This window comes from Chanodichthys erythropterus, chromosome 23 (genome assembly GCF_024489055.1).
Source record: "Chanodichthys erythropterus isolate Z2021 chromosome 23, ASM2448905v1, whole genome shotgun sequence".
Lineage (NCBI taxonomy): Eukaryota > Metazoa > Chordata > Actinopteri > Cypriniformes > Xenocyprididae > Chanodichthys > Chanodichthys erythropterus.
This window is the reverse complement of record NC_090243.1, coordinates 13,307,783-13,512,869: the sequence shown is the minus strand read 5'-3', so window position 1 is coordinate 13,512,869 and position 205,087 is coordinate 13,307,783. Positions and strand designations below refer to the sequence as shown.

The 205,087-nt window shown below is 36.8% G+C and overlaps 3 protein-coding genes, 2 long non-coding RNA genes and 2 pseudogenes across 7 annotated transcripts; 5 read left to right on the top strand and 2 right to left on the bottom strand.

Annotated features, from left to right (window-relative positions):
• Positions 1–25,391: 25,391 nt before the first annotated feature.
• LOC137014446 (glycogen debranching enzyme-like) lies at positions 25,392–32,832 on the top strand (annotated as a pseudogene).
• Positions 32,833–37,623: 4,791 nt separating this feature from the next.
• LOC137014445 (putative ferric-chelate reductase 1) lies at positions 37,624–51,191 on the top strand (the record flags this gene model as incomplete). The annotated part of the gene is made up of 15 exons (XM_067378753.1): positions 37,624–37,813; positions 39,816–39,949; positions 40,103–40,200; positions 40,296–40,389; positions 40,489–40,680; positions 41,085–41,186; positions 41,282–41,426; positions 47,492–47,605; positions 47,695–47,810; positions 49,335–49,421; positions 49,776–49,867; positions 49,956–50,014; positions 50,097–50,237; positions 50,924–50,949; positions 51,075–51,191. Coding segments are annotated over 15 exons (1,680 nt in total), but the record flags the coding sequence as incomplete, so codon positions are not given.
• A 3,258-nt stretch (positions 51,192–54,449) lies between these two features.
• Positions 54,450–65,097, top strand: LOC137014444 (glycogen debranching enzyme-like; annotated as a pseudogene).
• LOC137014214 (uncharacterized) lies at positions 59,360–60,136 on the bottom strand. The gene is made up of 3 exons (XR_010893815.1): positions 60,110–60,136; positions 59,539–59,603; positions 59,360–59,423 (listed from the first exon to the last, which is right to left on the bottom strand). It is a non-coding gene; the product is annotated as an uncharacterized lncRNA (long non-coding RNA).
• Positions 60,133–61,753, bottom strand: LOC137014213 (uncharacterized). The gene is made up of 3 exons (XR_010893814.1): positions 61,170–61,753; positions 60,444–60,499; positions 60,133–60,196 (listed from the first exon to the last, which is right to left on the bottom strand). It is a non-coding gene; the product is annotated as an uncharacterized lncRNA (long non-coding RNA).
• Positions 65,098–71,274: 6,177 nt separating the features above from the next.
• LOC137014202 (putative ferric-chelate reductase 1) lies at positions 71,275–87,528 on the top strand. Of its 2 annotated transcripts, XM_067378393.1 has the most exons (16): positions 71,275–71,332; positions 71,449–71,626; positions 73,100–73,233; positions 73,348–73,442; positions 73,552–73,636; positions 73,738–73,929; positions 74,316–74,417; positions 74,513–74,654; positions 76,660–76,770; positions 76,860–76,975; positions 85,513–85,599; positions 85,799–85,890; positions 85,979–86,037; positions 86,120–86,260; positions 86,960–86,985; positions 87,111–87,528. In XM_067378393.1, the coding sequence occupies exons 2-16, from the start codon at positions 71,449–71,451 to the stop codon at positions 87,198–87,200; spliced, it is 1,650 nt and encodes a 549-aa protein (XP_067234494.1). In that variant the 5' UTR covers positions 71,275–71,332; the 3' UTR covers positions 87,201–87,528. The 2 variants fall into 2 exon arrangements, with proteins under 2 accessions (XP_067234494.1, XP_067234495.1); XM_067378394.1 differs by lacking the exons at positions 86,960–86,985; positions 87,111–87,528 and having other exon boundaries at positions 86,020–86,037; positions 86,120–86,192.
• A 17,435-nt stretch (positions 87,529–104,963) lies between these two features.
• On the top strand, positions 104,964–196,274 carry LOC137014327 (guanine nucleotide exchange factor VAV3). Of its 2 annotated transcripts, XM_067378593.1 has the most exons (28): positions 104,964–105,347; positions 128,784–128,900; positions 147,972–148,030; positions 148,132–148,197; positions 152,435–152,543; positions 152,640–152,732; positions 153,936–154,004; positions 154,093–154,196; positions 154,280–154,379; positions 154,808–154,903; positions 159,995–160,063; positions 160,978–161,064; positions 163,337–163,422; positions 163,568–163,700; positions 166,221–166,330; positions 170,947–171,048; positions 171,429–171,526; positions 174,570–174,592; positions 175,236–175,269; positions 179,601–179,731; positions 182,150–182,215; positions 182,736–182,767; positions 183,281–183,397; positions 184,046–184,133; positions 184,608–184,710; positions 188,420–188,500; positions 189,481–189,632; positions 192,222–196,274. In XM_067378593.1, exons 1-28 carry the CDS (start codon positions 105,144–105,146, stop codon positions 192,264–192,266), a joined length of 2,574 nt encoding a protein of 857 aa, XP_067234694.1. In that variant the 5' UTR covers positions 104,964–105,143; the 3' UTR covers positions 192,267–196,274. The 2 variants fall into 2 exon arrangements, with proteins under 2 accessions (XP_067234694.1, XP_067234693.1); XM_067378592.1 differs by lacking the exon at positions 188,420–188,500 and having other exon boundaries at positions 192,222–196,273.
• Positions 196,275–205,087: the final 8,813 nt, after the last annotated feature.

Below are 205,087 nucleotides of genomic sequence, written 5' to 3'. Positions count from 1 at the left end.
AAAACGGGCTCAATTTTGAACAGTATTTTTACAATGTATGCCTTCACTTTTCCTCGCTGTTTTGATAAAACATTATACAAAGAATGGGAAAGAAAACTCCTAGCTACAGTATGGGTTGATGTTCACACTGCACGGCTCAAGTGACCCAATTCCGATTTTTCCTCCCATGTGGCACAGATCGGATATGAGTCACGACCGTGTAAGCAGGAAAAAAGCGCATGGATTCCGATTTTCACAGATCGGTTTCAGGCCTCATTCATATGTGGTTATAAATCAGATATGAATCGGATACGTGCGTTTGCGCCTGCAGTGTAAGCGGGCAGATCGGATATTCCCCTGTAAATGCGACTTCATGCGTCATTGAAAAGTGAGGGTTTTTTAATATTTCGCGGTACAGACATACCTATAACAAACGGAACATCTCTAGTTGACTGGCAGATTATTAATTGCATTTGTTTGTGTTAAATAAAAGGCGATCTGACTCACACTGAGTGTTCGTTGTCGCTGTTGTCAGTGACGACGGCTCGTGCACAGACGCGCGCTTCAGTCCCTATTCGTTCCATTGAAACCACAAAATAAAAAGCACACAAACTTGCAACTGCCCTTGATATACAATCACTGATGAAAGCATTTGTTTTAATGATAAAAAAAAACAAAAAAAAAACACTAGTATAGAATGGCGGATTCGAGCCCATGAAGCTGTGAATATCTAGCCGTGCCCGAGTATTCTTCAACTCGCACGCTTCCAGCGGAGCTGCGTACGTATTGTGTCGTGAAGAATTTGTATTATTTTTATGCAGGGATGTAACTATTGCATTAAAAGGGTTTCTATATGAATTCATGTCAATAAATTAAGCTCAATGTACCATTGAAATTGATTTGTGATGTCAAATAGGCTATTTTTGGTACGTTTCGCCAAGTGCAGTGTAAAAAGGACACATCCGATACAGGTCACTTTTAAAAGAAATGTAAGCACGTCGTCCAAAAAAATCGGATATGGTCAAAAGATCGGATCTGTGCATTAAGACTTGCAGTGTAAATGCGGCCTATAGTCTTTAGGAACACCCCTCACGCTGGATCTCTGAGGGTGCATTCACACTTGTCATGTTTGGTTCAATTAAAACGAACCCTGGTGCGTTTGCTCTGTTATTGCGGTTCATTTGAACATTTGTGAACGCTGCCATCCGAACCCTGGTGCGCACCAAACAAGCGGACCGAGACCGCTGAAAAGATGGGTCTCGGCCCACTTCCAAACAAAAACTCTGGTGCGGTTCGAATGATATATGAACGCAACACGGACCAAAGACATGTAAACGAACCAAAAACAGGAAGATGAGACCCTAAAAAGGACAGAATCCTCACACATATTGTTTTTTCTCGTCATAGTCGCGAGTTTCCCCATCGCAGGCATCAGATGTGCGTCTCCACACAGCAGTCATTTGTGTGTGACGGATGGATTTCAACAGCAGTTTTGACTCCTTTACACATTTTTGTAAATAACCCTCAGTTATTTGAATTAGTTTTGCAGATTAATATTCTGTTATTTACTGTAATTCTATATTTTATTAATACAAGTTATGTGTTTATTTTATTTCGGAATGTTGTCCACTTTAAGTTATTATGCCTAGAGACCTTTACTTTGAAAGGCGGCTTGGCGGAAATGCAAAACGGACCGCTAGAGTGCAAAACATACGCATACACGGGAGATCACAGACAGACGGAGACACGGAATCATGCGGTTACGGATTCACGGAGATTAACAATAGTATTAAGGATACTTTCAAGTGAATTTAGGCATCTACACACTGTTTGTTGTTTTATTTTTGTAGTATTTTGTATTTTTTTTGTCTTTATTGTTTAGCACCTGGTTGGAAGGGAGAACAAGGTATCCATGTATATTTATACTTGTATAAATATAGTGTACTTTGTCTTTGTGATTGTTTTATATATATTTGCTTGATTTATGAGTAACTTTATGTTTTCTAGGATAAATGTTAGCATTAATTTCGTAATTTTTGCTATATGGTCAATTGTTTTGTTTCATTTTTATGAATGTGAATTATTTACAAATTCCAATATGGTTTATTCATCTGTTCTAGCTCTTACGGTGTTGTGATGGTGTGGTGGAATTAATAAGAACAATAAACAAAGAGGAAATAGTACAAAATCAGTGGAGGAGCTAAATCCTTTATTATTTCAACCGGGCTGCTACAGTAAGAGCTTGATTCCATTGATTCCATTTGCTGATGTAAATGATGACGGACAAAGAATCCAAGTCGTGCACTCCTGTGAAAGAAATTGAAGTATTAAAAACTGCACTAAACAAAGATAATGATGATGAGATAGAAGATGAATCTGAAGTTGTAAAGACAGATGAAGTACGTCGCTCTGTCCGTGAACGAATTCCAACAGGAAAAATGCTTGCATATCAAAAGGAGGAGTCGCAAAAGGCAGAGAGAAAGCTTATGCAGGCATATGAAAAATGGAAAGCTGAGGCTCGAAAGGCAAGAGAGCAGCTGAAAAGAGACATTTCAGACACTCAACTAGCAACACTTATAGACACATTGGAAAAGGAAAGAGACTGTGTGATGAATGCATACATGAAAGTTCGAAGTTATGTTACTCCATCTACTGATACAAGAAGACAAATTGATGCATGCGATGCTGTGACGAAGGACATCGTAAAGATTGCTTATGAGAGGATTTCAGGTGTTGATGGGGACTTTGACGGTGAAAGAGTAAGAGAGCGTCTTCGTGAATTGCTTGATAGAGATTATGCTCGTTCTGTCTACGGTTCTACGGTCTCACGTGTCAGCTCCAAGCCAAGTATGCCCATAAGTCAACCTTCACTGAACTCCATCCTGATGGCCAAACGAATAGAGGCAGCAGCAGAGCTTGCTGCTAAGGAAGCAGAATATGCAATGATAATGGAGGAAAAGGAACAAAGGGAAAAAATACAACTTCTAGAAGAGAAGCAAAGGAGAGAACTTGATGCTCAAAGAAGTGAATTTGAAAGATTACAAGCAGTAAAGGAGGTAAGAGCAGCAAGAGCAAGACTAGAAGTGTATGACAAGGAAGAAACCATTCACTCTGCTAACCAGATCGATGGGCTGCAGCAACTTGTAAGCATTCCCCCACAAGAACCTGTGCATTCATCCTCTATTAAGCCAACACTCAATGAAAAGGTATCATCACCACCTCCCAGTGCTGACGTGTCTTTGCTCGCGCAAGCCGTCTAAGACAGTATAACGCTGAACAGGCTTCCTATGCCAGAGCCTACAGTCTTCAGTGGTGACCCCATTCATTTTATTGAGTGGAAAGCTTCATTCCAATCACTCATTGACAAAAGACATATCTCCTCAGCAGATAAGTTATACTACTTGAAGAAGTATGTCACTGGTTCTGCTCGGAAAACTCTAGAAGGCATCTTTTACAGAAACGATGAAGAAGCTTACACAGATGCATGGAAAAGACTTCAAGATCGCTATGGACAGCCGTTCATTATACAAAGAACATTCAGAGAGAAACTCGCAAACTGGCCCAGAATCCAGCCCAAGGACGCTGAAGGACTCAGAAATTTCTCAGATTTCCTGAATGCATGTAAGGACGCTATACCTCATGTTAAGGGACTGGAAATACTGAATGACTGTGAGGAAAATAGGAAACTTGTAAACAAACTTCCTGACTGGGCGGCTGCCCGCTGGAATCGTCAAGCTACGCAAACGCTGAGTGAGACTCAAGAATTCCCAACTTTCTGCGATTTTGCTAACTTCATGTCAGTTGAGGCCGAGGTAGCCTGCAATCCAGTCACTTCCTTCTATGCTCTTCATGTTTCTGAAGCTAATAAGGAGAAACATAACCTCAAGGTTGGTAAGAACAAAGCCAGTGTCTTCCATACAAAGTTAGTCACACAGCATGATAATCCGAAGACCACTAGTAAAGTCTCTAAACCATGTCTGTACTGTCAAAGCAGTGAACATCACATTCATGATTGTTCTAAGTTCTCTACAAAGTCTCTTGAAGGACGGAGAAGGTTTATAAAAGATAGTAAGCTGTGCTACGGATGTTTAAAGTTTGGTCACAATGCCAGAGACTGTTGTTCCAGACATAGCTGTGATGTCTGCAAGGGAAGACATCCTACCTGCTTACATGATGACAGCTTCATTAGAAAGATGAAGTCCTCCTCTGTTCAAAGCCCAGAGAATGCACACGAAAGGGTCGTGACAACATCTTTAAGTGTAGAATCTGGATGCACATCTGTTAACACCTCAATGATCGTGCCAGTGTGGTTGTCCTCACAAAATGACCCAGTTTCTGAGAAACTTGTCTATGCTCTGTTAGACACACAAAGCGACACTGTCTTCATTGAATGTGCAGTAAGTCAAAGTCTAAAGGTTGACTCATGCCCAGTGACACTTAAGCTCACTACTATGATTGGGAAGGATTCATTGATATCAAGTGAACGAGTTTCTGGTCTTAGAGTCAGAGGCTTCAATTCCCCAATAGTTCTAGAGCTACCCCCTGCGTACACTAAGGAATGTATCCCTGTGGACCATGCGCACATCCCTACAAGTGAGACAGCCAGGTGTTGGAAACATCTCACTCCTTTGACAGATATAATTCCCCCACTTCAGGATTGTGAGGTTGGTCTATTAATAGGATATAATTGTTCTAGAGCATTAGCACCCAGAGAAGTGATTCTTGGAGCAGACAACGAACCATATGCTGTTCGCACAGATCTTGGATGGAGTATTGTGGGCCCTTCTTCGACACATCATGAGTCACAAAGTGTAAGCATGTGTCACAGAGTATCTGTTAAGGAAATTCCTTCTGTAACGCCAGCTGATGTAATCAAAGTGCTGGAGTCAGATTTCAAGAGTACTGAAGAAAACACAAGAGTGGTGTCTCAAGAGGACATTATGTTCTTGAATAAACTGGAAGAAAATATCAGAATGAACAAAGACAGCCACTTGGAAATGCCCCTTCCATTCAAGAAAAGACCCTGTCTTCCAGATAATGAACCTCTTGCTGTCATGAGACTTCAACATCTAAAGCGTAAATTAATGAAAGACCAGGAGTACAGAGAGCATTATGTGAAGTTCATGGAAGAAGTAATAGAGAACGGTGAAGCTGAAGGAGTCATTGATGAAGGAAAGAAAGGAGAAAAATGGTACATCCCTCATCACGGAGTATATCACTCGAAGAAGCCAGGGAAATTGCGAGTGGTTTTCGACTGTTCTGCCAAATACAAGGGAACCAGCTTGAACGATCATCTTCTCACAGGCCCTGACCTGATGAACAGCCTGACTGGCATTCTTTTGCGGTTTAGACAGTATCCAGTAGCCTTAATGTGTGACATTGAGCGGATGTTCCACCAGTTCCATGTTGACAAAGCAGATCGAGATTATTTACGATTTCTTTGGTGGAGAAATGGAGATTTTGACTCACAGCCTCAAACATTCCGTATGAGAGTACATCTGTTTGGTGCCTCGTCGTCCCCTGGGTGCGCAAACTACGGACTGAAACATCTTGCGAGAGAAGGTGAACATCTCTACCCCCTAGGTTCGCAATTCATTATGCGAGACTTCTACATGGATGATGGAGTTTCCAGCATTGAAAGTGCAGAGAAGGCCATCCAGTTGGCTCGAGAAGCTCGCCAGCTTTGTGCACTAGGAGGTTTAAGGTTGCATAAGTTTGTGTCTAACGACAAGGCAGTTTTGGAGAGCATGCCACCCTCTGAGTGTGCTGTAGATGTTACAGCTGTCAATCTTTCCCTCGCTGACCAGCCTTTGGAAAGAGCCTTGGGCATTTACTGGCATCTGGAACAGGATAACTTTAGATTTCGTGTCAACCTAAAGGACCAACCAGCAACCCGTAGAGGCATACTGTCAACAGTGGCCTCATTGTTCGACCCTTTAGGGTTTCTTGCGCCATTCTTGCTCAAAGGAAAGGCTGTTCTTCAAGAAATGTGCAGAAATGGCATGGGCTGGGATGATCCTTTACCTGATGGTTTGCAGCCAAGGTGGGAGCAGTGGAAGGCTGATATTGTTAACTTGGATAAGATTGAAGTGCCTCGTTGTATTGTGCCTGCTGGGTTTGGGAGAATCACAACAAGAGAGATTCATCACTTCTCGGATGCTAGTACGAGAGGATATGGCCAGTGCTCATACCTTAGGCTTGAGAACGAAGAAGGTGACATCCATTGTTCTTTGCTCATGGCAAAATCTAGAGTAGCCCCACTTAAGGTCACAACAATCCCTCGGTTAGAGTTGACTGCTGCAGTTGTGTCAGTTGCTGTGAATGATATGCTAAGGGAAGAAATGAACCTTGCAGATGCAAAGGCATATTTCTGGACTGACTCTCAAGTGGTGTTAGGCTACATAAACAACGAAGCTCGCCGCTTCCATACGTTCGTTGCAAATCGAGTTCAGAGAATTCATCGCAGTACAACTCCTGAACAGTGGCGATACATTCCCTCTGATGAAAATCCAGCCGACTATGCATCACGAGGTATGAGTGTTAATGATCTGGTTACTTCTAGCTGGTTCAGAGGACCGAATGTCTTGTGGGAAAGACAAATACCTCCGCCTGTGGATGTGAACACACAACTTCCTATTGGAGACCCAGAGGTCAAGAAGGCACAATCACTGAACACCCACACAGTACAGTATTCCTGCTTATCTAACCGTCTTACAAAGTTCTCCTCATGGTCCAAAGTCATCCAGGCAGTTGCACGTCTACTTCGTAGAGTCAAAAAGGACAAGTCAAGTCACCACAGTACCGTGGCAGAACGTGAGAATGCAAGGTGCATCATCATCAAGGATTTACAGAGTCAGATGTATGCAGACGAAATAGCCTTACTCCGTAAGGGCAAGCAACTCCCACGCAGCAACAGACTATACAATCTAGATGCCTTTGTCGACCATGACGGGTTGCTCAAGGTGGGAGGAAGACTTTGCAATGCTTCTGTCTCTAACTCAGTTAAGCATCCAGTGATAATTCCAAAGGAACACCATCTTACAAAACTTCTGATCGCTGATTGTCATGAAAAAACTGAGCATCAAGGAAAGGGCTTGACTATAAATGAGATCAGATCAAGAGGATTTTGGATAACAGGAGTAAATAGAACTGTAGCCTCCTTTGTACGACAGTGTGTGAGATGTCGCAAGTTTCGCAGGCCCACAGAAGAGCAAAAAATGGCAAACCTGCCCTCAGAGCGTATAGATCCATCTCCTCCATTCACATACTGCGGAATGGATGTTTTTGGCCCTTTTAATACCAGACAAGGTCGTAAATCATTCAAGAGGTATGGACTTCTCTTTACCTGCTTCTGTTGCAGAGCCATCCATATTGAGATGCTGGATGACATGACCACGGACGCCTTTATTAATGGCCTACGTTGTTTCATCGCTATCAGAGGAACAGTCCGTCAAATAAGGTGCGACCAAGGTAGTAATTTCATTGGAGCCAAGAATGAGTTCGCTAAGGCCTTGAAAGAGATTGACGCCAACCGTCTGGTAACATTCTTAGCAGTTTGGGAGAGACAGATTAGAACTGTGAGAAATATTCTTCATTCCATTCTGTCCTTATCTTTTGGAAGGCTTGATGATTCCTCCCTTCGGACCTTCTTCTACGAAGCGATGGCAATTGTAAATAGCCGACCGCTCACAGTAGACAATCTGAATGATCCTAAAAGTCCTGTACCCCTTACCCCAAATCACCTTCTCACACTGAAAACTACCCAAGCCTTACCACTAGTGTTGTCACGATACCAAAATTTTGACTTCGATACGATACCCAACTTCAGTATCACGATACCGATACTTAAACGATACTATGGCAAAAACCTAAAACAGTAGGAAAAGTAAATAAATAACATATGACAGAACTGTGGCTAGCATTTTTATTGGCCACAATTTTGATGTTGGTAAATTACATTTTATATGATTAAAGCTGACTTTCTTATGCTTAAATTACTTTTGAGTCATTTTACTTGATTTAGAAGATTTAAAACACTTTCAAACTTTTAAATGCAGACTGACCACCCAAATCAAGATTACATTTTATATCAGCTGGTATGTACAGGTGGGCAAGAGGTGGACAATGTATGAGCATGAGCTAGTATGAGAACAAGTTATTTGTGTTATGCTATATAAAAGAACAAAGAAGCAAATTACAAAAACAGTAGTAAATTAAAAATAATCTTTTTTCAGATACACTAAGTTTATTTAACATATTTAACAGGTTTTGTTGTTTGATTAACATTAATGATGGACAGGCCTATTTAATTGGGCTGCTGAATGCATGGACGTAACTGACAAATATCCAGTTATTACCCACCTGTTTACGTCCACTTAAGCCATAACCGACTGTATTCACGCGAGATACTCCACATGATGGACATTTAGACATCTGTGTGCACGTGTATTTGACTATTCAGACGCGTGGAAAACTGATCGCGCGCGCGACAGACAGAGAGAGAGAGAGAGAGAGCGAGAGCGCTTCTGTTGTGTGTCATTCAGCGCAATTCCGCCTATCCCTCCTTCACTAACTGCATGTAAATAACGAATTGTGTGATTGGATTGTAATTTTGTGCTACGACGATCTTCGACGACCATTTGGCTGTAAACTTAAATTATATTCAACTCGCCAAAGTGGCTAGTGGGAGTGGCTGTCATCAAGCCCTGCATGTAAGTGTTTTGACAGTGAGAATATTGATTACTGTAAATAATTAGAGCAATGTTATTAAAGCATAAATTGGTTTAATATAATTGTATAGTCCCTTCACATATTTGTTTTTTAAAATTAATTTTATTTTAGCAACCAGATATCACTTATTAGACTCAATAATACACCTCTTTGCGGATGTCTGCTTGCATGAGTAATATAAATAACACTCATTTAATTTTTGAGAGCATAAACATAACGCTGGTATCACATTCACTAACCTGTCGCTCTTTAAATTCTCTGTACAAATCGGGATGTTTGGCGAGTTGGATGCTCCCTTCGCTTGCGTTATTTTGTAACGTATTTTGCAGACGGGCTTTGTGGTGTCCGTGGGCTTGCCCTGACTGTCGGCAATGTAAGCAAAATAATGCCATATTTTGCTTTGTGCATCTGCCGTTGCGCAGTTGACAGGAATAAACACGCACTCAATGTGCCTCAGAAGCAGCGCGCTGCACACACACTGCTCCCTGCTGTCGCACATTAGGAAATACAGCTGGCACTCAAAGTACCGGTACTAATAAAATGAAGAACCGTACCGTTTCTAAAAGCAGGGTATCGCGATACCTTTCTAGTACCGGTATATCGTGCAACACTACTTACTGTTCTGTTTGACATTGTTAATAAAGAGTCTTCTGTGCTGTCACAACATGTCTGTCTTTTTATTTCTTGCTTTTACATGTGCTAGGTTTCTTCTCTTTTATTTTAATTGTATAGTACTCCACACATAACTTAACACAGTGCCATCTAGTGGCTTTCTTAAGTAACAACAATCAAATATCATCACATCCCCCTTTCTTTAAAGAAAACATCAAAAAATAAACTTAATGTATTTATATAACACATTCAAACTTGCACTTATTAAACAGCTAATGAAACTTATAAACTAAAAAAAAATAATAACATTTCCTCCTATATTTAAAGCAATTTCTTACAGGTTCAATCTATCAGGTTTTTTAATATGTCTTGTAGATCTTCTAAGTGCAACTGTGTGACTGTCTGATGTTTGAGTATCTGTGTGCAAATCAGTTTTGCGGTCAGTTGTTTTGGACAGCGCAGTTGAGTCAGACACAGCATTGCTTTGATCCAAGTCTTCTACTTCTTTCTCAGTCTTTAGCAGATCACGTCTGTTACGTCTGAGGATTTGTCCATCATCTGTTTTCACCGTATAAGATCTTGGAGCTACTTCTTGCATAACTGTAGCCTTTTTGCTCCAGTTCTCATCACTCCTGATTCTGACAACGTCATCCATCACCAGTGGTCGCAGACGTTTTGCAGACCTGTCATAGTAGAACTTTTGTTTTTCTTTCAATTGCTTGAGTTTCTGCTCCATTGTGACATGCCCTTTTTGTTTTGAACAAGATGGCAGTGTGGTGCGAAGTTTCCGATTCATCAGCATCTCAGCTGGAGCCATACCACACTCCAATGGAGAGGTTCTGTAATTGAGCAAAGCAAGGTATGGATCAGACTTGCTGTCAGCAGCCTTTTTCAGAAGTTGCTTGAGAATATGAACACCTTTCTCAGCCTTGCCATTTGACTGAGCATACTCTGGACTAGAAGTGACATGTTTGAAGTCATATTGCACTGAAAACTCTTGCCATTCTTTGCTGCTGAAGCATGGGCCATTGTCACTGATGACAGTCTGTGGTATGCCATGTCTTGCAAAAATTGATTTTGCATGTGTAATTACGCACTTTGTAGACATGCTAGATAGTAAAGCCAATTCAGGATAATTTGAGTAGTAGTCGATCACCACTAGATAATTATTGCCTTTCAGATGGAAGAGATCCATTCCAACCTTCTCCCAGGGTGATGCTGGTAAGTCTGGAATTATCATTGGCTCTTTGATTTGCTTATTTCTGAATTTCTGACACGTGTCACACTGTCTCACCAGATTTTCGATGTCTTTGTTCATTCCAGGCCAGAAAACTGTATCTCTCGCTCTCCTCTTACATTTTTCTACACCGAGATGACCTTCATGAATTCTGTATAGTATGTCTTGTCTCAAGCTTTGTGGAATGACGATTCTGTTTTGTTTCAGGAGAATTCCATCCACAACACAAAGATCACCTCTGATGTCATTGTATTTTGGAGATGAACCCCTCAGCCATCCATTATCCATGTTGTCAATGACAGCTTGCAATTCAGTGTCTTTTTTGGTTTCCTCTGCTATTTGCTTTGACTTTGCATCTGACACAGGAAAAGCAGTACGTACCATGTTCACATGAATCTTAACATCTTCTTCTGTTGCACTCTCACTGCTTCTTATGGGTGCTCGTGAGAGGGTATCTGCCAGCACTAAGTATTTGCCAGGCGTATAAACCAAATCGAAATCGTACCTCTGCAATTTCATCATTAGTCTTTGAATCCTTGGTGTCATTTCATTCAGATTCTTTTTAATAATGGCAACTAGTGGACGATGATCTGTTTCAGCAGTGAAGGTGGGAAGACCATATACATAGTTATGAAATTTCTCCAGCCCAAAGACTAATCCTAAGCACTCTTTCTCGATTTGTGCATATCGACACTCAGAATCAGTCATGGATCTGCTTGCATACGCTACTGGTTTCCAGATATCATCATCAGCTTGCAATAAAACTGCACCAAGACCATTCTTGGAGGCATCTGTGGACACTTTGGTTTTCTTAGTTGGATCAAAGAACTGCAATATGGGTGCAGAGGTCAACGTTAATTTCAACTGCTGCCATTCAGCCTCATGTTCATCTGTCCACACAAAGTCTGTTGTCTTTTGTAGGAGTTCTCGTAGGCATGATGTTTTTGCCGAAAGATACGGAATGAACTTTCCTATGTAGTTCACCATACCCATCACACGCTGTACTTCTTTTCTGTCTGTAGGACTTTTCATTTCTAGAATGGCATTGATCTTCTCGTTGTCTGGCTGTATCCCTTGACTTGACAGCTTATCTCCCAGAAACACAAGTTCTTGCACACCAAACTGACATTTGTTTTTGTTTAGTTTCAATCCACTCGATCTGATTTTCTGCAGCACTTTGGTCAGTCTGTTATTATGCTCCTGAAGTGAAGATCCCCAAATGATGATGTCATCTATGTATGCTCTGACTTCTTCAAGTCCTTCAATGATGTTCTCCATCGCTCTGTGGAATATTTCTGATGCAGAGACAATTCCAAATGGTAGTCTGAGAAACGAATATCTACCAAATGGAGTGTTGAAGGTACAGTACTTTGAGCTGTTCTCGTCCAGACGTATTTGCCAAAATCCTTGTGAGGCATCAAGCTTTGTGAAATATTTGGCACCTGTCATTTCATTCATTATTTCTTCGCGCTTTGGTATTTGATAGTGCTCACGCTTTATGTTGTCGTTCAGATCTTTTGGATCCATGCACACTCTTAAATCTCCATTCTTTTTCTTCACACACACCATGGAGTTCACCCAGTCCGTTGGCTCTTCAACTCTTTTGATTACTCCTAATGTGGTCATCCTGTCTAATTCTTTCTTTAGACGATCCTTGAGAGGTGCTGGGACCCGACGTGCAGAATGCACCACAGGTTGTGCACTTTCTTTCAGCTGGATCTTGTAAACATAAGGTAAGACACCAAATCCTTTGAAAACATCTGCAAAGCTCTGCATTATGTCATCCACAGAGTTACTTGTGCTCAACACTGAGTTGTCATGGTTAATGTGGTACACCCTTTTGACAAGATTCAAGCTCTCGCAGGCTTTGTCACCAAGCAGGGACTCCAGGTTCTCAGCAACAACAGAGAACAGTAAATGATGCACTTTGTTTTTCACTGCTACTTTTAGCTTGCATATTCCTAACGAGTCAATGCTTTGTCCATTGTAGTCCTTGAGCAGTATTGACTTTCTCTTGATTTTTGGCTTGTCTGTCATTTTTTTGATGTCTGACATGCTGATTAAGTTTGCTTTTGCACCAGTGTCAAGCTTGAGAGTGACCAGCGCTCCATTAATCTCCAGTGGTGCTATCCATTTGTCATTTTTGACAGCATCCTCTTGACTTTGTGCATCAATTGATACCTGTCCATTATATATGTTCTCAGATTCTAGCATATTTTCACAGTTTACCATGCCGACGAAAAATGTGTCGCTCAGGTCAGTTTCTTCTATCATTTTGACAGATCGCTCTTTTTGTCTCACTTTTCCTTTAGAAAAACACTGTTTTGCGAAATGATTTTTACCATTACACTTCGCACATTGTTTTCCAAAAGCTGGACACTGCTTAGGCAGATGTTCGGTACCACATCGTTTGCAGCTATAAGCTCCATCCTTCTGTTTTACAGCTCTGGACATGCGTCGCTTTCCTTTGAAAGATACTGCACCGATTGTGGCATCTGCATTTGAAGACGCAGTCTTTGGCATCATCTCACCAAATGTTTTCACATGAAGTTGAGCAAGTTCACTGGCCTGACAAATTTTAATTGCCTCTTGCAAAGTGAGCTCTGTTTCTCTCAGTAAACGTTGTCTGACCTTTGCATCACTGATGCCAAAGACGATTTGATCTCTTATCATAGATTCATTTAGCTGGTCAAAATTGCATGTCTTTGCTTTGAGTCTGAGGTCAGTCAGGAAGTTATCAAACGTTTCTTGCTGTTGCTGCACACGTGAACGAAATACATATCTTTCATAAGTTTCGTTCTTTTTGGGTGAACAGTGAGCAGTAAATTTGGCTAACACATCATCAAGCTTGTTTTTGTCTTCATTCTCATCAAAGACAAAGGTATTATACACTTCAATAGCCTGTGGACCAGCAATCGTAAGTAGTAAAGCAACCTTACGTGTTTCTGGCTTTGTGTCCATCCCAATGGCTGTCATGTATAGCTCAAAGTGCTGCCTGAAACTGCGCCAGTTGCTGTCAACATTTCCCGTGAGCTTTAAATTCTCCGGTGGCTTCAAGGTATCCATTATGTTGCTTTCACAAAAGGCTGTTCTTTTCTTGATTTAACTCCTGGTACCATGTTCTGTTTGACATTGTTAATAAAGAGTCTTCTGTGCTGTCACAACATGTCTGTCTTTTTATTTCTTGCTTTTACATGTGCTAGGTTTCTTCTCTTTTATTTTAATTGTATAGTACTCCACACATAACTTAACACAGTGCCATCTAGTGGCTTTCTTAAGTAACAACAATCAAATATCATCACACTTACCACCTCCTGGCAAGTTTGTCAGAGAAGATATATATGCTCGTAAGAGATGGCGACATGTCCAATACTTAGCAGAGCAATTTTGGGGCCGTTGGCAGAAGGAATATGTGTCTAACATTGCAACAAGACAATGCTGGCTTACACCAAGAAGGAACATGCAAGTTGGGGATATAGTCCTGGAGAAGGCAGACGATCTGCCCAGGAATAAGTGGCGTTTGGCAGAAGTTATTGAGACTGTCGTTGACAAGGATGGTTTGGTGAGAAGAGTGAAGATACGTTTTGGAGACAGAAAACTGGGGAAGGATGGTAAACGTCTGCACAAGCCATCAACAGTTGAGCGTCCAGTGCAGAAGCTGGTCCTGTTGCTGGAAGCAGCTTGAACTCCTTGACATATCCTTTGAGTAAAGCAGTTCATAATAGAATATGCTTTGTTCTTTGTTTTCTTTATATCTAGGCTAAGTAATAATGGCTAATTCATTAAAAAATAAGGGAGAGAAATCATTCATGATTAAAGTTTAAAAATTTAGTCACTCATGATTTGGTGGGAGTGTAAATAACCCTCAGTTATTTGAATTAGTTTTGCAGATTAACATTCTGTTATTTACTGTAATTCTATATTTTATTAATACAAGTTATGTGTTTATTTTATTTCGGAATGTTGTCCACTTTAAGTTATTATGCCTAGAGACCTTTACTTTGAAAGGCGGCTTGGCGGAAATGCAAAACGGACCGCTAGAGTGCAAAACAGACGCATACACGGGAGATCACAGACAGACGGAGACACGGAACCATGCGGTTACGGATTCACGGAGATTAACAATAGTATTAAGGATACTTTCAAGTGAATTTAGGCATCTACACACTGTTTGTTGTTTTATTTTTGTAGTATTTTGTATTTTTTTTTGTCTTTATTGTTTAGCACCTGGTTGGAAGGGAGAACAAGGTATCCATGTATATTTATACTTGTATAAATATAGTGTACTTTGTCTTTGTGATTGTTTTATATATATTTGCTTGATTTATGAGTAACTTTATGTTTTCTAGGATAAATGTTAGCATTAATTTCGTAATTTTTGCTATATGGTCAATTGTTTTGTTTCATTTTTATGAATGTGAATTATTTACAAATTCCAATATGGTTTATTCATCTGTTCTAGCTCTTACGGTGTTGTGATGGTGTGGTGGAATTAATAAGAACAATAAACAAAGAGGAAATAGTACAACATCAGTGGAGGAGCTAAATCCTTTATTATTTCAACCGGGCTGCTACATTTTATAAGCTCTTCACGAGTTCCCAGCTGGCCAAAATACCACCATATACTGCGCACACAGGTTGTGAACGTATCCCTATTCCTTTAGGTTTGGTATATTTTGGTTCGGTAATAAAATTGGTAAATTTGAGGAAACAGACAGGAAAAAGTGAAACACTCTGCTGTGTGCCCGATTCACAAGCCGACTGTCAGAGTCAGGGGTCATCCTTTCAACTTGCTTTAAACCAGTGTCGCCGCTTTCAAATTCACCACAACAATAATATGCTATTTCATATTGGTCACCTCCTTCTCTGTGTTGTAAAAAAGAAAGACAGAAAAAAAATACTATTTTATGACAGTTTTTTTGCAAATCAAGAAGTCATTTTCAAGTGGGATGCACACCACTGTTATTTAGTGCTACCCTTCCTGATTTTTTTTTTTTTTTGCGTGTTTGTCACACTTTAATGTTTCAGATCATCAAACAAATTTAAATATGAATCAAAGATAACACAAGTAAACACAACATGCAGTTTTTAAATTAAGGTTTTCAAAATCCAAACCCACATGGCCCTCTGTGAAAAAGTGCTTACACCCCCCCCAAGCTGTTAAAACATAACTGTGGTTTATCATACCTGAGTTCGGTTTCGCTAGCCACACCCAGGCCTGATTACTGCCACACCTGTTCACAATCAAGAAATCACTTAAATAGGACCTACCTGACAAAGTGAAAAGATCCTCAAAAGCTACACATCATGTTGAGATCCAAAGAAATTCAGGAACAAATGAGAAAGCAAGTAATTGAGATCTATCGGTTTGGAAAAGGTTATAAAGCCATTTCTAAAGCTTTGGGACTCCAGCGAACCACAGTGAGAGCCATTATCCACAAATGGAGAAAATATGGAACAGTGGTGAACCTTTCCAGGAGTGGCCAGCCGACCAAAATTACCCCAAGAGTGCAGCGACGACTCATCCAAGAGGTCACAAAAGACCCCACAACAACATCCAAAGAACTGCAGGCCTCACTTGCCTCAGTTAAGGTCAGTGTTCATGACTCTACCATAAGAAAGCTGTCATGATAAGTATTTCATGATATGTGCATATACCTAGTCTAATCACTAGATGTCAGTAGTGAAGTACTTACCTGTAGGTGTTGGTCCTACCTGAAGGAGACGCCTAGTCATGTTGTGAAGTTGCACCATGTGCGGACCGTTCTGTAAAATAAAAGATGTTTTGTTAGACACAGTTTCATTAATTGAACAACAAACATTACATGGTACCAGGAGTGGTCAGAAGTTCAGATAGTCGTTATGGAAAGTGTAAAACCGCCTGACGCTGTCAACTGGACTGGAAATATTGACTGTGAGTGGCGAACGTTTAAGCAACGATTTACACTGTATTTGCAAGCAGTGGGGCTGGATGATCAGTCGGATGCAAGAAAGATTGCTTTATTGCTCACCGTCGCGGGACCGCAATCGATCGAGGTATTTAACACGCTGGTGTTTGATCGAGCAGAAGATAAAGGAAGCTTCGAGAAAGTGATCGAGAAATTTGATTTACACTGCTCCCCAAAAAAGAACGAGACATTTGAGAGGTATGTTTTTCGTTCACGTCTGCAACTTCAAGGAGAGACATTTGATAGTTTCTTAATCGACCTCAAATTGAAAGCAAAGACATGTAACTTTGGATTGCTACATGATTCAATGGTCAGGGACCAAATAGTGTTTGGAATAAATGACAAGAAAATGAGGGAGAGACTGTTGAGAGAAACTGAGCTGACATTAACCGATGCAGTACGGATATGTCATGCCAGTGAGGTGGCGCAGCAACATGCTAAAACATTTAGTGAACATACAAAGACTGCTGCACATGAAAGTTCGTCAGTAGCTGCAGTGACAGAGAGAGCTCATAAACAAAGCTCATCAAAATGGAAACAGCAAAATGAAAAAGAAATGTTCAATTGTAAAAGATGTGGCAAAAGACACAGACCAAAGCAGTGCCCAGCCTATGGCAAAACCTGTGCTAAATGTGGAGGGCAGAACCACTTTGCAAAGCAGTGCTTGACAAAAAAACATAGTCGAAGCGAACGAGTCCATACAGTGGAAGAAACTGCTCTTAGTGACACATTCTTTGTGGGCCTGATAGAACAGGCTGAAGAAAACAGTCTTGTGAAGGATAAGTGGACTGCAGCTGTAGAAATAAATGGAGCAACAATAATGCTGAAATTAGACACAGGAGCCAAGGCCAATCTGATATCTGAAAGCGATATAAGAAAAATGAAAAGCAAGCCACATATTAAACCAAACACTGTGCAACTCAAAGCTTACAACGGACAGAGCATAGAAACAAGAGGAACATGCAAAATCAAAGTAAAAGTGAAAAGTAAAGAACAACACCTTGTGTTCGTAGTCGTTCCAGATGGACATGATTCAGTGTTGGGAGACAAGGCATGTGAAGACTTAGGCCTAGTTAAAAGAGTAGACAACATAAAATATGGCAATACAAAGAACAGCGTTGATAATATAGTAAAACAGTTTCCGGACATTTTTGAAGGGTTTGGAGCGCTTCCATTCACCTATAAGATACAGCTCAAAGAGGATGCAAAGCCAGTGGTCCATGCTCCGAGACGGGTACCAGCCCCGCTAAGAGATAAGTTAAAACAGGAACTGGAAAGGATGACAGCCATGGGAGTTATAAAGAAAGTGGAACAGCCGACAGAATGGGTGAACTCCATGGTTTGTGTAAGAAAAGCAAACGGAGAATTACGTGTGTGTATGGATCCAAAAGACCTAAATGCAAACATTCAGAGAGAACATTATCAGATTCCGACTCGGGAAGAAATCATCAGTGAGATGGGAGGTGCAAAGTTCTTCACAAAGCTGGATGCATCTCAGGGCTTTTGGCAGGTAAAACTACATGAAGATAGCACACACTACTGCACATTCAACACACCCTTTGGCAGATACTCCTTCTTGAGAATGCCCTTTGGGATTTCTTCAGCGCCTGAAGTGTTTCACAAAGCCATGGAGCACATAATTGAAGGAATACAAGGAGTTCGTGTCTATGTGGATGATGTCATATTGTGGGGATCCACAATTGAACAGCACAATGAAAGGCTCATGGAAGTTTTGCAGCGAGTGCAGAAATATGGACTGAGGCTGAATAAACAAAAATGTCAGTTTGGAGTAAAGGAAGTCACGTTTCTAGGAGACAAGCTGACAGAAGGTGGCGTACAACCAGACAAAAGTAAAATTCAAGCAATACTCAATATGCCAAGACCTACAGACAAAAAGGCAGTGTTAAGAGTGATGGGAATGATTAACTTTATCGGCAAGTTCATACCAAACCTGTCGTCAAAGACAGTGTACATGAGAGAACTGTTACATGACAAGTGTGAGTTCAAGTGGACAAACAACCATGAACAAGAGTGGTCCCGTCTGAAGACACTCTTGACAACAGAGCCTGTGCTGACTTTCTTTGAACCATCTAGGAGGACAAAGATATCAACTGACGCATCTAAGGATGGCCTGGGAGCTGTGCTGCTCCAGGAAGAAGGAAAACACTGGAGGCCAGTTGCGTATGCATCAAGAACAATGACGCAAGCTGAGTGTCGTTATGCCCAGATCGAGAAGGAGTGCCTTGGACTGGTATATGGGGTGGAGAAGTTTCACAGTTATGTGTATGGACTTCCAAAGTTTGTGGCGGAGACAGATCACAAGCCACTAATAGCCATCATCAAGAAAAATCTGAGTGAAATGTCACCGAGAATCCAACGGCTAATGATGAAGCTTCAGAGATATGACTTTGAACTGATATATACACCTGGAAAGTACATAGTGCTAGCAGATGACCTGTCCAGAGCAACCTCAGACAGTGAGACACATCACAAGAGCTCTACAGAAGCTGACGTGACTCTTCATGTGAACATGATAGCTGGTGCTCTTCCAGTGACTGATGCAAAGTCTAAACAGATTGTAGCTGAAACCACGAAAGACAGAGAGCTACAGATTGTCATCAAACTTCTGAATGAAGGCTGGAAAAAGGAAGCATGTTCACGGTACTACAATATAAGGACAGAGTTGAGTGTGGTAGAAGGACTTCTGCTGAGACAGAATAGAATAGTAATACCACAAGCACTGAGAAAGGAAATGCTGAGAAGATTGCATGAGGGACATCTGGGAGCAGAAAAATGCAAAAGGAGAGCCAGGACAGCCATCTATTGGCCAGGAATTAATGCTGACATTGACAGAATGGTGTCAACCTGTGATACCTGCTTAAGTCATCGAGCAAAGCAGCAAAAAGAGCCAATGATCATCACTGACACACCTAGTGAGCCATGGCAGAAAATTGGAACAGATTTGTTTGTCTTAAATGGGAAGAACTATCTGCTTGTTGTGGACTACCTGTCTAACTATCCAGAGATGGCTCTGCTTCCAAATACATCTACTGCCAGTGTAATCACACACATGAAGTCAATCTTTGCAAGGCATGGAATCCCTCAGGTTGTCTGTAGTGACAATGGACCATGTTATAATAGCAAAGAATTCCAGGAATTTGCAGTGGAGTATGATTTCAAACATGTGACATCGAGCCCGTTATATCCACAATCTAACGGGAAAGCGGAAAAGGGAGTACATATAGTTAAAATGCTACTGAAGAAAGCAGTGAGCAGCAAGTCTGACCCATATCTAGCATTGTTAAATTACCGTGCTTCACCACTGGAACATGGTTTATCTCCAGCTGAGATGCTAATGGGAAGAAAATTGCGTACTACCCTGCCTTACCTGACACAACCAAAGAAAATCAAAGGGTTGCAAAAGAAACAAATGCAACTAAAAAAGAGACAGAAAATGAACTATGATAAGACCTCCAGGAGTCTTCGACCTCTTGCTAATAATGACACAGTAAGACTTGAGGATTGCAATACCTGGCATAGAAAAGCCACAGTCCTTGAGGAGGTTTATCCGAGATCTTACACTGTGAAAACAGAAGATGGTCAGATCCTGAGAAGAAATAGGAGAAGTTTGCTGAAAACACAAGAAACAGTGCCACAGGATACATCACCTGTAGAATCGGAAACAGAACCAGTTATAGACAATAAAGAGGATGAAAAGGAGACACACTTACCTGAATTGCGAAGATCCAAACGCACAGTAAAACCACCTGAGAGACTTGACCTGTAAAGGAGGCATTAGTAAAGTGAACAGACATTTAAGTAGTTACTATGCAAAAAGAGAGTAATGACAGTTGAATGTTAATTAAGAGATGGTTTGTATAAAGAGCATAATGTTTAAGTTGTTATATAATATGTTGTTGTTAAGTGAGTGTGCAAGAATTTAAATGCAGTAATGGTGAAACCTTAAATCTAAAAAAAAAAAAGAGGAGATGTCATGATAAGTATTTCATGATATGTGCATATACCTAGTCTAATCACTAGATGTCAGTAGTGAAGTACTTACCTGTAGGTGTTGGTCCTACCTGAAGGAGACGCCTAGTCATGTTGTGAAGTTGCACCATGTGCGGACCGTTCTGTAAAATAAAAGATGTTTTGTTAGACACAGTTTCATTAATTGAACAACAAACATTACAAAAGCGACTGGGCAAAAATGGCCCGCATGGCAGAGTTCCAAGACGAAAACTGCTGCTGAGCAAAAAGAACATAAAGGCTCGTCTCAGTTTTGCCAGAAAACATCTTGATGATTCCCAAGACTTTTGGAAAAATACTCTGTGGACTGAAGAGACAAAAGTTGAACTTTTTGGAAGATGTGTGTCCAATTACGTCTAGCATAATAGTAACACAGCATTTCATAAAAAGAACATCATACCAACAGTATAATATGGTGGTGATGGTCTGGGGCTGTTTTGATGCTTCAGGACCTGGAAGACTTGCTGTGATAAATGGAACCATGAATTCTGCTGTCTACCAAAAATCCTGAAGGACAATGTCCGGCCACCTGTTCGTGACCTCAAGCTGAAGTGAACTTGGGTTCTGCAGCAGGACAATGATCCAAAACACACCAGCAAGTCCACCTCTGAATGGCTGAAGAAAAACAAAATGAAGACTTTGGAGTGGCCTAGTCAAAGTCCTGACCTTAATCCTATTGAGATGCTGTGGCATGACCTTAAAAAGGCAGTTCATGCTCGAAAACCCTCCAATGTTGCTGAATTACAACAGTTCTGCAAAGATGAGTGGGCCAAAATTCCTCCACAGCACTGTAACAGACTCATTGCAAGTTATTGCAAATGCTTGATTGCAGTTGTTGCTGCTAAGGGTGGCCCAACCAGTTTTTAGGTTGACGTCAATTTGATGGGTTTTTTTCAACATCAATTTGACATCAGTGTGTTGACGTCGAATTGACGTCAAAATATGTGTCAATTTGACATAAAAAAATTTGTGTCAATTTGATGGGGTTTTTTTCGACATCAATTTGACATCAGTGTGTTGACATCAAATTGACGTCAAAAAATTTGTCAATTTGACGGCAATAAATTGATGTCAATTTGATGTTTTTTCTTGACATCAATTTGACATCAGTGTGTTGACGTCAATTTGATGGTTTTTTTCAACATCAATTTGACATCAATGTGTTGACGTCACATTGACGTTAAAAAAATTTACAGTGGGTACGGAAAATATTCAGACCCCCTTAAATTTTTCATTCTTTGTTATATTGCAGCCATTTGCTAAAATCATATAAGTTCATTTTTTTTCCTCATTAATGTACACACAGCACCCCATATTGACAGAAAAACACAGAATTGTTGACATTTTTGCAGATTAATTAAAACAGAAAAACTGAAATATCATATGGTGCTAAGTATTCAGACCCTTTGCTCAGTATTTAGTAGAAGCACCCTTTTGATCTAATACAGCCATGAGTCTTTTTGGGAAAGATGCAACAAGTTTTCATCCAGGATATCCCTGTACTTGGCTGCATTCATCTTTCCCTCGATTGCAACCAGTCGTCCTGTCCCTGCAGCTGAAAAACACCCCCACAGCATGATGCTGCCACCCACCACCACGCTTCACTGTTGAGACTGTATTGAACAGGTGATGAGCAGTGCCTGGTTTTCTCCACACATACTGCTTAGAATTAAGGCCAAAAAGTTCTATCTTGGTCTCATCAGACCAGAGAATCTTATTTCTCACCATCTTGGAGTCCTTCAGGTGTTTTTTTTAGCAAACTCCATGCGGGCTTTCATGTGTCTTGCACTGAGGAGAGGCTTCCGTCGGGCCACTCTGCCATAAAGCTCCGACTGGTGGAGGGCTGCAGTGATGGTTGACTTTCTACAACTTTCTCTCATCTCCCGACTGCATCTCTGGAGCTCAGCCACTGTGATCTTTGGGTTCTTCTTTACCTCTCGCACCAAAGCTCTTCTCCCCCGATAGCTCAGTTTCAGTTTTTTTGGCCAGACGGCCAGCTCTAGGAAGGGTTCTGGTCGTCCCAAACGTCTTCCATTTAAGGATTATGGAGGCCACTGTGTTCTTAGGAACCTTAAGTGCAGCAGACATTTTTTTGTAACCATGGCCAGATCTGACAAATTCTGTCTCTGAGCTCTTCAGGCAGTTCCTTTGACCTCATGATTCTCATTTGCTCTGACATGCACTGTGACCTGTGAGGTCTTATATAGACAGGTGTGAGGCTTTCCTAATCAAGTCCAACCAGTATAGTCAAACACAGCTGGACTCAAATGAAGGTGTAGAACCATCTCAAGGATAATTAGAAGAAATGGACAGCACCTGAGTTAAATATGAGTGTCACAGCAAAGGATTGACGTCAATTTGATGGTTTTTTTTTTTCAACATCAATTTGTCAAAAAATTGTGAAATCAGTGAAAAAATCAGTGTTTGTTGTCAAAAAATGTCATCAAAAAATTTATCAATTTGATGTAAAAAAAATTGGTCAATTTGATGTTTTTTTTTTCGACATCAATTTGACATCAGTGTGTTGACATCAAATTGACATCAAAAAATTTATCAATTTGATGTAAAAAAATTGATGTCAATTTGATGTTTTTTTTCGACATCAATTTGACATCAGTGTGTTGACATCAAATTGACGTCAAAAAATGTGTCAATTTGACATAAAAAAATGTGTCAATTTGACATAAAAAAAATTTATTAATTTAATGTTTTGTTCGACATCAATTTGACATCAGTGTGTTGACGTCAAATTGACAAAAAATGTATGTCAATTTGATGGGTTTTTTTTCTACATAAATTTGACATCAGTGTGTTGACGTCAAATTGACAAAAAATGTATGTCAATTTGATGGGTTTTTTTTCTACATAAATTTGACATCAGTGTGTTGACGTCACATTGATGTCAAAAAATTGAAGTCAATTTGACGACAAAAAATTGGTCAATTTGATGTTTTTTTTTTCTACATCAATTTGTTGACGTCAAATTGACCCCAAAAAATATACGTCATATGTTGACATAAAAAAATTCATGTAAATTTGATGGGTTTTTTTTTTTCAACATCAATTTGACATCAGTGTGTTTACATCAAATGGACGTAAAAAATTTTGTCAATTTGATGTAAAAAATATCAATTTGGCATCACATTTTTTTCCGACGTCAATTTGACATAAAAAAATTGATGTCAATTTGATGTTTTTTTTTTACATCAATTGGACATCAGTGTGTTGACGTTAAATTGACGTAAAAAAAATTTACATCAATTTGATGGGGTTTTTTTCGACATCAATTTGTCATCAATGTGTTGTGACAAAGAAAAATTGTCAAATCAGTGAAAAAATCAGTGTGTTGATGTCAAATTGACATCAAAATATTGATGTCAATATTGTTTCTGGGTTTTTAAAGGCTGTTCGAGACACAGTCACAACAGACTGATGTGTGCTGGGGCAATGCCGGGTCACTGCCACGGTGTCTTCATCCAGCTGATCTACGTAAACCTGTGACATGCATAATGAACAAAGATTCAGAAACATACTACAATGAGTCCCACCATTTTACAGCTCAAATAACACATTTTTTAATACATAAAGAATTCATTTATAGGGGCTCAAAATAGTATTTGGATTTGCATTAAAAATGTTTGGATGTCTTTGGATTATAGTGAAATACACTTTTCAAGTAAAAAATAATCAAAACGATATTTGGATCATTTTTAGATACTGTATAACAAGTGTTAAACAGCAAATAAGGCTCAGAAAAGTGAAGTTTCCTACAGTTTCCTATTTAATATTTAAATAAAATTTAATTTAAATTTAAATTGTAATTATTTGTCACTTATTCTATCATTCATGGCTTAAAATTTTTAAATAATTATTATAATAAAATTTACTCACCCGCATGTCGATCCAAACCTTTTTTTTTTAATGCATTTTATATTATTTTTAAAGAATCTTTATATAAATACTTTGCCATGAAATTGAAAATGTAAAAAGTTTAACCACAAACCACCAAAAATGCAGATTTTTGCCTTTATTATGATAGGATAGTATAGAGTGGACAGGAAGCAAGGTGGGAGAGAGAGAGAGAGGGGAATGGGATCGGGAAAGGTCCACAAGCCGGGACACAAACTCGGGTCGCCCAAAGCGTAACGCCACTATATGTCGGAGCACTGCCCACGAGGCTATCGGCGCCAACATGGAAGTCTCTTTATACATTTTTTTTGTGTGTTCCATGGGGGAAAAACAGCATTTGATTGTTTAAAGCCACATGAGCATGAATCATGTTTAAGTGAACCTTTCCTTAAAATGAATTTTAATGAATTTTAATGGCAGTGGCTGCTACAATATACCATCCTGGAAGCCGATGAAGTACGGAGGCCTACAAGGTACCACAATACCCAAATAACATGATTGGTCACTATAGTCATGTGACTGTGTATAAACATGATTTTATTACTTGCAGGTTTTGTGTTAGTGCTATCTGAGATTCTTCCCATTAATTACTCACCCTCATGTCGTTCCAAACCCGTAAGACCTTTGTTCATCTTCAGAACACAAAGCTCTCTTAAAGTTACTCTTTAAGTAATAAAGTTTGGTGTACAACAGTTAGCTTCAACCTAAGTTAACTTTTTTTTTATTTTTATTAAAAAAATTAAATTGTAAGATGTTTACATTTCAAAACAATTAAAATAATTATTACTGATGTACAGACACAATGTATAAATACTTTATTATGTCACTATATATATGTTATTTTTGGCCAGGTTTAAAATGCAAGTCAGTTATGTTACAGGGGTCCCTACTCTGTCTTTTGGCCCAATAAGCTTTCCAGTGCAGGTCTGCCACATTTCTCCACTGGAATGTTCCGCTGCTGGAGGCGAGACACGTTCATAGCGCTGCGCAGACTAATGCTTTTGACAGGGAGGTACCTGGAGGCCAGGTGAGCATCTAATTTTAGAATTCATACATACCAATCATACCTACTAAAGAAATATTGTCCTAATCTGGTGTTTCTGACAGAAATATAATCTTGGCCTTTGCTGGCACGATGCGCCACGGTCTGATCCCTAATCTGCTGCACTGTTAGCCCGGATAAGTTGAATTTACTTAAAACATTTGAGGAAACTGGTTGCCCTAAAAAAATTAAGTAATGATTAAGTAATGTGAACTTAATAATTCAAGTTCATTTAACTTAAAATGTTTTGTAATATTAATTATTTTGTAGTTACTACAACTAGTATATTTAAGTTCAATGTACTAAGCAAGTTAACTTGCCACCAATCAAAATTCATCCATGCCTCCCATCATGCATTGCTGCATGAATAAATTATGAGCTGAATTGTCTTAGTAATTTTCTTTATTCTCACTATTTAAATTTTGCTGTTTTTCTGTGACTTTTTAGTAGCTTGTTTTCTAATGTTCAGAGTTGATCTGTTTATCAGAACATGTTGCTTGTCACCGTCATTGAGATTCACAGGCTGATTCTTGATGTCTGTGTGTGCCTAAAAAATATATATATATATATTTATATATATATATATATTTATATTTATATATATATATTTATATATATTTTTTTTTAACTTTAAAAAAAATAAAATAAAAAAAATTGTATTGTAGAAGTTGATCCTCCGCTGTAGAATCACAGTGCTTCTGTAATCAATAATGTAAATCTAACTCAGAGATTGGGCTCTAAATGAATTCAGATCAAATAATGATTATGTGAAAACATAACCAACATCACCTGATCATCTTTTAACTTTGCTTGTTTGGTTAGTTTTAATGCAGTTAAAACTGCCCAAACAAAATCTAATATTAAAAAGTTAAGGGTCAAGAGCTCAACTAAAACAAACCCTGACCTCGATGATGGTAACTTAAAAATTGTGATTTTCTCCTTTGGTGAAAAACTATAAAAAGGTAAATGTTAGGAAAAAATGTTTGTAGAACAGCCAAAACAAATGTTCCAACTGCTCATCAACAGCTCCTTGAATTCATACACACCACGACAAAATGGCGTCATTACCTGCCGCAAACCAGTGTGAAGGAGGCGTGGTCAGGAGAAAAACTTCATAATTCAAGTGCATTTAACTTACATTTATTAACACATTCAAATACACCCACAAATTAGTAGAATTTACTTATATTTTATAAGTAATGCAACCAAACTTAAATATTTTAAGTATATTGTAATTATATTTTTAAGTAAATATAAAATCCGGGCTAAGAGTGTGGGTCAGGGTGTCGCAGCCCGTTATATCTGCCGTGATGCAGTATGGTGGTGGCTTCAGTGTATCCAGGACTACTGTAACATCGTGCCCAATGACACAGATATTCTAACATGTCCTGTGTCACGTATGTATCCCACTGATGATTCTGAGGTGCAGCCCTTGGGGACAGTGGTAAGAAGAAAGGAAACAATGTCTGATTGCTTATGATACTTGATACAGTACAATAGATCTTAGTCAGGGTAGTGCCATATTTAATTTTTTGACAGGAATGTAAGCTGTGAGGAATAGAATTACAGTGTGTAACTTTTAACTGTGTAACAACATACTGATTGTTCAGCTGATGAAACATTTTTAAAAAAAATGCAGTAAAACACCATAAACTTCAGTAAAACTCCATAAAACAGATTTAAAAGTTTAGTTATATCATTTATGAACCTTCATACAATGCGTGCCACTGTAAAGACTTTAAGTCTGCCCCTCAGCTTCGCTTTCATCCCTGTTAAATTCAATATGGCAACAAAACTGACAAACGTCTATGCCCTACATGCTTCAGTAAGGGGGGTGGGAGGGTTAAAATATTTTGTTACTTAATCTACTAAACTTACAAGTAACATCCACAATATTAGCCACTGAAATTTTGTTTCACAGTAACCTATTACATTAGCATTGGTCAATTTTTGAAAAGTGTAACCAGAATATTCTTTTAAAATTTAAAGAATATTAAAACATATTATTATTATTATTATGGCATTGTTTCAGTTTGACTGAACACTGTTCATATTTTTGTTCATGACTTGAATCAGGATCATGACCAGCCATTATATGTGGTCATTCAAGAGGCAATGCAGCGTCATATGCAGGGAATAGAGTTCAGAGAGAGAAACGCGGGTCCTCAGATCGACCGCAACATGCGAGATGAAGGTGAGTTATTTCCTATGAATGAAGAGGACTCTGTTTTTCCATGTCTGTCTCTAACCATACCTTGCTTTCGCTATTGCTTTGCCTCATAGGCTTTAACGTGGAGGCCAAAGTAAATCTCAAGACAGGCTTTGTTTACGGTGGAAAATGCTTCAACTGTGGGACATGGATGGATAAAATGGGAGAGAGTGACAAAGCCCATAATAGAGGTGTTCCAGCCACACCCAGGTACTTTAGTTACCTGCTAACATACCTGTCATGCTAAACCTCTATAATAATGCTGCACTATATTTAGTTCATAAGAATGCTTTCAATGTGAAACACTGAGACTAAGTGTCTTTGAGTCTGGATAAATAAATCCTGAATCCATAAAGTGTTGATAGTGTTGTGTTTATCTTCAGGGATGGCTCTGCGGTGGAGATTGTAGGTCTTAGTAAGTCAGCGGTGCGCTGGCTGATGACGATGAATGAGAGTGGAAATTTTCCATACTCCTCTGTCACAATACACAGAGATGGTACGTCCCCTATAACATTCTCATTCTCAATGAAAAGTCAGTGTTTATTATTCTATTGCAAAATAAAGTGCTAGTAATAATATATTTTATTTTATTTTAATAATGAGTGTTAGTAATTATTTTTTTTTTCTTCCTTCAAACAAGTTTAAAACATTACCAGAGCAACATTTTAGTGTTGTGCGGATTAATGATTTACAGTGATTCACTTTTGAGTCTAGACTTTACTATCCTGCCACACCTTTAATTGTATCACAATACACTGTTATAGACTAAAATATATTTACTGTACAGATGAGCCAAAATATTATGACCTCCTGCCTTATATGCTGGTGGTCCCACAGTGCCATCCTGCTGAGGCATGGACTCTGCAAGAACCCTGAAAGTGTTCTGTAGTTTCTGGCACTAAGACGTTAGCAGCAGATTCTTAAAGTCCTGTTGGTTGAAAGGTGGAGCCGCCATTGTTCTTACTTGTTGGTCATGCACAATGGACTGACATCTGGGGAATTTGGAGGCCAGGGCAACACCTTGAACTCTTCATCATGTTTCTCAAACCATTCCTGAACAATGTGTGCAGTGTGTTAGGGTGCATTATCCTGTGGAAAGAGGCCACTTCCACCAGGGAACACTACTGTCATGAAGCGGTGTACCTGGTCTGCAACATTGTTTAGGTAGGTGGCTCATGTCAAATTTACATCCATTTGAATGGCTGGACACAGGGTTTTCCCACCAGGACATTGCCTAGAGCGACACACTCCCTCTACCGGGTTGTCATCGTCCCACAGTGCATCCTGGGGCCCGTTTCAGAAAGAAGGTTAAGTGAAAACTCTGAGTATGTTAACCCTGAAATGAGGGAAACTCTGGGTTTTTCCTGTTTCAGAATGGGAGGTATCTCAAACCTGAGAAAGCAGGGTAAGTCAAGCCCGTTTCTGAAAGAGAGGTAATTTACTCAGAGTCAGTTACCATGGTAACTTACTCTGAGAACCTAACCTGGTCAGGAGCAGGTTTTCTTCGGTAAACCCAGGGTTTCTTTCAGTCTCCTCCCCCTTTTTAAAGTGCAAGTGATGTTTAAATAGTTCATTCATTCATTCATTCATTCATGCTGCAAAAATGCTTATGAGCAATGAGTATTTTTTGTCCTATTTCAAGTACAAATATCTAAAAATTCTTAAATCAAGATGGATTTTCTATATAAGAAAATGATATAAGAAATTTAGTCTTGTTACATGGGGGAGCTAAATTAAGTGCATTTTATTTAAGTAAAATTATCAATATCTGCCAGTGTGGTAATAAAAATAATCTTAATGCAAACGGAAAACAAGATTATTCCATCTTTTACTAAGAGCAAATTTACAGTAGCCCCGCCCACCAATATCACACAAGGTTAAAAACAACGCATGTGATTAAAGGCAGTAACGCTTTGTGTTCGCAGAACTAAGTTATGATGCGATTGACTCTGTTCGAATCTGCCTTTCGCCTAGATTGCTCTTCTCCCTTTTCCCATCACACCAGAAAGGCATTTATTTTCAGTAAAAATTAAGAAAATGTTCTAAAAGTGGAAGTAAATGGCCGAATGAGTGTTTAATAATGATAAAATAATTTACACTCTGTTATTATTGTATCCTGTTAATGTACAACAATACTGAGGTGCAAATAGTATGGATCTGCCAGTATAAAATATAAATAGCATCTAATTACTATTTACACTTTTTGCAAAGAACTGCTACTTTTAGCCTACATGATAAACAAAAAATAATTTAAGTGCATTTTTTTTATTTTGCAAATTATGTTCTATCTTTTTCTTTTTTTGCATGTGGGATACCATGAAAATTAGTTCAATAACTTACCTGCTGCCAGTTTTCACCTTTGATATTATAACAGTGATAAGAATTAAACTTGCAGTACCGCTTTTCATAGTCGTGGTGCACACGCTTAACTCAGAATAAACCTACCCAGAGTTGATTGAACTAACTCAATTCAACTGTTCTGAAACCAAAAACTCAGTTTCCCATTTCAGGGTAAGTCAGTAAGTTAGTAAGTAAGTTGGGTGAACCTCTTTATTGAAACGGGCCCCTGGTGCCATAACTTCAACGGTGCACACGTGAACAGCCGTCCATGTGATGTAAAAGAAAACGGGACTCATCATACCAGGCAACCTTCTTCCTCTGCTCCAAGGTCCAGTTCTGAAGCTCGCGTACCCATTGTAGGTGCTTTCGGAGGTGGACAGGGGTCATCATCTACGGCTATGCTGCCCCATACGCAGCAGTGTTATAACACATTCCTCCCAAAAACATCATTAGAATTTTGTGACTTGTGCCACATTAGACCTTCTGTTGGCCTGGATCAACACCCTGTCGCTGGTTTGTGGTTTGTCCCTCCTTGGACCACTGTTGGTAAATTCCCACCACTGCTGTCTGGGAGCAACCAACAAGCCTTGCTGTTTCAGAGATACTCTGACCCAGTTGCCTTGCCATAACAATTTGGCTGTTGTCAAAGTCGCTTTAAGATCTTTAAGTGATAGTTCCCCCAAAGCTGAAAATTCCAAACCTTATGAAATTATTTCTTCTGCTGAACAAAAAAGATATTTTGAAGAATATGAGTAACCAAAGATTTGATGGCCCATCAACTGTTTGGTTACCGACATTCTTTAAAATATCTTCTTTTTTGTTCAGCAGAATAAATCATATTCGCTTCAACTGTGACTGGTTATAATGTTTTGACTCATCCGTTTATATTCAACTAACAGCATGCTAATCACTTTTCATATATTTAAACATCGATCATGACCATCACAATGTGGTTTTCCAGGAGCAGAACAGTCCGTGTCCTATAAGGAGTGGAATCAACTGATCCAAGAGAATTTTGAAAGGTTATTCTATGTGTCAGATGACCCTGCAGACCCAAATGAGCAACATCCTGACTTGGTCCACAAGAAATGCATTTACAAAGACAGTTATGGGGCCTCTAGCCCCTGGTGTGACTACCAGCTCAGGCCTAATTTCACCATCGCCATGGTGGTGGTGAGTCCTATTGCTTGTAAAAAAGTAATTTCAAGTGTTTTGGAGGCTGTTCTCTTATACGCTACTTTGCTTCACCAGGCACCAGAGTTGTTTACAATGCAAAGAGCCTGGAAGGCTTTAGAGATTGTTGAAAAGAAGCTGCTCGGTCCTCTGGGAATGAAAACACTGGACCCAGAGTGAGTAGAAAACAACACCTGTCATCTGCCTATTGAGAAAGCAGCTACTTGTGTTAAGAGTGCGCTCTTCTGGCTGGCTGACTGGACATAGTTTGATACGTTTTTTGTCTAGAACAAGAGTTTATGTGCATCGGTGAAGTCATTCACATGTACTATCTTTAATGTTAGCCTGTCTGTATTTGTCTAACAGTGATCTGGTGTATTGCGGCATTTATGACAATGCTTTGGATAATGACAACTACAACTGTGCGAAAGGATTCAATTATCACCAAGGACCTGTAAGTATATTTATAAATTGCCTCTGATGTGAGAGATTTCTTTTGTTTTGTTTTTTCTAAACTATTTCATCTTTCATTTTCAGGAATGGCTGTGGCCAGTTGGATACTTCTTACGAACCAAACTTTATTTCGCTAAGAAAATGGGCCAAGACAAGTACAACGAAAGCATGTACCTGGTGAAGAATGACTTTATTCCTATTTAGAAAGGTATTACAGATCTCACACAAAAGCAAAAAATGGTATTTCTTGCAGAACAGTGGAATTGTTTGAATCTACAAGAGATTCAAGAGAGTTTAATATTTCAAACTGAGTCATTTGCCATCTACAACAGCTCATATCTATATGTTGTCTTTGTTCTAGATCACCTTGGAAGGGTTTACCTGAGCTGACCAATGAAAACGGACAGTACTGTCCATTCAGTTGTGCAACACAGGCCTGGTCCATTGCCACTGTTCTGGAGGCCCTCTATGATCTATGATTATGTCAAGGACCTTGTAGATCTCATATACTTCTTGCCACCTAACTGAGAAGTTCAGAGGACATTATTTTACATTCACAACCTTGTTAGTGTTTGGTAGAAATGCATCTACATTGAATCATTTAGCAGACGCTTTTATCCAAAGTTACTTACAAATGAGGAGAGCAATAGAAGCAATCAACAATAGGGCAACAATATGGATGTTTGACCTGTCCCAGTTAGTCTTTTAAATCTTAAATAGATATATAGAGTGTATGCATTGACGTCACTTTCCTGCTGGAACATGGCCCCTCAGTCAGACTGAGTGGAGTGCTGCACGAGTGCATTTATTAGGGGAAACTGCAAAAACGCAAGTAAAAAATTTTATAAAGCGTTCACAGGTAATTTGCTTTATGTTTTTGTCATGTTGAAATCATGAACATATAAATGTCTGGAAACACGATTCCTGGCTGCATGTGAATATCCATGGATTAATGGAACTTTGGTAAGTTGTAAGGAACACTATCAAGTCAAACCTTTAGTTTAACCATTTGTTTAACTCATTTTTACTAGTGATAACTGTGACAATAATGACCCAAGAGCAACAATGTCATTAGAATCCCTTTTGGGGGAACTTTTTTTTCCAACTGATGAACAAAAACAATGGAAGCCAATCAGAAATAAAGAGCTCAAGCATTTAAATCAACAGATGATTTAGCTCCAGCACTAACTAAAATAGTTCTTACAAGGGGTGGTGGGTGAGGGTTGGTCAGGACAGTTTGTAGCAACAGTGTTGAACGGTTAGTTCACCCAAAAATGAAATAAGACTTCAGTTCATCTTTATATATTTGAAAATATTTTTAATAAAATCTAAGCAATTTAGACCGCTACAGAACTACCACTTTGACACTTCAAAACGTTTATGAAGGGATTGTAAATCTATTCCATATGAATTGAGCGGTTTAGTTCAAGAGACTTAATTGATATGATGGACAGATTTTATTTAGACTTTTAATTATTGATCGGCAAATATAAACAAGCCCAAACGAACCTGCTTGACACATGAGAACAAACATCTTGCTGAAGCTTAAACGTGACGCATAACACACAAGAATGAACCTCAATGGTTTTGCACATCAAACAAACATGCTTGAGCTTCCGTTTAACTGATGTGTGTGTTGATGAGTGTTTATATGTGAATAAAAGCCTAAATTAAATCTGTTCATCATATAAAGTGATCGTCTCTTCAGAAAAATTTAACTAAACTGCTAGATTCATATGGATTAATTTTACGATCTCTTTATGAACATTTTGAAGCATCAAAGTGGTAGTGATAGCTGTCAATGAAGAGACAAAAATCACTCAGATTAAAAATACCTTTGTGTTATACAGGTTTGTACATTTGAAGATATACAGGTTTGGAACAACATGACTTTGAGTAATTAATTTTTGGTGAACTTACCCTTTAAACTATAAGAATACACACCTGTGACAGGCTCCTGTAATCAGCTTACCTCTAACCTCTAAATTGAGCCACGGGAACATTTTTTTTTTTTATAAGAAGCGATATTTTTAGAATCCTTAGATGTATTCTGATCATTTAAAATGACAAGAAACATCCTGAAATTCTACTTTAAATACTTTCATTGTACTTCTGCCTCATTTTCCCTTATCTTGAGGACCACTTAAGTAAAAAATGGCTCATCTTACCCCAGTCTCCCAATTTCTGTGTTTCATCTTCGGTGAATTATATCACAGCTTCTCTCATCTTTAGGAAAAGCTCTTCCGTCGTCAGTGTCTGATCTGAGAAATCATCGGGCCGTCCAACCGTCGTCTGTGCTGCTCGCGAGTCACACGGGCTACATTTGAATTTGAGAGGCTGACTGCATATTATATATATATATATATAATATATATATATATATAAAGATTATTATATAAAAAGATTGCGTAAAGAGATTATTGTATAAACATTTGTCTAGCTTGAATAATGCTCAGGTGTAGTGTTGTTTTTGGCGGCCTGTTTTAATTTTAGTTTTAGTCTAGTCTTTGTGTCAAACGGTAATTTTAGTTTTTATTGGTTTTAGTCACGTTCATACTATTTTTAGTCTAGTCAAGTTTCAGTCGACTAAAAGTCTGAGCATTTTAGTCTTATTTTAGTCAGAATTGTCCATGACCAGTTTTCGTCGACTAAAACTAGACGAAAATAATGACATTTTAGTCTAGTTTTAGTCGACGAAAACTGATGACATTTAGTCTAATTTTAGTCAATGAAAATTGAAATTTAGTCTCTTTTTAGTAATGCAATTCTATTTAACCTATAGTCAATATAGTATAAGTACCTTTCACGAAACCAAAATTTTCTTTTAGCCAAACCCATTTTAAACAAGGTTATCTTATTATATTATTGATACCTTATAGATAATACCTTATAATAACTTGAGATGTCTCTTAACCCTTTAAGACCTGAAGGCTTTTTTTAGAGTTTTTTTTTTCTTCTGAGCGACATACTAAAAAGTAAAGACTCATAACTCCAAAACTAGCAAGGAGAGTCAAAAGGTTGATTTTGATGGAACACTTTTTAATTTTTTAGAAAATATAAATTACATTTGAACATTTTCATGCTGAAAAAACTGCTGATAAAAGACAATATATATATATATATATATATATATATATATAATTATATTTATATATATATATATAATTATATATATATTTTTTTTTTTTTTTTTTATAACTTTTTTTTTTTGACATGGAATAACTCAGGAAGGCAATAAGATCAGAGAAAAAAATATTTTTTGGTGATGCTCTCCTACATGCGAGTTGCATCTGGTTCAAATTTTGTGGCATAAAGTATAGTTAAATAAAGTGTTATTTATTTTTTACAGCCCAAGGACTGTAAACTCAGATTTAAAAGGCACTTCTCAGCACTCGTTATGAGTTTTTCAAAATGGTTAGATGCATTAAAAAGCCGAGTTTCTAAGCTTTAATATGATACCTATTTTGTGTTATTCCACGTTGGAAAACGAACATGGATGGGTCCGAGATCATTGGATACACACTGCATCCCGGAAAGAGACACGTTTTTAGCCAAGTATGTTAAATCATTTCCTGTGTAATATCTTTGAACAACGCAATATATTATGTTGATTTTCATGAAGTTATGAGCACGTGAAATCTACATATTTCCCTACATATCGGTCCCTTTCTCTGTGTCAGACTTCACATTGTTTGTTGTCATTTATGCTAAACTCACTGCAGCTGCATCTTCTATATAATACCGCAAGTGGGGCTTGAAGAAGTGACGTCGCCTGCGTCTGCGCAGTGCAACCTGATGCAGCTTCTGAAGTGAGACACAGGAAACAGAAATACTGCAAAATAATAATAATAACGCAACTAAACGAGACAAAATAACGTTATAACATTTCGTCTCGTCTCGTTTTGGTCAACGAAAAATAAGAGACATTTTAGCATAGTTTTTATTTTGTAAACCACATTTATTTAAATGGTAGCCTATAAACATGGACCCTTTGACAGTTAGAAACAACTGTGTAGGCTACCTTATTTTCCCCAAAATGGTACATATATAATTTCTTACTTGTAAATATGACCCATTGAGGGTACAACCAAAGAATTTGTAGGCATACCCCAAATGCTCACAATGTACCCCAACCGTACCTTTTTTTTTCTGACAGTGTTGAGTTAGGCAGTTCATTCCACCAGCTTGGAACAATCAAGGTAAAAGTCAGTGAAAGTGATTGTGTGCCTCTTTGGGATGGCACCACAATTAATGAGTTTAGGCAGGCTATAGGGGTGCAGAGCCATTGGTTCTACAGAAAAACTTTGCCTTTTGATTGTGCCAACTCACTTTAGAGAGCTTTTTGTCATGCTTACACTGTGACTACCAGCATAGGTTAGCTTTGATAAGAAACAGATATATGACCATTTGTGATTATTAAAATACATCTGATGCTTCTTTAAGACATAGACTCATTACCTTGAACTGGTCCTATTTCATTCTTAAAATTCATATAAACAAAACCTTTGACCTAAAAAAATTGATCACCAATGGCCTTCCCTAAGGGCAACAAAAGCTTGTTGTTCTGCATTCATAAGATGACGCATAGTCAGTGTATGCATTGAGTGTATGCATTAACGTCACTTTCCTGCTAGAACATGGCCCCTCAGTCAGACTGAGTGGCAAAAGAGCCTGCTGGTCTCAATCATGTGTTACAGAGCAGATGCACCACATTTTCTTGAATTATTTTTAATCTCAGATTTGAACTAATATAAGAGCTTAATAAAACAATCGATGCAACATTTCTCAAGATTACATGTTCAGTCTAATTTTAACTCTCATCTTTTCTTTCCTTTCTTTCTTCCCTTTGTTGCGATTCAAGATTAGAAAAAAATAACATATTGTATGGTTAGAATTGCAAAGGGTTGTGATATTTTTGCTTCCTGGGTCACCCAAATACATGCCGATTTAGAAATCCAAAGATTTCTGTACATTTCTTCTGCATCCGTTTTCAACTTTGTCTAACCTACAGTGGTTTTACAGAAAATGGGGAAAACATGAACATTGCAAATATATACATTATTTACACTACACTGGAATTCCAGTAATGCAGTTTCACAACAATAAATAATTATGATTCATTCATTTTCACAGTTTAGATGTTCCAAAGGTATGAATGTGTCAGTATGCTCAAGAAACATCAACTTAATGAGAGGTGAAATTGGCCATTGAGTAAATAAATGAGTACAATTTCTCAAACTGTTTCACTCTTTTATTAGTTTTATTACCTATTTGCTGTCGAAAATATCATATGGATAAATATTGCATCATTACAACAATATATCCATACTAAGAAGCAGTTGTTCTCAATTGGGGTTTGGGGTCACAGGGTAAACTTCAGATGTGGTTACAAAATTTCTTATAATTATTTAAAATAAATTGTTTAATTACTACATTGTACAGCTTTAGAAAACAAATCATCAGTTGTCAACAGATCTAAATACATAGATACATTTTGTTTTTGTTTACTATTTATTCAAAATAGTTAGAATATTAGAGTTTAGACAAATTCTGCATCTGGATCTAGAACTTAAGAGAACAACATAGTGAGGCAGTAAAACAACGCACTGTAAATGTATTTATTTATTATTTATGTACGTATGATTTATGTCACTTGAGCTACTGAGAAACTCAGGATCTCATGATCGCCCACTGCTGGATTATAGCATCACTTACCTATTCAGGTAAAGCCCTGCCCACAATGACAGCACTATTTGTAGGGAAGAAGAGGCTGGATTCTTGAGCGCGCGTTTGTACGGCTTCAGTCAATAAACAAAGACGCAACAATATCCTCGGGCACCAAATTGTCCAAAGGTTGTTATTTTATCCATTTTTATTTGTATTTTATTTTTCTCTTCTCCGTCGCTGTTTTTTGATATTGCTACTCTCGAGGATGACTATATAACTTACAGTGAGTTTTTAATCTCCTCAGATGTTCCTGTGTGTCCTCCTGTCGTGTGTTGGGATCGTGCAGTGTTATAGAAGTGGACAGGTCAGCGCAGCGTGTGGATCTATGACGCCGGGTCACGGGACTAACAGCGCTCAGTCCAGCTCTGCTCCGTACACCGTTACTGCTAACAGAACCACATTTATAGAGGGAGATGAAATCACAGGTGAGGCTGTTCTTCTACACCTGCTATGAGTTTTGTAGGATATACTTTGCGTTTACAAGCTTGCACAGATGTTTCGTTGATTTATATGTTGAGTGTTAAACTAATTACTTATTTTATCTTACCGTAAAATATGTTTTATATTTAGTATTAAATGGAAAAGCGGGCAGCATATAACATTACATCTTCAGTAATGTTGGAAAAGGATCAGGAATGGACGCGCAATTTTGGTAATTGGCATACTTGCATTTGTGTTGTCATAGTTTTGATGAATTTATCATTATTCTAAAATGTGACGTCTACTAACATACTATTAGGCCTAGACAAAATCTGAGATCAAGTGCCCTTTAATAAAGTAAAACTCATCTGGAGAGATCTCAAAGAAGTAGCAAAGGACAACGCCTTGAACCATCCCCCCCCCCCGACCCCCCCCCCCCCCCCCTTAATTGCACATCAATTAAGTCCATTTCGATTTCTAACTATCGTCGCCTTAAATAAGTTGCAGTTTTCGTAAATATATAAAAACTTTGCTTTTTTATTATGAGTAAGCAGAGCGCGACCGACTTAAAGGTATATTTACCCTGCATCCAATGTTTAAGGTCGGAACTGACGAGTTTGCGTCCAGGAAGAGCACTCAGTCGGCCGAAGTGACTTTTCTAAAGCGATACCGGGATTGCAGGGAACTAATAATTGAAGATATAAGGAAATCAGAATAATCAAAAATCTAAATTAATGCATAACCAATGATTAATTTCTAATTGGAAACACAACCTAAGACTAATAATCATTTGAAATTGGAGTCAGATTAAAGGAGTGAAATTAAGTGAACTTCACAAGGGCGCTGAAAAGATATACACGTTAACCTTTGCCCAGGCCGCCGTCGGATTCCTTTTTTGGGCTGATGCGGGGTTCCTTACTATACTATATCACATTAGAAATATACAGTAAATACTGTACCATACTATGTAGCCTAATGCATTCACAATGCATACTGTAATAATATACTTAGGCTACTATTCATTAATTAAAGGGTTAGTTCACCCAAAATGAAAATCCTGTCATTAATTACTCACCCTCATGTTGTTCTACACCAATAAGACATTTGTTCATCTTTGGAAGACTAATTAAGATATTTTTTATAAAATCTGATGGCTCAGTGAGGCCTGAGCTCAGTGGCTCAGCAAGAACACTCTCTTTTTATTGCCCTAAACTGCTAAAAAACATATTTAAAACAGTTTATGTGACTACAGTGGTTCAACCTTAATATTATAAAGCGATGAGAATACTTTTTGTGCACCAAAAATAACAAAATAATGACTTTATTCAATAATATCTAGTGATGGCCGATTTCAAAACACTGCTTCATGAAGCTTAGAAGCTTTACGAATCTTTTGTTTCGAATCAGTGGTTCAGAGCGCCAAAATCACATGATTTCAGTAAACAAGGCGTCATAAGTATTTTGAAACTTCAACAGTTCATGTGACTTTGGCAATTTTATTCACACTTCGAACCACTGAATCGAAACAAAAGATTTGTAAAGCTTCGAAGCTTCATGAAGCAGTGTTTTGAAATCGGCCATCACTAGATATTGTTGAAAAAAGTCATTATTTTGTTATTTTGCTTTATAATATTAAGGTTGAACCACTGTAAACTGTTTTAAATATGTTTTAGTTGCTTTTTGGGCATTGAAAAAGGGAGTGTTCTTGCTGTCAATGTAGGCCTCGCTGAGCCATCAGATTTGATCAAAAATATCTTAATTTGTGTTCCTAAGATGAACGAAGGTCTTACGTGTGTGGAACGACATGAGGGTGAGTAATAAATGACAATTTTCATTTTTGGGTGAACTAACCCTTTAATGAGAGCTACTGTCAGTAATCAGAAACAAATTTCAAGCTTAAAGTTGACCAGTTTACTGCTGGTCATCATTACTTATCAGTTCAACTATGCTAGTTCAGGGTCTGTCTTCATCTAAGGAAGTTCCACTGAACTGTTTCTTCTTTCTCAGTATCTCTAAGCGCACAATCTGGAGACTTTGAAGGGTTTTTGTTACGAGCAAATCAAATTGGATCAAATAATCCCATTGGCACTTTTACTGTGTTGGACAATGGAACACAGGTCCTCTCCTGCGATGGAGTGGCTGTGAGTTTTTCTGCATTTTATATTTATTATATAATATATATATTACTTCCTTCCATAATCATAAACTTGTATGGGATAGCACTGATATATTATTTATGTTTTATTAAAAACAGCATTTACATTAAATTTTATTTTAATTTTATTTTTTTCCAGAATAGAGCAGTTTCTCATACATCAGATACTAAAAAAACTTTAATTAAAGCTAATTGGACGGCCCCAACATCTGGACAGCTCAGCAATATAGAGTTCAGGTACAAATTTTCCTAATTAAATGTATTGTTTTATATTTCATAGTGTGATTTTTAATGGAATATTTTGGATTGTTTTATTTTCTTTCTTTTTTCAGTGCAACATTTGTTAAAAATTTTTCTACCTTTTGGGTCGGTGTCAAGAGCTCTACTGTTACGTATAATGGTACAGTAACAACTGTAGCTCCGACTGTAAGTTTAGCTTTTTTTCCTCTAAACCATAAAACATAAAATCTAGGAATATCTGTTCTCGTATGTTGTTTTATATTCAGCTGAAACTGTTGCTTTCAGGTTCCATCAAATCCTGATTGTGGGACAACCAAAGTCTGCTTCAGTCAGCCCAGCAACTGTGACCCAACTACCAGCACAGGCTGTTACTTCATGGCAGTTCAGGCATCATCTGACCAATCAGAATTGACGATTGAAATGTTTGGGCAGGCTGATGGATACGTCGCCATTGGGTTTTCAGATGACCAGCAAATGGTACACACTCTGTCCCGCTCATGAGATTTCAGCAGGCCCAAATGGAATCTGAAGATCTTTTCTTCTGTATTTGTCTAAAAATATTTAACAAACATTCATGCAGTATGGAATGTGTAGAACTGTGAAAGTGATGGGGTTCCAAATTCTGTGCACAGATTCCATGTTGGCCTAAATGTCAGTAATGTGTCTATAAACTGCAAACATAAGTGGGTGTCTGATATATTATATTTTTCCTGAGATCCATTTACACCTGCTGAATCTTGGAGAACTACCTCTGTCAGCACTGACTCATTATTCTGCATTTCTCAGCAAACATCAACAAAACTCATGTGTTTTTATTTTTTTCCTGGAACAATGACGCAACATTGTTCATATGGTTTTAAAAAATGTTTTTGTATTTCCAGGGCAATGATGACATCTACATCTGTGGTAAGGACAGCAGCGGCTTACTCCAAGTGCAACACACCTTTTCCACAGGAAGAAGTGCCCCAAATATTCTCTCATTGGTACAGATTGCTTCCATTCCTCTAGTGTGCCACAACTTCTTACTATTGTTTGATAAAATATCATCACTCACTCACATATTCTACTTGATTTACAGGGGAATGTGACTAATATCAAGACAGCGGTGACAAATGGAAATATCAATTGTTCTTTTACTTCTCGTAATGCCATTAGCACAGCAAGTAGAGCAATGTCCACTAGCCAGTACTACCTCATGATTGCTTCTGGACCCTCCAGTGGAGGTTTGTGGTTTATTGAGCCTGATATAAATTTCTATGTTGTATAAAATCAAAGTTTTGAAAAAAAAAAACTGTCAATTGTAATGCAGTGTTATTTTAGTATAATTCTATACTATTACAGTATTTCTTAATCTTTTCATTTTCATTTTTATATTTTCAGTTCTATTTTGAAATGTAGTTTTAAGTTTTAGTTGTGTTATTTGCTTTTTGTCATTTTTATTAGTTTATATACTGTGTGTGTGTATATACAGGTGCTGGTCATATAATTAGAATATCATCAAAAAGTTGATTTATTTCAGTAATTCCATTCAAAAAGTGATATATTTGACAGACTGATATATTTCAAATGTTTATTTCTTTCAATTTTGATGATTATAACTGACAACTAAGGAAAATCCCAAATTCAGTATCTCAGAAAATTTGAATATTCTGAAAAGGTTCAATATTGAAGACACCTGGTGCCACACTCTAATCAGCTAATTAACTCCTGCAAAGGCCTTTAAATGGTCTCTCAGTCTAGTTCTGTAGGCTACACAATCATGGGGAAGACTGCTGACTTGACAGTTTTCCAAAAGACGACCATTGACACCTTGCACAAGGAGGGCAAGACACAAAAGGTCATTGCAAAAGAGGCTGGCTGTTCACAGAGCTCTGTGTCCAAGCACATTAATAGAGAGGCGAAGGGAAGGAAAAGATGTGGTAGAAAAAAGTGTACAAGCAATAGGGATAACCGCACCCTGGAGAGGACTGTGAAACAAGACCCATTCAAAAATGTGGTGGAGATTCACAAAGATTGGACTGCAGCTGGAGTCAGTGCTTCAAGAACCACTACGTACAGACGTATGCAAGACATGGGTTTCAGCTGTCGCATTCCTTGTGTCAAGCCACTCTTGAACAACAGACAGTGTCAGAACCCACACAGCAGGGGACTCCTAGCCGGATCCGCATTCAAGTCGCCAAATCCGTGTGACTGTCACATTCGTTTTGATGCCGCCCAGAGGATCAGGTCCGCATCCGGGTGACGCCATAAATTCTACTGTCAATCAGCGGGTCTTGAGCGGACCCATGTCGGATCCGTGGACGCGCACGCGTCTTTACTGTAACGGTTGTATCAATTTGCGGGTCCCAAACGGATCCGCCGTGGACGTAAGGTTTTAATCGCGGATGCGGAGCGGATGCAGCGCGGAGCCAAGGCGGGGTCCTCGATCCGCCTTCGTTACAGATCCGTCACTGCGCGCAAGTGGACTCCGATACGGGTCCGTTCATGGCAGAGGTGTATAGTCCAGGGGTCAGAAAGTAAAAGTCCTGCTATATTTTTTTTTCACCTGCAGAAGCGCTGTTAAAGTTAATGAGATAAATAAGTGATTAATTGAGTGATGATTGAGCATTATTGAAGACACCTGATGATAACAAGCAGAATCACCAAAGGAGAAAATCACAATTTTCAGCAGCACTGTGATTATACAGAAGATCAGTTTTATCAATAAAATATGAAGGATTTCTTAAAAGTTGTTGTTCAAAAAAAAAAAAAAAAAATCCTTTTTTTAGGCACACACAGACATCAAGAATCAGCGTATGAATCTCAACGACGGTGACAAGCAACATATTCTGATAAACTGATCAACTCTGAACATTAGAAAACAAGCTACTAAAAGTCACAGAAAAACAGCAAAATTTAAATAGTGAGAATAAAGAAATTACTAAGACAATTAAGCTCATAATTTATTCATGCAGCAATGCATGATGGGAGCCGTGGATGAGTTTTGATTGGTGGCACCCAGAATGTACTGCAACATGCTTTATTATTCTCACCATTGTTGAGATTCACAGGCTGATTCTTGATGTCTGTGTCTAAATGAAAGCCTTTTTTTTTTTTTTCTAAGAGCAACTTTTGATGATTGAATTATTTTGAAAAAAAAAACTGGATCTTCTGCTGCAGAATCACAGTGCTGCTGTAATCAATAATGTAAATCTAACTCAGAGATTGGGCTCTAAATGAATTCAGATCAAATAATGATTATGTGAAAACATAACCAACACCACCTGATCTTTTAACTTTGCGTGTCTGGTTGATTTTAATGCAGTTAAAACTGCCCAAATAAATTTTAATATTAAAAAGTCAAGGGTCAAGAGCTCAACTAAAGCAAACCCTGACCTCTGTGATGGTGTCTTAAAAATTGTGATTTTCTCCTTTGGTGATTCTGCTTGTTATCATCAGGTGTCTTCAATAATGCTCAATCATCACTCAATTAATTACTTAATTATATCATTAACTTTAACACCGCTTCAGTGGATGGAAAAAAAATTATTGCAGGACTTTTACTTTTTGAGCCCTGGACTTTCCACCTCTGCGCGATACCTCCGCGGTGGATCCGCCACGGAGTCCTTTTGCTGTGTGGGAAGCGTCTCGCCTGGGCTAAAGACAAAAAGGACTGGACTGCTGCTGAGTGGTCCAAAGTTATGTTCTCTGATGAAAGTAAATTTTGCATTTCCTTTGGAAATCAGGGTCCCAGAGTCTGGAGGAAGAGAGGAGAGGCACACAATCCACGTTGCTTGAGGTCCAGTGTAAAGTTTCCACAGTCAGTGATGGTTTGGGGTGCCATGTCATCTACTGCTGTTGGTCCACTGTGTTTTCTGAGGTCCAAGGTCAACGCAGCCGTATAGCAGGAAGTTTTAGAGCACTTCATGCTTCCTGCTACTGACCAACTTTATGGAGATGGAGATGCAGATGCAGATTTAATTTTTGGGGTATTGTGAAGAGGAAGATGCGATATGCCAGACCCAACAATGCAGAAGAGCTGAAGGCCACTATCAGAGCAACCTGGGCTCTCATAACACCTGAGCAGTGCCACAGACTTATCGACTCCATGCCACGCCGCATTGCTGCAGTAATTCAGACAAAAGGAGCCCCAACTAAGTATTGAGTGCTGTACATGCTCATACTTTACATGCTCATACTTTTCAGTTGGCCAAGATTTCTAAAAATCCTTTCTTTGTATTGATCTCAAGTAATATTCTAATTTTCTGAGATACTGAATTTGGGATTTTCCTTAGTTGTCAGTTATAATCATCAAAATTGAAAGAAATAAACATTTGAAATATATCAGTCTGTGTGTAATGAATGAATATAATATACAAGTTTCACTTTTTGAATGGAATTAGTGAAATAAATCAAATTTTTGATGATATTATATTACCAGCATATTATATTATATGACCAGCACCTGTGTGTACGTATATATATATGCAGACTTCAGATGCAAAAGCATCTAAGTGCTGTCTGAAATTTTCTTCTAAAATATGCATTTTTATCAAGCTTGTTTGTTTATGTTCAGTTATTTCACTTTAATGGCAATGAAAAGGACATCATCTGAAGTGGAATCACTGAACCTAAACTTGATTAGGCTTGATAAAAATGCTTATTTTAGAAGAAAATTTCAGACGGCACTTAGAGGCTTTTGCATCTGAAATCTTCATATATGAAATCTTTGGCTTTATTTTTATTTTAGTTTAGTAATTTTTGTCATTTTAGGACTTATTTTAGTTTTTTTTTTTTTTTTTTTTTTTTTTCATTTTTCATCTAATATTTATATTTTTAATAGTTAATTTAAAACAATAAAACATCAAACAAAAAAAGGGATAAAAATAAAATTCTGTCATCCTATACTCACCCTCAGAGGTGGAGATTCCAGGGGTCAGAAAGTCAAAGTCCTGCCATATTTTTATTCCACCCACTGAAGCATTAATGAGATAATTAAGTGATTAATTGAGTGATGATTGAGCATTATTGAAGACACCTGATGATAACAAGCAGAATCACCAAAGGAGAAAATCACAATTTTTAAGTTACCATCATCGAGGTCAGGGTTTGTTTTAGTTGAGCTCTTGACCCTTGACTTTTTAATATTAAATTTTGTTTGGGCAGTTTTAACTGCATTAAAACCAAACAGACAAGCAAAGTCAAAAATTAATCAGGGGGTTTTGGTTATGTTTTTACATAAACATTATTTGATCTTAATCACTGATCTCAATCTCTGAGTTAGATTTACATTGTTGGTTACTAGTGATGGGTCGTTCGCGAACGAGCCGACTCTAAGAGCCGGCTCTTTTATGTGAACGTCGGGAGCCGGCTCACATATCTGAAGAGCCGACTCTATTTTTCAAAATATAGCCTATAGAGATTAAATCATTATGTAATGAATGGTTTTAATTTTATTTAAAACAATAGACTAATAATTCAAAGAACAACACAAAAAATTATAATTAGGCTATATAAGCACACACACTCTTTCGTTTCGACTGTCTGATCAGCCTCACGGTCTGTAGTCGAAACTCGGAGGAGAGGAAAAACAGCATTTCTGAATGCAAATCTCTCATAAAATAAAAATATGGCCAGCAGTGTGTGTGTGTGTTCATTATGAATAATATATCCTAACTAGTGAGAGCTCATATGGCAATAAAAAAAGAGAAAAAGAGGGACCAGTTTAATCCTTTCAGTTATTTATTTTTCTTTAATATTTAATATGGGTTCTATTATGTTGTTCAGATTTTATTTGTTTTGAATGTTGGTTCTATACATTAAAAAGTTTAATAGTTAATAGTAGTGTTTAATAGTATTTTTTTTTTATAACAAATCAATGCATTTTTAAAGAAATTGTGAGACATTGTGAGTATGAGTTCATTTAATAATTTAATTAGAACTGTTTTCACACCTATCATAATCAAAGTCATAGTTAAAACATGTATTATTTAAAGAGCCGTTTGTGAGCCAAAAGAGCCGGCTCTTTTCAGGGAGCTGAGTCAAACGAGCCGGCTCACGAAAAAGAACCGGAATGCCCATCACTATTGGTTACAGCAGAACTGTGATTCTACAGCACAAGATCAGCTTTTACAATACATTATTTTTAAGAGTTCTGATTAAAAAAAAAGTAGAGCTCATTTAAACACACAAACATCAAGAATCATCCTGTGAATCTCAACAGTGGTGGCCATCATAAAGCATGTTGCAGTGCATTCTGGGAGCCACCAATCAAAATTCATCCATGGCTCCCATCATGCATTGCTGCATGAATAAATTATGAGCTTAATTGTCTTAGTAATTTAATTTATTCTCACTATTAAAATTTTGCTGTTTTTCTGTGACTTTTTAGTAGCTTGTTTTCTGATTGTCACCATTGTTGAGATTCACAGGCTGATACTTGATGTTTGTGTGTGCCTAAAATATATATATATATTTTTTTTGTGATAAGGATTTAAAAAAAAAAAAAAATTTGTATTGTATAAGCTGATCTGCAGAATCACAGTGCTGCTGTAATCAATAATGTAAAACTAACTCAGAGATTGGGCTCTAAATGAGTCCAGTGATTCAGATCAAATAATGATTTTGAGAAAACATAACCAACACCTGATCATCTTTTAACTTTGCTTGTCTGGTTGGTTTTAATGCAGTTAAAACTGCCCAAACAAATCCTACTTTTAAAAAGTGAAGGGTCAAGAGCTCAACTAAAACAAACCCTGACCTCGATGATGGTAACTTAAAAATTGTGATTTTCTCCTTTGGTGATTCTGCTTGTTATCATCAGGTGTCTTCAATAATGCTCAATCATCACTCAATTAATCACTTAATTATCTCATTAATGCTTCAGTGGGTGGAATAAAAATATGGCAGGACTTTTACTTTCTGACCCCTGGAATCTCCACCTCTGCTCACCCTCATGTTGTTTCAAACTCTTAAGGACAAATCAAGATGTTTAGCAGAATTCTCAGAAAGTTTCAATGTACGCAAGGTAAGATTTTCAGTGAACAATGGAAATTCCTCACAGAAGGCTATCGAATGGCTTCAGAAGTCTGGTGCACAATCAACTTTTATGGTTTTTGTTTTTCGAGCTTGACTGTCCCTAGTCACTGTATGCCTTGATTGTATGCACAAGAGTGGCATATACATTTTTTAAAACATCTTTTGTGTTTTCTGGAAGAAAACGAGTCACTGGTTTGGATCAGAATGAGGGTCAGTAAATGATGAAAGCATCTTTGGTCATTCCTAACTGAAGAATGACCTTCATTTGTAGGTAACATCCAGTTCCACACAACAAAATATGTCAGTAGCACCAAGGCAGATATATTGAATCCATCCCAGGTCACTGGAAGTGCTGAAGCATTCCCACCAATCCTTAAAGCCCACGGTGAGTACATCAAAACAAACTGCCACTGGATCCACATTAGAGCCTCACATCAGCATTACTGTGATCTTAATGCTACTGATCTGGTTCAGGTGCCCTGATGTTAATCGCCTGGATGACCACGGGCAGTATCGGGATGATCATTGCACGCTATTTAAAGGGAGTTGCCAAGGGCCACGGTTTTGGTGGTAAAGATTTCTGGTTTATGGTAAGTCTCTATCTGTTTTTACTCTCCTCAAACTGCATATAAATCTTTCGGACTGACTGTGCACAGTCATTTTGCAAATGATGAAATCTGATCCATTTATTCAGATACCGTAGTCAGGTTTTTCTACATTGGTTGCCATATCAATCACCTCCATAATAATCATCAACAATGCCAAGAGGCTTAAAAGAGAGTTTCAGCTATCATTGTGTAAAGAGAGAGGATGAAAACTGGTGTTTTTGCTTCTCTTGTTCACATTTTAACCATATTTCAAATCACATGTGGATTTACGTTTATGCATTTGGCTTTTATCCAAAGCGGCTTACGTTGCATGCAAGGTATAATTTTTTTTAAGTTCATGCATTCTATGGGAATCAAACCCATGACTTTGGCATTGTTAGCGCATGCTCAACTCTTAGGCTTAAAGAGCCCCTGTGGTGAAAATCAAGTTTTTAATATTGTTTATATGTCCATGTAGTGTTCTTAATATGCTTTAAGACAAGCCATATGCAAATTCCTTTGTCAACACAATTGCTGAGTATTTTCTCCTTAACCCTCTGGGGTCTGAGGATTCCAGACAACGAATAAGGGTCTTATCTAGCGAAACGATCGGTCATTTTCTAAAAAACAAAAAATTATATACGTTTTAATTGTATATAACAATTTTGCCGGAATTATAATAGAGAAGAAGAAGCGTCTAAGGTTAAAACGTGTATATATATATATATATATATATATATATATATATATATTTATTTATTTATTTATTTATTTATTTATTTATTTATTTATTTATTTATTTATTTATTTTTTTTAAGAAAATGACTGATTGTTTCACTAGATAAGACCCTTATTCCTCGTCTGGTATCGTTTAAAGCCCTTTGAAGCTGCACTGAAACTGTAATTTTGACATTGTTTGGGGCCAATTTAAGTCCATTATTCTATAAGGAGAATAATCCTGGAATGTTTTCATCAAAAACCTTAATTTATTTTCGACTGATGAAAGAAGGACATGAATATCTTAGATGACATGGAGGTGAGTAAATTATTAGGAAATTTTTATTTGAAAGTGAACTGAAAAGATTAGTAAATAGTAACGAATGTATTGCTTATGGTTAGTTCATATTAGTTAATACATTAAAATTTAACTAATGAACCTTAAAGCTGCTGTCCGTGATTTTTGGCCCTCTAGCAGTTAATAAACAGAACTGCACGCGTCTTGCGGAAGAACATTCTAGCCGGAGCTACTTTTCTCCGTGTATGTCTATGGCGAGTCACGCAGTTACTGTGATACTCTGCGGCGAGTCTTACTAGTCTGGTCTGAAATAGTCTGAATATAAACACTTATTATAAGTGTACCATAATGATTCAGGATAAGACAAAAACACGGTTTGGAAAATGGATTCATGTTGTATATTCTCATTATATAATATTTGTACATTTTTAACACAAAAAAAGTTGCTGACTGCAGCTTTAAAGTAAAGTGTTACCAAAATAACTAAATATGGTTTATTTCTTGTTCCACAGGCCCACGTGTCTCTGATGGCCCTGTCAGTCACTGCCACAGCCATCGCATTTATACTGGTGTTTTCTTATGCTCAGGATTGGAGTGGGGTAAGCTCAAATAAATTGAATTATTTTTTACATAAAAATACAGTAAGAACAGCAGTATTGTGAAATATTATTATAATTCAAAAATAACTATTATTCCTGTGATGCAAAGCTGAATTTTTGTGGCTATGTAAGTAATGACATGATATTATTATTGAAAGACAAAGTAAAGAAATGATATTAAATTTGAATAATTGGCAGTAAAAACGTGCAGTGAAAACACTTCCACACATTTATATAAAATACATCTATATAAAGACAATGAGTTTTAAATTGAAATGCTAAGTATTTCAGATGTTTGAAGTGAAGTGTTTTGTGCAGACATACTGTGATTCAGTGTTGTATCTGTGTGTGTAGGGAGCTCATCCTGTCCTGGGCTGTTTGGTGATGATCCTCAGTCTTATTCAGCCCATAGTCGCTGCTTTCCGCTGTGAGCCGCAGCATGAGCGGTGAGGGAAACTTCACTTCTCTTATGCAGATAGGACATGGAAAGGCAAGGGGGAAGCATTATTATTAATCTGATGATTTTCTTTGCAGGAGGTTTGTTTTCAACTGGGCCCATTCTGTCATTGCTTTAGCTATCAAATCCCTCGCAGGTATGACAACAACTTCATTATCTACATCGACGTCTTCCATTTCCTCAGATGAAAACAATCTCTCTTTTATTCTGTGACACAGTTGCTGCGATTTTCACTGGTTTGGCACTGTTTGAAGAGTATAAGGAGGATGGATGGATGTTGAAAGTTATGGGAGGTTTTATTACCTGGGAGGCGCTGATGTACATTCTTCAAGATCTTAACTTGCGAGCCAAGAAAAAAGGTATGACGCTGCATTCGCTGGTAAAGTTGCTTGAAAATACCAATTATGTAAATTTGAAAAGCATAACACCCTTTTTATTTATTTACTATTTTTTATATATTTGTATACACTACACTATCTTTTAAAAGTTTGTGGTTGTGGATTTTTAAAATGTTTTTGAAAGAAGTCTCTTCTACTCACCAAGGCTGCATTTATTTGACCAAAATTACAGTAAAAATAGTAATATTGTGAAATATTATGACAAAAACTGTTTTCTATTTTAATATATTTAAAAATGTAATTTATTAATGCGATGGCTAAGCTGAATCTTCATCATTACTCCAGTTTCTGAATTCATTCTAATATACTGATTTGGTGCTCAAGAAACATTATTCTTATTATTATCGATGTTGGAAATGGGGAAATCATACGTTTGATATTTGACAACTTAAATCTTTTCTAACGTTATAAATGTTTTATATATAATATATTTAATATATCCTTGCTGAATAAAAGTAATTTCTTTCAAAAAAAAAATAAAAAATCTTACTGATCATGAAACTTTTGAACAGTAGCGTATATTTATATTTGTATCTCATATTATTATTCATTTTTACTTTTTCTTGGAATTACGATTTTGGAAATTATTATCTGAAAATGTATTATTTAAACAATAGAATGCATAAAATGTTGTCATTTTATTTCAGATTCTGAGATTTGCAGTTGTGGATCGGTAAGTCCAACATTAAGACATATGGGCTTAATCTCATTATATAGGTATAATTATAATAGACCACATATATAAAAGGTGATCTTGTTAATTTCATGTTTTAAAGTAATATGTTTTATTTTTGTTAGATGAAGCCTGAAACATTCCTGCTTATCCTGTTTTTGATGGGAAACCTGGCCTTCTTGATATCACTTCTTGTTGGAATAGGCAGATCTTAAGTACAACCAATATGCATCAGCCTTCCTCACTGGTCGGGGCCATTTTTTGATTGTTTTGTTATATGAGTATGTATCCAAGTTATCCCAGAAGTATCTCTCTACACATAATTATTATTATTATTATTATTATTATTATTATTTTTAATTAACATAATACAGGCCCAATTTCACAGACAGGGCTTAGCCTAAGCCAGGATATGAGGCCTTAGTTCAATCAGGACATTCAAGTAGCTTTTATAAACGTTCACTAGAAAAAAATTGGTGTGCGTCTTGAGACAAAACAATAGCAGTGACATATTTTAAGATATGTCAGTACAAGTTGATTTCATATAAAACTGCTCAAACATGCATTTTAGTCTAGGACTAGCTTAAGCCTGGTCTGTGAAACCGGGGATAGTATTTATAATATAGCATTTTTTTTCTGTGCTAATACCATTACAGATTCATTACTGTGCCTTTATTTAAGAAACATAAGTGTTATATATGTATACAGTGCTATTTTATAGTTGTTCTTGCAATTACTGTACTGTAAGTTGCTCATTTTTAAGCTGGAAGAACAATAATGAATTCATCTTGGTGTTTAATTACAGAGGACAAAAAATAAGTTCATCAATTGTATTTTATTTTAAAACTTAAAAAACGTTAATTAAAGGATTTAAGTCGAATATTTTAACTTTTATAAGTATTTTTATATCATTGAATGTATGTGTATATATAGACATTACATTGTGATTGTAACTTAAGTTTGCAGCACAAGTTAACAGCACTCAACCACTAGATGGCAGTGTCATAACAAGTATTTTAACACAACTATGTGACATTTTGTTGTACATTTTTAGACTTTTCAAGGAAGGAATAAGAGCTCTCTAAGTGACATTTATTCAGACATTTTATAGATTAATAAATGGACCTTTGTTTACGTTTTGTGTTAATTGCTGTATTGGACATGCCTAGATGTTGAAAGATGAACATGATGTTTGTTTAACTGAATGACTCAAGTATGATGGAAATAAGAGAAAGATGTTTTGTAAGCTGTGACAGGCCTTTTTATTTTTTTCCTGTGTCCTAAAGAGCCCTATAAATACTATGTGGTTTAAGTCAACATGTAACATTGTTCACATCCATTTTGTTTCTATAATGTGACCTATTTCTGTGTAAAACAGGATATTATTTCAGTCAATAAAAGTTATTACATTTTGATGAAAGATTATGAAATATATATATATATTTTAGACATGCACTCATTAATAATTTGCAATTAGACCAGGGTCCTGTTGCATAAACCACTTAGACTAGTCTTAAAATTTAAGACACTTTTTTTCTTGAAGAGTGGTTCTAATTTTTTTAAGTCTGTTACATAAAAAGGTAGATTGGTGTAATTGGAATTTGAAAAATAACATTGACTACCCCTTGGTTAACTGCAAGTTGGTCAAACTAGTTCTTAAGACACAGTCTTAATATAGTGACTAAGTTTATGCAACTGGCCCCAGGAGTGTGCGTTAATGAAAACGGCCTCAATTTTGAACAGTATTTTTTACAATGTATGCCTTCACTTTTCCTCACTGTCTTGATAAAACATTATACAAAGGAGGGGAAAGAAAACGTCTCAGGTTACAGATGTAACCCTGGTTCCCTGAGTAGGGAACGAGATGCTGTGTCATGACACATTGGAAACCTTCTGCGTGATTACGTCGTTGAAGCACCCGCATGGCAGAGTTCCAAGACGAAAACCGCTGCTGAGCAAAAAGAACATAAAGGCTCATCTCAGTTTTGCCAGAAAACATCTTGATGATCCCCAAGACTTTTGAAAAAATACTCTGTGGATTGACGAGACAAAAGTTGAACTTTTTGGAAGATGTGTGTCCCATTATGTCTGGCATAAAAGTAACACAGCATTTCATAAAAAGAACATCATACCAACAGTATAATATGGTGGTGATGGTCTGGGGCTGTTTTGATGCTTCAGGACCTGAAAGACTTGCTGTGATAAATGGAACCATGAATTCTGCTATCTACCAAAAAATCTTGAAGGACAATGTCCGGCCACCTGTTTGTGACCTCAAGCTGAAGTGAACTTGGGTTCTGCAGCAGGACAATGATCCAAAACACACCAGCAAGTCCATTTTGTTTTTCTTCAGCCATTCAGAGGTGAAGACTTTGGAGTGGCCTAGTCAAAGTCCTGACCTCAATCCTATTGAGATGCTGTGGCATGACCTTAAAAGGGTGTAAATTTTGACGTCAAAAAATTGATGTCAATTTGATGTTTTTTCCGACATCAATTTGACATCAGTGTGTTGACATCAAATTGACGTAAAAAAAAGTTGATGTCAATTTGACTTTAAATAATTGGTCAGTTTGACGTAAAAACATTGATGTCAATTTGATGTAAAAAAATTTGTCAATTTTATGTTTTTTTTCGACATCAATTGGACATCAGTGTGTTGACGTCAAATTGACGTAAAAAAATTTACGTCATATGTTGACGTCAAATTGACATCAATTTGAAAAGTGTGTTGATGTCAAATTGACGTCAAAAAATTTGTCAATTTGACGTCAAAAAATTGTGAAATCAGTGAAAAAATCAGTGTGCTGATGTCAAATTGACGTTGAAAAAAATTTACGTCAACTTGATGGTTTTTTATTGATGTAAAAAAAAAACAAAAAAACATTTATGTCAATTTGATGGGTTTTTTTCGACATCAATTTGACATCAGTTTGTTGACATCAAAAAACTTGTCAATTTGATGTCAAAAAATTGTCAACACACGAATGCTCTGGAGTCTCAAAGGAGTCAGAGCTGCATCCACGCATTTCGTGAAGGTAGGGGTAAAAATTGTTAGGTCGAAAGGAAGAACCTTGTATTGATAAACTTCGCCCCCGAAAACAAATCTGAGGAACTTTCTGTGCTGAAGATGGATGGATACATGAAAGTTCCTTCTTTGGAACAATGAAGTACCAGCTGTAAAACCCTGACAGCTTGCTGGGAGGAGAACCCCTACCTATAACTCCTTTTTGCAAGAGCATCAGAACTTCCTGTTCCAGAGACTGCTAGGGGTCCACCACCTTAGGGAGGACGCCATTGAACTGGGGCAGGCGAGACCCGAACTGAATTCTGCAACCCTTTTCTATTGTAAGCAGTACCCATTGAGAAATATTTGGAAGAAGTTTCCATTCTGCCAGAAATTCTACTAAGGGAACCAGTCTCTCGAGACTGGCATATGGTGTTTTTTGAGCATTCGACTTGGTGCCCTGAAGCGGCGAACCGGCAGGGAACAACCAAGTCAAATGTCGACCAGCCCTCCTCAGAGGGTCGGTGGAGACCGCTGCACCCTGAAACCCATGAGGTGGCAGGGTTGGCAGAACAGCCCCCTGAGGGCACTGAGGAGGGGCAGATATAAGGCTGTGCGATATATCGCATGTGATTGTCATGCGCATTTTGTCAGTAAAGCCGGTTCCCTGATTACCGCTATATCGCCATCACCTGCAGGTTTACGTAGATCAGCTGGATGAAGACACCGTGGCAGTGACCCGGCATTGCCCCAGCACACATCAGTCTGTTGTGACTGTGTCTCGAACAGCCTTTAAAAACCCAGAAACACACCAATACAAAGAGCATCTGGCCCCTATGTACATCCCAGGTACAGACTTGAACACTTATAGTGCCAGTTGCGTTGTTGACATTAAAGTCTTCTAATTTTGTGTACAGTAGAGCACATCAAGTAGTTTGACATTTCATTTTCTCTTCAAATGTCACTGAAGTACAACTTATTGTGAATCAGTAGTTCTTGTAAACCAGTTAGACATGCTCTTTCTAATCTGCCATCTCATTACGCAGGTAAAATCGAGGAGGTGATTTTAGAGGCACGCACAGTGGAGAGAAACGCTGAGTCATATTTGAAAGATAAGACGTGCATTAATGGCTTGCCCAACTATAAGGTAGTGATCCGTGAACATGTCCAGGTAACGTGACACTAGTGCGCAGCTGTGCTGTGACATGAAGGGGAGGGTGGTCAGGATCACACCTATATCTGTATTCTGTCCTCAGGCAGAGAAAAGACTAACAGACAAACCTGTTCTGTGTGAATGTATCGTTTGGTATGCTCTTTCTACTGAGAGTTCAGTAGCTTCTAAGTGTAAAGTTACTTGAAAACTGCACTTGTGTGCAGAGCTTGTTCCTATTGTAGGCCTGAATATAACACATGTGTTTGTTTTCAGTTAAAGGACAGTGAAATTGTAAAACAGGGAGATGCCAGCACAAATGGCCGTAATGAGTTTGTTGAGGAGATTTTAACCACAAACAAACCAACAAAATGTCAAGATAATGTAATCATGGTGACCATGGGTTTCATAAAAGGAAAAATGACCTCGGACATCCGTTCTGTGACAATCTCAGGCAAGGTGATTGGATGATCAATTACGTGAGCACTCGCCTGATGAATAAAGGCGGAGCTCTGCGGGAGGTAGGAAAGGACTATTTTTTAGTAATGTTTGGAAAAAAAACTTAAAGGGTTAGTTCACCCAAAAATTAAAATTCTGTCATTAATTACTCACCCTCATGTCGTTCCAAACCCGTAAGACCTTCGTTCATCTTCAGAACACAAAGCTCTCTTAAAGTTACTCTTTAAGTAATAAAGTTTGGTGTGCAATTTGGAACACATTAACAAAACTGTAAAAAAAAAAAAAAAAAAAAAAATTGCATTTGTGTCTAAATTAATACCTCTGATTTTTCACAGGTCGGAAAGTGGTTCATCGCTGTATACCTCATGCATATATTTACATATCTCATGCATATTCCACATTACTTTGATGCCACTACTGTAAATGTGATTTATTATACTATTTATATTTATTCCATGCGTTAAATTTCCTTAAACATGGCCAAGAAACTCCCATTACATATTGTCTATGCCACCCAGAATATGTGATTTTTTTGTATGTGTGATTTCAGTTGTTCAGTTGTACACTTTAATATGAAGTTATTAGCGAATCATTATCTGTTCGTGAAAACTTTCACATTCAAATTTCACACACAATTTTGTGTGTATGCACAGTTGTCTGATATGGTTTCAAAACCATTTGCATCAAATTAAATGGAATGAAAAGAATGTTTTGGGTTTTTTTGTCCTGGGGATGTATTATGAAAATGAGGCCAATCATTGTTGTCAGGAAACATGACGAGTATGACAGGTTACCTGATTTTTTTTGTGAATAAAGCAGAGGAAAGTACACAGCCCAGAGGAACACCATTGCTAAGAATGGTGTCTGAGAAGTAGCCACAGTTCCTGATTAAGCAAAAATCATGGATCCAGAGAGCAGAGCAGCGTTAGCTTAGCCATGGGTCCACCAATTAAATGTTATATCTGCCGTGATGCAGTATGGTGGTGGCATGTCCTGTGTCACGTATGCATCCCACTGATGATTCTGAGGTGCAGCCCTTGGGGACAGTGGTAAGAAGAAAGGAAACAATCCCTGATTGCTTATGATACTTGATACAGTACAATAGATCTTAGTCAGGATAGTGCCATATTTAATTTTTTTGACAGGAGTGTAGGCTGTGATATGAGGGATAGAATTACAGTGTGTAACTTTTAACTGTTTAACAACATACTGATTGTTCAGGTGATGAAACATCTTTCAAAGAAAATGCAGTAAAACTCCATGAATCAGATTTAAAAGTTGAGTTACATCTGAACCTTTATACAATGCGTGCCATTGGTAAGACATGTAAGTTTATCCCTCACAGCCTCGTTTTCATCCCCATTAAATTCAATATGGCAACTAAATATGCCCTACACTCTAAAGAAAAATGGTGCTATATAGCACCAAAAATGGTTCTTTGGCTCGTAATCATAGCGGAACCTTTTTTGGTGCTATATAGCACCTATCTTTAAAGGTGCTATATGGCACCTTGTCGTATGGTGCTATATAGAACCATAAGAGGTGCCATATAGCACCAGCAGTGCTTCTTTGGCTCGTTATGATAGGGGAACCTTTTCTGGTGCTATATAGCACCTATTCTTATAGTTTTCTAGCACATTTGTCAAATTAGAGGTGCCATATATTGTTTTTTGAGCTAGCAGGGCCCGTTATCATGCCAGGTACTACTGTAGATGAGTCAATATGCTTCTAAATTACACTTTTATGAACGATAATTAATAATTTCTTACCAAATCATGACTTCAAAGATTCAAAATCATGTACTAAATGCTTACTGAAAAACAAAATACATTACACTTTCAAAACCTTTTAATTTATTTCTTTCAGCAGCAAATAAACTCACATTATACTCCCCTTTTATACAAAATAATGCAACAAGCTTGAAATATGTACATTTTTGAAGACAATAGTCCTGTTTTTACATACTGAGTTATGCTCTGAAGTCCTGCAGTTTCTTTTTGTCCTTCGGGATTTCAAAAAAAATATAGAAACTGGAACTTAAACCATAAGAAAGGGAGCAAGAGAGAGTATTGACTCCAAAAGTCTACTCACAGATTGAGTTGTACACTCATTTTACAGTGACAGGAAGTCCGACTGCATCCTTCAATTTCAAAACAACATACTTCAAAAAGGTCAGTGTCTTTTTCAGTCCTTTAGGGCACTGGATTGGATTCGATTCCAAACGCAAAATATACACACAGGAGGAGGCCCAGTGCCATCAAGATGTCCTCACTCTACTCTGTGATTAACTGGCCATCCAACGTGAACAAAATGTGGTCATACTGCATGAGATGATCCTCCTGCAGGCTTTAGGCACTATCTTAGGTGTTGGGATGACAGGAGGGCTGGTCTGAGCATGGCCCTGGAGAAGAGGGGATAATAGCATTAACCATCTTCACATATTTATTTGAAAGGCAAACCTTATAAGCTAAATTATAACAAAATGTGCAATAAGTACTTCGTGCTTTGATTAGATTGTGCTTCACACACTGTAGTCACCTGTTCATGGCTCACCTCAATGTCAAACAGCAACCCCAGGTCCACCTTGAAGTGCAGGCAAGAGGAGAACAGCTGCTTCCAACTGTAGGCCTTTCAACAAAATAACATCATTAGGTTAACATAACACGGGGGATGCTTTTACCCAATACTTTTTTGTTTTGCTTTTTAAACATTCATTACTGTGTGTAAAGCCCAAAGTATACTTCGTATTTTATGCGTATGCTTTTTCTGAACTCAAAACAAATTAAGATCTTTTTGATGAAGTCTGAGAGGTTTCTGTTCCTCCAATGATGAGGGTGAGTAATTAATGACAGAATTTTCATTTTTGGGTAAACTAATCCTTTAAAGGTGATTACCCTTGCACAAATCAAAGCAATTCTCAAACAACACAACTGGATATTCATACAACTTCACATTTGTACGAGACACACACTAGAGCTGCAGGATTCTGGATGAAATGAGAATCATGATATTTTGGTTTCAAATAGAGATCGCAATTCTCCCACGATTCTAAATAGACAACTAAAAATAACATTTATTTTACTAGTTCTAGCAAAATATTAATAGCTGGACTCTAATTGCCGGAAAATGTTTAATTTGAATGAATTATTTTTAAAAAATGGTTTTGAATATATTAATGGCTCATTAATAAATACTTGTTTCACTACTGGATGAATCAGGGTTTAACCTTATCCAATCTATTGAATGAATGATTCAATGACAATGTCACTGGTTGCCACCTAGTGGCTTAACAAGGTAATTTATATACAACAGTTATTTGAAGCACCATGTTAGTTTCGATTTTCTCTATTTTGATCACTATCTGATGTCCAGTGTTTATATCCTAACTGTAAACTTTTGTCTTATTACTTATGTGATAATTTTAATATTTGTGAAAGAAATCAAATAACCAAATCCTTGAATAACTACAGTGTGGTTCAAAACTGCTGTTTCTGGATCAGTGGCAGCATGAACACCGAATGTTCCGGTAGGATTTTTGTCAAAGGTTTAACAGACGCAGGCGAATCATTGTCATTAATAAAGTAGGATCGCGTGGGTGTTTGAATCGAGATTGCGACCTTTCTACGATAAATTGTGCAGCTCTAACATATACATACAAAGTAAATCAAAGGGGTTTCGGACAAGCCAGGTTGATGATGTATGTCATACCTAGAAGCAGGGCACAAGCTGATGTAACTGAAGTAAGTTGATTCAAAACTTTAACTCCCTCAATGTCAGCAGATGGTTCATGAAGTTCTCCCCTCCTTCCAAATAATGAACATCGCCATGGTGAGCTGCTCCTCAATCATCTGTCTGGTTATCCTAAATAGTAAACATAAAAAAAAAACAAATTCGGTCACCTTTTGCTAGCATAACTACAAAATACACAAATTTAGACTTATTTTTCTGAAAATAAACCAAAATAGAATATTCTTACGTTCAACTCAGAAAGTACTCCTTGATGAGGTCTTCAGGACTTTCTCTCAGGTGAATGTTTTCAGCCTGTGATAAAGCAATTGTGATTAATTTTCTTAATTAAAAAAAAAGCACAATAATCTGTAATAGGAAATCAAATTTTTGCAGATATGCAATAGCAAAGGACAAGAAAAAGAAAATAATTCATATTAATGACTGGCCAAATTTGCAATTAATATATTTATGGACAATACCAGCAACACTTGTGGCGTTGAGGGATCAAACAAATAAATAAATAAATAAATAAATAAATACAAAGGAGCTAAAAAAAAAAAATCAATTCTTTATTTTTCCAATGCGTTTCAGCACACAGGCCTTCGTCAGTGCTAAAATACTACAGATTTGCAATTAAGAAATGCATCTGAATCAGTCATTGGTTTCATTTAAAATTATGAATTTATAATATATAATTATAAGTCTGAAAATAAGACATGCATCAATTAATAAATTAGCTTTACACCCTAATATATTTAATCATTCTTGATTAAAGGGATATTTCACGAAAAATGAAAGCTAGCTGTTAATTTACTTACCATCAGGCCAACCAAGTTGACTTTTTTCTTCAGTAGAACAGTAAAGATTTTTAGCTGGAACTGTGATTAATTTAATGTCAATGGCTACTGTCAAAAAAAAAAAAAAAAAAAAATTAATACAAAACAACAAGAAAAAAAGTCGCATGCATTTGAGATGGCATAAGAGGGAGTTGATGAATGTTTTGGAATGGATAATTCTTAGTCTAAAGTTTGTTAATGAGGATGACATTCAAGTCAATAGACCACATTAGATGGATTTTATTCAAACATGTCAAACATTGGTAATTCATATTATCTATTAACAATTATAGCCGTTTTTATAGAAATTACTTACCATGTAAAGTTATTGCAAAGTGTCCTTAGTCGTCAAACATTGAGGAGCTTTAGATCCTAAAAGGGAGAGGGGAATCAGTGTTTATAAATGGAAAAAAAAAACTTGTTTGCTGCAGTACAAGTAATTAATTAGTAGTGTAAATACTCAGCCATTTCATTCTACTAAAAAAAAAACACCTCGCGCTAGTCAAATGAAGTAACGTTAAGCCTTAAATATGTCTTTACTCACACACTTTATTCGTCATTTTGGTCGAACAAATCAGAGCTAACGTGAAAAAAGACAACTAAAAGAACTGACAAACATTACTTTAAAAACCTAAACTCAATAATTGTAATGCGAGGATCCCCTCAGCCTCGACTCGAGCGTCTCTCCCGCTCCCCACGCACTTCCTGCCCGCATCATTTCAAATAGCACGCGCTGCTTACACGGTAAAGGAGACGTTTCTTTTAAAAAATTATTTAGAGACATATTTACATGGTCCAAACACTACAACAATACATTTCTATAGAATAAAACAAGTAATGCAACATCTTGTATAGAATAGAAATATTCAATTAGCGCTAACCTTTATAACGTTACTGCAGGCCGCGAAAATTCAAAAATTCGGTTAGTTACGATTTCGTTAGTATTCATGTTCACAAACAACGCTAATTAACTCTAAACCGCTAAAACACATGTTCAACCTTTGCATTTTCGAGTATATTAATTAAAACATTTCCAACCTACCTTATTTCATCCGAGTCCAGGGGAAAGAAAATGGCGGCCGAGCAGAAAACTCCAGAAAGTCTCGTGAGTCATGACGTCAGAAAAAAAAACCGTCTGTCACGGGGTCCTTAAAGAGAAATTATCCTTTGGCTGAAAGTGAGATATTTGAGCAGTTGAGTGTAGCCTACTATAATATTGAGAGCAATTCGCAGAAAGACGAAGTAATCAGACTCAAATAGTTATAGCAATCCAATTTACACCCATATTCACTAACAGTGTAGAGGGGCTTGGGGACAAAAAGGTTGAGAACCAGGTTATGTTTAGAAAATACACTGTAATTTAATGTTGTTTTTAATCCTTTCCCCAACTAAACTAAGAGAATAAGAGAGTTAGAGAACCTTTAAAGAACTATACAGAGGCTTAACAGGTTCTTTGTATGGCAGTGGTGCTATATAGCACCTTAACCACAGCAAGGAACCGCTGAAGAACCACTGAAGAACCGCTGAAGAACCATACAGGTGCTTTACTGGTTCTTTATAAGGTAGCGGTGCTATATAGCACCTTAACCACCCCAAAGAACCGCTGAAGAACCGCTGAAGAACCATTTTTTTTTAGAGTGTATATGCTTTAGTAGATTGTTGATTAATCTACTAAAATTCCATATAACATCCAAAATATTAGCCACTGAAATAAAAAAAAAAAAAAAAAAACATTTAATTTTTATTATTTTGTTTCACAATTACCTATTATATTAGCATTGGTTAACATTTTAAGGCCTTTTTTAATGAACATTTTTATGAAAATGTGTCGTTTTGCTCATATTCTAATCCAAGTGTAAGTTTCAGACTCTTAAAGGGATAGTTCAGCCAAAAATTAAAATTCTGTGATCATTTACTCCCCCTCAAGTTGTTCCAAACCTGTATAAATAATGACAGAATTTAAATTTTTGGGTGAACTATCCCTTTAAGATTTTAGATATTGTTTCTTAAATTATATTGCTAGTATTTGTCTTTAATATTACCTAATCTACTTAACTTCCATATAACATCCAAAATATTAGCCTTTGGAATTTGATAAACATTGAATTTTTATGATACCATACTATTATGGTGCTTTTTTTGTCATTTTGTAGCTTAACAGCCCCAGTTTCAGAATTACATTTTTGAAAAGTGTAACCAGAATATTCTTTAAAAATTTGAAGAATATTAAAACATTATTAAAAAAAATTTTTGGCATTGTTTCAGTTTGACTGAACACTGTTCATATTTTTGTTCATGACTTGAATCAGGATCATGACCAGCCATTATATGTGGTCATTCAAGAGGCTATGCAGCATCATATGCAGGGAAGAGAGAGAGAAGAGAGAAACGCGGGTCCTCAGATCGACTGCAACATGTAAGATGAGGGTGAGTCATTTTCAATGAATGCACAGAAGACTCTGTTTTTCCATGTCTGTCTCTAACCATACCTTGTTTTTGCTATTGCTTTGCCACATAGGCTTTAACGTGGAGGCCAAGGTAAATCTCAAAACAGGCTGTTTACAGTGCAAATCACTTCAACTGTGGGATATGGATGCTTAAAATGGGAGAGAGCGATAAATCCCATAATAGAGGTGTTCCAGCCGATACCCAGGTACCAGTTATCTACAAACATACCTGTCATGCTAAACCTCTATAATAATGCTGCACTATATTTAGAACAAAAGAATGCTTTCAATGTCAAACACTGAGACTAAGTGTCTTCGAGTCTGGATAAACCAGTCTTCCATATGTCAAGTGTTGATAGTGTTGTGTTTATCTTCAGGGATGGCTCTGCGGTGGAGATTGTAGGTCTTAGTAAGTCAGCGGTGAATGAGAGTGGAAATTTTCCATACTCCTCTGTCCCAATACACAGAGATGGTACGTCCCCTATAACATTCTCATTCTCAATGAAAATGTCAATTTTTGTTATTTTATAACAACAACAAAAAAAAGTGCCAGTAATGAAATATTTTATTTCAAAGTAAGGAGCCAGTAATTGTCACACTTAGAAAACACCAAAGATGAAGAAGAGTCAAAAGTTCCAGGAACAAAGTAATTTAATGATGTAATTCACACAGAATAATAAATCATGCGCAACAGTGTGTCCAACACAAACAACAACAGACAATGAACTGAGAAACCAAAGGAAATTAGGTAGTGGTACAGACAAGAATAATTAATGATAAATAGCTAAACTAAAAGAACTAATCATATCAGTAACCATGGCAACTAAAGAGTGGTGGGAAAATCAAACAAAGCAACACATGTGGCAAGCTAGAAGTCCAGGATAATAAAACAGACAGAACATAAACATAATCACTCAGGATAATCACTTTTCATATATTTTAACGATCGATTATGACCATTAAAATGCGGTATGTCCAGGAGCAGAACAGTCAGTGTCATATAAGGAGTGGAATCAGCTGATCCAAGAGAATTTTGAAAGGTTATTCTATGTGTCAGATGACCCTGCAGACCCAAATGAGCAACATCCTGACCTGGTCCACAAGAAATGCATTTACAAAGACAGTTATGGGGCCTCTAGCCCCTGGTGTGACTACCAGCTCAGGCCTAATTTCACCATCGCCATGGTGGTGGTGAGTCTTAGCGCTTGTTAAAAAAACCCATATATATATATATATATATATATATATATGCATTTGGAGGCTGTTATATTATACACTACTTTGCTTCACCAGGCACCAGAGTTGTTTACAATGCAAAGAGCCTGGAAGGCTTTAGAGCTTGTGGAAAAGAAGCTGCTCGGTCCTCTGGGAATGAAAACACTGGACCCAGAGTGAGTAGAAAACAACACCTGCCGTCTGCCTATTGCCTAAGCAGCTACTTGTGTTAAGAGTGCGCTCTTCTGGCTGGCTGACTGGCCTGATAAGTGTTGCATCGGTGAAGTCATTTGCATGTACGCTCTAAAAAAAGACGGGTTAAAAACAAGCCAAGTTGGGATGAAAATGGACAAATGCAGCAATTGGATTTGTTTTAACCCAGCGGTTGGGTTAAATGTTTGCCCACGGTGCTGGGAAGTTTTATTTAACCCAACTTTTGATTAAAATTACTATATGGCTGGCTTAAAATTAACCCAAAATAGGTTGGAAATTATGTGCCTGATTTTTAATTATTAGAGGCAACAATAATAATCAAAAAGTAAACATTTATGAAACATATTAATGAATGTTCATTTCCAACATATTTTGGGTTAATTTTAAGCAAGCAATACAGTAATTTTTAAAGAATAGTTGAGTTAAATAAAACTACCCAGCAGGTTGGGTCATATTTATCCCCAACCCTTGGATTTGTCCATTTTCAACCCAACTTGGGTTGTTTTTAACCCAGCATTTTTTAGAGTGTACTGTTTTTGATGTTAGTGTGTCTGTATTTGTCTAACAGTGATCTGGTGTATTGCGGCATTTATGACAATGCTTTGGATAATGACAACTACAACTGTGTGAAAGGATTCAATTATCACCAAGGAGCTGTAAGTATAAATTGTCTCTGATGTGAGAGATTTCTTTTGTTGTGTTTTTAAACTATGTACATTTCATCATTCGTTTTCAGGAATGGGTGTGGCCAGTTGGATACTTCCTTCGAGCCAAACTTTATTTCGCAAAGAAAATGGGCCAAGAGAATTTCAACGAAAGCGTGTACCTGGTGAAGAATGTTCTGTCTCGACTTTATACCAATTTAGAAAGGTATTACAGATCTCGCACAAAACCAAAAATGATTGTACTTGTCTTGAATATTTGAGTCATTTGCACAGTATATAGAAGCTCATATCTATATGTTGTCTTTGCTTTAGATCACCTTGGAAGGGTTTACCTGAGCTGACCAATGAAAACGGACAATACTATCCATTCAGTTGTGAAACACAGGCCTGGTCTTTCTCTACTGTTCTGGAGGCCCTCTATGATCTATGATTATGTCAAGGACCTTGCAGATCTCATATACTTCTTGCCACTTAACTGAGAAGTTCAGAGGACATTATTTTACATTCACAACCTTGTGCAGACACAAATGTGTGCTTCTACTGTTACGACCTTAGTGTTTGGTAGAAATGGATATACTTTATACACTGATTGTGCCAACTCACTTTAGAGAGCTTTTTGTCATGTTTACACTCCTGTTAGTAACTACCGACATATTCAGGATAGGTTTGTCTGTTGAGAAACTGATATATGGTCATTTGTGATAATTAAATTATATCCAATGCTTCCTCAAGACAAATAATAGATTCCTTCCCTTGAAATAGAACTGGTCCTTTATTTCATTCGTTATATTTATATAAACAAAATCTTAGACCTATAAAAACAGATCATTATTTGGATCAGCAATATGGGCGGTCTTTCCCAAGGGCAACAAAAGCTTGTTGTTCTGCTTTCATGACACAACAAACTTCATCATAAGATGACGCACATATTTTAGACTCACTCATCCCTTACAGAGCAGACGCACCACAATTTTATGAGTTATTTTTTAATCTCAGCTTTGAACTAATATGAGCTTAATAAAACAATCCATGCAACATTTCTCAAGATTATGTTTAGTGTCATTTTAACTCTCTATGGCTTTGGCACCTTGATTTTTCCTCTTTTCTTTCTTCCCTTGCTATTCAGAAAAACATCTTGTAACATATTTCTACAGATGACAACGTTATAAAAACTATCCCTGTTTACACGTATCCACGAAAATGACAAAAAATCCTGCTGTATTATGAATGCCAGACCAGAGCCACTGAAAAAACATATTTAACGGCTCTGTGCCAGACAAGTTGGCGATGGCTGCGTCCGAAAACTGGAAAATGCTGCCTTCTGAGGACACATTTCAAGGTAGTAAGGCATCAAGGCACGTCCGAATCCAATGTTAGCTTCACATCCTGTCTCATGAGATACCTTCATCTGATCAATTTTTGAAGGAAGCATGGATGTATCCTTAGCTGCCTTTGATATCCCACAATCCTGTGCTTTCCATTCTGTGACAGTTGAGGCATCCGAAAGTAGGCGTTTGCTGCTCAGTTTGTGTATAAAAGTACGATTTTGACCAACATATTTCAATTTTGATATAATTTCTTACGAGAAATTACTACTGTAATAATTAAATATTTGTGTTCTCACCAAAGCTCGCGATATTGCTGTAGATCATTAAACGATTAGGCTGCCTCAGAAGTCTGTCCGAAATCTGTTTCATGAGGTGCCTTCATGCATAAACGCTGCCGTACAAGTCATTCTCTTATAAGACAGCGAGGCAGCAAGGCAGCTACCTAGGTTTTCGGACGCAGCTGATGTCTCAAAGATTACGCGCATGCGCAGGCGTATTCTTATAGAGGGTATGCACGTGTCGTCACCGTCGACCGTTACGACTGCGGTTACGTCCACTGTGTGGCAAAAGACTGAGCGGCAGCATTGGTTTTCAGCATGAATGTCGCGAAAAACACACAAAACACATCCAAAACGGGAAAGAGCTTTGTGATTGACTGTACAAATAGCTTTGACACAAAACCTGAGGTATATAAAGACTGCTGAAAGCTACAGAAAAAAGAAGCAAATGGATCACTGCAATTCACAGAAACAGCTCGACTCCAGGCAGAGAAACATGGATTTGCAGTTATCATTTTGTGTCAAATTGGTGGATTTTGAAGTAAAATCATACCGTATATATTGTATTGTTATATGTTGATAACTCATCAATTAAATATTTTCCATCTTATATTCTGCAAAATACACTGACAAAAACTATACTATAAAACTATAACGTTATATGTTTTAGGTCTGGACAATATGACGACATAACATTGATATAAGTGATTACGCGGATTTAAACCTACCGATATTGTAGTTATATAAAATATTCACAGGCAGATTTACTTTATGTGTCTCCCCGCCGTCGAAATCAGGCACATATGAATGTCAGGAAACACGATTCCTGGCTGCATATGTCAATATCCATGGAGGTTTATTTGAAGTTGTAAGGAACACTATCGAGCAACCTTTAGTGTAATCATTTGTTTTACTCACAGTTTCCCCTATTAAATCCAGTCATGCAGCAGGTTCTTTTGCCACTCAGTCCAGCTGAAGGAGCGCGTTCCGGCGGGAAAGTGACGTCGATGAATACCCTCTATCCGCTTGTTAAGTCGTGACGTAAGGAACGCCGTTTCCGGGTCCAAGCCTCGACTCGTTTCACTTGAGAATGCCATCGATGGCCGTTTATGTGCATAATTTATTCATATTAAACATCAATCATTTAAAAAAGTTAAACATTTCTGCACTTTAGTATTCTTCTCGTTATTTCCCTATAGCGGCTAATAAATCAGAAGTCTTGCACATCCACAGAAATACCTCAATTCCGTGTGGTCAAATAAGGTGGACTAAACATGTAGCTAATATGCATGTGCATGAAGTCACAGTTTTCACAGTTTCGCCTTTTGCCGTTTACACGATGACAACGGTATCGTTTTCAAAAACTTGCACTTCGAAACCCATTTTCAAATGTTTGCGTTTTCAGGCCACTAAACATGTACATGAACGGCCAAAACATAAAAAGTTCAGTTTTTAGTCGTAGCGGTGTCGTGTAAACAGCCCTAGAAATCCAAAGATTTCTGTTATCCATCTAAACAGTCCCGTACTTTAAAAGATCAGCTTTGTCAAATGGGCTGTTTACACAACACAGTTTTCAACTAAAAACATAAAACGTTTTGTTTTATGCGTTTTGGCAGTTTATTTACATGACAACGTGTCATGTACAGGCTCGGATTAAGAAAACATTGGGCCCTGGGGCTATAGCAACACCAAGGGCCCCCTTTCATCTGATTGCCATGCCACAGTGTCTTGTACCAGCTGCTATCTGACCTTCTTCAACGTGTAAAGCACGCAGATCGGCGACGGTGTCGGTGGGTGAAGATAATTGTGAGCTGCCACTGCACGCGGGGACCGGGGTCTTCCACTGGCTCGGATGTTTTATGTGAACCGAAGTAGTTAGCATGCCTTTTAAGCTTCTTTTTCCTTTTTTTGCGCACCACTATCACTTTTTTTAATCATTTTGAACACCAGCGAGGCTGAACAAGCAATAAAAGCCAATTTCCCATTTTCTAGTCTAAATGCGATAGCATAACGCAAAGAGGCATTTCCCGATGTCATGGCACAAATTGTAAAGTGATTTTGATTGGACGGTGATTTATCAGTCAGGCACTTTTACAAATCATTTTTTCTTGTTATTTTATTAGACACAAATCAACCACTTGTCAATCTCATTTCCTCCAGCCAATCACGGGCCCCTTCTATCCGCGGGCCCTGGGGCTTCAGCCCCACCTAGACCTTGGCCGTTTCTCAAAACCAAGTTCGCAAACTTCGGACTCGCGTCCTTGGTAGTTAGGACTTGGCAAGTTCGACTCAGGCGATCGAACTCCCATGGACGGGAGAACACAAGTCCGGTGATTCTGCAAATGGAACAGCAGCGTTCTTGATAACGTCACTCAGCTCGCTCTGGCTTCTCTGGTTATGTATATTTTAGCCAACAATAAAACGAAATTTGTTATAAAACACCACTCTGCCTCTTTTCGTATATATTTCAAAAATATTAAATGTAATACTATTTGTGCATACTCTGATTAACTTCACTGTAATAAAATGAAATAGACTATAACATAAAACAAAACCATGTCTCTGTTTGTTTTATGTCAGTTTTAATGATCAATAATAGCCATTATAAAAGGTAAGAATATACAATAAGAAATAAAGCAAACAATTCAGTCAAGCGTACAAAATCAGCGCTTTAGTAGGATACAAAAGTTAAATAGCCATATATAAAGTTATGAAATGTCACGTTGCCCTCAGCCAAAACGGAGCCAGCGGCAAACGTCAGAAGGACTAGCCGAGGTAAGGCTGCTCTCGGCTGGGTACATGAGCGCTGAGCGTCCGGTGATCACCTGGATCTCACAACTCCCACAACATCAGATCAAATTGTCAGAAAGGCGCAATCTTTATCAATAAACCACACATTTGAGCTTTAAACAAGCACATTCTCGCCTGAAAAACTCTTAAAACTACATATCATGACATAAAAACATTAATATGTTTTAAATTATGCAGGGTTTCTCCTACTATTGACGCTTGCTGGTTAGTGCGAGATGCATTCTGGGATACCTGGTTGTCTCAAGTCTGCACAAGTCACCTCCATTGAAAAAGATCAAAGGAATATCTTTGGATAGAAGTGTCATAGGAACATGAGGGTGGGCTCATTTGACTCGGGGCAGCAAACGGCCAATCACAAATCACCTTAAACACTTCATAGCCACGCCCTAGCAACCATTTAGAGCACCCTAGCAACCGAAAGCATAGAGGGATATCTTCAAATCTGAATATCATAGAGGTATGGGGTAGGGCTGCACGATATATCGCATGAGATTGTCACGCGCAATTCATCAATAAAGCCGGTTCCCTGATTACCGCTAAATCGCCATCACCTGCTTTCAAATGGAGCGGCATTTAATAGACAGAGCCGTAGTTCAATGAAAAGCCACGCAATATCGCGTTCATATCGCAGATGAATCGCCTTCGATAATGAACGCGATATTGCGTGGCTTTTCAGTGATCTACGGCTCTGTCTATTAAATGCCGCTCCATTTGAAAGCAGGTGATGGAGATTTAACGGTAATCAGGGAACCGGCTTTACTGACGAAATGCGCGTGACAATCTCATGCGATATATCGTGCAGCCCTAGTATGGGGGTTGGTTTATATCATTCATACTGGCAAGCAGCCTTTGGAGTATCATCATTGGCAACTGCCAAGCCACTCTCTAGCAACCAAACAGAGTACCCTAGCAACCTTTTTGCAAGATCTATATCTCTGCATCAGAACATCGTAAAGACATGGGGGTTGGTTTATATTGTCAAGCAGCCTTTGGAGTATCATCATTGGTAGCTGCCAAGCCACTCCTTAGCAACCAAACAGAGTACCCTAGCAACCGTTTAGCCAGATCTATATCTCTGCATCAGAGCATCATAGAGACATGGCGGTTGGCTCTTTTGACTCATTCTAGCAAACCGGACGTCCAACATGCTACACATGCTAACAGTGAATAGCTACATGCTAATAGTGATTAGCTTAGGATTTAAACATGACACAAACTAGTAAAAATGTGTTAGCATGATGCTAGTGGCATGTTAATTGTGTTAACATAATGCTAATAGAATGCTAATCATGTTAGCATCATGCTAACAAACATGCTAATCATGTTATCATCTTGTTAAAAACATGCTAGCAACATGGTAATCATGCTAGCATCATGCTAGTATAATGCTAATCATGTTAGCATCATGCAAGCAAACATGCTAATCATGCTTGCTTTATGCTAATCATGTTAGCATGTTGTCTGGCCCTGGTCATGTACCCTTAGTGGTTTTACATAAAAATTTTGAAAACACGAACATTGCTACTACTGTATACATTATTTACACTAAATTTTAATTAATGCAGTTTGTCACTGGCAATTTGTATCGATTACACTAGCATCTTTATTTTGCGGTTAAACTGATGCTATTAGGACAAAAAGAGAAGTGCATCATTTACTCATTGAGGAATAAATAATGATTCATTCAATTTGACAATCACAGGGTAAAGTTCAAAGGTAGTTACACAATTTCTTACTATTATTTAAAATAAAATGTTTTAAAATAATAATGCTTTCTTTTTCTCTCTGAAGAAGGATCATATCTCATATGCATTTTTATTGTCTAGCTTTAGGCCAGGAAATCAATCAATTGCCAGGAAATATAAAAACATTTTTATAGACAAATTTTGTTTTTGTTTACCGTGTATTCTTCAAAAAGTTAGAGGTTAGAAAAATTCTGCGTCTGGAGAACTTAAGAAAACAAGTTACTTGCGGATTTCTTAAAAAAAAAACATAAAAAAAAAAAACACTTAAGATTAATCTTAACGTATGATTAATGTCACGTGAGTTCATGAGAAACTCAGAATCTTATGATCGCCCACTGTTGGTTTACAGCATCATTACCTAATCAGGTAAATCAGGTAAAGCCCTGCCCACAATGACTACGCTATTTGTTTTGAAGAACTGTCTGGATCTTTGAGCGCGCGCACACAGGGTGTCAGCCGAAGCCAAGAGGGAACAACATCCTCGCCCAACTAATTATCCAAAGGTGTTGTTTTTATCCATTTTTTTTTCTCTTTTCTTCTCTTCACTGTCGCTGTGTATTGATATTGCAACTCTCGCCGGTGATGTTATTACTTATAGTTAGTTTATAAATCTCCTCAGATGTTCCTGTATGTTCTCCTGTCTTGTGTTGGGATCGTGCAGTGTTTTCCTAATGGACAGGTCAGCCAAGTATGTGGATCTTTGGTACCTAGTCACGGGTCTAGCGCTCAGTCCATCGCTTCTCCGTACACCGTTACTGCTGACAAGACCACATTTAAAGACGGAGATGAAATCACAGGTGAGGCTGTTCTTCTGCACAGGTGCTGTGAGTTTTGTAGGACATATTTAGCATTTACAAGCTTGTACAGCTGTTTAGTTTATTATGTTGAGTGTTAATGAATGGTTTATTTTATTTTGTATACCGTGAATATGTGTTATAATTAGTATGACATTAAGGAAGGATTATAGCATGCACATTTTTTTAAAACCATTCCATTTGTGTTATGCCATAGTTCTGAATGACTTTATTATTATTCCAAAATGTGTAAATGGTCATAATAAAAACTGAGTAGGTGTGTCCAAACTTTGTGGTAGTGTACATATAATCTTTATAAAATATAAAACAATGCATAGTCTACTGGTATTTATCCTAATCCTAACATTTTCTAGTTATTAAACCCAAATTTCAGAGCCTTAATAAATAAATAACATGCAACATCTATAACTCTTACAATAACATTTAAATTTGTTAAATTAAGTTAACTAAATTACTTAAGATGACCTAACAATGAACCATACTTCTGCATTAACAAATGCTAACAAATGAGACCATATTGTAAAGTGTTACCTATAGCCTACTACTATATTTAAAGTGATAGTTCACACAAAAATGAAAATTCTAAACGAAGATATTTTTATTGAAATATAAGATTTCTGTCCCTCATTGACAGCTATGCAACTACCACTTTGATGCTTTAAACAGTTCATAAAGCGTTTGTAAAATAAATCCATATGAATTTAGCAGTTTAGTCCAAATATTCTGAAGAGACTTGATCTCTTTATATGACGAACAGATTTAATCTAAGCTTTTATTCATATATATAAACCTTCATCAACACGCACATGGTAAACGGAAGCTCAAGCACGTACACATGACATGCAAGAACCAATAAGGGTTTATTATCGCGTGTTACGCAGCACGTTTGAGCTTCCGCAAGAACCAGTGAGGTTTGTTCTTGTGCGTTAAAGCAAGTACAGTTGAGCTTATGTTTGATGATCAATGTTTATGTGAATAAAAGCCTACATTCAATCTGTCATATCAAATAAAGCGAGTCTCTTCAGAAAATTTGGACTATATCTCTCAATGCATATTAGTTTTATTATCTCTTTATAAGATCTTCATTTGTATTCCAAAGATGAAAAAAGGTATTAAGGGCATGAGGGTGAATAAACAATGGAACTTAACTTTTAGAAATTAATTAGTAATAATTGTAGATACTTGTACTATACCAATAGATAATATAAATACTATATCATACTATATGTTATATCGCCTAATGCATTCACAATGCATGCTATAATAATACTATACTATAGGCCTACACAATACTGTACAATTAATTAATAGCTCCTATCAGGTTTTTACATGGATTATGTTGAATCACTATTGTCATAATCAGAAAAAAAATGTATGATATAGTCATACATGCATCAGTTTTATCTATGTTAGTTCAGGGTCTTAAGCTCCACTGAACTTTTTCTTCTTTTTCAGTATCTTTAAGCTCAAAATCAGATTATTTTGAAGGATTTATGTTACAAGCAAATGAAGTTGGATCGACTGTTGCCATTGGCACTTTCAATGTGCTGAACAGTAGTGCACAGGCCATCTACTGCAATACTGACGCTGTGAGTTTTTCTACATTATTTTTTTTATTATACTACTTCCTTCCATTACTAATGATCATAAACTAGTATGGAATGACATTGATGTATTTTTGTTATATTATATTATATATTCAGAATAGAGCAGTTTCTCATACATCAAATACTAAAAAGTATACAATTCAAGCTAAATGGACGGCCCCATCTGCAAAACTCGGCAGCATAGAATTCAGGTATACATTTACCAATTTTCCTGTGTTTTTAAATGTATTGTTTTATCACTTGTATGATGGTATTACATAGTATGATTTTTAATGGATTTTTTTTTTTTTCTTTTTTCAGAGCAACATTTGTTAAAAGTTTCAAAACCTTTTGGGTTGATGTTAGGAGCTCTGCTCTTACGTATACAGGAACAACTTCTGGTACTGTAAGTTTTACTTTTTCTACACCTACATGAAATCTAAGAATATGTCGATCTGTTCTCGTATGTTGTTTTATATTCAGCAGAAATTGCTCTGTTCATTTCAGGTTCCATCAAATCCTGATTGTGGGAAAACCAAAGTCTGCTTCAGTCAGCCCAGCAACTGTGACCCAACTACCAGCACAGGCTGTTACTTCATGGCAGTTCAGGCATCATCTGACCAATCAGAATTGATGATTGAAATGTCTGGGAAGGCTGATGGATATATCGCCATTGGGTTTTCAGATGACCAGCAAATGGTACACACTCTGTCCCGCTCATGAGATTTCAGCAGGCCCAAATGGAATCTGAAGATCTTTTCTTCTTTTCTTCAAACATTCATGTAATATGGAATGTGTAGAACTGTGAAAGTGATGGGTGTTCCAAATTCTGTGCACAGATTCCGTATGGGCCTGAATGTCAGTAATTTACACTATAAACATCCAAGTGGGTGTCTAACATGTTATATTTTTCCTGAAACATGAGATCCATTTACACCTGCTGAATCTTGGAGAACTACCTCTGTCAGCACTGACTCCTTTTTGTGCATTTCTCCACAAACCTCAGCAAAACATGATTTTTGTTTTCCAGGAACAATGAGACAACATTGTTTATGTGGTTTTAAAAAATGTTTTTGTATTTCCAGGGCAATGATGACATCTACATCTGTGGTAAGGACAGCAGCGGCTTACTTCAAGTGCAACACGCCTTTTCCACAGGAAGAATTCGTCCAAATATTCTCTCACTGGTACAGATTGCTTCCATTCCTCTAGTGTGCCACAACTTCTTACTATTGTTTGATAAAATATCATCACTCACTCACATATTCTACTTGATTTACAGGGGAATGTGACTAATATCAAGACAGCATTGACGAATGGAAATATCAATTGTTCTTTTACTTCTCGTAATGCCATTAGCACATCAAGAGCAATGTCCACTAGCCAGTACTACCTCATGATTGCTTCTGGACCCTCCAGTGGAGGTTTGTGGTTTATTGAGCCTGATATAAATTTCTATGTTGTATAAAATCAATGTTTTGAACAAAAACTGTCAATTGTAATGCAGTGTTATTTTAGTATAATTCTTTATATTTTAATTTATATTTTCATTATTATCAGGGGCGTAGGAGCGATTTTGAACCTGGGGGGGACAGTAAATGCCAGGGGGGTTAGGGGGAAATCCGGGAAATTCCCCGTTTATATAATATATATATATATATATATATATATATATATAAGCACCTAAATGCTAACGGATTGTTTCCCACAGGATTTAGTGAGACTGTGGTGGGTGGACATCGGTTCCTCTAGGGGGGTCTGGGGGCATGGATTAATTTGGAGACTCTGAAATCGGCAGAGATCTGACATTGGGAAATAGTGAGGGGGACAAAACTTAGATTTTGAAATGTGGGGGGGACATGTCCCCCCCATGTATAATGGCTCCTACGCCCCTGATTATTATTATTATTTAAAAAAATATATATATTTCTCTTTGGCTTGTCATCCTATACTTGCCCTCATGTTGTTTTAAACTCTTAAACAGAGGTGGGTAATCCAGGGGTCAAAGAGTAAAAGTCCTGCCATATTTTTATTCCACCCACTGAAGCATTAATGAGATAAATAAGTGATTAATTGAGTGATGATTGAGCATTATTGAAGACACCTGATGATAACAAGCAGAATCACCAAAGGAGAAAATCACAATTTTTAAGTTACCATCATCGAAGTCAGGGTTTGTTTTAGTTGAGCTCTTGACCCTTGACTTTTTAATATTAGGGTTTGTTTGGGCAGTTTTAACTGCATTAAAACCAACAAAATAAGCAAAGTTAAAAGATCAGGTGGTGTTGGTTATGTTTCCACCTAATCATTATTTGATCTTAATCACTGATCTCAATCTCTGAGTTAGATTTACGTTATTGATTACAGCAGCACTGTGACCCTACAGCACAAGATCAGCTTTTACAATACAGATTTTTTTTTTAAAAAGTTGTCCTTATCAAAAAAAAAAAAAAAAAAAGAACATTAGAAAACAAGCTACTAAAAAGTCACAGTAATTTCATTTATTCTCACTATTAAAGTTTTGCTGTTTTTCTAAGACAATTCAGCTCATAATTTATTCATGCAGCAATGCATGATGGGAGGCATGGATGAATTTTGATTGGTGACTCCCAGAATGCACTGCAACATGCTTTATGATGGCCACCACTGTTGAGATTCACAGACTGATTCTTGATGTTTTTTTTTTTTTTTTAAATCAGAACTATTAAAAAAAATATTATATTTATGTGCTTTAGAATCACAGTGCTGCTGTAATCAATAAAGTAAACCAGAGATTGGGCTCTAAATGAGTTCAGTGATTCAGATCAAATAATGATTACATGAAAACATAACCAACACCTGATCATCTTTTAACTTTGGTTTTATGGTTGGTTTTATTGCAGTTAAAACTGCCCAAATAAAACCTAATATTATATAGTCAAGGGTCAAGAGCTCAACTAAAACAAACCCTGACCTTGATGATGGTAACTTAGAAATTGTGATTTTCTCCTTTGGTGATTCTGCTTGTTATCATCAGGTGTCTTCAATAATGCTCAATCATCACTCAATTAATCATTTATTTATCTCATTAATGCTTCAGTGGGTGGAATAAAAATATGGCAGGACTTTTACTATTTGACCCCTGGATTACCCACCTTTGCTCTTAAAGGACTTTTGTTCTTCCATGAAATGCAATTCAAGATGTTTATCAGAATTCTCAAAGTTTCAATTAATGCAAGGTAAGATTTTTTTTTTAGTGAACAACAAAAATTCCTCACAGAAGGCTATCAAATGGCTTCAGAAGTCTTGTGCGATTTATGCTTTTATTGTTTGCACAAGAGTGGCACAAACATCTTTTGTGGAAGAAAACGAGTCACTGATCAGCATGAGGGTCAGTAAATGATGAAAGCATCTTTGGTCCTTAAACTGAAGAATGATCTTCATTTGTAGGTAATATCGGTCAGCACACACAAGAATATGTCAGTAGCACCAAGGCTGATTTACTGAATCCATCCCTGGTCCTCACAAGTGAAGCATTCCCACCAATCCTTAAAGCCCACGGTGAGTACATCAAAACAAACTGACACTGGATCCACATTACAGCCTCACATCAGCATTACTGTGATCTTAATGCTACTGATCTGGTTCAGGTGCCCTGATGTTAATCGCCTGGATGACCACCGGCAGTATCGGGATGATCATAGCACGCTATTTAAAGGGAGTTGCCAAGGACCATGGTCTTGGTGGTAAAGATTTCTGGTTTATAGTAAGTCTTTGTCTGTTTTTGCACACTTCACACTGCATATAAATCTTTCAGACTGACTGTGCACAGTCATTTTGCAAATGATCCATTTATTCAGATACTGTAGTCCGGTTTTTCTACATTGGTTGCCATTTTAATCACCTACACAATCATCAACAATGCCAAGAGGCTTAAAAGAGAGTGCAGCTATTAGTGTGTGAGAGAGGATGAAAAACTGGTATTTTTGCTTCTTGTTTACATTTTATCTACATTTCAAATCACATGTGGATTTACGTGTATGCATTTGACTTTTAAATTTTAAGTTCATGCATTCGTGAAACCGATACTTCCACTTACCATTGTGCAGTGTGTGATATGATCGAGTGGACTAATTTGCATACACATATCCACATGTACTAAACAAAGCAAGGGTGTAGAGTCACATTCAAGCAATTTTAAGGTATAAAGACATTATTTTTACAGGGAAAATGTTTAAATATTTCATTTGATGATCAAAGATGAGTTTTAAAGGATTAAATTGACTACTGCAGCACTTTAAAGGGGACCTATTACTAGCAGAGGTGGAGATTCCAGGGTCAGAAAGTAAAAGTCCTGCCATGTTTTTATTCCACCCACTGAAGCATTAATGAGATAAATAAGTGATTAATTGAGTGATGATTGAGCATTATTGAAGACACCTGATGATAACAAGCAGAATCACCAAAGGAGAAAATCACAATTTTTAAGTTACCATCATCGAGGTCAGGGTTTGTTTTAGTTGAGCTCTTGACCCTTGACTTCTTAATATTAGATTTTGTTTGGGCAGTTTTAACTGCATTAAAACCAACCAGACAAGCAAAGTTAAAAGATGATCAGGTGTTGGTTATGTTTTTACATAAACATTATTTGATCTTAATCACTGATCTCAATCTCTGAGTTAGACTTACATTATTGATTCTACAGCACAAGATCAGCTTTTACAATATTTTCGAGTTCTGATTAAAAAAAAGTAGAGCTCATTTAAACACACAAACATCAAGAATCATCCTGTGAATCTCAAGTGGTGGCCATCATAAAGCATGTTGCAGTGCATTCTGGGAGCCACCAATCAAAATTCATCCATGGCTCCCATCATGCATTGCTGCATGAATAAATTATGAGCTTAATTGTCTTAGTAATTTCATTTATTCTCACTATTAAAATTTTGCTGTTTTTCTGTGACTTTTTAGTAGCTTGTTTTCTAATGTTCAGAGTTGATCTGTTGATCAGAATATGTTGCTTGTCACCATTGTTGAGATTCACAGGCTGATACTTGATGTTTGTGTGTGCCTAAAAGGATTTTTTTTTTTTTTTAATTTTGTATTGTATAAGCTGATCTGTTGAATCATAGTGCTGCTGTAATCAATAATGTAAAACTAACTCAGAGATTGGGCTCTAAATGAGCTCAGTGATTCAGATCAAATAATGATTTTGAGAAAACATAACCAACACCTGATCATCTTTTAACTTTGCTTGTCTGGTTGGTTTTAATGCATTTAAAACTGCCCAAACAAAATCTAATATTAAAAAGTCAAGGGTCAAGAGCTCAACTAAAACAAACCCTGACCTCGATGATGGTAACTTAAAAATTGTGATTTTCTCCTTTGGTGATTCTGCTTGTTATCATCAGGTGTCTTCAATAATGCTCAATCATCACTCAATTAATCACTTATTTATCTCATTAATGCTTCAGTGGGTGGAATAAAATATGGCAGGACTTTTACTTTCTGACCCCTGGAATCTCCACCTCTGATTACACGCCCCTTTTCAAAGTCTTTATTTTGTTTTTAGGGTCTACCTGAATAGGTTTAAAAAAAAAAAACTTTAGTTCCTGTCTCTATGAAGCCCCTCCTTCTGAAAAGCAATGTTCTCTGATTGGTCAACTGCTTTCTAGCTTGATTCGGAAATGTTATGTCCCTTACCATAACTGAGTTTCAATACACTATAACGCAACTCAACCAGCCCTCAACCTTTTTATTTATTTATTTTTTGCTGTTTATAGACTATAAACAACTTAACAGGTTTAAGTCAGATATGCCACACACACAAAAAAGAAAATCTACATTAAATTAGTTGTTTAGTGTGATGTTTAAACAAAGCCAGAGCTCTGCCCATGTAGGCCTTTTTATCTACCTCATCAGCTCATTTGTAAAGTAAATTGCATCATGTTGACAGGAGGAGCCTTTTCATAGTTCCTAGAACTATTGGCTTAAGTACCCAGAATTTGCTGTGTTCACAATGCAGGAACTAGGAATGATTTTAGTTTTAGGAACTCCTTTTGGTGGAACTAAATTAGCTTCTGCTTCAGAGTAGGGTCTAAACCAGCATGATAGGATAGGAACCCATATAGCAAGCAATGATCGAAATAATGTTAAATCATTGTGTTTCCTTTAGTTGGTCAGTTTGACTCTTGGCATTTTTGTGAGTTTGTGGTCTTTGTAACAGTGTTTACCAAAACACATCATTCATTGCAAAGAAAACCAGAAACAAAATAATCAGGTGTCATAGTTTTCTGCCTCACAAAACAGAGTAATATATATATATATATATATATATATATATATATATATATATATATATATATATATATATATATGAGAGAGAGAGAGAGATATAGATCTTTTTTTTTTTTTTTTTTTTTTTTAAATACATTATGGATTTTTTTCACAGACATCAAGAATCAGCATATGAATCTCAACAATGGTGACATCCTTCATGCCTTAATGCATTCTGGGAGCCACCATAGTATATGTTGTATATGTTGCACTTTAAAAGCAATAATCAGAATGTCTGACCAAGAAAGTATTGTTGGTGAATGTAACCTATTAAAAACAAATATACACTTTTGGTCAAGAACAAATGACTTTGCTTTATGAGGCTGAAAACTATATCAACCAATCATCATTGTTTCTGGTTTTCTTGCAACAAATTACATGCTCTGCTAAGCACTGTTATAAAGACCACAAACTCACACAAAAAGCCAAGAGTCAAACTGACCAACTAAATGAACCACTGACCACTAAAATGGTGACCAAACATTTTCAATAAAACATCAACATCTAAACCTCTGTTCATTCTCAAAAAGAACTTCTGCTGAGATCATGAGAGATTTATTGTCATTTCATTTTCAGCTGATTTCAGGCTGTGTGGCTTTAAGTCAGTTGTAGTTGTTTCATTTTCTGAGAGTGCAAACATTGATTCAATGCCATTACCATTGGGTTTTTTTTTTTTTTTTTTTAATTTCAACATTTTTTCAACATTAATTGAGGGTGCAAAAGTGATATTGATTCAATGAGGTTAACGTTGACACATTAAAATTAATTTAACATTATTTTGATCATTGCTTGCTATCTGGGAAGTATACGTTGATTAGTCGAAAGCATGTCAAACACCGGCACCCGGCATTTTTAAAAAGCTGTGTAAACATATTTACTTCACGAACATGGAAAACGGCGTCATAAGAGATTTTGTCTCTTAGCCCCAATTTTTGCTCTTTCAGTCGCATAAATTATGCGTTTACAACATGAAACCACGGTACCGCTGGCTGGACTCCTCCCAACCAGAGCACACCCATGTTTAGCACATGGTGTAGCCCAGATGAAATGAACACTATTCAGTGTGAACACTATAGGCTATTAAATGTAACACTGAATCGGTGTTGGAGTTAATGAGATAATTAGGTGATAACGAGCAGAATCACCGAAGGACAGAGGAACAACAAGAACTACGACTTCAGCCACAGCCTTAGATGAAATCAACTGAAGATAAAATACATAAAATCTCTCAGATCTGATTAGACATTTCCACAAACAGCATTACCAGCTTCAATTATTACTAACCAGACTGACTTTATTTCTGACATTCATCTACAAAAGTTGTTTTTGAGATTTACCAGAGGTTTAGATGTTGATGATTTGTTGAAAATAATAGTTTTGTTTGATGTTACCATTATTGAGGTCAGTCTTTGCTTTAGTTAGGCAGTTTTACTCTTGACTTTTTTGTAGCTGTTTGTTATGGCAATAATGACGAGAAAAAGTGATCAGCTGCTTTATGATAAGAATATAATTGTCATGTAGTGGCTTAGTTCACTGATCTAATGACTGAGCTTTATATGAATAAAATGTTAAGTTTGTGTTGGCTCTCTTCTAAAAATAAAATGAGATATAAAACACATTGTACACTTTAAAACTCCTGGAAAACTTCCTCTCACACAGACATCTAGAATCAGCGTATGAATCTCAACAATGGTGACATGCTTCATGCCACAATGCATTCTGGGTGTGTCAATGCGTTGCTGCATTAAGGATGTCACCATTGTTGAGATTCATAGGCTGATTCTTGTGAGTAAATCTCACCATAGTTGAAAGTGTTTAGTGTATAATCTGTTTTAAAACTCATTCAGATTTTCTGATTAAAACTGTGTTGGATCTTTACATGAATCACAATAAAACAAAGTTTGTAAGATGTTGTTCATATTAAATTCATAAGGTCAGTGAATTAAGCCACATCATCTGGTTGTGTTTTCTCTTGCTATAACAAACTCAGTGGCAGAAATCAGAAAAACTCTAACATTACAGAGACAAGTCAAACTACTAGGGCTGTGAATCTTTGGGTAGACAGTGATTCAATTCACGATTCATGGGTGTTCGATTCAATTCAAGAATGATTTTTGCAAATTCAGAATGATTCAATACGAGACGATTCACATTAAAATTCGATGCGATTCGATTCTGCATTTTAATATGCATTCATAGGGTTATTGAAATGCTTCCCTCAATGTGTCTTAGTCAGGGGGAAAAATTACACAGCGGCCTTCAGGAGGTCAGAGAGTCCATTGTTAATGTTAGTTCATGTTAGTTCTTAATGATGCTACATAACTTTATTTTAATTGTCAATAAAAATTGGCATTTGTGGAAATTTACGTAAGCCAAAACTTTAGAAGGGTTTTAAAAGTGTTGTTAGGCCTAGTTCATATATAGTTAACTAGTAGAGGATAGTGTTAAAGACTACACAACCTTATTAAAGGTACAAAATGTAAAATTTTTGCAGTAAAATATCCAGAAACCACTAGGCTAGTGTTATATATTTTGTCCAGCTGATTACAAACAATATCTCTAATGTTTTCAACTACTTGTAAATCATGAGAAAATTCACATTCTAAACAGTGACACGGGGCAGTGCAGTCGCCTGTCAATGACGTCAGTTACCTTTGTTACCGCCTTTACTGACGTAGAAACCACATGACAACAGTGCCGTGGACAAATGCGGAAGTAGTGTCTAGCGTCCAGCAAACCACTAGCTCGCTTCAAGCAGTTCCTTATTTACTTCTTGCACGTTTTATGGTGGATTGTGTTACTTATTTATGGAACATAATTACTGTTTACCATCTGCCGCTGGTTCTGTCGACAAGGACAGCTCCCGTAAACTCATGACCGGAAAAGCGGAAGCGGCGTCGGCGACTGTGTCATAATAAAAGTCCCGCTGCTCGTGAGGCGTGTGTTGATCAATCGCTCCATTTCCTCGTTCAGCTCCCGCAACACTCGGCCCTGCTCTGCTTCATACTACAGTAACGTTAATAATCGCATCCACGAACATGAGTTCTTCCAGACTCCAATCCCTATTCTTTTGCACCGTCCGTTGAGATGGAGACCACATGTCCCAAGTTTCCGCTCTAAATCTTGGCGTCATCAAACTACGCCTTTGTTTTGAATAGGCTTCTAGTGACCTCTAGCAGAAAAAAAATCACAAATTGTACCTTTAATTAAAGGGTTCCAGGTACATTAAACATAGGCTACTAATGCTTACATGGAGAGACTACCCTAGAATATCATGCACTTTCCCAACTAATCCTAAACTAACTTCACGGAATAGTAAGAAAATCCATCTTTTTTCTCTTTACACATAGCATTTTCCTTTACGATGTATCTGAAAGAAAACGCACTGGATTTGTACTGTTGCTATAGTAACGAACACAACTTTAACGTGCATCTGATCTATAAACCGCACGCTCTTATTTCAGTGTTGTTAATGTTGTAGTTAATTCAGCAGTTTCCTCGACACATTCAGTTTAACGACATTAAGTTCATAATTTCATTTACCATTCATTGGAACTGTGCGTATGAGACACTTACATTATGTGTTTGCTCCATCCATGTAATAAATGCGAACCTTGAAACTGCTCAGGAAATGTCGATGACCCATTTCCTTAAAACTTAAAGAAAATAGTGTTTCCACACAATGAAAGCATTTTTTTTTTTTTAACAGTAGTGATCAGGCAATGTCTTCAGCTTTATCAGTGGCTTGCGCGGTTTGACTCAGGACTATTGCTAATATAATAGAGAGCTGTGATCTGCTCATGTGAATAACAGTGGCCGTCTTCAAACATGGGCTAGGGATGGAGCGCAATCCAGTGAAAGGCGGTAAAGAGTGCTCCCGCACATATGTGAAGGATAGCTGTGAGGGCGCAAATGACGGCGCACAAAGTCTCCATCAATTCGCGAGTGTAGTAATTTAATGTTTAAATATTTTAAAGCACTGAATGTAGAATCGCGATTAATCCGATTCTTAGCATTTTACATAAATTATCGGCCTAAATTAACGATTCACAATTCAAAAAACATGTTTCAGGATCAATGCATATGCATCATCAGGATTTGTAATCGATGCATCGAGAAAACAAGTGAATTGTTACACCCCTACAAACTACCCAACTAAAGTAAACACCGATCACCATAATGGTGACTAAAACCCAAACAAATTTCAATAAAAAATTAACAACAAAAAAACCTCTCTCTTAATTCTCAATAAGAGCTTCTGTATATGGAGTTGTTTAATCCTCCTCTGCTGAGATCTTGAGAGATTTAAAGGGATAGTTCACCCAAAAATGAAAATTTGATGTTTATCTGCTTACCCCCAGGGCATCCAAGATGTAGATTACTTTTTTTCTTCAGTCGAACGCAAATTATGATTTTTAACTGCAACCGCTGCCGTCTGTCAGTCAAATAATAGCAGTGATTGGGAACTTGAACAATAAGAGTCGAAAAAACTTCCATAGACAAATCCAAATTAAACCCTGCGGCTCGTGACGGCACATTGATGTCCTAAGACACGAAACGATCGGTTTGTGCGAGAAACCGAAAATTATTTATATAATTTTTACCTCTAATACACCACTATGTCCACCTTCGTTCAACTTCCGGCTAGTGAGGTCTGATCGCGCTCTGACAACGGAAGTGATGTCTCGCGCTCATTGAAGTATATGGGCGAGACATCAATTCGGTCATCACAATGTGTTTTTTGACCTCACTAACAGGAAGCTGAACGAAGTTGGACATAGTGGTGTATTAGAGGTAAAAATGATATAAATAATGTTCGCTTTCTCGCACAAACCGATCGTTTCGTGTCTTAGGACATTAATGTGTCGTCACGAGCCGCAGGGTTTAATTTGGATTTGTCTAAGCAAGTTTTATCTACTGTTATAGCTGAAGTTCCCATCTACTGCTATTATTTGACTGACAGACGGCAGCGGTTGGAGTTAAAAATCATAATTTGCGTTCGACTGAAGAAAAAAAGTAATCTACATCTTGGATGCACTGGGGGTAAGCAGATAAACATCAAATTTTCATTTTTGGGTGAACTATCCCTTTAATGTCTTCTTTTATTTAAGGCTGCAGCTGAAGTCAGATGTAGTTCTCGTTTTTCAATTTTTTATTTATTTATTTATTTATTTATTTATTTATTTATTTTATTTTTTCCTGTTCTTGTTGTTTCTCTTTCCGTTGTTAATTCTACTTGTTAACAGCAGCTTGTTAACAGCTTGTTAACAGTTAATGCTCAGTCATCACTTAATTAATTACTTAATTATCTCATTAACTCCAACACTGATTCAGTGTTACATTTAACAGCCTGTAGTGTGCACTCTGAACAATGTTCTGGGCTAAACCATGGGGGGCACACATGGGTGTGCTGGCTGGGAGGCGTCCCGCCAACGGGATCGTGACAATTAAGAGGTTAAAGACGCTGCTGTTGGCTGCTTCACAGTTCCTATTCCCGGTGCGAATGCAAATAGGAGCATGGCCCAGGGGAGAAATTAGTTTTCCGGGAACTATCCTAGTGGCTAGTTCCTATAACGGAGTTCCTAGAACTATTTGGTGCAAAAGCCCCTATATCTGTTTCATCAGCATGACAGTGGGAAAATTTCTTTGATGATGCAGCAATACGTATGTGTGTAGTGTGTAGTTAGCATGCTATTAACAACCTTTATGGCATTATATAACTGATTACAGCAAATTATAAATACAAATATAATATAGAGTAACTTGGAGCACAATATCAGCACTCTAAAATAAATGGACTGGATGTAGCTAATGTTCATTCAAAACATCTGATTCATCTATATTAATACATTTTCGTTTTAAATGTGCAGAGACTGATTTTATGTATTATGCAGTGTTGTTAAATACATAAGTAAGTGTAACCAAATGATTAAAATAACTAAATATGGTTTGTTTCTTCTTCCACAGGCCCACGTGTCTCTGATGGTCCTGTCAGTCACTGCCACAGCCATCGCATTTATACTGGTGTTTTCTTATGCTCAGGATTGGAGTGGGGTAAGCTAATTTGCTGATACATATGTCTGTGTGTGTGTGTGTATGGCGTGTGTGTGTGTGTATATATGAATAATTGGCAGTAAAAATGTGAAATGACAAGGCATTGAGTTTTAAATTGAAATGCTAAGTATTTCAGATGTTTGAAGTGAAGTGTTTTGTGCAGACATACTGTGATTCAGTGTTGTATCTGTGTGTGTAGGGAACTCATCCTGTCCTGGGCTGTTTGGTGATGATCCTCAGTCTTATTCAGCCCATAGTCGCTGCTTTCCGCTGTGAGCCGCAGCATGAGCGGTGAGGGAAACTTCACTTCTCTTATGCAGATAGGACATGGAAAGGCAAGGGGGAAGCATTATTATTAATCTGATGATTTTCTTTGCAGGAGGTTTGTTTTCAACTGGGCCCATTCCGTCATTGCTTTAGCTATCAAATCCCTCGCAGGTATGACAACAACTTCATTATCTTCATCGACGTCTTCCATTTCCTCAGATGAAAACAATCTCTCTTTTATTCTGTGACACAGTTGCTGCGATTTTCACTGGTTTGGCACTGTTTGAAGAGTATAAGGAGGATGGATGGATGTTGAAAGTTATGGGAGGTTTTATTACCTGGGAGGCGCTGATGTACATTCTTCAAGATCTTAACTTTCGCGCCAAGAAAAAAGGTATGACGCTGCATTCGCTGGTAAAGTTACTTGAAAATCCCAATGATGTAAATTTGAAAAGCATAACACCCTTTTTATTTATTTACTAATATTTTTTTTATATTTGTATACACTACACTATCTTTCAAAAGTTTGAGGTTGGTAAGATTTTTAAAATATTTTTGAAAGAAGTCTCTTCTGCTCACCAAGGCTGCATTTATTTGACCAAAATTACAGTAAAAATAGTAATATTGTTAAATATTATTACAGTTTAAAATAACTGTTTTCTATTTTAATATATTTAAAAATGTAATTTATTCATGCGATGGCTAAGCTGAATCTTCATCATTACTCCAGTTTCTGAATTCATTCTAATATGCTGATTTGGTGCTCAAGAAACATTTTTCTTATTATTATCGATGTTGGAAATGGGGAAATCATACGTTTGATATTTGACAACTTAAATCTTTTCTAACGTTATAAATGTTTTATTACTAATTCTGATCACTTCACTTTATCCTTGCTGAATAAAAGTAATTTCTTTCAAAAAAAAAAAATCTTACTGATCATGAAACTTTTGAACAGTAGCGTATATTTATATTTGTATTTCATATTATTATTCATTTTTACTTTTTCTTGGAATTACGATTTTGGAAATTATTATCTGAAAATGTATTATTTAAACAATAGAATGCATAAAATGTTGTCATTTTATTTCAGATTCTGAGATTTGCAGTTGTGGATCGGTAAGTCCAACATTAAGACATATGGGCTTAATCTCATTATATAGGTATAATTATAATAGACCACATATATAAAAGGTGATCTTGTAAATTTCATGTTTTAAAGTAATATGTTTTATTTTTGTTAGATGAAGCCTGAAACAGTCCTGCTTATCGTGTTTTTGATGGGAAACCTGGCCTTCTTGATATCACTTCTTGTTGGAATAGGCAGATCTTAAGTACAACCAATATGCATCAGCCTTCCTCACTGGTCGGGGCCATTTTTTGACTGTTTTGTTGTATGAGTATGTATCCATGTTATCCCAGAAGTATCTCTCAACACATTATTTTGTTATTTATTTAATTAACATAATACAGGCCCAGTTACACAGACAGGGCTTAGCCTAAGCCAGGATATTAGGCCTTAGTTCAATCAGGACATTCAAGTAGCTTTTATAAACGTTCACTAGAAAAAAACTGGTGTGCGTCTTGAGACAAAACAATAGCAGTGACATATTTTAAGATATTGATTTGATTTCAGTTAAACCACTCAAACATGCATTTTAGTCTGGGATTAGCTTAAGCCTGGTCTGTGAAACCGGTGAATAGCATTTATAATATAGTATAAATGCTATCCTCCATCTATAATGCCATTAGAGATTCATTATTGTGCCTTTAATTAAGATACATAAGTGTAATATATATATATATATATATATACATATATATATTTATATATATAAATATATATATATATAAATAAGAACTGTAAAAATTGCACATTATATATAATTACTGTACTGTAAGTTTTTTTTTTTTAGATTTTTAAGATGGAAGAACAATAGTGAAATCATCTTGGTGTTTAATTACAGTGTACAAAAAAAGTTCACCAGTTGTATTTTATTTTAAAACTTAAAAAACGTTAATTAATATTTTAACTTTTATAAGTATTTTTATATCATTGAATGTATGTGTATATATAGACATTACATTGTGATTGTAACTTAAGTGTGCAGCCCAAGTTAACAGCACTCAACCACTAGATGGCAGTGTCATAACAGGTATTTTAAAACAACTGTGACATTTTGTTGTACATTTTTAAACTTTTCAAGGAATGAATAAAAACTCTCTAACTGACATTTATTCAGACATTTTATAGATTAATAAATGGACCATTGTTTACTTTTGTGTTAATTGCTGTATTGGACATGCCTAGATGTATGAATGAATGATGTTTGTTTAACTGAATGACTCAAGTATGATGGAAATCAGAGAAAGACGTTTTGTAAGCAGGCCTTTTTATTCCTAAAAGTCCTAAAAATGTCCTAAAGAGCTCTATAAATGCTATGTGGTTTAAGTCAACATGTAATATTGTTCACATCCATATTGTTTCTATAATGTGACCTATTTCTGTGTAAAACAGGATATTATTTCAGTCAATAAAATGTATTACATTTTGATGAAAGATATATATATAATATTTACTTTAGACATGCACTCATTAATGATTTGCAATTAGACTAGGAGTGTGTGTTAAAGAAAACGGCCTCAATTTTAAACAGTATTTTTACAATGTATGCACTGTACTGTATTTTACACTTTTCCTTGCTGTCTTGATTAAACTTTATCCAAAGAATGGAAAAGAAAACTCCTAGCTACAGTATATGGGTTGATGTTCACACTATAGGTTTCAGGAACACCCCTCACGCTGGACCCCTGAGAAACACAGAGCTCTTGTGGTGCTCTGGTGTTGATTTAGCAGCTTGTGTGAAGTCGGCTGTCTGGCTTTCATCTTTTACAGTGTTGTGCCTCGTGGTTCTTGCTGTTTCAGCACAGGCCTCCTGGTGTTCTGCCGGTAAACGTGGAGGGCAGTCGTGGCAGCACTGAGGAAACAGACAGGAAAAAGTGGGCAATATTAGCACTCTGCTGTGTGCCCGATTCACAAGCCGACTGTCGGGGTCAGGGGTCATCCTTTCAACTTGCTTTGAATCAGTGTTGCCGCTTTCAAATTCACCACAACAATAATAGGCTATTTCATATTGGTCACCTTCTCTGTGTTGTAAAAAAAAAAAAGACTATTTTATGACACATATTTTTTCAAGTCAAATCAAGAAGAGATATTTGCTTATAAATATATTGGCTTCTGAATTGTCATTTTCAAGTGGGATGCACACCACTGTTATTTTAGTGTTATTTATAGGCCTGTACTATTATATTTTTAGTAATATTTTATCATTTATTTATTTTATCATTTTATTTTTGTTATAATTTTAATTCGTTTAATGTTTAGTATTACTTTTTTTTTTAAATAATACTATTTAGGTTTAATTTATTTTCATTTTTAGTTATTTTTTTTTTTCTCCAGTGAGTAATTTCAGTGCTTCAACTTAAACTTATTTCACTTAGTTGCCATTTCTATTTTTTTGCTTAGTTTAAGTTTTTTCATCTAATTGTAATTTATTTCAGATTTATTACAATTAAAGCTAAAGCTATTAGCTAAAGCTTTTGACCTCCGACGGTAAAAAAATAGAACTGCATGCGTCTTGCAGAAAATCATTGGTTGTGCTGCGTCTTCTATGCCTAGCTGTGCTCCTCTGCGTTGATCAGTGTATAGCTTTAGGCACTACTGGCACGCAAGACTTGAAAGTTAGAGATCTCACGATAAACATTTCTGCCATTTTCTATTACAACCACTGTCAAGAGAGCAAGCAACAGCAAATTAAAGCAAAAGTAAAATTAAAGCAAATTATTTCCTGCTTTTGGTCTTGTCTGTGTTTTTCATTTGAACATGTCTTCATTATTTATACATTATTTGTTATCATGTGTAGGAACCGTGAGATGTTATCGGGTAACAGTGCAGACTCAGAGAAAAAAAATTGGTCAAATTGACGTCAAATAATTGATGTCATATTGATGTAAAAAAATTGATGTAAAAAAATTGATGTCAAATTGATGTCAAAAAATTGGTCAAATTGACGTCAAAAAATTGATGTCAAATTGATGTAAAAAAATTGATGTCAAATTGACGTCAAAAAAAGTGTCAATTTGACGTCAAAAAATTGATAGATGAGACTTTAAAATGAGTAAATCATCCTGTTCTGGCATGTGAGTTGTGTATTCATTAAATGGTGGCAGGACCAGGATTTAGATTTGGAAGCACTGGCTGGGCAGGAGTCAGACAAAGTGGGCATTTGGGATATTTGGAACATTGCACCCCAGCCTGAGGTAAAGTTAACAGAAATTGATGTCAAATTGTCAGAAGTAAAAAAAATTATGTCAAATTGACATAAAAAAAAATGTCAATTTGATGTTTTTTTTTCAACATCAATTTGACATCAGTGTGTTGACGTCAAAAAATTGATGTCAGTTTGACGTCAAAAAAATTTTCAATTGACGTCAAAAAAATTGATGTCAAATTGACGTCAAAAAATGTATGTCAGTTTGACGTAAAAAAAAATTGTCAATTTGACGTCAAAAAAATTATGTCCAATTGACGTCAAGAAATTGATAGATGAGACTTTAAAATGAGTAAATCATCCTGTTCTGGCATGTGAGTTGTGTATTCATTAAATGGTGGCAGGACCAGGATTTGGATTTGGAAGCGCTGGCTGGGCAGGAGTCAGACAAAGTGGGTGTTTGGGATATTTGGGACATTGCACCCCAGCCTGAGGTAAAGTTAACAGAAATTGATGTCAAATTGTCAAACGTCAAAAAATGTATGTCAAATTGATGTCAAATAATTTATTTCAGCTTTATTACAATTAAAGCTAAAGCTATGTAACTTTTGACCTCTGACGGTAAAAAAATATAATTGCATGCGTCTTTCAGAAAATGATGTCAATTTGATGTCAAAAAATTGTCAATTTTTTATGGGGTTTTTTCGACATCAATTTGACATCATTCTTTAATTCCAATTATTTGCTTTTTTTGTTTTGTCTTTTAGTAGCTTTTTGTGATGTCCAGAGTTGATCTGATCGTCTAAATATTTTGTTGTCACCATTGTTGTGATTCATACACTGATTGCTCACTGTTTTTTGCTCATGCCTTTTATCTTTAAGGCTGTGGCTGAATTCAGTTGTAGCTTTTGTGTTTCTGTTTGTCTTTGTTCTTTTTTTTCCTTCAGTGATTCTGCTTGTTAATGCTAAGATGATTCTATTAATAATATGTATAGATTTTGTGGCTCAGATAAGGTCCAGTTCTGGTTTATTTCTTTGCTCTTGGCTGACATGTGTCATTGCTATGGCCTGCTTGTGGCTCAGATTTGGTAAACAGGAGCAGTCTGGCCAAGTTCCATCATTCAATGCCACGTGTAGCCCAGGTCACCATAACACTCGTGACAGATGTGGGCTGGATTTGGGCCGGCACATAGTTGCTTTCTGCAAAGTGTCATTTGGAACTCATTTAAAGAGTTATTTTTATTCAAAATATGTTGATAATGATTAAACACTTCAGTGCCCTCCAAAGGAACCATTTTAGGTAGCCTATATAAAGGGATGGATTGTTGTGTGTGTGTGTGAGAGAGAGAGAGTCTGTTGGTCACTCCAATACTACAATGATATTAATAATTTAATAATAATGCCTATTTTACTACTCTTTAAACCAATAAATAATTTTTACACAATTCAACCTCTGAATAGGCCTATATTGTGTGGTATTGTATATTGTGGGATTAAATCCAAATTGGCTCAGTCATCTGACTGAACCCTTAGATGAGACTTTAAAATGAGTAAATCATCCTGTTCTAGCATGTGCTTTGTGTATTCATTAAATGGTGGCAGGACCAGGATTTGGATTTGAAAGTGCTGACTAGGCAGGAGTCAGACAAAGTGGGCGTTTGGAATAGTTGGGACATCAACTTCTAGCCTGAGGTAAAGTTAACAGACCTGACATCAATAGAAAAACCAGAGTGAAAATTTGTCTCTGCTGCATATGTAAACAGGACATCGAAATATCACAAATACTACAGGTGAATTATTTATCATTACACAATGGATTGTGGGACTTCCTCAATTCTCATTTGAATCCTTTACTGCTTTGAACTTGACTTGATGATGCATTGAACTGCAGTGTGAATCATGGGAGCCTGCCTGACTGATGTTCATTAGCATGAAGGGTCAGTGATCCGGAGATGCCCCCAGCAAAACTGCCCCAGGCCCCTGGACTTCAATAGAGGCAGGACTGGCGATGCCTGAAGCATGTTTCTGAAATGCTCACTATACCAATTGACTTTTTAGATGTATTTCCCTAAGCAGGGGAAGTTCTTAAGTTGTTTTGGAGGATTACATCCTACTGGTTTTCATTCAACCAAATGCCACTTGCTGAAAACCATATTAGATTTAGTGGATATTTCCTTTTTATTCCAAACATATAAATCTGATATGAAATAGGTCTACACTTCTGTTATGATATATTTTTCTTGCTTTTAGCGTAAATCATTTTCTGGGCTACATCCATTAAACCAGTATCTGAAGTTTATCTATAAAAATGTCTTATTAGAGCTAGCGAAAGTCAAAGCGAAAAGGCATGTTTCTCTACATCTATGCTATAAAAACATCTAAATGATTCAAATATTCAAACACTAGCTATGAATTTTAAACCAAAAAGATACTTTTTAGGGTCAGTGGTTCAAAGGAATAGTTCACCCCTAAAAATGTAAATTCATACTGTTTCTTCATACAATAACACCGAATGATGAGGTTTATAGCGCATACATCATGAGGTATTTTTTACGACACTTTTACAATGGTTTTTGATACCATTGACTTTCAAAAGCGTCACTCTGTCCACTGTCACTCCAAATGCTTGATCAGGCCTCATCTGGGCCTCCTCAGGGCCAACGCCCAGGGGTTTTTGGCCCACTGAATACCTTTGTCCAAATGCTGGCCAACTGAGGCTTGAGGAGTTGTCATGAACAAAGGCAGAGTTTGCCTTTTGAGTCAGGAGAGAGTCAACACTGCTGCTTATTTCTCATGCTATCATACCAGGCTACCAGCTAACCTCAACATTTAAGGTATTTTAAACAATTTTCAGCTCAAAACTCACTTTCTGATCACCGTATGAGGCAGAACGCTATTATGCTAACCATTGCGATAATAAATGCATGGAAAATTCCAGAGAATGCTTGAAGAACTTGAACAAATATGATTATAATAGTGTATTTATTTGGTTTCATGGTTCATCTGTCTCTTCCCTTTGCCTTTGTTGAGACCAAACTAATGCATCTGCATAATTGTATGCAAAACAGCTGTGTGAACATACTGTCTAATGTCTGTTTTTGTGTTTGACAGAAGTTTGGCATACAAATGATAACAGAAATTTAATTTTGGGGTGACATATCCTTTGAAGCTCATCTCTACAGTTCATTAAAATACTTGGTGCCTTTAGTTAATTTACATTTTTTTTTTTTTTACTGAATCATTTGCTGAAAACCAGTAAATGTTTTAGGCTCACTACAGCATAACTACAGTATAAGTCTCTCTGTGCGTCTGTGGTTTTGTGAGAGCCGTTCGTTCTGATGTAATGTCTGTAGCATTAGGTGTGTCTTCCCATTACTGCTGATATATGTAGACATGAGCAGCAAAACTTTCTCCCACTCTGAGATTTCAAAGATTCGGTTTCATCCTTACTAAAAGAGACAATCACAGTTCCTGATACTATTTATAAAGTATCTATATTCAAATTGGTGAACAATTTACACTGTAAAGCAGACCCTATTTTGCATTTTTTTGTTTTTTTATCAAACTGTAAATTATCACATGGTTGTTGTTGTTTTGCTGTGGCAACTACAGTATGTGCCCAAGTGAGATGAATGTTGAAACTTCCTCTTGCATAAAATAAGTTTCTGTCCCTTTAACATGATGTTATCTCTCCATATCCTCTCGCTTGGGTGAAGTTATTTAAATTCACATCGCTAAACTTGCAGCCCATTCAAAGGAAATGCATGAGTGACCATTTCCAAAATAGTAAAACGTGTGGCTTTACAGTGGTATAAAATAAATTCATCTTTAAGTGTTTCATTTTCCTTGTCTTATTTTTTAATAAATGCTCACATGCCACACATATCTGCTGAAAACATTTAACAAATCAAGTTTCATCCGACATACTTTAAAACACATCTCCCGTCAACTGTTCCATCATAGCTGAAGTTTTAAATACTTGAACATAAAACAAGAGCACCAGTGCAATATTCAGCACTCAAGCCATTAATGTTGCTACATAGAAAGTCAATTTGGCCAGACTTGCTGAGGCTTTACATATACAACTAAGCAGTCTGCTGTTTCACAATGTTCTTGCCAACTTGAGCAATAAGGGGTATCCAAATGTTCTGCTCCTCCAAGACTTCCAGATCTAAATCTATAGTTTTTGGTAATATACACTGCCCGGCCAAAAAAAGATTGATGTTTAGATTTAAATAGGCAAATGCTTAAGAGATTGGATCTTTATTGCAGTGATTATTATGTTTCTAGCATGTTATATGTTTGGCAGCACTTCATCTAACCCTAATTGATGGAGTGTGTAGCTTTCCATTTCTTAAACAACCATATAGAAAGACACATCATGGCCATATTCAAGGATGACAAAGCCCAGATTCATCAGGCTCAAATTGTGCAAGAATAGGTTGGGAGGAAGCATGAAGAATCACACATGAATTGGAACCTCTGAGTCCAGATATTAAATTCATTGAAGTGTTTGGGTTGTGCTGGAGGAGACTTTACAGAGTGCTCACCTCTTGGATTGTCAATACAAGATCTTGAACAAAAATTGATGCACCTCTTGATGGAAATAAATGTTGAGATGTTATTTCCATCATGAGGTGAATCATGTTTTTGGCCTGGCGGTGTACATGTTGCACACTACATTGGACATTTAAACTGAATTTGAAATAAGGGAGGTACAGTTTTAAATGATTTAGCTATATCACTAATAATCCTGATCCAATCTAGAATATTTACAACTGACAAAATATTTAATTTACACAGACTAGACATAATTCGTTAAGTATACTTCTAGAGTTTAGTCTCAACCTCAGATGTCACACCCACAGACCATTGGCTGAACATCTGATGCATGAGGCACAAAAAATGGGAACCACTTCGGGGAATTTCAAAGTCGTCATTCCGATTGGTTGAATTCTTCCGGATTTCTTGGAAACGTATGTGTCCCAAGTCTGCCTGGAATCAAAGCTTTTGAGACGCCAAACCCACTCATGACCGAAGAAAGCCATCATGTTCACAACTATGACAATGAGTGCTTATCAGGATCAACTGAAGCCTAAATTTTTAAAGGCATGTGAAGTTCAACATCCAAAAGTTTAGCTTGAGGCACTTTTAGTGGAAACGAATGGTTGCACGCCGGTCTGTATAGGAACATCGAGATTTTCATGCCCCTAAACATGATGCTGAACAAAACTAACTGTGATTGGTCTGTCAGGTGGCTTCTGAGCAGTCTTTAGCCAATGAAAGCTGCTATAGAGTCGAAACCTTTTCCCGAAGGTCTGGCTATGCAAGTAGAACCCTCTGTTATTTTGGCCTCAAAACCCTTCATTTCTTCTCAGGTTTAACACATAAAAAAAGTGTCATTGTGTTTCTCTTTTCTTCAGAGCAGTTAACAGAGGATTACAGGTGAGGGATCCTCCCGAGAGCCGAGCTGGCTGCACTGACAGGGAGGCAGGTGGACGAGGACACTTCTGGTGGTGGGGATTTGACACTGCGGCCCACCTCATGTGTTTGAGGACACAGCAAGTATCTACTCCTGGAGTGTCTTCTTGGATGCCCTAGAAAATGAGTATGAAGGAACAAAGGACACTGGTTTTGTGTCTCTAAGGTATTTTTCTCTTAAACAAACTATGGTAACATATGCCAGACAAGCTGTTACACATTTCAGCACATCTGTTTGTTTGATTTCATATTTTACACATAATTTAACACATCAGTGATATATTTTCACTTAAAAGTAAGATTCCAAAAGGTTTTTTTTTTTTTTTTTTTTTTTTTTGGAATGATGCCATAAAAGAACCATTCTGGGTTCCCCCCAAAAAACCTTGAAATGGATTCATAAAAGAACAATTTTTTAAATGTGAAGAACATTTTAATAATCTAAAGAACTTTTTCTACTACAAAAACCTTTTTTGGAATGGGAAAATTAATGTAAAAGGTTCTTCATGGAACTATAGTTGCCAATAAAGCCCCTTTATTTTAAGAGGACATTGTGTATGGGACATTTACCAATCATAGCTCAGTCCAAATTCCTGTTGGGGCCAATATGTTGCTTTAACACATTCCAGAGCATTGGCATCAATACTGCTTTAAATGAAGTGCTTTAAGACCCTTAAGAAAATGAGTTTGAATGCAGTTTGCATTTGATACCAAAAAAGTTTTACTGTTTATACTTTGCATTTTAGTTAATGATTTCCTGTTGGTGCAACAAGAGCAGACACCTGAATATTTCTGAGGGTAACTGGCTTACAGTTACAGCCATAGGCATTGCTGCCTCCATTCTCTCCAGCATCTCCTGCCTTCCTGTGTATGGCACGACTACTTTACCATAGCCAGTTTAGTGACAACCTACATCATATCCTGTAGAAGGTATACATTTGAACACATAATTAGGCTTACATTAATTTGGCTTATGGTACACAAACAAAGGCCAAAAAATTATTGTCATTCTAGATTCTATGTTCCTTAAATTAAAGCTTTCAGACTTCCATTTATTTATGGCCTTTTAATTGGGAGTGTGATCTTCAGGCCCTCTGATGTTCCATTTCAATAAACAGAAACTCAAAACTAAAGGGACTGTATTTTTAATGAGTAATAGAACTAAATTGATCAAGGAAGACAAAATTTTAATAATGTGGAAAGAGAGATGCAATATGCCACTGTCAAATTTGGTACAGTTCGTTCAATAATGAAACTTAAATTAATAGAGGAAAATATGTTAATTTAGTACGAAAAAGGGAAAGAGAGCAAAAATTGGTAATGATATATGTGTGTGTCACGTTATGCTGCAAGGAAGCTCATGACACAGGAGATTCTGTGAAATAAACTGAATTTAATAATACAACAACAGAGAATACTGAGTAAAACACAACCATAAAACATTGACGAGACCGGATGAAGGAAAACTCAGGGTATATAAAACAGGAAGATAATGAGTAAAACAAAAAATAGGTGTAGGAACTAATTAACAGTCAGGGAAAGTAACTAGGGAACACAGAAAAATGGGAAGTGATCAAACAGAGTGAAAACGAAACTACAACAGGACATAAATAACCATTACAGTGTGTGATATATACAGCTTTTTGAGACGTAAAAAACTTCATCCAAGATAAACCATGTCAGATCTTTTATGCGATATTTAAACTAACAAAATTCAACCAACAAACAAATTAGAGAGCTTTAAGGAAAAAGAGAAAAATAAAAAGAATCTTTAACTAATACTTGGTTGAAACTCCTTTTACCTTTAATAAAGAAGCCAGTCTTTTTGAATAAGATTTTTTTTTAAAGGTGCCGTAGAATGTCTTTTCAAAAGATGTAATATAAGTCTAAGGTGTCCCCTGAATGTGTCTGTGAAGTTTCAGCTCAAAATACCCCATAGATTTTTTTTAATTAATTTTTTAACTGCCTATTTTGGGGCATCATTAACTATGCACCGATTCAGGCTGCAGCCCCTTTAAATCTCTCGCTCCCTGCCCTCCCGAGCTCTCGACTATAAGTGCAGTTATACAGTGCATTTACAAAGTTCACACAGCTAATATAACCCTCAAATGGATCTTTACAAGATGTTCGTCATGCATGCTGCGTCAAAGACTATAGAATAACACAAGACGTGTCACTCGTATTGTTTTTAATGGGCGAAAGTGTAACGCGCAATATGGCGGAATAAGTCCTAACTTTTCTAAATCTGCCTTCTAGAGCTAATCGCGACTAGTAAAGTCATCGCATCACTGCAGCGGCCCTTAGAATCACCGGTTTCTATAGAAACAGTCAGTCGCGCGCCTCCGAAGAGACGCGCATTAAGGTCTGCGCATGCGCATTAGCTTGATCCAGCCTGAAAAATACATTTTTTTTGTCATGATTCGAGCGTTTAGAAACTAAATTCATGAGCCAGTTGTTGTTAGATTTCATTGGTGATTTCAAATATGAAATTTAATCGTAAGGTTGGCGAACAGTTTGGAAGAATTTTAATTTTCAAAGATGGCCGCCGAGTGAAATGACTTGTCTTAAAGGGACTTTGGCTGCGTGCATGGATCGGATCATGTGAGTATAGTATTTATTTCGATGTTTACATTTAATTCTGAATGAGTTTGATAGTATTCTCCGTGGCTAAAGCTAACATTACACACTGTTGGAGAGATTTATAAAGAATGAAGTTGTGTTTATGCATTATGCAGACTGCAAGTGTTTAAAAATGAAAATAGCGACGGCTCTTGTCTCCACGAATACAGTAATAAACGATAGTAACTTTAACCACATTTAACAGTACATTAGCAACATGCTAACGAAACATTTAGAAAGACAATTTACAAATATCACTAAAAATATCATGTAATCATGGATCATGTCAGTTATTATTGCTCCATCTGCCATTTTTAGCTATTGTCTTTGCTTGCCTACCTAGTCTGATGATTCAGCTGTGCACAGATCCAGACGTTAATACTGGCTGCTCTTGTGTAATGCCTTGAACATGGGCTGGCATATGCAAATATTGGGGGCGTACATATTAATGATCCCAACTGTTACGTAACAGTCGGTGTTATGTTGAGATTCGCCTGTTTTCCGGAGGTCTTTTAAACAAATGAGATTTATATAAGAAGGAGGAAGCAATGGAGTTTGAAACTCAATGTATGTCTTTTCCAGGTACTGAACTCTTGTTATTCAACTATGCCAAGGTAAATTCAATTTTTGATTCTAGGGCACCTTTAAAGAATTTTTCACCCAGTCGTGCCATTGATGGCACCAGTTAGCCCGTCCTCCAGGGTGCAGGCCATCTGCGACAGCAAGAGCAAAAACAGACTCTCATAACCTGATTTATCTGCTTTCAGAACACACATACTGTATGATTCATGAGCACAAATTTAAAAAATTGTCTTACTGTATTTGATTGCATATTAAAATTGTACCTTGCTGCAGTCTCTCACATTGTCTCACCCCGTTTCACTCTCTCTTTTTAACTGTTTCACTTGCTGTCCTGTAATACTGTTATTAAACATGCTGTCATGTCACGTTATTACACCCCCTTAAAAAAGTTCACACCCACACAAAGACCCAGTGGTATGTTATAGCATGATTTGCATTTATTGTAATGTAATTTCTGGTATCAACCATAGTTTACTTGCTGCAGAGACTATATCTTCTAGTGGAAAGACAGAACAAAAGTTATAATGGATGTGTAGTTACAATTATGTTCAATATTGCATAACATTGTACCTTGTTTATGTATATGATTTTAGACAAGGGTAAGCCGAGTCAAATAGTAGATCCAGTCCATGTGAAGGGATATTACTCAGCCAATAGAGGGAGCACTTCTAAGTTTTTTTGACCTGACACCCAAAACACCCAACAATTATGGACAGCCTTTTTGAAATTTTCACCAATTATAAGAATACATTGATTCATTAAAAAATTTTTTACAGCATAACCATTTTCAACATTAGAATATTTCTGAAGGATCATGTGACTAAAGAAATTCAGCTTTGTCATCACAGGACTAAATGACATTTTAAAATAGAATACAATCATTTAAAATTATAATAGTATTTTGCAATATTACTGTTTTATTGTATTTTTGATCAAATATATGCAGCCTTGGTGAGCATGAGAGAGTCTTTCCAAAAATTAAAACATCCCCAACTTTGGAATGATATTGTATGTGTGTTCAGGGCAGCTGTTTTATTTAGTTAGCTGCCTTGTGGCTCACGATTACAGACCTGTGACCCTTGTGACTTTAGCTGTCGCTATCATATGCTCCTCTTTGTTGATCATCTGGTGCTTTGCCCCTGTCCTTGCAGAGCTCTACGCCCGAGAAACCCTATCAGATGTCTGGCTCTGTTCCTCCTGGGGTCTCTGGGTTATTGATTTCTGCAGTCGACTCTGTGCACATGGATCAATACTTCTACAAATGGTTTTAACTAAAATTATTCCATCTAGATATTAGTAAAGGGCCATTACTTTTTCTCTCAGACTACGATTTGCTGTTAAATTGTGTGTATAATTGAAATATATATATATATATATATATATATATATATATATATATATATATATATATATATATATATATATATATATATATACATACATACAGACACACATACATATGAATGTCATTCACTTGTAAGTGCCTCAACATACTCTTGATTTTGTCAGGAAATTAAGGAGAGTTTATACAAGTGAATGACCCTCATGTCATTCCAAACTTCCATTAACTTCCATTGTATAGACAATAAACCGGGCTGGGTAAGTTACTTTTAAAATGTATTTCACTACAGATTACAAAATGCATGCTTTAAAAAGTAATTTGTAACATATTTGTTTCATTACCCGAATTTTGTAACTTAATCTAAATACTTTAGAATACTTTGGAATACTAATAAGTATGTAGGCTAACACAAAAACAAGGTAATTGAGTTTTTATCTGACAATTCTGACTTTTTTTTTTTCAGAATTGGTGATATAAAGTTACAATTGTGAGTTATAAAGTCAGAATTGTGAGATATAAAGTCTCAATTTTCCAGAAAAAAAGTCAGAATTGCGAGAAATATATCAGAATTGTGAGATATAAACTCGCAATTGCGAGAAAAAAAGTCTGAATTTCAAGTTTTTGTCATGCAATTCTGACTTTACAACTTGCAATTGTGAGTTTACAGTACTGTACATCTCCCAATTCTGTCTTTATAAAACACAGTTGTGAAATTAAGTGAATTAAAGGGTTAGTTCACCCAAAAATGAAAATTCTGTCATTAATTACTCACCCTCATGCCGTTCTACACCCGTAAGACCTTCGTTGATCTTAGGAACACAAAAGATATTTTAGTTCAAATCCGTGGCTCTGTGAGGCCTCCATAGGAAGCAATGACATTTCCTCTCTCAAGATCCATAAAGGTACTAAAAACATATCTAAATCAATTAATATTCGTTCAGTGGTTCAATATTAATATTATAAAATGATGAGAATATTTTTGGTGTGCCAAAAAAACAAAATAAATAAATTTAGTGATGGCCGATTTCAAAACACTGCTTCAGGAAGCATCGGATCATAAATGAATCAGTGTATTGAATCTGCTGTTCGGAGCGCCAAAGTCACGTGATTTCAGCTGTTTGGCAGTTTGACACACGATCTGAATCATGATTCGATACACTGATTCATTTATGATCCGATTAATGATTTAATGAAATAAATGGTATTAAAATTCAAAGTAATCACTTTGGTAATCTAAAATACTTTTCGGATGTAACTGTAATTTGATTACCACCCATTTAAAATGTAACTGAAATACAGATACTCAAATTGTGTATTTTAGAAACCTAACTAAGTTACATGTATTTTGTTACTCCCCAACCCTGACAATAAATACAATGGAAGTCAATGTGACAATTATCAACATTCTTCAAAATATCTTCTTTTGTGTTCAGAAGAAAGAAATGCATACAGGTTTTGAACAAAATGATGACAGAATTTTCATTTTTGGGTGAGCTATACCTTTAACCTATATTGAACCCAGAATATACTTTGAACAATAGTTGTTTTTAAGCAACAATGACAATCTAATCTTAGTTCGTATTAAATTTCAAACACAACCTTGATCTTTGCTTGTGAAATAGAATCATGATGCTTGTGCAGAGAGCCCAGTAGAGCCATCAGGTATTGTCACCAGATGCAGTGTCATTAGCACGGCGCGTCTAGCTATAAATTACCGACACAATGCAGGTCACGACGAGTATGGCAGTTATTGGAATGGCAGCAATGTGGCAACGCGCTAGTCTCTGTGAGCATTTGGCAAGCGGGTGACGCTTTGATCATCTGTCAGCTCAGAGGGGGCTATCTGTCGTGTGCCAAGTCTCTAAAATTGTGGAGGGAAACAGAGATAGACTTTGGCTCCAAACATCCTGCATTCTCCACTTCCTTCCTGCCCTGGCCCACATTGTCAAGCTTCCTCTTTCTCTTCCCCAGCCAATCACAAAGCATTGCTTTACAGATAAACCCCTCCCACCATGTAGAAACGGTCACAGTAAGGCTGATTCGCACTAATAATCTCTCTGATAGTCTCTCTAGGGATTGATATGTGATTGATGGAGATGTCCAGCCCTTCCAAACTGGTGTTAAATGGGATAGAAACACAACCTGGGTGATGAGTGAAGTAGCATGGGTTCAGGAAATCTGGTATGCTGTAGCATCCTGCACCACACCAGCCGAGCTCGCCTCAGTCAACCCTAAAACAGAAGGAAAATAAATAAAGAATTCCACACAGAGCTTATTAGGCTCCTAACATACCTTGGTTATGACAGACAGATGGTTTAATTTACTGTCACGGCACGCTCAAGACCCCCTGGTCCACACCGTCTCGCTCACTGCGGCCTTCTAAAACATGTAAACATCTTAGCAAGTGCCTGCTAGACATGAAAGGACACAGTGCTGAGGAGAAAATACGTAACTTTTCAATTCAAGTCAATTCAAATGCATTAAAGTTGGCATGAAATGGAAGTTACAATAGTCTTTTCTTCTCTATTATGACGTACATCCAAGTGAAACAGCTTCTCGAATAAGAAAAAATGTAGGGCGGCCTGGATTTTGTCTATTGGGAATTGATTGGATGGTTGTGGTTCGCTATTGGTTGATCTCATGAGATTGACAGGTTGTCCCGCCTTTGCGCAAGTAATCACGTCATAAGAGAAGAGATGTTCCTGAAGGGGAAGTTTTTTGATTAAAGATTATGAAGGCACATTAATTAAAAAGAATGATGATGTGCATGGATAAATCATTTATAATACTATTCCATAAAAACACAAGAATTGTCGATTTTGATTTCATGGTGACTTTAACATGTTATTTCGACAAGCTCAAAAACCAAGATTACAAATTTATTGTACTGTAGATTTGATTCTATACACACAGTTGCCTTGAGTGCCAAAGCGTGACCATGCATTTTCATTTCATGATTTTCCGAAGCTGAAGTGAAAATGTGCAGTCTTAGCTGGCAGTGCTGATATAGACATCCTCGAGTTCATCATGACAGGAGTAGAGACAGAAACAGGATATTCATGACAATGCATCATCCTGTTTCACTACTCCTTATCTGGAGAAAGCTCTCTTCAGCCAGCTCTAATTCTATCTTGCTCTCTTTCTTTACTGTATGTAAGAAAAACTCAGAGCAGCCAATAACAAACTGCAGATGAGGTGAACAAATAGGACTCTAATTTCAGCTCAAATTATTTCTGAATCTCCAGCTCTATAAACCCCGCCCTCTCCATGAAATGTAATGGGACGCGAGACAAAATAAACATTAAAATTACAAAGTTTTTTTTTTACAAAGATGGTTTCTGTCACTTTAGGCAGTTTTTATCACGCTAGTGTTAGTTTAAGTGTTAGTTATTTAATTAAGTGTGGTTTTAGTTAGGCTATTTGATGCTATAAAAATGGTGGCGCGACATCATGATTGACAGCTGAAATTGACAGTTTCTTTGAGTGAAGTAGTCTGAGGCGCCAATGGACTTTTTTTCTTGATCTTCGCCAGGAGATTAGAGCTTTAACTTTAATTTTTACATTTCCAAAACTGTTAATTTCACACCGTCATAATGAGTTGTTCTGAGTGTGGACAGGACCTTGTTCGCAAGTTCGCTATGCGCAGACTCGAGACGCACACAGTTACTGCAATCAAAAGTCATTTCACTCGGCGGCCATCTTTGAAACGGCTCTCGGGCATTCAAGTGCAGCTCTATCTCTTTGAATGGGGAAACATCAAATTCTCCAAAGCTGTTTGCCAAGCTTTCGATTAAATTTAATATTTGTAATCACCAATGAAATCTGACAACAACTGTTTCATATTTTTTTTCCTAAACGCTCAAATCATGACAAAAAATAAAATAAAATAAAAATGTATATTTTTAAGGCTGGATCAAGCTAATGCGCATGCGCAGACCTATTCAAAACAATACGAGTGACACGTCTTTGCTACAATGGAAAAAAGTGAAGATGCGTCGTCCATCTTTTTATTTATTTATTTATTTATTTACAATCAGTGGTTTGGAACAACATAAGGGTAAGTAATTGATGACAGAATTTTCATTTTTACCCTGTATAATGTATGAATGTCCTTGAATAAAATATAAAGCCAAGTGAAATCAACAAACAGCTATTTTTAGACCTTTTATAGTAATAATACTTTACATAATGTAGCCTAATAACAATTAACACTTTACATTAATATACGTTTTTTTCATTGTTAGTTCAGTCTTATTGTAAAGCGTTTTATTTTTGAATTCCCCTTTAAATTAATAAAAGTTAATCGTTTATAGACTGGAAAACGTTTAAAACATAAAATGCTTGGGATATGTAAATACGAAAGTGATATGGTATAAATAATGACAGGACTTGTGTGTTGTAGCTACTAATTAACGGAAAGCGCTCGAGCAGCCGTTGCTATGGTTACTTCGTCAGGCGAACACAACGTAGTTGGCGAACTCTTGACAAAATCTATTTTTGTGGTCAGTGAAATAGTTTCAAAAAGATATTGAAATACTTTTACTTATTTGTAAAAGAATAGCCTACGTAGTTGAGAACCCCTCTACTTTTTTTGATATTTCCCCTCATAACTCGCACCCTGACGTATTAGTGTCGAATGTCAAATACATTTTGCGACTACTGTATATTACGTCCTCCGGGTGTTCCGGGTGTCAAGTCAGCAGCGCAATACGGAACATCTAAAGCAGGAAGACACAGAAAGAGAGAGAGCGAGATAGAGAGAGGGAGGGCGCGGGGAGGGGAGAGCGAAAAGAAGAGGTGAAAGAGCGAACGAGGAGAGCAGCAGCACACGGATCAGTCACTCTCCGCTGGTGCTCCAACCCTGGAAACGCTGTCCATTCATTATATCGCCCGTAAATTCTGCTATGCGCATCGGATGAGGAGACGCCACTTGCGCTTTGGTTTTGGATTAGTGTTAAATCTTGTACTGTGCATCGCTGGACAGGATGGAGCATTGGAGACAGTGTGCGTTATGGCTGATCAATTGTAAGGTGCTGCCACCCAACCATCGGGTGACATGGGAGTCCGCTCAGGTGTTCGACCTGGCGCAGACCCTGCGGGATGGGGTGCTCCTGTGCCAGCTCCTCAACAACCTGAGACCCCAGTCCATCAACCTGAGGGAGATCAACCTGAGACCACAGATGTCACAGGTAAGGGATGCACGAAGGCAAGAAGTTGTGTGTTTACAGTAAGAATAGACGTTAAGCTCAATAATAACAGAGTTAAACGCTTTTTTAGAGAAACATTAGATGTGAAAAGGTGGTGTTACTGCTGTATAGCTACTTACACATAAAATATTTTGTAACAGAAAGTTGATTTTTTGACATTGCTGTACCGTTATTTATGTGCTGAACTCTGCCCCCTATCGGTAAATGTGAGCAATGCAGAAACACTGTGAAGAGAGATGCAGATCTGAGGTGCACTCAATCATTTTTCTTGATTTAAAACGCTTTATTTATGAAGCAATATTTTAAAAATATGATTAAAACTTCTAAAAAAAATAAAATAAAAAAAAAATGTTTCTGGTCGGCTTCTCATGGGCGCCACCATATTGAAGTCACATGACTAGCTGGGTCATGCAATTGAATTGCTACTATTAATAATGACAATAATTGTTATATGTTTAATTCATGTAGTACTTTCAGCCAGTGCTCAAGATAAAACATAACAATATAAACAAAAGAATTCTGAACTTCATTTGTAGTCCATATAGACGTTTATTAAAGAAAATTGATGTGAAATGAATCCAGCACTGAGCATGAAGAAGGTAATTAACCTAATAGGATAAAGTGCTTTTTGATGCATCATTTGACCAAAACCATGAATCTACACCTCTCTGGCTGTGGTCAGGATCCGATGAAAGTTGTTTTAGTCTGGTCACCTTCACTGTACCCTGTCAAGTGAGAGCAGAATTGGTTTCAGTGTTTGTGGCTGCTTTATTGAAAACAGCGGTCTTTGATATATGTCTCTTGTTCTGTGTTGTCAAACACCATATGCTACTTGATTTCATGTCCTCCTCACATTAGGTGAAAGCTGCCATCAACACAGTGACATTTGAACTGACAAATACAGTCATCTCTAACAAACCTTATTTCCAATCATGCGGATGCACAGTGTCTAGACAGGCACATATGCACTTTGCATTACATTTGTCAATGTGGCACGGTCACATTGAGTGTATTCCAAGAAACACTTACAAAAAGTCAATAGAATTAGCTTTTAGTTTTCAAAACGCAGGCCTTGTTCAGTTCACTGGTTTACTGACAATTAGAAGAAATTATTATATATAAATATTGTATGGAAGTTTGACATATTTGATTAAAATGATTGAATACGTCATTCTGGCTTTTGAGGTCTGATTACATCAGATATGCTGCTTTGTTTTCATTCAGTTTGTTATATCATAGTTTCTTTTTGAGTTCATGATTTTCATCTGCACTGACGTAGATGTGACTCCATTCACCAAAGGAAGAACTCCATAGAGAACTAACGTATGAAAAAAGGGACAGAAAATGAGCAAATGGTCTGTGTAAACCATTGTTTTGAGCGTGGAGGTGAAATTTCCATCTCTAAGGGCAACATCTGAATCCTTGCATGAATTATTCATGACGTTTTTGGCAGCTATTTTATCAAAGACTCATTACAGCACATGGGACACAGACGCAGCCGTCCCGGGGGAACAGCTCAGACAAAAGCAGTGAAGAGACCAAACTAAAAGCTGGAGTCCCCACCTCATCAGAGCAGCTCCAGGGGCCCAATGGGCACTTTGGATTTCCCTTCAACCCACGATAGCCATGTAATTAAAATATAATGGCAAATTCATCCCTAAAATTTCTGCATTAATGTTGATATTCCGGGCAGGCAAAGGGGTGTTTTTGTTTGTGAAGGAGGGGTTACACTATTTTATAGTTACATATAGACCGACAATTTTGAGGAAGATACCTTGAAATTTTAATATATGTATACACACACGCACACACACACACACACATTTACATTTAGCAGACAGTTTACTCCAAAGTTACTTACAAATGAGAACAATAGAAGCAATCAAATCAACATGAATGCAACTGTATGCAAGTGCCGACACGGCATTAAACTGTTTTGTTTTTTTTTTTTCAAAAACAGACTGTTATGACACCAAAATTTTAGTTACCAGTGGAAATTCGCAGTTCTCTATTCTTCACTGTAGAAATTAAAGGTACAATATGTAAAATCTTTGCAGTAAAATATCCAAAAACCACTAGGCTAGTGTTATATATTTTGTCAAGCTGATTCCTAACAATATCTCTGATGTTTTCAACTACTTGTAAATCATGAGAAAATTCCCATTCTAAACAGTGACACGGGGCAGTGCAGTCGCCTGTCAATGACGTCAGTTACCCTTTGTTACCGCCTTTACTGACGTAGAAACCACATGACAACAGTGCCGTGGACAAATGCGGAAGTAGTGTCTAGCGTCCAGCAAACCACTAGCTCGCTTCAAGCAGTTCCTTATTTACTTCTTGCACGTTTTATGGTGGATTGTGTTACTTATTTATGGAACATAATTACTGTTTACCATCTGCCGCTGGTTCTGTCGACAAGGACAGCTCCCGTAAACTCATGACCGGAAAAGCGGAAGCGGCGCCGGCGACTGTGTCATAATAAAAGTCCCGCTGCTCGTGAGGCGTGTGTTGATCAATCGCTCCAGCTCCTCGTTCAGCTCCCGCAACACTCAGTCCTGCTCTGCTTCATACTACAGTAACATTAATAATCGCATCCACGAGCATGAGTTCTTCCAGACTCCAATCCCTATTCTTTTGCACCGTCCGTTGAGATGGAGACCACATGTCCCAAGTTTCCGCTCTAAAACTTGGCGTCATCAAACTACGCCTTTGTTTTGAATAGGCTTCTAACGACCTCTAGTGGAAAAAATATCACAAATTGTACCTTTAAACATTGATTAATCCTTATTATAAGTTTCAAAAGTTGTTCAGTCAAGAGCAGTGAGTGATTTTTTCTTCTTCGTCCTTTTTTGTTTTATTAACATTAAAGACTATAGAATAACACAAGACGTGTCACTCGTATTGTTTTGAATGGGAGAAAGTATAATGCACAATATGGCGGAATAAGTCCTGCCTTCAAAATAAGAGCCAATCGCCGACTGGTAAAGTCATCACGTCACTTCAGCGGCTGTTAGAATCACCGGCTTCTATAGAAACAGTCAGACGTGTGCCTCCGAAGAGACGCGCATTTAGGTCTGCGCATACGCATTAGCTTGATCCAGCCTGAAAAATACAGTTTTTTGTCATGATTTGAGCGTTTAGAAACTAAATTTATGAGCCAGTTTTTGTTAGATTTCATTGATTTCAAATATGAAATTTAATCATAAGGTTGGCGAACAGTTTTGGAGAATTTGATGTTTCCCCATTCAAAGAGATTGCATGATGCCCAGGATGCCCGAGAGGCGTTTCAAAGATGGCCGCCGAGTGAAATGACTTGTCTTAAAGGGACTTTGTTAACATTAAAAACACAGACAGCAGAATAAATATTTGGCTACTGTCACTTTAAGTCACTCATGCGTTGTCTTTCTCGACAGTTTATATTCACCTAAGTCATATCAAAATCCCTTTAAAGAGAAAGTTCACCCCAAAATAAAAATTCTGTCATCATTTACTCACCCTCAGGTTGTTCCAAACCTGTATAAATTTCTTTGTTCTGTTGAACACAAAGGAAAATATTTTGAAGAATGTAAGAAACTGAACAGTTCTGGGGCACCATTGAATTTTTTTTTGGTGGACTATCCCTTTAAGACAAGTAATTTCACTCGGCGGCCATCTTCAAAACACCTCTCGGGCATTCAAGTTCAGCTCCTCTTTGAATGGGGAAACATCAAATTCTCCAAAGCTGTTTGCCAAGCTTTCAATTAAATTTCATATTTGTAATCACCACTGAAACCTGACAACAAAAACAACAACAACAAAAAACAACGATATTTTTTAGGCTGGATCAAGCTAATGTGCATGCACAGTCCTAAAAGCATGTCTCTTGTGCCTCATTTCGGAGACGCATATGTCTGACTGTTTCTATAGGAACCGGAGCTTCTAACGGCAGCTGCATTGACGTGATGACTTTACCAAATTATTTAGAATTATTATTTTTACTTATTTAGAAGGCGGGACTTATTCCGCCATATTGCGCGTTGCACTTTCTCCCATTCAAAACAATACGAGTGACGCTTCTTGTGTTATTCTACAGTCTTTGGCCATAACCAATTCTGTTTATTAGGATACTCAGTGTTACAGTGATGTTTTGACATAATTTTGTGCATTTCAGAATTCACACGCTGTCTGAGATGGGTGCGCTTTGAACACATGCTCACACAAAACATTCAATGCAGTGCACAAGTAATGAATTGAGTTACCTTTTGCGTTTACTTGCCCTTGAATATTTAAATAGGTAAGGCTTAAAACTGGCCCGTCAACTCCTGAGCGTTGTTTATGTTTGTTAACGTTTATGTTCTCACAACATTACATTGTTACAATGTTACCAACTGGAGATGTTTGGGGTCGGTAAGATTTCTTTTTAAGTAGCTAATTAATACTTTGAAGGTGCGTTCACACTTGTCATGTTTGGTTCGATTGCTCGGTTAGTGCGGTTCATTTGAACATATGTGAACGCTGCCATCCGAACCCTGGTGCGCACCAAACAAACAAGCGGACCGAGACCGCAGAAAAGATGGGTCTCGGTCCGCTTCCAAACGAACTCTGGTGCGGTTCGAATGATATATGAAGGCAACACGGACCAAAGACATGCAACCGAACCAAAAACAGGAAGACGAGACTCTAAAATGGACAGAATCTTCACGCATGTCGGTTTTTCTCGTCATAGACGCGAGTTTGCCCATGACGGGCATCAGACGCGCGTCTCCACGCAGCAGATCGTTTATGTGTAACGGAGGGATTTTCCCTGCTGTTTTGACTACTTTACACATTTTATAAACTCTTCACGAGTTTCCAGCTGGCCAAAATACCATCACATGCAGGCTACGGACAGCTACACACACACAACGAGCGCATTTACCTCAGAAAACAGCATTGTTTTGGATGTTCGGTAAGTTCCGTCTCAAAATAGGCAATACGTCATAAAATCCGACCAATCACGTTGTGAATGTATCCCTATGCCTGAAGGTTCGGTATCTTTTGGTTCGGTGATAAAATTGCCAATCTGAACGCTAATCGGACCAGGACTAAATGTTTTTTTTTTTTTTTTTTCTTTGGTCCGGACCAAATGAACCAAACGAACCGAACTACAAGTGTGAACGCACCCTTATTCAACAAGGATGCATTGATTTGATCAGAGGTGACAGTGAAGGCTTTTTACATTCTTCAAAAAACTTTCAAATAAATGCTATTCTTTTGAACTTTCTATTCATCAAAGGTATATAAAACAGCACAACTGTTGTCAACACTGATGTAATAAGTAATGTTTCTTGAGCAGCAAATCAGCCTATTAGAATGATTTCCTAAGGATCATGTGACACTAAAGACTGTAATATCTGTACAGTTCAGCTTTGCCATCATATATATATATATATATATATATATATATATATATATATATATATATATATATATATATATATGTATGTATATATATGCAGTCTTGCTGGACTTCAACAAATATACACTTGTTCAAAGATTTGGGGTCAGTAAAATGTACAGTAAAAATAGTAAAAAAAAAATCTTTTAAAATAGCTGTTTTCTGTTTTTAATAATGTTATTATTTAATATAATTAATAAAAAATGTATTATTTAATATTATATATATATACACAAAATCAGCATAGAAAATGAAATAGCAGTCGGTGGCCTACATATAGTACAGATTTAGAACACCGAAGCTTTATGGGCAGGTTTGAAACGTGAAACGTGGAAGTGCAAGTTTGAGGAAGCCACAGAGGCCTTTCTCACGCACAGCGTTGATCAGACAGTGGCTGGGTTATGGTTTCTTCCGTTTAACATGTGTGCATTTGAGAAGAGTGGAAGGAAATGGCAACAGGTGTTGGCAGGCTGTCAGAACTTTATTTAGATATCAACAGATGTCAGCGAGAGTAAAGTTTATAAGGTTTCATCATCAAACAGTGAATTTATTTATATGCAAATACTGTACGTAAGCCCTCACTTTTGTTCCTAGCTGTGCATGTCTGGTGTGCTGCAAAATCACCGGAGAGCGGTTATTTCACACTGTCATTGTAATGCCGGATAGTCACTGTCTCTCTCTAGGTTGGAGGGAAACACGAATGCTGACGCCCACTTGTTGGGCAGATAGTTTCCGAGCATTGACGCCCGCTGGGGAAATGAGGAAATGGGATGGAGGAAGGAAATGAAACTAAACGTACTCTAAAGACCCTTGACTGAGCCACGGTGAAACATCAGAACCTCTAGTGGCTCAGATCTGTTTCTTTTTTTCAGTGAAACAGTGAGCAACAAGCTCCTGTCTGAACATTGTCTCCATTCTGAATTTTCGCTGTAATACGATGTGATTTACAAAATGTACATGACAGATTCTGGGCCGTTTTTCATACATATATTCTTTAATTTTTTATGTCTAGTGTCCATGGAGAATCTGCCCTCCTTGAATAATACACAAATACTGTACTTTACATAGACAGTCAGTTAAAAGCTCCACTTGAGACCCTGAAGGGGTCAGAGACTGGTCAGAGCAGCATATGTGTGTGTTTGAACATTTGAAGTAGCCATCAATTTTAGTTATGTTACAGCTCCAGGTATTTTGTTGTTGTAATTCTCAGTGTCAGACTATGGATTTTTACATTTCACACTGAGGCTACGTGCATTGGTTTCCAGTAAACCACTGTTTTGTAGCGTACAAGAGGAATAACTAGACATTTATTTTTTCTGAAGAAAATATGATTGTGGTCGCTCATGCAAAAGTCGTCATGATTTTAGCATTGTTGTTAGAGCCTCACTATGCAGTGTTATGTTTTGTTGTCCGTAGGGCTGCACAATTGAAGTAAAATAAAAAAATGCTGGGTTAAAACAACCCAAAAAAATGGACAAACCCAGCGATTGGGTTGTTTTGACCCAGCTGTTGGGTTGAATCTTTAACCCAACCTGCTGGGTAGTTTTATTTAACTCAACTGATGTTTAAAAATTACTTTATTGATCACTTAAAATGAACCCAAAAAAGGTTGGAAGTTAACATTTATTAATATGTTTAATTAATAATAATTAAATAATAAACATGTATTCAATTGCTTATTAATAAATGTTCATCTTTTGATTAATGAGCAATTCCACGCAAATGTCAACTTTACCATGAAAAAAAAAGTTTTAACCAAAAGAACAAAACCCTTTTTAAATTGTCCATTTAGGTCTGTAATATACTGTAATAATGTGCTCTAACAGAAATTTTAAGAAAATTGCCTTGTTTATCCACAATATATGTGGTAAGCAACAATGCTTAAATTTAATTTTCAACCCACCATATTTCATGCTTTCAAAAAAGGGATCAAAGACCCCCCCTTTTTAAACTTTATTTTAACAGTAAGCATTGTGTAGAAAGATGGAGGCATGCCTGAGAAATAAATACACTCATTTAGTCATAACAGCACTGCCTGTTGAATTTATAAGGGCTGGAATAAAGAGGTCAAGACGCTTCAGTGCTCTGTCACGTCCGTAACGTTTTAAAGATTAAGTTTATGTCATATAACAATTATAAATGCAAATAACTTGAAACTTTATATGCAAAGCTAAATTATGTTTATGCTTATTGGGATCAACAATTAATTTCACTACGTTGCTCTGAACAACCATAATAAGCGTTACGGACGTGACCGTTACGGACGCTTCATATTAAATCCTATGAGTTTGCTTCTTTATATTGCTATCATCTGTTTCAGGCTTATCATATCAGAAAATATCAAATAATCGCAATACTCTTTGTGCTTTGTTAGTTTTAATATGAAAAAGGTTTAACTTTCAAATTCAGTCGATTTTATAACAAAATTCAAGCAATAGATGTCGCTCTTTAATAGCCTATGGCGCGTGACAGATTAGCTGCAGCGCCTGTAAGCGGCGGATCAGGCGCACATGAACCGATCTTCTCTTCCTCTTGGCAGTTAAGCGGGCGTACACGGTGCGAATTGGTCGGAAGATCGTATGTCCACGCACACGTCAAGAGTGAGTTTATCTGAAGAGGTGATATATGACACGATTTTTCGACCTGCCGATTTCCGAAGCAATCGCACAAAGTTCAGTGTGTGTATGTGTGTGTGAGCATGCGAGCGGAGCGCGAGCTCAAATCAGAATAGCCTTTGACATGCTGGATAGAAAATAGGCCTATGTGAAATAAGTTTTTTTTTTCCGACTAGTTGTTCAAGCCATAAGTGGACTAATCACATTGAGTAGTTGATTATTCACATTCACACACATAGGGCTTGCCATAAAGAACCGGCAAAAGAAATGATTATGAATTTGACCAAAAAAAAAAAAAAAAAGGAGACATTTTAATATTTAATTTATTTATTTATTTTTTTATAATCTAATGTTTTCTAAATCAGTGTCGGCTGCAAAGTGTTGACATTGGTGACTCTCATCATCTTCGCTGTGGATGTGCAGAATGCACTTTTCATTCGGATTACATAATAAGAGAGTAGCCCATTTCTTTTCGTTTTGAATTATTTCGTTTAAAAGAAGACATTTCGAGCTTTCTATAGATATTTTTCTCGTGTCTGTGAGGCAAGCAGCCTATACGCTGAGTTTCGGTTCATTTAGCATATAAGACGCGCTCCAGATCAAGTGATCGCGCCCGCGCATCCATATTTGTTGCTTATTTATTAAATCAAGGCAGTTGGTTGATGAAACATTGATTAAAATTAAGATACAATTTTTACAAAACGAAATTCACTTTAAAGAAGGCTTTCTACAAAACAAAACTTAATGAAGCGATCAAAATCATGTCTGACCTACTCCATGTCTCCAGATGTAATGCGCATCTTATTCTATCTTAGTCATGCTGTTCACTTGTCTTAATCAAATAGATTAAATTAAAAATAAATATTATAATATGGTTATTTAAACAAATATGAAATTAAATATGTTTTCTTTAATGGCTACCAACACATATAGTACAGTAGTACAGAGAAATTTCATGTCTTGATCAAGAGCTGATCAAGCATGTTGTGTCAAGCAGTGTGTACCATGACAGGGTTGTCTGAAGATGATATTTTACAGCGGATCGCCCAAGAGCTACAGTTATCAGGTTAAAAAATTAATTATGCTTCTATTAATTAAGCTATCCGACTCGACTCATGAACCACTCTTGATCCCGACATGACATTTCTCTGTACTACTGTACTTTGGTAGCCATTAAAGAAAACATATTTAATTTCATATTTATGTTTAAATATGCCTATTATAATGTTATTTATTTTTTAATTTCATCATAAGATGCGCAATACATCTGGAGACATGGGGCCCTATTTTAACGATCTAAACGCAAAGTGTAAAGCGCACGGCGCGTGTCCAAATCCACTTTTGCTATTTAAAAGACGGAAAAACGGTCCGTGCGCCGGGGTGCATTTTTGAAATGGGTTGTCCCTATTCTCTTAATGAGTAATGGGCATAACGTTCAATAAACCAATCAGTGTCATCTCCCATTCCCTTTAAGAGCGAGATGCACTCGAGCCATGGCGGATTGCTATTTACATGGCGGAATTTGTTGGCGGAAAAGCTGGAAAAGCCACATACAGCCACCCCAGACCTAACGCCAGCGGAAGGACATCTCCTTTATTATGCCTCCTCCGTCTTTCGATTCTTTGGCCGAGCAGGTACTCCATTTGGCTGAACAATTCGAAAATACGTAACATTATAAAATACACTGACTTATTAAACACACCGATTCAACTGAGGAGTTCAACGAGTGGTGTTTTGCTGAAATTACCTGTTAAGTGGCCAGTCAATCTTTCAGTCGTCTGCGTTGGATGCAGGCTTTCAAATAGCTCCGCGCGATGAGTATTGGCACGATTGTTCAATTAATTAGCCTTTTTCGTTCATCATTATAACTATTAATAGGCTGAATTGAAAATAGGTAGCCTAATTCTAATAAACGCAATGACTATTCATCATTACATTTTTATATTTATGTAGCCTACGCAATAATATTATTTTACACTGTAATCCTTTTGTTTTTAATATTTGGCATGTTTGTGTGATGCGCATCCCAATAAGCAAAGTCAACGCGCACTGTGGACGCGCCCAGAGGCGCAGTTTCTTAACGCGCTCTAACAAAAAAATATTGTGCCATTGACTTTAGACTTTAGACCAGGTTTGAGTTGGTCTATGGCGCAGTCTATTTTCAGCTCCTTAAAATAGCAATGCGCCGGCAATGCGCCTGAACACACCTCTTTTTTAGACGAGCACGCCCATGGGAGCACTAACTGGCGCAAATGCATTTACTAATTTAAGGACTTGGCGCTGAACGGGAAAACGCGAACGGCGCCGGACGCAAACTAGCAAACACACTTGTGCTGCGCCTTGCGTCGCATTGCGCCAGGTGTATTATGGGGCCCATGGAGTGGGTCAGACATGATTTTGATCGCTTCATTAAGTTTTGTTTTGTAGAAAGCCTTTCTTTAAAGTGAATTTCGTTTTGTAAAAATTGAATCTTAATTTTAATCAATGTTTCATCAACAAATTGCCTGGATTTAATAAATAAGAAGCAAATATATTCATGGATGCGCGGGCGCGATCACTTGATCTGGAGCGCGTCTTATATGCTAAATGAACCGAAACTCAGCATAGGCTGCTTGATTCACAGACACGAGAAAAATATCTATAGAAAGCTCGAAATGTCTTCTTTTAAACGAAATAATTAAAAACTAAAAGAAATGGGCTACTCTCTGATTATGTAATCCGAATGAAAAGTGCATTCTGCACATCCACTGCGAAGATGATGAGAGTCAGCAATGTCAACTTCATCTTTGCAGCCGACACTGATTTAGAAAACATTAGATTGTAAAAAAAAAAAACACAAAAAAAAAAAACAATCAAAATGTCTCCTTGCTTTTTTTTTTTTTTTTTTTTTTTTTTGTCACATTCATAATTTCTTTTGCCAGTTCTTTGGCAAGCTTTATGCTTGCGCTTGAGTCCTATATAAATGCTAATTATAATATTCTCTCCAGTATTTAAGTAATTAAATGTGATAGTCAACTAATGGCTTGAACAACTTGAAGGAGAAAAAAAAAACTTATAGGCCTATTTTAGCATGTCAAAGGGTAGGCTATTCTGATTTGAGCTCGCGCTCTGCTCGCATGCTCACACACACTGAACTTTGTGCGATTGCTTCGGAAATCGGCAGGTCGAAAAATCGTGTCGTATAGCCTATCACCTCGTCCGTGCGATTTTCAGATAAACTCACTCGTGACGTGGACATACGATCTTCTGACCGTCAAAATTCGCACCGTGTAGCCTAGACCTTCATTTACAGAACGAAATATGAACATCAAAAGGTAGGCCTATATGATACAGTACAACTTATAGAAGAGCATTGTGTCTCATAGGACATTTCCCTCGGGAATTGGGATGTCGCGTTTTTACCTGTTGGTTAAAAAATGAATGGCCTAGCCTTGATCACAATCCGTGCGATCAAGCTAACAAAATAGGCTAATAACATTGCAATAATTTTGACTTGAAATAAAGTTTGATCATTTTGACTCAAGACTCCGCTTTAAACTGTGAAACTAGCCGAAAACCGTGGGTTCATTCACACACAAAACTGACATGATTGCGATTGGCAATAGTGTAGGCTACGTCAATCGGTCCACCTGTGGGGAAAACTTGCGATTTTAAACTGCTTTATGATAAACATTAATATTATATAAAGGAAAATCATGGTCTCTAAATTTAATCTTGAACGCACACGCTTGTCAACATGAGAAATAGGTCTAATCTATAACCTTTTGCAATACAGAGTATAAAGTTGTAAAAAGTTTAGTAAAAAGTTAATAAATTGTGGGGTCTTACCATACTGGTATCCCAGATTTCAATATTTGGTGGTTTAAATGCCTGCTTGAGGTCTCTGTGAAAGTTTTAAAGCAGTTTTTAAAGCAGTCTTCTGTGCCGCTTTCAGACCGGTCACGTCCGTAACGGAAAACTGTCACATCCGTAACGTTGTTTTTTCCTCATTAATGCGAACACGAAAAATGAAATAAAATTATTATTTTATGCTCTGTGGAGAGCCAACCCTTCTTCATTCGGTGGGCATTATTACTTTTGGTTTGCTCAATGTAATTCACAGAATTCGTAAAAAATATGTTGTCACCCAAAGCTTAGTAACTTTTTTTGTCACGTCCGTAACGCTGTATATTTTCCTCATCTAAAATATAAAACAGTTGTATAGTCTGACATTTTTCTAATGTCTGGACTCCTTTAGTAAGGGGTTATGAATATACAAATAGACGGTTCAATATGTTGCTATTAAATGCATTCTTTGAGCGTTTATATTTCAAGTTTTGACTCCAAATGTCACGTCCATAACGCTGGAATTGCCCTATTATTGTTGCCTCTAGTAATTAAGTGTCTGATTTTTAATTTCCAACCTATTTTGGGCTAATTTTAAGCCAGACATATAATCATTTTAAAACAATAGTTGAATTAAATAAAACTACCCAGCATGTTGGGCAAACATTTAACCCAACCACTTGGTCAAAACAACCCAATCACTCGGTTTGTCCATATTTAACCCAACTTGGGTTGTTTTTAACCCAGCATTTTTTAGAGTGTAATATCAAAATTGTGAGACTGCAATTATCAAATGCAAAGGTTGTAATTTAATTAAATAAATATATGCACTGCATGTTTCGTAGTGAACAACAAAAAGTGAAGCAACAAAACTGCAGCGGGCACTTAGAATAAACAGAATTATATTGTGGTGTGGATGCTAATATAGTTATCGGTATAGTTGTCTTTATAGTTATCGTTCTTGGTGTGAACAGGACTTAAAGTGGTAGTTCACCCAAAAATGAAAATTCTGTCATGATTTACTCACCTTCATGTCGTTCCACACCCGTAAGACTTTCGTTCACCTTTGTAACACGAATGAATATCTTCTTAATGAAATCTGAGAGCTTTCTGTCCCTCCATTGACAGCTATGCAAACTAACACTTTGATGGTTCAAAAAGTTCATAAAGAGATCATAAAACTAATCCATATGAATTGAGTGGTTTAGTCCAAATTTTCTGAAGAGACTCGATCGCTTTATATGATGAACAGATTGAATTTAGGCTTATTTTCACATATAAACATTGATCATCGAACATAAACAGAAGCTCAACCAAACCTGCCTGATGCGCGAGAACAAACCTTTTGCGGAAGCTCAAACATGCTGTGTAACACATGAGAATGAACCTCATTGGTTCTCGCACGCCAAGCAAACATGCTTGAGCTTCCGTTTACCACAACTGATGTGTGAGTTGATAATGTGAATAAAAGCCTCAATTAAATCTGTTCATCATGAAAATCTGACAATGTCTCTTCAGAAATTTTGGACTAAACTGCTCAATTCATATTAGTTTTATTATATTTTTATGAACTTTTTGAGTCAAAGTGCTAGTTGTGTAGCTGTCAATGGAGGGACAGAAATCGCTCAGGTTTCATTAAAAATATCTTAATTTGTGTTATGAAGATTAACAAAAGTCTTATGAGTTTGGAATGACATGAGAGTGAGTAAAAGGTAACAGAATTAAAATTTTTTGGTGAACTATCCCTTTAATTGTCAGCCTGTTGCTGGGTGTCAGTTCATTTGTGGTTCATAAAGTGCTCTCTGTGGTTATGTACTGGTGAGCGCATAAGCGCATTATTTGAAGCCTCATTCGTGTCAGTAGCAAAAATAGTGAGGCGTTAATTAGCACAAATATTAGCACAAATAGTGCGGTGTTTAATGCATAGGCTTGTTTATTCAGATCCCTAATCCAAAGCATAAGTCACTACATCACACTACAGGAATAAAACTACGTAGAAACAGCATGTCATGCATATTAAGGGAGGCACAAATCTTTGCAAGGTCTAGTAAGTCCAGTCAGATTGCTCTCTCTCTCTTTCTCTCGCTCTCTCTGAAACTGACCTTTCCTTCTGTCACCAAGGTAACAGGCTCTACTGTAAATGGCCGAGGATTAGGATGAATAAAGATACTCTCTATAGACAGTGTGAATCACACATTTACAGTTCACATTTGAACTGCACAGATGGATTTTTGCACATTAATGTGCGAATTACGCTGGTCACAAAGGGATACATGCATGCATTAGGATTTGTAAATGAAGGCAGACATTTCCATTTTCAGGCAGTGCTCTTTTGTTGCAGAAAATCCATGATTATTATGTTTTGAAAACCTACCCAGCACTCTTATGAGATTTGAATTGTATTTGGAACATTGTAAAAGCATTTACCGTCTGCGCTGATGACATTAAAGTGAACAGAGATGGTCATTAATGATGAGATTTAATTGTAGTATCCAATTGTGTATCAGTTTAAGTGGCCAATAAAAACAGCAATATCCTATTTTGTGCTCACATGGCAGAATGGCCTTTTTAATGATGACTACATGTAGAATCTGATCAGTCAGCAGTGCTCACGTAAATGCACGCACGCATCCTGCTGCAGTACTGCAGCCTTTACTTTAGAGACCCTCGACGACATCACAGCGCACAATGAAATGGGCATTATCTTGTCTCAGTCAGGTTAAATATAACCCATAAATGGAAGCTGTAAAAAATGCAGTGGCACTGGTAGAATTTCACCAGGATGCCAGAGAAGCACTAATATCAAATTTCATTTCAAAGTGCTGATGCATCTGTAAATTGGAGCCCCTTAGATAAAATAAGAGAATTGACATTTTGAATGTAGTTAAAGTGCATTCAGACACATTCTTCCGAAACGTATCGCATGGATTGAAATAGATGACAATTTTAAGCAAATTTTACACATTTCCATTTGTAGTCTGGCTTCTCGAGGAAAGAAGCATGATGCTACAGTAAAGTTGGCTAATAAATACTACTACTATTACTACTAGTACCACCACCACCACCAATAATAATAATAATAATTAATTGGTTATCTGTAAATGTACTATGGTAAATTTTATGGGACAATACATTATGTGCATTATATATACTATTTAAATTACATCGAAAATACTTGAACTTTTATAGTTTTATAGTAAGTAAACTTAATTTAAATGAAATATAATCATATGTGATGCATCATCATTAAAAAAATTTGGGGGTGATATTTGATGCAAATTTAACATTTGATCCTCATGTCCAAAATATGGTCAAAACTTCATTTTTTCATCTTAGAAATATTGCACGATTGCGCCCCATGTTATCTTTCTCGGCGGCTGAAAAACTGATCAATTCATTTATCTTTTCTCGTATCGATTATTGTAATGCTCTGCTTGCTGGGGTTTCCAAATCTACCATAAAAAGATTACAGTATGTCCAAAACTCAGCAGCCAGAATCCTGACAAGATCCAGGACAAGTGAGCACATCACTCCCATCTTGGAGTCTTTGCACTGGCTACCGGTCAGGTTTCGCATCGATTTTAAAATTCTCATGCTCACCTACAAGGCCTTGAATGGTTTAGCGCCACAATATCTGTCCGAACTTTTAACTGCATACACCCCAAGACGCAATCTTCGTTCTTCTGATTCTGGCTTTTTAATTGTACCTTCTACACGTTTACGCTCTATGGGTGACCGGGCTTTTTCTTCTTTTGCTCCCAAACTCTGGAATGCTCTTCCCAATGAGATCAGACATGCTGACTCTTTTAGTGTTTTTAAATCTTCACTTAAAACTTACTTTTTTAGGCTTGCATACAACTTATTTTTTTTTTTTTTTTTTTTTTTTTTTTTTCCCTCTTAATTCTGCTCAAATGTATGTTTATTGTATTTATATGTTTCTGTGAAGCGCTTTGAGATATAACTTTAAAGGCGCTATATAAAATAAAGTTTATTATTATTATTATTATCATTTTCAAGGTGACGTATTATATTAAAACTATAGTAATATATATATTTCCATTTACAGTAAAAATGGCTGTCATCATTAGAACTATAATTTACTACAATTTTAATGTAATTTCAGCTATGCAATGCATGTACTTTTTTAGCAAAATATTGTTGAAATCGTTTTCTTTGTAAGTAAAAAATACATCACCTTGAAATTAAATAAACAATCACAATTATATTTAATTTAGTCTAATTTAATTTAATTTAATTTACAATAATGTTAAACAATAACAATGAATGTGCAGTTGTTAGACCTTATGTTTAATTAAGAGAGTGGTGTCTAGTTATTATTTCAGAAATAACTTTTTTAAAGTAAAAATTGCAGTTGATATTGCTTTTGGACTACGGTACATTGTGGGAAACAGTATTCCTTGTAGTGTGTTCTGTTGTATACAGCACATTTTTGTGCTGTTATTCCGTTTGTAGTAGCACAGGCTGTGTGATACTGACCATCAGACATCTCTCACATTGCCCTGACGGTTCACTTCACCCAGCGTGGTGTGCAGTAACCCGTGTGCAGTGCCCTGTGAAGGGCAATTCACCACGGATCTGCCAGTAATGACAATTTAGCCACCAGCCAGTGTTTATCCTCTGCCCCTCCTGTCCGTTTTACAAAATGCGATGCCATGTGCATTCCAGAGCAAGCATCCATACTTAATAAGAACAATCAGTTGTTGCATCGGAAATATGCTAAGAAAATCAATAGAATGCATGTATCCAAGGTCAACATCGATTACTTGGGGGTTAGAATATTGCTTTGGTAAACACCAAACCGCATCTGAAATATTTTATATAGAATTCCATAAGATGCTAACAAAAATGTACAATTAACCTTTAAGATAGCTATATTTAGAGGTCTGACATAGATGTTTAGCAGAAGCTTTTATCCAAAGTGACTTGTAAGTGGCCTCATTATAGGGGCAGTTTCCCTGGGGCACTGAAGGGCATGATGGGATGGTGATGGCGCATATAGTCGATCAGCCCTTATGGAATTTGAACCTGCATCTTTTCAGCTGCTAGTTTAGATTTGTAAGGTTCAGGGTTGTGCGACATTTTGAACGGAAAGATTGACTCCCTTTGAAATCATAAGTGTGAATTTGAATTGAATTGGCCACACCCCATAGAAAGTTTCATTGAAATTTGAATTTGAATGGCAAAAAGAGTATCTATCTATCTATCTATCTATCTATCTATCTATCTATCTATCTATCTATCTATCTATCTATCTATCTATCTATCTATCTATCTATCTATCTATCTATCTATCTATCTATCTATCTATCTATCTATCTATCTATCTATCTATCTATCTATCTATCTATCTAGTGGTAGACTGGTTATGCACCATTCAGAATTCAACTGGGAATGCCTTTTATATTTTAATTAAATTTATATTGTAATTTGTTGTTAGCATCAATAGTGCTAAATGGAGATTTCATCTTACTGTTGTTAAGCGGTTTTTAAGAGCATTTACAGACTACATTTACAATTCATAAAACCATTGCAATCCATATAACAGATGTCAGATAAATAGTGCTCACAAATGTATTGAACAAAGCATATTTTATGGAGAACATTTCAGTGCTAGCATGCCCTGCTGACTGTCAAGTTGATGCTCTGGATCACTTTCTACCCACAGAGCTCTCTTGCACACAGTTTTAATAAAGCATCTTTGCAGACTGATGCTTCATCCAGCATGTTGTTTTGACAAGACAGCTTCTTTAGCTGTCGGCTTGGTTAAACCAAGGGTAAAAGCTGCACACGGCTCACAGCTGGTGCTCTCCGTACAGGACGTAACACTGTAAAAGTGCCTGAAGCCACCGATTTACAACACCTTTGACTTCCTTATTCTTCTGAATGAGATTTTTTGTGCTTTTGGAGCCATTGCTGTTAAGAGGATGTCAGGACTTTCCTAGAATTAAATTCAGTGAATCATTTTAAAGCTCCAATGTTCATCTTGAAAGCCTTACTGATGTGAATACTTAACTCTGCCCTTGGACTTTAAAGGAGCCATATAATCCACATTTTATAGCATTTTATTATAAATTCAGGTTTTTTGTACTAAAAGAGTTGCAATGTTTCATTGTCTTTTGGACACATTGTTTTTGCTTCAGTACCTGTAAGACTTCTGCATGTGAAATAGCTCTGTTATGATTAGCTAACCGCTTTTCATTTGGAAACTACCAATATAGTTCCCACTGTCTTTCAAGTTTGGACCAAATTGCTGAAAATAAAATAGATGTTGATATGAAAACAGGGTTGGTTGTATGATAAATACACTCAGGATTTCTGACCATCCTGTTTTAGCAGCTTAAAGGGATAGTCCACCCAAAAATGAAAATTCTGTCATCATTTAATCACCTTCATGTTGTCCCAAAAGACTTTTGTTCATCTTTGGAACACAAATGAAGATCTTTTGGATGAAATCAGCATTCTGTCCTTCCATTGACAGCAACTGAAACTTTGACAGTTCAAAAAGTTCATAAAGAGATTTTAAAACTAATTCATATGAATTGAGTGGATTAGTCCAAATTTTCTGAAGAGACTCAATCGCTTTATATGATGAACAGATTTAATTTAGGCTTTTATTCACATATAAACATTGATCAGCGAACATAAACAGAAGCTCAACCGAATCTGCTTCACTGCGAGAATCCGTGCGGAAGCTCAAACATGCTGTGTAACACACGAGAATGAACCTCAATGGTTCTCGCACGTCAAGGAAACATGCCTGAGTTTCTGTTTACCACAACTGATGTGTGCGTTGATGAATGTTTATATGTGAATAATAGCCTAAATTTATTCTGCTCATCATATAAAGCAATCGTGTCTCTTAAGAAAAAAAAACACTCAATTCACATGGATTAATTTTACAATCTTTGTATGAACTTTTTGAAGCGTCAAAGTGGTAGTTGCATAGCTGTCAATGGAGGGACAGAAGTCTTTCAGATTTCATCAAAAAGTATCTTCATTTGTGTTCAGAAGATGAATGAAAGTGCTTCAGGTTTGGAATGACATGAGGGTGAGTAATTAATGACAGAATTTTAATTTTTGGATGAACTATCCCTTTAAAGCAAGTTCACAATACACAACTTTCGGATGGATTTTGCAGTCGCAGACAGATTTCCAGAGTCTGTGACAAAACCCCCGGATCGCGGCCAAATCGGTGCTCGTTGTGGTCGCCGATCAAGTGAGCGACTTGATCTGAGCCTGTCTCGAGCAGTCATTAGTTTTGCAGAAAACAGTATGTCATGCAATATAATTGTAAAATAAAAAAAACAGCTCTCAGATCCCAACCATACTCTACATAGTATATCACACTCTTTTAGTTCGAAACAAAGATAAATGAGTCCATACATTTTTATGGCATGTCCCCTTTAAACCTGAACCAGTATCTTCAAAGCCATCTAGCTTTCTGTCTCACACATGGTTTTTATTATGGATGAAATTCAGTATTAGTCTCAGTACGCCCTTCAGGAGAAGTAGGAAAAGACATCTGAGTGTCCCGCAGAGATCCAACAGCGTAGTAGTAGATGATGGAATAGCAGTTTTCCACCAGGATAGATTTAAAAGCCATGTTTGGTTGAGCAGGACGGGTCTGAGGCGGCTGTAATGCAGAAAACAGCACTGAAAGTGTCTACAGGCACATCACGAGTTAAATGTTTGCCTTTATTTTACTCTCACTCTCTTTTCCTCTTCCTCTCTGTTTCTATCTAGCTTCCTTCAGACCCTGCGGGGCTCCTAAAGACTCCAGGGCAACCACGAGATGTGCCTTTCTGATAACGTGTTGAAACCAAACAAGTGTAAACAGTCAAATAGATTTGCTCGCTGAACATTTGCTTGTCTTATCTGTGCATAAGTGTGGCCCTAGGCCTCTGGTGAAGTCATCTGTAGAGGGGGAATGGGAACTGAGAGGCGGTGCATGTGTCGCTTTTGATCTGCAAGCTTCATGCAGATAAGGCTTATTAGTTTGTATACGAGAAATAGCTGGCCTTATGAATTTGCCAGACTGATGTTCACATCAAATGCCAGAGGACGAGTGATTTCAGGTCGAGGGTTGAGTGTCCTTGCTCTCACGGTGGTTAAAGTTTCATACAATAATGTGAGCACTTTCTGTTTCAAGAAATCACAGGTGCAGCTGCCACACAAAACACAGAGTCTCTTCATATATTCACTTCCTCTTGTTGCTTAAGCTAGAAACTTGGCATTGCAGCAAGATGTTAAACTCTTTTTCAAGATCTTGACAGGCGACGTAAGGCCACCGACAGATGGCGGGTGATAATATAACTGGTAGAAACGGACACATTCTTGTGAATGTTCCCAGCGAGAGGGTAAAGGTGCTGATCTGCAGACCATAACAGGACATCCATTAAGATTATAATCAGTGTTTTCTGGGTTGTTGTGAGAACACATTGCTGCACTGTTGATGAAAATTTCCTGTGTCTGTTGTCACTTAGGTATTTTGTACATGCTGGGAAAGGAAATTACAGATCATAACTTTACAAAACTGTACAACTGACTTTTTTTGTGCAATATGCATTTCCAATCATTTAAGTGTATACTAAGTACTGTACTGATCAGTGTGTCATTGAATTAAGTCGTTCAGTTCATGTTAGCTCATTATATAATATTATTAATTATTATTGATGATATGAAGAGTTCATTTGCAAAAACCGATAAACGCCATTTTTAAAAAAAATGAACTAAGTGCTGTGCATTATTCTCCATATATAGCACGTTCTGTACCCTAAATCCATTTTGTCAGAAGAGCCGGTTTTGCCCACTTTCAGGCATCGCAAGTTCACGTTTTACAGCAGAAGCCGACAAGCGCCCTTGTTTGTGTACAGACAGAAACCAATAAGTCCGTTTTAGCGAATCAGCGCGCAGTATTCAGGTCAGGTGACAAGGCTTCTAGTCACTTCAAAAAGACGCGCTAGCTGAGGAAAGTTTTATCAAAGCTCACTAAAAGTGATCGAGGATTTATGATTTCGACTCCTGTAAGTCCTTGTACACCATACACGACTTACATGCTGAAAAATTGGTTGTCCTTTTGCTTGTGTGTTTGTGTGTGCGCGCGCACGTGCGTGTGTGGATGAGTGCGTGTGTGTGTACTTGTGTGCCGATCTGTGTGTGTGTGTGTGTGTGTGTGTGTGTGTGTGTATGTGTGTGTGTTTGAGAGAGAGAGAGCGTGTGTGTGTGTGCCGATCTGTTTGTTTGTGTGTGTGTGTGTGTGTGTGTGCGCGCGCGTGGGTGGGTGGGTGTGTGTGTGCGTTTGTGTGCACATGTGTGTTTGAGAGTGTTTTAAATGCAATTACTTGGGTTTTGTTTAACTATGAAACATGAAATGTGGAGTTATCTGCTTTTGCCAAAAAAACGACTGTTGGAGTTATCTGCTTTTGCTAAAAAACAAACTTTTAATATATATATAAAACATACTTTCAATGAATTTTATTTTTTTAATTTACCTGTATTTTTTAGAGTTATCATTTCTTAATCAAAACAGCCCAACTGCAGTTTGATTGTTATTACTTGAAATGCACAATAAAAAAAACATGATTTGTGAGAATTCATAAAAATGGAGTTATCTGTTTTTGCAAATAAACTCTTCATATTATATTAACAGATACATCTTTTGATTTTAATAATGTATTGGTAAATGTGGAAATTAACATTAACTGATACTAATAAATGCTTTAGAAGTATTCATCATTGTTAGTTCATGTATTTAACTAATCTTAACAAATGAAACTTGATTGTAAAGTGTTACCTTAGTTTTTTGTTTTATTACAGTTTTTTTCAACTGCTTACACACATTTTCAAAACTTTGCACACAAATCCAAGAATTGCACACACAAAATGCAAAATGCCTCACATCTCTTGCAAAATTTCTTATGTTGCAAACACCTTTGCCATAATATTCTATTTTTGGATATATCATATACACAGTTATTCAGTACCTGTAGCTCTTCTTTCATGTGCTCCTATGTATATTTCTGTACAAGATTGAAAGTAATTGGCAGAGAGATGCTGAAAAATTCATGGTAAACACGAAAGCAAGTTTGAAACCATTTGTAAGCATTTGTGGTTGTGAATACAGTATTACACAGTACGAAAGAACAGAAATACATCAACGATGTGTAGTTGGACAGAAACAATGGCTGTGTTTGAAAAAGGAAATCAAAACTTCCTGTTAGATTTTTGTGTTACATCAAGAATTGTGTGTGTTGTGTTTTGCAAAAATTGAAAACTGAGTCAAAGGCTGAGAATTAATATATGGTTTTGCAGATTTGGTGTGTGGTTCTGGTGTTTGAGTGTCAGGTTTCAGATATTGTGTGACAAGTAAGGATTTAGTGTGTAAGCAGTTGAAAAAAAAAACTGTAATAATAATTAAAAATAAAAATAAACATCAGGCTAATAAATTAATAATGGATCATTTAAATAGCTGTAAAAATACATTAAATAGTTTTTAGTTATAAATTAATAACTTAAAAAGATTTTCACACTTTTTTGTAAGTTAGCAAGTGTGGTTAGTATGTGAGGGTCAGTATTTTATCTTTTAACAGTATGTTTTGATTTTTTTTATTTTATGTAATACTGAACTATGACAGTATTGCTAACATAATGCAAAAAAATAAAAATAAATAAATACTGCAGACTTGTACTCTAATACTTTCACTGATAATACTGACTTGTATAACATTAAGACCACAAGGACTCAAATCTTTAGTATGATTCAGTGTAGTATGGTTTTTGATAGCTTGCAGTTACTGTGGAGTCTTGTGGTCAGACGATGCGAATCTGGTTCTAGAGTTCTGATAAAGTATCTGTTTTGTAACAGAGCTGTGGTCATGAGTCAACACAGGTGTCTGCTTAATACAACAGCTTGTGTTGGGTACTCATCTCATCTCTATAAATGAATTGGATGTTCGCCAGTTTTACTGTTTGGTAAACTCATTAGTCATGATTCAGAGCAAGTATCGCATGAAATAAGAATGGAAAATTAAATGAAAACTCAGTGCTGGCTTGTCTGTGGTTAGTCTTGTTCTACAATATGGTTTTGTAGTTATAGTTATCATGCCTTCATTTTTAATTGAATTTTGGACTGTTTGACAAAAATATTGAGTCATACTATGAAATGTGTGACTTTTCTATTTTGGTAAGGTGACTTTTGAAGTACATTTTTTGTGAGATTTAAAAACAATCTCTCGGACAAAGAATCTGGAAGTTTTGCTAACTTGCCAACCCTGATTCTCACTACACAAATATTACTATTCTATGATCATATAAATGCATATTCATTAAAATATTCATATAAATTATACTATCTTCAAATAATATTTTTGTTAGATTAAGTTCATAATTAATTTTAGATAAATATATAGTTAGAATAGGCTTGTTAAAAATGTATTTAGTTCACTTCATCAGATGTTGTTGATGCAAAATATTAACATTAAAGGTAATTTAAATATTAAATATGCCTCTTTAATATAAAATATGCCTTTCATTTCTGTCTAGTTTCTCTGCTTGAAGAACATCAGGACATTTTTGCACGCCTGCTCAGAGATATTCGGCATGAAGAAGAGCGAGCTGTTTGAGGCTTTCGATTTGTTTGACGTTCGAGATTTCGGAAAGGTAAGATACAATTTCACTTTCAACTCTCTTGTTTGAAACACGTAGTCACACAATCATTTTGCACTTGTCTCATAATCCACCGACATATTTACTTGTTCTATTTCCAAGCATCATCAAACTGGTATGATTAAAATTTTTCTCGTGCCACAGTCATCCATCACAGTTTTATGGTGTAGCTTCAGCCTCGGTGGCAGATGTGGTGAAGACAGCAGGGTTGTGTTTGATTTTCCTGACATTAGCCTGTGCGCTGGCTGTGTTTTTGTGGTGTTGTTTCTCCTTTGATTATGTTCCGAGATGTTGAGCTCTTTGTTGGCTGTCTGCTGTAATAAAATCTTAGTGTCTGTGTCTCATCCTGCTGCTAATTTAATCCATTCTTCAGTATGTTTAATTAAAGATCATTGAATGACAGCAGGGGATATGGCTGCCCTCTGTGAGGGTGTGGCACTATTGTCTGCACGTATTACATCTTCAAATTAGTTTGCATGCTTGTTGGACTGACTATATTATGGGCATATGTATGTTTAGAAAGTAAAACTGTGTCTATTTTTAACAGTGGATTATTATTGTGTATTAGAGAGCATATTGGCCCAGGCAGATGTTTTGCCCCAGGTCTGGTTCTGCACTGATCAATATAGTCAAGAGCCCCTGAATCCCAACGGGTCTTCTAAGGCAAACCTCAGCGACTTGTCAGTTCTCTCTCACCTGCTGTGAAACGTGAGCAGCAGACACTAAATGAGTTCTGAGTGTTCTGTGATATTGTGAGAGATCATGTAATATTTCTCCTCAGGGAGATAAACATGTAAACAGCAAGCCATCAGTTTTACTGTAGAAGGTTTTTATGTGGATTTGTTAAATAAGATGGAAAAGGACAAAGCTAACCTTTATTTTTAGTCTCATATTTTAAAGGTGCCCTAGAATTGAAAATTGAATTTACCTCGGCATAGTTAAATAATTAGAGTTCAGTACATGGGAACGACATGCAGTGAGTCTCAAACTCCATTGTTTCCTCCTTCTTATGTGAATTTGATTTGTGCAAAAGAACAGGCGAATCTCAACATAACACCGAATGTGACGCAACAGTCCGGATCATTAATATGTACGGCCCCAACTTTTGCATACGCCAGCCCATGTTCAAGGCATTAGACAAGGCAGTATTAACATCTGGAGCTGCACAGCCGAATCAACAGACTTTATGCAGGTAAGCAAGCAAGGACAATAGCGAAAAATGGCAGATGGAGCAATAATAACTGACATGATCCATGATATCATGATATATTTAGTGATATTTGTAAATTGTCTTTCTAAATGTTTCGTTAGCATGTTGCTAATGTACTGTTAAATGTGGTTAAAGTTACCATCATTTCTTACTGTATTCACGGAGACCAAAGCCATGTCGTTATTTTCATTATTAAACACTTGCAGTCTGTATAATTCATAAACTTCATTCTTTATAAATCTCTCCAACAGTGTGTAATGTTAGCTTTAGCCCCATTAGCCGCAGAATACTTTCAAACTCATTCAGAGTTCTAGCTCAGTGGTTAGAGCATGGCACTAGCAATGCCAAGGTCATGGGTTCGATCCCAGGGATTGCACATACTCAGATACAAATGTATAGTATAATGCAATGTAAGTCGCTTTGGATAAAAGCGTCTGCCAAATGCATAAATATAAATATAAATATAAATGTAAACATCCAAATAAATACCATACTTACATGATCTGATATGCTGCATGACGAACACTTTGTAAAGATCCATTTTGAGGGTTATATTAGCTGTGTGAACTTTGTTTATGCAGTGTATTACAGAGATGCGAGCTTGGGGGCGGGGACCGCAAGCATTTAAAGGAGACACGCACAGAATCGGCGCATTTTTTAATTATGCCCCAAAATAGGCAGTTAAAAAATTTAATTTTGGTTAAAAAAATTTGGTATTTTGAGCTGAAACTTCACAGACACATTCAGTGGACACCTTAGACTTATATTACATCTTGTGAAACAGGGTTCTAGGGCACCTTTTAATCATCTTAGAAACTTTCTTTCTTCAGTCGAAAAGAAATTAATGTTTTTGATGAAAACATTCCAGGATTATTCTCCTTATAGTGGACTTCAATGACCTCCAAAGGGTTTAAATGATACCAGACAAGGAATAAGGGTCTTATCTTATTCCTTATTCCTCGTCTGGTATTGTTTAAAGCCCTTTGAAGCTGCACTGAAACTGTAATTTTGACCTTCAACCATTTGGACGCCATTGAAGTCCATCATAAGGAGAATAATCCTGGAATGTCGACTGAAGAAAGAAAGACATGAACATCTTGGATGACATGGAGGTGAGTAAATTATCAGGAAAGTTTTATTTGAAAGTGAACTAATCCTCTATTTTGGAAAGTGTGCAGGGAGCAGCAGCTCATTTACATTTAAAGGGACACTCATAAAAATGGCATATTTTTGCTCACACCTAAATAGGAGCAAATTTGGCAAGCTGTAATAAATTATCTGTGGGTTATTTTGAGCTGAAACTTCACAGACACATTCAGGGGACACCAGAGACTTATATTACATCTTGTGAAAAGGGGCACAATAGGTCCTCTTTAAATCAAACTCTAAAATATGAAAAATTAGTTAAATATTTGTACATCTACAAAAAATCACACTCAGATATAAATCTTTGGCTGTTTATAATGCAGATGGTGTGATAATATTTTTAAAGTGCTTGCTGCACCATTAAATGCAACCCCTGCTGCGTCCAGACTCACTCCAGAAGGCTAATGGAGTGACAAAATCGACCATTTAAGTGAGCTGTCAGTCATTTGAGGTGTTACACCTCCCCATGTATCCTAGTATGCTTTAAAAATAGATGTTGCTTCAAAGTCAAACTAAATTTTTAGCAAAACTGAAGTTAGAGCTAATGTGTCTTTTGGCAAAGAAATACTGTATGCAAGGGGCTCGTGTACACTTGACCCTTCTTTTATATAAAGTGCAATGTTTAAACGTTTGACACAGTTTAGTTCACTGTCAGTTATGTAGTAGAGCTTACTGTATGTCATGTGATCTTGTTCACAGCTGCATCCCGTACACGCACATCTGTTGATTCTCTTGTCTGATATAGTCTTTGTGTATGTATTCATAAGCACAGAAGGGGGAAAAGTCTTTACACACACATTTAGACACTCTGTAAGACATCACCAATTTTTTCCACATGACTGACAGAACATCTGTCCCATTCATCTGACACTCGCTGTGGGCAACTCTGCCAACACTTGTTTTATCACAAGTGCAGCACAAATGTTCTGAAAGCAATTTTAATGGAAAGTTTGTAATAAAGGAACATGGATACAGTAGGGCAAATAATAATTTCTGTGAATTAAGTCTGCATGTGAATTGGAATTTTTACTAAAATTGAATTAGATCTCACCTTAAATTTTTTACTTTTTTTCTTTATACATTTACTCTAACTTTTTAGTTTTCTTTTACATGTAACAATTTGTGTTTATTTGTGCTGTTGATGCAGTGGTGTCGGGGTTGCCTGGTGTGATGATGTGATTTCTCATTGGCTGATAGATCGTAACGATTGATCTCCTGTAATAAGCTTTAGCGCTGCAGGGCTTTAAGCTTGATCGATGCTTGTCTATATGTTTACAGCCACAGTGACACCTCAACTAAATCATTCCATTCATAAACCTCCTCCTTTCTTATTCATCTATCTGTCCTCCCGCTTTCTGTCTCATCCACTGCTTCTTATCCTCCAATCAGAGAAGATACCTAATCTCTCTTTGCTAAATGGCAATTATGACTTATTATTTCAATTATATGAAATGGATGTGTTCTAAGTTAAGTGCTATTTAGCAGGTGCATTTCATGGAAAGTCCCCCTGCATCACAGGAAAAAAGAATTGACCTTGTTTTTTAATACATGGTGTTATTTAAAACCATCTCCCTTTTAGGATCTACTAGTGAATGTTATTACACACAAATTCTAATGCAACCAGTGTTATTTATAGTTACAGTATATATTTATAGTTTTTATTAAAATTGTGAATTTTTATTTTTATATTTTCCCTTTGAATTTAGTTTAACTTTTAGTTATTTTGTGCTATTGTTTTTATGCTGTAATTTTTATTATTAGTATTTAGTTTTTTTTTTTTTAATATTCCTATTTTAAAATAAATGTATTTTTATTTTAACACTCTTGGGTCGGCGGTCATGCTGGCGTGACCCCCGCGTTTTTTTTCTAACCAGTGTGAAAGAGACTCAAAATACTCCGTCAGTTGCACATACAATTAAGAGCTATACACCATTTTAATCTGTGGAATATCTTCTTTTATTTGTGTACACTCAGAGTAAAAACAAAATGTTGTGCTTTTTGTAAAATAAAGAAAACTAACATGATGCATGATCTCTTGTCTCCGTCTGAACGAACTCCAATCTGATAGTTCTCAGAAAATGAACTGAAACTTAGTGAATACTAATCACAAAAAAATGAGACTTCTGTCTAAAGACGCGTTGAAATGTCAGGTTTTAAATTGTGCAAGTCAAATCGAAAACAAAAAATCTGTGTTTATGTAATCTGTTTGAAAAGAGAGCCATGTCAGAAGTCCTTGATTCAGCTCATTATCCGCTAATGCGGCCACGCCCACGGAGCCAGCGCTATTCAGAGGCAAATTCTGAGGCAATGCATGCATACATCATCTCAATCGTGTATTTATTGTCTTGAAAAGTGTTTATTTGGATGTTAAAGCCATGGTTAGCGAGCTCTAGAAGACATGCAGTTAGTTCCTGGTTCTTCTTCTTCTTTATATGGATTTGTGGACTAAAGGTGTACAGAGCGCCCTCCGGCTGCAAGTATGAATTGAAAACAGTATCCAGCGCTCATAGTAATGACAATAAATATTGAATAAATATTACTCCTCTGTATAGAAAATTGACAAACATATGAGAATCCATCAATATTTCTCCAAATGTGCATGCTTTTAAGCTAAAAGCCTATATGAAATGCCATAGAGGTAACATAACTGTTCAGACACTTTGCATCACAGAAATGCATTATATTTTAAAGTATATAATAGAATACCATTATTTTAAATTGTAATAATATTTCACAGTATTGCAGTTTTTTCTGTATGTTTGATTTACACCATGATGAGCTGAGACATGATTTTTTCACAGCCTACCTGACTGAAAGAGCTCATTATTTATGCAGCTCATTAGAGCTCTTTATTATCTTTTGTCTTCTCAGGTGAGAATCACCCATTATTCATGATGATTCACACCTCCACATATACTGTGTTTCTTGACCAAAGATGTTTTAGAAAATTTAAATCTCTCTATTGTTTTATATAAACAAGCAGGCAGCATAATTTTTTACCTCATTTTTAAGCAAAAACTCTAGTCTACAACCTCCAATACCCAGAAGTCTTGTGAACACAGGTTTAATATATATATTTTTTGGCTTTATTTCAGTGACTTTTGTTTTTTCAATAACCATGCATAAACGTTATTCCTTCAAAAATACAAACATGTACATACACGTTCCTCACATATTATGGTAGCCTAGTTTGTGCTGAATACAGTGTAATGACACTTTTTCCATTAATACGTTTATGAACAACTGAAAAAAGCACAAATGTCAGGGCATGTCAAACTTTCTCCAGGGCCCCAAAAAACCTCAGACCCCTGAGGGTTAAAATGTATTTACTTTTATTTTAATTCCTACTTATTTCTAGTTAGTAATTTTAGTGCTTCAACTTAAACTTCTTTCACTTACTTGCCAATGCAACATTTATAATTTTTTAATCATTTAGTTTAAGTTAATCATTTAATATTAGTTTCTTCTAATATTTATATTTTATTTCAGGTTTATTTTAATTAACAAAAATTACTTTAATAGTTTTAGTTAACGATAATAACCCTGAATGCAACCCATGTTGACTTTAACAGTTTTTCTGCTACCATCTATTTAGCTCAGAAAATTAGTTTGTTTCATGAAGAAAATCAATTGGAATCTTAGACAAGCAGCTGTTAGATTTTTAGGCACTTACATTTGATGTCATAACTGAGAATTTGCTTACAAGCTTGATTATGCCATATCCCATGATGTTATTAGAACATCAGTCATGTGATCCCATCATCAGCACTTCTGTTCTATTCTGATCCACATGCTGCTGATGAATTAATGGAAATAAGTTCAAATGGATTTGCTTCTGCATTTTCAGTGCACAGGCTGACTTTGCATGTTGGACCCAATGAATACAGATGGGTAAAGTTCTCCTTAATGTCAGTTTTGTGAACCTTGAGCTGAAGCGGTGAAGTCACAGAATTTCCTACGGAATTGTGTCAAAATGATTAACCAACAAATCTCGTGGGCTCCTGTGACTGTCATTTCTTATAAACTGTCATTGTTGTTGAGTGTCATATTTATCATATAAGTGATTAGATTTGAGTTTGTATATATGTTGAATGCTTATGGGCTTTGGAAGAGAGAGAAGAAGATCAGAAGACAAAAAAATCACTCATTGGAATATAGACAATAGAGAAAAAGACATCTGTCCTGCTATTGGATTTCCATAGTTAAATATAATCACTGCCATTAAGGAGAAGAACAATAATCAATAGCTTCTGTCACTTCGCCAGCTTGCCTCTCTCTTTATTTGTCTCTGTCTTTACTATTTTTATTACTATTTGGACATTGAATGCACAGTTAAGCCTATGCAGACATGCATAGTCCTGAGGGTGAAGTGCCCTTCAAGGCTCTTGTTCATGAGCGGATGTGGAGTTTATTGAGTATCGAGTGACAAGGTTTTTCAATAATGGATGCGGTGTGGTTGCTGTTGAAAACCATTTGAGGGTATTCATGGTCATCTGTCTGTAAAAACCTAGTGAGCTGACAGCAACGTAGGCACATCTTTGATGTGTATGATGTTCCAAAAGTTAAAAATGTTCTTGCTGTGGAAAAAATTGAGAGAAATTTTGATACTTATATTTCATTTAATGCTGACGAGTATTAAAAAAATAGCTCCATCTAATTAAAATCGACTAATTCAGTTTGTGTTTATTAGAGTAACATATTAGCTTAGTAACATATGCTAACTGTATTGGAAACAAGTGCAGCTGTTAGCAGGTGTTATATAAACCATGTAATCTCACCACAGAATGTAAGACATGTTACACTGAATGATGGTACTTAGGAACCATTGTTTCGTCGAGTGTTAGAAGCAGTTCAGGCCTGAGGGGTACAATTCGGGATGTGCATCTGCAGAGCTCTTTGAAAGGAACTACAGCATCTGACATCTGCTATTAGTCAAGAGTGTGTGGTGATGTGAAGTGTCAGGCTCTCAGAATGAGAACACACATCACACACAGGCGTGTGTGAGGAGGTGTGTGTGTCAAGCGGTCTGACTCTCCTCGATGACACGCATTGATGATATCCAGTGCACTCTCACTGAACTGAGCAGAAGTGAATTCTAACAGTTTTCCAATTTATTATATTGTTTCCCTTATTTGGATCCCATAAGGCACTACTTACTTACATTTACTTTTTAATTTAAATGTTTAATATTTAGGATTAGACTTTCTGACAATGAACACTGAAGAAAAATGCTTTTTAAAATAGCAGGACAATGCTGTGAACTCAGCTGCTCACATATATTGTGCACGCTTCTATAAATATACTGTATATAAACGTGCATGTAGTTCATATACAGTACCTATGTGCGCATATTTATGTATGCAGAAGATTTAAATGTCATGAGTCAATAATTACATGCAGGGGTTTCATCAGGCCTCTGACAGAAGCTGATCCCTGGTTGTGTAGCTGTCTCTCTCTCTCTGTGTCTGTGTTTCTGTCTGCTTGGCTATAACCCCAGTCACAGAGTCACATGCCCCCGAGCAGAGAGCTGTAAACTGCTGGAAAGCATTCACACTTCCTCTTTCCTGACTCGTCGACCTCTTACTACGTGGCGTTCCCTGAAGGTTGAGTTGCGAGCTTACTCATGCTTCCTGTGGTCGACTCATGGGGCCCCATGACGGAGGGGGATGGGGGTGTTTAGATGAAGTGTGTGTGTAGACACCAAACCCTTCCTGAAACCAATACCCTTGAACACATCTGTCAATGGGAGAACTGGGCTCTCAAAAAATTACATTAGGTTACTGTCACTGTTCCTTAGCAGAAGCAATCTCAGAATGCATTGCATCTGGCTCTGTGTAAAAAAAAAAAAAAAAAAAAAAAAAAAAATCACATAAATGGCTTAGCAGCATGGTAACACCTAACTATCGAAATTAGTTGAGTCAAATCTGTCAGTGTGGCATGCAGAGTTGTTGCTTTTGTGTGTCAAATTGGTCATATTTGAGGTTCAATGACAGTTAGTTATTTGGTGCTTTTCCACTGTGTGGTACTACTCGGCTCAGCTCACTTTACTTTTTCTTTGCTTTTCCACCGCAGTTTAGTACCGCTTCAAAACGAGTGGGATTATAGACTAATCGTATAGTTGCGCCACCTCTGCTGCTGTGAATCCGCTCCTCGGCTACCAACGAGTCTGCACCTCGTCTACTGACCACAATACATCCACAATACATACATTCTTTTTTCAAGTTGCGTGCGATGGTCATTTAACAGAAGTCGTTTAAAAAAAAATCACGTGAACAGGCTGTTACTGACTACTTAAATCTAGCGGGTTTGGTGTCTCGTGTTTTAAATCCAATGACGCTGGCAGTGACGATTCTTTCTGCAGCATTCTTTCTTTCTATCAGTGATCTGCAGTGTTTACATGTCACATTTAGTATCGGTACAGCACGCTTGGAACCACTACAGAGGTGGTACTATTTAAGCGAGCTGTACAGAGCCATCCCGTGCAGTGGAAAAGCGTCAAAAATTGAGCCATATTGAGCTGTACCAAACCGTACCATGCGAAACCATGTGAAAAAGTGCCAATGGTTAACTAAAACTAAAACCATAAAAAAGTTACTTGAAATGACATGAATGTTAACTGAAATAAAATAAAATAACATAAAATAAAATAGATTTGTTTATTTTATTTCTGCTAGTTGCCAAATGACCATTTCAAATTTTTATTTAGTGTAACTTGATAATAAAAACTAAAACTAAAATAAAAATGAATAAAAAAATTTACAATGTTCGATCATGAAACTCTAGATGGCACAGACTGGTCCTTAACTCAATCAGCTTGCAATCATGTCGTTCTTTATAGGGCACAGCTGATTGGTTCCTGTTGTATCAGTAGCCAATGGGCTTGCTGCTCAACTTTCAAATACTTGGTCAGCATTTACTCTAGCAGTTTGCAGCGCACTTTCAGAAACTCCCCACCTTCTCCAGCTCCACCTGTGTAGATCTGCTATGGGAAATTCATGTATACTATTTTGTACAGCAGCAACATGTTGTGTATGTATTGGCAGTAGCAAGTCCCTACTTGCTTTGCAGCAGCAGCAATAACCAACAACAGCTGCGTAGCAGATTTATTCCGTCGAAACCAAACGTATCAACATTGGCATATCCATTACCATGCTAAACACTCCGAGAGTTGTCATAAAATGTCACAGAAGTAGACATGTTTTAAAAAATGCAAACAATCTACTCAATCCACACAAAAAATACACTCAACTCAATTACTAAAACCTGAAAATAAAATGGAAAACTCCAAAATAAAAATAAAATACTATGGAACAAAGCTTTTATGTACAGTATACATAATTTTGCCATGTCATATTTTAAGAGGAACTATCTAAATTATCATACATTTCCTGAAACGTACTGAAAAATCAGAACAACTGCTAAAGCTGCTTGCTTCCTCTCCAATGTTTCTCACTGAGAAGATGAAAGGCAGGTGTGTGTTTTCGTGTGCATGGTTCCTTGCTGCGGTCAGTGCCATCACAGATGGGGCTTTTTGCAGAGCGTGTCTAACCCTCTCTCATCATAACCGCTAAGGGTCCTGTGTAGAGATCTGGAAACATCAAACACTCTGTACCACCTTAGTGTCCTATTTACACATCATGTTCAAGCTGCATATCTCCTCAAAGTGGGCTGCAAAGGCTGATATATTTCAGTCTGTAGTGGGCGCTTGGTACGAAAACACAAAAGCCGAATCAAGCTTGAAGCAGTTATGAGCTGTTTGATCTTTAAATGTGTGGCATTGCGAGGCTTTATACTGAAGGTGTCATTTTAAAAGCCAATTAGAGATATTTTTGCTTGCAGATTTGAGATTTTTCTTTTCCAGCGCACCCCCGAGCCATCTGTTTGGATCCTAGTCAGCTCCAGTGAAGCTCAAAGCTGTGTGCTTTAGAAAAGATGTCCTCCAAAAGCCTTTTAAACAGTTCTCCAGAAAGACTGTCATGAGGGTCTTAAGCGCTCCACTGAAATTGCAGCCAGGAACAGATTTTGTTTTAAATCCACGTACATGGATGATAATACATACACGTAATATTTTAGCATAACTTTTTCATAAAAATGTCACAGAAGGAACTTCAGTCACACAGTATTGTTTATGTGTTGAGGGACAAGACATAACCCTAAGGTGTAAGAGTGTGTGTTGATTTTTATAAATTTCATAGTTGCCAGTAATGTTTAATGAATTCTTATAAAATATAGACTATAGTGTAAATTAAAAGAAAATTGTTTTCTTTTATTGTTGCTGCAGGTTACATCAATACACCAGTAGGTGGTGGCAAGTCTTTATGAGTGACTCATTGAATCATTCATTCAACTGATTTATTCAAAATGTTGATTCATTCAGGATCTTAAAGATATAAATAAGTCAATAAATCATTCATTCAGCCGATTTGTTAAAAAACGCTGATTCATTCAGGATTGAAGATAGTTATAAACGAGTCATTGAATCATTAATTCAACTCTTTTGTTCCAAATGCTGATTCATTCAGGATCTAAAAGTTATAAATTAGTCACTAAATCATTCATTCAACTGATTCTTTTAATGCAGGAGCGAAACAAGTTATTCACTGAATCATTAACTTAACAGAACCAATTCATTCAAACATTCTGATTCATTCAGGAACCACCGTGTGTTAAGAAACATGCAATGCTTCTACTTCTTTGTTTGGAACTATTTTCGGAGCAAAATAGAAAAATGACTGGAAATATTGTGTATTGTGTTTAAAATGTTCGTTACTGAATTTGAACTTATACTGAAGTGTTGTATAAAAGGAACAGCCCATCACATCACGATTGCGTTTTTCCTGTTGTGATTCTGCTACTATGTGTGATATTGCCTTATAAAGTCATGAAAAAACGTAATAAAATGTTCATTAATATGCTTTGTAATACTTTTGTTCATGGGCTTCTCAATGAATATTGTTATATAATGTGATTATTTGCATTTCATAAGCTCAGTATGTTAATTACTTTTTTAAATCGGTTGCATATAAAACATGCATATTAATTGTGGCATAGCTGTCAAAGCAAACCAATGTCATGAAAACAGAAGTGAACACATGAGAGATTGTACTCCACTATGAATCTGTCTTGTCAATAGGTGACATTCAGTTGAAATTTGCTCTGCATACATACATTTTTGTTCCTGAAGGATGATACCTCAGGGCACAGGAGGACTAAATCTCTCGGCTGTGTGGGCAGTGTGTGGGTGCGGGAGAAGCTCTGTGGAATTTGAGTTGGTTGTGAAACATAAATGCAGAAAATGCAAGTTATCATTTTCATATTGTGATAAAGATCTTGGGTTCATGAAGTTCCTTTTTATAACCACCATGTCTCATATAGTAGTGTGCTGTTTAAATTATATTGACTCACGTTACAAGGAAATTATAATTTTTCATAAAAAAATACAGCATGCAATGAGCTGAGATCATTATGTAGGTCATAAAAGCAGCTGTTTCCTCTCCAGTCGGATCCACCTGGCACAGATCAGTGTTAGCGTTGGGGTTTTCAGCTGAGTATTACTCAGGACTTGTTGTGAATATGTTGCCACGTGAGCACCGGTTCTGTCTGTGCAGTGTTGTTTTCGCCTCCTAGAACATTGGCGTAGAGTTTAGGATGGATTTGCCAAAAATGGTGATATTGCAAACACAGTTGTAAAGGCCAGAAAGTAAATTTCATCCTGTTCGTGAAGTTTATGTTTTTGTCTCGCAAACGAATCAAACTGCAGATGTTCTGAATAGTATCAGTATGAAAAAGCAGACAATCAATTGTTTCTATTTCTTCTGTGGAACAAGAAGTTAAAAGAATGAATCTTAATACAGGTCATAAAGATAATGGCTGGTTTAAGTTCTAAAAATGACAAAAAACACATGACTTGTATGACAAAATCTAAAGATTCACTCTTCCCCCTTCAGTGACCTGTTGAACATGTGACCTGATTATTGAGTCAGTGAGAACTGTAATTAGTGAACAAATCAATCAGGTTTCTGAATCATTTGTTCAGTCCAATGTGTGAACTGGATCAGCTGGTTCAAAAGAAGTTAGTGGCTGCATCCGAAATGTAGTAGGTGAAAAACAATATGTGACAAAAGAAGTATATCCGGCGAGATCCTGAAGTCTGCATACGATGGATATTTTACTAAGTGATGCAACTGATGCATGTCATATGATAATGACAACATTTTGAATGCAATACGTCCAAATTACATTCATACTACACACATTTATACTATAAAGAACATATTTTCGGATGCAGCCAGTGAGCTGAGCTGTAATTTGTGAACAAATCAGTCAGATTTGGGATCATTTGTTCAGTCCAGTCCACAGTTCATTCACTGATCAAGTTCTTGAGTTCAACTCACTGACTCAGAATAATGTTGTTTTATATAAGAGCTGTTTGAAGATTCAAACATTTTCATTTTGTGCTCCCTTAATGTTATAGCTACTTGATTATTCCATCAGATGAGTGTTTTTTGTTGAAATCAGATGCATTTTTTTTTAGTAAATTAAAGGGAGCTTTCAGTTCACAGGCTTTGAGATCTATGGAAAAAAGGTATAAAGCGGACTCTGTTTATGGCCTTAAGAGCTATAATGAAAGAGTTCAACAAAGGAGTTTTTAAATATGCAAATGAAAGTTGTTCATTTTCAGTCATCTCATTCTGGCTGGTCATGTCGTTCTTCAGCTTAAACATCTGTAAGTGTATTCTGTTGTCGTTTTATTTATAAGGCAGTATTGTACTGTGTCTGAGCTCCGCTTTAATTATCCGGTACATCCATGAAAGCGCAGATGAGTGAAATGAATAATTAATTTGCATAAAAATGGAAAAAATGTAACTGAATTAAAAATTAATTTCATTGTCATGTTAGATATCACCTTGACAGTCTTGGGACCCATTAAACAGCTTCTGTACCGATGTCAGTCAGATGTCCTCTGAGGTCTGTGAATGACATTATATTAAGCTCCAGTGATCCATAATCACTGATCTGGAATGTAAAAGTAAGTAAGGAACGATTCAGGAACATGCTTTAAAACCTCAAAGAGGTACAGATAAGAGAGTGGATATTTAAAATCTGCAAGCCATAATGGTCTTTCACTTGAGTCTATACGAGACAACGCATGTCTGCTTTTAGACAGAAGAACAGAAATAGACCACAAAGGCTGCTGGGGGATTTTAACATCTGATTGAGGCTTACTGAGTGCAAAATTATAGTACAGCGTTATTATGGAGAAGATCAGCGGGGATTAGAAAGTGATAATTTTACAGCTTTTTTTACTATCAAATTGACGTGATTTTTGGAGACTAGTTTTAAATATGCATGTTAACTTTCTATGTGGCCTGTATTTTATGTAAAAGACAAAACAATTATGAAATGCATTAATGTCTGTCTAATTAAAGGGTTAGTTCACCCAAAAATGACATTTCTGTCATTAAGTACTCACCCTCATGGCGTCCTAAACCTGTAAAACCTCATCTTTGGAAGACAAATTAAGATATTTTTGATAAAATCCGAGGGTATCTGAACTACAGCAACGTCATTGCACCTTTTTCGATGTCCAGAAAGGTATTAAAGACATCCTTAAAATAGTCCACTTGATTACAGTGGCTCTACCTTAATGGCCATAGCCATTATTAAATGAGAGACTGTATGGAATATTTGTACTTAGGAATTCCTGTGTAATTTGTCATTTTTTAATTAGCTGACTGCAAAGTCCAAGAGTGAAAATGCATTCTGTAAATGAGTAATTGTATAAAACTACATCACAGCACAACATATTATAAATAGTCCGAGCATCCTTATGCAGGTATGCTCTTTCTTTTTTTAGACTTTTATTTATTGCAAATAAACAGTATATGTCTGTTTGGTACAATGTTTGTATATTAATTATCTCACTGTTCTGTTGTAAGTAAAGCATCCAGTTTGTTTTTTGCTCACTCAGATGTCTGTGATGTGTGGATTCTTCTTATGCTTTAAGTAGGAGTTAAACTTTGACTGTCCAGTAAACATAAAACTGTGGATCTGGTGTGTGTGTGTTTGTGTGTGTTACCTGCATTTTTGTAAGTGTATTTGAATAGATCTTGCCACAGTGACCTTGTATGTGGACTGCTGATGCCATCTATCTAATTAGTTTATCTGTGCCATGCTCTGTACTTGAGACATTAAAGGGCAGAGGATAGATTGAGACAGATAAAGACACCATGAGACAGACAGGAAACATGCTCTTGCAGTTTGATGATAGATGGGAGATAATATGGGTGGCACTTACCACAAATAGGGTACTTTGCTTTTAAAATGACCTACTGTAGCATGAGAACTAGCTAGCTTTAAACATATTAACTTTTTTTGAATAGATGTTTATTTAATTTTTTTATTGCTAGAAAATAACAGTCACGTAAATCTGTATTTAGACATGCCCCAAATAATGTCCTAATATAATAACAGAACATTTAGACTTTCTAGCGTTGACAGTCCACATTTTTTGAAAGTTAAGCGCCTCCTTTCATTGACAAGAGGCTGACGTATGTAAGTTTTAATCAGATGGTGCTTAAAAACACCAGTAAATCTCCCTGGAAGTCCCTGACCTGGTGCCTGTGATTCAGAGACTGTGGTTCCTTAATGTGTGTTAATTACATTGTTCAGAGTTGTTCTTCAACTTGCAGTCTACTTTGTTTAACTGATGTCAGCAAATTTGGCATTGTGAGGATGATTTTCCTCACATCTACCCCCAGTTTCACAGACTAAAATGCATGTTTTTAATTAAAAGCAACTTACACTGGCCTATCTTAAAATATATCAGTTCCATTGTTTTGTCTCAAGATGGACACCAGTAATGTTTTTTTTTTTTTTTTTCTAAGGTATGTTTATAAAAGCTACTTAAATGTCCCAATTGAACTAAGGCCACCTTAATGTATATATACTAATTATAAATAAATTAGTATGGCCTGGTTTTACAGACTGATTAAGATTGATAGATTAAGCCAGGATTAGGCTTTAGTTCTATTAGGACATTTTAAGTAGCTTTTAATGATTTTACATATAAAATAAAACATGTGCGCACGCACGCACACACACACACACACACACACACACACACACACACACACACACACACACACACACACACACACACACACACACACACACACACACACACACACACACACACACACACACACACACATTTTATTTTATGTGTAACTAATTTATATTAGTAAAATATTAATTAATATATTTATATATACATATATATAAATTAATTAATTACATATATAAAATAAAATGTGTGTGTATATAATTAAATTATATGTATTTATTTATATATATTTATAACAGATTTTTAAATTATTATATTATATTACAAAACCAGTCATAAGTGTTTCTTTATAAATAAGCTTTCCATTGATGTGTGTTTTGTTATGATAGGATAATATTTAGCCGAGATAAAACTATTTGAAACTCTGGAATCTGACGGTGCAAAAAATCTAAATATTGTGAAATCGCCTTTAAAGTTGTCCAAATGAAGTCCTTAGCAATGCATATTACTTACAAAAATACGTTTTTGATATATTTATGAAAAGAAATAAAAAGAAAAATCGATAATTTTGACCCATGCAATGTATTGTTCGCTATTGCTAAAAATATACATGTGCAAATTGTGACTGGTTTTGTGGTCCAGGGTCACATATATTATATTATATTATATTATATTATATTATATTATATTATATTATATTATATTATATTATATTATATTATATTATATTATATTAATTATATTATATTATATTATATTATATTATATTATATTATATTATATTATATTATATTATATTATATTATATTATATTATATTATATTGTTGTTTTCAAACAAATCATGAGCTGATTTGACCTGATTATTTAAAAGTTATGTTTCTCTTTTCTCTGTTTTTGTGCAATTTCTTTGTATTGAATTATAAATAAGGAAAAAGGCCACAATGGTTTTTTTTAGAACATGAAACTAGACTCACTGAGCACACTTAAGAGTCATAGCGAAATCTTACTGCTGTCACTTCAGTGAATGTGCATCTACAAACCAACCTGAAAACTTTCATCTCTGCACACTTAGAAGAAACAGAAACAATCTTTTTCAGAGGCAAGTCTCTCAACATTCACAGAGAGATAAACATTCCCACTATTGTTGGAATCCTTAGGAAACAGTTTAAGGTCATGGATCAACCCTGACTCACTTTTGCTGGGTTTACAGGGGGTCTTTGAAGCACGCCACCTGTTAGATACTATTTCCACCCTTTCCTCTTCTTCAACCTGTTACGTAAGCCCTTACGGATGCAATCAAATTCTGGAAATAAAGGGGCTTTTCTTTCTGTTTTGTAAATCTTTTTCCAGTTGTCTTTAACTCTCAATGTACCTTCCCGTTTCTAAATGCGGCTTGTCAGGCGCTCAAATTTTCCCTAGCACTCTTAGAAATGTTTTAACTTTGTGTCATATATAAAAAGCTCTTGTGCTATTTTTTGCTATGATGAAACATGGCCTGATGGTTTGTTACCTCTTGAAAGTGAAAGTAACCATTGCTTAGTTTGCACCAGCTCCATTTTTGGTCTTCCTGTTCTGTGCTGTGCCGGTTTTTACGAGAAACACAGTGAATAGCTGTTATCCTTGTACAGTATGAACACTTGCACCTTTGAGATTTTCTCCGTTCGTCTGAGCCATAGTGTACAGCTCCTCGCCTGAACAGGAAGCCAGACAAACCATTCATCTCTTTTAACTATTATAATTTCCTGTGTTCGCATGTGTGTCTTTTATCAGCGCTGATGTGTCTCCATCCATGATCTTTGAAAAGCATAAAACACTACATTTGCAGCATGTTTACTGCCAAACCAGGTGGAACTTACTGCGACAGGCCTGAATACAAATCATGTCATTTCCGTTTTGAAGTGTAACAATATAGCGAGGTGCTGATATGAGGGTGGGAGGGTGGAAATCCCAGCTGAGATTTCCCAAACACAGCGTACGGTATATAAGATGAACGAACAGATAGACATCCAGCTTCACATTCCGCCTACGTGTTTAGGGTTAGTGAGGTTACAGAATGTCAAGAGTTTTTGCTTTTTTGAAGAAAAACACATTTATCATTTACTTGTTCCAAACCTGTATTATTTTTTTATTTTTTTATTTGTAGAACACAAAAACAAATGTTAGACAGGATGTTCTTGCTACTCTTTTGCATGCTATGAAAGTGAATGGTGACCAGGGGCTGTCAATCACCCAAAATAATAAGAAATCACCATTAAAAACCATAAAAGTAGTCCAAAATTTCAGAAGACTTGGAATATAGTTTTAATATTAGTCATATTGACTTTTATGGTGCTTTTATGGTACTTTTTGTCATTTCTTGACCTTAAAAGGTTGGTCACCGTTCACTTTCATTGTATGCAAAAGAACAGCGTCAGCATTCTCTTAAACTTCTCCTTTTGTGTTCTGCTGAAGAAAGAAAACCGTACATGTTTAGAACCTTTAAGACATTGACAGCATCATTTAGTGCATATATGAAGTTTATATTCTTATGGGAAACACAAGGTAGGGTTTTACAGTCAAGGTTTCTAGGTTGCCCCCAAAATTGCAAACCCGACACATTAATTCACAAAAGGTCAAACTGACTGATCCCTTCTACCTCCAACAATGTAGATGAATTATGATAAATTATTTCCCTTCAACATGTCAGGCTGATTGCACATAAGATCAAATGCACTGGATCTGATCTCTTTGCAAGACTTGAATCTGGAAAGATATCTTTCTCTCTCTTTCTCTGAGCAAAGCGGTCAGAGTAGCGTGCATGGATTGGCAGTTGCCTGCTTGACTCAGGCTGTGCTCAGTATTCATAATGTAATTCAGTTGTCATGCACACAACAGAGTTCAGCTGAGCTGTGTGACTGCAATTGATTTCTGAACACATCTTCCCTAGGCGCTGCGGGTTCGAATACTCAAACTACCCATGTGCTCATCATAGATATGGACATCTCCTTAAATACAGCTGGAAATTATGCAATATAACAAGTTATGATTTTTATGTTTTAGTATTAATTAATTATGCATATATTTGTTGTTTGTTTGCATTTGGTTGCACACTCGTGCATGACCTGACCGTAAAACCTTGCGTTGATGTGTTGAATGAGTCAAATGACATGAAGAGCTTCATGATTATTCAGCACTCATAAGCAGCTGTGTGGAAGTTCAGAGAGGTGAACACTCTTGGTGATCGTGTAGATGATGATGAATCAATCTTTCATATTTTCACGTCAGAGGCTGATTGTGCATGTAAACCTGAATGGCATTGAAATGTTGATTCACACTGACCCCTACTGGTAGTAATATTGCAGTGCTGTTATTTCTGTCATGAAGATGTGTTCTTTGTAACACAATCTTTCATAATTAACATTTACACACATATTTTTCATTATATAATACTTGACAGGGTTTTATAATAATAAGGTTTTAAATAAATTGGCCTGTTTATATTTTAATGCATATATATATATATATATATATATATATATATATATATATATATATATATATATATATATATATATATATATATAGTTGCCATAATTACTGTATGACTGTATATTATCCCTTACTTAACAAGTAATGAGTATTTTCCTTGTCTTTTTCTTTTAGGTTATGGACACACTGTCCAAACTCTCTCATACACACATTGCACAGCAGACTGGAATAAGGTACAGTATGTAAAAAAAAAAAAAAAAAGAAATGAAAAATTCGAACTCTTTTACGAGTGCAGATGAAAATGCTTATTTTCTATTTTCTATTTCTATTCTAGGCCATTTCCCACAGAAGAGAGTGTTGAGGATGAAGACATTTATAACCATCTAGAGGATCTGATAGAGTGAGTCATTTTTTTTTTTTTTTTGCTAACAGTATTTGTCTTCCTCTGCAGAAACAAGATGATATTATAACCTTCAGCTCACTGTGCGGTATCTGTTAGGAGAGATATAGGAGCCTCAGGCTGGGGCACACAAGAGAACTTAGGTTGATGTTAACATGTTGAGCCATGGCATAATGTGTGCCACACACATACTGTTCTCCTGTAGATACCCTCAGATACATATGTGTAAAAAACAACTTTTACTGTGTTGTTATTAACACATAAAGAGATATATATATATTTTTTTTAGTTAAGGTTTTTATCATAATGTTATGGAAGCTTTTTTCCACCAATACAAGTTATAAACTCGCAATTGCAAAAAAAAAAAAAAAAAAAAAATGTAACAAAAATTACTTTACTTTTTTTTCTCAGAATTGTGACAAAAAGTTGCAATTACCTTTCTTAATTGTGAGTTTATATACAATTCTGAGAAAATTTAATTGCTAAATATAAACTCAGAATTGCAAGCAATAAGGTCAGAATTGTGAGCTGTAAACAGAATTGCAAGAAATGAAGTCAGAATTGCGAGATGTAAACTCAGAATTAAAGATGTGAACTTAAAATTGAAAGAAATAAAGTCAGAATTGCAAGAAATGAAGTCAAAATTGCAAGATGTGAACTCAGAATTGCGAGATGTGAACTCAGAATTGCAAGAAATAAAGTCAGAATTGTGAGATACAAGCTCAGAATTGCAAGAAATAAAGTCCGAGTTGCGAGATACAAACTCAGAATAAACAGTTATAAACTCAGAATTGCAAGAAATAAAGTCAGACTTGCGAGATACAAACTCAGAATTGCGAGATATAAAGTCAGAATTGTGAGAAACAAACTCAGAATAAAGAGTTATAAACTCAGAATTGCAAGAAATAAAGTCAGACTTGGGAGATACAAACTCAGAATTGCAAGATATAAAGTCAGAATTGTGAGATATAAAGTCAGAATTGTGAGATATAAACTCAGAATAAAGAGTTATAAACTCAGAATTGCGAGAAAAAAACTCAGAATAAAGAGTTATAAACTCAGAATTGCAAGATATAAAGTCAGAATTGTTAGATACAAACTCAGAATAAAGAGTTATAAATTCAGAATTGCAAGAAATAAAGTCCAAGTTGCGAGATACAAACTCAGAATTGCAAGATACAAACTCAGAATTGCGAGATACAAACTCAGAATAAAGAGTTATAAACTCAGAATTGCGAGAAATAAACTCAGAATAAAGAGTAATAAACTCAGAATTGCAAGATATAAAGTCAGAATTGTTAGATACAAACTCAGAATTAAGAGTTATAAACTCAGAATTGCAAGAAATAAAGTCAGAATTGTTAGATACAAACTCAGAATAAAGAGTTATAAACTCAGAATCGCAAGAAATAAAGTCAGACTTGGGAGATACAAACTCAGAATTGCAAGATATAAAGTCAGAATTGTGAGATATAAACTCAGAATAAAGAGTTATAGACTCAGAATTGCGAGAAACAAACTCAGAATAAAGAGTTATAAACTCAGAATTGCAAGATATAAAGTCAGAATTGGGAGATACAAACTCAGAATTGCAAGATACAAACTCAGAATTGCGAGATACAAACTCAGAATAAAGAGTTATAAACTCAGAATTGCAAGATATAAAGTCAGAATTGTTAGATACAAACTCAGAATAAAGAGTTATAAACTCAGAATTGCAAGAAATAAAGTCAGAATTGTTAGATACAAACTCAGAATAAAGAGTTATAAACTCAGAATTGCAAGAAATAAAGTCTGAATTGTTAGATACAAACTCAGAATAAAGAGTTATAAACTCAGAATTGCAAGATATAAAGTCAGAATTGTTAGATACAAACTCAGAATTAAGAGTTATAAACTCAGAATTGCAAGAAATAAAGTCAGAATTGTTAGATACAAACTCAGAATAAAGAGTTATAAACTCAGAATTGCAAGAAATAAAGTCTGAGTTGCAAGATACAAACTCAGAATTGCGAGATACAAAGTCAGAATTGTTAGATATAAACTCAGAATAAAGAGTCATAAACTCAGAATTGCAAGAAATAAAGTCAGACTTGCGAGATACAAACTCAGAATTGCGAGATACAAACTCAGAATAAAGAGTTATAAACTCAGAATTGCAAGAAATAAAGTCAGACTTGCGAGATACAAACTCAGAATTGCGAGATACAAACTCAGAATAAAGAGTTATAAACTCAGAATTGCAAGAAATAAAGTCAGACTTAGGAGATACAAACTCAGAATTGCAAGATATAAAGTCAGAATTGTGAGATATAAACTCAGAATAAAGAGTTATAACTCAGAATTGCAAGAAATAAAGTCCAAGTTGCGAGATACAAACTCAGAATTGCGAGATACAAACTCAGAATAAAGAGTTATAAACTCAGAATTGCAAGATATAAAGTCAGAATTGCAAGAAATAAAGTCAGAATTGTTAGATACAAACTCAGAATAAAGAGTTATAAACTCAGAATTGCAAGAAATAAAGTCTGAGTTGCAAGATACAAACTCAGAATTGCGAGATACAAACTCAGAATAAAGAGTTATAAACTCAGAATTGCAAGAAATAAAGTCTGAGTTGCAAGATACAAACTCAGAATTGCGAGATACAAACTCAGAATAAAGAGTTATAAACTCAGAATTGCAAGATATAAAGTCAGAATTGCAAGAAATAAAGTCAGAATTGTTAGATACAAACTCAGAATAAAGAGTTATAAACTCAGAATTGCAAGAAATAAATCTGAGTAGCAAGATACAAACTCAGAATTGCGAGATACAAACTCAGAATAAAGAGTTATAAACTCAGAATTGCAAGAAATAAAGTCCGAGTTGCGAAATACAAACTCAGAATTGCAAGACACAAAGTCAGAATTGTTAGATATAAACTCAGAATAAAGAGTTATAAACTCAGAATTGTGAGAAACAAACTCAGAATAAAGAGTTATAAACTCAGAATTGCAAGATATAAAGTCAGAGTTGCGAGATACAAACTCAGAATTGTGAGATACAAAGTCAGAATTGTTAGATATAAACTCAGAATAAAGAGTTATAAACTCAGAATTGTGAGAAACAAACTCAGAATAAAGAGTTATAAACTCAGAATTGTTAGATATAAACTCAGATTAAAGAGTTATAAACTCAGAATTGCAAGAAATAAAGTCCGAGTTGCGAAATACAAAGTCAGAATTGCGAGATACAAAGTCAGAATTGTTAGATATAAACTCAGAATAAAGAGTTATAAACTCAGAATTGCAAGAAATAAAGTCAGACTTGCGAGATACAAACTCAGCTCAGAAACAAGCTTCCATAGACAATACTACATTTAATTCAGTTATTACTGTGACTATGTATGAGTTTGTTTGTTTTTTGTTTGTTTTTTAATTTTTATAAAATTGTAGTCTGTCTGCAAGTTTTAGTTAATGATAACAGCACTGCTTCTGATGACATGAAAGATTCTACTGAGTAGCGGGCCGTAGTTTGTCAGGCTGTTGGCAACACGTAGCATCAGCAGAAATGTCTGTTCTCCTCATATGACATGCTTGAGAATTTGATATTATGCGTAGCAAATATTGATGTTGCTGTCACTATGTTTTGGCTCGACCTCATCCCATCTGTTTCTGAACCACACATACACACACGAGGCCCTCTAGCAGAGGGTTGTTTTCCTCATGTGATGGTTTGTTCATATGAAACGTGTTTGCTGAGTGCTTTTCCCTGGAGGGCGATGTGCCAGTACGATTTTGTCCCTGTCAGAAAGAGACTTTTCCTTGAAGGCGTTTCGTAATAGATTCAAACTACAGACATTGTTAGGGAAAGAGATCAACAGTTTCTTTCTCTTTTTTTTTTACCCATCTGGAGAACATATCTGAATGATTTTAAGGCCTGACTCTGCTATAAAGTCTCTTTTGCTGTAGCTGAAAACCGTGTGTTTAATTTAGAACAGGGAAACATTATCGTTTTAAACCCCTCATGGGCAATTTCCAGAAGAGGTCTTTTTCTCCATATATCGAATATGCTGAAGCATTTGAACACATGCCGTTCTCTTAGGGGGTTTTCTGTTCCATCATCCATCTATATCTCTATGCTTATTTTAAACCAACTTTATCTGACTGTAGTCTTTGGTTTGCAACCAAAAAGTTTATGCATTAAACTAAAACCTTTGGAGAATCACTAAATGTTGTTGGTGTGTATGTCTCAGTGAAAATGGTGTTGAAGATGAGGAAGATCTCTATGACTGTGTGTATGATGATGATGAAGGTGGAGAGGTGTATGAAGACCTGATGAAGGTTGAGTTGGTACAACCACAGGTGAGCTAACCAAAATGCTTTTACGAGTGAACATGTTTAGGTTTGCGAGTCATAAAATGCCCTCTGTCTCGCTCTCTCTTGCTGCTGTAATTACAGAAACAGGCTGAGACGGACATCAGGAGCTGCTGTCTAATGGAAATCAAACAGACTGAAGAGAAATACACAGAGACGCTGGACTCCATAGAGAAAGTGAGGCCTTTTTACAACTGCACACTCAGACCCATTAATGTAATGTGTGTGATCTGCCAAGTGTCCGCTAAATGTAATGGAACACATAAGTAACTTTGGTATTTTATTAAGACTATAGAAACCACAGGTAAAACAACGGATGAATCTTATTTTTTACCATGTTTAGATCAATGTAACTTACCCTACAAAATTTTACCATGATACCTCTATACAAATACCATAGAAACTACAGTTATTGATACAGTTTCCCTCTGATGACTTGCTGTAAAGAAATTAAAATGACAAAAAGATTCTGAAACAAAATCTATGCTTTTGAAAATATATATAAAAAAGTAGTTTAAACATTTATAAACTATAAGTACTGCTAACATAGTTTAAATAAAAAGTATTTTATTATTATTAAATGTTATGTATTATTATTGTTATTATTTATTTATTTCAAACCTTGGTAAATTTCCATTTATTTTACATCTTAGTATGAAATTACACATTTTCATTATAGTTACTATAATAAACCATTGTAAATTTCCACAACGATTCAAAGAATCATAATATTGCAAAATAGATTTTTTTTTTTTTTTTTTTTTTTTTTTATTGATTGATTGACTTTCAATAAAATCTGCTCTGTAGTTACTACAGTATAATAAAATCATGGTAAATTTCCATTTATTTTAAATCTTAGTATGAAAATACACATTACTAAGCTTGTTTCAGTCACTGTATAAAAATATTGCAAATAGGTAATTTTTTTCTCAGAATTGCATAATGTAAACTTGCAGTTGCGAGTTATGAAGTCAGAATTGTAAGAAAAGTAAAGAATTGCGAGTTTATATTGCAATTCTGAGAAAATTGAGAACTGGGAGATAAAAAGTCTTAATTACCTTTTTTATTTTTTATTCAGTGGCGGAAACAAGCTTCCATACATTTCTGTCGTAGCTACTAAAATAATAATAATAACAATAATAATAAAAGGTAAACTTCCACAATGGTTCAAAGAATCATTATATTGTATTTAATTTATTTATTTATTTAATTTAAAATCTTACTATGAATATACAACATTTCCATTGTAGTTACTACAGTATAATAAAACCATAGTAAATTTCCATGATGGGTCAAAGATTCATTATATTGCAATCTTGATTGTGTATTAGCTTTGGCCATATCAGCTTCTTGATCTTTATATTTCATTATTATTTTCAGTTCTTTATGAAGCCTCTGGGACAGTCACTGTCTGGTGTCGATATTGAAAAAGTGTTCATCAATATACCGGTGAGTCACAAAACCTTTAATGGAGGACAGAATTTAGCTTGAATCTGTGTGTCATTGCTTCATGTTTTCATGTTCTATATCGCAACAGGACCTTGTGAAAGTGCACACAAGTCTTCTGAGGGAGATTCAGGATTCAGTCCTTATGCATAACGCCAGTAACCTGCACCAGATTTTTATAAAATACAAAGAAAGGTGATCAGTTTATTCTCTTTAGCTATTTAAGAAATAAAACCCTCCTTCCTCTTCTCACATGTGTGTGTTTTCCTGTGTGATAGATTAGTCCTGTATGGGAAATACTGCAGTCATGTAGAATCAGCCATTGCGTGTTTGGATGACATCTGTAAGAACAGAGAGGACGTCAGGCAGATGTTAGAGGTAAGGCATTGTCACACTGTGTTCATGAAACATCTCACTGGCACTTTCCATGAATAAAGTACCCTTTTATTTAAAAAAAAAAAAAGCTCAAATCTTTTTTGTTAGAACTATTAGGTATGTTAAAAACTATTATCTTATAACCTAAAATTAACTGACTGTATCTAACACTAAATAATTTAGATCCTTTGTACACCATGGTAGAAAGAAATTAATCTGTCATGAAATGATGTATGAAAGTAGTTTTTATTTTTCACTACCAAAACTGAACACCTGTAATTGATTTGCTTTTAGACTCTGCCACCTGGTGGTTGAGAGTAGTACAGAACATTTCAGAACATCTTTTAAAAATATTTTGTAATTTATTTACCAATATAATTTTTTCCCCCCATGAAAAAGTCGCATATGTGGTTTTTGTTTATTAATTTCAGTTATGTTCCAAACGAGCCAACAATGGGAAGTTTACTCTGAGAGATCTGCTAGTTGTTCCGATGCAGAGAGTTCTGAAGTATCATCTGCTTCTACAGGTTTGAAATTATTTTGTTGTATTCCTGCTTCTACACCAACATGTTTTATCCGAGTCTTCAATAAGTACTTTAAAGACAACATTAAAATGCATAATGTCTATACTGTGACATTTTATAATGTAGTAATAATAATATTGTAGAGGGATTAGATTGGAACAATTAAACATGTTAGGCTAAAATATGGACATAAAAATAAAAACTAATTCAAAATATTAATAAAAACTATAATAGTATCTAAATGATACTAATATAACACTGATATATTATTAATTATTATCACATTATTAATAATTATTATGTCTTAATAATAATATAGTTTATTATTTAGTATAAGAATATTACTATATATAATTATAAATATATTATTAGCAATAGCCCATCAGAAATTGGTTCTAAATGAAGGAAAGTCATTTCAGAGGTTGCGAAAGTTGTTATTATATTGCTTTAAGAGTCTAAAGCATTTATCATAGGGTCAGTTCTTCTTTCATGTTGTCTTTAAATGATTGCTAATGTCCACTAGGGGCAGTGGTGTCTGTCTTTATGTAGAAGCAGCATAATCTATGAATGAAATCCACCAGTAGGGGCAGTATAGTATAATCCACAGTCCTCCAGTAGAGGCAGTATAATCCACATAATGGAGAAGCAGCATGCTTTATCCAGTCGTGTATGTTAGGTCTGGACCTATTCCACAAACATCTCACGCAGTCTGCCATGAATATTTCATATTGTGTCTCTGTCCATCACACGTTAGGTCTACTGCATGACCCAGCTATGAGGGGATTTAGAAATGAATGTGAACGGAGGCGAGAGAGAAATAGAAAAGTAGGGAGAGGGAGATGTGTGTAGCGTGTGGAGACTGAAGCCACCACGATCCTCCTGCTGTTGCAGGAACCTTTTGGCTCTCAGTGGACAGAAAAGTGAAGGTGTTTTCTGTGTGTGTGTGTGTGTGTGTGTGCAAGCGTCTGCTTAGCATGCCTGCATGGCTGTCCACAGCTCAGTTCACCTCCCTGCCCATCTGGCCAGCTGTGGGTTTAGGGAGTGCGTGCGTGTATATGTGTGTGTGTGTGTGTGTGTGTGTGTGCGGCAGGCGGTGCAGATAGAGCGTCTGTCTGTCTGCTGCCCCTCTGGAGAGCAGGCTAGCGTGTGACAGACTGTCTTTCTCTGCTCTTTGCTCTGCTGGAGAAAGCCTCGGCCAGTGAGAGAAAGAGCAAACCAGCTTTATATAATGAGTTATATTGAAAATAATTCATAAATAATCTATTATTAAATATTCAAATATTTAAATATTCAAATTAAATAAATAATTCTTTTTCATTTACTCCAAATGATTACTTTTTTTTTTTTTCAAACCCTAAAACTTTGGGCAACTAAGATTATTTTTTTTAAAGAACTTAATACTTCTATTCAACAAGGATGCATTAAATTGATCAAATGTGAGAGTAAATTTTTTACATAGCTAAGGTTCTATTTCCAACAAATGCTGTTGAACGTTCTATTTAAATTTAATCAAAGAATCCTGAAAAAATGTAACACGGTTTTGACAAATATATTAAGAAGCACAACTGTTTTCAACATTGATAATAATTCTATGATTATTCTTGAGGGCAAATCAGCATATTACAATGATTTCTGAAAGATCATGTGACACTGAAGAGTAATAATGCTGAAAATTCAGCTTTACCATGACAGGAATAAATTACATTTTAAAATGTACAGTTATTTTATAAATTATAACAATATTCACAATACTACCATCCTTACTGTATTTTTGATCAAATAAATGCAACCTTGTTGAGCATAAGAAATTTTTTATAAAAACATTCAAAAATCTTACACACCCCAAACTTTTGAACTGTACTGTATGTCGAGGTTTAAATTTGTCAGATTTTTATTTTAACCATGTAAAGAAGTCAAAGTAATGTTCATAAATCAGGAAGTAAGAGTTATAAATAAGTGCTTTTAAGAAACTGTTCCAACTAAGCCAGTAAATATCAGTTTAAAGTGGTATATATATATATATATATATATATATATATATATATATATATATATATATATATATATATATATATATATATATATATTGGTATATATATTGCATTGGTTGACTGAAACAAAGCAACCAGAAGATGGTGATGAGCAAATGTTATTGATGTGACAAATTCTGAGCATAATTTGGGCAGTTATTGAACATAAAAAGGTGCCAGACTTTACAATACTGCAATGCTGCTCTGTGAAATCATGTTCGAATGATATTCACCTAGAATTCTGCAAACGTTTGGATAAGAGATTGGCTGCATTTTATTTCTGCAGTAATCTCTGTGTTAGTGTCATACCTCCTTTCTGTCTCTCTCTCTATATCTCTCTTTCGCTGTGTGAGGGTAGAAGGAAGTGAGAATGAAAAATAAGGTGATGTCCGTCTTTCTGCTGATAATAATGCGCAGGTTCAGCTTGACTGACGCAGGGGATTTGGCTTGTGCTGGATGGCAATATATCTCTTAGGCCAAAAGGAAGCCATTTATCAGACCTGAGTAAAGGACATTCATAGCACCCTCCCTTATCCTACAGACTGGCCCAGATGTCTTGTTTACTTCATCCCGGAGCAGGAAGGCAATTTCAACCCCACAAAAACCTTTTGCTTCTCATTTCAATTCTCGAACCTGATGCAGGTTGGGATATTATTTCAGCTTGTGTGTGTGTGTGTCTGTGTGTGAGGCGGAAAAGAGAAAGTAAGATTTAAAGACATGCCATGCTGTATGTGTTTATATTATCATTGTATTCTAAGGCTTGCCACATAAATACCTTGTATAATCTTGTAATATATATATATATATATATATATATATATATATATATATATATATATATATATATATATATATATTTAAAATTGTATCAGATTCACCTCTTTTTTTATGGAGGAGGGATGTACACATGTAAAACAAAAAAAATAAAATAAATTCTGCTTCAGTGTAACCTATCACGTAAAAATCACCTAAAATTCTATATATAAATCAGGGTATGTCAAAAGTACGTCTTCAGTTTTGAGCGCTGTTGAGCGGATTCTGATTGGCCATTCTGTTCATGCACTCAACAGATGTGTTTATGACTGGCTACAATGATCAACACTTCAAAAACGTTGTAAATAGACATCTTTGCTGCTCTTCACTGAGCACTTAACTATACTTAACCTAACTATACAGTGGTGGTCAGAATTATTGGCACCCTCATCAAAGATGACTGTAAAAATAAATCTGCATTGTTTATCCTTTTGATCTTTAATTCATAAAATTAGCAAAAGTCTAATCTTTCATTGAAGAAAAAGAATTGAAAGTGGGGGGAAAGTCACATTATGAAATAAATGTTTATCTTCAAAACACGTTGGCCACAATTATTGGCACCCTTTTATTCAATAATATTTGCAACCTCCTTTTGCCAAGAAAACAGCTCTGACTCTTCTTCTATAATGCCTGATGAGTTTGGAGAACATCTGACGAGATCAGAGATCATTCCTTCATACAGAATCTCTCCAGATCCTTCAGATTCCCAGCTCCATGTTAGTGCTTCTTCTCTTCAGTTCACTCCACTCATTCTTTTTAGGGTTCAGGTCAGGGGACTGGGATGGCCATGGCAGAAGCTTCATTTTGGGCTCATTGACACATTTTGGTACTGATGTTTGTTTTGGATCATTGTCCTGATGGAAGATCCAACCACGGCCCATTATTGGATTTCTAACAGAAACAGTCAGGTTTTGTTTTTTATCTGTTGGTATTTGATAGAATCCATGATACCAAGTATCTGAACAAGATGTCCAGGACTTCCAGCAGAAAAATAGGCCCACAACATTAAAGATCCAGCAGTATATTTAACAGTGGACATGGGGTACTTTTTATCCATGGGTTTGCTGCCAAAAAGCTCTTTTTTTTTTAGTTTCATCTGACCATAGAAGCCGGTCCCGTTTAAAGTTCCTGTCTTGTCTGACAACTGAATATGCTGGAGATTGTTTCTGGATTTTTCTTGAAACCCTCCCGAACAACTTTTGGGATGTAGGTGCTGTTTGATCATTTTTTTTAGGCTTTCTGAGACTCAAGACTCAACTAATCTCTGCAATTCTCCAACTGTGATCCTTGGAGAGTCTTTGGCCACTCAAACTCTCCTCCTCACCGCACATTAGGACGATTTAGACACTCGTCCTCTTCAAAGCAGATTTGTAACATTTTTAGTTAATTGGAACTTCTCAATTATTGCCCTGATGGTGGAAATGGGGATTTTCAATGCTTTAGCTATTTTTTTACAGCCACTTTGTATTTTGTGAAGCTCAACCATCTTTTGCTGCACATCAGAACTATATTGTTTGGTTTTACTCATTGTGATGAATGTTTCTGGGAATTTGGCGTTTGTGTTTCCTCATGTTTATACTCCTGTAGAACAGGAAGTCTCGGCTGGACAATTTCATGTTCATGATCACCCTGGTGTGCTAAAAAAATGTAAATATGAATGGGAATATACTTCAGAGATAAAATATTCTAGGGGTGCCAATAATTGTGGCCAAAGTGCTTTGGAGAAAAACATGTATTTCATAATGTGATTATCCCCCCACTTTCAATTCTTTTCCTTCAATAAAATGTTAGATTTTTGCTAATTTTATGAATTAAAGATCAGTTCAGATTTTTTTTTTTTACAGACATTTTTGATCATATTTACCAAGGTACGATCCACCACTGTATGATGAAACCTTTACATTGTACTGTACAATTATTTTTTTGAGTACATACATAGTAGTTAAAGACACCTACAACCTTTTTCAAATCAAATGAAAACAAATTTGTTACCTTAATTCAACACTCTTAGTAGACAATGTTGTTACATTTTAGATGACTTATTGCTAAATGTTCTCTCTATATTGTTGGTAAACAATTTTCACGGTTATGAGTGGGAGTTATGAGAGCGTGCGAGAGTGACAGATGTCCTCCGGCTTGGCTTCGCTCCTGTACATCTGACTGTCTGCTGTGTTCATCATCATCTGGTGATAATAAGACACTGAGACACGGCCCATGAACACCATCTCATTTCTCTCTTCCTTCCTGACAGGAGCTGGTAAAACACACCCATGATGCCACAGACAAGAGTAATTTACGGCAAGCGCTGGACGCCATGAAGGTGGGTTGATTGTATAAATATCCTTTTCATAAGCTGCCTGTTGCTTTGACTTGTGAGTAGTAATCCACTGAGAAGTCTGCAACAGTGTAAGCACTCATTTGAACCATAAAATGACAAATGAGGCCTCCTACAGTCTTCACCCGACAGCTAGGCCTTGTTATCTGCTCTCATACGCACATTTAGCTCCCCATCATTGCATAATTTATACCAACAGGCTTTTAATCACCCATCTCTCTGTGATATTAGAGGCCTTGTTCAATTTGAAATTACAACAGTGACAAATTTCATTCTCTTAAAGCTATTTATTTTTCATGGGCATACATCAACTTTTTCGTAAGAAAAGCTTTCGTAGAAAATCAATGTGGCCCTCTTGACTCAGACATGATCAAGATGGTGCCGAATGCATCTTGACAGGTAACCGTCCGCTAATTGAGGCAAATCAAGCTGAGAAGATTGTGCAGATTGCACCGAGGGCTGTGATGATTTCATTTGGATAAATTAGCCACTTAGCATTGATTGGGGTATTGGCTAACGCGGTTAACCTCCTCAAGTGCTCCCCTTAAAGATCCTCACGGTGGGCGAGCACGAGCAGCCCCCCCACTCTCTGATTATTCTAGATACGCGATGATGAATGAGTCGCTAAACTCCACTCACAGGAATGGGGGTGCACTGTGTTCGCAATGAGATTTGTCAAATCAGCCTCGCCCTTTCAGACGCTAAATCTTATTTTACATTTTTAGAAGGAAATGAGTCCCTTGAAAACATCACATGGGGCGACATTGTCAATAAGGAAGCTGGGGAGGAAATATGGTTATTTTTAGCTCACGGATAGAAAGATTTCCTTGTTTATACCCAGGTCAAAGTCTAAGCGTGTTGAATGTTAAGGTGTTTTGTTTGCATTTCCATCTCTTCAGGATCTGGCCCAGTATGTCAATGAGGTGAAGAGAGACATCGAGACTCTGCGAGACATCGACCAGTACCAGAAATCTATAGAAAACCTTGTGAGCTAAATCACACACTTCATATATATATCACACACTTCATTTAAAACTAATGGGGAAACTTACTGTAGTCAAACTACACTTTTGATAAATTATCTAGCTTCATTATAAGCTAAAAAGACAAATTTTCCACCTCAGTAAGTTTTTTTCAGGAGAGAATATCCCCATTGTGTTCCACATGCAAAAGTCTGCTGCTTTTGGTTATCTTAAATTGTTTTATTTGCCTTTTTTTAAACAATAATAATATATTTTTTTACAAAATAAATTCAGATTTATTCGTAGAAGTTTTATCAAAGTTTGATTTTAAGAACCTTAACTTTAAAAATTAGATAACTAAGTTATTTTTGACATTTTGTTATTTTATGATATTGTTAAAATTGGTTAGTATTACGTAATATAATTTATTTAAAATGTGTGTGTGTATGTAGGTATGAATGTGTATATAGGTGTGTGTGTGTGTGAGTGTATATGTATATACACACACACACACACACACACACACACACACACACACACACACACACACACACACATATTAACAAACTATTAACTATGAATTTTGCCTCAATAAACTCCTAATTACTGCTTATTAATAGTTAGTAAGGTAGTTGTTAAGTTTAGGAATTGGGTAGGATTAAGGGATGTAGAATATGGTCATGCTGAGTTAATCTTGTGCAGAATTAATATGTGCTTTATACAACTAGCAACTAGTTAATAATTAGAACTGGACTCTAAACTAAAGTGTTACCATATATATATATATATATATATATATGTGTGTGTGTGTGTGTGTGTGTGTGTGTGTGTGTGTATGCAGGGCTTGACATTAACTTTGTTGCTCAGTTTTCCAAAGTTACTAGCCACTCAGCATTTTCACTGGCCACAATTTTGCTGTTGGGAAATTACATTTTATATGATTAAAGTTGACTTTGGCATGCTTAAATGACTTGATTTCGAGTCATTTTACTTGATTTACAAGATTTAAAACACTTTCAAACTTACAAATGCATAATGACCACCCAAATCAAGACTACATTGTTTATCAGCTGGTATGTACAGTTATTATTGTTAGGCTATATAAAAGAAGCAAATTACAAATAGTACATTTTTAAAAGTCTTTTTTCAGATACATAGGTTTATTTAACATGACAGGTATTTATTTGGGGCTGCTGGATGTATGGACGTAATATACTGACGCATATTCATTTTTTTACCCACCAGTTTACGTCCACTTAAGCCATAACGGACTGTGTTTACGTGAGATATTCCACACAATGGTCATTTTGAAATCTGTGTGTGTGTGTGTGAATGACTATTCAGGCGCAAGGAGAACTGATTATGCACGCGACAGAGAGAGAGCGAGCGCTTCTGTTGTGTGTCATTCAGCGCGATTCCGCCTATCACGCCTTCACTGAAAGCAAGTTAATCGATAAAGAATTGTGATTGAATTGTAATTTTGTTATACGACGAGCTTAGCTACCTTTCATTTGGCTGTAGGCTGTAATTATATTTAACTCTCCAAAGTGGCTAGTGGGAGTGGATGTCTTACCCGCTACAGCTGAAATCTACCCGTATTTGGCGGGTTGGTGGGTGTTAATGTCAAGTCCTGTGTGTATATATATATATATATATATATATATATATATATATATATATATATATATATATATATATATATATATATATATATATATATATATATAATTATTTATTATGTCACTTATAATATATAATTTGTTTTTAAAACTGCTAATTAAACAATACAAAAAAACAGTATTCGTTCAGTATTTAACAAAATATATATTTTATATATTTTACATCAACAAATGCACGAAATGTATGCACTCAGTTTCTGGGAACTCTGTTAAGATCTTCACAATAAACGAGTAAAACATTAACCATTGAAACAAATCAGTTTACTAACATGAATCACACTTTGCAGTGCAACTTTTTAAGGAAAGCATATTTTAATATTTCTCTCTGTTGAAAGGTTGTGTGCTTCTTTATTCACACTACACTCAGTGAACACTTAGTGGAGAAAAAAGCTACTGTATGAACTATTTTAAAAACAGCCAAGATGGTGTCAGACTACTAAAACTGCACTGATTTTCATGCCTACTTTTAGTTAGTTACACCCCAGCGAGTTAAGCAGATACAGTATGAAGCTTTGAACAGTTTTTGTGGAGAAAAAAACATCTAACTCAAGAGCATTGACCCCTAGCAGTGTACAAGCATGTCTGTAATGAGTTTGCTCCATTTCTGTGTTCTGCAGAATCAGTCTCTCCGTAACTACGGAAGACCGAAAGGTGACAGCGAAGTGCGAGTAGCTTCAGTCGACAAACGAGCCAAACAAGACAGGTGAGATGATTAAAGTGTGGAATACTGCTCAGCCTGAAACTCTGCCAGTCTTTACTAAGGCCTAAGGGTTATGAAGGTGTCACCCTAAGGCACTACTCTTTTATTTTCTCTTCCTCTTTTGATCTTTGCCTTTCTTCTGCTGCAGGCACATCTTTCTGTTTGACGCCGCTGTGATCGTATGCAAACGACGAGGAGATAACTATGAGATGAAGGAGGTGATTGACCTCCACTCCTTCAAGATCACCAACAACCCGACCTCAGAAAGAGAAAACCGAAAGGTGTGCAGCCGGTCTCCTAATTGCCTCCAAAGTTCGCTGCTCCACAGCCGAGAGCAGCAAATGTGCTGTTATGCTGTCGTGCCATAATCAGTTACCGCAGTAGAGCTGCTTTCATTCGCACAGATGGTGTTTCCTATTAAAAACCGTCTAGTGACTGCTAACGAACGCAGCCGACACCAGACACAGCTAAATTAGAAAACATGATGTCGTTTGTTACTATACATTACGTGCTGCTGTGCCAGGGCAATTATTGGTTAGATAATTCTGTAAATATTACATGTACAAGAGTTTCTTTGAGAAATGATGCTGAAGTTTTAAACATGCAAGGTAAACATCATTATTACTTTTTCTAATGCTTGCGGTTAGTGATTTAAACAATCTTTGTGCTACAGACATGAATCTTCCCTCGAAATGTCTGACTTGTTGAGGAAAGGTGTTCATTTAAGTTAATTTAGTATACATTTATTTATGTATATCTATTTGAAATCAATGTTAATCTTTTAAACTTTCTATCCATTAAAGACTCCTCCCAGACAGCAACATAATGTGGCCCAGATCCGGCCCACATCTGATACATGTGGATTACACACAGCCCAGATGTGCCGGATCTGGGCCGACATTATGTTGCTGTCAGGGCTGAAAAAAAGTATCACAGTTTCCACAGACATTTTAAGCAGCACAACTGTTTTCAACATTGATAACAACAAGAAATGTTTCTTGAGCAGTGAATTAGCATATTAGAATGATTTTTAAAGGATCATGTGACACTGAGGACTGGAGTAATGATGCTGAAAATTCAGCTTTGCCATCATAGGAATAAATATAAATTAATATATATATATATATATAAATATAAATAAATTACATTATAAAAGTCATTTTAAGTTATTATTTTAAATTGTAATAATATTTTACAATATTACTGTCTTTACTGTAAACATTTAAAAATCTTACCAACCCTAGTCTTTTGAATGGTAGTGTACATAATTTTTTCAAGGAAAGTCATCTTTACAATAGCGCTGAGAGCACGTGAAGGCAGCGACCGATGACGTCTCTGTTTCCTTAGAGACTGCGTCAGGCGATTGTAAACAAGCGGCGAAATGGTGTCAAAAAAGTTTGTAACATAAAAACACATTGGACAACCGGTATCTGGTTGAACTCTGGCAAGAGTACGAATGTCTATACAACATATCTTCGAAGGAATACCATAATAGAAGCGATAAGGAAAGAAGCTGGGCTGCTATTGCGGAAGCTTTGAATGTGTCAGGTACTGGACATACTGGACCGGCTTATCCATAGACGGGATTGGGCGAGTGTCCTGGGGCACCAGCCAATAGGGGGACAACAAGTGATAAAGATAATGACTAGACTTTTTTTTTTTTAATCATGTTTTGTATATATATTATTTATCTGATACGGACACAAAATTTACAGTTAATGATACAATATACAGAGAGAATATAAAGAGCCCTGCCCCTTTGATCGCGAAAGTGAAAGTGCCCTTTGAGGTCGCATTGTGGTAGTATAACGTTACTTCTGTGGTAATTTAATGGTCTGTACAGTGCCGTTTCAAGTCGAACAAGCTTCATTGAGGATCGCAGCTTGCTTAACAACGGCCGACACCACCAGAGTGCAAGCCCTAAAAATAGATTAATTTAACAAAGTTTACTCACCTCAAATTCTCTCTGTAGAGAACAAATTCCATGTTGCCTCTCCAGCCAGGACCTCACACATATCCTGCGCGTTTTTCCTCTTTTTTTTGGTCATTTTCCGCACAAATATAGCTGCAGATGAAGAGTGCCAGCTGTTTGTTTACATCCATTTACATCCCGCGCACAGTGTGTTGCTTAGCAGCGGTCTCAGTCGTAAACGATTGTGTTCTTCTCCGATTGTCAACGATTAAAATCGGCTCCAGTCGAAGGAAACAATCGGTATGTGTGTTCAGTTCAGTCTTAGAATGTTACAGCTAATCGTTAGGTGTGTCCCCAGCTTAAGCAATCATCCTGGACACCTTAGCAATGCCCTAGAAAGCAAACAAAACACCTTAGCAACACACTAAAAGCCCTGTAGCATAGTGTCTGCAAATTTTTGCTTAATAAAATGCAAAACAGGCCTAGTGTCAGGATGCGCAACCGCTTATTGAACTGTATTATACGTATGTTCACACTGCACACAAAAAAAGATTTGTTTTTCAAATCTATCTGTCCGCACTGTCATTTCTTTCAAGTGATGAAATCTGTTCCATTTGTTCTACATCAGCTGCAATATGATGTAAGCGTCAGCCCAATGCTAGTAGACGATAACAGGATGACCCTGCTAGATTTGATAGTAGCATTTCGTCAGTCTTGCATAAACAACAGTGACCCCCTCAAACCATCATGCTTTGTACTCTCATCCTTGTTAGAGCATCTTTGATGTTTTGAATCAAAGGCCTTAAGATGGTGTTTGTTTTTGCTTTATCTGTGTGTGTGTGTTTTGCATTTATAACATGGATGTTCTTGTCTTCTCTGTCTCTTCCAGTGGTGCCACGGATTCTACCTCACACACAACCAGGGTCAAAACGGCTTTGAGTTCTTCTTCAAAACCAAGGAGCTAAAGAAGAAATGGCTGGAGCAGTTCGGCATGGCATTGTGAGTATGTGTGTTTGTGTTACAGTATGACCTCTGAAGGTCTGCGCTGTGTTGTTTTTCAGGTTTGTTATCTGTCTTGACAACAGACACAAAGGAATGATTTAGCAATGACAGTATGTCCTGGCCCTGATTCAAGACTAAAATACCATTAGTGTATATTTTTACTACAGAACAAACACAGTAATGAGGACAGACTTGCTTAGCCAAGCATTTTTGCAGTGGTGTACCTTATAAAACATAATGTGACCCAAAGGGTTTTCATTCTCTCAGAGTGGTTGGTTTAGTTTTGCAGATAGACTGGAGTATATACCAGTTTTTTTTTTTCCTTTTCTTTTTGTATGTTTGGGTGTTTTTTGCACTTTTAAAGCTGGTATTTTAATGGACCTATAATGTTTCTTAAAACCTGTCATAAATTAGCTCTGCATGACAATTGTTCTCTGATCCTTACAGGAATATCTCACAGAAAATCTTTAATTCAGTTATTTACTCACCCTCAAGCCGTTCCAAACCTGTATTATTTTCTCTCTTCCATGGAGCACAAAAGAATCTTTGTTTCCCCATGGGGTTACATTAAATGGGGACTGGTGCTTTCAAGCTTAAAAAAATAATGCACCTTACAAGTATAATAATAAAAAACTCATGCACTATATTCCAAATCTTATAATGTCTTATTATTGCTTTGTGTTAGAAACAGACTACAATTTCAACAAAAAACAATGCTACTCACTGATAATTTTCACCTCAAGAACTGAAGAATTGCTATCAATGGATCAGTGAGTTGAATCTAAGAACTACATCAGTGAGCAAATCATTCAGGGCTGTGTTTCCCAAAAGAGTAATAGATCATTGAACCATTGCCACCAATGGTCTTTAAGATCAACTTAGCTCACAATGCTTTTGAGAAACGCAGGTGAGATCACTGTATCAACTGACTCACTGAAAAAAAAGGACTCAAAATAATGGTTCGGTCACAAATTGGACATAGGATCATGATCCCTCGGGAACGTGCCAAGGAGAGCCTGGGTGGATGCCAAGTGAAAAAAGTCTTTGCTTGTTCCTATTGTATGGATTCAGAAGACTTGGAAATTAGCCAACATGTTCTCCAACCAATACACCTATATAGGTGGTTTGTCACTTCCCTGAAATATGACCCATAGGAGCATTTACGAAAGTTGCGCCCCTATCGACAACAGGAGACTTTCATTTTAATGCATTGTTCCCTTTTATCTGCGTCATATTTCGGGTTTCGCGTAGCTCAATTGGCAGAGCATTGCAATATATAACAATATGCAATCATGTGATCATGCGATCGTGGGTTCGATCCCAGGGAATGCATGTGCTGATAAAGTGTATATGCACTATATATCACTGAGGGTAGGTTTAGGGGTGGGGTGGTTGTAGGAGTTTTGCTAAATGGAAATAGGAAAAATGGTGTAAAAAGTCCACACACTGCATTTAAATAAACACGCATTTTGTTTGTTAATGACAGTCATATGACCTATAAGGTCGTTTTTTTGGAGGACAGTATAAGCACATGGAGGACAATATAGCACATGGACCACTTTTATGTTCATTTTTTGGTAATTTTACTCTTCTTAAAGCTTATTTTAAAAATTTGTATGGGATTGGAACAACATGAGGATGAGTAAATAATGATATAGATGTCCTTTTTTTGGGGGGTGAACTGTTCCTTTAAAGTGCCCCATATGATGCTTAATTTAAAGGTTCCAAATTTTGATTTGGAGGTTTCTTACATGCATCCAAGGTCAAAAAACACTTTAATTTTCTCATTATATACATTGCAGTATCACCTCTTTTTGCTCAGTGTCTGAAACAGTTTAATAAAGGATTCAGTCTCTCTAAACCCCTTCTTTCTGTGAGCCTACTATGCTCTGATTAGTCAGATGGCCCAGTCTGTTGTGATTGGTCTACTGCTTACAGCACGTGCCGGAAACAAAACACCCATTGCTATATCTGAATTTCAGCTCTGGAGGCTTAGATACATTTGCAGGGCAGCAAATGAAGACCATAGGCTACGTGGATATGTGAATGAAGTATGACTGGAATTACTGACGACTCGTTTCAGGCAATTCAGAATTGGTTCTTTCTTTTGGGAGACCAATTTTATCATAAACTTTGATCTTTGAAACTGTGCAAACCTTTTACATTCACAAACAGCTATATTACATACTACATGAAAGATAATATCAGAGAAAGCACAATAGGGGCTCTTTAAACAAACTACTTTAAAGGGTTAGTTCACCCACAAATGAAAATTCTGTTATCATCATTTCAAGATATTTGAAAGAATACTGGTAACCAAACAGTTGATGATAGCCATTGACTTTCATAGTATGGAAAATATACTTTGGCAGTCAATGGCTAACTGTTTGGTTACCCAGATTCTTCAAAATATCTTCTTCTGTGTTCAGCAGAAGAAAGAAATTCGTACAGGTTTGGAACAACTTGAGGGTGAGTAAATGTTGACAGAATTTTCATTTTTGGGTGAACTATCCCTTGAAGAGTTCAATATGTAAATAACTGAAAGTAATAATGATCCTGTTTTGATATTTAAACATGGGAGGTGATGTCATATTACACATTAGAATATTTCTACACAGTATATCACATTGGTTTATTTAATAGAAGCAAGATAAATCCTGTTTTCAATGATATGACTTCTATGTTATTTGTACCCATTCAGAGGCTTTTTATATTCCTTCACTTTAATTTGATTATTTTCACTATTCTTAGGAGAATCAGAGATTAAAGTAAATCTTTGTATTATGAAATACTAACGAAATAAGTGATCCCACAGCGTACCTGTGAGAAGAAAAAAGAGAGTGAGAGAAAATATATTTATAATTCCAGGCTGATGACAGCAACAATCAGTAAAATGCAAATGAAAAATGCTATAAAACATCTGACAAGTGATCTACCAAATTTCAGTATATATCCAAAAAAGGCACATCCACACACACACACACACACACACACACACACACACACACACACACACACACACACACACACACACACACACACACACACACACACACACACACACACACACACACAAAACCCCACTGGAATAAGATGGGAGAAAAAAAGTGTAATGCACCAAAGACAGGAGACAGGGCTCTGATTAATTAGATAACACATTTTTAACAGATTTATCTGAAGGGCTCATTAATTCTGGAGAACAGTGATGAGTCAGTGTTCTCTTTCTCTCTGTCATGTGCCATCAGATCAGTCTACAACTGAAGCTGATTGGATATCAGTGCTTTTACATACTCCGAGCTCGAATGACGACATCAGCACGCACAGACAGCTCTCTCATCTGTCCGTCATCTGTTAATGCCTTTATTATGAGGGCACTCGCAGCTCAAGGGTTATTCAAGATGGATCGAGAGAGAGAAACAGAAAGCGGGTGGAGGGTCTTGGACTATAAAATCGTAATAGAGACATAGATGACATCATGACTCCTGCCCTGCTGATGCTGTAATTAGTGGTGCATGCTAAGACAGCAACACTATTGCTTTAGCTCATACTACATAATAATAAAAAACAGATCGTAAGTTAGAATATAAATGGAAAAGTAATTTTGTTATGTGTTATATATGCAGTACATTCAAGAATCTTGTTAAATAGTAGCATCCAAGCTTTGTGGTATTGAGTTTTACAAGGTCGCCATTAATGTTTTTTTTTTTTTTTTGTTACCCATATGTGTCTTAAAGTGATAGTTTAAGATGAAAATGAAAATTCTGTCATTAATTATTCACCCTCATGTCATTCCAAACCCGTAAGACTTTTGTTCATCTTCAGAACACAAATGAAGATCTTTTTGATGAAATCTGAGAGCTTTCTGTCCCTTCATAGACAGCTATGCAACACTTTGATGTGTGTAAAACTAATCCATATGAATTGAGTGGTTTAGTGCAAATATTCTGAAGAGACTCGATCACAGTATATGATGAACAGATTGAATTTAGGCTTTTTATTCACATATAAACATTGATCATCGAACATAAACTGAAGCTCAGCCGAACCTGATTGATGCGCGAGAACAAACCTTTTGCGGAAGATCAAACATGCTGTGTAACACATGAGAATGAACCTCATTGGTTCTCACATGAGCAAACATGAGCTTCTGTTTACCACAACTGATGTGTGAGTTAATAATGTTTATATGTGTTTAAAAATTAAATTAAATCTGTTCAGCGTATAAAGCAATGGAGTCTCTTCAGAAAATTTGGACTAAACCACTCAATTCATATGACTTAGTTTTATGATCTCTTTATGAACTTTTTGAAGCGTCAAAGTGGAAGTTGTGTAGTTGTCTATGGAGGGACAGAAATCACTCAGGTTGCATTAAAAAATTTGTGTTCCGAACATGAACAAAAGTCTTACAGGTTTGGAACGACATGAAGGTGAGTAAATGATGACAGAAGTTTCATTTTTGGGTGAATTATCCCTTTAAGAGGCAATCACAGCTGATTGGAAGAAGGGAGCAGACTACAGATGGAAACAAGCGCTTCTGTGTTCACAAGTTACGTTCTGCAAAGTCTTCAATCTTGTTTTTAACACCCACTTTCTCTATCTTTCTCTCTCAACAGATCGAACATCTGTCCAGAGAGTGGGAAAAGTAATTTCCATGAGTTCCGCATGCACACCTTTGAGACGACCACATCCTGCAGCTCGTGTAAAATGCTGCTGAGGTAAGCTTACCGTTGAAGCTTTGTGAAATGACACAGTATACCCACAATGCACATTAATGAGATGTTTGGACCTAAACTAAGGGTGTGTATGGATCATTATCACTTTGATAATGGCGTGTGTGGGCGTGGCTAAAGAAACGCTACTGGTTCCCCTAGTAGATCATTACTGAATAATTTCTATCTATCTATCTATCTATCTATCTATCTATCTATCTATCTATCTATCTATCTATCTATCTATCTATCTATCTATCTATCTATCTATCTATCTATCTATCTATCTATCTATCTATCTATCTATCTATCTATCTATCTATCTATCTATCTATCATCTATCTATCTATCTATCTATCTATCTATCTATCTATCTGTCTTCTTAGAGGAGTCTTCTATCAAGGGTACCGCTGCTCCAAATGTGGTGCTGGCGCCCATAAGGAGTGTCTCGGCAGGGTGGACGTCTGTGTCAAAAGCAGTGCCGGTGAGCCCTGCATCCAACACAATAAACCCTTTCTAACAATTTCTGTGCATGCACATTATGAATCATCTATTTACAGAGCTGCGCTGGAGCCTCTGGCTCATGTTTCAGCGTTATGTGATGTCGTCTTACCTCACTGCACACTAATGATTGACCTACACTGTAGTGTAACAGACAGGGCAATAAAAGCTGTCAACACACAGAGATTCTTAATAATCTAACCTAGGCCACATAGATAAGCTTGATGTCTGATGACAAACAGACAAACAGGCTTGGCTGGCTTCCTGAACTCATGATGTATGCATGTGTGTGTGCGCCTGCCAACAGTGCCACTTCTTATTGTTCTAGGCATTAGTCAGGCTTCTATAGAATTTCCTTGTTCCCGCTTTTAGGCACAGCTGAGCTCTCTCTAAACTCGCATCAGTTCTGCACATCCCGTGTCCTATTAGCTAATTTGATTGTGCTTTAATCTATCAATAACAATAAAACACAATATGAACAGAAAATGAAAAAAACAAAAAGACCCCAAAAAGGGTAGATTCATTAACTCTTAAAATTATCGTCTCACAGTACCTCTGACTCATTATCTCTCATCGCAGGAAGGACGATGTGAGATTCTGCTGTATCACATTTGGCTTCTAGGGCATTTGGGCACAAAATAAAAGGGACAGATCAGATCAGATTATTTCATGTAGAAATGTTCTACCTTTACCACGACAGATATATCATCTTGAATTAATTTTTTTATTTTTTATTTTATATATGAATGGTTGCAGTTTTTATTAAATCTTAGTTTTTAAACAAGCAAGCATAGATGGAATTTATGTAATCAGTTTATTAATTTAGTCAATATATTAAAGCAATATATACAGGTGCTGGTCATATAATTAGAATATCATCAAAAAGTTGATTTATTTCACTAATTCCATTCAAAAAGTGAAACTTGTATATTATATTCATTAATTACACATAGACTGATATATTTCAGATGTTTATTTTAATTTTGATGATTATAACTGACAACTAAGGAAAATCCCAAATTCAGTATCTCAGAAAATTAGAATATTACTTGAGACCAATACAAAGAAAGGATTTTTAGAAATCTTGGCCAACTGAAAAGTATGAGCATGTAAAGTATGAGCATGTAGAGCACTCAATACTTAGTTGGGGCTCCTTTTGTCTGAATTACTGCAGCAATGCGGCGTGGCATGGAGTCGATCAGTCTGTGGCACTGCTCAGGTGTTATGAGAGCCCAGGTTGCTCTGATAGTGGCCTTCAGCTCTTCTGCATTGTTGGGTCTGGCATATCGCATCTTCCTCTTCACAATGCCCCATAGATTTTCTATGGGGTTAATGTCAGGCGAGTTTGCTGGCCAATTAAGAACAGGGATACCATGGTCCTTAAACCAGGTACTGGTAGCTTTGGCACTGTGTGCAGGTGCCAAGTCCTGTTGGAAAATAAAATCTGCATCTCCATAAAGTTGGTCAGCAGCAGGAAGCATGACGTGCTCTAAAACTTCCTGGTATACAGCTGTGTTGACCTTGGACCTCAGAAAACACAGTGGACCAACACCAGCAGATGACATGGCACCCCAAACCATCCCTGACTGTGGAAACTTTACACTGGACCTCAAGCAACGTGGATTGTGTGCCTCTCCTCTCTTCCTCCAGACTCTGGGACCCTGATTTCCAAAGGAAATGCAAAATTTACTTTCATCAGAGAACATGACTTTGGACCACTCAGCAGCAGTCCAGTCCTTTTTGTCTTTAGCCCAGGCGAGACGCTTCTGACGCTGTCTGTTATTCAAGAGTGGCTTGACACAAGGAATGCGACAGCTGAAACCCATGTCTTGCATGCGCCTGTGCGTAGTGGTTCTTGAAGCACTGACTCCAGCTGCAGCCCACTCTTTGTGAATCTCCCCCACATTTTTGAATGGGTTTTGTTTCACAATCCTCTCCAGGGTGCGGTTATCCCTATTGCTTGTACACTTTTTTTCTACCACATATTTTCCTTGCCTTCGCCTCTCTATTAATGTGCTTGGACACAGAGCTCTGTGAACAGCCAGCCTCTTTTGCAATGACCTTTTGTGTCAATGGTTGTCTTTTGGACAACTGTCAAGTCAGCAGTCTTCCCCATGATTGAGTAGCCTATAGAACTAGACTGAGAGACCATTTAAAGGCCTTTGCAGGTGTTTTGAGTTAATTAACTGATTAGAGTGTGGCACCAGGTGTCTTCAATATTGAACCTTTTCACAATATTCTAATTTTCCGAGATACTGAATTTGGGATTTTCCTTAGTTGTCAGTTATAATCATCAAAATTAAAAGAAATAAACATTTGAAATATATCAGTCTGTGTGTAATGAATGAATATAATATACAAGTTTCACTTTTTGAATGGAATTAGTGAAATAAATCAACTTTTTGATGATAGTCTAATTGTATGACCAGCACCTGTATATGTGTGTGTGTGTGTTTCCCACTTTTAATGTAAACAACTTTTTTGTGGGTGTGCTGAACAATGTTCAGCCTGTAGAATTCTTGAGAATACAATACAATAATAAAAGATAAGGACACATGTTGATTTATTTTCACTGGAAATTTCCAGACATTGAAAATGAAATTAGTTAAAGTTACACGCGCAGGGTGTGTGTTTGTCAAGGCTTGCCTCTTTGATGTTTTGTACACAAGATTCCACTCTGTGTTTGTATGTGCACGTCTGCGTCTACGCCTCTGTGTTTGTGTGTCACTAGCTCTTGAGGTGTACGGTAGTGCAACAGGACAAAGTTCACAGTGTATACTCCGAGTACAGGCCAAGCCTCTCCCTCAAGAGCCAATGAGAGTGGCTCCCAGTGCATAACTCCGTCTAGTCCGGCCCCTCATGTCAATTTAGCTCGGGCAGCTGTCAGGTACCTGCAGCGTAGCAAAACAAATCGTAAATGTTCACAGCACACTGTGTTCCACACACTCTAATGACTGTCTGTACAGTGTGTTTATTCTGAAATTGTAGATTCACTCTAACCATGCCTGTCTTCAATATGCTTGCAGATTCCAGCTCTTTAGGATCACAGGTGAGGTTTTTGTTCCTTTTCTGTAAATCTATAGTGTAGTTCTGCCCCGCAGGGCCTCATTTACTCGTATTGATTTCCGTTTAAAATTAGTACTAAAGAAAATTCTCTTTTACAGTGCACTTTAAAGTTGCTGCAGCATTATTCACAGAATTGTTTTTGAAGAAATATTACTTTATTAAAGTTTGATGCAATAGTTATGGGGAAACATTATGAGATTGTTTCTAGCCCTGAGTTCATTGCAGTTTAGAATGATATATATGTTATGGATTGTGCATTTATTTAATTGCACACCATTTTATTAATTGCAACATAACACCACGGTCATCATTTTGCAATAACAAACAGAATGTAATTTATATAGCATGTAATAAGGATATTGACATGCAATTTGCCCAGAGTGCAGTTCAACACTGATGGTAAATTGCATGGAGGAAATTCTTCATTCTCCATTCTTTGTGCATATGTTACAGGATGAACGTGTTTTGTGCAGTGGTGTGACAAACAGTGTTTACTTGTCAAATTTAATGATGAGATTAATTGTGCTTTTGCACAAATATTTACTTAATTATCAAATCATTAATGCATTGAAATGTCTGTGAGTGGCAACAGTATGAATCATGTGATTTATTTACTGTGATTACAGATTGGAAAAAAACTCTGTCATGGAGTAGACGCAGGTAAATACAATAAGTCACATTTTGCATTCTTTAAGGGACAGTTCACCCAAACATGACTAACCAGCATGCTGTCATTTCTGTCAGTGGATCACAAAAGGATGATTTTTCAAGCTATTTTTAATACAAGATTCTTCAAAATTGTCCTTTTGGGATTTACTGAAAAAAAAAAAAAAGAACAGTATTTAGGTTTGGAATTACATGTTAATGCATATAATGATTGCATTTTAGGTGAACAGTTCCTTTAATTCACAGTTTGGCATTTACTGTATTGGAATTGTTTGTCTATGGCTATGGGGTTTCATAAGTGATCATTCTTACAAAACATGCATAGTCTTGTACATTACATACTTCTTCAATCTGAGCCAGATTGCATATTCTTAGTAGTCACTGAGCCGTAGTGTTGACATTTGCTGTAAAGGCAAGCTCATACATGTAATTAGGGCTTAGTGTCAGATTTAAATCAGATATGAGCGGGAAACACAATATGTGAAGACATTTAACCACTGTTGCTCCATTTGCTAGCGTAGATAGGCCCAATACTTAACCCACTTCTCCCAGTGCATGTTCACTCATTTTAATTGTATTATGTAGTAGGTGTCTTAAGCTGTGGAGAGTTTCTTCAGTTCAGAAGTGTGAGCTTCCTTGACCCTCAGTCTAAACTATATTAGCACAGGTAGTTTAGGCCTCCACAGAAGAGTATTCATGTCCTACTTTAAAGAATCTTTTCTTTTACTTATATGATTTTTTGAGTAACCTTCTACTCTGAGTAACCTCTTACTCTGAATTAATAACCGCTCCCAAATACATCATGGTCTGGTGATTGGTTTGGGCCTTTTTAATCTGACTTAATCAACACTTGATAATGGGTGCTTTAACATTTTTACAGAAACACCTTTTGACCGAAATATGTCCACAAGTGAGCCTTTCAACCATGGTGCGACCAAGTTTTTTAAAAGTGTACATTGCTTTTACATTTTATTTTAAAGGGTTAGTTCACCCAAAAATTACTCACCCAATAAAGTCGTTATTTTGTTTTTTTGGCAAACAAAAAGTATTATTGTCGCTTCATAACATTAAGATTGAACCACTTTAGTCACATGAACTGTTTTAAAAATATCTTTAGTAGCTTTCTCTTTGAAAGTGTAAATTATCTTGCTGTCAATGGAGGCCTCACTGAGCCATCGGATTTTATCAAAAATATCTTAATTTGTGTTCCGAAGATAAACGAAGTTATTTAAAAAAAATAACTTAAGTGCCACATTTTTAGAATGCCGTGTCATGCATAAGACACTTCAAAAAACAGTCAAACACATCCGTCTAGCACATTTACATAGAAAAAATAAGAGAAATATAGCACAGTGGAATGAAAAAACACGTTCCGTCTGACAGAAGAGCTACGTCTTCGCAGAAGAGTCAACATCTTTCATTCACGCCTTTCAAAATAAAAGTCTCACATCAGAAGTTTTTGCTGTTGTTTTTGCTGTTGTGACTACACAAGCCGCGACCCTCTCAAAATGGTCTTGTGACCCACCAGTTGAGAAACAATGAGATAGATGACTTTCACAACCTCGACTTCATGTTCGATCTCACATCACTAGTGTTCAGCAGCAGCCGTTGCACCCATCAGTCTGTCGTAAAGAGGGCCACATTATCTTTAATTATGTTTTCACAGTGCCATTGATAGTTTGGTCGATACCCAAGTGGTGATAAGTGTCCACCTGGGATACAGGTTCAGATATCAGGGGAGTGACTGCAGGTCTGCATGCTGATGGATTGATGCACCCCCCTTGCCTTTGTTTTTAATAGCTTCATGAATATTTGAAATAAATGGGTGAATCAAGCTAAATTGCAAGTTGTTGTTTCTCACCCCCACCCATCATGATACACCCACTCCTGAGTTCATTATATCTCTGTTAAGTCACCCTGTCTGTGTGGAGCTGTGAGAGGCCTCCTGATCCCACACAATATTGAGGTCGGTAGATTCATTAAAGTTATGGTGAGAGAAGCTCTCAGTGTAGTGTTTGCTATCATGGGAATCTCTCCATTTGGATTAAAGTAGTTCCTTCCTGCCTGTTCAGCGCTGCTAGATTTGTCTTCATCAGAAACAGCCTTTCTGAAAAACGTTTGTTCACTTCAGCTGAATTTGTTATTTCATGTGAAGATTTCATACTATATGATATCTCAAATAGTGCTGCTTTTTGAGAAGAGGTGTGTTGTTACTTTTTAAAGTGAGCTCTTTTGTATTGTAAAGACTTAAACCTGCAGTTTTGTTTCCTTTTTTCACATTCAAACGACCTTTTATGAGTTGTTTTGATGCAAAAATGCATTTTACTGTTTATTGCTGCTGACTCTTTGCCCTTGTGCTCAAAGGTTCTTAGCTTAGCATGCCAGCAAGACGCTTCCCTACAGAGAAGCACAAGCTCACGCTGTTCTTTAAAGCGTCTTCAAAGACAGCCAGCTGTGCTTGGAGGCCCAGGGCCTTGGGTGATCTGCTGGGCTGGAAAGCTTCAGCCACAGCTGGTTGCATTACGAGAGTCTACACTCGCCTCTCATCATCAGAATGGCAGAATATATAGAGCTGCAGCAACCAGCTGAGACCATCACTGTTGACCCTTCAGCAAAACAGCCCTGTGCACACAAACACACTCATTCATAGCTCACTGGAGCGTCTGAACGACTATCCGCTCGGCACAGTTCGCCCCGCGGCATGAGACCTGTGCGTGCAATTACTTGAGCGAATAAAAATGTGTTTTAATGCTAATTAGGGTAATAGCCAGACTGTACAGCTGACGCTTGTGGTCAGCTGGTCTTCATACACACTCTAGGGGGAATTTGCTTAAGGCCCTGACACACCAAGCCGATGTCAAAGAACTAGCGGCGACGGAAGCCGATTATGTTGTCACCTTGCAGCCAAAAAGCTGTGCTTGAACACACAGCAAAGACTACAGCTGACTGCCAACTACCACAATAGCATGTAAGAAAATAACTGTCTACATCAGCAGTTACCAATAGTCTATATTTGTCATTCAAAAAGAGAAACCGAAACTAGGACTGCAGGTTTACAAACGTAAACAAGGCAGCTTGCTCACTATTTTGAATAATGCTAATCACTTTCTTCATTCGAGATGGCTTATGTTATTATGAAAATATTAGCATACTGGAATGCTCAGGTAAGATGATGTCAAATTAGAACAGCCTTCCGTCTTCTTTGCTCGCTTTCATCACTTCCCTGTTGAAAAAAACAGCATATGCTTGTTAGGTATGTTTTGAAGCATGACAGCTGGTTTAAGCTGGTCCTGAGCTGGTTATAAGCTGGTCTTGAGCTGGAGCTAGTTGCTTAGGAACATCTTAGGACCAGCACTTGACCAGCTTAAACCAGCTCATGACCAACTAAGGACCAACTAAGGACCAGCTTAAACCAGCTCAAACCAGCTGCCATGCTTCAAAACATACCTAATCAGCATATGCTGTTTTTTTTCAACAGGGTTTCACTTTTATTCTTGTGCACTGACTCCTTCCCTCAACTGAACAGCCAATCGGAGCGATCTCCCCCTTACCGATGGCCCCAACATGCTGAATCGGATTAACTCCCACTGACATGAGCCCGTCTACGTGTGGAAAACACAAAAACTAGCCCAATGTTGGCCAACTTGGCATGTCACGAGCCTAAGAATGAATTGTGTCCATTGATAGCACGGTTTGTTTTTGTTTTTGCTTTAGTAATTGATGCATTAAAATTATCAAGGAATAGCAGAAAAAAAGGCCAACAAATGGCATGTTTGTTGAGGATGCCACTTGCCACAGTCTACCTGTTAATATTACAGACTTTTTGAATTAGCTTTTATTTATTTTTAGTTTTAAGCTTTATTAATGTTATGTGCTTTTGTCATTTTTAAGTTTTTTATATTTCTATTAAGCTTTGATTTATATTTATTTCATTTTTACTTAAGTAATTTTACTACTTAAATGTATTTTTAAATTTTTTTTTAGTATCTGATTCATTAAAATGACCAAGGAAAGCATAAACATGTCCAGCTATGGTTTTAAATGCACGATGCTGCATGCATGACTACACAAACTTTCAAGACAAAACATGAGCTCGCTGACATTTTTATGATGAATTGACGTGATTCTTCTGTCACCTGTGGTGATTTACGATAGCCGTGTCACGTAAATAAACCTGTCCTTTATGTGCCGGAGTGTCAAAACATGCAGTAATGACACTCTGTCAAAGTTCAGCATGCTCGTTGGCAATATAGATGAACACACACTCGAACACACACACACACACATAAATGCAGTATTTTAACAATTTTTCTGTATTTTCCTAGGTCTACCTAAGATGCAGGTCATCCGTAATTATTATGGTGTTCCGAGCCCCCTGTGCGGCCCACCGCTTAACATCCAGGTTGGTGACATCATCGAGCTGATCGAGGCGACCGTCCGCAGCACTTGGTGGAAGGTGAGACAGTTTTACTCGCTCGTCATAAACTTTTCAAGTCATACAGCCCTGCAGGAACGGCGCTTGCATGTGTTCAGCTGCTAATTGATTGCCTCTCCTGTTTGTGGCAAAGGCCGAGTGACTGTGTCGTTATGCTTTGCTAAGCGTAACTGACGGTGAAATGCTAACTAATCCAACCCTTTTTTCAACACAAGAAAGCTGTTGTGAGTTAGGTTTCATAGCTATACAAAAACATCAGACAAGCACAACGCCCAGAGAGCAGACACGCGCTTGACGACAGGTTTATTTTGACACTTTGTCATTGGATAGAAGGTGTTGCTGCACATGAGCCACACAAAAGAACATCACACAAATAGATTTAGATTAATGATTAACTCTTTCTTGGAATACAATACTAACTACTTTCCTATGAACCTTTCTTTCTCTATTGTGCTTTTAAACTTTTACAACAAATATATATATATATATATATATATATATAGCTTTACTTTATGTATTCCAGTTTTACTTCAGAAATTTTAGTACTTAAAATTAAACTTAGTTAGTTGGCAATGCAAAACCTGGCTTGTTAAGTGATTACATGGGCCCTGTCCTATTTAGGATGGGGTCCAAGTCTCCTGCTGATTTTTCTCATGAGAAAAAGACCCAGTAAGTCACACACTGTGCTCAGATTTGCCAGATACCAATAGTCAGAGATTTCAGTATGAACTTGAGCATTTGTCATCAAATTCTATAAAGACCAAAAATTACCCACATTAATTGTAATTTTTGTCTCATTGTGTAATTTTTAATACTCTTAAGGAGGCACACCTGAGACAAGTTGACACTTAAATGATACAATTGAGTAATTATGTTTCTTGAACTACTTTTGAGCAATAAAATGTTCTTCTGGGATGGGACACAAAAGAACATGCAGTTCATCTTGATGCTCACTCTTCTTGCTCTGGTTATTTATGTGCCAAGATAGTGAGGAAACCAGCCAATGATTGTCTAGAGAGCTAGAGAATTGGCAGAGCCTGGCACGCACTCGAATACCCCTACATCCCTCTCCATCAGACGGGTCCAGCTGTCCAGGACGCTTCTCCACAGCCCTGTTTTAACATGTTAATCTCATTCTGCCTCGTTCTAAGACCGCCGTCCGCCGCAGGCTCCGATCGCCCAGCTGTCCCGTGCACCCGGAAGTTGTTTGATTTATTCAATTTGAGCTCATGCAAAATTACACCACCCGTGTCACCTGAGACCTCGTAATATCCAGCATCCCGCGGCAGCTCCGGACGGAGCAAAGGACGATCAGAGCCTACGTAGCCGTGGTAACCCGGAGACAATTATTGCCGCTCTGGTGCCTAGACAAACGCAATCACTCACTGTAATTTCATTTGGGCCTTTGGATGCCATCTGTTTGATCTAACAGGGTTATGAGTTTAATCATTATTAGGCCCTTATCTGAGCAACAACCAATAGTGGGGCGGCATCATGAGTGCTGATAAAATGTCAATGCGCTAAATGCATCGGGGGGAGGGTGTGCTTAAGGATCCACTTACAAATCAAATTTGTTCAAGGAAGAGGTAGATGAGACAGAAATGCACTTTCTACATCTCCCTGGAAGACCGTCTGAGGAGGAGGATGGGAAAGATACGAGCACTTTGGGCCGGAGAACCATCAGTTGTTACATCAGCGACAGCTGTATTGGATGATCGTTTTATTTGAGGTCATTCTTGAAGTGTCTGGATATAAATTATTTGTCAATTACTGTAGATAAACATACAGATTGCACTTCATTTACAGTTTAGCTTGAACATTACCATAGCGAACTTTCTCACTCTTCAAATTTGCTTTCAATACTTGTGCACTAAAAGTAGACCTGTGTCATTTTGTGGTGATTGGAAAGACTAAAAACGAAAACTTTATAAAAACTACAGTACCTGTCAAAAGTTTGTAAACATTACAATTTTTTATGTTTTTGAAAGAAGTCTCTTATGTTCACCAAAGACACATTTATTGCATCAAAAATACTGTAAAAACAGTGGTACTGCGAAATATTATTACATTTATTTCTTCATCAACATTGAAAATTTTTGTGGAAATGGTGAAACTTTTTTCAAGTTCAGTGAACAACACTTATTAAATAGAAATCTTTTGTAACATTATATCTTCACTGTCACTTTTGATCAATTTAATGCACCCTCAATTAATAAAAGTATTAATTTCTCTCCTGTTTTCCACACTGCTGGATGTATTATATTGTTTCCTTATTTTCCTGGTATTCTTCCCTATTCTCCTAAGACTTTTTCAGCTCTGATTAACTCTCGGCTGTAAATTTGTGGTGTGTCGTGACTCGTGTTAAGTACTAATTGTTACTGAATTATTGAGGAGGAGTTGCCCAACTGAACGTAATGTAATTATCTGCCATGGTTTCAGGGTAAAGTCCTGGCAACTAAGGAGGTTGGCTTCTTTCCAAGCGACGCAGTGAAGCCTTGCCCATGTGTGAGTACAAATACCAGATTATATTATAATGTTAAAAACATTCTTTATTCTCTGCCAAACAAAAACAAATGAGATCAAGGCAAGGTAGTCTTGTCCTTGTGTGCATGTTAATTTCAAATGGTTTAGGTATGCAAGCACTTCTTCAGTGTTGTTTTTTAAAATGACAGGTGCATTGTGGGTGATTGTCTGTGTGGACAGAATGTGATAACACACTGTTATCAGCAAGATGATTTACAATCATAATTATGTACAAGTCATATTAAGAAAAAATATGTTAGGTTATCTTTATGAGTGCATTTAGAAAAACAGTTGTGGTTGTAAAAAGATACAGTAAGTGGGGCAGATTTTAGCACTAATATGAGCTGTATTGTCCCATACTTGAGCTGCAAGTTAAAAATACTGTATGAAAATCAGGTTGAGTGGAATTTCAAGAACAAAAGCACACATGTGTGCTCTACTTTCTCTTTTTGATTCTGTTTCTCTCAATCTCACTTTTTTTTTATCCCTTTATCTTTTTTAGGTGAAACCTATTGACTACTCTTCCCAGCCTTGGTAAGAATAATTTTTATTATTACCATCTTTGATCATTTTTCTTCTATTTATCATTTTGTATTAAAATATCCTCACATTTCATTATTATTTAAATATTTTATTACTTTTTATTAATTACTATAATTAAAATATTTTGCAAACTACATTATACATACTACAAATAACTGGGAGAATCTTACAAAATATTTATATCTTTAATTTATAAATCTATATTTATTATTATATCTATACATTTTACTATAAAATAAATATTTTGGATAATGAAATGTATTATTACCATTACATTTTTCATCAATGTAATTTCTCTTAATTTTCATAATTCAATTTCACCCCTAAGTTTTTCATTATACTCCCATTCTGTTTACTGAAATACAGTAAATACAATTGTAAATTCATGTGACTTTTTTTTTTTTTTTTTTGCAACAACAGGTCAGGACTATTGCTTTGTTAGCTTATTAACATTGTGTGTTGCCCATCAAGCCCTTCAACTCTGAACTCTGACCATTCGTTCAGGTTTGCTGGCCCAATGGAGAGGCTGCAGGCAGAGGCCGCGCTGCTCAACAGGAGGAGCAGTACGTACCTGGTCCGTCACAGAAGCAGAGAGTTTAACGAGTATGCCATCAGCATCAGGTGAGTTAAAACAGCACACCTGGTTACTTTACTGTGAAAAAAATGTTTAAAAACAAAAATGACTAATTAGTAAAAAAACAAATCAAAAAACTAATTTTAAAAAACTGCAATATTTCACCCACTGCGGAGTATGGAACTTGTAAAAATAACTGTAAAGATAACTTTTTATCTTGATTTTTTTTCTCAGAATTGTGAGAAATAACCTCACAATTGCGAGTTAAAAAGTCAGAATTATAAGATATAAACATGTAATCACATTTTGCTCACATTGTGTGGGGCTCTGTAAGCCACAAAAGTATATATAAAAATTGTTTTATTCACACATTCAAACAACAATAGGACAACTCTATGGTGCGTGTGTGTTTGAACGCAAGGCCGAAAGACAAAAGCTGCCCCATGAGATTGCAATTTTATCAGTGTTTCTTGTTTTCAGACAGTGCTGTGCACTTTATCTCTAAAAAATGTGTGCTCGTAACTTTTAATCCAAGGACTAATGGAGACGCCCCACCCCTCGCTATCGACCCTTTCTCCCTGCATGAAAAGCTCTTTGCCCCATGCATTACTATGGCAGCTTCCCATAGGGGATAGGCAGCATCGATCGCAATGATCACCAGAAAATTACTCTCATCATTTATTCATGGCCCACAGGTACAACAACGACGTGAAACACATCAAGATCTTAACAAAGGAGGGATCCTTCTACATTGCAGAAAATAAGAAGTTCAGAAGCATTTTAGTAAGTCCTAATGTTTTGTACTAGTTTTCAGCAAAGAGTCTTATTAAAACATCTTTATCATATAGAGTGAAAAGTAAATGTTACACTCGTATGTTTTAAGGTTGGTGGAATCTGTGCAATAAAGATAAATGTTTGCATTATACCAGCTTATTCCATTTGAAATCTCTTTGTATCATTTATACAATCCCTTTTGTTTTGTCATCTGTTTGCCTTCTAAAGGGCATTAGGAAATCATGCTGCTTAATGTCTCTGTTCTCTAGAAAAATCAAATGTCTTTTGTCAGCTTCTTTTCGAAAGCGCTTTTAGATTCGATCTCGCAAATGCCAGTTAAATAACATTATTGGATTGTGAATGCTGGAGTCATATTGAATCCGTTCATATATTTATTTTTTATTTTCCCTTTTAATGGCTGTAGATATTCACCCTTTTATGCGAACTGACATCATGTTGAGCGTATGTGTGTGTTTAATGCAGGAGCTGATCGAGTATTACAAACATCACTCTCTGCGGGAAGGATTCAGGACACTTGATACCACCCTGCAGTTCCCCTACCGAGAGCCGGAGAATGGAGCCAACAGTACGTCCTGTGCACAAACATGCTAGTTTCAGATTCACGCAAACACAACTCACCAAAAACAAAATGTACGCTTGTTCTATATAACACAAAGGCCTCACTTTGTTTGTTAAATCTTAGTGTGAGTATAAACAATGATTCATGTTTAATAGTTGGAAACATGTGACATTGTTGTGATGGCTAGTAGCTATGGTCACCAGAGCGGTTTCCTCGTTGAAAGTCATTGAACGTGTGCGTTTCAAATTGCTGTTCTTTCGAACTTTCTATTCCTCCAAAAATCCTTCATCAAAAATGTAGCATTGCCATCTTTAGAATAAACTACATTTTAAAATATTTTAAAATAAAAAATGCTCACCAAGGCTTTATTTATTTGATCAAAAATACAGTAAAAACATTATTAGAAAATTGTGCTGTCAAACGATTAATCGCGATTAATCGCATCCAAAATAAAAGTTTGTGTTTATAATATATGTCTGTGTACTGTTATTATGTATATATAAATATACGCACATACATGTATTTATTCAAGAAATATTTACATGTATACATAATATATTTTTGTTAAATATATATAGTACATGCTTGTGTGTGTATATTTATATATACATAATAAATATATACAGTACACACACATATATTATGTAAACACAAACTTTTATTTTGGATGTGATTAATCACGATTAAACGTTTGACAGCACTATTTTCTAATAATGTTTTTCTGTATTTTTGATCAAATAAAAAAAGCCTTGGTGAGTCTTTAAAAAAAAATCTTAATGACCCCAAACTTTTAAATGCATTGTATAATTAATTAATTATTTATTTTTATTTATATTAATTCATTTCACTTATTATTTTAATTAAATGTTTTAGTTAATTTAATTACATAAATTACATTACATAAATGAACTATAGTGTCCTGCACCCACTAGTAAAAACCTATCAAAAATGTCTGAATAATGTTTGGTTTGACTGTGTATAAATAAATAAATAAATAAATGTAGCACATATACGAAAAGTTAATGTTCATGCATTAGTTAAAAACTAACATGCTTGCAGCATTCACGTCAGCATTTGCATACTTGTTTCTGGCCAAAGAAGTTTTCGTGATCTTCTGTCTGTTCATGGCTTTGTGGTTGTGAAAGCTCTTAAGACATCTGTGTTGTTTTCCAGCTGTGGGAGAGGAACGAGTTAACACTCTCAAACAGGGGCTGTTAGTAAACCCTGAGCTACTGAGCTGTGCTTACAGCCTGATCTGAGAGTTTATGGCGCACTGCAATCAGCGCTTAGATGAGATTTTATTGTAGCTCCATATGTCACAGCGAGGGTCTTGTCGCAATTGGGAAATGTTGGCAGATTGAGAAGCTGGGGGAACGTAACTCAAACACTTCACTGCTTTAACAAGAGAGCGAAAGCGATTCGACAACTCTGACCAAAGAATGGATCTCCCAACATCCATTGCTGCTGTTTTTCTCTTCTCATCCCCAAGCTCTATTCCCATGCAGCACAGCTTCTTTGTTATTTTTTCATCTTAGCGTCTGCTTATGTGTCAATACATGCAAATCATATGCAATTGTTTTTGAGATGGCTGCCAGAGGCACACAAGTCTTTCATGTAAACAGGATGTATAGAGCAACAGGGGCATCTACTATAAGTGGTAACTTGACCTTGCGTAGGCAGAGTACAGCAAGAGAGTTTCAACCGGAAAAAAATCAGCATTGCGTTGTTCTTGTTGGACATCGAAATAATCCTGACTTTAATTCGCAGGTGAAGACAGAACAAATTGCCTGATGGTTGCCCTTTCCCTCCTCATTTTTATTTATATCCAGGAAGCACTGGAGATGCTGTCAGCTATGCTGCGTTTCTACTTATATTCCATCGAATGTGAAGTGAGCCATGCGGGATGGATGGCAAATCCATAACCCTGAATATTTACGTTATGGGTAACGACATGCTGAAGACTGGAGGTTTGAGCCTCGCAGCGTTTGCAGAATAGTGGGCGGACGGGTGTTTAGCTTTTCTGGAGTGACGTGGGTGGAATCTCAAGTGCCCCTCAGTAGCTCGGACATCACAGGTTGGATAGTGGTCGGAGACAAGGCCTTTTGGAGACACAGCATGTGCTCCTGCATAAATTCATGAGCTCGGTTAGCCTCAGCTTGGGTTGTCCCTTCAAAACTTTGAACAGATGTTTAAGAAAGACATGAGATGCTTCTGAACCCAGTCAGAGTCGAAATGCTTGCCAGAGAACGAACAGACGAGCAAGAGGGAAACGGAGAGTGAGAAATGAAATAATGAAGTTGAGAGATAGTGATGAGTAATTCGATTTTAAAGTTCAAAACCAGACATTTCGTTCTATTTTCTGAATGTATTTCTTTTTAAAATCAACAATACATTTAAAATGGACCTTATTTATGTTCTTAGAACATTTCAGGTGTTACTGTGGACATTCAAAAATGCACATTATTCCAAAGAAAATAAATGTCTTCATAGTTTTGAGGGAAGCTCCACCTCTGAAGCATTTTTTAGGTCACATCTTGGGCCAAATTTACTAACATTTTGCACCAGCGCAAACCGGGCACTCTAAAGCGCCGCAGTCTCTAGAGCGCCTCTTGAGAACAGGGAGTGAGGTTTACACGCACAGTTTTTACCCAGTTGTTACACTGTCTATCTTTGCAGCTGACCTATTTGTAGGATGTTCCCTTTCAAATGCGAAATTTATGGGAGGGGAGTATTTAAATGAATCATGCAAGGTGATTTACTAAGGTTTGTGCTAGTCAATTAATTGGTATTTGTGCCATTATTTTACCGCCAAAAAAAGCATGTCTTATACCAGGCGCTAATTTGCGCTGCTCTTTGTAGATTGTGTTGGTATCTATCTATCTATCTATCTATCTATCTATCTATCTATCTATCTATCTATCTATCTATCTATCTATCTATCTATCTATCTATCTATCTATCTATCTATCTATCTATCTATCTATCTATCTATCTATCTATCTATCTATCTATCTATCTATCTATCTATCTATCTATCTATCTATCTATCTATCTCACACCACTTTTTTTAATTAAATGAAGATGGTTCTGGTGGTGCTGTCTTTAGCCATTATACTCCAAAAATATGGAACATTTTACCAATTGAGAGTAGACAAGTTTCAAACATTCACATTTTTAAAAAGTAGGTGGAGACATCTTTTCAAAGATATGAAACGCTCCCAATCGTCAGACTGTTCAATGTTCATCGATGTCTTGTTAGTTACACTGCCGTATTGCTTTGGCCGCCTTCCACAGAAGAGTGGATGAGGAAACATATTGTGTTGCTGTCACGCTAGGGGTCCGTGACGCTCTGGGCCGAGCCGGTCAGATGGAGCATCAGATGGCGAGGGGAACTCGCTTCACTGCCACAGCCGAGCACAGACACTCCTGGAGATTTACGAGTAAACCCAGACCTCACCGAAGGTTCTCAGTGGAGTGGGACTTGAATAGAAATATCCGACAACTGGCATTCTACCGTGTATAACCAGTGTGAAGGCCAAGTGTTTATGCACGAAGTTAGCGTTTGTTTACAATCTGCTCTGTTTGCTTGCAAATGTTACGTTTCAATTAAACAATTAAACAAAGCTTTTTCTTTTGCTTTTCTTCTCTTTACCCTTGCCGCACCCCTACCTCACTCTGTCTCGCCCCACCGCGCCCATGCCTCCGCCCACCTCAGCCCCGTTGCTCTGCGGCCTGTCTTTTCTAACTCCTGCCGGCTACAGCTTTGTCCCCCCCTCTACCGCCCCATTCTGGTCAGGTACAGGTACACGTTTTCTTATCCATTGGTGTCATTTTGTCAAGGTCGTAAGAGATCTGAGGCTGCCATGCCCTGCGTTTAACCCCGCCTCCCATCTCATTGTGCGTGTCTGTTTATAGATCACATCATAGCCGCTATCATCTCCTCTAATGCATGCACCATATGTCTTTTGTCAGCAGCACGACACTGACTGACAGACACTATGACTCATCATTATCTCATTTCAGGTAGTTAGCTTATTAGATCCGTCATTACAGGCGGTTTTGTCAAGGGAGCTGTGATGAAAAGGAAGGAGTCGGCCTAACTTTGTGACATCTCTCTCTCCCTTCTTTACAAACTTCTCGCTTTGAGCATGACGGCAGCTAACTGGCAGCCAGTTCTCTGTCTGTACAAGTCTTGCTCACTTTAAAACAGCTGAAGAGAAAGCATCCTGGCACCGAGGCGGATCTCATCAACACACGTCTGGCGGAGGGCCTAGCTTCTCTGGCTGCCGTTCACAAAGTCCTCAGAGCCTCTGAAGTCCGATAAAACAAAGGCTCATTTGAATCCGCCACCACGTATTTCCCTCGGCCCACCGCATTTAGAGAGAACCGCGAAACGAGTCCAACAAAACGTCCAATAGTCAGTGAGCTGGTAGAAGGAACATGATGTGTTTTTGATGGAAAAGTCTCCTGAAATGTAATTAACCCAGCGGATTATGCTGTTGACACATCTCAAGACATAATCAAAACAGCCACTTCAGCTGTGATTGGACCCGTCCCAGATTCACGAGAATCATTTATTTAGAGTGGATGTGCTAAGGCAGGCAAACACATGAAGGAGTGCGGTGATTACAAGAGTCCTCAGGGAAACTATACAGCCCGACTCTGCTGCATCCATCCTCTCTCTGTTTGTCTGGTTAATTTTGTCTGATTTTCATCTTCATTTCTGTCCTGGGATGTTTGCTGCTAAATGTTCACTCTTATTTCTTGTCTCTACAGTGTTCACTCCCAAGGTGATGGGTGTGGCGATCGCCCGCTACGACTTCAGCTCCCGGGACACGCGGGAACTGTCTCTCCAGGAGGGCGACGTGGTGAAGATCTACAGCAAAACTGGAGCCAATGGCTGGTGGAGGGGCGAAGTCAACGGGCGGGTGAGTGTGTGTGTGTGTGGATGTGTTTGAACGTATGCTACATATTAAACACTGCATACATAGTATGTGAAACTCATGCAACAATAAAAGTTTTAAATAGAATTCTACAAATATGACATGATTTCATGTCAACATGACATGACATGACATTGAGTAAGCAAAATTGAATCAATCAATCAATCAATAAAAAAACAAAACAATGCTAAAATAGTAAAAAAACAACAACAACAACAACAACAACAAGTAATATAACCTACCGGTCAAAAGTTCAGGGTCAGTATGATTTTTTTCAAGAAATTAATACTTTTATTCAGCAAGGATGCATTAAATTGATCAAAAGTGACAGTAGGCATTTCAAATGTTACAAAAGATTTCTATTTCAAATTAAGCTGGTCTTTTGAACATTCTATTTATCAAAAATCCGGGGGGAAAAATGTATCAAGGTTTCCACTAAATTAAGTAGCACAACTTTTTTCAACACTGATAATAAGAATTGTGCAGCACATCAGCCTATTAGAATTATTTCTGAAGGATCATTTGACACTGAAGACTAAAGTAATGGCTTCCAGTTCATTTGTCAAACTGGAAACAGGTTTAAAGGAATGCTTATCATTATGGCATACAGTATTTCTTGTAGTTTGCTTCAGTTTACACTGCACATTTTAACACATAGTTAATCGCTAAATACAATTTGCTTTATTTTATAACAATATAAGTTCTCTAGATAGTAAAATATTTAATGTATTTAAATAGTACATAGTAATCTGTATTTTAAAATATAAATTGCGTTTAGTGCACAGTCACAGAGCAAAACTACTGTCTGTTTATACTGTCTGTTGATAACATGCTTCTCTTCTCTAATCTAAGATGACAGGCATCCTGCTAAGAATGTCAGAAAACTGAAACCGCACAGTAAATGTGGCATCACTATCAAATTAAGCGGCATTATTTCATACTGAGCCCAAAAGCTTATTTGTATTTAAAGCGTATCGAATTGTCAAATGTTTTTTTGAGCCTCTTGAGCTGTCTTATAATAGTTTCATCAGGGAGGCTGTAAGTGTAATTTAGTGAATAAAACATTGCTGTTTTATGGATGGCAGTAATAGATTTTGGGATCAGTGCTTTGAATAGTCCTTCTGAAATGGACAGAACTGCTTTTGCCCCTTTTGTATTCATGTTGTATTCGAGGTGTGATATTTCTCTTTGAATCAGACTCATTTTTCTCGAATCATGTTGTACATTAAATTATTGAAAAATAAATGAATCTGCAATTCATTTATGTTGGTTCTGTTCTGTTTACCCAAAGGGGGTTATCGCTGTGCTCCCTGCTCTTATCCAGGCTAGGCTGCATGGATGTTCACCCCGCTAGAAATTTAACATTCTCAGAACGTTCTCAGAACATCCCCACTGGTGATGAGGACGTTGCCTAATAACGTTCCCAGTACGTTCTGAGACAGTCAGGATGTGGTGTTCTTTTAAAGCCCGGAACACACCAAGCCGACGGTTTTTGTTCGTCGGCCTACTTAGTTTTCTCAGTGTGTTCCACACCGTTGGCTGAAGTTGGTCCTCGTCGGCTTTTTTTCCGGCCGATTTGACATGTTGAATCGGCGTCGGAGCTCGTCGGTCCGTCAGGCCATCTGATCATTCTGATTGGCTGTTCAGCTACTGCCAGATGCTGGTACGGAAAGGCATTTCTTCTTACGCAGGCGCAGAACAGACGTGCTACTTGACCGTCGGCTGTCGAGCGTTGGTTTGGTGTGTCAGGGCAACTTTGGACCCAGACACTGCTGACCTGAGCCAACCCCCCACCACTCTGCTTCCGTCTCCACTAGTTCATCGGCTTGGTGTGTTCCGGGCTTAAGGGTTGGGGGACATTGGGGATGTTACGTAACATCTGGGATGTTCTGGGAATGTTGAGGGGACTTTTACTATAGGATGTTCTGTTAATGTCCCAAATGTCCTCTTTGTAACGTTCTTATGTGACCATAGAATAACCAAAATGGAACATCCCCCTAAATCCTTGAACTGCTGCACTTAATCCCCCCTAAATCCTTGAACCTTGAACTGCTGCACTTTCATTACCAAAAGAGGACGTTTTAGAAACGTCCCTAATGTTCTGTAAAGGTTCGGATCAGGTTCAAAGGAACGTCACCTTTTAGGCAACGTTGCACAAGGTCAAGAGAATGTCGCCTTACCCAGAACAGAGCCATACTGCCAATCCAAACTGTATGTTAACTGTCAGTCATCTTTGATGATAGTGGTCCTGACAGAAATTGAGTATAGAAAAATGATGTGACACCCAAAACTCGTTGCATCGCAAAATAGTCAGTAGACCATCACAGGAACAGCACAGCCATCTCCTCTCCCTCTCTGATTTGGCAGATCAAAAGAATGTTGGATATTATTGCTCAGGCCTGTGTGCAGCCACCGGAATTGTTTAAACAATCCAGCGCCGGCTCACTTCCCCTCCTCTTGCAGCAGGCGCATCTTCAAGGTTATCCAGGCAATGAAGTGACGCAAATCCTCTGTAATACCCCCCGCAACCTTCTCTTCTAATCACTCATTCCTTCTGTTCTGTCTCATCCACAGGTGGGCTGGTTCCCTTCCACGTACGTAGAAGAGGGCGAGGAGTGAACGGCTCAACGATTGCACACAAGAGAAAGGAAGTTGAAGGAAAAAAGCAGATGGACTGCATTCGACTGGACTACACTGAGCTGAGTCACAGAGTCAGCTGATTGGCTGGTGCTCTCGCTCACTCTCTGTCTTGTTTGTCTATCCTGGAGGAAGTGCACAGGGTTTGATAGATGAAGGACTGTCTCTCAGGGAGCAGATTATCAAACACAACCCCGATCCCTCAGCCAGACTGCATCTTAAAAGACCCTTTCGGGCGCCTGGACGTAGCGTCGCGGATGAATCCGGGCCTTAGATGCAACGCACCGAATCGGACTTACACCGTGAGCTATTTCTATATGTATGTGGCAGTTTGTCGGCTCACAGGGACACATGTTTGTCCTGACCTTGCCTGAGTCCTCCTTACCTCCACTATTATTGATGATACCCCCTCCCCATGTGTACACTGCCCTGGAGGTGTTCTCACACACGGAAAACCCTCCCACCCTGCTATTCATCTCCGATTAAGATCATAGCTCCCTGCCATGTAGGCTGCGGTAATTGATTGCTGTCTCTTCCCTGTTTCCTTTCTATGAAATCTCTCTTATTTTCAGATTTCCACTCAAAGGGAACGACCGGTTGTTTTGTGCGTCGTGTTTCTCACGCGCTTATCTCGGGAGATATATTGTGGGGTTGTTACGGCGTGTTTATCTGATTTACGTGGTACCACATCGGCAGGGAGACACGCGGCGAGACGTTGACAGGAAACAAAAGAGATCGCGGTGACAGGCCTGTAAACAGCTTTTTCAGCAGGGGTTCACAGCCCCGAAAGCATTGCGTCACCTCATCCAGAAAGGATCCCGGTAGATAACGCAGACGGTGCCTTCTCAATCAACTAATGAGGGGGATTTATACACATTTGAAGGAAGAATTGACACATTGAAAAACAATGAAGCAGATCATTCTGTTTTAAATCCACTGAATCAGAACTCTTGAAAGTCTTGTGATGTGTAAATTAGTGGTTGACCGATATGGATATTTCAGTGTCTGATGCCGATATCTAAATTTTAGGGTGGCCGATATTCTATCATTATTGAAGTGATTATTATGTTTCTGGAATATTATATGTTTGGCAACAGTTCTTCTAACCCTAATTGATGGAGTGTGTAGCTTTTCATTTCTTAAACAACCATGTATGAAGACACATCATCCAGGATGACTAAGCCAAGATTAATCAGGATCAAATTGTGCTTGGAGGGAGCATGAAGAATCATTTTCACACATGAATTGGCACCTCTGAGTCCAGACCTTAAATTCATTGAAAGTCTTTGGGATGTGCTGGAGGAGACTTTACAGAGTGCTCACCTCTTGCATTGTCAATACAAGATCTTGACCAAAATTGATGAACCTCTTGATGGAAATAACATCATTTTGTCTTCCTTCATGGTTAAGTAATGTAAAACACTCCATCAATTAAGGTTAGATGAACGGTTGCCAAACATGTAACATGCTAGAAACATAATAATCACTGCAATAATGATCCAATCATAGACTCTTAAGCATTAGTTTACCTTTAGTGTATATTGACAACCTTCTTGGCCAAGGGTTAGTAAGTCAATTCTTCATTAAATCTAAATATAGCCGCTCTCTGTACTGTTGGATGGGATACTGGATACTTTTCACTTTCTGCGGTATTCCCCTTTGGGACTGATTCTTCCAAGAACTTTCCAGTGCTGTAATGAACTAGGTGGATGCTTTACCTGTCTGCAGCTACATGTAGATCAGTGCAACTGCCTCTAAACTGTGATGAAATGAAAGTTTTCAGAGTGTTTAGACTGAGTTGAGGTGACAGACTCTATAACAGGAGAAAGGTCATATCAGGAAACGCTCAAACCGCTAGTTTGTCTCAAATGGTTAGATGAAAGTGCACTCACAAAGGATTATTTATTTATTTGTGATCTAAGAAGAGACTTTGACAGGAAAAGACATTCAAAGGAATACCGACAAATGACTGAAAAGCTTCAACCTATAAAAACGAAACGCATAAACAGAAATACACTCTCATGTGCCTATAAAGAAGTCCAATGTAAAGCGTCTCCTTTTATAACTGGCTGTTCTTTCTTCACGTTATGCTTTGATTGAACACAAAGACAGATCTTTTATTGTTTTACTTTTGCCTTCCCAAAGAGCTACGTAATGTACAAAGTTGTCATGTGAGCAAAAATTATGTATTTTTTTCAATCCTGTAAAATGAGAAGATGTGTAGAGTAAAAAGGGTAACTATTTATTGATTTATATATCTTTATCTGTGTTATAAAGATGTTGTCTTTTAAATGTATAATGTGAATATGCCATTGATCTGTCGTCTAATTGTGTGATCTTTGTCTCAATGTAGCACACTGTAACACCACTAAGTGGCAGTATCATTACCAGATGCATCTCTCTTCATTCTCACCCTCATCTGATGAGCTTATAGTTTTCCTTTCTCCTCTTTGGTTCTTTCCTTGAAATTTTCCCAATTATCATAATGCTGCCTTTAAGTTCAGGAAATTCTGAAAGACAAACTTGCATTCCAATGATTTTGGTCAGAAAAAGATGGCATTGCTGTGAAAGAGGTCTATACTAATTAGCTTCCGCCATGATCCATTAACACATTAGGAAACTTTGGGCTCAAAGTTTCCCACTTAATAACTTCCATGTGCGCTCAACTCATAAATATGATAATTCTGACATGATTTAAAGGCAGCATAAGGCCCAATGATATTTAAAGATTTAGTATTTTCCTGTAATGCTGTATCAGTTCTCTCCTCACTGTTGTTATGTCACAGAGGATTCCAGTAGATTAACTTCTCATTAGGAAAATCACATTTACCAGCTGTTTATGGCATGACCATACCTCTCCCTCCCTTTATTTCTAAAGGTTAAAGGTTGGTTTTAGCATTGCCTTTTTTCTTTTCTTTTGGGCTTCGACTGAAAGAGGATTTTTGGTCTGGCACCGAAATCTGGGGCGAAATCCATGCCCGAGGCAGATTATGGTCTTCTCTTGGGTTCGCCGTTCCCTTACACTCTAACTGCGAGCGGTAGAATTGGTTTTCTAAGCTTTCTCACCGGTAATCTGTTCCCACTCCTCTCTCCCCAGAGATGAACCCTGACAGGACGGATTTAACAGGCTTCCACACATCGTTATATATTTATATACGGCAGAGTTTGTTTCAACAGAGTTGTGGGCCACTAATCACCCAGCGATCTCTAACCTCGAAGGAAAGGGATTTCTGTCTCTATTTTCTCTTTCTGTGGCACCTCCTGATGTTTTCTCCACTCACGCTTGCGTAATCATATTCTCCACTCTTTATCTAGATGCCCTTCAAACTTTTTTATGTAATGCTAAGGGCGTCCTATGGGAATAAAAATTAAGTGAGCGCATATTTGAAGGCTGGTTTGTTGTGCTGAGAGTCACTAAATGTCTCATGCTTTTTTTGTGTGTAATAATCGCTATTGTGGCATTTTCTATGTGCAACAATTTCTGGGGCTATTAAACAAGCAAAAAGCCATATTTATGTAATCAACCTTGAGTAGCAGAATGACGGTACTCTGAGGCGCTCATGGTTAATGATCTGCTGTCCACTGAAGCCAAAGACATACACAAGCCTGGCCACCATGTAAACCACCGCAGTGGCCTAACCTGTAGCAGTGCAATCCGAGTGTCCTACAGCGCCACCTAGCTGCTGTATCGCACTCAAACTGTATATATGTTAATAAAGTTGCAATAAAAAATGTATATTGCTTCTTCTTGCAAACTGAATTGCAGTCTTTTGTGTCTGGTTTTTTGTGTGGAACAACTGTTCAATGGAGTGAGAAGCCAGCGCAAATGGTTGGTTTTAGGGCAGGTTAAATTATGAAAAGAAACTAACTCAAAAACAGAAGGATTTGGGGAAAGAAAATGTGCTGAACAGTTTGATTTTAATAATTTAACCAATTGTTTGTTAAAATCACTCTTAAATATTGTTTTCTACTGGTGTACAGAGTGATATACCAATAAATTATCTTAAAAAATTGAAATCAGTATGTTTTTTTATACCTTTATTCTTATACTGAACCTCTACATGGGAAGAGTGTTATTTTAGTATATAAACTATCATCATTTTTATTAATATTTTGATTTAACAAAAAAAAAGTTTTAATTTTTTTAGTAATTTTGTCATTACATTAGTGTTTTTACATTATTAGTAGGTTTCATTTACTTTTATTTCAGTTTTAGTTTGTTCGGGTTTAGTTTTTGATATTTTTAGTGCTTAAACTGTTAGTTATTTCAGTTAGTTGCCAAAGCAACATTTCAAATTTTCATTTAGTTTAGGTGTTTCAGCTAATATTTAGATTTCGTTTCAGCTTTATTTCAATGTTTTAGTAAATGATAATAACCCTGCATTGGAGTTTCTAGTTTTAGCTAGTGCAACAACAGAAAAAAATCTTTAAAGGGTTAGTTCACCTAAAAATGAAAATTCTGTCATCATTTACTCAACCTCATGTCGTTCCAAACCCGTAAGACTTCGGAACACATGAAAATATTTTTAATGAAATCTGAGAGCTTTCTGTCCCTCCATTGACAGCTACGCAACTACCAATTTGACTCTTCAAAAAGTTCATAAAGAGATCGTAAAACTAATCCATATGAATTTAGTCCAGATTTTCTGAAGAGGCACAATCACTTTATACGCTGAACAGATTTCATTTAATTTAGTAAATGATGACAGAATTTTCATTTTTGCCTGAACTATCCCTTTAATCCACAATACAAGAGACTTTTGCATCTCAGTTAGCTCAAAAAATATGTCAGTTCTCAAGGTTGCATTCATGTATGCGGCTGCAAAGAGAACTTGCTGTCAAATTTTGTAGTCATGTAGAAAAGTATGCGTGTAAAATAGGGCTTAAAACCGTGCCGGTCACCATCTGTTTGAGCGTATGTGGAGAACACGTTCTGAGGAAGATGACGGGTCATTCGGTTGGTGATGAGGCGCTCGAGGTGTCTGCCGAGATTCAATCTATCGCCTCAAAGCAATGTCTGCAGAAGAAAGCTTGCTCAGATGAGGATTGATTTACAGAAAAGTCATGACTGCGGCAGAAGTCTCGAGTCCCTTTATCCCCACTTCCAGCTCCTGAGGTAAACACTCATTTGCTGGTGTAAATGTAGAGAAATCAGACAGAAGACTCATCCCTGAAAGCCTGGAACTAAAGAAAGACACGTTAAACCACATCAAAAGTGACATCTACTCGCAAAACAAACTGATTTTACGTACCCACCTCTATCCAGAATAAACCACCTTTGACATTTAACAAAATGCACTCGCTTTTTGTGTTTTTCTCATATCGAGTTAGCCTGTACCTTGGTATTTTGATTATTATACAACAATCTGCAGAGGATATTTTTTTTAATAACGGAGCACCTGAAAAAGCTCATAGTATTTGCTTTTTGCCCACAGTGTCTGGTAGACGTCTCCTTAAAGATCCAGGTTGGGCAGCATTTGCTGCAGTGGCCATCTGGGAGCTGTCAGTGGAAAAGGCAGTAGCAGACGTGTAAATATCAAGTCCTACGGCCCACATTCACACGCCCGCATGCAGTCTCCTAATGTATTAATAGCAACGTCACTGATCTTCCTATTACACGGTCTTTTATCTTGTGAGCCGTTTCAGGAAAATGCAGCGGCCCCTAAGTTCCCAACAGCATGTATTCACTGCGTTCAACAGCTCTTCTCTTAATATTTTAAAATCTTTCTTTTCTCGTGGCATGGTCACACTTTAAAACCCGATAAGCTCAGAATACAGTAAACAACTCAAAGATTATTCTAGACCCAAAAAAATATTACTTTATACTACACAAATTCAGTAACTACAATTTATTTGAAATATTGAATAAACTAACACATAATCTTTACTGTTAAAGGTGCTCTATGTAAGAATGACAGCTAGTGGTTGAAATGGGTACTGCAGTCCAAATTCAAAATATTGTCTGCCCCTCCTCCTCAGACTCAAGCTCTCGCGGGTTGCCGGTTTGAGGACACGCAACAGGAGCAAGCTCAATTGACATCGGAAGGCAAGGAGACTTATACACTGTAAGATAATTAGTTGATTTATTGATTTATGATGAGTTGATATCGCGTTTTAATATGCTCCCGTTCATAGAGATTTTTAGATGGATTCTGAGGCTTTTTAGTTCGGGTAGAATCTGCAATCTCTGACCCAGTTTGTTTGCTGGGTTCCATGACTGAAACTTGCTGTATGTGTTTTCCGCCAACTGGAAACGTGCAGTCTTGCACAAACCAAAACAAAAACAGAAATTCCGATACGGAACACAAATTTCAAAGTAAAATAACTGACTGTAGCAATGGTTTTCAGAGAAACAAGCATGTGAACTGAGCGTGTTTAATAAATGTCCACAAACATAACATTTTTATGCAAAAACATAGAAAGCCTTTAAATGTAAGTTAATATCAACACATATTAATATATTATCAAAGAGACTACCACATGAATGAACTGTTAATGTATAGACAATATAGAAGTTTCACAGCCCATTCTCGACCTAACCATAGGCACTACTCTTCACCATGATGGTAACCCTACAAATCTTCAACATCACAGAAACACCATTAAATACCAAAACAACAACAATTAAACAATAACTCAAAATCAAAAACACAAAATAACACAACATTTATTCTCCATTACAGATTGTGATGCAAAGCATGCTGAGAACTTGAAATCTGTTGCAACTGTAAACTTAAAAATAATAATTTAAGATTAAGAGTTTACTCAAAAATGTTGAGCTTCACAAAAATAAAACTAAACTCCTCATTGAGAAAATGTGATTGTTTTAAGTTGCATCAATGATTTAACAGACTGTAATTGCAGCATACTCAGTCTTTATAAGTTAGTAGTACCGTTTGGGTTTACAGTGATCACTTTTGACATTCATGCGTCAGCAATAGCTGTGAGAACCAATGAGGTTTGCGCAGTTGTTTATTCTCCGCCCTTTTCTCCTTATATGGTGTGGTGTGCACTGACCGAGCTGCAATAATCAACGTTCTTGTGTGCACCCTTTTTGTATAGCCTATGTGAAAAAGTCACACTGGTTTGTAGGGACATGGATATTTTTATTGCGAATGATCTCATATTTGATATTTCATGTGATATTTTATTTATTAATTTTTCTTTCTTTATTTTTTTGTATATATAAAATGCTTTATATATGCTTTATGAAAGTGGGAAGAATAACAATGTAGGCCTACTTACAGAACATTTATCCAGTTTTATATATATATATATATATCATAAAAAAAAAAAAAAAAAAAAAAAATATATATATATATATATATATATATATATATATAATATATACATCAGAAAAAAATATTAATCTTAAATAAAATACAGTTTTTATATTTTCAAGATCATATTATGGGGGGCGGGGCTCAAAGGTTTTTCAAAGCAAAGTGTCCTTTACCCTATAATGCCTATTGTATCATATTTGATACACAAATTTCTAAGGCATCTAAATTATCCTTAGTAAAAGGCCTTTTAATATAATTCTAACAATGTCCCCCTTCACATGTCTTTTTGCTGTGAAGTCTTTACTGATTTTTTTATGTAGTAAATGTAAGAATAATCTTTATGTTATTAGATGAACACTAACTGGATTGAAGCAACTTAAGTTTATTTGATTATCCATACATCATGTTTTAGAAAAAAAATCATGTAAAAATCTGTTTCAAAAATGATAAAACAGGAACATTTATTTGTACATCTCTCAATCATCATTATATCGTATTAAAAATACAGAGCTTTGATCATAAAACTAAGCATTTAAATATCATTTTACTAAGACTCTTATTTTGCTCAGTTTGGGCCTCTGAATGAAATTGAGAGTATGCAAAAAATTTGATTTATTTTAATAAGCTGTCAGGATTTACAGGGTTAATGCTTTGTCTCAAAGAGTTACTGTATTTCAACATGACCTGAGCATAAAACCGAACGGGGCTGTAATAAAACCCCGAGGTCCGCGGGGCACATTTAATACCGCATCCTCTGAGCTGAGCAACACGTGGAGTTACAGCATGATAGAATTCATCAGAATCCATCAACAGCAGATCTGTGCCATCACTCGGAGCGTATCACACACCGACAACAGTCTCGCGTCTATCCGGCACTTGAACCCGATAAGATAAGACCATCTCCGCAGTTTTTTACAAAGGAAACTGCTGTCTGCAGCGAGTAGAATCTTGCCAGTGATCTGCTGAAGCTCTCAGTGGAGGGATGTGGCATCTCTCACCCTGCCTCTTACAATGTCTAGTTTTCATGTATCAGCGGGTGAGAAAAAAGATGCTTTCGGTCTCTTCTGCTATCGGATCCTGACGTGTTGCTCTGCAGAGTCCAGGAAATCCGATTCAATACATGGATATTGTATCTGCAAAAATGACTTAACATTTGCAGGGATATAGAGTCATGTTAAAATATGAATATGTTTTTCTTATTCAGTATCCTGTTTCACTCAGAAAGCCTCACATTGTGAAAGTGGGTGTTTCGTGCGTACAGAATTGTTCGACGTAGATTTGACAGCTCGATTGATTAGCCGTTAAACGTTATAAGCCTATAAGTAGTGATATAAATGCTTTAAACCCGAGGTTGTTGGCCTAAGCGTCCCGATCTAGCAGGTTGTTCTATACGCGGCAGGAGAATTACGAGACGGGAGAGGCACTTGTTTCTATTTGGTTCCTGAAGAACCATCCGCTCTGGCTGTGTCAAATCCCTTGCGCTCTTCCAGAATGCCTCCAGGTATATTCCACTTTCATTTGTCATCCAGAAATATGATGGCATCTGCTATTCTCTTCAACTCCACAGAGAGAGTTTTTCATAACACTGCTGCAAGACACTGACAATAAAAAAATCCACCAATCACTTCTGGAGATGGGTGAAGTCATTGTGGCCTAGGTAAGCAGGTTTACATTTGGAAGTTTTTAATGAAATACTTGGTTCAGTATGAAATCTCATGTTTAGTTGGTTTACATTCAGGCACATAACTTTCCTTGTCTTGAAAAGAAGATTGAATTTTGACACATTGTCATGCTAACAGTATTAAAGATATCAAGAGTGCCTTTGTGTTTCTTGACATTATTCTGACCAGGTTTGAAGCGAATCAGATAAATATAAGAGGGCGAATTCAAAGCAGTTTGAAAACGACACACTTCCTGCTGCCAATAGATGATGCGATAACTTTGACACAATAGTCACTTCCATGTGATAGGCCTCCTACCCACGTAGAAGGCGACGTTCTCAGGACCTTGCGCAACGTTCCCTAAAAGTTCTTTAAAGGTGACGAAAATTCCAAACCTTTACAGAACATTTGGGATGTTCCTTAAACATCCTGTTTTGGTAATGAAAGAGCTGCAGTTCAAGGTTATGACTTTAGGGGGACGTTCTATTTTGGTTATTTTATGGTAAAAAAAAAGAACGTTACAAAGAGGACATTTGGGAAGTTATCAGAACATCCTATAGTAATAGTCCCCTAAACATTATGAATGTTCCCTGAAGGTTCACCAAATAACATTCCCCAAACCTGTAAAGGTTCTGAATTTTCATCACCTTTAGAGAACGTTTAGGCAAAGTTGTGCAAGGTTCTGAGAATGTCGCCTTCTAAACTACGAGTGTGTTAACTGTTTTGTATTGATTAATGCTTAGTTTTTTTTTTTTCATTATACAGGTAGTTTTGAGTGCTGTCTTTTAGACTCACACGGACATCATGAATAAATGTATGATCCTCAACAATGGTGACAATAAACAAAAATCTTTTTTGTAATGTTCAGACTAAATCTGTTTATCTGAAAATTTTGCCACCATTGTTGAGGATCATACACAGAATCTTGAAATCTGTGTGAATCTCCATGAAGGCGTCTGAGTAATTTCTGCCCAATGATAAAAAGTCACAAAACATCAAAGCAGGACAGGATTTTGTGCATTATCACAACATGAAAGAAATACAATGCTCAGAGATGAGTGAATAAGGCTGCTGAATGATGACATCTTCAACAATGAGCAACCAAATCCATGCAATCTGATTTTTTGCTTTTGTAACAAATGCTTTAGAAACACACAGATACAACAACTGGAAACAAAGTGAAGTCAAAATGTCAAGGGTAAGGAGCCCAACTAAAGCATGTGCTTACCACCGTAACGGTGACATTTATACATTTTGATAAAACATTAACACCTCATTAAGGTTTTGTATATGAAAGAAATAAAGTGGTTTGTAATAAGTGAAGATGCCGAGATCTAGAGAGATCTGTTAGTGTTTAATGTTTCTGTTATCTGAGTTTTGTGAGGTTATCATTGTGCTGGAGAGTAGAGCCTGTGCTTCAGTCAGTGATGATCCAGAAACACTGATGTTCTGCTGCATGTTGCTTTATTTAAAGACAGTAACGGTGTAGTTGCTGATGCAGTGATACAGCAGTTGCATTAGCTCATGCTTGTGCTGTTGTCAGCTAATGATTTACTGCAAGATATTGGCATTAAAATAATAATAAATAAAAAGGTTTCATAATGTTAATCCAGGAATTTGAGAACAAATAATTTTTGTTTGAACAGCCACTTTTGTTAGTCAATTTAGCTCTAATTTTCAATTCAATTTTTTGACAAGGGCAGCAGGGATGTTCTGAGAACATTTCTAAATAAAATATGGTTTCCTAAACGTTCAGAGAACATCCTAAATGTTCTGTGAAGGTCCGCCAAATAACGTCCCCCAAACCTTAAAAGAACTCCACATCATGACCGTTTCTAAACGTACTGGGAAGGCAACGTCCTTCCCACGTAGAAGGCGATGTTTCAGGACCTTGCGCAACGTTCCCTAAAAGTTCTCTAAAGGTGACGGAAATTCGGAACCTTTACAGAACATTCGGAATGTTCCTAAAACGTCCTCTTTTGGTAATGAAAGAGCTGCAGTTCAAGGTTCTTTAAATGACTTTAGGGGGACGTTCTATTTTGGTTATTTTATGGTAAAAAAAAAGAACGTTACAAAGAGGACATTTGGGACATATACAGAACGTTCCCACACGGTCCTCTGTTGGTCATTTAATAACGGTCCCGATATGAGTTTAGGGGGATGTTCTATTTTGGTTATTGTCAGAGGTGGAGATTCCAGGGGTCAGAAAGTAAAAGTCCTGCCATATTTTTATTCCACCCACTGAAGCATTAATGAGATAAATAAGTGATTAATTGAGTGATGATTGAGCATTATTGAAGACACCTGATGATGACAAGCAGAATCACCAAAGGAGAAAATCACAATTTTTAAGTTACCATCATCGAGGTCAGGGTTTGTTTTAGTTGAGCTCTTGACCCTTGCCTTTTTAACATTAGATTTTGTTTGGGCAGTTTTAACTGCATTAAAATCAACCAGACAAGCAAAGTTAAAAGATGATCAGGTGGTGTTGTTTATGTTTTCTCAAAATCATTATTTAATGCAGTTAAAACTGCCCAAACAAAATCTAATGTTAAAAAGTCAAGGGTCAAGAGCTCAACTAAAACAAACCCTGACCTCGATGATGGTAACTTAAAAATTGTGATTTTCTCCTTTGGTGATTCTGCTTGTTATCATCAGGTGTCTTCAATAACGCTCAATCATCACTCAATTAATCACTTATTTATCTCATTAATGCTTCAGTGGGTGGAATAAAAATATGCCAGGACTTTTACTTTCTGACCCCTGGAATCTCCACCTCTGAGTGGAACTAATTTTGACCTTCATCTGTTTGGTGCCCATTGAAGTCCACTATAAGGAAAAAAATCCTGGAATGTTTTCATCAAAAACTTTAATTTCTTTTCGACTGAAGAAAGAAAGACATGGACATCTTGGATGACATGGGGGTGAGTAAATTATCAGGAGAAGTTTATTTAAAAGTGAACTAATCCTTTAAGGACGTTAACTAGTAACGCTGTAAGTCTAGACAGGACAAAAACACCATTTCAAAACACAGGTTACACATCCACTTTCTCCTGCAATAGTCTTCACAATTCTTTGTGTTTTGTTTTCAGCACTTCTTTTTGTTTGACTCTTATTTTGAAGAGGTCAAGGTTTTATTTTGTAGCTTGACAGCTTCAGTTCTCATTCACTTTGTTTATACTGAAAAGCAGAACCAGAATATTTTTCAGAATATTCAATCTTTTGTGTTCCAGAGACAAAATAAACAACATGGGAATGACATGTGGGTGAGTAAATAATGAATTTTAAATTTTGGGTGAAATTTTCCTTAAATTTTCTTTTCCCCTTACAACACTGCTGTATTTGACACACAGTTGGGTTCATGCAGTCCTCTCAAAATGTCTTGGCATGGTACTATGTATTTTAAATCCGATATCCACATTCACAAGATTATATTAAAGTGTGCAGCTCTGAATTGGTGACTTTTGCATTTCTTCTTTGTAGCAACATTTGTGTAAAAAAACATGTGCTTTTGTAATAATGTCCTGGGTTGCACCATATGTTCTTCACAAAAAAATACTAAAATCACTTTCTTTTTTTCTTGACACTTTTGAATATCTGTCTGTGTGCATAATGCAAAATCCATCGAGAACAACTGCACAGTTGGGGTTTTTGGCAAGAAGCACATGAAATTATAGTGTTTGTATTCCCCATGGCTCATATTCAGCGCCAAGAGCTGTTTTATAAGCCAAAAACCTCTCATTGCCAAACATGACTAAAGGTAAGTAAGATCTGTATCTTTTCAACTTGTTCTGAAGGCTGATGCCGGTTTTCTTGCCAGTTCCACAGATTTGTTTTTTTTTTTTAATCCTAGACAGCG

What these genes read in the sequence shown, in the direction of transcription:
- LOC137014202 (XM_067378393.1), top strand. Translation starts at nt 71,449, where the DNA reads ATGTTCCTGTATGTTCTCCTGTCTTGTGTTGGGATCGTGCAGTGTTTT. An exon ending in AGCTATCAAATCCCTCGCAG is followed by an intron (nt 86,038 to 86,119) that starts GTATGACAACAA and finishes TCTGTGACACAG; the next exon opens with TTGCTGCGATTTTCACTGGT. An exon ending in AGATTTGCAGTTGTGGATCG is followed by an intron (nt 86,986 to 87,110) that starts GTAAGTCCAACA and finishes TATTTTTGTTAG; the next exon opens with ATGAAGCCTGAAACAGTCCT.
- LOC137014327 (XM_067378593.1), top strand. Translation starts at nt 105,144, where the DNA reads ATGGAGCATTGGAGACAGTGTGCGTTATGGCTGATCAATTGTAAGGTG. An exon ending in TTGAGTTGGTACAACCACAG is followed by an intron (nt 152,544 to 152,639) that starts GTGAGCTAACCA and finishes CTGTAATTACAG; the next exon opens with AAACAGGCTGAGACGGACAT. An exon ending in CTGTCATGGAGTAGACGCAG is followed by an intron (nt 175,270 to 179,600) that starts GTAAATACAATA and finishes GTATTTTCCTAG; the next exon opens with GTCTACCTAAGATGCAGGTC.